Consider the following 288,358-nt stretch of genomic DNA (forward strand, 5'->3'; position numbering starts at 1 on the left):
GGGCAGAAAAATCTTATGCAGAGGCTAGATGGGATAACAAGAGTAAAATGTGGAGAAGGGGAATTGTTGACGGATTAAAATTGTTCCCAGCGATAGCACAGGGAGAAGAAACACAGGGAAAGAAAGCCTCCTGTAAAACAGATAAAGATTCGAACAAATCTAAAGAGAATAAAAGACCTTGGGAAGAGGAAGATGATTCATACGATGAGGAATTCATGGACAGATTATTACATGATCGCCCGCCACCATAGGGGGTGAGCGATAGCGCTCCAAGCACTAGCATGGATCCTGGGAACCAGACACAGGAGAAGGGAGTCACTGATACGGTACAGACTAGTCATACAGCTTTGATACAGAATGGTGTCAGTGTACCCACTGCACCAGACATACTGATACAGTTGCAAACTCCACCGCAGATACAGAGAATCTACCCAGACGTTCCAGTACTTGAGACTACTACAAATCTGATAGTGCCGCCAGACCCGATATATACAAAATCAAAGTTAGTGCATATTGAGTCAACTCCGAAATTGCTGTCCCAGCCGCAGCCACAACTGATACCAGGGTACAACCCAGTAGCTGGTCCGCCATTAGTGCCTGTTCCGGGTACTTTGGAACAGACCTATGGAGTTACTGCTCCACGGAGTTTGGGACCAGGTCAGACACCTGCTGCCATATCGTTGCCAATTACTGTCGGTCCACCAGTACCATTGTATGCTCAAGGCAAAACTGGCGTATGTGATGAGGGAGTAATGACCCAAGATGTGATAAGAGGAGGGTCTATAGGAACTCCCCAGATAATGGCCCCAGGAGAACAAGCAGTTGAAAAGCCGAGGTCTTTAATAGACCTTAGCCCAGTGGGAGCACCCATAGAAGCAATGCGTCAAACAGGGCTAGGGGTTTTAACTCCACAGACGATGAGTACGAACACCTCACAGTCGCCGATGATACATGCAGGGAACATCTCACTGCAGGAATTCACAGTCCAACAGCTAAACGAATGGCTAGAAAAGACCTATACTTCACAAAAGGCTGCCGTGACTACAGTCGAGCCAGAAAAGGAAAGGCAAGATGAGTACCTAAACTTTGTAATGTTAGGGGCAGAAGCTGCTGAATTAGTGGAAGGCACGATGGGAGTAAATAGATTGGAGTCATACACGGAAGCAGAGTTAAGATTCCTATGTCCCAAAATTACCAAAGAAGTAGGTAAGGTGCATCAAAGATTAGCGAACCTGGCAGATAAATACAATATTGATATCGGAAACACTAAACATCTGAAAAGAAGTTACAGATTAGATTTTGACTCCAAAGATTTTGAGCACATGAGGTCTGCGGGAATGAAGGCACATTTGAAAGAATTGTTGCAAAGTGCGCAAGTTTGGGGTGCACTGGAAAAAGGGAAGGCAGATGGGCAAAGAAAAGAGATAAGGAAAAAGGTGACAGTCCAGGGTCAAATCAAGCCAAGGCCTCAACCGATGTGGAATCAGTAAAAATATTACCCATGAGAGAAACAGCTGGTGGTGTCTTAGTTCATGTACCATGGTCCAGAGGAGACATCCTATCTTTTACTAATGATTATCCCAGATTGAGAGAGAAACCGATCGAGTGGTACCAACAGACAGACAGGTTTGTGAAACTTGCAAAGTGTCTTTGGGAAGACTTGAATACCTTGTTTGAGATCATTGTTCTGCCTGATTTGTGGCTCGAGTGCAAAAGAGGGGTAGATTGGCCAACGAAGGAGCCAGCAAGGGATAAGGTGACCGGGGCACCCTCTGAAGAGGTGATGAAGTACTATCATAAGGTGATTGAGTTTTTGAAACAAAAGGTGTCGCCCAAGGTGACTGATTGGCAGAAGATTGACCGGACCTCTCAAGAGGTTAAGGAATCAATACATGCTTACTATGAGAGATTGCTAAAGGCATTTAAACACTACAGTGGTACTGAGACTATTGAACCGAAGGACATGAACTATCTCGTGTTTAGATTCGTCGAAGGGCTGAGACCAGAAGTTAGCCAGATGATTAAGAATCATTTGATTTGTTGGCAAGCGAAGCCGATTGATGAAGTGTTGCAGTATGCGAAATACTGTAGTGATGAGATTGAGCTGAAACAGAAAAAGCTGAAAGAAAAAGTGATGGTGATGCAGATAAGGGCTGCACAGGCAGGAATACAGGGAAATGGAGTACAACAGATGATGCAGCAACAACCCCAAATGAATGGTATGTTTCAGACACAGGCGAGAGGTACAGGCCGAGGGTTTGTGAATCGCGGTCCAGACTTGAATACTGTTGTGGTTCAAAATGACGTATAAGGGGCGAAAAAGATGTCACCATGTCACGTGTGCGGGGGCGTGGGGCACTGGAAACGGGAGTGCCCGAATACGGTGCAGGATGGTGTTGTTCAGCAAAGCGCTAATGTTGGTACATTGCAAAATGTAAGAGGCCCAAAGATGAGACATCAAAACCCGAATTTTCAAAATAACCTGGTACAGATGCAAGGGGTACAGCCCATGCAGCAGATGCAAATGCCGCATTTTCAGCCAGCACAAATGCAACCAGTACAACAGCAGATTCCCATGGTACCTAGACAGCAAATGCAATTACCAATGACTCCGATGGGACAGCAACAGGTGATGCTTCCTCAACAGGTCACAGGCCAGGTAATGAGTCAAAATAATACAGTACAACAGTTCCCATTACGAGGTGAAAATGGCATGAATGGAGAGTGGTCAGATGATAGCTCAGACAGCGAAGAGTGCAGGCTTGCAGCATTCTTAGAGGTGGATCAGAGGGGTCCATATGTGGAAGGAAAGGTGATGGGCTACAAAGTCTCGTTTCTGGTTGATACCGGAGCTACTCGCTCTACAGTCAGGAGTGCAGAGGTTCCAAAATTACCACTTTCAGGGCGTACCATAAGGGTAGTTGGAGTAGCAAAACAATATCTGACAAACCCGATTACAGATCCAGTACAGGTTGAGATTGGCAACTTTCAGGGGCTACATAGGTTTGTAGTCTGTGATTCAAGTCCAGTATCCCTACTGGGAAGGGACTTACTGTGCAAATAAAATGTTCAATTACCTGTTCCAATGACGGAATCGAAGTGCAGACAAATAGTGACGATGAGGGAGATGAAGGTCAGTTTTCAGAAGAAGAGACAGGGACGGCTAATGAGGATTATCCTTTAATTACCCTGTTCCCGATGCTTACCATGATTGATCTACCTGTTGAGTTACAGGGGACGGTAACAGAGAAAGTGTGGGATCTGACAGGAAAAGAAGTAGGGCTAATAAAAGGCGTGGAACCAGTTAGAGTCCAGGTAAAGCCGAATGCAGTGTTTCCTCAGGTGCCACAATATCATATGGCACAAGATGTCCTTATCGATGTGTCACAGATAATTGCAGGTTTTCTGAGACAGGGAGTCCTGAAAGAGGTTTTGAGCAGTCTGTGTAACTCTCCTATAATGGGTTTGAAGAAACCTTGTGGAAAGGTTCGAATTGTGCAGGATTTGAGAAAAATAAACGAGATTGTTGTAAAATGTTGCCCCATAGTGCCCAATCCAGCAGTAATCATGTTTCAGGTTCCATGTGATGCTGAGTGGTTCACCGTTATAGACCTGTCACAAGCTTTCTTTTCGATACCTCTTCATGAGGACAGCCAATTTTTGTTCAGTTTCAAATTCCTGGATAAGGTGTACAGTTGGTGCAGAATTCCTCAAGGGTTTTCTGAATCACCGTCCATCTTCAATCAGATATTGAAAAAGGATTTGGAGTCTTTGGTACTGCCTTTCAATTCAACTCTAGTGCAGTACATCGATGATTTGCTGATTGCATCCAAAACTAGGGACAACTGTAAATACAATACCATTGCTTTACTGAATCATTTGGGAAAAAATGGGCACAAGGTGTCACCTAAGAAGCTGCAATACTGCCAGAAAGAGGTGAAATACCTAGGGCATCTAATCGAAAAAGGGTCCAGGAGAATATCAAAAGAAAGGATAACAGCCATTTTGCAAATGAACCCTCCGACGACAAAAAGAGATGTCAGGATGTTTCTGGGAATGGTGGGCTACTGTCGCCAGTGGATACCCAACTTCTCGATCATCTCAAAACCTTTGATAAAACTGACAGGCAAAGAGATCAAAGATGAGCCATATACCATAGCTTTGTCCAAAGAAGAGCTTGAGTCATTTATGGAATTGAGAGAATGCATGTGCAGGGCACCAGCGTTAGGCATGCCTGATTATACGAAGCCTTTTCTACTGTTTTGTCATGAACGTGATGCTTGTTCTTTGTCTGTATTGATACGGGTCCATGGAGGTGCAAATCGCCCTGTAGCATATTTTTCAGCTACCTTGGACACCGTCGCAGCAGCCTTACCGGGTTGTTTGCGCGCAGTTGCAGCAGTTGGTCAGAGCCTTACGCAGTGTGAAGGCATAGTCATGGGACACCCCCTAACAGTAATGGTTCCGCATTCAGTTGAAATTTTGTTGACTCGAACCAAAACTCAGCACATGACAAATGCTCGTCTCACTAAGTATGAGACAATCATACTGGGGGTCATCGAGTGTCTCACTAAAACGATGTACTGTATTGAACCCGGCAACTTTACTTCCTGTTGAAAATGCTGAAATTAACAATGAGGAAGAATTTGAACATGACTGTCTTGAGGTAACAGAATTATGTACCAAACCACAACCAGATATTCAGGACACACAGCTAAAAGAAAATGACTGTATTATGTTTGTCGATGGGTCCTGTTTAAGAGATTCTGTTGGAACACTGAGAGCTGGTTATGCGGTATGTACCATAGCCGGTATCATTGAAGCCTCCTGGCTTGAGAGAGTGTTTTCCGCACAAGTGGCAGAATGAATTGCTCTTACCGAGGCATGCCACGCAGCTGTGAATTTGAGAGTCACTATCTATACTGACAGCAGATATGGATTCGGAATTGTACATGATTTCGGCCAACTATGGTCACAGAGAGGTTTCATGACCTCTTCTGGTTCTCCTGTGAAAAATGGTGAACAAATAAAGGATTTGCTACATGCAATTCAGTTACCTCTTGAAATTGCCGTGGTGAAATGCAATGCTCATGTTAAGTCGCAAGACATTGTGTCCATGGGAAACGGTTATGCAGATCAAGTCGCAAGGTTTTGCGCATTGAACTGTATATCGTTCAAGGAGCAGTGGGAATTGTTACCGCAAACTGAAAATGACACATGTTTGAACCTTGCATTAAGGGTGGTCGATACCCTAGATGAGTTAAAAACATTACAAGGTCGTGCAAGCAAAGAGGAAAAGCATTCCTGGCAGATAATGCAATGTGTACAGAGATCTGATGATTTGTGGGTCTCAGAGGAAGGAAAATTAGTCTTGCCAAACAGTCTTCTATCTCAGTTTGCCAGACTGTACCACGGACAGGCTCACCTTGGGAGAAATGCAATGATCAGGTCATTTAAAATCGACTGGTTCAATCCAAAATTCAGACATGCTGCTGAGGTTATCTGTCACAGGTGCATCATCTGTCAACAGATGAATGCTGGAAAAGGGACGGTGGTAACTTTGAGCCACATTGGGAGAGCTGGTGGTCCGTTCAGCAAAATGCAAATGGACTTCAATGAAATGCCTGTTTGTGGAGGATTGAAGTATGTATTGGTGATTGTGTGTGTTTTCAGTCACTGGATTGAAGCCTACCCCGCACGTAGAAATGACAGTCTCACGGTTGCAAAGCTGCTACTTAGGGAACTAATACCAAGGTTCGGGTTTCCGGTCTCTATAGAGTCAGATAGGGGCAGACACTTCGACAATGAGGTGATTAAACTCTTGTGTGCCGCACTTAACATCAAACAAAAGCTGCACTGTAGCTACCGCCCTGAAGCATCAAGACTAGTAGAACAAATGAACGGTACCTTGAAATCGACAATGGCAAAAATGTGCGCAGCTACCAATATGAAATGGCCAGATGCGTTGCCTTTAGTGCTGATGTCAATGAGAAACACCCCTGACAAGAAAACAGGACTGTCCCCCCATGTGATCCTCGTGGGTAGAGCTATGAGGTTGCCAGCAGTACCTGCAAATGCTCTAGTAAATATCACAGATGATATGGTGTTGGACTACTGCAAAGGTTTGGCTGATGTGATTCGCTCTTTCTCTCACCAGGTAGAAGCTAACACATTGCCACCGATTGGAGATCCAGTCCACACCCTACAAGCCGGTGACTGGGTGGTTGTCAAGAAGCACGTAAGAAAATCGTGTCTGGAGCCATGCTGGAAAGGGCCGTATCAAGTAATCTTGACAACTACTACTGCCGTGAAGTGTGCAGGAGTTGCAAACTGGATACATGCCAGTCACACAAAAAAGGTAACGTCCTGTTGAAGAGGAACTTGAAGTTTCCGGCACAGCAGCTCCAGGAAGAGAAGTCTCAGGGCCAGAAAACAGTCAAGAAGGAACTGAGACTGCCGGAGGGCCCACTGAGAACAGCCACGTCCCTCAAACAGTGAATGAGTTCGAGAGAGGTGACAGAGTGCCTATCTCAGTAGAGGCAGCAGGAGAACTAAATCAAGGAGAGGTTCTCCCAGAAGTAGACAGATACGGGTTAGAACTCTAACCCGGTACAGATCTAGAAGAAGAAGAAGAAGAAGAAGGAGAAAAAGTAGAAAGAGATCGGAGTGTGCCAGATCTCCTGAGCCAGTTGCAGGTCCATCAGGTGAAAACACCATATCACAAGAGGAGGGTGCTTTCCAACGTCCTGAAAAGACACATCGAAAGAAGACGCATAAGGGTGATAACTGGCCAGAAAAACCACTCTTGAAGATAAGGGACATACCAAATGAAACTATAACAGAGGAGATTGATACATCTTGAGTGGAAGACCTAAGTGAAGGAGAACAACAAGGTGAACGAAGGCTGAAAAGAAAGAGAGTCACAAACAGAAGATATACAGGTCCTGAGTGGGCGTATGCTACAACATCTGAATGGCAACAAGAATTCCTAGCATTCTGTTTTGACCGAGAAGTACCAGGCCAGTACTACGGTACCTGAAACTAATCCAAAGGAAAGACTTGGTTAAAATCGAAAATCTGAACACTGAAAGAGAGACTTTATAAATTACCGAATGTGACATTAGAACCGGATTGACTTCGAGAAACCTGATTGTGACAAGCTGCTAACCTGATTTGACAAAAGGGGTCCTGGAGTGAGTGAAGACGCTGTAAATACACGCAAAGAGCAAGAGAAAATTCTAAATCATCCTCAAGTTAATTGTTAATCTACTATCTGATTCTATACAGACATGGCTTTTACTAAAGGTAGTAACAAAGGAAGTAAGGTGTGTGGTTGGCTAGGTCTTATAATAGGTATTGTGTGTGCAATAATAATTGTAGGAGTGATTGTGGGAATGCCAAGGATAGAGAAAGAGACTATTAACGCTACTTCAAAACCTGAAACTACAACACTAACACCGTGGGAAAGATTTGAGCAGGATGCAAGACACTTACATGAAGGAACTAATTCAAAGGGGGAACTTTCTACTAATGTCTTCTATCGCTTGCTAAATGAGTATGTGGAGACCATGGATGCGAAAGACTGTTATGTGTGCACTAAGATTCCTTCATCTGTGCAAGAAGGGGTTACTTACCATAGCCTTCCTTTAACATACGGGATTAGCTGTAGTTTGCTACTAACCAGATTCTATAATCAAGAGCATGTGCAATACTTTTATTCAAATCTGAATGTTGTGTTTTCCTTTGTGCCTGTGATCGAATTCCTGAACAAACTAGCTAAGGAACATGATATAAAAATAGTTAGAGGATTCTTTGAGCCGACACTTACATTTGGAACCGCTTATGCACATCACAATAATTTGACTTGCTTGCTATCACCTGTAGAGAAAAGCTTTTTAGATCACACTGATGATAGACGCAAAGCATTGAAAGAAAGATTAGAAAAAGGATTAGAAAAACGCACATATGCAAATGATTATGCTTACACCGCAATCAAAACACAAGGCAAGCTAGCTATAGATGCATTACATGTAGGAAGGCTTTGTATATATAGGCCAAAATATGAGCAGGACAATTTGTTTGTGGGAACGAGTGACTGTAGACATGTGTTTTTGTTTCAGAGTAAGTGGACATTTATGTTGAATGGACAGGATCCAACGATCCCTGGGATCTATTATATCTGTGGGCTTACTGCTTATTACCGTCTCCGTAAGGGATGGTATGGGACATGTTATTTGGGAATAGTTTTCCCAAAGATTTACCAGATTGATGATTTAAAACAAATACCTAAAACGTCTGAATTACAACATGCTAGACAAAAACGAGAATCAGTGGCTGCTGTCATTGGTGACATATTTGGAGCTATAATCCCTTCAGTGGGGGTTATCTTGAATTCTATGAAGATTCAAAAGTTGTCTACTATCGTGGATAACATGCTGACAAATTTCACAGGGGCTATACTCCTGATGGATACTGAACTTGCTGCAGAAAGAGCTATGACTCTTCAAAATCGGCTTGCTTTAGAAATTCTTTTAGCAAAGAGTGGAGGGGTCTGCAAGATGCTCAACGAGCACCATTGTTGCTCATTCATTCCGGATAATAGTAAAAAGATTAGAGGTATGCTTACTAACCTAACTAGAGATAGTGCAGATTTGAAGGATTTGAAGGAACCTGGAGTGTGGGAGAAATTTGGAAAAGGAATTGCCAGAGTAGGGAGCTGGTTTGCCAACATTTGGAATGGGGTACTTGCAAAAATACTAATGGGTCTACTAATTGTTCTGGCCTGTCTATTAGGATTATGGGGGGCATGCAAAATCAATGACAAAATCAAGAGAAATTGGACTAAAAGAACCAGAAGAAATGAAGAAAGTGAAAGAGCGAAAATGTTCAATGAAATCTGGGAAAGCTCACATAAAGGGCAGGATGTTGAAATGCGCATTATGCGCAAGGTGAAAAATTAAAAATGAAAGGTCAAAGGGAAAGGTTTGTGTGATGACGAGCGTCATCAGAGGAGGGACTGAGAGAGCGTAGTTTAAATAATACATATATTAAAATGAAATGCTTATATCAATGCTCAACGATGCTGCATAGAAAACGACAATAATAGTGATTTTGCTTAAACGTGCATTTGAATTATGACCATGATGTGTGTGGCCACCAATGTATACGCGAACTAATAACAATAATGAGTAAAATTGTTCATGCTATGGTTAATCAAGTTTATATTAATGCTCACGATATTGCATTCATATTGAAAATCTTATAGGCCTAAGTTAGCGTGAGCTGTGGGTTTTAGCTGCCTAGCTCTCATATTAAAGCATTTTTCTGTTTTTCAGTGTACTGACTCGCAAAGGGCCATGACCCTGCAAATGTACTTTTTCTTCAACTTGGAAGATGAATGTATCTTTATAATACCATTCTCAACCGCCTATTTGGTGTCTTAGCTAAAGTTTTGAATACAAAGTTGAAACAAATGTAGATTAATGTAATGTACAAGGATGTTTAAACCATGGACAATGGAACTGCTGACCCGAGAAGACGTGCCAAGATATGAAGTAACCCCCGGATGTGCCACCTCCGAAGACGTCAATTATGAAGACCAATCAAAATGTTATGAATAAATGTGGGGTGACAATTAGTATTACCTAATGCTTAATTTGATAGGTTAAATATAGTGGGGTATAGTAAATGTCCAATAGAATTTTGGGAGAAGGTATTACGAAAAAGGGATAAAAACCCATGTCATAGAAGGGTCATTAGAACTAGGTAGGGAATGCTATTGATTTTATCCAGAAACTCTGTCACTCTGTTTGGTGACTTTGAGACTTATTAAAACCATCTTCACCCATAGACTGCCCCTTTACACTTCTCCTCCTTATGAAGGAAGTGTCCCCTGTCCCATAGTCGAGTTTAGACTGATGGCGTTTTGACTGATGTCCTGAAGACGAAGACTGATCCTGTGTGCCGACCTAATCCTTGGAGGGTAATTATGACAATGCAATTTGTAATTTGTCTGTTTGCTTTTCCTTTCTAGGTACCAACTGCTCATTTTGATAGAGGCCATAGCTAGGTGTTTTCCAAATTTGGTGTTCTAAATTCTTTTGCATGAAGCCCAACATGCTGATGCTAATTAGTGGTTAGGACAAGAGTTCACTTCGACTGACATAAATAAGACAAATGACTGACGTTACGCTATGCTGAACTGACACGTATATGACATTTTCTGTATTCTGATGTATGTTTACGCCGTGTTATGTATTGATGTTTGTGATCCTTGCATTAATGAAATCTTATCACAGTTGCCATATAGTGACTATGCTATTCTGTTTCTTGTTTTTTAGATTAACTCTTTTGCTCGTAGATTGTAATCAATAGGGAATAAAATTCATAAAATTCTATTAAAGGTGTGGTTATTCATGACTGAAAGGTCATGTTTGCGTCGACAAATTGGTAAATGTCTTTATCCAAAATAAAGTGCATTGTGGTGGTAAATATTGATGACATTATTGATATATTGCTTGACATATTGATCAGTTATCTCATCCTACGGTGTCTCTCCACTGGGTCACAAGATTCATTGGCCTAAAACGAGTCCTAATGTGTAATAAATTGACATAAAAGGACGCGTTATCAATACCATTTGTCTCAGCAGAGATTGGAAATTGTCATACAATTTGTCTCAGCAACAGCTGGTTCTTCCCCAGTTGCCTTCACATATTGGTCGTCCCTGCTATTCTCTCCCACCATGTCAGCCTAGGCAGGTTGTGGACGAAAACAAAAGGCACTTATTTAGTAATATCACTCCCTCCCACAATATTTACCAATGTTAAAAATCAACGCCTAACAAATCTGAAATTACTGCTGGACAAATTAGAAAGAGAAGTATTTGAAGAGAAGAAACATAAAAGCGATTTATACCACAATAAGAACGAAATAAGGAAAAAACAAAGAAGACAGGATGAAGAGGGCTGCATAAGCAGAAGGGAATCTAAAAGCAAAAACAGAGGTGCAAGGGGTTAATGAAAACTAAAGTAAATAAGTGGAAAAGTAAGGAAAAAAAAAAATGTAGAAAGCCATGAGGCATGTTAACCTAGGTGAGATTAATTGTTAAATCCTAAAAATATTAAAAGGATAAAAAAAACTTACCAACACCAAAGGACGGGTCTCCTGAAGTGCTAGGGGCGGCAGCCTTGGCTTTCCTTGCCCTAATCTTCAGTGGTACTGAATGGAATAAAGAAAAGCACATTTAAAAATTTACAGGTGAAAAATGTACTGCTTAATAATCAATCCTATTAGCTCACTTTGCGTCCACCTTGAAAATAGTTTGCTGTCCTAAACAATCATAACTACACATGATACTTCGTCACCACAGCCTCTGGTCATGCATGGCACAGGCTTAGCTGCAGGGTTTATGTTGCAGCCAGGCCCTGCTTCCAATTTCCAGCAGTCAATCAAACCCACGCTGCACACAGCTTTTGGTTGTGTACAGCGGGAGTTGGTCAGAAGGATTGGCCTGCAGTGAGGCCCTGTTGCCAAACTTCCAGCAGGCTGCCAACCTTACACTGTTTTGGCGTGCTCAGACTAGGTTTAGCCTTCGGGTCCCAACCGCATTGCCTGGGGACAACACATCTATATTAAGGGAGGGGGGCAAGCATCCCTGCCAATGATTTTTAATTGGCCCCAGAGACCCCATATACAGGGGCTAAATACAATTAAACAGGAGAAGAGGACACGCAGCCCCCTTCCCAAGCCTTAATAGGCCCTGAGGATCACATCCTCTGGGGACAAATACAATAATAAATGTGAGGCTGCGGCACGGTCCCCCTCTCCAAGCCTTCTGGGCCCCGTGGACCCCATCCCCTGTGCAAATATGTGAGGGAAAGGGAGCATGCAACCCCCTTCCCCGAGCCCTATTAGGTCCAGTGTACCTCACCCCTGGGGCCAAATATATTAAAAAAGAGTGGCCAAACAGCCCCCACCAAGGAACCTGATGAAGTCCCAGGGATCCCATCCCCTGGGGACAAACCTATAAAAAAGGGGAGGGGGCTGCTTAGCCCACTCCCCAAGCCTTCATTGGCCCCAGGGACCCCATCTCTGGTGTGGGAGGCTGGCTCTCTATATAGTGTATGAAAATGAAGTGTACCATGCAGAGAGTCTAAGCAACCTCACCTTGGTATCCAGAGGTAAAAAGTAGACCATCAATTGCTCTGTTTTTATGGTAGTGTGGGCGACCAGTTAGGCTTATGGAAATGTGTTTGTTCCACATTTGTTATACTCACAGTATCAATAAATGTGGACACACGCTCAAAAGAATAACTCAACACTAATTAGAAAAAAATACTTCACATGGTTATAAAATTTTAAGACCAAGATGATCAATATACGGTAAGTACTTTCTCAGTTATGATTTTTCAAAGTTTAAAAAATGTTCTGTTTTTTGTGCGTAATTACACACCAAAGGAATCAATGGGAAAATCTTTAAAAATGCATATAAAACCAGGCAATGTTTTCACAAGTGTCACTGAGACGGCCTGTGGGCCAACCACAGAAGTTCAGGCAGTTTCAAGTGCAAGCTGGAGCAGTGACTGAAAGTCTTGGAACTGGTGAACAACAGAGACGGGACAACTTGGAAACACACTGCACAGATGGACTTAAAGGTAAGCCCAGGTGGGTCCCCTTGGAAGGTGGAGGTCACATACAGTTAGGGACCCCTAGAACACAGCTGTTTTGTCATGCAGGGGCCAGGGAGTTCGGTTGCAGTGCAGATAGGTCAGCCAGGAGTTGTGCACTTGGAGTCCTTGGAGTAAGGAGCAGGTAACTTGAAGGTAGATTGTATTTCAGCAAGGCCATTCTAGGGGATGGTTCTTGAGTGTTCCTAAGTCCCTTGACTGTGGCTTTCTTCTGGGCTTTTTAGAGTCCAGAGTAGACTTTGCTTCTGGGTATTCGATGTTGGGGCCCAGTACCAATTGTAATGGCCCTGACAGTCCGAGTGCCACCAAACTTGGCACACTGGTAGGTTTTGTCCTTTGAGTCTTTTGTGCGGATTCTGGCCAGGCTGCCAGGCCTGGTTTGTTAGTCAGTGGCTGGTCAGTGAATTGGACGCCATTGGTTCCTTGACTGCAGGGTGCAAGGGAGTGATACCTTCACTCTGAGGGAGGTTCTTGGCAATTTTCAGAAGACTAAAGGTGCTCTGGGGCTTTGTAGATTCCTTCAGGTTTCCAGGCGACACCTCAGCAGTGATTGCCGAGTTCTTGGTGCAACAGGCAGAATTTCTATTTGAGCAGCAGGACTTTTGTTCTTGCGACTCAGGTCTTCTTTATTCCTGGTCTTCTGGTGTCCATCAAATCTGATCTGTTGGTCTAGGGATGTCCACTAAATATGGCATTTAGGTGGTGTTGGGTGGGGCGTACCTGGTAGTGGCCAATGGGCCACCTACCTTAAGGTGGCCACACCCATTAAGCCAACACTTCCTCTGTGTAGGGATCCTTAACCCTGATTGGGTATTTTCCTGACATCCAAGATGGATGAAAATTAAATGGAGTGGTCACCTCGCCTGCCACACCTGAGGTGTGGTGCAGACAGGGGGAGGCCAACTAAAGTGGAGGCAAAAGCATTGGGCGGCCACCTGATACTAGCAGCAGAGGCTGGGGTCCGGGTTCAAAGACAGTAATGCATTTGAAGCTGAATGTTGGCGCGGGTGACTGCCTGGTGGAGGAGGTGTAACACCTTCACTATGTACGAGGTCATCATGTAGCTGGGGAACTCGTAGTAGCCAGTGTCCAGCACATGCATTTGCTCTGGCTCCTGTACACTTACTATGTCTTAAGGTTTAGCAGAGAGACAGTAGAGGCATATTTGCTCATGCACACAAATGCCCCCACATGCATTATAGTGCCCTCTACCGTAGGGCTGTAAGGCCTGTCAGAGAGGTTACTTACCTATATTGCATGCAGTCTGGGTGAGTGCCATGTTGAGTTTGCAACTTTAAATTCACCTTGTCATGCACTTGTAATGGCAGCCTGCATGAGGATGGTGTGGGGCCTCTCAGAGAGGCACAATTGGTGCTGCAGCTCTGAGGGGCTCTCTTCAGTACCCTAAGTACCAGGACTATACCATTTACAAGGGACTTACTAGGGACTTACAAATGTGGCTGAAGTGCCAAACATAGTATATTTTTGGGTGAAAGTGATCTGCCAATTGGAACCTGGATAGCAGGGGCCCAAGGCACTGGGAACCTGTACAGCAGGGGCACACAGTACTTACATTTTGAAATAATATAACTTTCTAGGCAAAAAATGTCAAAAGAGGCCCTTTCTCATACCTGGGTCCATTTTTGTATGAAAGGGGAGGAAACTGTGCAGCCCCCCTCCTTGAGCCTCATAAGGCCCAGGGGATCCCATCCTCCAGGGCCGGATATATTTTTTGTAAAGAGGAGGAAAGCCACAAGGCTTTCCTCCTCGAGCCTCTTTAGGCCCTACAGGCCACATTCCGCAATGCTGTATTGCATTTAGAGGGGGAAGTGGGCCATGTAGCTCCCCCTTCCCCGACTCCTCAGGCCCAAGGAACCACATCCTCTAGGGCCTTACTCATTTTAAAAGGGAGGGCTATGCAGCCTCCATCCCTGAGCCTATTATGGCACAAGAGACCCCATTGTCAGGGGCTTGCATTAGTTAAAGGGAGATGCCCCAGTGTCCAGCCAGGGCACCCTCCATGCACAACGTAGGGGTTGTGGGGGGAGCCCCTGGGTCCATGTAACCCAAGCCGACTTCCCACATGCAGCAGGAACTGGCATTACTCCCAACCTTGTGGGAGCAGCTACTTATGCTGTTCTGTTTGGGTGGTAGCAATGTGTTGATCTGTTTCCCTGCCAGCATCAGTGTGGACAAGGAAACAGATCTCAAGGCTGGTCCCAGCAGGAGGGAGCATTTTTAAAACTCAAAACTCCTCCCCACTGGGAGCAGACTTAGGGCCTGGAGGGATTACTCCGTCACAAATATGACAGCTAACCCCTCCGCCATATTACAAGTTCCATAGGCTAAAATGGAATTGTAATACAGCAGATGGGATATCCGTCATGTTTGTGACAAAATAATCTCCTCTGCCAAACTATAAATCAGGCCCTTTGTCATTGCTCCCATTTGGCAAGATATAAAAAAATGCTCCCGCCAGATCTGACCACACATATGTTTCCCTGCATGTGCCAGAGAGGGTAGGGAAGCTGCTTTTTCCCTAAGGTGGACCCCTCAGTGTGTTTTACTCAGGATATCTGATTTTATTTTCACATGGGTGAGGATGATAGTAGGAATGTATAGACAAATTTGTTTCTAAGGCACTTTCCATAACCTAATTGGAAAAATCATTTGAGGAAACAGTTATCTCTCAAACATGATTCATCAATTCCCATTAGAGGATCAGCATTTTTACATAGTAACATCAGCACAATTCCTAAACTGAGTATGGTAACACCAACCACCAAGAAATGATTTATATTGTGATTAAAATCTATGATCATCCTTAACAAGGGCTTTTTTTAGTCACCCTTTTAAATAGGCTTTCACTACATGCATTTTAATAAGGACCATGTCCCTGAGCCCTGTACTGGCCACCACAACACATTATCCAAGTTACACCCAGCCCTTCAAACAGTCATCCCATTGCCCCCTCAGATAAAGATATCATTACTCTGCCTCATTTTATATTTTCTAAGTTTGTCCAGACATACCTAACTTTTTAACCCATCCATGACCAACCTGAGTACCTCTATTAGAATGAGTTTTTCAGAAATGGGTGAACAGGTTTACAACAAATAACATTAGTTAGACTTTCTGAGTAAAGTTCTAACTTTTTGCTAATTATGGTGTGATTCAGTTTAGCAATGTTTTCAGTATTGCTTCCCAAAATTTCCTAAGGGCATTTTGGGACCCTTCATTTTTTGTCCCTTGTTAGATGAATGGAAACTCTGACTTAACTAAAACTAAACTGTGGTGACTGCTACTGTGTAACATACACATACATATTTCTATGCTAAGAAACCTATCACTATATTGTGCCTTCTGTAAACTAATAAAATTAAAAATATCATTGAATTTGTATTAAAACTAGGACAGCCACCTCCTCATCTGAAAACATTTGGCACAGGGTAGCCTCCCTCACACCTAGCGCTTCTGGGACAGGTTGTTGGCACATATGTAGGTGTGTTGTTGGGGGAATCAATCAAACAAGCAACACAGATGAAGGGGCTAAATGAAAAATAAAAACACAGGGCATAGAAAGAAGCAAAAATGTGACTAGAAAATTTGAAAAATTGGGAAAGATGGGCCAAATTTAAATAGGTGGGATTGAATTGGGCAAACTGCTAGTGAAGAACCAGGAGAAGGTTAGAGTAAGTGGCAGTACCTGTTCGAAATTGTGGAGCGGTGCTTCACATATGATGCCTTTTTCCAATTTGCTTCTTTGTATCATCTTTTTGAGCAAGATGCATTTTTGTGTAATTACTCTAATGGTGATTATGTGAACTTCATATACCCCTAGCTAGAAGTAAATTTGGACAGTGCTGTTTTATTAGCTGGCAGCACTCTAGATGATGTTGTTTGCATACAGCTTTTCCAGTAAGTATATGAGCCAGTAGGACTCAGTGGGGAGACTGCTATGGACTAAGAAACAGGACTCCCTGATGGTGCTCCCCATGACCTCGGAGCTTCTTAGGAATCTTGCTTTCTGTATTGCCTGCTGCTATGTCCACCTAGTTCAATTGCCTTAGGACAACATATTTTCAATCATTGACTTTTCTCTTTCAAGTCATCATTTTCAAATGTAGTAGTCCAGCTGTCTTAGTGGAAGCAAATCGAGTAAGGACTACAACATTTAAACATATTACGCTGTGCAACTAATGCACAGAAATAGAGCCACTGGCACACATTTAGAAACATGTTACAGAACACAGCACAGCACCCAAAGTTGCCACAATGTATTGCATGACAGGGAAAAGCAGGAAATTGCCATATCGAGAGATATTGTACTATCCTGCGCTCTCTCTAGCACTGACGCACAGTTATGCTGCTGAGCGCAAGATACAGACAATAGTGCAAGTGTGTATGTGCGATGTCTAGCATAGGTTGTGTACTGGAAAGGTACTCTTCCAGTGCAAAATATTACTCCTAGACAAACCTAGAAAACTTCAGTGTACAGAGCAGCACACATGCAAAGTGGGAAGGTAGGAGAAATATGCCTACTACAAAATGTTTTTTTTTTGGTGCAAAACACTGTCTAGTATTGGTAGTAGATAGGGTTTTGCATAAAGAATAATGGATTGCATAGGAATGCTCATGCACTCGTCATGGATTGTTTCCTTTATGCTGAGTTATACAAAGCAACGCAAAGCACTACTTTGCATTACTTTGAAGTGACACGTTGCACTGGAAAGTAAAAGCAAAACAAAATGTGCCAATTTGCGTCACTGTTGTGATGCAAATCTAGTGCAAAATGTTTGCAAATCTGTGACTTGAAGGTAGGTGGCAGCCCCAGATGCTTATTTATGTATATCCTTATAGTGCTTAATCTTGTGCGTTTGAGGGAGTAGTGCTCATTTTGGATCTGTATAGTGGCTACTACCCCATGTGATGCATTGAAGGACTTTACATTATTCAGTATACTGCTTTGGAATCCAAGGTTAGGAGCTGATCCAGTGGTTATTTGTTATTGTTGACTAGTGGGATTAGTCTTGTGCTCTCAGTTAAATGATGGCATGCATTCACTCCAGTTCCTTTATGGTTGACTGAATCAATAGAAATTATGCATGACTAGTAGTGGGAAATTTGTGAGTTCATGCAGATGGTTAGTGGGAATAATAGATGAGCTATAGGAGATTAGGTATGATTAGTTTGAAGGCGTATGACTTTCAAAGGAGAGGTTGTTATTATTGAAGTGAGGTGTTGGCAGTTTGTGCCTCTACTACTCGACCTAGCGCTTTCAGCAAGAAGAGTTAATTAGCTCAGGGGTTTCAAACATAAAGTAATAACTAGACACTTATACAGGGAAATACTGAGAGCTTTAGGCTGCACTTGACGGAAGGAAGAAGCAGTAAACTCATGATCATCCCAACAATACAGGGTAAATAATGGACATATCAAAGGCAATTCTGCAAATGCTGGAACACATACTTTCTGATGTTCCCCTTTAAAGTTTGGCTCATGGTATTAGTTGTGCAAGCAAAGTGGGCTCCATATTGGATATTTGTGGTTTAGCACTGCACATGATAGGGGTGAGCATAGCTTCCCACAGTGGCAGTCCACTACCTGCATTCCTTTTCTGAATGGTGAAGAACCACACACTGAAGTGACTTGTTTGGAGAGAGATACCACTAGGGATTCCATGAGCAATTTTTTAGCAAGGGGCTGCTGATTAGTTATTCCTGAGCGCTGCCATTTGTTTGACTGTACATATGGCAAATGAATGGGTGCGACAGACCTTGCCAAATGCCTCCCAATCTTACCCAAAGAATCAGTGCTAACCACATGGCCCGTTATCACCCCAGACGAAACCACCATCACCATGAGGTACGTCCACTCAGGAGCTCCATTGGACCCTTCCCCCATCCTGCCTACTCTAGCAGACTGCAACCATCAGCACCATACTCATACCCATTCTGAATGTCTTCACCTCTTCTGTGACATTTCCAGATGCTTTGAAACATGCAACTGTCCTGCCATTGCTGATGACACCCTCTGTAGACCCTTCAACATTTGCCATCTACAGGCTGATCTCCCTGCTACCATTCCTGGTCAAGACTTAGAGAAAATCATCAACAGATACCTCAAATACCACCAACTCCTCAACACCTCTTAGTCTGGTCCCAGACCCAGCCAAAGATGACATCCGCATGACTCTGGACAGAGGAGACACAGTGGCTCTCATCATCATGGACCCCTCCTCAGCCTTTGACACTGTCTCCATCCTGATCCAACACCTGCACAACATCCAAATACAAGGACACACTCCGATAATTCTGCTCCTTTGTGACTTGAAAGTCCTAGTCAGTCAGTCTGGCGCCTACTCATCTGATGCCATGTCATCCAGTCTTGTATCATCAAGTCCTCTCCTGACAACAAGCCACTCATTCTCTCCCTCATCCATGATTCCCAGTACTCGGATCAAGTTCAATCCCTGCATGCCTGAAATCACCCACTGGGTAAAGACCAACTATCTAATGCTGAAAACCAAGAAGACCAAAATCATGATCTTTCAGAAGAGCACTTCACTCACCGCCAGCACCCATGCAAGAACTTCAGAATCGTCATAAACAGCAAACTCAACTTAATCTCCTAAGTCAACGCCATACCCAACTCAAGCTTCCATACCCTGAAGATGCTGAGTTATATTTTCAAAAGGCTCCCTATCAGCACCCAGAAAATAGTCACACATGCCCTGGTCATAAGAATACTAGACTACAGGAATGCACTCAATGCTGGAATCAAATTCAAACCCACCAGAAGGCTGCAGACCATTCAGAACCTCACCACATGTAGATCACACCATAACCAAAGACGCTCCACTGGCACACCATACACACAAACAAGTGTAATTCAAACTCCTCAGCCACACTTTCAAAGCACTGCATAATACCGGGCAAGCACACCTCAACAACCGCATCTGCTTTCACAAACCTTTCAGAAATATGCGCACATCTGGATTTCTACTTGCACACATCCCACACACACAGAAAGCCAGATTCAGAAGTCGAGCCTTCTCCAACATTGCTCCTAAAGATTAGAACAACCTGTCACTACACATAATAGCCTCCTTCTCACTTCTGCAAGACGTTGAAGACCTAACCTTTTGAGTAGTCCCACTAGACTCTAGGGAATGTGTTTATCAATCTTTTATTGAGTGGAATACAGCATGCCTCCTTGCTGTGCTGTGTGAAAGGGCAGAAATGCACCATTTTTAACACTGTATTGCACATTCCTGTCCTTTTCTAGCGCTGGCACACTTTTGTCTGCCTAGAGCCAAAGCATTCACCCTTGCATCATGTTGCAACAGTGCATGCATTGTAGGCAGGATTGTTTTTGTGCAAGAAGGGACAGATTCCTGCACAAAAACAATCCTGATTGGCATTTTCCTGCAGCACATGTAGAAAGAGGAAAAAATCTGAAATAAAAATATAGTTCCTCGTTACACCTCACCTGGAGAGGCATAGCATTTTGACACATTCCCAGGTCTTCCTGTCATGATAAATCTGGGAATCTGCCAGAATACATGGGTGGATGCTTGAAAACACACGTGCTCAACCCATGGAACAACTTACTGGTGCAGAATAATGCAAGGCATTGATTTGTTATGTCTTTCCTTACTCTAGATTGATCAAGCCATGCAGGGCCATACAAGGTGGTCTTGTGTGACTTGATAATCTCACTTTTGTGTTGCCCCCTGGTGCCTCCTTGTGTGGTGGAAGGGAGAAGCAAAACCTTGATAAATAAGTTTGGCTGAGCTCAAACCTGCTCCTTACCAGGACACCCTGCAAGGTGATAGTGCACCCTACAAATCAGCATAATATAACATAACTTCAGTTTCTTTTGTTCACGGTGGGGCTGTTTCCAAGCCAGACCCACACTCTTGTCTTTTCTTAATTGCTAGTTCACAAAGAATGATGACAATCAGGTACAAAGATCTCCACTCGTGTGCCCATCTGGAGGGTTCTCCTGTTTGGAGCCAGCATCAGTGCTACCTGCTTCCAGATGCATTACACACAGGCTGGGTCTGGAGGTCAGCTTGAGAAGGACACTTGGAAGAGAACCAAACCTGGTCTGAACCATGGTAGAGTGTGATCAGTGATTTGCCTAAAACCACACACTCATGATCCAGGGTTCTTATGGAAACACTAAGAAATATACTAGGCCCTGCACTAAGTGCTATTGCTTCTTAGCCTATGGTAGCACTGTTCTTCTTGAAAATGTGACTTAACATAATGTAGATAGCTTCAAAGGATAATCTGCCTGGCAATAAGGGGGTTATAAAAACATAGGAGGCAGTCAGGAGATTAAGGGGTGCTTTTAAACAGGCTGAGTTGTCAGATTCTCAAATCATTGAGCAAATGACTTACTGTTGTAAATACATAAAGTGCCTGCACACTATGCTAGACTCGAAAACACCAGCATGTGTTCCATGAATCTCTCTTCTGCAATGTGTAAAACATGCATCATTTTGGCAATAGATTGGGCAGACTGCTTTGGCTAGATAAAGTAAACATTTGAGGGTAAAAGACTGCATAAAAACCACAGGATTTGGTTCAGGTCTTCTGGTGGAACACAGGTCTGCTATTAAGTCATTTTTAGGTTGCATCTGGTTTGCTAAAGATATCTTGGGAACATTCAGAAAGCTGACATAGGAATACATTCCATCTGTTGTTTACCATTGGCTTTGTGATTTGTAACTCACATTTTCTGGCTTTCTATTTTCTGGTTTTATTTGCTTTAGGCTATCCACCTCGAGTTTGTCCCTCCCGTTACCCAAACCTTGTTTACTATATCCTTCCACAAACTTGCTTTCTGTAAACAGGTCTTTAAATCTTGTTCTTATCTTGTTGCATTTGCCGGGCATTCAAAGACAATAGTCATAGGGTATTCTATCATCTAGCACAGTGGTTCCCAAACTTTTGACTTCAGTGGACCCCAATTTTATCATTACTGGAACCCAGGGACCCCTACTGAATCATTATTGGAATCCAAGACCCCCCACTAAGTCATTACTGACCTAAACTGTTAATATTATTTAATTTCCTAAGCAGTCGCGACCCCCTGAGGAGGCTTTGCGGACCCCCAGGGGTTCCCAGACCACCGTTTGTGAACCACTGATCTAGCACATAACAAAAAAAAATGCACTGTGCTGATGTTTCAGAATATATGAAATTTTTTACAAATTAAGCACTTTGTAATTCTGAAGAGTGGTGGAAACAAATTTTTGAAGATGACCAAATACATCAATGACCCCGGTGATGACATTTGCATACATTATCATTTGTGTGCAGTAAAACCGCATTTTGGGGCAAATGTAATGGTCATTTGATTTGTAAATGTGTCGTCTGTAATGGCAGTGTGCTACGTTACCATGCATACTCCACATTAATCCACTCCTCACTATGCCCTTCAACTCTATGCCACACCACTCCATTCTACGACAGGTCACTCTACTCTACAACATGCCACACAACTCTAGGACACTCTGCAACCTGCCACACCACTTGATGCCACTCCAATCTACACTACTCACTCTATGACACAACATGACACTCCTTGCCTCTCCACTCCACAACACTAACCCCACTCCAATCTACTGCACTCCACACCAATGTACCTCAATCCACTCCACCCCACTCCACCTCACAACAATCTACCACAATCTACTCCACTCCAATCTACCCAACTCCACTCCACTCTACTCCACTGCACTCTACTCACCTGCACTCCACCCAATCTACCCCACTTCACTCTGATCTACCCTACTCCACTCCAATCTACCCCTCCCTAATTTACCCACCTCACTTCACCTTACAACAAACTAACCCACACCACTCCAATCTACCTCACTTCAATCTACATCACTCTAACCCAGTCTACCATACTCTACTCCAGTCTACCCCAATCCACCCCACTACAATTCAATCTATCCCACTCTACTACAATCTACCACACTCCAGACTACCCCACTCTACCCCAATCTACACAATTCCAATCTACCACTCCACTCCAGTCTACCCTACTCCACTCAGTTGAACCCAGTCAATCCCACTCCACTTCAATCTACCACAATCTAATGTATCCAACTCTATTCCAATATACCTCACTCCACTGAAATCTATCCAACACCTCTATGGTCTAATCTACCACACTCCACTCTACCTTACTGCACAATAATCTGCTGGACTCCAGTCTACTACAATCTACCCCACTCCAATCTACCATACTTCAATCCACCCAATCTACCCCATTCCACTCTACCACACTTCACTCTACCCAAATCTATCATTGAGTGCTTATTGTTTTTAATGTTAGTTTGTCTGAACTACTTTAGGAGGTTTGAGGAGCCTATATTGATTCTATACCTTTATAGCCTTGTTTTGAGAATCATTTATGTAACTTGGAGCATTAACTTGTAATAAAGCACTTTGAATTGCGTTTCAGCTTGGGGCATCATTTGTGTGGTTAAATGAATCATACTGAAATTTATAATTGATTTCTGAGGTTTTATGTCAGGTGTCTCCATTCCCTTGCATGCTTGCTGATGACATGACGCTCCATCAAAAGTTTGTTTCAGACTTCTGAGAAAAATCGTTTACTTATATTGTCTTCTAAAGTGGGGCATATTAGGATTTGCCTCACTGGAAGAATATGCAGGTCTACTTGGGACAGCACCACTTTTTATAAATATGCCCCTTAACTGAGTGGCATTGATCAATACTGAATAGATTTACATTTGTTTTTCTCTGCATATAGTTGTCTAAAGGCAGATGGGATAACCATGATTTGGCCAGCAGTGTAAATTAGGATTTATTATCTGGTAAGCAACAGTAGCTAGATGCATAGTGGTTATCATTTGTGTAGCTCGCTGCTGTCTTGTGGTGATGTTGCTTTTGCCTGACGGACTCGCGACGGGGCTCGCATTATGGGTTGATGATGTTCAACATTAATGTCTCAAAGTGAAGGTTCAGTGTCATGTGTGATGATCAGATTTGTGGTTTGATCAGGTAGAATAGAACATGATAGGCCATCCATGAAAACTATTATCACAGAAAAGTAAGTTACATTAATGGTGTTCAACTCGGTCTACATGTGTTACCTTGGATTTCAGGTCAGAACTTGCATTTATGGTTGAAAGCTGCATGGGTGTCATCTACTCTGAGCGGGAATAGTTGGGTGTCACAGATGAAGGCCGGTGAGGTGCTATTTTGAATCGAACATGGTTTGACGTCTGTGCAAGCCACACATCTAGGAAAAGGCACTGGTTTGTTTGATTGTGGTAGGGACTATCGAAGCTAAAATATTGATGGGTTACAATATTCTGACCAGATTACCAAGGGGTAAAATATCAAAGCGGTAAGTACCCAGAGGAAGGTATTTATTTGCTGTTCTGAAGGTCACATCTATGTACCTTGAAAATATAAATTTCACCAAGGTACTTACATTGGGTATACAAAATCTATACAAACTTACTTTTCAATATTTTGTCCCTCAATATTGGGTTCACAATATTGTGACACATCTAGATTCTGGCTTCACTATTCCCATCCCACGCCATTTGTAAAGGTGTCTCTGCCGTGGAACAACTGTGGAATGTCCCTTATGAAATCCAAAGCACAAAAAACAAAAAAAACGCTGTAAGCGTTCAAAATAAGAAAAATTGCCGTGTTGCTTGAAGGGCTGGACATGTTAAGTCATGTTTTGAAAGCCTCTTAGAATGAAAGGTGGCCTTGAATCTTTCAGTTACCGACTAGCGTAAAGTCTCGCCTACTTTCTAGATTACAAAAAAGTGACGCTTTGCATCTAGTTAAACTTCTCACACTGAATCATGTTGCCCAATATTTAGATCTCTGCAAGATTCTCAAATAAAAATTAGACTCTTCCACATGATATTGAGTTGACATTTCTGAGGTTCAAAAATTCAATATGATTAAAAATTACCAAACGTCTAAAATCGACATTGTGCAAGCACAACAATCTACATTAATTCAACTGTAAAAATGTATGAATTGCAAATGGAGAACACTCAGGGGTATATTTACTAAGATTTTACGCTGTGTTTGCATCACAAAAGTGGCGCAATTTGAAACAAAGGGGCAGATTTTACGGAAAGTGGTGCTGCATCCAGTGCAGCACCACTTTCCTTCCACCGCTTAGCGCCCCCTGCCACCATCATGTGTGCACCATACCTAGGATATGGAGCACCATGGCGCAGGATAGGGGGCAATAGCGTCAACATTTTTAGGCGCTAACCCTGAACAGTACATAGGGGCCCATTATAAACAATGATGTTCCCCCTTTTAATGCCTGCTTTGAGCAGGCATTAAAAATGCTGAAAAAATGACACAAAGAAGAATTACACAAGCATATTGTAGCACAAAGGGATACAAAGTGGTGCTATGTATGCAATGCGCCACTTTGTGAATATGGCGCAGGGAAATGGCCACCCTAGCGCTGCCTTAGAGTAAAGCAAATGATGGTGCTAAAGTGGCATTAGGCCCTCTTAAATCAGGGCCACAATCTTTCTTCACTTATTTACTTTCCAGTGCAAAACTTGTTTGTGCTAGAAAGTACTCTAAAGGAAACTAAAAGCAGTGCAACACACTGCTTTGCGTTACTCAGTGCCAAGGGCATTCCCATACAACCACACATGCCTTTTGATGCAAAATCCTCCCTACAAACAATAGTAGACAGGGTTTTGTGCCAAAAGTTAACACCATGTGAAAGCAGGCTCTAAAAGGATAAATGTTTTAATTTCTCCTTTCTTTTCTGACTTTGAACGCCTGCTGCACTGTGCAGCACACATACAATGTAGGAAAAGTGTTAAAGTGTGCTACACTTAGCAGCTTTTGGTGTGGTTTTCCTGTACTTTTTGCTTCTGACCCCCTGTTTTTGGATCCTGTACTGTAATTGGTTTTAGCTGGTTTTGATCCTCTGGGCACTTTACCACTGCTAACCAGTGCTAAAGTGCAAGTGCTCTCTGTTTAGATTGTATTGGTGATTGGTTATCCATGATTGGCACATTTGATTTACTAGTTAGTCCCTAGTAATGTGTGCTAGAAGTGACAAAGGCCTGTAAATCAAATGCTACTAGTGGGTCTGCAGTACTGCTTGTGCCACCCAGCCCTGTAAACACGTCTCAGACCAGCCACTGAAGTATCTGTGTGTGCATTTTTAAACTGCCAGTTCGACCTGGCCAGTGCACCCACTTACCAAGCCCAGACCTTCCCTTTTACTACATTTACGTCACCCCTAAGATAGGCCCTAGGTAGCTCTATGGACAGGGTGCAGTGTATTTAAAAGGTGGGACATGTGCTAATGTGTTCTAAATGTTCTGATAGTGAAATACTGTTGAATTCAGTATGCACTATTGCAAGGCTTATCCCTCCCAAAGGTCAACATGGGGACTGCCTTTTTAAGTGCAGTTTCCCATTGGCAGCAGATAGAGATGTAGAGTTTGAGGACTCTGAACTCTCAATTTAAAAATACATCTTTTGGAAGAGTTGGTTTTCAGATTGTCTGTTTGAAAATGCCACTTTTAGAAAGTGGGGATTTTCTTGCTTATGCATTCTGTGCCTCTGCCTGCCTGTGAAATTCATGTCTGGGTCAGACTGACAGTTGGGCTGTTTGTGAATTCCCACTAGACAGTGACACAAAGGGGGCTGGGGACTGTTCGGCATATCCTGATGAGTCTCCTAGGCTAGATTGGGAAGGTAGGAGCTGACACACCTGAAAGGGCTGTCCTCACACAATGCATACTCCAACCCCCTTGAGTGTGTCTAGGGCCAGGCCTGAGCAAGACAGAATCTTGTGAGCAACAGAGACTTTCCTGTGAAGTTTGCTTACTTCAAAGCAGAAATGAGTATAAATAGTGGACCTAAACCCCCAGATTTTCAGATTACTTCAGGATCAAGATGAACCTCTGCCAAGGAGAAGAGCTTGATGCTTGAGGAGGACCTGCCACTCTGACTGCTGATTTGCTGATCTGGCCTGCTGCTTCTGTCTCAAGAGGGAAAGAAATGGACTTTGCTTTCTGAAATCGTGCTTGTGAAGTTTCTCTAAGGGCTTGGACTGAGCTTGCCCCCTGTTCTGAAGTCTCAGGGACATCAAAGACTTCATCTGCTAGTGTCTGGACTCTCCTACTGGGAGTCCTGACTTGCTAAGTGGTGCCAAATCCAGTCCCTTGGTCCTTAGAAGGGAGCCTCCCTTTTGGGAAAAGAATCAATGCACGGTCTCTGGTGCAAGTAAAGCACAGCCTCACTTGCGAGTAAGGAGCAAAATGCAGTATTTGCTTTTCTGACACACTATCCCCCTTGCGGCTTTATTTTATACACATACCAGGTACTTTGTACTAAAACAACGCATCCATTGAGTTCTATGGATTAAGACTCTTTTAATTTTAAAAATTCATATCTTTGCTTGTGAATGTTGGATGCTTGTCATTTTGGTCTTGTTTAATTTGGATAAACATTGGCTATTTTTCTTAACTGGTTTGAAGTCCTTTTGTAGTTTTTCACTGTGCTACTGTGTGTGTCTTGTACAAATACTTTACATATTGCCTCTGAGATAAGCCTGACTGCTTGTGCTAAGCTACCAAGTGAGTGAGCAGGGGTTATCTGAGCTAGTTATCACCCTTACCCTGACTAGAGTGAGGGTCCCTGTTTGGACAGAGTGCAAACTGGCTGCCAATCAGAGACCCCATTTCTAACAAAGTGTTTCTACGCACAATGGGGCGTATATAGAAGCCCTGTGCGCCACCCGTTTATCACTTTTTGTGACACATCCGTGGCGCATAGTGCAGGCCCATATCTACAAGACCACACGAAGTCACTGTGCGTGGCTTTTCATGGCTTTTTCATATGGTGAAAGCCAACACAGCGCCCATTCCATGGGCTTTGAGGTCGGTTTTCCCACACAACACCTATGGGTTTAGACGCACTCCCAGATTTACATGGCATTGTAAATCCGGAAATGCATCAAAATCTTACTCCTCCCACTCCTCCCCAGGGAACACACGACAAGGAGAAATATCTTTATTCCGTCTTGGATTTTCTGCTTTCTATGTACTCTCCATTCTGCAGCACACATAGAAAGAGGAGCAAGCCTTCCAGGATTGTTTTTGTGCAGGAAGGTGTCCCTTTCTGCACAGAAAGAATCCTATCTGTGACATATGCACACTTGCACCATGGTGCAAGAATGCCTGCGTCGGGGCTGGGCAACCCATTGTAAGCCAGTGCAAGGGGAGAGGACAGAAATGTGCAGTATCTTGTAGATATGGTGCATTTTTGCCCTTCCATGTGGCACAGGGCAGCGCAGCAATGTTACTTGCCACGAGTCTTGTAAATATGTCCCAGTATTTTCAACTGGAAGGGTATTCTTTAAGTACAAAATCTATGTTAGACTCTCACGCACATCCTTGCAATGTGGTTTAAAGTAGTGTGTGCGTGGCATACAGCAGATATCTGCACTGACGCTAGGGAGAGGGGAGGAGAGTGCCATATTTCTGTAAATATGGTGCTGTCCAGCTCTCTCCTTCTCATGCAGAGCAGCGCATAGTTTTTGGCTACTGCACTGCATCCGAATCTATTTTAAAGAACTGGTCATAAACAGCTCTAAAAAACTTTTCACAGAAGAAAACACCTCACTTACATTTGTCAAATATCATTTCAATTTATCTCCTGAGCACCATGCAGAGTATGAATTTTTCACTTCGGAACAATTTAAACTGCATGTGAAAGTGTATCAGAATAGAACTCATTCCTCCTCAATAATTCCAAACATCTGGTCATGAATACACAGTTGTTGTATGGGGAGAAGGTGATAAGGTTATTATCACATCTCTGTTTTTAGGAACGCTCGCGGTGTTTGCAACACTCCCCACAAAAGTAGAATGCTTATTCCATGTAGCGAGATAAACATTTGTAAACAATAGAGCAAAGTTATCAACCATTTTCAAGCACAGACCGGCGAAACAACACATGCAACCCTGTTAAAGACTCGCAGTGCCATCTGAGAATCATCAGCAGTGACGGGAGACCTCCCTAAAACCACCCATGTTTACGAATTGCAGTACTTTTTTTAATGCATGTAGTCCAGCCCTGCTTCCCTTCGCTTTTCCATTACTTGGCATGATGGCAAACAATTGGAAAAGCCAAAAAATAATGAATGCCCAAAAAAAAGATGTTAGTCCCAAAAAATCCCTCAACTGTTTTTCACTTTGACTGCACTGGGCACTCAGTGTTTCCATTTCGGAGAGCACGATGCAAACACATCTGTTTTCTATAATGCCTCCTGCTCGAATGAGTCCCCAGCCTTTGTCCTTTCATCCCACTGCCTCTAATTTCTCTGGAATGCCAAACGTGGCACATGCCCGTATTAAATATCAAGATAGATGAAGAATGTGGGCTTAATCCATGATGATTTGATGTCAAACAATGCTGCCCATTTCCATTCTAGTTAGACCGCAAACAGGGCACGTTTCCAGAATATTCAAAAGCTACAATATGATTTCACTTTGAATGGACCAAAATAATCATCATCAAACCTAATAGCCAGATGTGCTGAAAAGTGCACTTTTTACATATTTGAGGACTGGTGAATGAATACATTGCAAGATGACGTGAGGCAAGAGGATTATAGTGTAAGCCTAACATGCACTGCAGCGAAAGAACCGAAAACTGCCAAAGAAAGCACTCCAGGAACATGTAGAATTAGGTTAGGTTTTTGCCCATTTATTGCAAACCTTTCCCATAAAAGCATGCATGAGCATGGGACGTAACAAACGTGAGACAAAAGAAACAAATAGATCAAGCCAGAAAACAAAAAAACTACTATGCTTTACCAAAGTTGGTTCTTATGACTTGGTATTTGGCTTCACTAATCTCATAAAATCAGAGCAAACAAACATGTGGTTCTTTGCTCAAAATGAATTATTTAAAGTGGAAATTCCGAAGAAGGTCCCAATCTGGTCAGGATTTTTGTTATTGAAACATGTTTGTCAGAAATGGGGTCTCTGGAAGGCAGTCTGTTTGCACTCTGTCCAAGCAGGAACCCTCACTCTAGTCAAGGTAAGGGAGATACACAGCTCGGATAAACCCTGCTAACCCTCTTGGTAGCTTGGCTCAAGCAGTCAGGCTTATATCAGAGGCAAGGTGCAAAGTATTTGTATAAAGCACACACAGTAACACAGTAAAAAAAAAAAAAAATACACAAAAGGCCTCCACACCAGTTTAGAAAAATAGCCAATATTTATCTAAATTAAATAGGACCAAAACAACAAAAATCCAACATACACAAGCAAAGAAATGACATTTTTAAATAAAAATAGTCTTAATCCATAGAAATCAAAGGATGCGTTGTTTTAGCATAAAGCACCTGATATGTGTCAAAAATAAAAGCCGCAAGGGCGATGGTGCTTTAGAAAAGCAAGTGATGCGTCGATTTCTTGCTTGCAAGGGAGGCCGTGCGTTGATTTCAGGACCTTGACGCCCAGGATCCGTGTGTGAAATTTACAAAGAGCTGTGCGAAGAGTCCGCAGTGAGAATAGGTGCTGCATCATTTCTCCAGCAGCGACACAGGCTCTGCGTCACATTTTCAGCCGCAGGACAGCCCGTGTGTCGAATTTTCTGATGTGCACACAGCTGTGTGTGGATTTTTCCCCACAGGTTACTGAATACATCCTGGGGTTGCTTCCTGGAAGTTTGCTCCCAGCCCTCCTTCACCATACTGAGAGGTCCTATCACAGGGTGCCCGTACAGAAGTTTAAAGGGGCTGAAGCCAGCCCCCTTCTGTGGTACCTCCTTGTAGACAAACAACAGGCATGTTAACAAGACGTCCTACTTATGTCCCATGGGTTCAGAGAGACCTATAATCATGCCCTTCAGGGTACGGATGTATTTCTCAGGTAACCCATTGCTTTAGGGGTGATAATTTATGGTGAACTTGTCTGTTACACCACAGCCTTCCTCATAACCTTCATGTACAGCAACTTGAAATTGATACCGTCGTCAGATACCACCTCCTTCGGGAAACCCACATGGGTAAAGATGCCAATCAGTGCCCTGGCCACTGTGGGTCTAGTCACAGTCTTTAGGGGGATAGCTTCAGGTACCGGTTGGCATGGTCCGTCAAGACCAGAATAAACCTGTTGCCCATGGCTGTTTTGGGATCCAGAGGCCCCACAAGGTCAATGCCCACCCACACAAAAGGGGTGCTCATGACAGGAAAGGGTTGAAGAGAAGTCTTGCACATCTTCCCTGATTTGCCAATTGCCTGGCAGGTCTGACAAGTCCTGCAGAACGCATCCAAGTGTGTTCTCATTTGAAACCAATAAAAGTGGATGACAAGCCTGTCAAAGGTCTTGCCCTGCCTCAAATGACCTGCCAGGAGCACATCATTCCTAGTTGGAAGGCTCTGAATCATTGGAGTACCACCAGAACATGGGCAGCCCCAGGCTCAGCAAACTTAGGTTCACTATACAGAAGATCATTCTCCCAGTAAAGGAGGTGAATTCCAGAGGTATTACCAGCTGCTAGGGCCTCAGCCTGTTTCTGAAGACCCTCAAGGGTGGGGCATGTTTTCTGCATTGCACAGAACTCTTCCCTGGTGGAGCCTCCTTCCTGCTGCCAATGGGTCAGCTCAGACAGGTCCTCCAGTTCAGCTACCTCTTCCCCTGTAGGTTCTGGGGCTTCCGCCTCAGGTTCAGCCTCCTCCCGGACCACGGGAATTTCAGGAGCAAGTTTCCCACTCCCCTTGCCCCTTCCTTTCTTGGCAGGCTCCTGGGCCACTATTTCAGGCTCCAGGCCCTTTTCACTACCTTTTCTGGCAGCCATGGACCATGTGGTCATGCACACCCACTCTGGCAATCTAAAATTTCCAAATGGGACCTGAGTGCCACCTCCTTCCAGGCAGTATTTTTTAGGTCATTGCCTAGCAGACAGTCAAAAGGCATGGATGGACTCACAACTACGCTCAAGACCCCCATTCAAAGGTAACCTGAGCATTGGCACTCACTGTTGTCTGCTGCTACAACTTGGTGAACCACAATAAGGACTACCTGCTCTTGAGACACCAGATGACAGCGGACTGTTGTCATACTAGCTCCTGTGTCTCTAAGACCCTCCTCCCATTGATGGTCACCCACCGCCTGTTCTTCATTTATTATCAGGCATGTAGGTTCTCTGGACCTCCTCACCCTCACCCAGGGAGACTATGGTTAACTCAGCTGGCTCCCCACCACTAACTGGGGCTAACTCTTCCCTAAGTGCTATACTGGCCACCCCATGCTTCGGCCTTGCTGAATCCAAGTTTGGGGGAAGTCATTACTTCCAAAAGGTAAAGCGCTTCTTAGCATAACGAGCAAAGCGTTTCCAGTTTCTAGAGTACAGCGGCCTTGGCGCAACGATCAAAGGCATTTCAAAGAACAGATGTAAAGCGCTCTTTTGCACAGCAATTCAAAGCATTTCAGTTCACAGATGTAAAGTGCTTTTGTGCACAGCAATTCAAAACGTTTCCGTTCACAGATGTAAAGTGCTCTTTTGCACAACAATTCAAAGCGTTTCGTTCACAGATGTAACGCGCTCTTGGCACGACAATTCTGGCGCTTCAGTTCATAGTTGTAAAGCGCTCTTGGCACGGCAATTCAAGCGCTTCAGTTCGCAGATGCGGAGCGCTCTTGGCACAGCTATTAAAGCGCTTCAGTTCACAGAGGTAAAGAGCTCTTGGCACGACAATTCAGGTGCTTCAGTTCATAGATGTAAAGCGCTCTTGGCACGGCAATTCGAGCGCTTCAGTTCACAGATTTAAAGCGCTCTTGGCACGACAATTCAGGCGCTTCAGTTCACAGATTTAAAACGCTCTTGGCACGACAATTCAGGTGCTTCAGTGCATAGATTTAAAGCACTCTTGGCACGACAATTCAGGTGCTTCAGTTCACAGATTTAAAGCGCTCTTGGCACGTCAATTCAGGCGCTTCAGTTCACAGATGTAAAGCGCTCTTGGCATGACAATTCAGGCGCTTCAGTTCACAGATGTAAAGTGCTCTTGGCACAACAATTCAAGCGCTTCAGTCCTCAGGCTTTAAAGCGTGCTTGGCATGACAATCAAAGCACTTCAATTCACAGAAGTAAAAGGTTCTTGGCACACCAATCTAAGTGATTCAGGCTACTTGAGTAAAAACGCTTCTTGGTATTATTAAGTAAAGCGCTTCAAGTTCAATGAGTAAAACTTTTTGGCATTTCTTGTTGTGAATGTGAAAGTATTTCTGGAGATAAACAAATCATAGTTTTCATTGTTCTTTGAAAAGCTTAAGATGTGAAAAGTATATTTAATTCTTTGAGATTTTCTAAGTCATTATCAAAGGTTTATGTTGTGAAGGCATAGATGTTACAGGATTGATATTCTGAGTATAATCGTAGTCCAAAGTTCTTGCCATCTCTTGATTCTGAGGTTGTAGTTTACCCTTGTTCCATGCTTCAAAGACGGGGCTTTGCCCTCATTTCAAAAGGGGTCTCCATCTGATATCTCGGAGACGCATTTAGTCAAGAGTCTATTGATGAGTTACATTTCTATGAATGAGTAAATGCATATTTGTTCTAACCTTTACTTTTCAGATCTCTCTCTCCCTGCTGTTCCCTACCCTAATTCCCTTCCCCCGACTGGTTTCATCATAACTCTGTGCTAAAATAGCTTTCTGAGTTGGTGACGCCAGAAGGTGGGCCTTTTGTTCAGCGATGTGCAGATCCCGATTAAAGGACTCTGTGACACTACCTATGTGTCCTTCCTGACCATAGGCAAAGCACTTTTCCTGCATGCTTACCTGAACAGGGGGCTGGGAATCTTTACCTTGGGAACTAGTTTGGGGCCCTTTAGAGAACTCCTTACTTTATCCTTGTCCCCTCTCCTTCTTTTGTTGGGGACCCTGGCCACCCTTGACAGAGTCTCCCCATACAACTTCTTCTGGACCCTGGTTCTCACCCAACGGTGCGCCTCCTGAGCAAGCTTTGTGGGTTCAGTAAGCCTGCTGTCAATCAAGTGCTGGTGCAGCTCTGGTAAAGACAGAATAGACAAGCGCTCCCATACAAACAAATTGTAAAGCCCCTGGTAATCTGTTACCTCACTGCCCTTCACCATCCAGTGCTTTGCAGAATGAATCCACATACTCAAGCCAGGTCTGGGAATCAAGTTTCCTACTTTCCCTGAACTTCTTTCTGTACATCTCTGGTGTCAGGCCATACCTGGGGATGAGGTCATCCTTCATGTTAGAATAGGTAAGCTCCTTGACTGCCCCTCGTGCTAACAAGGCATCACTTCCTTCTGCTGTAAAGTAGTTCCACAGGCCTGCCCCCAATCTCTCTCAGGTATGTGAAGAGCTACCTCATAGCCCCACCAGTTGATGTAATCCTCCTTTGTGTATTCCTTGTCTACCCTCTTGGGAAGGTGCCCTCTCCTCTCCGATTGCACTGAAGAAACACTGCCACTCTATGTGCTGGACCTGCTCCTGCAATCCAGCTCCTTCAAGCTCAGCTCTTGAGCTAAATGCATTTTCTCCTTCTCCATGGCAATTCTCTCTTTTTCCATAGCCACTCTTGCTTTCTCCTCCTCCCTCCTCATCCTAGCAAGCTCCAGCTCCTTTCAAGCTTGAGACTTTCCATTTCCAGTTGGTTCCTCCTGGTTTTCCACCTGTGCTCAAGTCCCTCCTGGGTCAGTCCTTTGGAAGACACAGAGCTGCCTGCCCTGGAAATCCTCCCTTCAGACAGGCCTTGGTTGTCCAACAAAACATCAAGGATACTTTGCACATCCACCTCCCCAGTGTCAGTCTCCTTCTCTGTGGACACCTCAGCCTCTTTTACTGCCAGCCAGGCCCTCAGCACCTTCTGCAGCTCCCCCTTTTTAGTGAGGCTTTTAATAGGACACTTAAACTCTCTGCAGAACTTTTAAAGCTGAGGCACCGTTTAGGTTTTCAACCTATCATGCTCTGACACTACTTCTACAGCTCTAACTGATGGCTCACAAGACTGAGAGAGGGTTACAGGGCTACTCAGTGGGTGGCACAATCATTGCTGCAGGCCCGCTAGTAGCATTTGATTTAACGGGCCCTGGGCCTCTCTAGTGTACATTACTAGGAACTTACTAGTAAATCAATTATGCCAATCATGGATAAACAATCACCAATACAATTTAGACAGAGAGCACTTGCAGTTTAGCAGTGGTTAGCAGTAGTAAAGTGCCCAGAGTATCAAAACGATCCAAAACGAATTGCAGCACAGAAGCAAAAAGTACAGGGACACCATGCCAAGAGCTGCCAGGTCTAACAATGTTGTTGGCTTTTATCTCATGATGTCAAGTACTAAAATAAGACAGTACAATACAATCAGCACTCGTCGTTATTTCATAATCAATACTAATTAATATGGCACAATTATTCCAAGTAAATTAAGGTATCAACTTTATAAATTCAAAGGTGAGCACCATTACCGCTTTAAAACCGCCCTTGGTAGTTACTAATAAAATAAGACAGTGAGAGATTTTTCTAATGTTTGGTCTTTGTTGATTTTGCAGTAATTTTAGAGCTTCAGCAACCACACCCAAAGCTTTTAGAGAAGTGTGTTCACAAACTGCGATTCATGCAGCAATCATATTAAAACCACAATGCCAATACATGCAACTGTCAGTGTTATGAAGCAATACCTGAAATTTTAAACAATACCTAGTGCAGTTTCAAATATGACAGGATCTGGGCGAATTGGGAGTATTTCCCAGTTTTTGTGGCACTCGCCTGTATTTTTAAACAATGCTATACAGAGCTAGCATCTTAGGCTTTGTTGCTGACTTAAAGAAATGGCAGAGCAATGGGTCTTTTGTGTGAAATTACCCAACCCATCCATGGGTGCCTAGTAAACCTATTGTTTGAAAGTTTCTTTTCATTTTACTCTACAATTGCTTCTAGTTTTGTCACCACAGAATGAAAGTTGATTTTGTGGAATGTTTGGCACACACGCACAAACATTTGGCAAACTGCATATTTCTGTGTTCTATGCGCCTAAGCATAATTTATGATTGACCACCTGCTGCCTGAGATTCATCATGTTGAAAGGGATCCAGGGTAAAGAATTATTGGACATAAAACCAATATATCTTTGGATACTGCTCGATGCACACTTCGAAGTGTTTGCCCTGATGCATGAGATGATCCTTAAATTATGAATCATCAGTGGCTCATGATTTATTAGAAATCTAGAGCTCTTCAATTCATACCACATCACAACGTGTGGCTTTTAAAGCTTCCGAATCAGTAATGAAAACCCTCTGCTCCTGCTTACTTTAAAAACCTTCAGACTGACAGCTAGACATGATCTTGACGTTATCTGCAGAATGTGCCAAACATAGCCTCTTAACACCATCGCTACGTAATGCATGTTCAGATGGCATTTGAGATTATTAATGGAAATCGCACCAGCATTAGATTTCCATCAAAACAGACCCAGGGAAAGTTTAACCCGAAAGGTTCAGATGTAGTATTCCTTCACTGGTATTTATGTGACAAATCCAGCATACGTTTGCCAGTGCCACAGCACGTTATGTACATTTCCATAGGTTTGTATGCAGAACACAAGTCACAAGTCCCCTTTTAATGAATTTGGGATACACACAGTAGTGATTGACATAGTTGGTTGCTAAAGAGACCAGAGAAAAGTAGGTAAAATGGCTCATTTGACATACAGCTACTTTAACAAAATAAATAAAACTAATAAGTAAGTAAAATAAATCATTACCAGCAGTAAGCATCTCCTTTTTCTGATTACTGCTCAACGTTGGTGATATAAAAATGGGGTGTTCGCTAGTTTGCAAAATGCATTCTGAAATCCTCACATTACCTGCAATACTGTAATAATTTTTAAATATATCTACAGGGCACATTATGTGCAAGCGAAAGGTTAATAAAAGGATACTATGAACTTATATTTATATTAAAATCTGCTTTTATAAAAAAAATTAACTACTCGTTCCGAAGTATACGTCTCTGCCTATTTGTTTAAAAAGCGCACAACTCAAATATTATTTTTCTTAAATTCTCAATTCGTGGCAAGTTTGTGATTTGTGTTTTCTATCCGATGTCAAGTGATCAGGGTTTTAGGTAGGCAAGAACCCAAATAGTCTTTTAAATATCTACAATTAAATGTAGCCAATAGAATGCCTGAAAACTGACATATATTGTATTGTGCAAATATTTGTTCATATCAATAAAGTCATAAATCTTCAGATAATCATTGAATTTGCATGAACCGTTACATTGGTTCTCTACAGTAAATGCCCAGTAAATGCCACTTTTGCCTGAAGAAACGTTTTCATATAGGTTGCTTCTATCTTTATGAACCATGATTAAATTTTGCAAGCCTTTACATTTTGACCACAAGCAATACCGACTCGGTGGTTAAAAACGTCCTGATTCGCACAAAGGTTGCGTTTTTGCAGTTTTTGAAATTCTCAAGACATTTCATGAGTGTAAAAGGGAAACATAAGCTTTTGCAGATTTATTTGCTGCACATTTATGCAGGAATCTATGCACTTGCTACCTTTCTTGTTCATAGGATAAACATTTTCAATTTGGAGAAATCCATTATTTTCACTGTACTCCACCATTTTTTGTGTGTCTGTGTGTGTGTGGGGGGGTATCCTTTCATTCCCACCTTGGATGCAAATTTACCCTGCCCTTAATGAGAGTAAATTCCGAACAGTGTTTACAGTGAAAACTGCTTTCTAATTACCCAGAAACTCCAAGTTCACAGGCTGAATACTGAAGTACATCATCAAAGTTCATACTTGTCGTGAGTTATAAACACACTACACAATAATAACACTGGCCAGTAAACACAAAATGAATACAGCCATTGAAAGATGAAAAGCTTCTTTCGAAAACACAAAGTAACCAATGTCTGCAGGAGAAAGTTTAATTCAAGTTACCCATAATTGACAAAGTTGGTGTGCCTACCATTCAGGCTCCCCTATCTGTTTTTCCCCTAAAAAATGTCTGTATTTCTAAGCTTTCCCTAAAACTCGGAGGAGAGGCATAGAAGTACATACAAATAATCAAGGAAAGGTTGGTTTAATATCTTAACTCCAGTTCTAGTATATTTGGGATACGTGTTAGCTTGTGACCATTGCCGTACTTTCTGCAAATGGGGAGATTAGAAAACATGTGCTAGTTGGTGCGCATGCATGAAATCATCTCGCATGTGTACCACTCAAAACAAGCATTGGCGAAGCCTATGTAAGAGCTATTGGCTTTGTCAATATGTGTTAGCCATGTTGTACCCCAGCGTTGCTGTTGTTCAGCATGGCTAAAAGTTAATGGTGTAGGAGAATGACATGGAGAGCGACAGAGTGGAGTGACGTAGAGTGTCGTCTATTGGATTGGCATAGAGTGGAGTCATGTAGTGTAACGTACAGTGTATTTGTGTTGAGTAGAGTGAACTGTTGCAGAGTGCATTGGCATAGAGTGCTGCAGAGTAAAGTGGCATAGAGTGTAGTGGCATAGAACGCAGTAGCATAACATTCAGCTGTACACAATGCAGGCCCGTAGAATGCAGTGGCTTAGATTAGAATGTTGCATAGTAGAGTGCAGTGGTGTGGAATGCATTGGTGCAAAGTGGAGTGGTCCGGAGTGGAGTAGAGGGTCGTAAACTACAGTGGCATAGAGTGTAGTGGTGCAGAGTAGAGAGGCATAGAGTGCAATGACATAGTGCAGTGCAGAGTGGCGTAGAATGGTGCAAAGTAGAGTGACATAGAGTAGTGCAGAGCAGAGTATGGTACTATAGAGTGCTGCAGTATGGAGTGCAGTGGTGTAGAGTAGAGCACTGCAGAGTTTAGGGGCATAGAGTGGAGTGATGCAGAGTAGAGTGGCATAGTGTGTAGTGGCATACAGTGCATTGGCATAGAATGCAGTAGTGCAGAGTAGGCTAGTGTAGAGCTCAATGGTACAGAGTGCAGTGTTGTAGAGTAGAGTGCCACAGAGTGCAGTGGTGTGTAGAGCAAGTGGCATAGAGTAGAGGAGAGTGGCACATAATAGAGTGGTACAGAATAGACTGAGGAGGTGTAGAGTACTGTAGAGTAGAGTGGCATAGAGTTCAGTGGTGTAGAGTAGAGTGATGCTAAGTAGAGTGCAGTGATGTAAAGTGGAGCAGTGTAGACTATAGTGGACTAGTGAAGAGTGAATTGGTATAGAGTGTTGCAGAGCATAGTGGGATAGAGTGCAGTGGCATAGAATTCAGTGGCATACAATGCAGTGTAGTAGAATGCAGTGGTGTAGATAAGAGTAGTGCACAGGAGAGTAAAATGGCATTGAGTGCAGTAGTGCAGAGTGGAGTGGTGCCAAGTAGAACAGAGTGACAGAGTAGAGTGGTACAGAGTGCAGTGGCATTGAGTGGCGTGGAGTGCGCAGAGTGTAGTGGCATAGAGTGCAGACTTGCTGAGTAGAGTGGCATAGAATTCAGTGGCAGAACGTGCAGTGCTGCAGAGTAGAGTGTTGTGGAGTGCAGAGGTGTGAAGTGCATTGAAATAGAGTGCAGTGGTGTAGAGTGCAGTGAAGTAGAGTAGAATTGATATTAGTAGTGTAGCATACAGTGCAGTGGTGTAGACTGCAGTGGCATAGAGAGTAGTGATTTATAGTGCAGTTGCATAAAGTGTAGTTGCATAGAGTGCAGTTGTTTAGATTGCATTGGCATAGAGTGGACTGCTGTAGAGTGGATTGTTTCAGATTAAAGTGAAGTGGCATAGAGTGGAGTGGCGCAGGGTGCAGTTCGGTGGCGTAGAGTAGTGCAGCATAAAGTAATGGCATAAAGTTGTGTAGAGTGCAGCAGCAGATTTTTAGTTGTACGGAGAAGATTAGAATGGCTACACTGGATTGGCATACAGTGCGGGGGCATAGAGTGGAGCGGTACTGAGTAGAGTGCATTGAGGTAGGGTGTATTGGCATAGGGTGCAGTGGCATGGAGTTCAGTGTTGCAGAGTAGTGTAGAGTGAAGTTGTGCAGAGTGGGATCAAGTAGCATAGTCTAAAGTGGTGCAGAGTGCAATGATGAAGAGTGCAATGCTGTAGAGTGGTATTGAGTGCATTGGCATAGAATAGAAGGGTGCAAAGTAGAGTAAATAGGCATAGAGTGACGTGGTGAAGAGTGCAATGGAATAGGATAGAGTGGTGCAGAGCTGAGTACAGTGCAGTGGCATCATATAAAGTGGAATGGAGCACAGAAGAGTGTAGTGTCATAGAGTGATGTAGAGTGAAGTGTTGTGGAGTGGAGTATGAATGGTATGATAGGACACTGCCATTACAGACAACACATTTTCAAGTGAAATGACCATTATATTTGCACAGAGATACAGTTTTACTAATAAAACTACACAGCACACAAACAGTAACATAATTTGTGGAAATGGAGTGTGTTGATTTGATTTGATCATATTACAGTAGTTGTTCCCAAACACTTCAGAATTAAGAAACAAATGTGCCTCGTTTTTGTTTTGCTAATTCTGATATGTTCTGAAATACATGCACAGTTCATTTAAATGTTGTTGTGTTCTAGAAATAACCCTTTCATCTACCCCCAGTTTCCAGCAAAATTTAATCTGCTCAGTTTAAAGTCAGAGAAAGAAAAGTAAACACTAAGCTCTTTCAAATGACAGAGCCTCAAGCGTGACAAGATAAGAACAAGATTTACAGGCCTGTTTATGAGAAGGTGCACTTGTGGAAGAATACAAGGAGAGGTAGTGTGAAAACATTTTGATCCTTAGAAGGGATGAACTGAACCTGGACAGCCTAAAACAAATAAAGCCAGGAGATAGAAGTCAGAAAATGTGAGTTACAAACCACAAAGTCAATTGTGAGTCACCAGCAGAATGCATTCCCAGGGGTGCTTTCCAAATTTCCTCAAGATGTCTTTAGCAAACCAGATATCTGTGCTGTCTGATAGGTGTCGACCTAAATACTAACTGAATACTGACCAAAAACATGAAGAGCAATTGTCTCTCTTTTGTGTCTCTCAATTATTAGAGATATATTTGAAGTAAAACATTGGTTATTATCTGTTCTCAGTAACATGCTTTGCATTGGCCCTGGACAGCGAGAAACACTAACATGCCTGATTATTACATTTTCTTCACTAGCCTTCTTCTATTCTTATTCATCCAGACACTGAAACCCACTGTCATCAATATATAGGATGGTTATTAAGACATTGGGAAGTAGATTTACTAAACAATAGCTCAATTATGCAAACAAAGTTGCTGTGCTGCACTGCACTAGGGTGGAGAGACGTGCAGTTGTATAACTACCAATATATGACACAGCTACTGTCTTCCCCAACTCACAAACAAGCTGCTTAGAGCCACACACACACCCTTGCGCTACAGTGGAAATGTAAGTGTGATGTTTAATGCGGTTTGGTACTGGAAGAGTACCCTCGGAGAGTACCCTTTTAGTACAAATGCTATACCTAGACAAATGTTTACACTTTTTACACATTAAAAATATTTTGCACAGTGCAGCACACATGGAATATGTGGAAAGTTAGGAAAAATTAAAAGATTTCTCCTACTTAAAGCCTGCTCCAAGGGGTCATTATTTTTTGGTTCGGAGCCCTTTCTATCAATTTTAGTAGACATGGCTTAGTACCAAAACCTGTGGAGTGCCCTCTTGACACAAAGTTGTACAAAGCTTTATTTTTGCTAAATTTTCGGCTAGTTTCCAGAGAAAAAGGATTACACTCGAAAGTCAATACTTTATCAACACTTTATGCCACTTTCTATCACATTGCATGACTTCGGGGTTGTGCAAACTGGTAATAAATCTGCCCCTGGGATTCTAATCTTGAGCAAAATTTTGTTAGTCCTGCTAAAACGACTATACCTGGTGCATGCAGGTTCATTATGATGCATGTGTCATCCATTTGTCAGCCTCTCAACAGTGGAAATGAAGTGACAGCAGACCAAGATGGTCCTTGAGGTAGAGTGACCAGATGTCCCAGATTCCCCAGAACAGTCCCGGTTTTCAGGGGACTGTTCCGGTGTCCTGACGCTTTTGTTGATTTTAAATAAATGTCCCGGTTTTTGAGAGACATGTCAGGTCATCCTGGGAACCAGAAATGAAAGGTATACATTCCTTTCCACAAGCGCTGCTAAAGTGGAAACTATTCAAGCAATGTATCTGTTTCTGCAAGGTAACACAGGAGGAGCCTGCTCCCAGCAGAAAAAGACAGAGGGGAAGACGGGGCAAGGGGTGCAGGTCTTGCTATTGTTAAGTTAACATAATCTTGTAAATGTATATGTATGTACATATACGTACTTGTACATGTTTATATATGCACACATTTACAAGACTTACAACCCTAATGAACACACATATATACACACACACACACATTTACAAGGCTGTGCAAAAACGGGACAGGCCAAATATAGAAGTAGACTGTAGACTTTAGTCCTACTTTTATGTCTGACCTGTTCCGGATTTTCTTCTCAAAATCTGGTCACCCTACTTTGAGGCTTTTTGCAGTGAAAGTAGAAGTGGGTGGAGATCTGACGGATGCAAGCACCTTCATATATCACAAACAGCCCCCTTACTACAAACAGTAGAATCAAGGCCTGCCATTGAAGACACTGCTTTGTGAACAAGCTAAAATGCTAACATACTGGAAGGTCTCTGAAAAGGCTTGAAATTATATATTTTTCACCTGGAAGTGGTATGTTGTTATTAAATATGAGCTTAGTTTTGTCTACTTCTCCTAAATGTATCTGTTCCAATGGAAACCATGGCACTGCCAACTCACTGTTTATAATTATTTCTGTGGTTGTTCAATACTAATATTAATTATGGGGGCTCGGTTAAAGATTAAACCTTTATCTATTACATCTTGGTGAGAAACAACATGGCAAACGTTGAGAGCAAGCCTATAAGGTTAATTTTCATACCACTTTTTTAGTCTGTGGGGCCCATTCAAATAATCTGAGAAGTTATAACCAACAACAAGAGGAAACAACACTATCTATTAAAATTCAGCAGAAACAAATCTGAGAGCTGGTATCGGAATGTCAGAAGCCAGTGGGAATCATCTGCAATTGTTCCACAGTTGTTTTCTAATAGGAGGGACAATTGGGCAATCCATGTTGTTCAGATATGAACATACAATGAAGCAAATAAGTACAGAAATGTTGATAAAATGTCCAGTTACTCAGAGGTCATGGGGAGTTGAAACAGCAGCAGAGAAGACAGTGTTTATGGTGACCTAAATTTCAGCACCTGAGCTCATATTCACTAAGCTTTTGCATTGCCCTTTCTTAACAATGCCACTCGAGGTCCCGAAAATCAGGATTTGTGTGGCATTGTTGCATTTCAACTTAGGAGGTATTTCATAGGTGGAACATGGTCATTTTCATCCATTCACCCATGGATTTTAGTACATTACCAGATTTACTAAAGCTAGAACACCTGAGAATGTGTCAACATGCTATGCATTCCCCACTGAGGCATAAAAAGGAGAAATATCCTTATTTCTCTTTGGTACTGCCTCTTTCAATGAGTGCTGTATTCAGCAGCACACACAAAAAAGGAAAATTCCTTAAGGACTGTTTTTGTGCAGGAAGGTCCGGAGGCACCTCCAGGAGCCAAAACCCCCTTTTTTAAAATTGCACTGCAAATTCATGCAGGAGTTGTATATCCACAGTAATTTTTTTTAAATGGGCTAAAAAACACCAAGTGGGCCAGAGTCGAGGGGATGTCAATGTAATCTTTTAGAAAGGGGACTTGCAGCCCCTCTCCCAAAGCCTTTGCAAGGCCCTGGGGACTGCATTCCAATTAAAGGTGAAAGGGTTGTTCTCCCCGCCATTAACAGGGGACCCGTGCCTCAGGGCCAAAATACATTAAAATGCTGTTGGTGTACCAGTGCCCACCCAGGACACCCAGAGGAATGCAGCCTAGGGTGCCGCTGTTGGAACCCCTGGGTCCCCAAAGGCACTGCTGGAACCCTTGCCACCACCCTTTGCAGTGGGAGCTGTCTGTAGAGGTTTACTCCCACCCGGCAATAGCAGCTTTTTTCTGTTCCTGCCAGATGGGAGAAACCTGTGTTCCCTGCCTGCAAGACAGCAGGCAGGAAGTTTAAGTTGTCTTGCTCTTGCTGGCAGGGACCTACTTTGTCCCGTGGGATGGGGTCCCCAAGACAAAACTGCCCATGATCCCCTTCCCCAAAAAATGTATGGCCCTGGGGGGAGAGAAGGGAAGGACGGCAATGGCCCCCCTCAACAAAAAACAGAAAATGGCCGAGGGATGGAGTCTCTGCGGCCCATAATAGGTCATGGATGGGGTCCCACCCACCTCTTCGAAAAATAGAAAATGACCCCAGGCAATGGGTTCCCCAGGGCACTTTGGAGGCTTAGGGAGGAGGTGCTGTGCCCCTACAAAAAGAAAAATCAGCTCTGGCAATAGGGACCACAGGGCCCTTACATGGCCCAGTGAGGAGGCTGCATGCCCCTTCACCATTAAAAAATAAAAAGGCCGAAGTGATTTGGTCCTCGAGGCACATACAAAGATCAGGGAGCCGGGGTGCCAGCCACCTCCCCGTTTAAAAAAGGAATCAGCCCCAGAGAATGGCGTCCCAAGGGCTATGAAATGGCTCAGGGAGGGGAGCAGCACCTCCTTCCCTATAGTAAAAAAAGTAAAGTAAAACCATGACTGTCAAATTTCACATTCACTGCTCAAGGCAGGGCTTTCGTTTTAAATATTTATTTATTCTTGCAGCGTCCCTAGCAGAGACAGGGGCACCCCCAACTTATGTTGAGGAGGACTCCAATGAGTGTTGCAGGCCCTCCAAAAACTTTAAAAAAATAAAATGAATGTCCTTGGTTATTGACTTATGACCCAAGGAGAGCTTACCATCATTTTTATAGAACTTTAAGCCAGTGCTGTTTGCCCTTCAGCTTGAGTGTTTGTGCCATGACCGCAGTCATTTTGTATCCTGAAACAATGTTAAAAAAAGACTCAAAGATATGTCAATGATTTTTTCAAAGAAGAGCTTCCTTGAAATTATTTAAGACAACCCCTTCTATTAAGCACTGCTATTTGCAAATTTATAAAATATATATTCAACAAGACCCCTTATATTTGTTGATATGCTGGTCCATTGATGAAGCCAATAGACTCACATTTTATAATTTGGGGTTATGACCCTTTGTCAAAGACAGTAGGCCTGGCTTACTTAAAATGACATTGTTTTAATTGTGACATCACATAGTCAGCGGTGCATGCCGTGCATGCCGGGGGTGGGGAAGTTGGCAAGGCCCTGCACCCAAACCCACACCACTTATGGAGCATGTAGTGTGCATTGCATTGGCGGGTTTAGGCACACAAAGCCCCTGCACCCAACCACCTGCTTTGCACGGCCACAGGATAAGAGCAGTGGGATTTAGGGCAGCTGCAGGAATTTGAACACCCATGAAAGGTAGGGGGTTGGGGTTAGGGGGCAGGTCCAGGTCATAGACCAGCCCCATGCTGTGAACTGCCAAAGGCATTCAACCCCACGCCACATATGGTTTCTCTATGCTAAAAATAATAATGGAAAAGACAGAAAAAACACTAAAATTCACCAGTTACAGTTATCTCAAGTAACTACAACTTGAGTCCTGAAGTTCCTAGAACTCTCGCCCTCTCTGTGCACTTCTAATACCCTCACATATTCCATAACTGATGCCATTGCAGAGCCTGTCTGTGCAGTTTAACTCTCCTGCAAGGCCCAATCCTTCCTTTTTAATATGCACTGAACAGTCCCAAGGGCGGGGAGCAGTGTCTTTAAAAAGGTAAACAGGTACTTTTTAGTTTTACATGTTCAGGTAGCGTAAAAACGTTTACATTCGTTTTTCACTCTGCAAGGCCAAACTCTCCCATAGGTTAACATTGGGATTACCTTGTTACATTTTATGTGTGTAATTTCCAATTGGGAAGAGATGGGACCTCCAAGTTTGGTGTCTCTGGAGTCACAATTTAAAATCATAATTTATGGTGAAGTCAGATTTTAAATTCTAATTCTGAAAATGCCACTTTTAGAAAGTTGGCATTTTCTTACTTTAACCATTCTGTACCGTCTGCCTGACTCAGAGTACATGTCTGGGGTGGTTGACATCTGGGCTTGGTGCATTCCCTCTACACAGCCACACACAAAAGGTATTTTGGTGTGACTGATAGCCCATCAACATCCTGATGGGCCATCCTGGGCAGGATGAGATTGTGGAACTGTCATTTACACCTCAATAGACTGTGCCTGTCCCCACACCAAGGGTTGTATACCCCTCTCTAGTGAGTCAGGAGCCAGGACAGGAAGGGCAGGGACCCTGTGCACTTTAAATACCTTTACTTAAAGTCTCCCCCACTTCAAAGGCACAACTGGGTATAGGTACTGGACCTCAGACACCACCACTTCAGTGCATTTCTGGACCTGAGGATATTCTGACAGGAAGAAGGACTGCTGTGCTATGGAAGACACTGTCACTCTGCTGGACTGTACTCCTTGCCTGGGAGAGAAAAAGAATTGATCTTCATCGCTACATCCCCGAACTAAAGTGTCTCCAAGGGCTTGCTGGCATGCCTCTTGTTCTGAAGTCTCAGGGACATCAAAGACTTCCAATTACTCGGCAACAGCACCTGGACTTTGCTTGCTCCTAGTGGTACCAATCCAGACCTGGGCTCTTGGAAGTGGGTATAAATTGCCAAAATGTGTGCATCAATGTGTTGTGCCAATCGGAACAAATGCATGTCCTTTAGCGCTGATGCATCATCTGTTTCAAAGACATTGCATCACCAACAGTGCAGCTGGGTGGCACAATGCATAACCTACATCAGAAAAAACTGCTGCATCTCAATTTGCGTGGCTCAGAACTCATGCAGCACCTACATCCAGCAGGATTGACACATCGCCTCTTCTGCTCCACGCATCGGCCATGTCAACAGCACAATAATGTACTTTTTCAGCAGTACTAAGTTGGTTCCTGTGTCTGACCCATGCTCCATTGTGGTTGGCTTGTACTTTTGGATTTACCCTGGTCAAACATGACCAGATAGCCCATGTTGGCGCTCTATGCTTTTGAGCACTATATTTTCAGATATTCTTTAAAAATTCATATCTCAAATGTGATGGATCAACAGGAATCCAAGATGGCGGCCGGATTTCCCGGCTGATCGCCACTACCGCTCTAGCCCACCTCCAGATCACACGTGGCTCCCATTCACCCGCGAAAGCCGCGGATGCTGTGTGCCTGCAGCACGGACCGCTGCGGGCACTTCACGGCTTTCTGGCGGCCCCTGCTAGGATCGGGCCACGTCGGCAAGCACCGGAGGGCCCGTAAGAAGATGCGAGCGCGGCGCTCGCCCTGGACCCGCGCTCCTGTTCCTCTCGACCGAGCGCGACCCCCGACGTTTCTTGGTGACATTGGCTGGCTTGTGGGGTGTGTGGGATGCCCTGATGGCGCCGAAGTTAAGCAGGACCCCTCGCTCCTTACGGGCGCGGCAGAACCAAGATCCAGGAGGAACCAGAAAGGAAAAAAGCTACCGGTCCCCGGATTGAAGGAGCGCAGCAATCCTCAAGTGAAAGGGGGCCTGCATAAAACAACCGACATGGAAAAAGACACCAGGTACTCTGTTCCAACAATGTTTACTAGCGTGATGCGGCTTAAGCAAATGTCCACGGAAAAGGCAGTATGTGATTCGCAATCTAACGTGCCAGGAGTCAATAATGAGCAGGTACCTGTTGCATCTACATTTCTTCAAGTACTCACTCCTATATGCAATGCAGGGGGGAGGGAGCCACCCAGTCGAGAGACTGATAGTACAAGTCCAGGAAAGAGCGGGGAGGTGGTGCCCCCCCCTCCCCAATGGGGTGTGAGAAATTATTTGAGCAGGAACTCAAAGATTCAAATCAGGGGCCTCAGGAATCTAATCCAGAGAAATGTGAAAAACAACCTTGTACGTTAAGCTGCAAGTTAAACTCGCAACAAGTTGAGGGTATGGCCAAGTCCCCAACGACATATGAGACTACCCCCCAAGCTCCAGTCCAGAGGGGGAAAGAGGCGAAACCAGCAAACATTGATCAGGGGCCATTAGATAAAGCAGAAAACTTTTTTTCTCTCTCCGATCAGTCTAGAGATTCAGACTTAGACGAAGAAATCCCTCTAACAGACTCAGATATTGAGAGTAGCTCTGCAGCAAGTATCTGGGTATCCAATAACTCAACATGTAGAAGAAAATCAGTCGAGCAAACTGATGTCAGGAGTAGTTCAGGGGCCAAGCTTAGGAGAGACCCGCTTAAGCCTCAAGAGGAGGATGGTGAAATGCAGTGGGACTATACGGCCACCCAACAGGCTTTTTCAAAAAGTGATTTGGCCTGCAGTACTCTAGTGCCCCCTTCCATCGTTGCCCTGCAGAGCCTCCCTCGTTGGATCTTATCTACAGGACAATGGTTCAAAATCATGAACAGGCACAGAGGGAGAGCAGGAAAATGAAAGCAGCAAACAGACAGATACAATTATCCATAAAAAAAGTGGGCAAATCTTGCCAGGACATTGGTGCACGCATCGCCACCATGGAGACTCGAACTGAGGAGCTGGAAATCGAAGTTAAAGCAGCAACAGCACAGACGACGACACAAGGACAACAGATCTCGGATATTCAATGGAAACTGGAAGATGCGGAAAACCGCCAGCGGCGGAATAACTTGAGGATTTTGGGTATAGCAGAGGACCTTGAGGGGCAGGATACTAGGGCCTACATAGCTTTACTTTTTAAGAAAGCATTCCCAGACCTGATTGGGTGGGATTGGGAAAAGGAGATTCAGAGAGCACACCGTTTTCCGTTAATGAGGAAAAAACAAGCCTTGACCTCTGCCGGTAGAGACCAGAGCTATCCACGGGCTATTATAGTGTATTTTGGTAATTTTTTACTGAGACAGGCTGTGTTTGAAAAAGCTCGCCCCAATTCAAAGGTGATGGTGGAGGGTGTATCATTCTTTAGTAGGCCAGACTTTGCACATGCCACTGTAGAGAGACAGTGGCGACTCAGGCAGACGATTGCTCAATTCCAAGAGTTGGGGGCGGAAGCCTACTTGTTAAGCCCTGCACGTCTAAAAGTTGTCTATAAAACAACTATAAGATTTTTTCTCTCAGAAATTAAAGCAGGGGAATATGTACAGCAACTGAAAACTGGTCAAGGGGGTACGTTTGCCGTAAATAGCCGTTTATATATAAATGTATGTAAATGTATGTGATACTGATTGGGGGTAGGTAAACTCCCCCCGCACTCATGTATCTCTTTTTGGCCTTTTTTTTTTCTTTTTCTCTTTGAATTGTTTATTGGTCAGGGGTTTCGATCGGGAGGGTGTAGAAAAGGGGCCGCGGGTAAGGATTGGTAATAGATGTGTGAAGGTCTTTTTTTTACGTGTGGGTGGGCTAATGGGAGCGGGACTGGCAAATACCATCTTACAGGCTCAGGAGCCTGGCGATTCCATTTGTAGGGGTAAGGGTTGGGGGGTGGGTTAAAGGAGGGTGGGGGGGTCACAGGGACAAAAAGGATAATGGGACACACAGCAGGGGGAGTGGGGATAGCTCTCATCAGTGGAAAAAGGGACAGGGTGTGAAAGCAGCAAATTTGAATGGGGCATACAGGGGAGCCAGAAGGACCAACATCCATGAAAATAGGACAGTTAAGTGAAATACGTATTGCCACAGTGAATGTTTGTGGGCTCAATAATAACAAAAAACGGCAGCTTGTAGGAGAGGTTTTCAAGTCATGGAATGTCGATATTATTTGTATGCAGGAAACACATATCCCAGTTCCAAAAAGCAACTAATGGAGTTTTATGGCTGGAAGCTAGCGGTTTTTACACGACAACACACAACCACTAGAGGGGTCGCGATATTAACTCGGATCAGTACTTTGGTTATACATAAACAATTCGCTGATAAACTCGGCAGGCTGGTTCTGCTGGAATGTTCGGCTAAGGGGCTAAGGTTCACTCTATGTTCTATTTATGGATCCAACACAGATGATCCAGAGATACTGGATTGGCTTAATTTAGAACTTGCGACCTGGGCAACACCTATCATAATGTGTGGAGATTTTAATATACATTTAGATAATAAATAACCCATTCAGGAACAAACACTTTACCTGGGTAGAAAGAATAAAGTTTTTAGGGCACTTCAATCATTGGCCATTAATCATGGCTTGATCGACGTCTGGCAGCTGTGTTGCCCGCAGGACTCAGGGTTCACCTTTTTCTCTGCCCCGCATAAGAAATTAGTCAGGTTAGACTACTTTTTTGTGACAGCCTTTCTACAAAACCAAATAAGGATCAACAGACTTCCTAGAATCATGTCAGACCACAACCCATTGGTTTTGGCTTTAGAGATTGGGAGAAAGGGCCCGCAGCCTAGATCTTGGACATTTGATAGGGCACTATTAGCCGATCCAGGGTATATCCAAAAAATGAAGGAATGGATCCCGGAATTCTTTAAGATAAATCAGGACTCCGCTTCTTGCCAGACAGTTTGGGATACATTCAAAACTGCTGTCAGAGGAGAAACCCTGAGCTATGGGTTAAGAAAGGAGAAAATACGCATGGATCAGTTAAAATTAGTTCAGCCAAAGCTGGTTAAAGCAGAGTAGCGACTAGGGGAAGTGATCCGCAGCGGGCTAGAGATCGCAGACATTCTGTGTGAGGGGAATATCATTAAGGCAGAAGCCACTAAGATTTTTCTGGATAAGGCTGCTGCAAAATGTTTAGTATATCGCCAAAAATGCTATGAGTATAGCGGGAAAGTGGGCCAACAGCTGGCCTTAAGAATAAGACAAAAGCAGGTATTTGGGAACATTAAAAGTTTAGTGAATGAAGAGGGGCGAATGGTACACAATGGTCCAGAGATTATGGAAGTCTTTAGACGATTCTATCAAAAATTATATACCCAGGAAGAACAGCCCCAAGAAGAGGAAGGGATCAATGCTATGGGCAATGAGATATCAGATCAGTTAAGAGAGGAAGATAAGGCAGCTTTAGAAGCACCTATGACATTGGAAGAATTGGAGATAGCAACTCGCGCCTTGGCAAGCGGGAAGGCGGCAGGGGGGGATTTAATTCCACTGGAATTCTACAAAGTTTTTTTTGTGGAGATATGTAAACAGTTGCTTAATTTATTTATTGAAGTACAAGCAGGGGCTCCTCAACCGGCCTACTGGGGGGAGGCTAAGATAGTAGTCTTTTTGAAAAAGGATAAGGAACCCACGCAGCCTGGTTCATATCGCCCAATTTCTCTAATTATCAGTGATGCCAAAATTTATGCTAAAATACTTGCCAGTCGCCTGAGTTTGGTAATCTCAGGTTTAGTATCTCCATGGCAGCATGGCTTCATCCCGGGGAAGAGCACGGCAGACCATATAAGACGAGTCATCACGCTACTTGATGTTAGTGCAACAGCCAAGCTTCCCATGGCAGTAATCTTGCTAGATGCGGAAAAAGCTTTCGATCGGGTTCACTGGCCCTTTTTATGGTCTGTCTTGCGTAAAAATAACATCGGTCCCGGGTTTGTTAAAGCAATTCAACAACTTTACCACAATACCGCATTAACAATCTACATTTGTCACTTATGGGACATTGCAATGTGATAAAAATGGTCTTTCTACCCAAAATACTCTATCTCTTTAGAACAATCCCCCTAGAGATTGGGCAAGACTGGTTCAAACTAATATAGGGATTGGTTAATAGCTTCATTTGGTCCTATACAAAGCTGCGCCGGGCTTTCCACAATATGACTCTTCCTAGAGAGAAAGGGGGATGGGCACTTCCCAACTTTAAACTTTATTATCTGGCAGCAGTGCTTCAGTATGCACAGACACTTTATGTCACAGATAGATCCGGGCAAGATGCTCTCCCTTCGATATATACCCTGATTTTGGGCAAAGAAGCAGATGCAGTCTTTCTGCGGATTCTGGAACCCAGCTACTACAAAAAGGTTAAATTTAAGGTAATCTATGCTGCATTTAAGGCATGGACCCAGGTTAAGCGCAAGATAGGTATAGGGCGAATCTGCTACTATAACTCCCTTGTGGAATACTCCCACGTTTCCGGCGATATTTAAAGACCACTATTGTTTGAGGTGGAGTAACTGGGGTATTCATAAAGTCGGGGACCTTTTTCATTCTGGCAGCCACTTCAAATCATTTGAGGAACTGAGTGTGGAATTTGCGCTGGAAAAAACAGACTTTTTAAAATTTTTACAGATTAGAGCTTTCCTACTAACTAGTATGATCCAAGGCTGGCACATAGACAAGATTAAGCTAATGGAAGTTTCACGACACCCCACTAGCTGTGGCATTAAAAACCTGTATCCGCTGCTTTTAAATGCTATATTGGACGACTGGGTTTTACTTGTTAAAAAATGGGAAGGACGGGTTGGAGCTAAAGAGATAGAGGTTTGTGAATCTATGGAAATGGCACGGACTGTTTTATTGTCTGCGAGCCCGCAAGCTCAACATTTTATGGTATTGTATAATTTATATTATACACCTGCTAAGATTGCGAGCCGGGGTAAAACGATGGGAATCATGTGTCCACGATGTGGTTGCCTGAATGCGGATCTCTGTCATATGTTTTTTCAATGTGTAAAACTGGAAAGTCTGATTACCGGGATATCCGATATATTGAAGAAAATCTTGAAACAGACTATCTATCTGACACCTCAAATGGTTTTGCTGGGAGTTGATCATGCAGTCTGTAACAGTCGAGATAGATATTTTCTGTTCATAGCAATGTCGGTATTTCGCAGCTGCATAGCATCTCTGTGGCGTGATGTAGACCCCCCACGATTCAATCAATGGTTTTCACGACTTTTATCTATGTATCACTTGGAGAATAGCCTGTATGAACTAAAAGGAGCAGCGGCCGGTAAAAGACTCACTAGAGTTTGGGCACCCTTTTCTGCATGGCTCTCGGGGCCTCGAGAATATGTTAATTAAATAAGTAATCTTATATGAGATCTTTAAAAAGAAAAAAAAAAGAAAAAATAATTCATATCTCAATTTCTACATACTGCAGTATGGTACCTTTTTGTTTTGGATTTTCACTGTTTTACTGTTCAAAGTGTTGCACAGACTCTTTATACATTGAATATTAAGTTAAGCATGCTTGTTATGTGCCAACCACCAAAGGGTGAGCAAAAGTTAATTTATGGTGTGTATCTTACCTACCCTGACTAGCATACCTCTGCTGACCAGAAACCCAATTTCTAACACTGTGTTTATAAATTATTTAAGTGAATAAATTATTTTAAAATGAGTTGTTGGGTTTTAGAGATATTGAGAATTGTGTCTTGCGTCTTGAAAAAAAAGTAAAATATTTTAACTATTAATATTATGCTAACTACAAATTAATTTAAATTCAATAATTGTAGTATAATACACTGATAGATCATCATATTTAAAAACATCAAGAAATACATTGAAAAATAAAAACACAAATATTTGTGTGGGGTGATGATGTTTTTAAAAATATTTCAGTATGTTAACACATTAAAATGGTTCTTAATTTAAAAATTAGTGTGGGGTTGAAGTCAGAATAGTAAATCTGAAGTCCCCAAGTTAAGCCTTTTCCTTATTGGGCATTTGGTCTAAGTTAGAATAGTTAATTTGCAATCCTTAAAATTAAGCTCTTTCCCCAAAGAAGGTGGCTAAAGATTTAGAATAGTAATCTTGAACTCCCTAAACTTAAAAAGTGCCCCCAATGAGTGTTGTATTTTAGTTGGAATATTAAATAAAACTCCTCCAAATTAGACACTTTCTCTAATGAGGGTGAAGTAGGAATAAAAATGGTGAATCTGAACGTTCTAAAATCAAACAATTTATCTATTGTGAATGGTGGTGGAGTTAGAATAGTAATTATTAACTTGACAAAATCCAGTCCTTTACACAATAGTTGTGCATTTGGAGAGAGATTAGTAAACCTGATGCCCCACAAATGAAATACCCAGTGTAAGTAGGGATCCGTGGGCTAGATGTAGGACGCACTTTCATTTGCAAACAGACCATTTTGAAGAATCGGGCCGTTTATGAACACAAAAATGCTTTTTCTGCTGTACAAAGGGCAAATCGCCATTATCTAATTGTTACTGAATACCAATTTGGGTTATGTGGCTCAGTATTCGGAAAGGGTGTGTTGAAGATATTCCTTCCTACTACTGAATTGCAGTGCTGTGTACAAATCTTTTGTGACCAAATGCACTTGCAAAACAATTGCAATTTACCGCTATCTCCAAATTGGTGGTAAACCATTCACAAATGGGAAGGGGTCCCTAAGTTAGAAAAGTGAATCTTAAGTTTGACAGCTTAAACTCTATCCTAAAGAGGCTCTGTTTGGAGTTATTATTTAGTTCGGACCCTTGAAAATTAAACCTTTTCTCTACTGAGTATGTGTCTGGAGTTAGAATAGTACCCAAAGTTAAAAATTTTCCTCAGTGAATGCGGGTTGAGTTAGAATAGTAGATTTGAACTTCTCAAAATGTAATACTTTCCCCAATTAATGAAATGTTAGAGTTTGAATAGTAAATCTGAACTGTGCAAAATTAAGAAACCTTCCCAACGTGTGTGGCAGTTGTGACTGGAATAACAGATGTTAGATTTCTCAAATTAAACTCTTTTCCCAGTAAGTTTTGGGGTGGAGTTAGAATAATAAATATCAACTCCCCAAAATTAAACACTTTCCCCAGTGAGCAGGGATGCAGTTAAACTAGTAAATCAGAATCACCCAAAATGTATCACTTTACCCAATGGGTGTGAATTAGAGTTGGGAAAGTAAATCTGAATTCCTCAAAATTATACAGTTTTACCAATAGTCCTGGAAATTATTGGCCGTACTTTTCACCCCTTGCTCAGGGCATTGTCACTTAGGAAGTCATTTCGGTGAGTAGCAGGAGTCATGCCACCCAGGATTGTGGGTGTCACGTGTGCTGGCCAATTGTTTCCAGCATAGTCAATCTGTCCCACTACAGGGATCTGAAAAGCTGTGTTTGTATGCCCAATCTGAGTGGCAGGCTACTGAGTGACTACTGCAAGATTAAAGGATCCTGGGAATTGGGGACCTACTGCAGGATTTGTGGACCCTCAGATTTGAGGATCTACTGAAGGACTTCATGAATAAAAGCCTGGTGATGATAGGAAGCCTCTCATTGGGCTCTGCTCTTCAGATGTGTTCCTCTGCCTCTGCTTGGACTCAACTCTTTAATGTGATTCTGCATCTCCAGGGATTATCTAAAAGCATGATCTCAGGAATATCGTCCAACACATTTTCTGTTTACAGCACTTCTTGAAATTCCTTTGGCAGAGTCAAATCTGGACTTTTTTCATCCTTTGAAATATTCTACCTCTCCTAGGGCTGTCTTCAGAGGCCTCAGGCTAGTGATATCTAGGGAGAGTTAGATGATACTTGTGTGGATTGTGAGATTCTTGTTGGCATCCTGTACTGTACCTCGCACCCATGTAATGGGATTCTGTCATGCCTTCAAAGGTGTGCTGCAACAACTGTCTCTTTGGCCTCTGCAATGTTATGTACAGATCCTGTGTGAATCTGTGTTATTGATCAATATCTCCATTAGTGGAGCATTAACATCTGCTATTTGACATTGGAACAAAACCTGTCCATACATTGGTTCTAACAATATACAGTTACTGTGACACTGAAGTGGTGAATGTTATGCATTCTACTACAGTGATCTTTTCTGTGCCATTTCTTTTAGAGAATTGGCATTCATGCAAACTCCATGTGAATAAAAACTGCATGTATTTAAGGTTTTGTAGTAGAAGAGAGTAACAATAGTTGTGTGCTGATCTTAGTATATAATAGGTTGTCACTATGAGAGACAGCAGGATATCTAAGAGAAAAATCCATCTGATGAGACAAGCTGCATTTCTATATAACAATGACTTCTTTTGTGAGCCCACTCTTATAGTGCAACCCTTGTCCCCATTGTTTCTGTCAATACTCAGAGAAGTCTTGGACATGTTTAGCACTGTCCACGGGGAAAGAGGTTGGCGGGCTCATATCATTTCCTGAGCAATATTACTGGGGGCTTATGTCTGACAGCATGAACAGACGTCATCTGAGAAATATGATACAAAGATAGAAAAGAAAACATTTAAAACAGACTACCACAGATATATTACAAGATGAGTTAGAGTGTGTAGTGAAGACACTCCCGGCAATCAGAAAGGCTATGAGGGTACATAAATCTCTATGGTAGTCCGGTAGCTACTTTTGGAGTGGCCTCACTTCTCCAGTCAACCCATACATATCTCAAGAAGTCGCTACCTAACCATTTACATTGCGACTGTTGAATTCCTAGAATGGAACCTTGTAGAAATACTGAGGAACATAAAATAGGCTGTTACTCTCTTGTACACAGCTTCTGGGGAGTACAGCCGCACATGCATGATCAAATCAATACAATTTAAGCATGACTTAAGAAAAGTGTGTTAGTTGACAATTTGTGTATATATCTTTTCTCTCTTGTACACCTATTATGCCTGTGTTTTTGGATGTTAAAAAAGTGTGAGAAGATGGGAAAGAGGGTATACCCAGCATCTCCTGCAACAATTACATTTTAGGAAATCTTAATTCTACATCATCATCTATATGTACATTAAAAAGGCTACTAAGGTAATCTTTGTCTATTGTTTTGTAACGAGTAAAGGGTAAATGTTACTGATTCAGGTGCAATTACCTTGAGCACATGCAGCCCCAGTATGAGATGTTATGACTTCCAGATGAGCCACATGTCATTGAAATCCACAGCAAACAACTGATATGCAAGAGGTGAATGATGAAATATATAGCTGTTCTGCGTGCTTTCAAGAAAGGCATCATACATATCAGTGAAGCAGCTTCTGACATTGCAGGCAGCTTTAACGTTGATTTGATGAAGCGCCAGCAGTAACTGTTGTGGAAAAGGTGTTCCCTCTGGTGCGTTAGCTGAAGTGTCATATGTGTGGGATAGATGGCCCCTAATACACAAGACATAGAATGCCCTTGTTACCCTTTGCCTTCTATCAGTGGCTGTAGCATGGAGATAAACTGATGAACTCTCTTGGTGATGCATCTCACTACAGGATGCAACCAACAAAACTGTCTTGCATGTGAGATGCCTACCTTGTCGGAAGTAACTCCATAGAAAGACCAGGGACCATGAAATATAAATTTAGCCAGTATATTGACATGCACAGGGATAGCCTCTGAGAGGGCTGTAGGTGAATCAATCCTGCGCCCTTTATGCAACCATGTCAAGAATCACTTCCTGGGAGAAGTGGTAGCGGGCAATGGCTGCTTCCATAGAGATGGCAATATATTGATTCTTTGCCTGTAGATCATCTACTCCTCCTGTAAAGTTAAAAGTTACAAAGAAATTCTCTGGCATAGTGAACCTAAAAGGTTCCTGTCTGTTTGAGTTAATTTCTTATGTGGTCGTCCAGGATGCGATTTATTAGTGTTGCAATAACTTTCACCTGTAGATGTGAGGTAAATGAACATGTGTTCCATGTTTTGGAAGCCGTGCTGTAATATGTTTTTTTTAAAGTTAAAAATTCTAATATATATTTTTAGCTTCAATTAATGTAGACTTTTTTTTTTTTTTAAATGAGTCAGTCATAAATAAACGTTTTAAATTGTACTATTTTTCTCTAGTGTTATTTGTAATATCCATTATTTTCTATGGAAATGTGTTTCACCTCCAGTGACTGGCCATGTGTTGTGTTTGACTTACTCTATAATGTGTCTGGAGTACATTTGAGCCTATTTCATCACTATCAGATTTGTTGTAGTATTTGAAGAGTTTTCTGTACGTATTAATGTTCTTACTCTTTTGTGTGCTTTGTATTGTATTGCATTGTATTAGTATGTCCCTCACTACACCTATCCTTCAATTTCCATAAACCACACTAATTTCTAATACATTTTCCATGCCTTGTTCCTCTGCTATTTACTACAAAAATGAATACTTATGTTTTTGGAGATCTCTGCACATGTGGGAGAAATCTCAATACAAAAAGAGAGAAGCTGGTGAGACATAAATATCCAACCAGAATTTTGTGAATCATACTTTGTAGTAAGCAAACAGTACTTCAGCTGTACTACTATACGTACTTCAAAACTAAATTTGTGAATTGGGGCCACAGTCTTTTAGAATTATTTTGGCTGCTGCTGTGAGCTAGTGCTTGCTTCTAAGAAGTATTGTACTATATTACTATTTTGTATTTCATGTATACTATTGTGTTCTCTCGTTTTGTTGGTCTTTTTACCTTTTACAGGGTCATCTCCAATCTTTTTGCCTCCTGCCTCCTTTTTTTTCTGACCTGTTGTGTTGGCTTTTGAACTCTGAGCACTTTACCACTGCTAACCAGTGCTAAAGTGCATATGCTCACTGTATAAAAATGGTATTGTTGATTGGCTCTCCGTGATTGGCATTTTGATTTACTAGTAAGTCCCTAGTACAGTGCACTAGAGGTGCCCAGTGCCTGTACATCAAATGCTACATGTGGGCCTGCAGCACTGATTTTGCCACCCATATGAGTAGCCCTGCAATCATGTCTCAGACCTGCCACTGCAGTGTTTGTGTGTGCAGTTTCAAACTGCCAGTTTGACTTGCAAGTGTACCCACTTGCCAGGCCTAAACCTTCCCGTTTCTTACATGAAAGACACCCCTAAGGTAGGCTCTAGGTAGCCCCATGGGCAGGGTGCAGTGTATGTTTAAGGTAGGACGTATACTAATGTGTTTTCTATGTCCTGACAGTGAAATACTGCCAAATTCGGTTTTCACTGTTGCAAGGCCTATCTCTCTCACATGGGGTCTGCCTTTAAATATGATTAAAGAGTAGATTCCCTTTGGGAGCAGATATACATGTGGAGTTGGGGGTCTCTGAGCTCACAATTTAATAATACATCTTTTAGTAAAGTTGGTTTTGTGATTGTGTGTTTGAAAATGCCCCTTTTAGAAAGTGGGCATTTTCTTGCTTAAACCATTCTGTGACTCTGCTTGTTTGTGGATTCCCTGTCTGGGTTAGTTTGACGGTTGGCCTGTTTGCACCTCTCTCTAGACAGTGACACAAAGGGGGCTGGGGTGTAGCCTGCATATCCTGATGAGCCATCTGTGCTAGGAGGGAGGGGAGGAGTGGTCACTTACACCTGAAAGGGCTGTGCCTGCCCTCACACAATGCAGTCTACAACCCCCTGGTGTGAGTCTGGGACCTGGCCTGGGCAAGGCAGGATTTCACAAACAAGAGAGGCTTTCTTTTGAAGTAGGCCTACTTCAGAGGCAGAACTGGGTATGCGAAGGGCCCCCAAATCCCTGAAAATCAGATCACTTCTGGACATCAAGAGGAACCTCTGCCTGGAGAAGAGCTGAGGAGAAGTGCTGCCCTGCCTGAGACTGTGCTTTGTGGAGCTATCCTGCAGTTGCTGCTTCTGCCTGTGCAAGAGGACAAAGACTGGACTTTGTGTGCCTTCCGGCTTATGAAGAAATCTCCAAGGGCTTGTTCTCAGCTTGCCTCATGTTGTTGAAGTCTCAGGGCCATCAAAGACTTCTCCTGCCAGCACCTGGACTCTCTGCTGAGACTCCTGCCCTGCCAAGTGGTGCCCTATCTGGTTCCTGGGGCCTTGGAAGGTGAAGCTGGCAGACAAAGATTGAAAATCCATGCACAGACTGCCATGCGGGGAAAATATTGATGCACCTTCCGAGACGCAGCTGAAATCGACGCTCCACCAGCATTGTGGCTGGAAAATCGCCGCACATAGCTGGAAGAAGAACGCATAACACCTGTTGATAAAGGCTGATAATGTCCCAACCCACATTGTGTGGTTTTGTTGATACCGTGCAGCAGGATTTTCAATGCAAAACTTGCAGGGTGCGGAAAAACGTTGTAACGCCTGCCCGGACCCGAGTGCTGCCAGGATCGATGCATCGCTCTCCTGCTGTGAGGAAAAACTACACACACCGACCTGACCGGAGGAGGAGAAACGATGCACAACCTTGCTTGTTATTTTGACGCTACCCAGGTACTTTTCAACGCTAACAGTGTTTTACCTGTTTTCTCAAGGATTTAGGACTCTTTTTGCTTTTTAATTAATAACTTGACATGTGTATGTTGGATTTTTGTCGTTTAGGTCTTGTTTTGTTTAGATAAATATTTTCTATTTTACTAAGCCTGTGTTGTGTCATTTTGTAGTGTTTTCATTAAGTTACTGTGTGTGTGTGTTGGTACAAATACCTTTTACCTAGTACTCTGAAGTTAAGCTTACCTGCTCATGCCAAGCTACCAAGGAGGTGGGTCGGGGTTAGCTGAGGGTGATTCTCCTTTACCCTGAGTAGAGTGAGGGTCCTTGCTTGGACAGGGGGTAACCTGACTGCCAACCAAATACCCCATTTATAACAGTTTTCTAAACACTGTCACTTATGGCAGTTGCTCCACCATAATAGCCCTTTTTCATTTTTTGCACTTGTGCTTGGTTCTTTGATTGGTAGTGCTCACTTCTCTGTAGGTTTAACACATATTTGTTAGCAGCGGCTTCCCTTTTGAAAAGTTATGTATGTACTTATACTGGACATTTTGGAATCTGTGCTTGTTATAAATTTGAGAGATATAAATGTAATGTAATGTAGTTAAATTATAATTGAAATAGATTTTAAGGTTAACAACTTTAGATATTTTGCATTTAATATGTACATACTTTAGTCTTATTTGCAGCATGCTCTTGGTATGTACAACATTTCATGGTTGTTATTTGGTTTTCAATCTTTACTGTTTTGTTTTATTTTGGAACTAATGCATTTAATAATTTTTTCTAATGCTTTGAATTTTGGTTGTATTTAGAGGATAAGTTCTTATTTTCAAAAAGTTACTAAACTTTCTTTCTAGAAGCAATTCCATTTGTAATACAGAGTAAGATTACAAGGTGCTGAAGGGCTTACACTCAGGCAGAGTGATTGTATCCTTTGCTGTGGACTACTTGCGTGTCAGTTTCTGTGCATGGCTTGTTCACATTCTTTACATTTAATACTGTGTGCAGGTCAACTTGTTTAGTTTTGACTTTCATTGGTAAAAAATTTAGGTAATTTTTTAGGAATTATCTTAAATGGAAGACACTAATTAAATGGTTATTTATTTTTATTGCTGAGTTTATTATATAATTTTGGATACTTCTATTTTATGCTGAAGTTTTTTATTTTGTGTGTTTTTATGTTGTGTTTGAAATGCATAATAATATTATAGAACTCAATATTTTGGTTACATATATTTTTGTCCTTTCATATTTGTTTTATTGTTTCCTTGACATTTCAAGAGTTGATATATTTCAATTCAATATTGGTCGCTTTCTGAGATTTTGAATTATGATATTTTAGTTGTTGATATTTTTTTTATTTTCAGACGAGGTCAAGAAAGTCAATATTATGGTTATCACTATTTTTGTAACAATACATTTGTGCCATGGCATGTTTGTTGTCAGTATTGAAACATATAACCGTCCCTGGCCATCACTGCCCTCAAAGCTTCCATCCCCCATATTTTCTAGTCATCTTGTTTCCCTTTCCTTTGACCTCTATCCTCATGTCCCTCTACTCTCAAAGTGTATTGACCCCTGTTCCACTTTCTTCCTATTTCCCCCATCTTAGTATTTCATTGCCGTCTCATCCTGATGCTCACCTGTCTCCTTATATTTCTGACACCCTAAAGTAAAGGCCAAATCCAAATAAAAGTATTTTCAATAGTGACCTAACTTGCTTCTCTTTTATCACCCAAATTCCATCATTTGCTCTAGTATGCATTACGGATTACTGTGTTCGAATGAGCTGGACAACAGGATGCTCGTACATTAAGCATGAAAACCTAGAAACATTGAGTCACTGTTGAACCAACAGCATATTTCTTTTCACCGGTTTGTGCATTAGGAAAGCGGTTAATGAGCAGAGGTCTTCAAAATGGTGGGAGTGCAACCAGAGAGGGAAGGGGTTTTGATGTGGCACAGGGGGGTGCCGGGAACTGACCAAGAAGAGCATCGTGCTGAAAAGAGTGCTGTGTTTTAGGGAAAAATACTGTGTAGCAGTGAGCCACTCTGTAAAGGGTCATCAGTAACATCTTTTGTCACTTGTCCTTCGGCAGGGATTAAGTCTGCGCAAATGGGGTAAGCAAATGACCCTCAAAATCTTCTCTATTTATAGCAAGGGACCACACTGTGAATATGTTTATACTTTAGGCAATCAAAGATGCCCATAGTACATGGCAAATTTGATTGTATTTTTAAAGGGATATGTAGAAGCCCTTGAATTGATGGAGGCACTTTGGCTTCAGTTCATGTAACTTGTATTTTACCGAAATCATACTTTCATGTGTAAAAACTGGACACCCTACACAGAAAACTCGATGACGAAAGCAGATTCTGCAGAAGCAGATGCCACTTATGACTGTGACTGTTCCGCTATAAGTGCATAATTTTACACCAGCATGAATTGCAGGAGCGGTTGGTATTCCCACGTGCTCTTCAAGGGTTGGCCAATCAAGTGATGTGAATGTCCCCAGTTTCATAACTTTATGGGTGCTCACATACGTTTTCCAAGAATTCTCACCCTTCCATGCACATTATAAGTTCAAGCATGAGTGGTGGTGATAGTGTGTATAAGGGCATAGAACCCACCCATTTTTCAAGTGGGTGAGCAGACATGGATTTCTTCACATGGGAAAATATTCCTTGTCAAGAAGAAAGATAACTGTGAAAAATGTAGGCCTGGGTGGAGTTCGTGAAGTTCTCCTATGCGGAACTACCTGAAGTCCTGGAAAAACTCCACTACTCTGAGTGAAGTACCGCAAGCGGCGGAGTTTGGGACAGTTGTGTTGTTCTCGCTGATATTTAGAGTCAGGAGTTTCCCCCTTGCTGCAAAATCAGCGCAAACAGCATCACGTGGAGCACCAGAGGGTTCTTACTTCTTTCTGCAGCTTGAGTAGGTTTTCTACTCATGTGGCAGCTTCCTCAATGTGACTAGCAGCTTTCTTAACACAGGCAGTAGTGATATGCCGCGACCGCCCACATTCAGAAATGTCACTCGCTAACATAGCGATTTTTCTTGCACACGCTTACCATGGTGAGGCGCACTAGAGAAAATAACCCTTCTCCACGTTGCTTTGTGGAGTTTTTCAGAACTCCATGTTCTGTGTGGAGCATGGAGTGTGCAAAACTCAGCGAACTCCACTGGGGGAACGGAATTCTTCGACAACCCCTAGAAAAATGTTGCATTTTCATGAACACTATGGCTCTCATTAAGACAAGCCTGGTGGTTAGTGTGATAGTTACCACACCTGATAAATATCTATACTGTGGAGTACATTATTTGTTGGGTACAATGATTAGATCTTAACATGAGCCTTTTCCCCTAAAGATTGACATAACATGTAGATTTTGGTGTTTACTGCACCAAAATCTGCATATCCTAGTATTATTCTGAAATGTTCTCTCTTCAGATTCTGTCAGGTCAAACCTGCTGAAATTTTACAGGAATACAGTCTTTACCACTTCCTTTATGTAAAGGATCTGATAAAAATAGCAAAACTAATAATTACCAAATGAGTGGTCCCAGGACATACCACACATATCAGAAAATATTGGTTTGCTTGTAATGTTGGTCAATGTTATGCTATGTTATGCTATGATATGTTATGTTATGTTATGTTATGTTATTTGTACTTATAAAGCGCCTGACTACCCAGAGGCCTCACAGTGCTAAGAGAAAAACAACAGAAGCAAAGGAAGGGTAGACTAGAGTTTAAAAAGCCAGATTTTAATCGCCTTTCAAAAATTAAGGAGTTCCACAATTTGGCTCCCCGATATTCCATCGTAGCACCACCCCATCTGGCTTTTTTGATTTTAGGTAGTAAAGCCAGTGCTGTAGATGCAGATCTAAGGGCTCTAACAGGTTTGTAGAAGGTGGCTAAGGATTTTAGCACACGAGGTCCTCTATTATGTAGTGATCTGCGGATGATGCATAGCGTTTTAAATTTTACACGCTGTTCCACTGGAAGCCAGTGGAGAGAGGACAAGGCCAGTTTTATTGAAGTATGCCTTGGATATCTAGTAGAAGACGTGCTGCGGCATTCTGGACCACCTGCAATTTCCCGACCACGAATTTAGGGGAGCCAAGAAATAAACTATTACCATAGTCGAGTCGGGACAGAATAATTGCTTGTACAATGAATCTTTTTGCAAGAGGGGGAAGTATTGCAAGTACTTTTCTCAATAGTCTTGGTTACCCGAAGCAGGCAGCAGAGATTTTCTTGGCACGGTGTTCCAGAGTGAGATGAGGGTCTAACCAGATTCCCAGGCTTTTAATACACTTCTTGGGAGGAGGCAAGTACTCCAGCGGGGAGATAGCTAGGGGATTATTGCCAGGGTCCGGATGGTGGCAGAGAATCATTATTTCTGTTTTGTCCCCAATAAGTTGGAGCATACTATTTGCCATCCAACTAGATATTGCCTGTAAGCTTAGAGGCAGTGCAGATCCTTCTGACCCTTCATTCGTAGAAAGAGAAACCACTAGCTGGGTATCATCTGCATAGGAGACCAGTGATAGTCCAAAAGACTCCACCAGCTCTGCCGGGGGGCAGGGGGGCATATATATTTTGAATAAAGTCGGGCTAAGCGAAGAGCCCTGTGGGACCCCACAGCTCAAGTTAAACTGATCGGAGAAATAGGAAGGGTCCAAAACCTGAAATGATCTGTCCTCAAGAAACGAGGTGAGCCAGTTGAGTGCTAAACCTTTGATTCCAATCTCCTCTATCCTTTGGATGAGCAGATGATGATCTACTGTATAGAAGGCAGCACTCAAATCAAGATGTATAACAGCTGTCATGTCGCCCTGATCAATTCTCTTTCTACTTTCCTCCATGACCGCTATCAGTGCAGATTCGGTACTATGAAGAGGGCTGAAACCCATCTGGGTGGGATGGAGAATATTATTCTCTTCCAAGAATAAAGATAGTTGGGAGTTAATATATTTATCCAGTATTTTAGACATAGAAGGGAGTAGTGATATGGGCCTATAATTTTTGAGGTCCGTAGCATCAACATTTTGTTTGTTCAACAGGGGCTTGACTATCGCATGTTACCACTGTTCCGGAACAAAGCCTCTAGTGAGAGAAGAGGTCAACAATTTAGTGAGAGCAGGGGCAATGGCCGGAGCCCCAAGAACCAATACAGAAGGAGGGGCCAGATCCAAAGGTGAACCTGACTTTAATGTAGTGAGGAAAGAAACAATCTGTTCCTGTGATAGCGGGGAGAAATGAGAGAAGGTGGCTATACTTTTTTGGGGGATTCTAGCTTAACTTATCAGCTTCGCCTTATCCCTTGAAACATGTGAATAAATGACACTAATTGTTTGTTGAAAGATCCTGGCCAAATTATTACTGTGTTCTTCTGAGGCTTCAGTTGGATCTACATCTATGGGGAAGTGAAGAATTTCTTTAAGCACCTGAAAAACCTCTTTAGAAAAGCCTGAGGCCTGTTCAATTCTACCAAAGTAATATGGACCTTGTGCTAATCTTATCTCTGCATGGTAGAGCCTGATAGATTGCCTATATTCTTTCCTTCTAGCCGGGTCTAAGGATATCCTCTGCTTTCTCTCCAAGCTTCTACACTTCCTTTTAAGTGATGACAAATGTGGGGTAAACCACTGAGCGCCAGCTTTCCGATGATTCCCAGTTATTGTCTTATGGGGGAGAAGGATGTCAAGACAGTCGGTAATGCAATTATTGAATGGATCAATTTATATCTCATTAGCTTTGAGAAAGGTCGATTTCCAGCTATCTAGCAGCCTGATCCATTCAACTGAATAGAGACTATGTCAACGCCTGCAAGACCGGACTGTAGGCTGAGCGGGACCCTTTAAGGTGGAGATGCCTAATTGAACTAACTGATTTGCTTTGATTTCAACAATATGCATGCTTAGGACTGGAGGCAAAATGTGTGCTTAACGAAGAAACTCTTGGGTCACTCTGAGTCAGAATGTGAGCCCGTGACCTTGACCATGTGAGTGCACACACCTACATGCTGGAAATGAAGGCTCAGTTATAAGAGGGCCTAGTGCCTCCTTGCGCCACATGACCGTAATTTTTTTATGACGCTAATGGGGCCCAACAGGCCATATGCGCTGCGCCATATTTACAAAGTGACACAATGCATGCATTGCACCACTTTGTAACCCTTTGCTCCACATTATACCAGCTCCATGGATAATATATACAAGGAGGACCACAAAAATGGTGTAGTGAAATTTAAGAGATTCCACTGTGCCATTTTTAGTGGCTATTTTTAACACCTGCACAGAGCAGGTTTTAAAAGGGGGCATACCATTGTTTTCAATAGGCTCCTATGTACTCTGCAGGGCTAGCACCAAAATGTTGGCACTAATCCTGCACAGTACATCAATAGCGTCAAAAGATTTGATGCTATTGCTCCTACCCTGCACCATGGTGTGCCATATATTAAATATGGCACACACATGCTGGCAGTAGGGGGGGCGCTTAAAGGCATAAGAAAATTAGCGCTACATTGTATGCAGCGCCATTTTTCTTAAATTCGGATCTAAGATTTTATAGAAATTAGACCAAAATTCGCAAAATTAATGGGCTAGTGACTAGACTTCTGAACTTGGACACAAACCTAGGCAGTTTTAATTGCAGATTTAATCTAGGTCTTAGTAAACATTCCCAATGAGACAATGTTTTGCAGTTCCTAGCTAATACTTATCTCTTTTTTTTGAGCCATGTCTTTCTGCTTTGATTACAATGTCCACTCTGTTGATTTTTTTATCTTTACCTAAATGTGAAATATGAATTTTTATGATTTATTGAAAAAGTCGCTCGGAAATGCTGCATTTGATGTCTCTAACTTAAGTATTTTATAAAAGGTATTTAAATTATCACAATAAACTTATTTTCTTCTGAAAAATGCATAGGAGCTAATAGTTTAAGAGCAAGCACATAATAGTAGCAGGACAGACCAGGTTGTGCTCGAAGATTCCTTCTATTTGTCCAGAGTGGTTTCTATTTTGAAGCTAAATCTCGTCTGAGTTAATTTCATATTTATGTGTCTCTTTAATCGTTGTGGGGAGATTTTCAGTGCACAATCCCCTTACAGCTATAATCACATACATAAAACATCATTGGACATGCATGTAACATGCATGAAGCCTGCAGTCCTTTGTGTTCCTTAAATTAGAAAAAGTGTCAGCAGTACATCACCAGGTTCGATCCCATGTGACACATTACAGAGTGAAATAAAATCCTTAGCTACTCGCAGTACGAACATCGGTGCCTCAATCTCTTTCGACATGCTAAATCTGTCATTTGAGAAACAAACAAAGAACACTGACGTATGCACGTATGCACGTGAGAGACCTGTGAACTTTATCCTTGGAGATGACATTTTACGCCTGCTTCGTTTTAATGACATTGTTCTGTTGGGTTCCATTGTCTCCTGTGTAGTTTGACTCTATTGTACTATTTGTTTTCCTATTGAAGGAATATGAGGTTTGTTGTCTGTGTGTCCGTTTTTGACAGTCGAATATTTCATGTGATGTACATTTACTTGGAAAGTTTTTGTCTGCAACTGAAGAGGACTAAAATGAGCACTTAAGTCTTTCAGGAATCATGGACGAGCCTCTGCACTCTTTCACGAGGTTCTTCAGGAATGATACACCTCGTGAATGTCCAGCAGTGCTGCGGGGACAAAGATTTATCTCGTGTGTCTATTCTCGATTGCCGAAAACAGACTGACCAGACTGGTGTATACGTGTACGAAAGTAGGGCACTGAGGAACTCTCACATGACAGGCACAGATAGTGAGACTTAATTTACACTATGGGACATAGTTATAAGAAAGTGGCACATCGGTCCCAATGCGCCACTTTTCTTGCATCGCCCCCGTCCACCTAACGACACATTGGTTGCACTGTATTTACAATATGGCACACCAAGACTGTTGTTAGGGCGTTAGCTGCAAAATTTCTGATGCTATTGTGGTGCTGTGCTGCACTAGCATCAAAAATCTTGACACTAGTGCAACAAACCAAAGGGAGGCCCATTGATTAAAATGCGTACGTCTTTTTAACGCCTGCCTTGGGCAGACGTAAAAAAATTCGGAAAAAATAGAGCAGTGAAATGTTGTAAATTTTACTGCTCAATTTTTTCAGGCCTCCCTGTGTCGGAACAACCCCCTTGCATACATTATACCTAGTGCAAGCAAAGTGTGGCGCAAGGGTTTACAAAGTGGCTCTTTGTAAATACGAAGCAGGAGAAAGGACTCCTGAACACCGCCTTAACGTATAAAAATGACACTAGGGCAGCACAAGGGGCTTGTAAATATACCACTAAATATTTGTATACCACTATTTTTTAATTTGATGTATTTTTTTTTACAGTTTTTATATAGCTCAAACTTTATCCGGCGCTTTACATGAGCACCAATTACATTACACAAAGACAAATTCATATTTGGTAGGCAGAGGGAAATTATGTTATTTGCCCAGAATCACAGGACGTTGAACCGACGCCAAGGTTCGAGCCCGGTTCCTCAGCTCCAGAGTCGGTAGCCCTGGCCATTACGCCACATCCTCCCCGTGTTACTAAAGGCCCCCAATGTTCTAACCTCCCCATTGTTCTTTTTTCTAGACTGGCCCTTGCTTGTTTTAGATGTTTTTTCTAAATTTCGTAGCGTTTAGATTGAATGCCCAAGACTGATATCAAATTAATAATGTGTTCTTACAGTCTATCGCCATATAGAATTGCGTTGGTTCCATGTGTCTGCAGTGTATGCCAGGAAATCTATCGCACAACATCATGTGACTGTCTATTGAGTCATTTTTGTAAATGCTTATTGATAGCAGTAAATAGTGCATGCTGTACAGTCTGCATGCAAAGCTATGCAAGCATACAAGAATGTTTTTTGCCAGCATGGTTGCAGCATTGGCTGAATGCAGGATGTAATGAAGGGAGTATGGGCAGATGTACTAAAATGCAATCTTGCATTTCCTAAATAGCAATTTCATAGAAATCGCAAATCTACAACGTAGGAATCGATATTAGGAAATCACAAATAAAAAATCCCATGCCATTTGAGGCAATGGGCCAATTTTGTATTTCCCAAAGAGTGATTTCCTAATAGGAAATCGCTATTTGGGAAATGCAAAACCAAGGATGGTCATGGGCAAAAGACACCCTTGGTGCACCCCTAAAAAAGTGGTGCACATGAAAGCGCACACATGCCCTAGGGGCATGTATGCACTTTATAGCACTTTAACAAAAGCATTTTCGAGTGTAAGTCGATGGTAATTGCATTTCCTTAATGCTCATTTTGCATTTAGGAAATGCTTTGTACATGTGCCAAGAAATCACAAATAGGAATTCCTTATTTGTGATTTCCTATTTAGGGAATTGAAAAATGCGATTTCTACTGGGTAAAAATCACATTCTGCGATTCCCTAAATGCCTTTGTAAATAGGAAAAGGCTGTTTTGCATTTCTTAATGAGCCAAAATTTTGATTCAGCCCGTTAAGAAATGCAAAAGGCCTTTGCGCAACTGGCCAATGCCTTTAAGGTGGTGCAGTAGGGGTGGCAGGGACAAGACCTAACAGCAGCCTGCAGTGATGGGTGCCACTGAAGACCGCTGACTGAAGTGAGGAGGTCAGATGTACCTTATGGCTAGAATGGTAGGACCCAGGGCTGCAACTGACTACAGTATGATGTGCAAGGCTACACTGCTGCTGGGATTGATGGGAGTCCAGATAAAGCTTCATATGAAGCGATAGGGCAAAAATTGGTTAGCAGACTGGGTGGTGCAATCTAAACTAAGCATGTTCAGGCTAAGACTGCAGCAGGTGTGGATGAAATGGGCTAAGGCTGCAGTCTAGAATGAGAAATGAAGTTTCAAAAAGTAGGCATTTTTGATGAGTGGTTTTTTTGGACGCTGTATATGTGACTTGAATAGTCTAATAGCTGTCAAATGTTGTAAGCTATTACTGACGGCATTCACAGGCTTGTAAGCTATTACAACTGGGTGAAGTGACATATTGGAAACATGTCTCCCTGTAGAAGAATCCTGTAAGGCATTAGCTGATGATTAGTTTTTGTTTCCAACAGATGGGTCATTGGTAAGACTCGCTGCATGAACTGAAAAGGTTAGGGTGCTCTCTAATGCAAGCTCACAATATTAGCAGGGTGCATGACAACAACTGCAGAATTACCCAAGACGCTGGAGGTTGCAAAGTTGGTACAATGAATTGTAACCTTCTTATGTGATTTCTGAATTTGGTTTGGAACATCGGTATACTACGAAATGAGATACTGAAATATCCCATATCTTGTTGAGTTGGTTACTGACATGGAACTGGGTAGAAAAATGTCTCACGATATCTTTAAGATCCATAGTCTATTTCAGTCGATGAAGTAAGAAACCTGTATGTTATACAAGAATAACAGGGTTTTTTTCACTAAGGATTTGCATGTGGTATAAAGCACTGAATCGATTAACTTACCATTCTGAAAGCATAATGTCACAGTGTAAAACTGTGCAGTGGTGTGTAAATGCCTTCACAACGTTTGGTAAGTTATCCCCACAGTGTGGTAGGATGTCGGAATTTCTAATTAGAAATATTTACTTACCTCTTCCACATTTAGTAAAACGATTAGACTTGTGATTAAAAACATATATGCATGCTTTCGCTCAAATATTCTCATAATTGCATTCAGCCTGGGTAGAAATTGAGGCTGACCAGTCACAAATAGGTTTTACTAGATACATCTGCTTGTTTCGGAGTTGGTTGGCATCTACTGAACCGCTGTGGAGCAAAACCCAGTTCATTCTAGTTGAATTCAAAAATATAATGTTTTTCTTCCATCATTTTGATCAACCCGGAAGTTTTACTCTTGTGATTAGACATAACCCCATGTCTAAATACCAATTTCCATATCTGAATCCAGAAGAAAATATCTGTAACTCATTACTGGACATTCCGTTCGGGTGGAGCTAATCACCAGACGTAAAACAAAAAGTAACATGTCATAGATGACCTGGTCATACAATAAAAGCAAGAATAATCTAAAATCTGAAAAAAACATAGGTAACATTTACATATGCGTCGATCATATTTGTTGCTGAGTTGCTTCTACTTTTAAAATGATGATTTATGCAACTACGCAAAATAAAAACTGTAGCAAAGGAGAGAAAGACCTGCGGGGAAATGTGGCCAAAGAGAATGTTTTACACAAACTCTTAACCACTTCAAAAACTGAATTATAGCAAAGAAATTCCTTCATGTCTTCGCTTTCCTTTCTAGAATGATACACAACTGAAACTAAACATCCATTTGATCTCTGCAAAATGTTCTGTCAGTGGAAACTGGAACAAAGAGAAAACCCTAACTAACCACATAAAAAAAGCTCCGGCTAACTACAAAAATAAAAACATGTGTTTATTAACTTTATGTAAAATGTTGGTAATGTGACTTTAGGAAAAAAAAAATAGGGGGCAGATTTAAGAGCCCCTGGTGCCTCATTGTGCCACGTTAGACTCATTTTATTTGACACTAATATAGCTCATCGAGGCCAAAATCGTCACGCCAAAATTTACAAAGTAGGGCAATGCATGCATTGCACCTCTTTGTACCCCATTGTGCTACATTATGCCTGCACCAGGCCTAATGTATACAAAGGGAGCGTTCCCCGTTACAGGGGCCGAAAAATTGATGTAAAGTAATTTAAGAGATTTATTTGCGTCATTTATTCCGGCAATTTTAACGGCTGCTCAGTGCAGGCTTTAAAAGGAGGATCCTATGGATTTCAATGGCCCTCTGTTTGCTTTGCAGACTTTGCATCAGAATTTTTCAAGCTAATACCGAAAGGCGCTGAACTAGTGTCAAGAAATTCTGCCTCTAGTTCCCTAACTGCCCCCATGGTGCGACATACATTAGATACGGTGCACAGATGGTGGCATTGGGAGGTTGCTAAGGGGTGCAAGAAAAGTGGAGCCGCACTAGGTGCAGCACCACTTTTCATAAACCTGCCCATAGGTTTACTGATAGAAAATCAGAAGAAAAGAAGCTGCTAAAATGTAACTTCTACATTTTTACCATTTTACTTAAAAGGAGAAAAGTAACAAATAAAGATGTCCGTATGCCTAAATTGTGGTATGTTGAATGAAAGAAAGAAACATATTGGTCGTTGAGGTTGTACCCAAAGTTGTTTGCTATTCTTATTGCACCCAGCTCTCATTGGTTTATCATCTTTGTGTGGTTGCCTTGGCTGAGTGTGATTGCTGAAACCTGCATGTTTAGTTGGAGTGGTGAGCCAGAGGGGGTGTCCTAGTTGGGTTGAGTTGGACCTGGTTCATGAGGGTCAAGGTGCGCTCCAGCTTGGAAATGTGGAGTGGCAGACTAGTTAATCTAACTAGGCATGATTGTGTCGCACAGGTGTGTTAGATTGATATGGGTTGTGCGCATGTCATACATACTCTGGATCAGTAATGCTCTAGACTCATGTGCAGTGAGGAGATTACTCATTGTCATGGCTTAGATTCAGATGCCTAAGTACTAAGTCAGGTTTGCAGAAAGTATGACACCTAGGTCAGATTGAAAACTTTGTTCCAACATCCAGCAAAATGAATGAATACACTTGTATAATGCGGTATAATGCACCTCTGCATACTGACAAGCTTCAACGTGCTTTCAGTCTAAGGAGAATGCACACGTGCGTGGACAATTGACATTTTTTACTTTAAGTTGAATTCTGAAGAATAGTGTTTAGTTTTGTCCAACATTTCCCAGGAAGTACATTACATGTCTGAGAGTTTAGTACTGGGAAGCATCAGACTGCATTTTACACACGTTTCTTATGACTTCTTACCTTTCGCAAAGAAAAGGAAAATAAGTGAATCAACGGTTACTAATGAAACTTTAGCCACACCTGTCTTTCTCTTTTATGCAGCTCCTTTCACTGAGATGTCGCAGATTATCTTAATACTAGAGATTTACAATTTCAGAATATAAAATAATCCCTCTCCTTCCATAAACCCACCGCATCCAGGTGCAGATCATAAATACAGAATTATTTTCCTTGTAGCACTACATTTAAATCAAATAATTGTGCTTTTATTCTAGGAGGTGAGATATAAAGATGTTTCATGCAAGACATAGAGTAATCAAAGAACTCCAGGTTTTGGAGAAATTCCTTTCAGTGTGCAAGGTTCATAAGTTATTTTCAATTTGCTACGGTTTGCCTCATTTTATAAAACCTTTGTACAATTCCTGGAGGCGGGAGGGCAATTAGCATCTTTTCAGCCCATCAATTTGCAAAGCAATGCTCTGTCAGTAGCGATAATGCATTTTTAGAACAGTTCTGACAACCACAACAGTATAGCACCCGAGCCTTCATGAACAGGGTACTCATACACCCCATGGATGTGTCTCATGACCTCCTTTCTGAACACATTGACTCCACAGCAGTTCTACTTATTTGAATTAAAGTTCCTTACCATTTTCACATCTTCAACATATGTCCAACGTCATGGCATAAAATTGGTGCAGTCTCTCTGGAATCACATAGCATTGTTACATGTCTAATATGCTGACTCCACGCCACAATGTCTCCCACTCACCATATGGTACTTCTCTACTGAGGACCTCATTTATTATTATGTCAAGCAAGACAGCACAGCAAAGGAACTTGAACAGCGATGCATGAAAGGAGGAGAGCAGAAATGATCCATATTTTCACAAAGACATGGAACATTTCTGCTCTCTCCTTGCCCTGGTGTACTGTGTGCTACCCAGCGCCAATGCAGGCAACCTTACACCATAGGGTAAAGCATGCCTGTGGGTGGGGCAGGATTGTTTTTGTGCAGGAAACAACACCTTGCTGAAAATAATGCTTAGATGCATATCTGCAGTGACTACATGGAAAGAGGAAGCATGAGGTGAAATAAATATATTTCTCCTTGTTACGCCTCTGTTGGGGATGAACACCATTTTGATGCAAACCCAGGTTTACAAGTCTTTGTAAATCTGGGTTTGCATAAAAAAATGGGCGGATGCATGAGAACACTCATGCTCCATCAATGTAACACCTAACCAATCCATAGGCACACAAGGGGACTTTGCGTGGCTTAGTAAATACCAAAACTTATTTTGTGCCAGGGCTGTACCACAAAAGTGACCCAACTCCATCAGAAAATCATAGTAAATGTGATCCTTACTGTCTTGGCCCATTTATTTCAGAAGCCCCTTCTTGCGCCAGACACACACTACCAAAACCAGTCCTTGGCTGTCTCATTGTTCAGTTGCTAAAATGCAAAGTATCTAAACTGCAGGTATTACAGTCTTTCCTATTTTTACGTGCTAAACTCCAACAAACATTCCTTGTATGTCTCACACACTCTTGCTTAAATATATTTGAAAGGGTTTTTCATTCTACTTGTCTCCAGTGTCTAATGTAATCTCCAGAAATGGCTGGAGAAAATGAGCATTGAAATAATCTGGTGTGTTTGGAAAGGGTGTGTTTGCGTGATCCCACTCCCATATGACTGTCTTGACTAGGGATGCTAGGTATGGCTGACAAGGCAGGTTTTAGGGTGACCAAAATCTTACTAACCATGCTAGATCCCACAGAGGATGACCCACTACTTTATGATCCATCAGAAGCCATTTCTTTCCCAACTCATTTGCCATTCAGTTTGTCACAAACCAAAAATGTGCAGCTCCTACTTCAAAACTTCAGGGCAACTCAACCCCTATCTTCTCTCTCGCAGAAACTGGAAACATTTTGTTAACCTGTGCCCCTCTGCCTGGCCATATGAAGTCTTCCTGTTCACATTGCAAAGACTTCAGCTTTGTTTCAGGAAGAGACAGAAGTAAGTGGAAGTCTGAGTAGGATATTTGTAATGACATTTATTCAGCACAGCCGTGATATATAAAATTAACACCATGTCCTCAGATCTTATATTATCTTCTTTTAGAATTTTGTTTGGTTCACTCTGTGCCACCCCTCTAATCTATATGTGAGAGGATGCCCAAGTATTTGATTGAAGTTTTGGCCCAACTGGAAGGGCACAAAATCTGCAATCTATATACTGACGTGTAGGTATCAATATGTCCAATATCCCTGAGTTATATTTATTGTGTAGGAGCCCAAAACATTTAGAAATGTGTCTAGCACTTCCAAGTTGAAAGCATCAGAATTTCGGAGTTCATCAATGCAGGCAGAACATCACCTGCAAAACATCTGATTTTATTGTGTGACCTTAAAATAGATTCCCTCAATTTCAATGTGTTTGTATATTGTGTTAAAACAACAAGTGATGGACGGAATGCTGAACATTGTCAAACACTCACCCCCAGTCATAGATCTGGGTTTAATCCATCGTTTTTTTGCTCACCATGCCACCCCAGTTTGGACCCAGCCATATGCAAATCAGTCTTGACCCTGTTCCTCATGGGAACAGTCCAGACCGAACTGCCAAGCCAGGTCCTCACTGGACCGGAAACAAGCATCCTGGGACCGGTTTCGGGGTTTCACCCCTCATCAGCCAGGCTAGCTTGAATCCAGTGGCATGGGAAGCACGGGACCCACGTCTGGGCATACCCTTCCCACTTAGGGCGACAAAGCAAAAACAACAAGTGATGGACGGAATGCTGAACATTGTCAAACACTCACCCCCAGTCATAGATCTGGGTTTAATCCATCGTTTTTTTGCTCACCATGCCACCCCAGTTTGGACCCAGCCATATGCAAATCAGTCTTGACCCTGTTCCTCATGGGAACAGTCCAGACCGAACTGCCAAGCCAGGTCCTCACTGGACCGGAAACAAGCATCCTGGGACCGGTTTCGGGGTTTCACCCCTCATCAGCCAGGCTAGCTTGAATCCAGTGGCATGGGAAGCACGGGACCCACGTCTGGGCATACCCTTCCCACTTAGGGCGACAAAGCAAAAACAACAAGTGATGGACGGAATGCTGAACATTGTCAAACACTCACCCCCAGTCATAGATCTGGGTTTAATCCATCGTTTTTTTGCTCACCATGCCACCCCAGTTTGGACCCAGCCATATGCAAATCAGTCTTGACCCTGTTCCTCATGGGAACAGTCCAGACCGAACTGCCAAGCCAGGTCCTCACTGGACCGGAAACAAGCATCCTGGGACCGGTTTCGGGGTTTCACCCCTCATCAGCCAGGCTAGCTTGAATCCAGTGGCATGGGAAGCACGGGACCCACGTCTGGGCATACCCTTCCCACTTAGGGCGACAAAGCAAAAACAACAAGTGATGGACGGAATGCTGAACATTGTCAAACACTCACCCCCAGTCATAGATCTGGGTTTAATCCATCGTTTAAATGTATATTGTGTTAGACACTGGTTCTACCTCTAGCACAAACAAATCAAGTAATGGGGACATTTCTGTCTTATGCCCCCAAACTCATTGATCGTAAGCTGTTTTGTCTAACTCATGTTTAAGGATACAGTGACATTACCCAGCCTTTCTTTTTAGAGCCTACGCCTACCTCATCCAGTACAGCATTGAGAAAATTCCAATTAATCCGTTCAAATGCCTATTGTTCACATGTCTATTCAGCATCTAGGCTAAGTAGGACAGATTGTATACCCTTTTTGTTAACCTTTTCGACTAAGTATATGCTACATGTCACACATTGTCATATTCCTATTTGTTCTTAATGAAGCCCACTTGATATGCGTCTATTTGATACATGAGATTTTCTCATTTGATGTCCATGATCTTGGTAAAGATCTTAGGATCTGTCTTCTGCTGTGCTGTTGACCACTGTGCACCACAGTCCTCTTTCACCTACTTATAAATTAAGGTAATATTTATTTCTTTAATTGATATGGGTGGGCTGCTCTGTAGCATGGAGGTGTTAGATAGAGATGCTAAGGGCTTTTCTAATTTAGAGAGAAATCTCCTGTAGAAAAGTATGATGATGCCACCTTGCTTCAGTTATTGGCCCATATTCATCCTTTTTTCTGCTTTGCAGATTGCAGCAACCTCTATGGGTTTCTCTAGTTCCTCCACGCAACTGGGAGGATGGTTTGGTAGGTTATAGTTCTTCACGCTTGCTGATAGTCCTTCCTCATCTTCAGGCCCCTGGGTGTGTAGGTGTTGGAAAACCTATTTAAAATCTGCCTGCTTCTCATTTTCCTTTATTACCCACAACTCCTTGACAACCATACTCTAAGTATACACAGTCTCCACAGAAACAATGTACCAACCTTGTCCCATTTCTCCTAGAAAAGATGCCCCAGTTTCAGTACTGTCATCTGTACTTGCCTGTAGAACAGTTATTCTTCTCTAGTTATTGCTAACTTGCAATGATTTGCATGAGTGTTGCATCATAACTTTAATTTGTCTACCACATTCTTTCTAAAACTGTTTTTTCAATTGAATTTGGTGCATAGCCATTTTTCAGAGTTGTGGGAGAGTGAGCTATAATAAACTGAACTTTAAGATGAGTCCCCTATGGGTTTCATTGTACTTTATATCTAGTCCCACTAATGTTTTGCTTGCTCAGTACTGGAACACTTGCCACTGTGAAAGGGCTGAGCCCCTGAATTACAAGGGGGTAGGCATTATGTTGCATTCACAGTAGGACCTTCAATACCAAGTGTGGTTCCTTCAAGAACTGTGTATTAGGATAATGATGCCTAATATCACTAGACATCTTTTGGCTTTTGCTAAGGGAATTGAGGGCAAACACGTTATTTAATATCAACTTGAACATTATGGTCACACTACGTTTGGCTAGGCTAGGTACTCTCTTCTTCATCATTTTCCCTATCTTTTCCGTAACTCCTCTGGCACCCACCGAACAAGCAGCTGCTCTTAATCAGATGACTACTTCACTATATAAGTATATATAAGAGCATATATAGTTATATATTTATATATAGGTTCTATGGAAGGAACCCATATTGGTGAATAAGTCGGAACAGAAAATATTGGCAGCAATGGCTTCACAGAAGGGAAAGGGAATGAGAACCACAGCAAAAGAGTATAGTGAGGTTACCCCCTGTCCAAGCAAGGACCCTCAATCTAGTCAGGGTAAGTCACACACAATCCAAATGATCCTGTGCCCACCCTCTGTTAGCTTGGCACTGAGCAGTCAGGCTTAACATAGAAGGCAATGTGTAAAGTATTTGAGCAATAAATCATGCAATACCACAGTATAGCACCACCAAAAAAAAAATATACAACACAGTGTTAAGAAAAATATATTATATTTATCGGGATTAATGCAGGTCAAAACGATTAAGATGCAATAAGTATATATTGAGATATCACTGTAAAAACTATGTAAAGCCTCTTTAGTCTCTTAAAAAGCAACAAGTGTCTCTTGCAAACACAAAGTACCTGGTTTGCGTTCAAATTCTCCGCAAGGTACTACCGAGGAGGAGATGCATGGAAAATGGGGAGGTGTGCGTCAATGTTTCTGGTGCACACAGATGATGCGTCGTTGAGTTTTCACACAGGGCAGGCTTTTCCTCGATTTCCGGTGCATGGACTGGGATCTTCTTTGAGTTGCGGGGTTTTCAGATGCCCCGGGGACGATACGTTGAAATCCGGCACTTGCAGGCTGAAGTCACAGGGGCTGTGTCGATCCGGTGGGCGTTGCATGGAAATTTCTACCGCACAGCAGGCGCTGTGTCAATTCCTCTCAGGAATTCGGGCTGCATCGTTCCGGCTCAGCTTTGCATCAGTCTAGTGGGCTGTGCATCGAATTTCCGGTTGCTACGCTGGCGCTGCGTTGATCTTCTCCTTGCGAAGTCGGGCTGCTTCATTCCACTTCGGCGTGCAATGATTTTCTCTCCGCGATGCAGGCTGTGCATCGTTTCTGCAGGCTGTGCGTCGATTTCCACTGCACAGGGAGTTCTCTTGCAGGAATGAAGTCTTTTTGGTCCCGAGACTTCAGGGAACAGGAGGCAAGCTCTATCCAAGCCCTTGGAGAGCACTTCTCAGCACAGCCAGAGAGCTGCAAGGCAGCAGGGTAACAGCAAGGCAGCAGTCCTTCTCAGAAAAGCAGTCAGGTGAGTCCCTTGGGAAGCCAGGCAGTTCTTCTTGGCAGTTTGCACGTTCAGGTTCTCTTCTCCCGGATGTTGGTAGGGGCAGTGGCCCTGTTTAAAAACCCAAATGTGCCATTGAAGTGGAGGAGACTTCAAAGAGTGGCTTTGAAGTGCACACGGTCCCCTTTCAGTTCCATTCTGTCTGCCAGGGTCCCAGAAGGGGGTGTGGCAGTCCTTTGTGTGAGGGCAGGCTAACGTCCCTTGACATGTAAGTGTCAGGCCCTCCGCCCTCCCAGCCCAGGAAGACCCATTCAATATACAGATGCATGCAAGTGTGACTGAGCATCCTGTGCTTAGGGCTTGTCTGAGTGAATGCACAAGGGAGCTGTCAACTAAACCTAGCCAGACGTGGATTGTAAGGCACAGAAGAATTTAAGTGCAGAGAAATGCTCACTTTCGAAAAGTGGCATTTCTAAAATAGTAATATTAAATCCAACTTCACAAGTCAGTAGGATTTTGTATTACCATTCTAGCTGTACTAAATATGACCTTGTTACTCCTTTCAGATCAGAAGCTACCACTCAAACAGTATATGAGGTTAGCCCTAATATTAGGCTATGAAAGGAGCAGGCCTCACAGCAGTGTAAAACGAATGTAGGAGTTTTACAATACCAGGACATGTAAACTACACAGGTAAATGTCCTGCCTTTTGTCTACACAGCACCCTGCCCTATGGGTTTCCTAGGGCCTACCTTAGGGGTAACATATGTAGAAAAAGGGGATTTTTAGGCTTGGCAAGTATTGTTAAATGCCAAGTCGTATTGGCAGTGAAACTGCACACACAGGCCTTGCAATGGCAGACCTGAGACATGGTTAAGGGGCTACTTAAGTGGGTGGCACAATCAGTGCTGCAGGCTCACTAGTAGCATTTAATCTACAGGCCCTTGGTACATAAAGTGCACTTTACTAGGGACTAGATAAGCCACTGGTTAGCAGTGGTAAAGTGTGCAAAGTCCTAAAACGAGCAAAAACAGTGTCTACATTGGAGGGAGGCAGGCAAAAACTTAGGGGTCACCACCCTAAGGCTGTCTGGTCTAACAGTGATGCACGGGAATTGCTAAGAAAACTAAGCAAATACGGTCCAAGAGCTAGAGGAGGAGTTTACGAAAGAGGTGGAGGTGTTCCCTTGAAAAAAAGATAGACTCAAATATTTTTCATAGAACTAGATATGAAAAAGAGATATGATCACAAAAAGTCACTAATTGCTTATTGTGTAACAGTAATTTTCAATATTAGTGCCTCTCTTTTTTCCTCTGCTTTTATGTGCACTACGTTCTGGCAAGGACTTTTTCACATCGAGCCATTTTCAAAACTCCCAGTATGTCTCAACTTGCAGTATTAACTTGTGGAATTAAATCACTTTCCATGGAGTACCTGCACCGTACCACCCATCCGGGTTCCAGGCATACAGAGTTACAAAGGTTTACTAATCCTCAGAAACCAGGGGCCCTGGCCTTTGTGCTGGTGTAGATGGCTCATGCTCCTTGCTTCATTCAAGGTTACTGTAGCGTCTGTTCTCTATTGCAACTGCACCATAAATCCGGATCTTTCACTTATAACATGTGCCACTTGTTCCAAATGCAATATAACAAATGAGGTCTGTATCTGTGGCACCCAGCCAGTCATGCAACTGTGATATCTTGTGAGTTCTGCAATTGAACACTGACTAGATGTTCATTGACACTGCAGATTTGACATCCAACGTGGTCAGCAGCTGTGACAAACAGACCTAAGTGTGAGGCAGGTTCCAGCCCAGGGCTGCTTTGGTTTCTGTTCATAGGGGTTGTAGCCAAACAGTTCTGGATGGAGTTCAGTTTTCCCAAAAGACCAAGTATGATTTGAATAAGGATGGACCTGGTGTGTAGTACTACAGCAAAGACTCAAGGACTGTAAAGAGGACGATTCATATTTCCAGTTGCTGAGACTAATTTACGCATTCCAACGGTCATTTATTTTGGAGGGTTTCTAAATGAGGTTCCCTAAGTGATATTGGCCTGACCAGATGTGGTTCCCATGCACACACTACCATAGTACTTAAGCGTCACCTTACTGACGAGGTCCAGTAAAGTTTAAATATGCCTTGGTTTGCTTTCATTCCCACTAAAAGAGCATGTGATAATTCTATGACTATTTCTATAGGAGCAGGACCAATTTGATTTTCATATGATTGGTTCCTGTTTGTTGTTCCACAGTCAGAAACAAAAATGATGGACTGGAACGCTGGCCAGAATATCTTCAAAATGCTGACATCAGTTCAAGCATTCCAACCGTTAATAACGGCACCATTCCAAGTCAACAGGCCTCAAATTGGTCAGCATGGCGAGTTACCAGATGAATCTGCCTACAAGTAATGTGAGAACATAACCCAGTTTACGCATATCAGCAGGAAAAGCCTGCTGAGACATGCGTGGGAAAAATGGCTGAAAACGTAGGACAAACATGCATGAATTGCTGTGTAAAAATCGATCACCATGTTTACTTCCCAATTTATAGGTATAGCTCAGAATAGTGAGGTAATACCGCACCTATAATTAACATTTACAGGTGTAGTATTTCTGGCTTTTCCATGGTTCTGGCAAAGAGGGCCTAATAGATGAACAATCAAGGGATACGGCCTCCTGGGACCCTCTTAGGCATCAAGTTCAGAACATTTAGAGTTTAACCTTCTCATGGGCCTCATCAGCAGCGGGCGAAAACCTCTGCGTCGTCCTCAGCTTACCACCGCATCTAACATTTGCCTCTGCTTTGCATGTTATCGCTATGGTGATGTAGGTACCACCCATTTTACAATAAATATGTTTTCATAATATTTCTTTCATTTAATGTCAGTGATTTTTTACTGACATACAAGATCCGGTCATCCATAAATTCATTTTGTAAATGGCTGGATGTAGAATAATTATTTTCCATTTTACTATAGTCAATAAACTACGCATTTGCCCTACGTCTACCTGTCAAGGACTCTACGGGAAAATGTGCTTTAAGAGAGTGGGAGTTAATGGTCACTCTGCACTATAAATTTTATTGTCAGCTCCTCTACAGCAGCTGCCTATAGATTCAAGAAGACGTTCTCCTTGAAACTCTAATGAGACCGTTGAGGAAAATACCAACTGTGCTTCTGCTGCTGTGCTACACAGGGAAAGCTTTTAAAACATTTATGTCACCAGCAGCAAAGCATGGGCTGCTTCACCTTTCAAACTGGTCAAATAGACGCAGGCAGGCCTCCTTGGTGCAGTGCTACACAGCCTCCGCTAAAGGGGACATCTTGGCTGCAAAACAATATTTCAGCAATATTGGATTTAATTGGCTTGCATTAATTCTAGGAAAGCAGCAAGTGCGCACTATTTAAGGATTATAAAAATACATCAAAACAGAGTGCTTTGCTTAATGCATTGAAAGTGGCTAAACTAAAAGAAAAAATAAGCTTGGCTTTATAGTAATATTTTTTAAGATACCAATTTGTTTTTTGATAGTGCTTCATATCGCACTTGTAAGTGTTGTGATTAACAGGTACTATCGTTACATACCTTAACGGTTCTGAGTTTAACACAATTCAGAGGATGGAAGGCTGAGTTGGCCGTGCCATGGATCAAACTTGTGATCTTCAGCTCACCAAATGCCAGTAGTGAGCGTCAAATCCAGAGAGACATCTAGACAGTCTGCAATGTTCTTAAATTGTGTCGCCCTCATGTACCAGGACGTTTGTAGAGCCACAGTGACTAGATGCCACCGAGCACTCTCAAATGTTACAGAAATATCAACAATCAAGTCCAGTATTTTTCCATAATTTTTATATCAGTCTCTAAATCAATTTCACAGTCTTCTTGTAATCCTTAAGCCTGCATTTTTTTACATCTACACAAGCCAACTCATGCTTCATCACAGGGTTGTCGCATTGTGCCGGAAAGATTTTCTTCCTGCCTCGGGTTCAGAAGCCACAAACGTGATGGTGAGACACCATCATTATTCTCATCAATCGAGGTCAACTAGATCTTTGCCCTTGGTGAAGTGTGTAGTAGTCAGAATCATTCAATCACAAATCAATGACTTTATTCTATAAGCAATTCTAGACACCATGAACAATGTAACACTAAATCAAACTCCAAATTGAATAAAGTTTGAAAGCTTTATTACAATCCCAAAATCAATGTCACGTATATGGTGTGCAAAACTAAGTTATAAACATACATGAAAACCATAGGCTGACCCAAACATCTGAAAAGATTTAACCTACTAAACATCAATACTGTTATACACTCCAAAAGAATAATATAAATGAGCAGTAACACAATATGCACGTTATTATCAGATTTTAAAGCAGATGACGGTGACATCAGTAAATCATCAAAATAAAAAAATTTCACAATTAATTTCAGATTTCAGGGCTGGACCATTCCTATCACTAACACAAATTTAGGCTTGCATATGTGGGAACGGACTAACACATACGGGCAAAACAAAAATAAAAAGGGAAAAAAATAATTTGTAAAATCATCTGACTTAGGTAGCTATCTATAAAAATACTCTGGAGTAACTATCCAAACTGAAAGGAAAAAAAAACACATTTAATTATACCTTTTCTCATGGGACAGCAAAGAGCAACACTTCGTCAGGCAGAAGGGTCACCTTTGTCCTGAATCAGTTGACAGCAGTATCAGGACAGTGCAGAACACGGGCTGCACATAGAACAGATCAGAAGTTCACAATCAGTTGGGCCTATTAGTACTGAACAGCATACATGAATGGGGCAATTAAGACTAAGGCTTTATTCATCAGAAGACAGCTAACGGTTAAAGGGATTCAGAAGAAGCAGAGAACAGCTGGACATCTTAATCACATCAGGATCAACTCACACTCTCACCAACACAAACTCTCTAGGACTACCTCAAGATTTCTGAAGTTCCTCAATAATAAGAAATATGATCCATTCATTAGCCCTTCAGGTGGGATCACTTCAGGTGTCAGATTCAGTGTCCACTGGCTGGCTGTGGCACAATAAAATTTGCAGCTATTTTGGGTTTTCCCCCGCAAAAGCCTATTGTCAATTTAATGGTTTCACACAGTTCCGACAAAATATTGCATTATCTAATTTTTGCAAAATCGGGGCCTTCTCTCACAATACTCTAAATAAACTAATACAAATTCTCAAGGGAATCAAAAGTTTCCTGTCTTGTTGGACAGCTGGAACAAATAATGCAACATTGTTGTTAACAACTATGTTCTTTGTCTTTAATACAATAGGACATTCAGCCCCACATTAAGAACTTAGAAAAAAGAATTCAGGTCAGAGGGAACAGAATAAACAAGTCATTTTCCTTGACTGCTGCAAAATGAATCTTTCGGGCCTAACCAAGCTAAGAAAGCCTTAATACACATCAATTCACTTATTACATTTATAAAACCTACTATGCACCTTATAATTCAATTAAAATATGCAAAGCAAATTATTTAGTTGCAAACATTATTTACAATATGTTAAAACTCATTTAAATGTGCATCTATTTTCTACACACATGTAACTCCCATCAATAAAATGAATTTAATTAAATATAAGTATGATTCATTCATATTTATTTAATACTTCAATTCTAATATTTAGCTCAAGAAAAACACTCTTAACGTTAACTTATTTTAATACCTAATTTAATATGAATGCAAAATCTTTCATGTTAAAACTTAGACCCTCATTATGGCATTGATGATAAATCCTGCTTACCGCCATGCTGACGGCTGCCAACTTACCGCTGCAACGGCGGATATCCATTCATCATATTATGACACACACTTCAGTCTGACAGAACTCAGACACATACACAAATCCACCAGTCCAAAGGTCAGTGATAAAGTATCGGTAGCAAAACCTACACCGTTACGGCAACAGAACAACGCCCATCACATTATGACCCATGAATCACTACGGCGGACATTTAACGGTGGTAAACCATTGGCGGTACATACTGCTGTGCTCACAATGGACACCCACATACAAAACACCACCACATTGGACAATTCAAACAACACACACCTGACACCCATACACACACCACACCCACAGCACTATCAATCAATCAATCAATCAAAGGCATTTGTATAGCGCACTGCTCACCCGGAGGGTCTCAAGGCGCTGGGGGGGGGGGAAACGCTACTGCTCGAACAGCCAGGTCTTGAGTTGCTTCCTGAAGGCGAGATGGTCTTGCGTTGTCCGGAGGTGGATGGGGAGGGAGTTCCATGTCTTGGCTGCCAGGTAGGAGAAGGATCTTCCTCCGGCGGTGGCTCTGCGGGTGCGGGGGACGGTGGCGAGAGCGAGGCTGGCGGAGCGGAGCTGGCGGGTGGGCTTGTGGAAGGTCAGGCGGCTGTTGAGGAACTTGGGGCCCAGGTCGTGGAGGGCCTTGTGTGCGTGGGTGAGGAGTCGGAACGTGATTCTTTTGTTGACGGGGAGCCAGTGCAGGTCTCTCAGGTGTTCGGAGATGTGGCTGTGTCGGGGGATGTCCAGTATGAGTCGTGCTGAGGCGTTCTGGATCCGTTGGAGTTTCTTCTGGAGTTTGGCGGCGGTGCCGGCGTAGAGGGCGTTCCCGTAGTCCAGCCGACTGGTGACGAGGGCCTGGGTGACCGTCTTCCTGGTCTCGGTGGGGATCCACCGGAAGATCTTTCGAAGCATGCGCAGGGTGTTGAAGCATGAAGATGAGACGGCGTTGACTTGTCTGGTCATCGAGAGGGAGGAGTCCAGGATGAAGCCTAGGTTGCGAGCGTGGTCCGTTGGCTTGGGGGTGGCTCCCAGGGCGGGGGGCCACCAGGAGTCGTCCCAGGCGGATGGTGATGATCCCAGGATGAGGACCTCCGTCTTGTCTGAGTTCAGTTTCAGGCGGCTGTTCTTCATCCATTCGGCGACGTCTTTCATCCCTTCGTGTAGGCTGGCTCTGGCGGCGTCCGGGTCGCTGGTGAGGGAGAGGATCAGCTGGGTGTCGTCGGCGTAGGTGATGATCTTGAGGTTGTGTTGACGTGCGATGGTTGCGAGGGGGCTCATATAGACGTTGAAGAGGGTGGGGCTGAGCGATGACCCTTGTGGAACTCCGCAGATGACTTCGGTGGCCGCTGACCGGAACGGGGGGAGGCGGACTCTCTGGGTTCTTCCGGCGAGGAATGAGGCGATCCACTCCAGGGCCTTCCCCTGGATGCCGGTGTTGTTCAGGCGCTGTACCAGGGTGCGGTGGCAGACAGTGTCGAACGCTGCGGAGAGGTCCAGGAGGATGAGGGCCGCAGTTTCCCCATTGTCCATTAGGGATCTGATGTCGTCTGTGGCTGCGATGAGGGCGGTCTCCGTGCTGTGGTTGGCTCGGAAGCCGGATTGCGAGTGGTCGAGGGATCCGTTGGTCTCGAGGAAGGCAGCTAGCTGTCTGTTGACGGTCTTCTCGATGACTTTGGCAGGAAACGGGAGGAGCGAGATGGGGCGGTAGTTCTTGAGGTCGGAGGGGTCTGCAGTTGGTTTCTTCAGCAGGGCACTGATCTCGGCGTGTTTCCAGCACTCCGGGAAGGTGGCGGTGTTGAAGGAGGCGTTGACGATGTCACGGAGGTGGGGTGCGATGATGTGGTCAGCCGTGTTGAAGATGTGGTGTGGGCAGGGGTCCGTAGGGGATCCGGAGTGGATGGTGTTCATTGTGCGTGTTGTGTCTTCGGTGCTGACTGGGGTCCAGGTGCGGAGGGTGGCGGTGGGGGGCATCGGTTCGGTGGTGGGGTTTGTGGTTGGTGGGCCGAAGCTGTTGTGAATGTTGGCGATCTTGTCGTGGAAGAAGGCTGCGAGGGAGTCGCAGAGGTCTTGCGAGGGAGTGATGTCATTGTTTCCGGCGTCGGGGTTGGAGAGCTCTTTGACGATGCTGAAGAGTTCCTTGCTGTTGTGGGTGTTGTTGTCCAGTCGTTCCTTGAAGGCTGTCTTCTTTGTGGCGCGGATCAGTTGGTGGTGTTTGCGGGTGGCGTGTTTGAGGGCCGTCATGTTGTCTGTGGTCTGGTTGGTGCGCCAGGTGTTCTCCAGGGAGCGGCAGTTCTTCTTGGAGGTGATGAGCTCGTCGGTGAACCAGGAGGCTTTCTTGCTGCTGCGTCTGCTGGGGGGGTTCTTCTTCAGTGGTGCGAGGGCGTCTGCGCAGTTGGTGATCCACTGTGTGAGGTTGTTGGCGGCTTCGTTGGGGTCCGTTGAGCTGGTGGGGGGGTTCTGGCTGAGGAACTCACCCACATTACACACAACCCTTTACGATTATGAAGCATTGCCACTAGAGAGACACGAAGACCACTGTGACAACTAGAGCCACACACTACTCACACCTATACACCACTCACACGTCCACATCACACACCCCAACACATTGCCCAACACCCCCCCACCAACACACCACACATAACACCCATGGCATCACAAAGACGTGCCTGTTTCACAGAGGAGGCGCTAAGGGTCATGGTGGAGGAAATTGTCAGGGTAGAGCCACAGCTATTTGGAGCACAGGTGCAGCAGATATCAATAGCCAGGAAGATGGAGCTTTGGTGGAGAATCGTGGACAGGGTCAATGCCATGGGACTGCACCCCAAAACTAAGGATGACATCAGGAAGAGGTGGAATGACCTACAGGGGAAGGTATGTTCCATAGCGGCAAGACACCAGCTCGCTATACAGAGGACTAGCGGTGGACCCCACCTCCTCCCCCACAACTCACAGCATGGGAGGAGCAAGTCGTGGTACTACTGAAACCTGAGGGCCTGGCCAGAGTCAGAGGAGTACTGGACTCTGGTAAGTCAACTCTCTACTACTATCACCCCCCTACCTGCATGCCATCATATACACTCACCTTCACTCCCATCCCTCCACTACATCCCACACATTCCACCATCACATCTCACTCATCCCAAAGCCAAGCCCTGCATGCTGTACTAATGCATAGACACCCCTCACAGCCCTGCATGGACACTCATCACTAACGCATGCACACCATAGAGAACTAACAATCCCACCATACACTAACATACACAAGTGAAAGCTGGCAGGGTAAATCCAACCATAGAGGGGAAGCCAGGGATGTACAATATGTCATACACATAAACAATAACACATCATTTACATCCCCACAGGCATCCCAGGGAATGTCACCGGAGAGGAGGTGCCAGCATTTTGCAGTCCTCAGACTGAAGAGGCCCACAGTGATGACAGCAACTCTGGTCGCCTGGATCTTGATGACCAACCTGGCCCATCAGGGAGCTCTGGACAGTCAGTTACCCAAGCCCAGTCACACACCACCACAGAGCCTCCCCCATCTGGAAACACCACCACAGCACCCACCCAGTATACCCACACCTCTGTCCCCAGGGCACGTCAATCAGCAGTGTGTCCACCTGTCCAGGGACCCCAAGCCACAACTCGCACACTAGACAATCAGGGTCCTGGGGTCGGTGGCAGTGAGCACATAGTTCAGGGGACAGAGGCACAGGACAAAAGGGAAACTGGGAGGATTGCTGTGCACCAGGGGGAGGAGAGGCCCAGGGAACAGACTCTCCAGGAGGCACTCTCTGAGTTCCTGGGAGCCTATCAATATTCCCAAGACACGATGGGCCAGATCCTGGACAACGTGTAGGAGAACAGGTGGCTGCAGGAGGGACAGTGCCAGGGGATCAGGGAGGACTTGCAGGCCATCACAACACCCTGACCTACATGGCAGGGGTGCTGGCAGGCAAGGCCAACATTATGAGGGAGGCAGCCTCATTCCAGCGGGCCCCTGCCACTAGCCAGACATCTGAACAGCCTTCCTCTTCCGCTGACGCTAGTGGCCAGGAGGCCCCACCACAGGACTCACAGGCCACGAGCATCCCTCCCCCTGCAGAAGGTGAACAACCCCGCAAACGTTCCCTGCGATCCAGACAGAAGCCAGAGACACTTGCCAAGACCCCGAACAGGAAATGAGACTTTCCTGATTATCACCCTTGTGTCCCACTCAGTCACCCTGTCCACCTTGAGCTGCCCTGCCACTTCCTATGTCCCCATGGACAATGCACCTGTGCTACAAACAGACTGGAACAATACCCTGGACTTTCCTCCATCATCACTCCATTCCATTGCACTTTTCACCTATATGTTAGCACTTCCATAAACACCCTTTGAAAGAAATCCATTTGGAGTATGTCATGTATATCAAAGATGTATTCTTTGAAGCAGGTACAACCATTGCAAATTAACTGTACATACGATGAGCATAGATTAATGACCTGTAGCTGGCTGTAGTGATCACACCAGGAGTATATGTCAGTTCACCAGCATCTGCAAAATGAATTGCCAGAGGGACAATAAACGGGCATAGAAGTGGGAAATATCAGCATGCCATTGCCACACAGATTACAGCAAAAATTACTGAAATGTAAAGTTACATTGTCCTACCTGTGTGCTATTGGAAATACTGTCGTATAACTGATGTTCCTTTGTCCTCATCCTCTGCCTCCTCATCCTCATTGTCCACAGGGTCTACTGCTGCCACAGGGGCACCTCCAGTCTCCTCCTCCTCCAGAAAAGGGACATGGCATCTGAGGGCCACGTTGTGCAACATGTAGCATACCACTACTATCTGGCAGACCTTCTTGGGTGAGTAGCACAGGGTTCCACCTGTTAGATGGAGGCACCAGAACCTGGCCTTCAGGAGGCCAAAGGTCCTTCCAATTATCCTTCTGGTTTGCCCATGTGCCTCATTATAACGTTCTTCTGCACTTGTTCTGGCATTCCTCACAGGGGTCAGCAGCCATGATAGGTTTGGGTAACCAGAGTCACCTGCAAATATTGAGGGACAACATTTAGCCACACACAATCCTATGGGGTTAACACCAGAGCCATACACTAACATACACTGGGTGGGGACCAAGGCTCACTTATTAGCCACTCCCTGTGCCTCTATAGTTGGGCCATCACATTTGGGGTGCTGCTATTCCTCAGGACAAAGGCATCATGCACCGACCCAGGATACTTAGCATTGACGTGGGAGATGTACTGGTCCGCCAAGCACACCATCTGAACATTCATGGAGTGGAAACTGTTACGATTCCTGAACACCTGTTCATTCTGGCAGGGGGGGTGGGACAAATGCAATATGTATACCATCAATCACCCCAGTTATGTTGGGGATATGTCCCATTGCATAAAACTCGGCCTTCACCGTGGACAAATCCTCAACCTGGGGGAAAACAATGTTGCTGCACATGTGTTTAATCAGGGCAGACAATACTCTTGTCAGCACTATTGAGAACATTGGCTGTGACATTACTGCTGCCAAGCCCACTGTCAGTTGGAAAGAACCAGTTGCCAGGAAATTGAGTACAGATAGCACTTGCACAAGAGGGGGATCCCAGTGGGGTGACGGATAGCAGACATCAGGCCAGGCTCCAATTGGGCACACAGCTCTGTGATTGTGGCCCTGTCCAGTCTATAGGTGAGTATAATGTGCCTGTCCTCCAGAGTAGCTAAGTCCACCAGGAGTCTGTACACAGGGGTATGTCTCCATCTCCATTCATCCGCAGTGGTAGGTATCTAAGGGACACAAGAGTGAGGAGGCTGTCACAAACTGAACATTGGAGCAACAACAGGAGTTTGCATTCTGTAAACTTGTAATGGGTCAGTGTGAATTGTGCAATATGTGCCTATTTCTCCTGTGACGCAGCATGAATCCATAGGGCTGCCCCTCTCCCCCCAGCTGGGGATGAGCTCCCAACAAGGAAGGGGTGCCCGTCTAACCCTGACCCCCATGATGGCCTGCATACTGGTGGTGGCCTATCCTAAGCTGGATGAGTGCTTGAGGGCATCACAGCAGCCACAAGGGGGTGAGTACAGTGGCTATCATTACAACTTACCGCTGGTGGGGTAGTATCTGGGTAATGGATGTGTGTTAGTGGGTGCCGTGAAGCCAGGCCTGACATAGCAGCGTAGGTCCTCTGGTGGCTAGGGTCCTGAAGGGATAATCCTGACTACCTAGCTTGTAAGCATCCACTACTGGTCAGGGCTGCGTGGGTCCCAGGTGTGCTGCAGTTTACGATGTGTGCCCCTCCTAGCAATATCAGTGGTGGTGCATTACATAGTGCGTAGGCCTGTTCCCTGTGTGTGAGGGTGCTGTGTACGCGAACAGTGGTGTTGGTGCAGCTACTGACGCAGTATATCCTTTGTCTCTCTCCCCCCTTTCTTATTATGTCATCCTGTCCTTCTGTGCATTAGCATCATATGGCGGAGGAGCAGAGGCACCAGCGATGGAGGGAGCTGCATTCCACAGAACCCAGGAGGCAGAGTCCACCGATGCTGAGGGCACCAGTGGGACAGAGGGCGAGGGGAGATCCATGGTGGAGACTGGAGGGGACAATTCAGACACAGAAACCTCCTCTGATGGACGCTCCCTGGTGGTGGTGGACACTTCTGTGACCACCCCAGCTACACCCCGTACCAGCAAAGCCCTCCCAGCAGCCCCTCAGCGAGTTGCCCCTGCCTGCTCACCCAGGAGGGTAGGTATCTCCTTTGCCCCAAGCACCTCAGGCCCTGCCCCAGTGAGCCCTGCTGCCCTGAGTGAGGAGGCTATTGACATCCTGAGATCCATCTCTGTAGGGCAGTCAACCATTGTGAATGCCATCCAGGGGCCGGCAGCCCAGATGCAACAATCTAATGCATTCCTGGAGGGCATTCACACTAAAGTGGCAGCCCAACAGAGATCGATCCAGGCTCTGGCCTCCTCTCTGATGGTAGCCATTGCCCCTGTTTCTACCGTCGCCCCTCCAGCTACCACTTCCCACTCCCATTCCCCTCAACCCCAACCCATCCCACACACAAAACCAAACAAGAATGCACACAGCACAACACGCAAGAGTGTCACAGGCAAACATAAGCACCACACTTCATCCCACTGGCACTTACACAAACACCATCCAGTTGCAGGCACAAGAACATCCCTCCTTCTCCTCCACCTCCCACTCACTTACATCCACACTCACACCTGCATGCACAACATCATCATCCACAACCTTCATCATCACAACACCAAGCAGAACACTCAGCTCACTGGCAGACACCGCCACAACATCCATGCACATGTCCCCTGTGTCCTCTCCCAGTGTGTCTGCCCCCCTCTTAAAGTACACAAATGCAAGCACTCAGACGCCCAACGCCATCCACCTCACAACAGCATAAAGCCCATGCACCTGCACCCACATCCAGCAGACAAACACCTCCAACAACCACTCCCTCATCCTCCACTCCCATTCCTTCTCCCTCTTCCCACCCCAATGTCCCTAAGAAACTTTTCCTTTCCACCAATGACCTCTTCCCTACCCTTCCCCTCCCCACTCTGCACGTATGGCCAGGGTATCATGAACCCAGAGAAGCTACTCAGCCACACAGTCCGCGGGCCCAGTTCCATCCGCACCTACTCGCGGTGGAAAGGATTCCAGGCCACTTATTCTGAAGGGGAAGGAGCCTGCACCAGCCAGTCGAAAGGGGAAGGAGCTTGCACCTACCCTCTGAAAGGGAAAGGAGCCTGCACCAGCCGGCAAGAAGGGCAAGGAGCCTGCACCTGTCACCCAAAAGGGGAAGGAGCCTGCACCAGCAGCCAAGAAGGGCAAGGAGCCTGCACCAGCAGGCAAGAAGGGCAATGAGCCTGCACCAGCAGCTGTGATGGAGCCCCCACCACCAACGATGGGTGTGCAGCCATCAGAGGGTACAGGGGCAGCACAGGAGCCTCCCACCACCACCACCAACACCACCACAGTGCAGCCATCCAAGGGTGCAGAGGCTGTGCAGGAGCCTCCCACCACCACCACCAGCACCACAGTGCAGCCGTTACCGCCGACAAACGCTATGTGATCCTGCCTCCATGGGCTGCTGTGCGGCCTGTCCACTCCAGAACCAGTGGGGAAGACAGCCACTCGAGAGACTGTGGCCTTGTATTCCCCAGGACCAAGCACAGGGCATGTTGCCCCCTCCAGAGCCAGTGTGCAAGTCACCCACTCGCTCGAGAGACTGTGGCCTTGCACTCCCCAGGACCAAGCACAGGGCATGTTGCCCCCTCCAGAACCAGTGGGCAAGACACCCACTCAAGAGACTGTGGCCTTGCACACCCCAGGACCAAGAGCAATGAGCATGTTGCCCCCTCCAGAACCAGTGGGCAAGACACCCACTTGAGAGACTGTGGCCTTGCACTCCCCAGGACAAAGCACAGGGCATGTTGCCCCCTCCAGAACCCGTGGGCAAGACACCCACTCGAGAGACTTTGGCCTTGCACTCCCCAGGATCAAGCACAGGGCAGGTTGCCCCCTCCAGTACCAGTGGTCTTGTTTCCGCTTCAGGCTGACGTGCCCCCCCACCCATGGTGCTGCCTATTTGCCAACTGATGCCCCTGCAGTATTCTCGCCGTATTGATGCAGGTGATAAGTGGGGCCTTGGACTTTGCCCTGTGGCCATGCGGCCCACACAAACTGAGGACTGGGCAGTGTCCCTTTTTCTGTACATTTGTAGATATCTGTAACATTGGCTAAATTATTTCTGTACTGTGTTGATCTTATTCCAATCACTTTAGTAAATTTCTGTTGTCCTTGCATTATTCAGCCGATTTAGGTGGATTAACTATTTTTCTTGTGCATCTGGTTGTGTGTATGGTGTGTGTGTGTGTTCTGCATGTGTTTGTGTCACTGTCGTTTTCCTCCCCCCATCCCTTATGTGCTAGGTGGCTGTAGTTACCGTCGTCACCTTCGCCAGCGTTGTTGTACGTGGTGGAGCAGAACATAGAATATCATTGGAAATACATGCAGTTCTGGTTCCATGGCAGCGTGGTTCTTCCCTGTGTCTCCAAAATTGAGTCCTTTGACTTTTATGCTCTATTTCCGCCAGACTTTTGATGCCATTGGTACTGCCCTGGAAAAGGTGGTGGTTTATCTGGTCATAGTATGGTGGGTTGAACTTTGACTTCCGCCTGGCTGTGGGTGGCTACCGCCGTGGTGCCTGTTTCCACCCCGGCAGTCGGCGTGGTACATTGACTGTCTTTCGGAGATCTTTCCTCCATGGTCACAATTTGGTAGTAGTTACAACCGGCCTGTTGGCGGTATTACCACCACATTACCACTAACTGCCAGGGTTGTAATGAGGGCCTTAGTGTTTAATATGAATGGTGGCCACATCATCCACCATATTTCAAACATGCACATTTTAGAACTCATGGTATTGTCCCTGTTAGGCTTTTAAATGTAGATAGTCACCATATGCTAACTTTTATGCCACTAACATAGTAATACAATTTGATCTCTATCAGCCAGTAAGATGGGCCAGTGAGATAAGCCTTTGCAGCTGGAATCTGTGTTTGCATGCAGAACACTCTGGTGGAGCACCACTTAGAATGTCATACTTCGAAGTATGATCAGAAGAGTTCCATTGATTTGGTAAATACTGACACCTGTTACACAACGGATGTCTCTATAGCACATGCAATTTATCACAACAATAGTTTTGTATTCTAAAAATCAACCCACCATTACATTGTAAACTGGGGGGCATATTTATGAGCCCCTTGTGCCTCTGGAGCATCACTTTTTGTGATGCTGCGGCAGAGCTGACCACAAAATCATATCTATAAGGCCACGCAAAGCCACTATGCCTGGCTTTTAATTAGTGGCGTAACAAAACTTGAGGGCCCCCCTGCAAAGTACACAGGAGGGGTCCCCCCTTACCCAGCCCACCACCTACCAGTTTTGCAGAGGGGGCCCCTTGGAGCTCGGGCCCCCCCGCACCACAGGGGCTGCGGATTCTTTTGTTAGGCCACTGCTTTGAATGGCCTCATAGATATGGAGTAAGGTAAGGCAGCACAAATCGCTGCGTTGCTTTGCTCTGCACTCAGGAGGTGTTTCATTGGCGCTGAGCAGGGTGTTCCAACCAACACCCATGAATTTTGGTGCTTCCCAAGATTTACAAAACCATGTAAACCTGGGAATGCGACACAACCTTACACCTCCTGAAGTGAGGCATAACGAGGAGAAATAACTTTATTTCCTTGTTTTTTCCTCTTTCCACGTGTGTTATATTCTGTAGCGCACACAGAAAGAGGAAAACGCCTCTCAGGATTGTTGTTGTGCAGAATGGTGCCCCTTCCTGCACAAAATTAATCTCATTGACAACACAGGCACCCTTCCAAAATGGTGCAAGGGTGCCTGCATTGGCTCTAAGCTGCCTAAACGGTGCCAGCAAAATGGGAAAGGATAGGAATGCATCATATTTTATAACTACAGTGCATTCCTGCCCTTTAACTTTTGCTCCGCTGCCCTATGCCAAATCCCTCTAAATAAAGGCCTAAGTACATAATTATCGTTAAGTAAAGGCAGAGTTAAAAATAGTTGATATATACACATTATACGATGTAGTGGCAAGTCGTATTAGTGGATGCGATATTAATGCAGGTTGATTTTGTTCATCTCCTCATGCTGACTGACAAATTCTGTTAACTATGTATTTATTTTTTAGCTTGTGAAATACTTCATGTTTGTTTTCCAATAACTCCAGAGTAATAAGAGAGTGTGAAGATGGGCAGTGGATGAGCAGTGTGGGAGTGCTATCCAGTCTTTCAACAAAAGAGTGGTTGTTCTTAATCTAGTGTGCTAGAAGGAGTGGTCTGTATGTGAACTCCTCTATCTCCATAAACTGGGAGTTGTTAAAGGGAGTTGCCACTGTAAACACAGACATAACAGTGTTGCACATTTCCTCATGCTAGTTATGCCCTTCAGGGAGCCACTTGTCTGCTTCCTGGGGATTAAATGCTCATGATTGCCCTGCGTTCATTAGTGAGGGCCTAGGAACACTGCTAAATGAGGGAAACATTAGTATTTGAGAGTTCAAACTGTCAAGCAGTGAGCTTGAATTAACCTATTGCTTTGAATAGTACTAGAGGCCTACTGGGCTGGCAGGAATGCTATGGAATCCCAGAACCACCCTTGATGTCGGCCTCCAGACCATATAGGGATTATGTTGCTAGCACGCCTGGTCCTTAATAAGTAAACTTATAAGAGGATGTGTATAAGTCGATGAACCTTTTGATTCGCATGGAGTATCCTAGCTACGGTGTAATCAATGTTCATCAATAATCAATACACAATTCAATAACTATTTAAGCAAGATATTAATCAGCCATTAATAACATCGCACCATGACATTCAGTCATGAATAACCACAACTAAATATACGTTTTATCAATTTTATTTCCCTATTAGTTACGCTACTAAGTCATGGAATTAATTTAAACTTTATTCAAAGCAATTCAAGATTAATTAATTAGTGACCACCAATAACAAAATCTAATCAGAACGTGAAACAAAATACATTCTAACTCTTCAGTATAAGCCAACATATGAATCAAGGTGAATACGTCAACATGAGTAGCACAGTTCAGCAATTGGTCCATCAATAGTTTGTCTCCGAGGGCACATTTTCAAACGTGCACATTATTTTCTATATTGAACGACCTCTACAATTTTCTTTAGTCAAAATACATAAACATTCATTAATACTTTTTAATTAATATATTCTCTCTAGCAATGTGCACCCACAGGCCCCACCTGTGTTCATTTCAAATACAGTTGCTGCCTTTGCTATAATGAGCCATATTGAAAATAGTACTGTGGTCAGTTTAAGGAGAGACCTTTTCCTTATACTGTTCCAAGGTGTGCTAACAGGATATGTGAATACTAGAGAAATGAGGGATAGAGTAGCATGAACTGTGTGCTTGTCTACATACACAATTGGCACATCATGTAGAAGGGGAACAATGAAGCAGTTTAAAATATTGTCACATTTACTCTTATCCCGGCTCACCTTTTTCAATCCAGGGATCGTATTATCAATTGTGCCCAGGGCGTGCCCTGGAATGTTTAATTGCTTTTTGGGCACAGGATACACTTTGGTATTACAGAAGGGGACTCAGACACTTGTGCTGTCCCTTCTGTAAAACTGCTTGCACTGATACAAATGTAAAGCCTCTGCAGTCCTTTGCATCGGAGTTTGACCTGATGCAGTGAGGAAACACTTTAACTCTGTGTCTGCACCCTATTACAGATTCAGGGGCAGAGTCAAGGAGGCTGCCAGGATGTCCACTGACTATGTACCATATAGGGAAGACATACAGTCAGAGAGTCCCCCAAGGAAATGCCTTGGAAGTGTGAATGTAGGTCCCATGAAATCCCCCAAGACACCTTGCTGCAGGCTTGTGTAGTCACTGAGTGCACCCTCCTGCTGGGGCATAGCTGCACCCTTTTTAAAAGCAGGCCTTGTTCCACAAGCACCGTGAAAGCCAGATGGATGACTTCATATAGCTAGTCTGCTTATCACTCACTTGCTGTCCCCAGAGCAGGAGCCATTTCGCAGCTGCACTCAGGGTGGCACATTCACTTTGATAGGGGGCATTGACCCAGTCTGCACCTAGTGCACCCAGTTAAAAATGTGCAGCGGCAAAGGCCAGGGCAGTGTACCCTGTAGTCAATATAGGCCTTGATGTTACTATTTGCAGGCTCAAAAACAGGTTGTGTTATGAGTTCTGCACATTTCAGATGGGAAACAGAGACAAATATTTAAAGCCACCTGGTAGTCGCCTGTCTCACTTTCCTCCAGATCTTCTTTATGAATTCAATTTTACCTGAAAGTCCGTTAGGGACTGAACAGCAATTACCTTTCCTCCAGATGTAAATGTTGCAATCACTGGTTGGCTTTAAAGCCTTGGATCATCTCTAGGTGATGATTGTGTTTGGGGGCTGAAATATTGCCAATTACCAGTCGAAAGTCAAAATAGGAAAAGATGCAGTATTACCATGTCATCCTCAATTTTGACCTGCTGAACTCAGTATCATGTAGTAATACAGAAAAGCCACACCCCAGGGTCTTGCTAATTCCTATATGCTGTTACCACTAGTAATATCCTGCAAGTCCCAATGTGGCCCTAGGTAGAGCACCTTTAGGGGTTTCTGCTGTGCAGTAAAAGACAGAAAACCTGTTCCTTCAACAAATACCAAGTTTTTATAATTACTATCTGTACACTCCAGCCACCGTTCCTTCAAAATACTGCAGTTGGCCCTCAGAGTCATGTTCTTCATATAAGCCAATGTAGACCTAAGTGGCTTGTGAACACCAGGACCTGTATTATGTAACTGGCATAATGTCACTGTTTGAAGGTGTGCTGGGCCAAACAGGAACAGTGCACCCCATTATAATCAATGTGCTGTCTCCATACCAGCTCCTGTCTCACAGCTGCTCTGGGATCAGTGCATTAATGAAAGACAGAGTGGGTGCTTCAAACAGCAGGCAGGTCTTTCTTTCGCTAGGCAGGGGCCAACTGCCCGAACTCCTGCCAAAAGTGTGGAAAACACATGCAGGGGGGTGCCTGAGGGTCCATGGGCCCCCCTTGACCTCTACAGGGCTGCAGTCAGTGAGCCCACTAATCCTGTGCTGCCGTTTTGTGGTGCATTGTGTGAGCACCTCTGAAGTCCTCTTTGCTTCTGCTCCTGCATTCCTAATATGGCAGGGGCACAGAGGCAAAATGTTTCCATCATTTGCGTGGGGACACACTTCCATGCAATTGAGGTAAAGCCCCCCAATAAGGTACTGCGATGTGTGTGTGGTGGTGCTACGTGTACTACAGAGGGGGCTGCATAAGTGGCAGTTGTCCTTTCTGTAATACTTCAGTGCTTCAGGGCACTGCATGAAATAAAATAAATTCCAGATGTGAGTGATAGTTTCCACAAAAGTATTCTGAGGTTAGCAAATGCTACATTAGTATTGTTGAGTGCTGAAACATCTTTTAAACAAATAATGCATCTTGTTTATTTGACTAGAAAGCTCTTGTGCTCTTGGTTGGAGCTACATAGTCTTCAGAGTACTGTGTGCCCTTTTTCAAGGGAGCGTAGATGTTGTTCAAGTCCTAACGTCTTTCATTATCATTAATATAATATAGTCCCTCCCTTTTTTGACAGCAGTTAGATTCAAATATGTATGCTCTCGTTTATTTCTGTTCATTGCTAATTAGCATTTTTTTTAAAGGCGCGTGTCCCTGCCTCATATTCCTTGTGTATTTGCTTCGGTTTCAAAATTGCAAAGCCTTCATATAGCTTTCTTGGTTCTATTTGTAGAGGAACATCAGGCTAGCATTTGAGCTTATAGAGCAGGCAGCATGACCTATTAAGTAAGTCAAGCGAAAGAGGTGGAGAATGCCAACAGGTGCTCGCACATCAGCAACAAGTATATCAGCTGTGAGATCAGAAAGTAATCATTTATGTGAACAATATAGTAGTGGGTGCCAGGCTAGCCAAAACACCTCCCACCACAGGTGTTGGAGGGCCACACACTAAGGAGTGGGTGGTTGCCTATATAACAAAAGAAGAGTGGCCAGGGCACACCCGTAATGTGGATCCAGATAATGTTCAGGAATTGAGTAGATGTCCAGTCTGGGAAGATGATGTACGGGAATTTATTATAGATGCAAGTAGGTAGTTCGAATCCCAATCACAATGATTGCGTAGTACAAAATGTCCATGTATCCAGAACAGCCAGATGGCAATAAATGGTCAGATTTACAATAGGATGATCACATGTAACAAGAAGTCCATACAGCAAAAAAGCTGATCACATGTAACAATAAGTCCATACAGCAAAACAGCCAACACTTGTTTCGTCTTCAAGACTTTGTCAAGGCTTCCGAAGTGTAAAACGTATATACAGATATGGTTGAACCATATAACATACTGCTGGTGGTCATAAATCTCTAGGACGTACGTTATATGGTTCAACCGTATCTGTATATACGTTTTACACTTCGGAAGCCTTGACAAAGTCTTGAAGACGAAACACGTGTTGGCTGTTTTGCTGTATGGACTTCTTGTTACATGTGATCATCCTATTGTAACTCTGACCATTTATTACCATATGGCTGTTCTGGATACATGGACATTTTGTACTACGCAATCAGTGTGATTGGGATTCGAACTACCTACATGCATCTATAATAAATTCCCATACATCATCTTCCCAGACCGAACATCTACTCAATTCCTGAACATTATCTGGATCCACATTACGGGTGTGCCCTGGCCACTCTTCTTTTAGCATGACCTATTAAATCGCACACTCTCTATGCTCACATGTGGTGTTTACAGGTCACAAGCTGGATGGCCTCATCCTTCCATCTTCCTAAGTTTGGGATATCGAGTACCATTCAATTTGATAACACTAATATTTGTTTACAGCGCCTAGAAATGGAAGTTGTGTTTTATGGTGTATTATAGGGTACTGCAAAAGGGGTCTGATATATGCTTCTCTTGTGCATTTGAATAGTACGTTCCAAACACCCCTGTGCATACAATGTGAGTTGCATTTAAAAGTTCTCATTGCTAAGCAGACTCCTTTGAGAAGTGAAAGGACTGAACTTAAAAAAAGAACTGGAATTAGCAGTATGAAGAATAGATGCTATCAACGTGAAAATACCAAAGCTGATGCACAAATGAAAACTGACAATGGTAATGTAATTCAAATGAAAACTATGAAAATCTGTGAGGTGCCATTGTAACTCATTACTTCCAGCCTGATTCTACACACAACCGCACACTGCTTCGACAGTATCTTTGTAGTAATGGTACAGGCTGGAAAAAATATGTTTCACAGAGGGGAAAGTGGTATAATTATGTTTTATCAGTATGAAAGATTACATTTACAGGATTGGTCTATTTAAAAAACATGTAACATATTCCAACAATAGCATCATCTATTATTCATGCTATGTTTATTCCTGTGTAAAGCTAGTCTGCTTGCAAGGGGAGCAGTAACACTCCAGCGATACAGGAGGGAATTCTGCGGCCACCATGAACAAAAAGTCATTTGGTTCAGTGCTCCAAGCGCTGACCTAAAAAGTATCATAAAAATTGGTCTGACTTTAGAACTGTGCCAAATACCTGGGGAAGGATTCGCAAAATGTGAAAAATCTGCATCACTCAGGAGGAAACTATTTGTTTCCTTTATTCATTTATTTATTTATCTAAATCACTCTGATGATTTGTGCAGCGCCATAAAGTGCTCCTTGGTGCGGGCAAAATAAATAATTCTCTCATCAAGAATCCACTGGCTTCACACTCACAATGCAAAAGCTTAACACTTAGGGCCAGATGTACAAAGATTTTTTTTAGTCTCAAACGGACTGATTCGCAGAATCGGCTCAATTTGGACTAGAAAAATGTTTCTTGGGATGTTTAAAGCCCAAATTGCGATTCGGTAACTTGTTACCGAATCGCAATTTGGGTTTTGCGATTCAGTATTAGGAAGGGGAGTGTTCAGGGCATCCCTTCCTAATACCGAATCTGAATGGTATGTATGACTGTTTTGCAACCGGGAAGGTGGTCGCAAAACAATTGCAGTTAACACCAATTTCAAATTAACTCGCAAGGCTAATGAGCTGTTGGTAAACCTGGAAAAAAACAAGGTATTCATCTTTGGCAAGCTTGTAATCAAGAAAAAGAAATGGTCCTGTGGGGATTGTTGGAAATGGCCTTTCTGCAGGATCACCCCCAAACTTTTTGTGTTCCTCCTCCTCTTTTTCTGACCTCATTTTTGCTGGCTTTAGGACTCTGCGCACTTTACCACTGCTAACCAGTGCTTAAGTGTATAAGCTCTCGCCTCAAAACATAGTGACATTGACTCATGCCCAATTGGCTTATTTAATTTACTTGTAAGTCCCTAGTCAAGTGCACTACATGTGCCCAGGGCCTTTAAATTAAATGCTACTAGTGGGCTGCTGCACTGGTTGTGCCACCCACATAAGTAGCCCCCTAACAATGTCCCAGGCCTGCAATTGCACGGCCTGTGTGCACAGTTTCACTGCCACTGCGACCTGGCAATTAGTAAAGTAATTGCCAAGCCTTGAACTCCCCTTTTTCTACATATGTCACCCCTAAGGTAGGCCCTAGGTAGCCCATAGGGCAGGGTGCTATATAGATAAAAGACAGGACATGAACATGTGTGTTCTATATGTCCTAGTAGTGTAAAACTCCTAAATTCATTTTACACTGCTGTGAGGCCTCCTCCTTTCATAGGATAGCATTAGGGCTATCCTCATACACTGTTTGAGTGGTAGATTCTGATCTGAAAGGAGTAGCCAGGTCATATTGAGTATGGTCTGAATGGTAATAGAAAATCCTGCTTATTGGTGAAGTTGGATTTAATATTGCTATTATAGAAATGCCACTTTCAGAAAGTGAACATTTCTCTACACTTAGGGCCAGATGTAGGAAGGTTCCCTTTTGCGAGTTCCAAAATGCGAGTCCCAGCGACTCGCAATTTGCAATTCACAAAAGGGAATGCAGACACCTTCTGCGACTCACTATGGGGTCGCAAAGACCCACCTCATAAATATTTATGAGGTGGGTTGCAGTTTGCGACCCCATAGCGAGTCTAGGCACTCACGGGGATGGTGGCCTGCTGGAGACAGCAGACCACCATGTCCGTGACTGCTTTTCAATAAAGCAGTTTTTTTTTTCTCTTTGCAGCCCATTTTCCTTAAAGGAAAATGAGCTGCAAATAGAAAAAATACCGCAACCTTTTTGTTTAGTTTTTTTCAGAGTAGGCAGTGGTCCACAGGACCACTGCCTGCTCTGAAAAAATAATTTTGTGAGCATTCACAAAGGGGAAGGGGTCCCATGGGGACCCCTTCCCGTTTGCGAATGAGTTACCATCCACTTCAAGTGGATGGTAACTGCGAGTTGATTTGCAACCGCTTTTGCGGTCACAAATCAACGCTACATCGCGGTGCGACCCGCAAATAGGAAGGGAACACCCCTTCCTATTTGCGAGTCTGAAACACATTTTGCGAGTCGGTACCGACTCGCAAAATGTGTTTCTGCATCGCGGGAGGCCTTTTGCGCCTCGCAAACGGCATTTTTCACTGTTTGCGAGGCGCAAAAGGCTACTTACATCTGGCCCTTAAATCCTTCTGTGCCTTACAATCCACATCTGACTAGGTTTAGTTGACAGCTCCCTTGTGCATTCACTCAGACAAGCCCAAACACAGGATGCTCAGTCACACTTGCACACATCTGCATACTGAATGGGTCTTCCTGGGCTGGGAGGATGGAGGGTCTGACACTTACATATCAAAGGACAGCAGCCCGCCCTCACACAAAGGACTGCCACACTCCCCTGGGATAATATAATCTGCATATAGTAATTCTGTTAGAGGATGATTACCCAGTTTCAAAGGATGGGAGCCAGCAGTGTTCAGTTGTGTGCACAAGTCTGCCAGGTAAAGATTGAAAAGCATTGTGGCTAGCACACAACCTTGCTTTACACCTCTGTCTATCTGAATTTTGGCAGACACTCTTCCATTACTGCCTACTTTCAGCCTTGCCCAGTTCTCTAAATATAGAAGCTGCATTCCTTTTAACACTTCTGGCAGGATTTTGATGATTACTTGCTCCCTCCACAACCTGTTCCGACCCACTGAGTCAAACTCTTTGGATAAGTCCACAAAGCAGGTGTATAAGGCCATTTTCTTGTTTGTATATTTTTTCACTAGCATGGCTAGGACCATCTTATGCAATGTAAATGGCTTCCAGGGTCCTGTTTGCCTATCTTCTGTAACAGCACCACTTGATAATTGTTATTTGTTATTTTCGTAATTTGTGGATGGTGGTCACTTTCACATCTCACCTTTGTACTAAAGTCTTGGAAGTATTTCAAGATGCCTTTGAATTAAGTGTGTAGTCTAGGGTAGAAGCAGATTTCTTTAATATGTGACTTGGATTCATTGGGGTGTCAATGGTGAATCTACTGTTTAGGGCCCGCAGCCCTAGTGCCTCGAGGAATCTTACAAGAGGGTGGTCACATTTGTCCATGTCCCTAAAAAGTGATACTTGTGGTGGAATATTGAGACTCTGATCTAGAGTGCCTTCTCTATAACTTCTTTTATTGTGGTTGGCCATGCTTAGGTTAAAGTCACCTGTGATGATCCATGAGGCGTTCTTGTGTAAGCCTCTTAAACAGTGTGTTTTCCGTTATGCCTAGCAGGTGCTGTTTGTGTGCCACATTTGGGTTGATGTAAATGTTTATTATTATGACAGGCATGGATGTTTGTTCCAGCAACCAGTTTTCAATAATGATAGCTAACATATGGGCTGATGACAGGTCAGTGTTCGTAGCGTTGAATGATTTGCATGTGCTTACGTAGGCTGAGATGCCCCCTTTTGGGTGCCCTTTGTTCTTTGTGTCCGGGCTTAGGAATTCTTGAAACCCAGATAACAGATTTTTGGCTACTTTCCAGGTTTGCTGTAGTCAGATGATGTTGAAGTCCCTCAAAGAGGATTTCAAGCTAGGATCTTGAACGATTTTACTGGCCCACAATATTTCAGGATATTATGTTTGTGTTACCCAACTTGCTTTTAGACAGAGTTTGTGCGGTTAGGATTAGTGAAGGTGGGGAGTGCCCCCTTAGTAAAATTGCAGACCTGATCTCTCGTTGCCTGCTAAGGAGTTTGTTGTCAAGATGTCATCACTTTTATTCTTTCTCTTTGAGGGGTGAGAAGAGTTGGATATTTTACCCTGGTGGCTTTCTTTAGCTGTATGCCCCAGTCTTCAAGTACTTCTGATTTGGACAGCACTAACTGCGTTATCTCTGTGATGCTGAAGCAAACTTTGGTGCACTCGCTTATGTCGCCATTTCTTGGTGCTAATATATTCTAGGTCTTTACTGCTTATTAATTACAAACCTTGAATAGTTCTGCAGATTCTCATGAGATTGCCTCAGTTGAGAATGTCCCAAGGGCCCTGAAATTTATAGACTGGGTGGAAAATAAGGGTGTGGGCACCCCTGACTTTTGTGGCAGTAAATGCTTCATTGCTGACTTTTCACCTTTAGTGATGTGAAGGGTTGACATAACTGCAGCGTCTGTGGTTGCCTTTTGTTCTGCCACTATGGGCACTTGGTTCATCGCAGACGTACACAGCTGATGAGCTGAAGGGTTGTGTAGAGCCACCTTGGTCTTGGAGCCCAAGATGCAGACCCCACATGAGTGGGGTCACCAGACTGCACGCTTGTGGCCTCAGGGGCCACTCCGAGATAGGCTGTCCGGGTGCAGGGTTCATGTTGATCCAGTTGGAGCTGGTTCTTGAGGGACTTCCGTTCTCTTGCTCTTTTGGGTTGTGCCTTTGAACTAAGGACAGTGCTTTGGTCTAATCCTGTTTCACCCTGAGACCCTGAAGTTGGTGTCTGAGTGGTAGTTTTGGGGGTACAGATTGTAGCTGGACTTCAGGCCTTAAGCAATTTAGTTGTGATCCATTAAGCTCTCCTATTGTGATTTCCGACCAAGGGTCCCCCTGATCTTACTTCCAGTAGTAAACATTATATAGTGCATGCACTCCCTCCCCATTTGCCTGTCCCACCTCTCTCCATAGTTGGCAGCCACCACTGGCACAACCTTCATATATCTTGCTTGGTGCTGCCTGTAGAGCAACATCAGGCTAGCGTTTGAGCACATAGAGTAGGCAGCATGGCCCATTACATTGCACAATCTCCATTTCCATATGTGGTGATCACATGTCACAAGTTTGATCGCCTCATCCTTACATATTCCTAAGTTTGGGAAATCGATCACCATTCAATTTAATAACGTTAATACTTCTTTAAAGTGCTTAGAAATTAAAGTTGTGTTTTATGACGCATTATACAATATTTCAAAAGGGGTCTGATATATGTTTCTCTTGTGTATTTGAATAGGCTGTTTCAAACACTCCTGAGCACACAATGCGAGTTGCATTTAAAGGTTCTCATTGATAAGCAGACAGACTCCTTTCAGAAGTGAAAAGACTGAATTTAAGAAAAACTGCTGTTAGCAGTATAAAGAATAGATGCTATCAACGTGGAAATACCAAAGCTGATGCACAAATGAAAACTGACAAAGGTAATAATTCAAATTAAAACTATGAAAATCTGTGAGGTGCAATTGTAATTCATTTCTTCCAGTCTGATTCTACAAACACTGAAACACTGCTTGAACAGTATTTTTGCAGTAATGGTACAGGCAGGAAAAAATATGTTTCACAGAGGGGAAACGTGCTATAATTATGTGTTATCAGTATGAAAGATTACATTTACAGGAGTGGTCTATTTAAGAAAAAAGTAACATATTCTAACAATAGCATCAGATTTTATTCATGCTGTGTTTACTCCTGTGTACAGCCAGTCTATTTGCTAGGGGAGCAGTAACACTCCAGCAATCCAGCAGGGAATTCCGTGGCCACCGTTAACAAAAACTCATTTGGTTCAGCGATCCAACCTCAGACCTGAAAAGCTGTCATAAAGATTGGTCACACTTTAGAACTGTGCCAAATACCTGGGGAAGGATTTGCAAAATGTGAATAAGTGACATCACTCAGGAGGAAGCTATGGAGCATATTTAAGATCCCCTAGCGCCTCCTTGCACCACATTAGCATCCATCATTTGTTTATGCTAATGTGGCCCAACGAAGTCAAAATCCTGCGCCATATTTAAAAAGTGGTGCAATGCATTCATTTTGCCACTTTGTAACTCTTTGCACTACATTATGCCTGCTCCAGGCATAATATATGCAAAGGGGGCATTCCCCCATCAGAGGGGGGGGAGCGGAAAAAATGGTGCATAGAAATCTAACAGATTTCTTTGCATCATTTTTTTTCAGCAATATTAACGCCTACTCAGAGCAGGAGTTAAAAGGAGGCACACCATTGATTAAAATGGACCTCAATGAGCTTTGCAGGATTAGTGTAAAAAATGTTTACGCTAATCCTGCAAAGCTCCGGACTAGTGTAAAAAATTCTGATGCTAGTCCCCTAACTACTGCTATGGTGCACCGTATTTTAAATATGGTACACACATGGTGGCGTTAGGGGGGCGCTGAAAGGTGCAAGAAAAGTGGCACTGCACTGTGTGCAGTACCACTTTTCTGAAATATGTCTCTATGTTTCTTTTCTTCCTTTATTTATTTGAATCACAATGAGAAGTTTTGCATCTCCAGAAAGTTCTTGCAGGAAAAAGAAATACTCTCAGCAAGAACTCACTGGCTTCACGCTGGCAATGCGAGAAGCATTAGTACTTAGTGATGATGACTACTCACTATTCTAGCTCTCTCAAAACAACATCCAAACTCATTTAAAGTGTTGTTGACTTTTGGAAGAGGTTTCATGTTTGCAAATTTCAGTTTTCATGAACTGACACTGGACTGTCTTGTGTATGGTGTCAATGATATCCACGTTTCGGCAGAACTTTTTCCATGCAATTAAAGTTAACAGTTATATGAAAACTCAGCAAGATTCCACTGAGTTCCAACAAAAGGTGGAAAATAAGCATGCCACACTGCAATTTAGCAGCAGTAGGGTGAGCAGCAGTGAAAAGCCAGTGCGAATGGCACTATGTGCTGTGCAAGGGCACACAGCCATTCAAGTTGATTTTGTTGAGGCACAAGGAGAAAATCTACTCCAGCAGCAGCAAACCTACTGGAGAAGCAGTCCTCTTACTGTGACTTCTAATGACCACATGAGTTATAAAATGAAGTTAGAAGACCCCAAATCTCACTTGCCTTTATGGAGTCTTGCAAGAAACATTTCCACCCCACAGCAATTGGCAGAATTTGGCTGGGACTTGGCATTACAAGAACACTAGTAGATATATATATCAGTAGTAATTGGGGAGGGCCAAGAGGGAGTGGTTGGAAAATGTGGAATAGCTACTACTAAATAGGAGAGGGAAATTTAAGATGGGGTGTAGCGAGGGACAACCTAAAACAAACACACATGCAAAATGATTAAGATCATTGTTGTTCACAAATCACAATTCTTAAGTTACTACGACCTTTAAGGTGTCGAAACAGGTGCAAATATAATACAGCCTTGTAGTCAGTAAAGCACCACTAGTGGTCACTCACAAGTACTACAACATCCTCCTATAGAAAACATATATACATACATATTTTGACTAAAAACAAAGATTGAAATGATGTTATGGTTAGGTATGAAAATAAGATCTTATCTTACATTATAAAAAACTCAGAAATTCACTAAAAAACAAAGGTTAATGTGACATTATAACAATAAATTGGGTAACAAGATTTTTGTTGATGCACACATCGTCCCAAGACTTCTGTTTCACTTACAGTCACTTAATGTGGGGTCCACATAGTGTACCCTTCAAGGGGTGAGACTGTTGACCCAATTTTTCCCTAAGTCAGGAAGAAAGTCCCAAAATGGTAAGTCTTTCTTGCTGAATCATCAAAAACAGGCTTTCTCTACTTCATACTTCACAGGTTGTCTTTATCTAGCCAGAGACTGTACAGAATCTGTTCACATTCACTGATGCATAGTGCAACTAAAATCTATGATCACTACTGTCCATTAGCACACAACTGTCCATTAGCACACAGAGATGCATAGTGCAACACAGTGCAATGCATTTTACTGTTTAATAGAACTGGTGCCAGATCACACATATGAACATTTTTCTTCACTTGAGGAACTATGATCACTGCATATATGAAAACTTCCCCTTATTAGATAGCCTCCGACCAAGCCTTGTGCTTAGCCCCCCAACAGGCACCCAACCCATCACACAACCCCCCCTTTGCTCAACCCCCGTGGACACAAATTACCCCTGTGAACCCAACATGTAAATTTATTTATTTAAAAAAACTTTTTCGTGGTACTCCCACTGTACCAATGCTCAAGTGTCACCTCCATGGTACTGTGTCACACAAAAATACTTTCCCAATAAAGTTTCCACAGTCTTACAGTACAATGGCGATGAATCTTGTAACCAACTCCCATGGGAGTGTACGGTACTTCACAGGATGGCTACACCTGGGTGCCCTAGAAGTTCAATGGCAGCTATGGTATGAAAATAATGCATACATTTATTGTCCCCTTGGGGGTTCCTTTGTTTCACACTTATATGTTCCAGGGAGTCATGGATTCCCACCCTAAACGCGTATGTCATTTTTTCTAAAAAATACTTGACATGAGGACCAATTCCCCATCTCCTCTAATGAAATGTTTTGGTTTGCTTAGTACTACACCACTAGTCCTGCAGTAATGAAATGACCGATTAGCGAAAAAGCTCCCTCAGCCAATCAGAGGGCCCTATTTTTTTGTTTTTTGTTACAGTATAGCAGGGCTCCTGCACCAATAAACCATTATATTTTTAACCCCTTCATGACCACCTCTTTAAACATGGATTTTCACCAAATAAGTAAGAGCACACTTTCTGAGAAAAGTACTACCTGTTTTGCCAAATTTGGTGTAATTCAAATCGGCTGTTTTTTCTGCGTGGCTTCCCAAGCTTTCCAATGGGAATTAAAGCAGTACAATTATGTTTTGGGATCTCTCAGGTATCTTGTCCCACCTCACACTTGACTAATCACCTGAATAGTGCTCTACATGTAATAAAAAAAAACAAAGGTTACAGGGACTTTACAGTTAGGCTCACATTTTAAACATACAAAACCACAGAAATTCAACTGTTATAGTTAGAATTATCTCAAGTAACTATAACTTGTGCCCTTTAGTAACTATAACTCACACCCTGTCCATGCACAGTTTTTTATCAAAACTTTTACTGCACATATTACATTGATATTATCAATTATGTTATCAAAGATGACATGAGTGCCATAATTTGTGGAGTCATTAGCAGTGCATGGCAAGGGAGCGCGTTATAGTTAGTTGAAAAAACAGGTGAATTTCTGTGTTTTGTACATTTAAAATGTGAGTTTAACTATATTTGAAGATTTTGAGGATGAAATGATGAGGGATCAAGTGGTGGAAGAAACTAATAAAAAAAAGATACACAAGAGGTTATTAACTACAGAGATAGATAATCTTTATTGCTCGATTATTAAAACCATTGCAACACAATGGACAATAAATACAGATCTTATGCCCCAACCATTCCACCTTCTTTATAGCAGTTCCCACAAGTCCTCCATAAGGGTGGGGCACAAGCACAGTATATGGATTATGTCTTCCTGACCCTGATCACAAAGCCAACAGTTCACTTGCACCTCCCATCTTTTCCATACAGGATAATAAATTGAGGTCTGTATTATCCCCATCCTATATTTCATGAACTGTACCTTGGACAAGTCATTATAAGGTTGTCTCAGATAGCTCTGTGGTTTCAGCAGCATTAAGGTATGAAGCATCATCCAGCAATGTTTGCAAGAGACAGACAAGCCTAGTCCTCTAGCAGTGAGAGCACTTGTGTGCATACTTTTGCCAGCCTTTTTAACACCTGATGGCTAGTGGGAGATCCCAAGTACTCGTTAAGCCAAGAGTGCTCAAGGTCTGCAGCGGGACGGACCTTACCGGGGAGCTTCATTTTGTTTGCAGTTTGGACCAGAGATAATGACCCAGTGAATCCTCTTTGGCAGACCTGAGTTTATGGCAACACATAATAAAAGCTGCTTTCCATCTGAATGTCTGCTTAATGCCAAACTCCAGCCTTATCTGGGCTGGAGATGAGTGAGAGGGAAGCTGATAAATTGATCTGTAGATCATGAGTAGCATTTTGTCCAGTATTGTGTGGTCCTGCCCCTTTAAGGCCTCATTCTGTAGGCGAAGGTCAGAAGAATCTTTGCATAGACCACCTGCAGGATTGGCGTGAGGATAGAACCTTTTAGTTTTGTGTAGAGGAACGTGAGGCAGATGGTCAATGCATAGCCGTTCTTTCTGATTTTGTCTACTTGATTGCTATATCTCCAGTTCTCATTGAAGTAGACTCAGAGGTACATTTTTTTTTTTATATATATGTTTTTATTGCTTTATCAGCCAACTGGCAACATTCAAGAAAATATACAGGTGATTACATTATATTCCAGTGTACATATACAATGTAATTGTCTTATTTGCCACCTCTTCGAGTCCTGTGAGGGCGCCCCATATCCCAACGGGGGCATGAGAGAATGTACCTTTGAGATGCATAATTGGTTCACCATGTACAAAGAAGTTAGAGAAACTGAAAAAAAAAAAATAGAGGAAAGACCTAAAGAAAGAAGCCACAGCGGGTCGAGCGACTGCAGCCAGGGAGGGGGGTGGAGGGGAAGGAGAGCAGACGGGGAGAACCGGGCGCAGGGAGGGGTGCACCTCCATCTCCAGCGCCGAAGCAAGCCCACCTCTCAATCAGAGTAGCACCGCCACCCCCGCGCCCCAATGGGATTTCACGGAAAGGGCAGGGGTCCAGCCCCCATTCGAGGAGAAATCGACGGTGCAGAGATTCCGGACCGAGAGGGGGAGACCAGCGGCCCTCAGACCCGCCAGGATCCACCACATGGTTGCGTATTCCAGCCCCCCAGCGGTGTACCCGGGCCATTCCCATAGGTCGCATTACAATGCTTACGTTAGTTTACAACCTGTCCTGTTTATGTCAGTGAGCAGCTGTGCTGATGTCTTAGAGTTCCTACTCGAATATCAGGTATTATCTATTTCTTGCTGTTTTTAGGGAGGGCGCTCATCATCCTTGTTTTCCACAGCTGTCACAAACGAGTTCCAAGTATCTAGGCCTTTGACCCGGTTACCTTTGTCCAATAAGTTATGTAGAGTCTGTGCTTCCGCTTTAGCCCCCCGTATCAGTTCCGTCCGCCATTGGGCAGCGCTGGGGGCACACTGTGCTTTCCACTGCATGGCTATGAGGTGCCTGTACAGCACTAATGCTAGGGCGATACATTGAAATGTGTGCTTGTGTTTTTTGGGACAGAGTCCTATGCCCAATAGGCATAATTCAGGGTTGGGGGTTAGTGTAGTGTCTGTCCAGTCGGCTAGTAAAGTTATTATGTTGATCCATGCATTTCGGATTGGGGGACAGTCCCATGTCATATGATAGAAAGTGGCCTCCTCTGTTCCACATCTGGGGCATGTCTGTGGCGACCTGGGAAACATACGCGTTATGCGGTGTGGCGATAAGTATGTTTGATGCACGTAATTGAACTGCGTGTACCGGAAGCGAGGATTGCGGGATACTTCGTAAATCATATTCATAGCTTGTTACCATGAGCGTCGGGTTAGTGGTTCAGGTAATACACAATCCCATCTATTTTTTGCTTGTTCCTGTTTGTGTTCGGTCTGAGTGGTGAGGGTGTTGTATATATTCGATATGCGTGTTGGAACGGTTATGCTCCCTAACAGCTCATGAAGCAAGGGGGAGATATCAGGTTCCGAGTTGCCACTCCTCCACCATGCTCGTATCGCTTGACGCACTGCTCCGTAAGATATGAAGCCACCTTTATCCAGCGCATATTTGTCAGCCAGTGTCTCATATGTTTGGAGTTGCCCGTCATTATAAATGTCCCCAATTGTGTATATGCCTCTACTTCCCCAAGTATTCAGACCCACCTTCGTCGCTATTTTTGCCAGTGTCGGTTGAGCCAATAGTGGAATCCTAGGGGAATATTATGGGTTTTTATCACCTAGTAGTGCAAATCGGCCCCAGGCCCAGTGCGCAGTAGTCAGTAGGATGTTGCGTGCGTGTGTAGGACCGACGCAGTTCATGGGATAATGTAATACCTCGGTACCACCGAGATCCAATGACACCCTCTGTGCTTCTGTGCTGGTGGGATTCCCGATCCAAGTAGATATCCAGTGTAACTGGGCGGCTGCATAGTATAATTCAAATCTGGGGGCCCCTAGTCCCCCCAGTTTGAGCGGTTGGTATAGTTTAGTTAGCGCAACGCGTCTCCGGCCATTGCCCCATATTAGATCCGTTAGTAAACTGTTCAAGTGTTTGAAGAAGGAACCAGGCAGTACCAACGGCAGTTCCATGGAGAAATAAAGAAGGCGTGGTAATACTATCATCTTTGCTATAGCCACTCTGCCCATTGGCGACAGTGGGAGTGAGCACCAGAAGGGCAGCGAGACCCTTGTGGATCTGATCACTTGGCCAAGGTTGCCATCTCTAAAATCACGACTATCGTGATATATATTTATACCTAGGTACTTAAATGTGGTGTGGCACCACTTCAGGTCACCCGGACTTGATAGCGTTCTGGATACCTCGGGGACCGGGCGCATAGGAATATGCACGATTTTGCCCAGTTCACCATCAACCCGGTCACCGAGCCAAATTGTCGTAATAGATTCAATAGGCCCGGCAGGGCCTCCGTGTGATCTCGGAGGAAAATCAACGCATCATCTGCATATAAAGATACTATCCGATGTGTTCGGCCGTCTGAGACGCCCCAGGCAGGAGCTATTGTGCGGACACGGGCGGCCAGTGGCTCGATGGCTAGTGCGAACAAGAGCGGGGATAATGGGCATCCCTGCCTGGTACCTCTTTCTATGTTAAGTGCCTCAGAGATCGTGTTACCTGTCCTGACCCTAGCCGTTGGATTAGAGTATAATACTTTCACCCAGCCAATATAAGTCTGTCCAAAGCCCATGCAACTAAGTGTTTCTGTCAGGAAAAGCCACCCTAGTGTATCAAACGCTTTTTCTATGTCTAGTGATACTGCTACACGGTGCCATTCACCTTCAGGGGAATTTTCCATCAGGTGCAGTAAATTCCTAATGTTACTGAAAGTATTGCGACCAGGGATGAAGCCCGATTGGTCTTGATGGACCAACTCTGATATGTATGGGAACAGGCGATTGGCTAGTATTTTGCCAAGTAGTTTGCAGTCTGTGTTTAGCAACGATAATGGTCTGTATGAACGAACGTCTAATGGGTCGCGGCCTGTTTTAGGTAGTACTGTTATCAGTGCCTCGCGACACGTATCAGGGAGCTGGCCCCGTTTTAGAGCTTCCATTAGCATTGCTAAGTATGAGGCTAGAGTCTGGGATGGGAACGTGCTATAGTATTCAATGGGTATACCATCACTGCTGGGTGCCTTGCCATGTGTTAATTGTTGCAGTGCTTGTTGGGTTTCAGTGATATCTATCGGCCTGTCTATGTCTGTCACCGTTGTGGCCGTTAGACGATTCAGAGTTTTGCCACTGAAGAAATCGCTTAGTTGTGTATCAGTAGGTGGAGGTCGCGCCTTGTATAGTGAGCTATAGTACTCTCTAAAGGCACTATTTATCTCTGCCTGTATTTAGACGAATGGCGCCTATGGGGGGATTCCGACGTTCATTATTTGTGAGCCATGCTAATAATTTACCGGATCTGTCGCCTTCTGCATGTGTACGGGCCATGTAATGTTGGTAGTCAAAGTGTCTTAGTCGGTTGTCTGTCTCGGTCCATTTAGAGCGTATACTGGAGAGCTTCGCTTGTGTTATCGTGCCTTGTGCAAATTCACGCTCGGAAGAGTGAATCTCTTGTCCCAACTTACGGAGCTCACGTGTGAGTGTTTGACGTACCCCTACTGTTGTTGATATACATAGCCCCCTTATAACTGTCTTGTGTGCATCCCACTCGAAAGCTCTGGAGCTTGTTGTCCCATCATTTAGAGTGAAATATGATGAGATGTGCTTGGCTATCTCTTTTCTGAAAGGGGGGTTGTGTAATAGTTGAGTTTGCAATCGCCAGGTAGGGATACAGGAGCGGAGCCTACCCCATCTGATTTGCGCTGTAAGTGGGCAGTGATCTGAGATTACTTTGGCAGTGTAGTCTGCGCTCATTATTTTATGTGTTAGATTCTGTGAGGTAACGATGAGGTCAATTCCGGTGTGTAGAAGGTGTACTGGAGAGTAGTAGGAGTATTTTCTTTCATGTGGGTGTAAATGCCTCCATATATCAATCAGGTGCCGTTCCTCTATCCATAAGCGTAACGTCTGGGAGTTTTTCGCTATTGGTGCGGCCACCAATACGGGGTGTGATCTATCCATATCTATTTGAGGGACACAATTCATGTCCCCGCCCCATACACAGGGTGTAGTTAGGTCATTTGTTAGTTGCGATATCGTTTTTTGTAGAAATTTGCCTTGTCTAATGTTCGGGACATATAACCCATTTATCATAAGCTCCTCCCCGTCTAACAGTCCCTTCAGTTGTATGAACCTGCCATCCTTATCTTTTATGCTGTGTTGCACTGTGTAAGGGACCCCCAGGGCTATCCAAATCAGCACGCCTCTGGCGAAGGACGAGTCGCCAGAGCTATGTATTGATCCAGCCCAGGACTTTTCTAGTCGAGCAATATCTGCCAGTGTGATGTGTGTTTCCTGTAGTATTGCTATATGAATATGGTGGCGTTTTAGTTATGCATGTATCCTATTGCATTTATTTATTCCGGCCATACCCTTCACATTCCAAGTTATTATATTATATATGGGTTCCTTCTTCATTTGTTTTGAGTGGCGTCATAAGGAACTATCTGATCCGTTCCAGAGTTACCATTTTTGTGTGCATCCACCCCCCGCCGCCACGCCCCCGCGAGACCCCCCCAGCCACCCCCTCGCCTGCCCACACACAACCAGCATTCTAAAGGAGGAAAAGAAAGCCCAGAGTGGGTATGAGGAGTAAAAGGAAAAGCAAAAATACAACAACCAAAAGGATATTTCGGACAATGTCCGATTTTTAAACAAAGTGGCACAACCAGTGCCTAGAGTAGCATCCAGGGAAATCAGTTCCATTTGGATACCGTTTGGGTGGTGGGGGACGTGGAATGATTGAGGTCGGGCCCTTGGTTGGCCCACCTCCAGGATGTTTCGTTGCCTGTGCGATCCCGTGTGAGCCGGTGTTATATTCAAAGAGACAGTTAATGCTTTCAATGCAGTTGGCGACTTCTTCCCCTCCGATAGCCGCCACAGGTCTTGGAAAGGAACCACTGAGGTTGGGGAGCGCCCCGCCCCGGCCACCGTAGCACCCAGAGGAGGCGCTGTGGGCTTAAGCTACAAGCACCTAAAGTTTGTCTGCTGATCGCGGAGTGGGGTCCGGTCCTGCCAGCAGCGGGGAGGGGGATGGGCTGGAGTCTCCCCCATGTGAGGCGGTGTCATTGGTATCTGTTTTGCTTCTGGTGTCTAGTAATGAACGGGCAAATGAGTTGGTGTCCTTTAAGATTTGCGCTTGGTCCGCTGCCATTTGTGACTTTGTAGGTCGGGAGGAAGTTTTAGCTTTTTTCTTCTTTCTGGAGCTAGGGGTAGTCCATTCTTCGGTCACTGTGTCTTCTTTGGCTGGGTCTGTCAATCCTTTAGCATGGATCCATGTCCATGCATCTTCAGGTGTGGGAAACATTAGGGTTTTTTCATCCATGACTATGCGCAGGCGTGCCGGGAACATGAGAGAGTAGGTGATGCCATGTTCTTGTAGTAGTTGTTTGATCTTAACATATGCGACTCTCTTGCGCTGTACCTCCATCGTATAGTCTGGGTAGGCCGCTACCTTGCTATTTTCCAGAGTGATTTGGTTAGAGGTTCTAAAGTGTTGGAGGACCAGGTCTCTATCCTTGTAGTTTAGGAAACATGCTATCAGCGGGTGGGGTGGCACTCCGGGCCGCGGGGGTCTGCCTGGAATTCTGTGGGCTCTTTCTATCACTGGAGCTGTAGCGAGATCCTGTACGTTAAGTGTATTTTTCAGCCAACGCTCTATGAACTCCTCTGCTTTTGGGGTCTCAATTCACTCTGGAATGCCGAGGAATCTGATGTTATTGCGTCTGGATCGACCTTCAGTGTCTTCGGCCCTGCGTTGCAGTTGAGCTATGTCCAATTCCATTCATTGTATTTTGGTTCTCATGTCTGCTACTTCTGGTTGGACCGTTTTTAGTGACGTTTCTGTATTGTGCACCCTTTCTGTTAATTTGCGATGGTCAGCACGCAGTAGTGAAACTTCCAGTACCGCGGCGTCAATTTTCCCTTCCAATGAGGATTTAGTGTCCATTATTGCTTGCATGATTTTGTCAAACTGGAGGGGAATGCGCGCGTAGTGTTTCATTCAGTTGAAGGAGTGTAGTTGATTGCATGTCCACCTGGCCAGTTGACGAGGGGGGGTTTCCATCCCCCAGAGTCCCTGTTTTGGGGTGTTTTGGTTTGACCATGCTTCTTCTCGGAGTCCGCTCCGTCCGCTCCATAAGGGTAACAAGCTGGGGTTATTGCGGGGGTTATTGCGTGGGTCTCCGCCCTGCAGGGAAGTTACACGGTGTAATCAGATAGGCCAATGCTTACTGCACAGATGATGCTGGTGGGTGCACTGTGTGATTGTGGGCCGAGAGTGTTGTCCCAGCAGTGTATTCGGCCAGAGCAGCGATCAGGCCTGTGTCCACTAACGCTGCAAGTTATATAGCCCTAGGCCTAGCCCATCGCATTATACGCAAGTCAGCCCTTCTTGCTTCTTGTTGCCCGTTTCCCGACTTTTCCGGGAGTAGTACCCTTTTGTCCCTTTTTTCAAACTTTTTTTTCACCTTTCCTCTCCTTGTCCTTTTTGTTGTTGTCCCCTGTTGAGATTAGACCACTTTTGTGCCTGGTAATGAGGTAGTGCTATAGCTCGGTTGTTCCATTATTACTGCTCATTTATTCCGTGCAGCAGAGGGGCCTGTCTCCTTCCAGACCCCCGCGTCCGGTCCAACGCGTCTTCAAGCTCTCACCAGATGTGGGCCAGGGGGGCCACGTCTAATTCCGGTGGCGAGTCCCGCACAGCTCCTCCAGGGTCGCACCGATCCAGCGGGCAGGGTCAGTATCCGGCTCCCAGGGGTCACTCACGCCGCCCGGACCGTCCCCCGGCCCGCCCAGCAGGGACCGGTCGGGTTGGAGCACAGCACGCCGCACGGCTCACTGGGAGGAACGCCCCCGGCATTGCGGCCCGCACTCCCGGGCGCCCTGGCAGCTTCAATCGGAGGGGGGTCAAGCAGGGGACCGGGGGGGCTGGCACAGGCCCTGCGCTCCGTTTACCGCCCAGTGCGCGGTGCAAGCAGGTAAGGCCCGCCGCTCCAAGCACAGGCCGCGATGTCGCCTTCTCCCCCTAGGCAATTCAATGGGCACCGCCTCCACCGGATCAAGGATTCTCTGGTGCGTGTTTCTGGATCTCACCGATTCAGAGGGTGGGGTCAGCAGCCGGCTCCAAGGCGCGGCGCACGCCCGTCTGCATCAGTCAGGCGCTCCCTCGGGTCACTCAGCAGGGCTCGGCCAGGACGAAGCGCAGCGCGCAGCTCACCTCCACGGGGAGAACACCTCCAGCGCCGCGGCCCACGCACCCGGGCGCCCTGGTTGCATTGGTCGGGAGGAGCTCCGGTGGGGGCCCTAGGGGACCGGGCAATCCCCGCACTCCTTCTACCGCCCAGTGCACGGTACGATCAAATAAGGCCCACACCCCAGGCAAAGGCCGCAACGCCACCTCCTCGTTCTTGGTTCCTCCGCGGGCGCCGTCTCCACCGGATCGAAGATCCTCCAATGCGTGTTCGGATGTAAGACGAGATCTTTGCACTCGTCTATCCCATTTTGGGATGAGGCATGGCACATCCTCATTGAATTATTGGTGGGCCGTGAGCGGAGCTCCTCGATTAAGCGTCCGCTCCGGCAGCCATCTTGGCCACGCCCCGACTCAGAGGTACTTAAAGCTTTTAATTGACTCTAACATTTCTTGATACAGAAACCACTTTGATTTTTGAGATTTAGTCCCTTAAAAAACCAATATCTTAGTTTTCTTTTTGTTGATTGTCAAGTCATTCCCAATTGAACAACCTGAGGTTTCATCAAGAAGGTCCTGCAGTATGACCTTGATTCTGCTAATCAGGACTATAATCCGCATACAACAAATTTGAGAGCTGAACGCCCTCCAATGAGGACAGGTGAAAATTAACTGAGTTTAATATTGGAGTCAGATCTGATAGGAACAGGAATAATGTTTGTGTGAGGAAGCAGCCCTGCTTAAGATCTTGCATGGTTTTGATTGGCCTGGACAAACGAGAGCCATCTCCGATTTTTATTCTAACCCTAATATCTTTGTGCAGTAATTTCAGGGCCCTTAATAGGACACCTGGGATGTTAAGGAGGGCCAATTTCTGCTACTGCCTCCCCCAGTTGACCCTATCAAATGCAGACTTGTAGTAGATGAAACCCGAATAAACTAGGTGGCTGATTTTGCCTGGTCAGATAATAGGGAGAATTCTATGAGGTTAACTGAGGTCCCTACATGCTTAGTGAACCTGGTTTGATTTGGCAAAATGATGTTGTTAGTCTCCACCCAAAGCTGCTATAGCTCTTCTAGCAAGACCCCTGCAAAGTATTTGGCATCATTATCAATTTGAGCTACCAATTGAAGTTCCCAGGGGCCCCCTTGTTTCCGCCCTTGTTTATTGGTGCGAGAATCGTGCCACGGTATGAAGGAGGGATACAGTTTAGCTGCAGGAAGATGGTGCCCCATCTCTGCAGCCCTTTGCAATTTGTTTCTGGACTTGACTAGCAGTGATAGTGCACCAGAACGTTTTGTGATCACTACCCCAGGACTGGAGTGGCAAGAATGTGGTGGCCTCCAGGCCATCTCCCTGTACATGAAGCTGATTTGGCTGGGCAGGCAGATTGAAGTGGTCAAACAAGGAGTGGTACCAAGTTGCCTCTGAGATATTTGAGGAGGCTACTATTGGCAGATTTCTAACTACTCCATTTACAATCCAATACAAATTCACAGCATTATTTGGCCTGGTGTCATGCAGTAGTTTTGACCAAAAGAAATTCCATCTATCCCTTTGATTGATCTTTTTCTCCTCCTCTGGCATTCTTATTGACTCCCTCAGCTTATATAATATTATTAGATCCCTTGGTGACCTTTTAAGGGCTCTCTACATCCAGTTTGCTCTCCTTTTTGCCCTCTTTATCGAGTTGTTGATTCCTCATCCTTGGAGAGGACCATATCTTATGCTTTAGGTTTCTTTTTGGGTATGACAGGCTTAGCATGCTGACTTGCAATTTTTTCGGTAAACCTTTACCCAACAAGACAGAGGGTCTCCCTCAGGTGTATAAGTGGTGGCCAATAATTGTTTAGCTTCTAAGGGCAGGGATCAGAGGGTTTCTGTGGTGAACCTAATGTGTTTGAGGTTAATTAAGTGTCCTTCAATTCCTTGGTGTGCAGCTCAATCAAATTAATCCAGACCAATATCAGAGTATTCTCTCTTGTGGTTGGTGGTCACTGTCCATTTTTCTCCAAAGCCAAAGAAAGAGACAGTTTTCAGCAGGGGGAGTCTGACAGAAGTATAGTCAATTAAAGATGTCCTAGATGAAGTTAAGTATGAGAGGCCAGGTGGGTCCTCTGGAAATATGCAGCTGTTTAGAGCTATAAGACCAAGATGTTTAAGACTGCCTTGTAAGGCCAGACATCTCTTATCGTCTTAATGCCACCCAGGGGTATCTTCGGGTGGTGTCATCCGGTGGCTATCTTGCACTTCTTTGATCTCATTTACTGGTAGTGTACTCATTAGCCATATATTGAAGTCACCTGATATAATGAGATCAGTACTGGCCCACTCCAACTTTGAGCCTCTTGTGAAATCAATCAAATTGACAGAGACCTCTGTCCTTGATCTAGAATTTGTGTGGATATAAATATTTACCAAGGTGATTATCTTGGTTAGACCATTGGAAGTTTTGAGTGACAACCCTACTATTAAGAACCCTGCATCAGCACTGTCTTGCTCCCAGGACTCAATTGTGCTGGTGATTGATACATAAATGGCAAGGCCAACCATACTGCATCCGTGCATATGTTTTTGATTGCATGGATGAAGTGATTTGTATAACCCTCCAAATAATGAGGCATATGTGACCAGGTCTCGTGTGACAGAATAATTTGGAAAGAGAGAAGGTATTGGAGGATTCAGGGTCTCCCATCTTATTTGCCAGTCCATTGATGTTCCAGGAGCATATCTTAAACACCCGATCTAAGTAATCGGTTAAGTTGGTGGTTCCTTCAGGTTTACCATTAGCTTTTACATCATCTCTGGAAGTGTAGATAGCCTGTCAATAACCAGAGAGCAGCTGCAACTCCGGACAGGCCCCTGTGGACCCGCCTGTGCCCTTTTTATAAAGTTGTTTAGGTTTGACGTTGCTAAAGGTGTTCTGGAGGCTGACCTGTATGCCCAATTTATTTGTTTGGAAGTTTACTGCTTCCACAGAGCTCTGCAAGATTCCGAGCGCCATAGCCCGATCAGCTCTTGAGACCCTTGGGGGTTCCTCACTGCCAGTTATAATAGGCCTGGAATGTTTCAGAACTTCATTCCATGAGGCTCTCATGTTCTCTCATTTCTTTCAGTGGAGATATGAAAGATCATTTGCAAGGATTTGTGGGTCATCTTCCGTATGGGCTGCCATTTTTGTATCCTTTGTGACTTGTTTTATCAGATGGTGACAGTGCTCCCTTTATGTGCCTAAATATAGTTGGGCTGGAGACACCAGGTCCAGTTTTCTAGGCCGAGGGACCCAAAGGATCCGCTTTTTTTCCTCTTCCTCTCTTTGTGTAATTAAATGAGACAGGACTCCCCCAACGAGAAACTAAATGAGGGCTGCGTTGAGTCTCCCACAGCCGTAGCTTTGAAGTCGGTCTCCCTGGTTGTTTTCCCAAGCCCCTCTAGTTTCTCTTGATGTGAGGGGCTGCGGAGAATGCACATGTTGAGATTAACAGACTGCTTCTCATCTCTGCCCTGGACAAAAAGGGCGACGGGGCACACTCGTTGAAGGGTTTGATCCTTGGTGGTTTCAGGACTCTTAAGAGCCTTGCAACAGGCTGGGCTCTCTTCCACTCGAGGGAGGGGTAGAGCCCTTGCATGAACAATCATGGTGGGGCTTAGAGGGGTGGACAAGCCCTCAATGTTGGTGTTGCTGGAGAAAATGGCTGTCCCTGAATCTTTTAGAAAGTGGAATTTGTAGGTGATTTTTGGCTGAGAGTGGTTTATGACCCCTCTCGAAGTGCTTGTGGAAGTCGTATGTTTTGTTGATTCAGACTGATATACTCTTGTTGGTATTGTTGAAATGAATGGTATAATCTGGTCTGGCAAAACATTGTTCTGGATGAGCTATCCTCATCCTTCTCTTTTGATTCACCACTTGTCACTTAATTTGCAGCAACAAAATAGCTAGGCTCCTGGCTGTGGTTGTCTTACCCCTGTCCACAGATAGAGCTCTGCACAGCTGTGAATATACTTATAGATGGACAAATTGACAAGTGGAGAAGTGGAGGAGGTTACGTGAGGTAACAGGCTGCAAGGAGAGATGCACCAGACTTCCTGCTTCCGTGCCTCCCCCTGCAGACACCAACCACCCAGTGTCTCTCACAAGTCTCCGCTGTGGGGTCCACTGTAGGCTGGTTGCTTTCTATGTTTCTCCAATTATGGATTACGGGTAGACTGATGGAAGATAGACTAGTACCAGGGGGTTATATCCTTAGGCCACGCCGCCTTTTCCTCCTCCTGGTGTTTAGTGACATCTAAAAGATTGTTTAGCTTTCCACTTTTTCCCCACTGTCTTTCCTCTGTTAAAGACAAAGACAAAGTGAGCCACCTCACCCCTCCCTTAAGATGTTGACTTTCAGCATAGGGAGGAGGGCACGAGCACACATGAGCACGCACAGTCTATTTTGTAATGAGGTTTAAGACACTCACTCAGAACAACCCAGCACCCTTGAGCTTGAGGGGCTTCTTAAAAATTCTTAGGACTAGGCGAAGTTACTGGTGCCTAGCCTGCTCCCGCCTCACTATGCCACAGTTCAACTAATCTGCAATGGGCCCAGTGCTTCAGTATCTGGCCCCCTGAGCAGTCATGCAAGCCCTGCTCTGCTCCACGCTACAGGCTGCAGCCCACTGGGTGCTGTACCTCTAAGTAGCTGGTAACCATGAGGCCGCAGTGTCTCTGTGTCTGCATGTCCCACAAGTTCTGCCATGCCTTTTGTGCCACTGGCAGCTGCAGCCCCCAGACACAGATGCCAGGTATCGGAGGTCGGGATCAGACCGGTCTCCTAAGCAAGCCATGGACTCCTTGCTGAATCTGCTCCCGCAGCTGCTCCAGCGGAAGTAGCTTGTGTTGCATCTGGCCCTCTCACTCCTCTCAGCTATCAACTCTGCCCTCTGCCCTCTCCGCTCTCTTGCTCTTATTAACTACAGAAAATAAGACCTTAGAGAAAGCTGTTAAAATTGCAGGTAGTATATAATCTACTTCTTCCGCATTATAGAAGCTCAAAAATATTTTAATGTGGTCAAGACGACAACAAGTAGTGAAGTTAAGTCTGAATCTGATGAAGAGAGTGTGGTATTGTGTCTGCAACGGGCAGAAGGAGAAAGTGTGATCAGTGAAGTATTGCAAATTGAAAAAAGAACAAGTGATGGACGGAATGCTGAACAATGTCAACCATTCACCCCCAGTACAGAGATCTGGGCCTAAATCCATCGTTTTTTTGCTGCCCATGCCATTCCAGTTTGGAACCAGCCATATGCAAATCAGTCTTGACTCTGTTCCCAAAGAAAACAGTCCAGCCCGAACTGCCAGGCCAGGTCTTCCCCAGGCTGGAAACAAGCATCCTGGGACTGGTTTCGGGGTTTCACCCCTCATCAGCCAGGCTAGCTTGAATCCAGTGGCATGGGAAGCACAGGACCCACGTCTGGGCATACCCTTCCCACTTAGGGCGACAAAAGCAAAAAGAACACGTGATGGACGGAATGCTGAACAATGTCAAACATTCACCCCCCAGTACAGAGATCTGGGCCTAAATCCATCATTTTTTTGCTGCCCATGCCATTCCAGTTTGGACCCAGCCATATGCAAATCAGTCTTGACCCTGTTCCCAAAGGGAACAGTCCAGCCCGAACTGCCAGGCCAGGTCTTCCCCAGACTGGAAACAAGCATCCTGGGACCGGTTTCGGGGTTTTACCCCTCATCAGCCAGGCTAGCTTGAATCCAGTGGCATGGAAAGCACGGGACCCACGTCTGAGCATACACCATCCCACTTAGGGCAACAAAAGCAAAAAGAACAAGTGATGGACGGAATACTGAACTATGTCAAACATTCACCCCCAGTACAGAAATCTGGGCCTAAATCCATCATTTTTTGCTGCCCAAGCCATGCTAGTTTGGACCCAGCCATATGCAAATCAGTCTTGAGCCTGTTCCCAAAGGGAACAGTCCAGTCCGAACTGCCAGACAAGGTCTTCCCTGGACTGAAAACAAGCACCCTGGGACTGGTTTCAGTGTTTGACCCCTCATTAGCCAGACTAGCTTGAATCCAGTGGCATGGGGAGCACGGGACCCACGTCTGGGCATACCCTAATCCACTTAGGGCGACAAAAGTAAAAAGAACAAGTGATGGATGGAATGCTGAACAATGTCAAACATTCACCCCCAGTACAGAGATCTGGGCCTAAATCCATTGTTTTTTTGCTGCCCATGCCATTCCAGTTTGGACCCAGCCATATGCAAATCAGTCTTGACCCTGTTCCCAAAGACTTGGCAGTTCGGGCTGGACTGTTCCCATGAGGAACAGGGTCAAGACTGATTTGCATATGGCTGGGTCAAAACTGGGGTGGCATGGTGAGCAAAAGAACGATGGATTAAACCCTGATCTGTGACTGGGGGTGAGTGTTTGCATTGTTCAGCACTCCGTCCATCATCCTTTTGTGTTGCTAAAATTCCCCTAAGTGGGAAGGGTATGCCCAGACGTGGGTCCCTTGCTCACTGTGCCACTGGATTCAAGCTAGCCTGGCTGATGAAGGGTGAAACTGGTCCCAGGATGCTTGTTTCTGGTTCAGTGAGGACCTGGCTTGGCAGTTCGGGCTGGGCTGGACTGGACTGGACTGTTCCCAAAAACTAAAAGCTAAAACTTTTGCTTGAAATGTGCCCACGGGGAGTGGCCGCCAATATATACAATGACTAATGAAACTGACTAATAATTTTGAAATGTTATATTTGGATATGATTTTGCCCTAATAATAAAAGGTTATGTGTAAAAGATTCTGCTAATAAATCATTAGGCCTTAATTAGTATGAGTCGAGGCCTAGCTGCCTGGCTTTCATATTAAATATATTTTTCTAACGTGCAGTGTGCTGACTTGCTGAAGGACATGAACTCTTGTTTTCTCCAAACTAGAAGATGAATGTAACTGTAGTAGATCCGTTCCCATGAAATTCGACTTGCTTAGTGAAACATTTTTGCTGAACGCAACAGTGTAAACTAATTGCAGGTACAAGGTCACCTGAACCAGTACAGACAATGGAACCACTGACTAAAGAAGAAAACCACAAACCACAAAGAAGACCACAAGAGTATGAAATCATACCAGACATTCTACCCACTGAAGACGTCAATCATAAGGACCAATAAACTATGTGAGAACAGTTATGGGGTGACAAATTCAATGAAGTAATTGAAAAACTATTGGATAGAGATAGTGGGGTACTGACCCCAGCCAATTAGCTTTTAGGGGATTATACAACAGAAAAAGGGATAAAAACCCTTGACACAAGGAAGTAAAGTAGAACAGGAGAGAATAGGAGACTAGGAGAGAGTTAGTGAGATGATGATGCGATTTGCTATGACCCAGACACTTTGTCACTCTGCATAGAGACTTTGCTGTTTGGTTCTTAAAACCATCCTTACCTTATATTGCCCGTTTACACTTTACCTCCTTATGAGGGAAGTGCCCCCTATTTTTTCCCCTATTGCTGAATTCCTGATGGTGAATCAACTGATGTCCTGAGGACGAAGACCGAATCAGAGTGCTGACCCAATACGGAGGGTAACTATATGACAATTAAATTTTAATTTTCTGTTTGCTTTTCCTTTCTAGGTACCAACTGCTTCTTTTGACAGAGACCATAGATAGATGTTTTTCCAAATTGGTGTTACTAAATTGTTTTGCATGAAGCCCAACATGCCAATGCTAATTTGAGGTTAGATGAGGGGTTCACTAAACTGACGCAAATATACAAATGACTGAATCTATGCTTTGTTGAATAACATGATGATGATACTCTGCTAAGGATAACCTATGCTGACGCCGTGTTATATTCTAATGTTCGTAATTCTTGCTTTGATGAAATCTTATCAGAGTTGCCATATTGTGACTATGCTAATGTGTTTCTTGATTTTGAGACTAATAAACTTGCTAGTAGAATTGTAATCAATAGGGAATAAACTTCATATAATAGCACTAAACTGATGTGGTTATTCATGACTGCAAGGTCTTGGTGGTTTCTGAGTTTTATTAAATGTCTTTGACTAATTTAAATTGTTGTATTACTGTGAACTTTGATGACATTATTGACATATTGATTGACATGCTGATTAGTTATCTCATCCTAAGGTGTCTTCAATCAGGGTCAAAAGATTAATTGGCCTAAAACGAGTCCCAAAGTCAGTAAATTAGTCATAAAGGGACACGTTAGCAGTTCTGGTAGCAGAGTGAAGGTTTAGGCCCTATGGGACCCTAGGACGAGGGACCACTGTTTAAAAGTGTTTTTCGAATTAATGCAAATTGGAGGTATGATGCGTTTCTAAATTCCCCTGACTTTCCCGCAATCTCAGAGCTTGCCTAAGTGAGTTGGGTATGTTCTCGGCGTTCTAGTATGCATGGTGTAGAATTTGCGCTTGCTCAGCTTATGCCTATTGCAGGTGATTTGTGAAGTTTGTGTGGATTTAGGTCAGGTAATGTTGCTTTAGTAGGAGTGGGCGTACTCCGCAGTCTGAGAGTAGGGAAGTCGGCGAACTTCATGTGAGTGTGGCGCTTTGTGCTCAAAATTATACCCTTGGTTATTGGTGATGTACGGACCCGTCGTGGTCTAAGACTCCGGAGTATATTGACAAGTGTAGGAGACACTTGGGTTTATGTTCAAATTTGTGCGGTTTAATAGGTCAATCGGGCGTGGTTGACAAGTCGAGTTTGAGTCAAATTGTGTGAATGAAACATTCAATGAAGATTTGGCAAGTTCTAAAGTGCAATAGAACGAACCATTGACAAGTCGAGAGTAGGATTTGCAGGTTGAATTCTGCTTGTGAGAGCGGGAGCTGAGAAGGAGAGAGTATCGGCCGAGGCTTCAAGTGAAATCTCTGTAAAGTTCTGAAGCGAATGTATTACCCTTCCTGTAGTAAACCGGCAAATTTTGGGTTTTTGTTGTTAAAGGTGCTCGCAATATATTGCATTAGTTTTGTGTGAGGAAGACAAGCCGCAAGACTTTGTCAGCCTCAGTGTGTGTGAGAGTGACGTCAGTGGTGCCACACTGGGATAGGTCAGTTGCTGAGAGGGGTCGCGCACGGATTGGCAGCCGTCCGTGAGAGGCATTGGGTTGAGCAAGGTAGGTGAAGAGTTTTCTAGGAATTAAAGTCACTTCCTGATTAGATTCTAAACAAAATAAAAGACACAAAAATGAAGTTTTCAAGGCTCTAAAGAGTGCTTTGAAGGGAGACGTATATATTAGAGCGAGTGTGGGGGAGCCTACACTGCCTGAGGGTACTCCAGCTTATATTGTAATGGAAGGGAAGGGAGTCGCGCCATGTCTTTGGATGAAGCAGTAGTGCAAATTGACAGAAAAGGAGGGATGTTTAGCATTTCCATAATACGGAACGTTTAATACCAGAATTTTAGAGAACTTGCGAATGATGTTAAGTGTACAAAAACCACCCCAAGACCAGCTCAGTATGAGGCATTAGCAATCTGGGAATTGACGGCCATACGACAGAGACAGCAGAAATTTGAGACGATAATGAGAAAAGCAGAAAAGACTTTAGCAGAGGCTAGATGGCATAATGAGAACAGGATGTGGAGAAGGGGAACAGTTGACAGACTTAAAATGTTCCCCACCATAACACAAGAAGACGAGACACAAGGAAAGAAGGCTACTTGTAAGACAGACAAGGGTTCTGATAAACCAAAGGAGACACAGAGGTCTTGGTCAGACGCAGATGATTCAGACGATGAAAAGTTTCTTAATCAGTTGTTACATGATCGCCCGCCACCATATGCCATAAACGATAACATACAGAGCACAAGTGTGGCTTCTGAAGATCTGGCACAAAATAAGGGCGTCACAAGTGCAGTGCAGACAAGTGATACAGTTTTGATACAGAATGGTGTCAGTGTACCCACTGCACTAGACACACAGATACAGTTGCAGCCACCACAGATTCAGAGGATTTATCCTGATGTTCCAGTATTGGAAACAACTATGAGTCTGATGGTGCCACCTGATCAGATATATAAGAGATCAAAGTTAGTGCAGATTGAGCCATCTCTGCAATTGCTGCCCCAGCCGCAGCAACAGCTGGTTCCGAGTTACACTTCCGTTACAGGACCGCAGTCAGGAGCTACAGCAGCTATGATGAATCAAGCTATGGGAGTTAATGCTCCACAGGGTTTGGGACCAGGTCAGAGACCAGCTGCCATATCATTGCCAATTACTGTTGGTCCACCAGTACCACTGTATGCACAAGGTAAGCCTGGTGTATGTGATTAGGGAGTAATGACCCAAGAGGCGATAAGAGGAGGGTCCATAGGACACCTGCAGGGAGAACAGACAGTCAAAAGGACTAGATCCTTGTTAGACTTTCAAAAATCAAAAATATATTTTTTTCTTTTTTTATAGAGTGCGCTACTCACCCGTGAGGGTCTCAAGGCGCTGGGAGGGGGGGGGGGCAAGGGGGAGGGCAGGAAGGGTCACTGTTTGAACAACCATGTCTTGAGGTTCTTTCTGAAGAGCAGGAGGTCTTTGGTTTTTTGAAGGTTAGTGGGAAGGGAGTTCCAGGTTTTGGGGGCGAGGTAGAAGAAGGACCTGCCTCCTGTGGTGGTGCATTGGATGCGGGGGACTGTGGCTAGGGCAAGGTCGGCTGATCGGAGGTTGCGTGTTGAAGTTCACTCCTTTGTTGAGGTAGGTTGGGCCGGTGTTGTAGAGGGATTTGGGAGCGTGGATGAGGATCTTGAATGTGATTCTCTTGTCTATGGGGAGCCAGTGAAGGGATTTGAGGTGTGGTGAGATTCGTTCGTGGCAGCGGAGGCCAAGGACGAGGCGTGCAGCTGTGTTCTGGATTCTCTGCGTTTGAGTTTGAGCGTGGTGCCGGTGTAGAGGGCGTTACCGTAGTCTAGTCTGCTGCTGATGAGTGCATGGGTGACTGTCTTCCTGGTCTCTGGGGGAATCCATTTGAAGGATTTTTTTAGAGTGCGGAGTGTGTGGAAGCGGGAGGAGGTTAGGGCATTGATTTGCTGTGTCATGGAGAGGGAGGGGTCCAGGATGATGCCGAGGTTGCGTGCGTGGTTTGCGGGGTGGGTGCGGGGCCTAGGGCGGTGGGCCACCAGGAGTCGTCCCATGTGGTTTTGTTGGGGCCGAAGATGATGATCTCGGTTTTGTTGGAGTTAAGCTTGAGGTTGTTAATAGTCATCCAGTTGGTGGTGTCGAGGAGAGCAGCGTGTAGGTTGGATTTGGCGGTGGTGGGGTTGCGGGTGAGGGAGAGGATGAGTTGGGTGTCATCTGCGTAGGAGAGGATAGTGATTCCGTGTGCTCGGAGGATGTTGGCTAGGGGGATCATGTAGATGTTGAAGAGTGTGGGGCCGACGGAGGACCCTTGGGGGACTCCGCAGATGATCTTGGTAGTGGTGGAGTGGAAAGGTGGAAGGCGGACTCTCTGGGTCCGGTCGGTGAGGAAGGAGGTGAGCCAGTCTAAGGCTTTGTGGCGAATTCCTATGTTGTGGAGGCATTGCGGATTTTGTGGTGGCAGACGGTGTCAAAGACTGCGGAGAGGTCTAGGAGGATGAGTGCGACGGTCTCACCTTTGTCGACTTTGGTCCTGATGTCGTCAGTGCACGCGATGAGGGCAGTTTCCGTGCTGTGGTTCTTGCGGAACCCGGATTGTGAGGGGTCAAGAGTGTTGTTTGCTTTGAGGAAGTGGGATAGGCGGGCATTGACAAGTTTCTCAGCAACCTTGGTGGGGAAAGGGAGGAGGGAGATGGGGCGATAGTTGGAGAGGATCTCCGGGTCGGCTTTGTTTTTTTTTAGGAGAGCAGTGATTTCCACGTGCTTCCAGGGGTCTGGATAGGTGGCGGAGTCGAAAGAGGAATTGATTATGTTGCGGAGTATGGGGGGCGATGGTTGGGCTGGCTTTGTTGTAGATGCGGTGTGGGCAGGGGTCAGAGGGGGATCCGGAGTGGATGGAGTTCATGGTTTTTTCGGTCTCTTCATGTGAGGCGGGGGCCCAGGTGGTGAGTGTGGTGGGGGGTCATGAGTGGGGGTTGGGTTGGGTGAGTGAGGGGTGTGTGCGGTGGGTGTGTGTGGTATGAAGCTGTTGTGGATGTCCAGGATTTTGTGGTGGAAGTGGTTGGAGAGGGTGTCACATAGGGGCTGTGTGTGTGAGGGGTCTATGTTGCTGGCTTTGGGTTTGGCAAGTTTATTAATGATGGTGAAGAGTTCTTTCCTGTTTTGAGAGTTGCTGTCAAGGCGTGTCTTGTAGTGATCTCTTTTGGCGGTGCATATGAGTTGGTGATGGGTGCGAATGGTGGTTTTGAGGGTGGAGAAGTTGGTTGTGGAGGGTTCTAGTCGCCATATTTTCTCCGCTTGGTGGCATTTGCACTTGGAGTCTTGGAGTTCAGGGGTGAACCATGGGGTGTTCTTGATGTTGCGGGTGGCGATGTGTTTTCTGAGGGGGGCTAGTTTGTCTGCACAGGTGTTAATCCATTTGGAGAGGTTGTGTGCTCCTGTGTTGGGGTCGTTGGCGTGGGGGGGTGTTGTGAGCCAGTTGGGAGTTTAGTCGTTCTGTGGGGATCTTGTCCCACATGTGGTAGGGTGTGGTGTGTTGATTATGGTGTGTGGGGGGTTTGGTGAAGGAGAAGTGGACGCAGTGGTGGTCAGTCCAGAGGAGTTCGGTGGTGTGGGTGTAGTCTATGTGTTGGCTTGAGGTGAAAATTGTGTCGAGCGTGTGTCCTGCTGAGTGGGTGGGTGCGGTGACCAGTTGTTTGAGTCCGAGGTTGGTGAGGTTGTCTATGAGGGAGGTAGAGTTGTGGTCTTGTAGGTTTTCCAAGTGAAAGTTGAAATCACAGAGGAGGATGTAGTCTGTGGAGGTGAAGGCGTGCGAGCTGATGGTGTCGGCGATGGTGTCGCAGAGGGTGGGGCGTGGTCCTGGTGGTCTGTAGATTAATGTACCTCTGAGGGTGGAGTTGTTGGTAATGTGGATCAGGAAGTGCATGTGTTCTGTGTTGTCAATAGTGTCTTGGGAGCTGGTGGTGACTTGGCGATGCCACCACCTGGCCTGTTGAGGTGGTCTTTGCGTTGGAGTTTGTATCCCTTGGGGGTGGCAATGGCTATGTCGGGTTCTGAGGAGGGGTTGGTCCAGGTTTCCGTGAGGAAGGCGATGTCAGGTGAGTGTGATGTGATGAGGTCCCAAAGTTCTATGGCATGTTTGCGAAGGGAGCGGGTGTTGAGGAGCAGGCAGTTGAGGTGGTTGTGGTGGGCGGTATTGATGTGGTGCATGAGGGTGTTGTTGCAGGGTGTGTTCTGGTTGTGGGCTGTTGTGTGGCGGGGTTGGTTGGTGGGGGTGGGGGCAGAGCAGGTGAGTATTGCGTTGGGGGTGTTGTGTTTGCTGAAGGGGGGGTCGCTATGGTTGGTGTGTGGTATGAGGGATGTGGAGCAGGAGAAATGACAGGTGTGGCAGGTGAAGGGGCCATGAGTGTGTGTGGGGCTGGATGGGGTGCACATGGGGTGGGGACCTGGGTTGAGTGAGTGGAGGGTGAGGGAGTAGTAGGTTTGTCTGAGAGGGCCAGGGGAACTGGCGCTGGGTGCGGTCTTGGCGCGGACGGGCGCAGACGGGCTTGCCTTTGGCGTGCCATCGGCACGCCCACTGCACGGCCGTGCCGCGGCTACCATAAAGGGAGGGGAGGGTGGGAGTGGCAGCTGGGAGGAGGGAGGGCTGGTCGAATGGGAAGGCAGGGGGTGGGGCCGCAGGGGAAGGCGGCTGCGGGGAAAAGGCTATTGGAAAAAATGGTGAGCGGGAGGGAGGAGGTGGGAGGGGCCACAGGAGAAGGCAGCGGCAGTGAAAAGGCTATTGGAAAAGAAGGTGAGGAGGAGGGGGGGAGGTGGGAGGGGCCGCAGGGGAAGGCAGCGGTGGGGAAAAGGCTATTGGAAAAAACGGTGAGGAGGAGGCGGGAGGGGCCGCAGGGGATGCAGCGGCGGGAAAAAAGGCTACTGGAAAATGGAAAAGATGCTGAGGAGGTGGCGCGGGCGGCGGAGCGGGGAGCGACCTGCCTGCAGAAGCAGGGTCAAAGGTTGCTCCTCGTTACCGCGCCGCGGCTGCCATAAAAGGATGGAAGGGTGGGAGTGGCAGATGGGAGGAGGGAGGGCTGGTCGAATGGGAAGGCAGGGTGGTGGGGCCGCAGGGGAAGGCAGCGGCGGGGAAAAGGCTATTGGAAAAAACGGTGAGGAGGAGGGTGGAGGTTGGAGGGGCCGCAGGGGAAGGCAGCGGCGGGGAAAAGGCTATTGGAAAAGATGGTGAGGAGGAGGGGGAGGTGGGAGGGACTGCAGGGGAAGGCAGCAGCGGGGAAAAAGCTATTGGAAAAGACAGTGAGGAGGAGGGGGAGGCAGAAGGGGCCGCAGGGGAAGGCAGCAGTGGGGAAAAGGCTATTAGAAAAAACGGTGAGGAGGCGGGGCGGGAGGGGCCGCAGGGGACGCAGCGGCAGGAAAAAAGGCTACTGGAAAATGGAAAAGATGGTGAGGAGGTGGTGCGGGCGGCGGAGCAGGAGCGACCTGCATGCAGAAGCAGGGTCAAGGGTTGCTCCTCGTTACCGCGCCGTGGCTGCCATAAAAGGAGGGGAGGATGGGAGTGGCAGCTGGGAGGAGGGAGGGCTGGTCGAATGGGAAGGCAGGGGGCTGGGGCCACAGGGGAAGGCAGTGGCGGGGAAAAGGCTATTGGAAAAGATGGTGAGGAGGGGGGAGGCGAGAGGGGCCGCAGGGGAAGGCAGCAGCGGGGAAAAGGCTATTGGAAAAAACTGTGAGGAGGAGGGGGGAGGCGGGAGGGGCCGCAGTGGAAGGCAGCGGAGGGGAAAAGGCTATTTGAAAAAACTGTGAGGAGGAGGGGGAGGCAGGAGGGGCAGCAGGGGAACGCAGCGGCGGGGAAAAGGCTATTGGAAAAAATGGTGAGGAGGGGGGAGGCGGGAGGGGCAGCAGGGGAAGGCAGCGGCTGGGAAAAAGCTATTGGAAAAAAACAGTGAGGAGGAGGGGGGGAGGCGGGAGGGGCCACAGGGGTGCAGTGGCGGGAAAAAAGGCTACTGGAAAATGGAAAAGATGGTGAGGAGGTGGCGCGGGCGGCGGAGCGGGGAGCGTCCTGCCTACAGAAGCAGGGTCAAGGGTTGCTCCTCGTTACTGTGCCGCGGCTGCCATAAAAGGAGGGGAGGGTGGGAGTGGCTGCTGGGAGGAGGGACGGCTGGTCGAATGGGAAGGCAGCGGCGGCGAAAAGGCTATTGGAAAAAATTGTGAGGAGGAGGGGGGGTGGCACGGGCCGCAGGGAAAGGCAGCAGCAGGGAAAAGGCTATTGGAAAAAACAGTGAGGAGGAGGGGGGAGGAGGGAGGTGGGAGGGGCCGCAGGGAAAGGCAGAGGCGGGAAAAAGGCTATTAGAAAAAACGGTGAGGAGGAGGGGGAGGCGGGAGGGGCCGCAGGGGAAGGCAGCGGCGGGGAAAAGGCTATTGGAAAAAACGGTGAGGAGGAGGGGGGCGGCGGGAATAAAGGCTACTGGAAAATGGAAAAGATGGTGAGGAGGTGGCGCGGGCAGCGGAGCGGGGAGCGACCTGCCTGCAGAAGCAGGGTCAGGGTCTTTCGTCCAATTGGGGTTACTTTGGAGAAAATGAGGCAAGCAGGATTGGGAATGCTAACCCTACAGGTGATGAGTACAAATACGACGCAGACACCAATGGTGCAATCTGGAAACATTTTGTTGCAGGGCTTAACAGCGCAACAATTGAACGAGTGGTTAGACAAACTCAACACTCCGCAGACTACTGCAGAGACCACAGAGAGGTCAGAAAGGGAAGAATACCTGAATTTTGTGAGGCTGGGTGTAGAAGCTATGGAATTAGTGGAAGGAACAATGGGGGTAAACAGACTAGAGTCAGACACGGAAGCAGAATTGTGGTATCTGTGCCCCAAAATAACTAGAGAATTGAGCAAGGTGCATCAGAGGTTGGCACACCTGGTGGATAAATACAACATAGACATTGAGAGTACTAAACATTTGAAAAGAAGCTACAGATTAGACTTTAAGCCAAAAGATTTCGAGCACATGAGATCTACCGGAATGAAAACACATCTTAAAGAAATACTGCAGAGTGCTCAAATTTGGGGAGCCTTAGAGAAATGGAAAGGCAGATGGGCAAAGAAAAGAGATAAAGAGAAAGGTGATGGTCCGGAGCCAAAGCAGGCTAAAACTGCACCGGACACGGGGACAATAAAAATGTTACCAATGAGAGAGACAGTCGGAGGGGTGCTAGTCCATGTACCGTGGTCTAGGGGTGACATCCTGTCATTCACAAATGACTACCCCAGGTTGAGGGAGAAGCCGATAGAATGGTATCAGCAGGCGGACAGGTTTGTGAAGCTTGCAAAATGTCTCTGGGAGGACTTGAATACCCTGTTTGAGATTATAGTTCCACCTGATTTATGGCTTGAGTGCAAGAGGGGCGTAGACTGGCCGACAGAGGAGCCGGCAAGGGATAAGTTTACTGGAGCACCGTCTGAAGAGGTGATGAAATATTATCATAAAGTGATTGAATTTTTGAAGCAGAAAGTGTCGCCGAAAGTGACTGATCGGCAGAAAATCGATCGAACATCACATGAAGCCAAAGAGTCGATTCATGCCTACTATGAGAGATTGTTGAAAGCATTCAAACATTACAGGGGCACTGAAGTCATTGAGCCGAAAGACATGAATCATCTTGTGTTCAGGTTTTTTGAAGAGTTGAGACCAGAAATTAGCCAGATGATAAAGAATCATTTGATCTGTTGGCAAGCGAAGCCAATTGACGAGGTGTTGCAGTATGAAAAATACTGTAGTGACGAGATTGAGTTGAAGCAGAGAAAGTTGAAGGAGAAGGTGATGGTGATGCAGATTAAGGCAGCACAAGCAGGGATGCAGGGAAATGGAGTACACCAGGTGATACAGCAGCAACCGCAGGGGAAAGGAGTGTTTCAGGCGCAGCCAAGGGGTCAAGAACGAGGAGGTTTTGTGAACCGTGGTCCAGACTTAAATACTGTTGTGGTTCAAAATGATGTGCAGGGGATGAAAGAAGTGCTGAGTAGCCCTTGTAACTCACCAATAATGGGTCTGAAAAAGCCTTGTGGGAAAGTTCGAATTGTTCAAGACTTGAGGAAAATAAATGAGATTGTGGTAAAGTGTTGCCCCATAGTGCCAAATCCACCTGTAATCATGTTTCAGGTTCCTTGTGAAGCAGAGTGGTTCACAGTTGTGGACTTGTCTCAAGCATTCTTTTCGGTGCCTCTTCATGAGGATAGCCAAATTCTCTTCAGTTTCAAATTCCTGGATAATGTGTTTAGTTGGTGCAGAATTCCTCAAGGGTTTTCTGAGTTGCCTTCCATCTTCAATCAGATACTGAAGAAGGACTTGGAGTCATTGGAACTGCCATTCAGTGCAGTACATTGATGATTTGTTAATTGCGCCCAGGACAAAAGATGACTGCAGGTACGACACAATTGCCTTATTGAACCATTTGGGAAAGAACGGACATAAAGTGTCCCCAAAGAAGCTGCAATACTGCCAGAGAGTGGTGAAGTACTTAGGTCACCTAATTGAGAAAGGGTCGAGAAAAATATCCAAAGAAAGAGTGACAGCCATACTGCAGATGAATCCCCCGACAACTAAGAGAGATGTCAGGATGTTTTTGGGAATGGTGTGCTACTGTCATCAGTGGATTCCCAACTTCTCGATCATCTCTAAGTTCAGGATGGCCCGGGTGCTATAACCATGTCCGAGAAAGAGATGAAGGCATTCATGGAATTGAGGGAAAGCATGTGCAGGGCACCAGCTTTAGGTATGCCTGATTACACTTAGCCTTTTGTACTGTTTTGTCATGAACGTGATGCTTGTTCTTTGTCTGTCTTGACACAGGTCCATGGAGGTGCAAACCGCCCAGTAGCATATTTTTCAGCTACTTTGGACCCAGTCACTGCAGTCTTACCGGGTTGTTTGCATGCAGTTGCAGCAGTTGGTCAAAGCCTCACACAGTGTGAAGGAATAGTGATAGGACATCCTTTAACAGTAATGGTCCCACATTTAGTTGAAATCTTGTTAACCTGAACCAAGACGCAACACATGACAAATGCACGCCTTACAAAATATGAGACCATTATACTGGGGTCTCCGAATGTGTCCCTTAAGAGATGTACTGTATTGAACCCGGCAACCTTACTTCCTATTGATAATGCAGACATTGATGATGCCGAGGAAGTAGAACATGATTGTCTTGAGGTAACAGATCTGTGCACCAAACCATGGCCTGATATTAAAGATACCCAACTTGAAGAAAATGATTACATTATCTTTGTTGATGGATCATGCTTGAGAGACTCAGTAGGAGTACTGAGAGCTAGATATGCTGTGTGTACAATCTCCGGTATCTTAGAAGCTTCCTGGCTCGAAAGAGTGTACTCTGCTCAACTGGCAGAATTAATTGCTCTTACAAGGGCATGCCACGCAGCTGAAAACCTGAAAGTCACTATCTATATTGACAGCAGATACGAATTTGGAATTGTACATGATTTTGGCCAGTTATGGTCACATAGAGGTTTCATGACCTCTTCTGGTTCACCAGTGAAAAATGGCGAAAAGATTAAGGATTTGTTGCACGTGATACAGTTACCTCTTGAAATTGCCGTGGTGAAATGCAATGCTCAGGTTAAGTCACAAGACTTTGGGCCTCATTCTGACCTTGGCGGGCAGCGGAGGCCGCCCGCCAAAGTACCGCCGTCAGAATACCGCTGCGCGGTCAAAAGACCGCCGCAGTAATTCTGAGTTTCCCGCTGGGCTGGCGGGCGACCGCCAGAAGGCCGCCTGCCAGCCCAGCGGGAAACCCCCTTCCACGAGGATGCCGGCTCCGAATGGAGCTGGCGGAGTGGAAAGGGTGCGACGGGTGCAGCTGCACCCGTCGTGATTTTCAGTGTCTGCTATGCAGACACTGAAAATCTTGGTGGGGCCCTGTTAGGGGGCCCCTGCAGTGCCCATGCCATTGGCATGAGCACTGCAGGGGCCCCCAGGGGCCCCCACGACACCCGTTACCGCCAACCAGGTTCCGGCGGTCCAAACCGCCAGAACCAGGCTGGCGGTAAGGGGGTCGGAATCCCCATGGCGGCGCTGCCTGCAGCGCCGCCATGGAGGATTCCTCAGGCCAGGGGAAAACCGGCGGGAAACCGCCGGTTTCCCTTTTCTGACCGCAGCTTTACCGCCGCAGTAAGAATTGACCTGGATGCACCGCCAGCCTGTTGGCGGTGCATCCGCGGTCCCCGGCCCTGGCGGTCCATGACCGCCAGGGTCGTAATGACCCCCTTTGTGTCAACGGGAAACGGTTATGCAGATCAAGTCGCAAGGTTTTGTGCATTGAACTGTATATTGTTTTCGAGATCAGTGGGAATTGTTACCTGAAACTGAAAATGAAACATGCTTAAACTTTGCCTTAAGGGTGGTTGTCACATTAGATGAGCTGCAATGCGTACAGAGATCAGATGACTTATGGGTCTCAGAGGAGGGAAAAATGTTTTTGACAAACAGTCTTTTGTCACAGTTTGCGAGGTTTTACCATGGCCAAGCACATGTAGGGAGAGGCGCAATGATCAGGTTGTTCAAAATTGATTGGTTCAATCCAAAATTCAGACAAGCTGCAGAGGTTATCTGTCACAGGTGCATCATCTGTCAGCAGATGAATGCAGGGAAAGGGACTGTGGTGAATATGAGCCACGTTGGGAGAGCTGGAGGTCCGTTTAGCAGGATGCAGATGGACTTCATTGAAATGCCTGTGTGTGGAGGATTGAGGTACGTGTTGGTGATTGTGTGCATTTTCAGCCACTGGATTGAAGCTTACCCTACACGTAGGAATGACAGTCTCACAGTAGCAAAGCTGCTGCTTAGGGAGCTAATACCACATTTGGATTCCCGATCTCTTTAGAATCAGATAGGGGCAGACACTTCGACAATGAGGTGATTAAGCTCTTGTGTGCCGCATTGAACATTGAGCAGAAGCTGCATTGTAGTTATCACCCCGAAGCATCAGGATTAGTGGAGCAAATGAATGGTACTTTGAAATCGAGAATGGCAAAAATGTGAGCAGGTACCAATTTGAAGTGGCCCGATGCATTGCCCTTAGTACTGATGTCAATGAGAAATACACCTGACAAGAAAACAGGACTGTCTCCCCACAAAATTCTAATGGGCCGAGCTATGCTATTGCCCGCAGTACCTGCGAATGCTCTTGTGAATATCACGGATGATATGGTGTTGGACTACTCCAAGGGTCTGGCTGACGTGGTCTGCTCTTTTTCTCACCAGGTGGAGGCTACCACATTGCCACCGATAAGTGATCCAGGTCACACCTTGAAAGCCAGTGACTGGGTGGTTGTCAAGAAACTCATAAGGAAATCGTGTCTGGAGCCACGTTGGAAGGGTCTGTATCAAGTGATACTGACAACCACTACTGCTGTGAAATGTGCATGTCTTCCGAATTGGATACATGCCAGTCACACAAAGAAGGTGACGTGTCCGACTGATGAGGAACTTGAAGTGTCCAAAACAACAGCTGCAGAGAACAAAGTCTCAGGACCGGAGAGTATTCAAAGGGGAACTGAGGCTGAAGGAGAGCCTGCTGAGGACAGCTTAATCACTCAAAACGAGATCCAGAAGGTTGACAGTGAGCCTATCTCAGCTGGGGCATCAGGGGAACCGACACAAAAAGAGGTTCCCCCAGAAGCAGACGGATACAGGTTTGAAGTTGAGCCCATAACAGACCCTGAAGGTGAAGGGAGTGAGGCAGAAGAAAGTCGAGGTGTTCTGACTCCTCCTGAGCCGCTTGCAGGTCCATCAAGAGAAAACACCATAGCACAAGAGGAGGGTGCTGTTCAACGTCCTGAAAGGCCAGACAGAAAGAAAACACCGGAGCCACAAGCTGTAAGAGAGAAAGTAGTCCCTAATGAAACAATAGAGAAAGAAGTTGATACAACCAGGAAAGAAGATCTCAGTGAAGGAGAGTTGCAGGGTGAACGCAAACTGAAAAGAAAAAGAGTTGCAAACAGAAGGCACGCAGGTCCGAAATGGGCATATGCAACATCAGCTGAATGGCAACAAGAATTCTTTGCGTTCTGTTTTGATCGAGAGGTACCAGGCCAATACTACGGCACCTGAATTAAACCTTAGAAAGAGACTGTGTTAAATTGAAATTGAAATTGAAAGCTGAGAAGCTGAGAAAAGAGACTGATAAATTACCGGATGTGACACTGTTAACCTAAATTGACTCTGAAAAAGTGATTATGACAAGCTGCTACCCTGATTTGACAAAGGGGTCCTGGAGTGAGTGAAACGCTGTAAATACTCGCAGAAAAAGAGAGAGACTTTGCACAAGAGAAAAGAAAAAGAGCTTTTATATCGTCCTCAAGTTGATTGTTTGTTTTGTATTCTGCTACCTGATTCTTTACAGATCATTAATTATAATAGAGATAATAGTAATAAGGGTAGGATGTGTTGGTTGAGTTCTATTCTGGGTATTTTCTGTGCAATAATAATTATAGGTGTGATTGTGGGAATGCCATTGGTGGATAAGAAAGTGACTAACAATGCTTCAAATCCTGAGACTGCTACACTAACACCATGGGAGAAGTTTGAGCAGGATGCAAAATACTTGCATGAGGGAACTAATCCAAAAGGGGAACTATCCACTAATGTTTTCTATCGCTTGCTGAATGAGTATGTTGACACAATGGATGCGAAAAAAATTGCTATGTGTGCACGAAGATTCCTTCATCAGTAAAAGAAGGGGTTACTTATCATAGTCTGCCATTAACCTATGGGATACGACGTAGTTTGCTGTTAACAAGATTCTATGATCAAGAACATGTTCAATACTTCTATTCTAACTTAGATGTAGTGTTTTCCTTTGTGCCCATGATTGAGTTTCTAAATAAACTAGCTAAAGAGCACAGCATAAAATTAGTTGGGGGTTTCTTTGAGCCTACACTGACATTTGGAGCAGCTTATGCACACCACAATAATCTAACGTGCTTACTAACACCTGTAGAAAAGAGCTTCTTAGACCACACTGATGATAGATGAAAAGCATTAAAGGAAAGGCTAGAAAAGGGATTAGAAAAACACACGCTTGCAAATGATTATGCTTACACTTCTTTAAAGACACAGGGCAAGTTAGCTATAGATGCATTACACGTAGGAAAGCTTTGTACATATAGGCCGAAATCTGAGCATGACACTTTATTTGTGGGAACGAGTGAGTGCAGGCATGTGTTTTTGTTTCAGAGTAAATGGACATTCATGTTAAATGGACAGGATCCAGCAATCCCTGGAATCTATTATATATGTGGGCTTAATGCTTATTACCGTCTTCCAAAGGGATGGTATGGGACATGTTATTTGTGAATATTTTTCCCAAAGATCTACCAGATTGATGACTTAAAACCAAATTCCTAAAATGTCTGAATTACAACATACTAGACAAAAGCGAGAGACAGCGGCTGCTGTCATTGGTGACATATTTGGAGCCATAATTCCTTCAGTAGGGGTTATCTTAAACTCCATAAAGGTTTGAAAGTTGTCTACTATTGTGGATAACATGCTGACAAACTTCACAGGGGCTATACTCCTGATGGATACTGAACTTGCTGCGGAAAGAGCTATAACTCTTCAAAACCGGCTTGCTTTCAACATTCTTTTAGCGAAGAGTGGCGGAGTCTGTAAAATGCTTAATGAGCGCCATTGTTGTGCATTCATTCCAGATAACAGTAAAAAGATTAGAGGTATGCTTACTAACCTAACTAGAGATAGTGCAGATTTGAAAGAGTTGAAGGAACCTGGAGTTTGGGAAAAGGTTGGGAAAGGAATTACCAAAGTAGGGAATTGGTTTAGTAGTATTTGGAACAGGGTTCTTGCAAAAATATTAGGGGGGTCTATTGATTGTCCTGATTTGTCTATTAGGACTATGTTTGTCATGCAAAATTAATAAAAAAAATTAAAGAGATTTGTAATAAAAGAAAAGAAGAAAAAGAAAAAGAAGAAATGTTCAAAGAAATTTGGGAAAGGTCTCATAGAAAGGAAGAAACTGAGATGCGAAATTTAAAGAAAATGAGAGGATGTGAAGGGAAAGGTTTTGTGTGATGACAAGTGTCATCAGAGGAGGGACTGGGAGAGCGTAGCTTATATTAATATGAAATGTTTATGAACTAACGTGTAATAATGCTGCATCGAAAATGTATTAATGTATTTTGCTAAAACTTGCGCTTGAAATGTGCCCACGGGGAGTGGCCGCCAATATATACAATGTCTAATGAAACTGACTAATAATGTTGAAATGTTATATTAGGATATGATTTTGCACTAATAATAAAAGGTTATTGTAAAAGAGTCTAATAAATCATTAGGCCTTAGTTAGCATGAGTCGAAGCCTAGCTGCCTGGCTTTCATATTAAATGTATTTTTCTAACGTGCAGTGTGCTGACTTGCTGAAGGACATGAACTCTTGTTTTCTCCAAACTAGAAGATGAATGTAACTGGAGTAGATCCGTTCCCATGAAATTCGACTTGCTTAGTGAAACATTTGTGCTGAACGCAACAGTGTAAACTACTTGCAGATACAAGGTCGCCTGAACCGGTACAGACAATGGAGCCACTGACTAAAGATGCAAAGAAGACCACGAGAGTATGAAATCATACCGGACATTCTACCCACTGAATCCGTCAATCATAAGGACCAATAAACTACGTGAGAACAGTTATGGGGTGACAAATTCAATGAAGTAATTGAAAAACTATTGGATAGAGATAGTGGGGTACTGACCCCAGCCAATTAGCTGTTAGGGGATTGTACAACAGAAAAAGGGGATAAAAACCCTTGACACAAGGAAGTAAAGTAGAACAGGAGAGAATAGGAGACTAGGAGAGAGTAAGGGAGAAGCTGATGTGATTTGCTATGACCCAAACACTTTGTCACTCTGCATAGAGACTTTGCTGTTTGGTTCTCAAAACCATCCTTACCTTATATTGCCCGTTTACACTTTACCTCCTTATGAGGAAAGTGCCCCCTTTTTGTTTCCATATTGCTGAATTCCTGATGGAGAATCAAATGATGTCCTGAGGACGAAGACCGAACCTGAGTGCTGACCCAATATGGAGGGTAACTATATGACAATGAAATTGTAATTGTCTGTTTGCTTTTCCTTTCTAGGTACCAACTGCTTCTTTTGACAGAGACCATAGATAGATGTTTTTCCAAATTGGTGTTACTAAATTGTTTTGCATGAAGCCCAACATGCCAATGCTAATTTGAGGTTAGATGAGGGGTTCACTAAACTGACACAAATAGACAAATGACTGATTCTATGATTTGTCGAATAACGTGATGATGATACTCTGCTAAGGATAACCTATGCTGATGCCGTGTTATATTCTAATGTTCGTAATTCTTGCTTTGATGAAATCCTATCAGAGTTGCCATATTGTGACTATGGTAATGTGTTTCTTGGTTTTGAGACTAATAAACTTGCTAGTAGAATTGTAATCAATAGGGAATAAACTTCATATAATAGCACTAAACTGGTGTGGTTATTCATGACTGCAAGGTCATGGTGGTTTCTGAGTTTTATTAAATGTCTTTGACTAATTTAAATTGTCGTATTACTGTGAACTTTGATGACATTATTGACATATTGATTGACATGCTGATCAGCTATCTCACCCTAAGGTGTCTACAATCAGGGTCAAAAGATTAATTGGCCTAAAACGAGTCCCAAAGTGAGTAAATTAGTCATAAAGGGATGCGTTAGCAGTACTATCTACAAATGATTCATATTACAACTAAAACCTGTTCACACCCTATATACATTCTCCTTTTTGTGAATCTCAAAACCTGCCATTCACTACAATGCATTTCATCATGGCCCATGTCCCCAGAGTCCTGTAATGGCTGCCGTAGCATGAGTAAGTAGTTGAAAATAAGATTCCTTTTGCTGAATTCTTGGAATCTCACTCTATTGACTTAGGCCCTCATTACAACCTCAGCGGTCTTTTCAAAAGACCACCGAGGCTGCAGGAGCCAGAATACCACCAGTGCTGGTGGTATTTCTGGCTCCCTATTACGACTTTTCTGCTGGACCAGCGGACGGTAACAGTGTTACCATCGGCTGTCCCAGCGGAAAAGTCACATCAACATTGCTGCCGGCTCGTAATAGAGCCGGCGGCAATGCTGATTTGCAGCGGGTGCAGTAGCACCCGTCGCGCATTCCACTGCCTGAAAATCGGGCAATGAAATGCGCAACAGGGCTATGCCTGGGGGCCCCTGCGCTGCCCATGCCAAGTGCATGGGCAGTGCAGGAGCCCCCAGGGGCACCCCAAGTCCCCCTTACCGCCAGCCTTTCCATGGCGGTGTTTACCGCCGTGGCCAGGCTGGCGGTCGGGGACTCATAATCCCCAAGGCAGCGGTGCTTGCACCACTGGCCTGGGGCCTGGCGGTATAGTGGAGGGGCTGGCGGAATGGCCGTGGCTATTGCGCCACGGTCATAGTAGCCAGCAGAACACCGCCAGCCTGTTGCCGGTGTTACTGCTAGCTGACCGCCGGCCACCAGGATCAAATGAGGCCCTTAGGGTTTATAACGGAAACCTGGGCTGATGCTGCATCCGGCCATGATTTAGTTGCAGCCATCCCTGTGGATTTTTCCATTTTTAGAGTGGGTCGTATAGGCAAAAGAGGTGGGAGCTTGGCCATAATCCTTTGGGGCTTGCTAAATGTCTCTGTACATGCATTATATGAATGCATAGACCTGTCATATAAAATCGAGCTTAATAAAAACCATACTCTAAATGGACTACTGATCTATCGCTCTCCGGGTCCAAGAGCAACTTTTGTTCAGGCCTTCAGCCAGCTGTTGGAAAATAAAGTGATTTTTCCATATTATACGGTCCTTAGGGACCATAATTTTAATCTAGATAACAAATCAGATTCAGATACAGAATCACTCTTAGATACTATGGGGAATCTAAGTCATGCACAGCTGGTAGAAATGCCAACGCATGAAGCCGGTCCCCTGCTTGACGGAATCTTTTCAGACAATCCATACTTACATTAAGGGGAATCCCTTCCACTTACCTGGTCAGACCATAGAGCAATTATGTTTGAACTCAGAATTTTAGCAATCTCCTTGAAATCTGAGTTGGTCTCATTTGTTATACCCTGCTGCTCCTGTCATAAACTAGATTCAAACATGCTTGCAAACACCTTAATGAATTATCTGCCTGAGGCCTCTCAAGAGCCAGAGGAAACCACAATTAGCTACCACAATTAGATAAATACTGCCTTAGATCAGTCGGTGCCAGAAAAACCCCATGAAACTATCAGAACCACATCATAAAAAACATTGTACTCATACAGTCTTAGAACCTTGAAACAAATATGCTGTAAGCAAGAAAGCAAGTGGAGAACAGATTATGAGGACTATGAAAAAGAAAAATACAAAATGACTATTAAAAGTTACAAGGACCCCATATATAAAATTAAGGTTGAATATTACACTCAGAAGATCAAAACTTCCAATAAAGAATTGTTCTCTACGGTAAAAGAATTAGCCAATCTCCCAAAAAAAAAAAAATACTTGTGCCAGCCAAGATTTCTACAACTCTCTGACAGACTTTTTTCAAGCAAAAGTCAAAGAAGTTTATGCCACTTTTATGTTTAACAATAAGCAGTTGCAACAGTCTTTGTTTGATCTTTGTGCCTCCCAAATGCAGGATATACGTGCTATAAGATCTAGATTTCAGGATAACTCTTTACTATCCATCAACTTTGCAGTATTATCTTCTTTCTCACATCTCACTGCTTATCACGTTCAGAAAGTACTCACTACCATCAAATCTGGTTCACTGTTAGACCCCTGTCCAGCTAAAATTGTACATCAGGTCCCAGAGGTGAAATATATTCAGATTTTAGTACAATCCTTAATCAGAAAGTTAGTGCTGGCCTTTTCCCCAGGGAATGGAAAAAGTGTCAATCTTACCTCTATTAAAAAAAAAAAACATTCCTGAGGTCTCAGATCCTAGTAATTACAGACCCATCTCATGTCTTCCTTTCCTGGCAAAAATTGTAGAAAAAGCAATCAACCAGGAGCTCACTAGGTTTATTAAGGAGAAGAATCTCCTTCATCTGATTCAGTTTGGCATTAGAAGTGAACCTAGTACAGAATTGGTCCTTATTGCAGCTACAAAAGAGATCGGAAGGCGAAAGATAAGGGAGGAAATGTTGCACTCATTTTAATTGATCTCTCTGCAGCTTTTGATACTGCAGACCATACAATATTAATAGAACATCTTTTTGCCATTACACTATCTCCTCTTGCCTTATCAAGTGGAGTACCGCAGGGGTCCTCCCTGAGACCCACATTTTTTTATATTTACGTTACCTCACTGGCTTCTTTACTAAAATCTTATGGTTTCTCAGTAGACTTGTATGCCAACGACACGCAGAATGTCGTCTCTTTGACCAGCAATCCGGATGACACCGCTAACAGCTTCCATGACTGTATAATCCATGTTACCAATTGTAGGAGCAAAAACTGTTTGAAATTAAGCTCCGGGAAGACCAAACTTATAATGTTCAGTACAGATACATCATTCTGCTCCCCTAGGTGGTGGCTGCAGAGCCTTGGACTGCTTCCTTCCCCTGTGGTCAAAGCCAAGAATCTAGGAGTGAACATTGATGGTAAACTGCTTTTCGGAAGGCAGGTCAATGCAATATCCTCATCCTTCGTTCGTATGCTGAAGATCTTGAGAAAGATATTTCCTTTTACTCCTCAGGAATTGAAAAAGACATTGGTGTCAGCACTGATACTTGGCAAAATCGATTACTGTAATGCTCTTTTTCTCAACATTCAAAATAACATTCTCCATAAACTTCAGATGATTCAAAATGCTGTGGCTCCGGTGGCTCAGTGGTTGTAGGAATTCCCAGACACCCAACAAGCACTGATCCAATTTTACTGGCTTCGGGTGAAAAAGAGTATTGATTTCAAAACACTTTGTATCATGTTCAGAGAATTACATGGCATGGGGCCTGACTAAGTCAAATGCTGTTTTTTATGGTTCCTTCCTGCATGACCTCTGTGATCATCCTTGGCAAAAAACGTGGTCATCCCCAGACACTGCAGACATACCTGGGGTGGCAGAAGTTTTTGTCTGCAGGGCCCTGCTTTGGAATTCTCCTACGTCTGGGGTAAAAAAATTACAGACCTTATTCCTTTCATGAAATCTCTTAAAACCTGGCTTTTTAACCATAATTAAACATCTTTTAAGCTTCACTACCCTTCACTATTAGGCAGCACCTAGACTCCTGTTGGGCAGGAGTGCACTTTATACATATTTTTTTCTTGTCATTTTTATATATATATATATATATATATATATCAAAAACGAAGTTGTCCTCATGTGAAAGCGCACTCCCAACAGGTTATATAAACGGGAAGAAAAAGCAAAGCCAGCAACTCACAGTGAATTCTTTAAGCAGTTTCATTATTCCAGGCCTTAAGTTATAAAATCATCTCTGGATAGGTAGTTGTAGTTAGGACCATGTTTCCATAGAAAAAGCATTTTTTTACTGGCTTATATCTTTGGCACCGTTTGACGAATCTTCACGAAATGTTTTTTTTTTAAAAGGTGTGCTGGTGATTCGTACATGGGAAGTTTTGGGGTGATCTGTTGAGCGGGGGCTGAGAAAAAGGGGTGAGGTTCAAAAACTGTAATTTTCCTATGTTGATTCCCCTAGGAGTATTGAACATGACTGCAGCCCGAACTGCTGGATCCGTCCAGAAGTGTAAGAAAAATTTAAGAAAATCTACATTTGTATATCTAGGGCCGTGGATCCTCCCTAAGAGCTTTGTGAATAATAAGAGCTCATGCAGAGACCTGCAGAGCTCTGATTGGCTGCCAACACTTCAACCAGGAAGTATTGGCAGCCATCTTGGGACTCAGCTTCAGCTGAGTCCCTAAAAAAAAAGTGAGAAAAAAAAGAAATAGGGCTAGGGTAGGGACACCCTCACCACTTAGCTCTGGTGCTGGTATCCCAGAGGGACACCACCAGGGCAAAAAAGCACTTTTGTAAAAACAATTAGCAGTAAATTTGCAACACTGTCACAAAATCGTGGCATTTTTTTTTTTTAAATCTGTCTCCCACGCTTGTTTTAATAAAGCCCCCGGGTGAGCCAGGTCCTGGGGCATGTGAAAAGTAAAGGAGAAGGGTACACGGGGCACCCCTCCTGGGCTTATTTACTGCCCAAAAAAATATATTAAGGCCAGATCCCAGGGATGGGGTCCTTGGGGCCGAAATCGGCAGGGGGAGGGGGGAAGTGCAGCCCCCCCTTCTCCATTTATTGATGGCTGGGTCCCAGGGCAGGGGGATGGGGTCACTGGGACAGAGATCGACCTAGCACCCACATAGATCCTCTCACACCCAGACAGAGACTCTCTTAGCCACTATGAAAGACAGGCCCTGCAGCCAACTCCCGCTGTGCATGGCCAAAGGATGTTGGCGGTAGTGGTTGGATTAACATATAGTAATGAAAATTACTTTAAATTAAAAATGCATAGAAATTAATTGACAAAACCAAAGGTTAGAGGGACATTATGCTATGTCCCCACCCCTGGGACATAGCAATTTGCTGTGGCTTGGCTGCAGCTTCACAGCCACAGCAAACACTCTACTTTTTGACAGTGGGATCTGTAAAGTAGGACTCACTGTCAAAAAGTGGAGCTTTCATTTCTATCCCCTGCACATGTGCAGGCAAACAGAGATGAATGCTTCAGGAAGCAGGGAGCTGCTGTTAAAAAGCAGCTCATTGCTTGCTGAAGCAAAGGCACTGTGAAATAAACTTTAAGGTTTACCCCACAGTGCCAGATATCCAATGAAGGGCATTTTGCTAGGGACCACGGGAGAGCCCTTGAGGGCTGCCTCGTGGTCCCAGATATGGGCTAAAAAAATAAAAAAAAGGAAAAAGCAATAGCTCAGTGTGAAGAAGCCCTAAGGTAAGGCCCTTGCCATGCACTGCCAATGATCCCACAAATTACGGCACTCATTATACCTTTGATAACATCATTGATAATGTCAATGTATTATTTGTAGTCTAATTTTTTATGAAAAACTGTGCTTGGTATGGCCATGAGTTGTAGTTAACTTATTGCATGAGTTATAGTTACTTGAGGTAACTCTAACTGTAACTGGTGAATTTCTATGCTTTCGTACGTTTACAATGTGAGCCTAACTATAAAATCCCTGTAAGCTTTATTTTTTTAAGTGAATTTCTATGTTTTTTTTAATACTATTGCCTAACTATAATGTCCCTGTAACCTTTTTTCTTTTTCAGTGAATTTCTAAATATTTTTTTTAAGTATAGTAATTTGTATTGCTATACTTTAATCCAACCACCACCACACACGGCCTTTGGCAGTGCGCAGCGGTGGTTGGCCACAGGTCCTGAGGCCAACCCTGTATAACCACCCAACCATGCACAATGCACGGCCTTTGCCCATGTGCAGCGGAGGTTGCCCGCAAGACCTGGCCTGCAGCCAGACACTGCGGCAAACCCCTCTAACCACCCAACCCCATGCTGTGCACATCCTTTTGGACGTGCCTGGCAGAAATTGGCTGTGTCCTCTCGGGGTGTGAGAATAGGTGTGAGAGGGTGTATCTGGGGGTGAGAGTGTCTCTCTGGGTGTGAGAGTGCACAGTATTAAATTGATGTATCCCCAGGGATGTAATGATCCCCAGGTAGCAGGGGGGCAGATGCCATTTATTAAGTAATTTAAGCCCCCGGGATGGTGGTGGTCCCTTAGGATGCTGGGGGCCCAGGAGGCCACCGCACTCAAAAAAAGATTGCCCCCGGGTCTTCACCCACCCGGGGGCCTAATAAACAGAAGCGCTGAGGCCCGTGCTTCAGTTTTTTTTAAACAAATTCCGTACATTTTTTTTTTTTAAAGTGCTTTTAGCCCGGGGGCGGGGCCCTCTGGGAATCCACCACCAGAGCTAAGGAGTCAGGGTGTCTGTACCCTTTTCTTTTTCTTTTTTACTTTTTTTCTGGGACTTGGTTGCCAAGTCCCAAGATGGCTGCCAACACCTGGTTGCAGTGATGACAGCTAATCAGATCTCTGCACGAGATCAGGAGGGGTCGCAAATCTTTTGCGTCCATATTTATACAAATTTGTTTTCCCCTTATTTTCTCAAAAACTACTGAACGGAATTACATCAAAACAAAAAAAAAGGTCGCTTTCTGGACCAGGACCTAACTTTCTGCCAAATTTGGTGTAATTCCGTTCAGTAGTTTTGGCGCTATCGCTATTCAAAATCCCTATAGAAAAATTTATGGGGAAAACGTGTTTTAGGACACCCCCTTTTTCGCTGCCCTCCCGACGGATCACCCCAAAACTTTCTAGACAGCAGCTGAGAGACTGGCAATTTTTTGGGGAATGTTTCATGAAGATTCGTTAATCAGCGCCAAACATAAAAACAAGTAAAAAAACTATTTTTATCTTTTTAAATAGAAACTAGGTACTAACTATAACTACCTAGGGGAAACATTTTGCAGAACATTTAGTGAAAGTAGTACTTCACTATTTTGTCCTTTTTAAATGTGTTAACACTGTCTGGGAATTAGTCGCAGCTCAGTACCAGTTGAACTCTCAAATATAGCAATAAGCTACAGAAAGGGGGCAAGTCAACAATTGCAAAGGACCTTTCACTGCACTGCAAAACGTGCTGCAGCGTTTTTAGTAACTTTTGAACCGTTTGAGCTAGAAACTAAATTATTTGTTGTTAAAATCTGCGGATTATGCAGCAGATGATGGATTATGTTGCAAATGTGGCAAAATTATAATTATGTGAAAATCGCTGCGGCCGCATAATCGCATAATTCCAGTGGCCCCGGTTATAGGTAGTTCTTGGGTCCTTGCCCGACGCATGTGCACCGTCATACAGTTCAATGGCGTTCAGTAAAAAAAGCTAAAAACGTCTTGTCAATTGGAGTACAAAGCTCATTCAAACGAACTGCTGTGTATTCCGAATTCAGCCCTTAAACGCAGGCCTCCCGAATTCATTGAAGTTTCCATTTGCATCCGCGGTTTCAGACCTCAAATACGAGCACAACCCATGCAGCATATTAAGATCCCTTCGCTCAGAAGCAGGCAGCATTTCAAAGCACGAGCCCAGAGAGGGCAATCTGATAGCCTGATGAAACCATGCACCTGGTGATCCGGCTGCATTCAAAGGACACGGCTGGGTCAGTGGCTTGAAATGCGAGCAATGGCTTATTTTGTTTTCCTTCATTTTGGTGCCGCTGACCTGGGCAAAGGGCTCATTATTAGAGTTTGTTTGTGTGTGCAGGCTGCAGCTGAGGGAATGCCTCAGCTATGCCCCTAGTAGGCTGACTAAAATTGCAAAGATTCTTCTTTAAAGAAACTCATACAAAGAAACACAACCGCTTATCAATTGTACAAAATCACTACTGTCGAAGCTGCACATGCTTAGGTTATGTTTTCCAATTTCTATAGCACTAATAACCATTGTGATATCATAGTAGCGCATTCTCAATCTATTAAATTACTCCCATTTCTTTTTCACGGTCATGTTATTCCAATGTCTACGGTGCTAACTGTCACTGATAAGTCATTATAGCATGTCTCATTCTATTAGGCTATTTCCATTTCTGTAGCACTACCGTTGATATAACACCATGGAATGTCGTCAATCTATTATGTTGTTTTCAAATCTATGGCACTAAATATTATTGGTATGACATCTTAATACAGTGCCAACCTGAACACCCTTTTTTCTGATCTGGTAAAGGGGTCTAAAAGTACGCGTGTTACCGCTTTTTGAAATTAAAACGTTTCTTTGAGGGTCACTCAATGAGTCTTACATTAACCCCATAGCTGCTGGGCCTCCCCCACCTGTGCTGAGCCCTTTTTTGGCTATTTGGGGTAGTTTGCGCTTAGGCCTTCATAACTTTTTGTCCACATAAGCTATCCACGCCAAATGTGCGTCCTTTTTTCCAAATATCCTAGGGATTCTAAAGGTACCCAGAGTTTGTGGGTTCCCCTGGAGTAGACCAAGAGATTAGCAAAATACAGCAAAAACATTTTTTTTCAAACAAATGGGAAAAAGGGCTGCAGAAGAAAGCATGTGTTTTTTCCACTGAAAATGGCATCAACAAAGGGTTTGCGGTACTTCCCAGCTTTCAGGAACAGGCAGACTTGAGAAAACCACCTTTTTCATCACAATTTTGGCATTTTACTGGGACTTACCCCGTTTGTTCTGTTTTAGCTTCCTTCCAGTTTGTGACAGAAATGGGTGTGAAACCAATGTTGGATCCCGGGCAGCTAAACATTTCTCAAAAGTAGACAAAATTCTGAATTCAACAATGGGTCATATGTGCAGATCTTACAAGGTTTTCCTACAGAAAATAACAGCTGAACTAAAAAAATATATATTGAAATTGAGGTAAAAATAAGCCATTTTTCTACACGTTTTACTCTATAACTTTTTCCTGCAATGTCATATTTTCAGAAGTAATATACCGTTACGTCTGCTGGACTCTTCTGGTTGCAGGGATATATAGGGCTTGTAGGTCCATCAAGAATCCTAGGTATCCAGAGGCAATAAAGGAGCTGCACCTTGCAATGGGTTTTCATTGTATACCAGGTGTACAGCAATTCATTTCGTGAAATATAGAGAGTGAAAAATAGGTATCCAGGAAACCTTAGTATTTCCAAAATGGGCACAAGATAAGGTGTTGAGAAGCAGTGGCTATTTGCACATCTCTGAATTCCAGGGTGCCCATACTAGCATGAGAATTACAGGATGTTTCTCAAATAGACGTCTTTTTTACACACTGTCCTACATTTGGAAGGAAAAAAATGTAGAGAAAGACAAAGGGCAATGACACTTGTTCTCCTATTCTGTATTCCCCCAAGTCTCCCGATACAAATGGCACCTCATTTGCATGAGTAGGTCTAATGACCGCAACAGGAAACGCAACAGGGACACGTCACATTTTTACATTGAAATCTGACGTGTTTTTTGGAAAGAGCCTCGCTGTCGATTTTGGCCTCTAGCTCAGCCCGCACCTAGGGAAACCTATCAAACTTGTGCATGTTTGAAAACTAGACACCTAGGGGAATCCAGGATGGAGTGACTTGTGGGGCTATCTCCAGTTTCTGTTACCCACAATCCTTTGCAAACCTCAACATTTGACAAAAAAACACCTTTCTCTCAGATTTCGGTGCTGCAAAGTTCTTCAATCTGAGAGGAGCCACAAACTTCCTTCCACCCAGCATTCCCCCAAGTCTCCAGATAAAAATGATACCTCACTTGTGCGAGTAGGTCTAGAACCCGCAACCGGAAATGCCCCAAAACACAACATGGACACATCACATTTTCCCAAACTAAACTATCCTGTTTCTTGCAAAGTGCCTAGCTGTGGTCTTTAGCCTCTAGCTAAGTCAGCTTCTGGGGAAACCTAGCAAACATATACATTTTTGAACACTAGACATATAGGGAAATTCAAAATGGGGTGACTTGTGGGTCTCTCACCAGGTTCTGTTACCCAGAATCCTTTGCAAACCTCAAAATTTGACTAAAACAAAACACTTTTTCCTCACATTTCAGTGATGGAAAGTTCTGGAATCTGAGAGGAGCCACAAATTTCCTTTCACCCAATATCTCCAAAGTCTCCCGATAAAAATGGTACCTCACTTGTGTGGGTAGGCCTAGTGCCCGCGACAGGAATAGATCACACAACTGTCAATGTTGGTCCTTACATGAGGGCAACTGTTGACCCTGGGGTGATCCATTCCTGACATAGGCACTAGGTGCAGGCACTCAAGTGGGGTAGCGTTTTTATCAGGACAGGTGGGGAAACACTGGGTTGTAGGAATTTTGTGGATCCCAGCATATTCCTGTAGTTTGTGTGACAGAAATGCATTAAAACATTGAGTTTTTATTCAACATTTCACGTTTGCAGGGTATTCTGGGTAAGAAAACTTTGGGGAATCCACACAAGTCACACCTCTGTGAACTCCCCCGGGTGTCTAGTTTCCAGAAATGTCTGGGTTTGGTAAGTTTCCCTATATGGCCGCCGAACCCAGGACCAAAAATGCAGGTGCCTGCCTTACAAAACCAGGTTGTTTTATAATAGATAATTTTGATGTCTCCACAATACGATTTGGGCGGCGGAAGAGAGCTCTCTCTCTGTGTTTGCCTCCGCATGCACCTGTTCTCCGGGTTTGGCTAACCCTCTGTTGTTCCCCACACATACATTTCATTTGTATTATAGCGCAGGTAATTGGTGACTTTACTAATACTCTCAGCTATTTACATAAAATACAGATTTGATCTTTTCAGTGGGAATATAAGCTTTCTGTGCTACTTTATGGCATCAACACTGCCTCTAGACAAAAGTCAGATCTTTTTGTAGCAGAAACATAACGACAAGACTTACTTGACCTTTTTTATTGCTGCCTAAAAGCTACAGTTGAAACACGTCAGTTGCAGTATGTGCATTGCTTTGAAGACGCAAGCTGCAACTGCAAGAGAACTGGTGGCGAATATATGTATATCTATCTATACATACATACATATATGTATATATATATATATATCACTTTTAGATGTGGGTGTGGTTTTCCTGGGGGCAAAATGCAGCTCCCAGGCAAACCACATACGCGTTGACAAAAGTGATTGCTATATATATATATATATATATATATATATATATATATATATATATACATATATATATATATTTATAGATTTTTTTTTTTATAGCTGTATGGTTTCCTTGGGGGCCATAGTGGCCCCCAGGGAAACCATACAACAATAAAAAAAATCTTGCCCCCACATGGGGTCACTCTCCTCAGGGGCAATCCCCTGTCAATTTGCTTCTTTTTTTTTAATCATTTAAAAAAAAATTAAACCCCTGGGGGGACGATTGTACGTGTTCGCACCTCCCCAGGGGTAAATCTAAACTTTTTTTTTTAAATGCCCCCCAGGTGGGGGCCGGCCCGTTTACTGAGGGGGCCGACCCCCTCCAAACGAAATCCCTGGTGTCTAGTGGGGATTTCTGGCCCTAGATCGCAGCTGTGCCGCAGATCGAGGGCCAGGATACCTGTTCGGGAAGGCCTTGTTTGAACGGGGAGAATCTCCCCTTTCAAACGAGGCCTTCCCGAACTTCGAGGAGGCCTGTTTGGGCCCGTTCTCCCCTCTGGAGCAGGAAAACAGATAGTGACCGCAGCACGTGGCACGCTGATGTCACAAAGAGGCGGGTAGGGGGCGGGGGGAGACACGCAAGATCTTCTGTGTCATTAAAAAATCATGAATCATGTGCGCACATTTCCCTTATATTTTCTAGCACTAATTTATGTCTTTCCTTCTCTTGTGGTAAGTCCATCCAAAACCTTTTGATATATATATATATATATATATATATACCCACACATATTTTACTGACTGTCACCAGTAGGTAGATATAGTTTTATAGTTTCCATTGGAAAAGCAGTTTTTGTTTTGCTGATAACTTTGGCGCCATTTGACGAGTGTTCAAAAACTTTTCAAAACTAGTACACAACTGAGTTTAGCTGTTGTGTTGAAAGTTTTGGGGTAATTCATAAAGCGGGGCAAAGAAAAAAGGGGTGCCCATGCAATTTCCAATAGGGATTACACACAACTACAGCCCCAAATCTTGAACAGAATTACACCAAATTTGGCAGAAAGGTAGCTCTTGGTTTAGAAAGACTTTTTTTGTGATTTGGTGTAAATCTGTTCAGTAGCTTTTGAGTAATTAAAGAATTTTTTTTTTATATCTAGGGGCACAGATCCTCTGTGGATCCAACAGATCTAATGCAGAGATCTGATTGACTGCCAACACTTCAACTAGGAAGTGTTGACAGCCATTTTGGGGCTTTGACGCAGCCAAGCCCTAAAACAAATAGTTGAAATAAAACAGAAAGGGACAGGGTAGGAATTCCCTGACTCCGTAGCCCTGGTGGTGGGGTCCCTTAGGGACCCCGCCAGGGACAAAAAAACATTTTTAAAATCTTTGCAGTGAAACTTGCAGAGAATCCTGGCACACAAACAAAAAACAAGCACAGTCTCCCACGCTTGTTTAAATATCGGCCCCCGGGTGGTCCAGGTACATGGGGCAACTATTAATAGTTATTTTTGGGAGATGGTGCATGCAGGCTGCTCCCTATGGCCGATCTCAGCCCCGGAGACCATTACCTTCTTGGGCCAAGCCAAATGTAATTCAGGTAGGGTGACCATGTACCCCTCTCCCAAGGCCTTTTATGGTCCCAGGGATTGTCATTTCACCCAGGGCTAGGCCAAAATATAAGAGGGCTGCACAGACCCCTCTCCTGAGCCCAATAAAGCCCCAGGGACCACCACCTCCCCGGGGCCATGATGATATAGTGAAGGGGGGCCCTTTCACGTAATATTTGGTCACCGGGGATCCATGTGGGGACAATGCCAGCTCCCACTGGAGGAGGGAGGATGGCAGGGATGGCAGGGCATTGAGTCTCTTCCTGCTGTCCCCAAATGCGTACACTGGGTTCCCTGGGTAGGGTCAGGGCACCAAGCAACAAGTGGCTTGGCCCTGGGGGAGGGGGTCCCAGGGACCAAAATTGTCCTATGATGTGGGGGCCGCATGTCCCCTCTTCTTTTATTAATTGGCTAGGTCCCAGGGCTTGGGCTCCAGTTCTGAAATCTGCAAAGGGAGAGGGGCCAAGTGTAGCACACCTCCCCTTTAATAAATTGGCTGGGCCCTGGGTATAGGGTCCCAGGTGATACAAAATCAGTCAAGGGAGGGGGACGCATAGTCTGCTTTGCTTTTAGTAATGGGCTAGGCCCCAAGAGGGGTTGAAATCACTTGCCCACCTCCCCCTTTCAATAATTGACTGGGCATTGAGCATGTGGTCCCCAGGGCCAAAATCGACCAAAGGAGGGGCCCATGTTGCACCTCCTCTTTTTTTAATTGGTCAGGCTCAGGGAGGGGGGTCATGTGGCTCCCTCCCCTTTTAATAAATTGGCTGGGCCCCAGCGGATAGGGTCCCCGAGGTAAAAATTAGCCCAGATATGGGTGCCCCATAGCCCCGCTCCCATTTTAGTAATGTGCTGAGCGCTAGGGGATGGGGTGCCTGTGGCTGAAATCAGCTGCCCACCTACCCCTTTCAATAATTGGAGGATCCCAGGGGATGGTGCCCCAGGGCCAAAATCGGCAAAGATAGGGGGACTTGTTCCTCTTTTATTAATGGGCTCTGTCCCAGGGTTTGTGGTCCCTGTGGCCAAAATCAGCCCTACTGGGCTGCCTACATATGGGGGTTGGCCACAGGCCTGGCCACAGACCAGGTCCTGCAGCTGTCCACCTGGTAATCCTTGGCGTGGGGCCTGGATCCTTGGCATGGGTATGGTATGTGTGTCAGCGGAGGAATAGATGCAGAACCTGGCTGCAAGCCAGGTCCTGCTGCTGACCCACCTCCACGCATGGCAGAAGACCCTGCGTAGAGTCGGGTTGGGTGGTTAAAGAGGGTAGGCTGCACACCCCTGTTGTGCCCAAGCAAAGGCCGTGCATGGGGCAAGTTGGGTGCCTATGGGGGTTTGGCTGCAGGGCCTGCTGTAGACAACCCCACCACACACGGATGAAGGCCAGACGTTGGGGGTTTGTTTAATGTAAGATAATTAAATATTACTTTATGTTAAAAAAAAAAAAAAAACTTGAAATTCACTGAAAAGTCCAAAGGTTACTGTGATGTTTCAGTTAGGAAATAGATTTATAATAACCTTAGAAATTCACTGAAAAAACACAAAGGTTACAGAAACCTTATGTTTAGGTTCAAATTTTACACGCACAAAACCATAGAAATTCAGCCTTAAGTAACTATAACTTGTTCCCTAAAGTAACTATAACTTGTGCCTTCGCCATGCACTGTTAATTACTCCACATATTACATCACTCATGACATCTTCTATGACATCAATGAAATTATCACTGAAACATTTGCAGTGAAATTATTGATTAGAAAACTGTGAATGGTAAAGGCCCAAGTTATAGTTACATTAGGGCACGGGTTATAGGTGCTTGAACTAACTATAACAATAACTTCTGAATTTCTATGGTTTTGTGCATGTAAAATTTTAACCTAACTATAAAATCTCTGTAACCTTTGTATTTTTTCAGTGAATATATATGTATAATGTGTCAACCCATTTCAGACATTGGCTAATTTCATTGTGTATGACAGCAGTCTGCCTTTTACCAGTAGTTGCCCTTAGAGGCAGGGTTACTATGACATTGTGTGGGGTTTTGAGATTTAAAAATGCATTTGCCTTTATTGTGGGCCTGGCATATTTCCCAAAATACTTTATTTTACAGAAAACAAGACAAAACAAAAAAAGAATTGACAACATGAAAAAAACAGCAGCCATATTCAGGCCTACTGGGTTTGCTTCTGCTTGAGCTCGTTGGCGTAGTGACAATGAGAGTGTGTGGAGATTCACCATGCACTGGTTGCACATGTAGTTGAAGGACTACACAAAGAAAACATTAAATTACAGCATAGAAAGTGTTCATAAAATTCAAGTTTCCCCAGTTCATGTGTGAACTACAGTGTTTTCTTTGCCGTCTGCGACGTTTATAATTTTATTATGCAAAAAATAAACTTACGTCTACGTGCTGTGATGTCACTTTCATACTGCCTAACTTGGTTAGTCCCCCCCACTTCTTTTTTTTTAGGACTTGTGCCCTATCCCGCTATCTGTCTCAAAGAGTTTACTGCACTTCCCCCAGCGCCTTGAGACCCTCACGGGTGAGTAGTGCGCTTTACAAATGCTTTGATTGATTGATTGATTGACTGTTCCTATGATGTACATAGTGTCTCTAGTCCCATACTATTTCTGTTGTCATGAATTAAGTCTATCAGTGATGATTTCTGGTAATTTTAAAATTATATGCAGTATCACCTCTGTTATTACTGCTATTTAATTATATACCTTGTATGTCTCATTGTTTACTACACCTAGACACTGGGCCCCAGGCCTTTGTTTTTGCATCACAAATACTAATATGTATATTGTGAGCACCTGACAATGAGTTGTTTTCAGATTCATCAGGATCAAAGAAATCGAAATGCAAATCTAATATCTTTACAATTCGCACTGTCCTGTTAGGAAAACTGCTGTTTCTGGAAAATCGTGATGTAATAATAAAAGGGCTTCACTATTGACAAAATGTTTTTCAAGCATCAAGTATTGCAAAGATAACAGCACGGCGAGGCATAATAGTTTGCTGGAATGACAAGGTAATGTCTGCTTCTTTTCGATGAGAGGAAGTTACCTCTGCTTGAATTGCTCAAACAGAAGCCCTAACTGTAGCTGGTGAGGGTTCAAAGTCATCTCTTCGACTATTGAACATGGGCTCCTTCCAAACTCTCCGGCACAGGTCAGAACTTGAGGATCATTTTGGACTTGGACTTCAACTTCACATAAATCAGGGCAGTGGTTAAGGGAGTTAGGGGGTATTTCTAACACTGTGACTCACTGCAGCGCAGAAAGTAACCTTGCTGTTCTTCGTTACATGGAAAGGGCAGGAATGTGCTGCATTTAAAGGAATACTGCGCATTCCTATCTTTGTCCCTGCGCTAGCACCATTTTGTCTGTCTAGCACCACTGCAGGCACCCTTTCACCATGTGCAAGAGTGCCTGCGTTGTAAGGTGGATTGTTTTTCTGCAGAAATGGGCTCCATCCTGCTCAAAACGATCCCCTGAGGCATTTTCCTCTCTCTATGTGTGCTGCAGAATTCAGCACACATTGAAAGAGGAAGTAACTGTTCAAATGCAGATCTCATACTAATCAAATGTGCTATGTTAATATATGCAAAGCTTCGAAGAGTGAGCAGACCAGGAAGTTTGAAGCTAAAGTATCAGTTAAAGTTTTGCATCCTAGCAATCCGTTGGTAATGACATTTCAGTGTTTCAACAAAGACATCAGTTCAAATGGAGTGTCTCTCACAATAATAGCCATGTTGTGATAAGTGCTGTCAATGGTGGATCGTCAATGTCAATCCTCAGTGAATGGACCTGGAATTGTCATTTTTAAAATCGGTGTCTTGTGCGTCCATTTAAAATGCATCCTGTTTAATATGTTCCAGTAAGATTTTGATCACATCCATTTATGAGACCATAAGAAGTCCATCTTTGATTTTAATCTTTTTGGGGAATTCTAAAAATCAGCATTCATGTGCTAATACATTGTGGTGGTGATACCATTGTAATGTAAATTATGCCGGTATTTTATTCATTTTTCTTGCTTTAATGCTGTGATTTCGTGAATCATGGGGCAATCTCGCAGTTTAAATTGAAGTGCATGGGGAGAAAGCACACTGCTGGCTTCTCAGCAAAAGTTTCCCATGGAACGCTGGTAAATCCAGCTCATTAAAACTTCCGTAACACTATACATTCCTAGACCCATATTTCTGGGTGACTGCTTTTCTTCAGCAGGCAATAACACGTCCATTTAGGGCTCCTCGAAATGGTCCTTGCATTTCTTCAGATCAATACCACTCCATAGCGCGATGGTACATTCCAAGGCTCGTCAGCCTAATCACTCCAGAACGAGATTTAACAACGCAGAGGGAGCACACTTCTGTCATCGCTACAAAAGTTCCCCAATGTATTCTGGGAAATGCAGTTCATGGTTATTTTAGCAATTCACTAGTAAGGAAGGGTGCACCATCAGTTGATGCAGTCAGTGCTGGCATTTCATTACATTCCTAGAGACATGTTCCTGGGTGTCTGTCCTTCAAAAGGAAATAGCAGGTTTCTTTAAGAGAGCTTGAAAAGCTGCTTGAATTTCATCAGATTAGTACCACTCTGAAACGTGAAGGTGCAAAGGATTTCAACTGTCATAGACTCTATGGACGTTCCCTTATTTACCTTACTTTAGAAGTGGGTGCCAACATTTCAGCTTTATGTGTTCTATCCTTGAAGAATTCCAGTGTAGCTCTATTTTTTTGCTCCTATTGAAATACAAAGGCATATACCTGTTGCCTCGAGTTTCATTTTCAAGGCGTGTCCTAAGTCATCTTTTATAACTGTCACAAAATATCCTGCTAGTCAGTCATCAAAGGTCAATGACTTACTCCCTGTTTGCTGACTTCTTTAATCTTGCAGCTTTCCAACAATCACCTTGTAGCCCCCATGTGGCCTGGGCTCACCTCATCAGATGCCTAGAGCCGGCCTTGCCCTCTTCAATGGTTTGATCTTATGACTGCATTTTAACAGCACTGATATATTGTGGAAGAAGCCTACACATCACATACCTATTGCATGCATTGTGACTTCATGTTCTTTCTGTACCACCACCCCCAGTACCTTGAAGCAGCATTTAAACACTCCAAATAAATGAAGAACAAATAAAATGCAGGATACGTAGATTCAGTTATCAAGCACATGCCAACATTTTTTAAGACTTGTTACAATTTTTGAAGTTCAATGGGAAAAACCCACGGATTATGGAAACCATCCTCTTTGAAACTGATTTTTATTAAAAACTTGATTGTTTGAGCTAGTATTGTACTTTCATGGCATTTCAAAATGTATATCATAGCATATTGGCACAGTCACTTGTAATATTTTTACTGTGGGAGTTTGCATAGAACTGCAGCTTCTGACGAAAGTTTTGAAATGCTATGAATGATATGACAGCCATTGTTTACAAATTCCCGAGACTGTGTGATTTCCACTTTCAGCTACTTAATATAACTTGAGCTGAAATTCCTAGACTTGTCAACACTTGCAGCTTTTATCTCCTTTTTGCCACAAAAGAATAATTCTTAGCAGAAGAAGGTCATATTTTGCATTTCTCCTGAATAAGTACTGCATTACTGTCCCAAAGTCCCAAATATCTGTCTGCCCCAGTTTAGTTGGCAGTGTTTGGTGTAGGTATCCCGTACACCTCCCACCCCATTGATGAATAACCACTGTACATTTTATTTTTCCTCTATGATGCTGACTCTCTGCCTTTGTAAGTGCTTTTTTTTCATAAAAATAAAGAGCTGTGTAAAGTGCTGTATTCATATGTTGCTCAGTTATGGTCTTACACCGAAATGGAAATTATCAGGGTGCACAAAATAAAAACAATATATGTTGTTTTCAGCACCAAAATTGATGCGACCTTTTTTGGATACTGGCCCATAAATCACAAACTCCCTCGTAATCTCATTTTTATGTGGCTTGAATTTCCCACGATTTATGATATATTTATGATAATTTTTACTATTCTGTATAAGCTTAATAGCAGATATATTTTCCCATACCTCCATTTTGTAGAGGTACTTGAAATACACTCATTTGATATATGTTTATCAGAAGAGAACATTATAGCCATACTATAAGTCTGCAACTGCTTATATAATATGTGTACAAGTTAACACGCATATTAACCACGATTTTTGACAAATGTGCTCAATATGTCTTCGCACCGCAAGTGATAACGCACATCACTCAGTAGCATAGATGTATATACAGGTATGCAGGCCGACTAATTGGGCAGTGATGTATGGGATATGGTAGTAGCTGTTGAGAGACCGGTGATTACCAAATATTTGACATATCCTCACCCTCCAGCCCTCTGACCAATGTTGTTCTCTTTTTTCCTTACTTTGGAAACTCTTTTAGTACTCTCTGCCTAGTCACTGTTGTTATATCAGTGTCCACCAGGCACTACAGCCAGAGGCAGTGGAACTACATTACAGTCGCCACAACAGTCAGCAGCTACTTTATTTCAGTGCTAGCCCCATGATGAGGCATGAAGGCACTATACCATAATTGCTAACTACTCTCTACAGTATGCCACTTTACAGGGCACATCCCCTTATGCAGCACCCTTCCCTCCATTGAAAATGGATCTCTTGTGATTGTACCCCACCCCTTTTCTGATACAGGCTGTTTTCTTTTCTTTGTGTCAGACTTTGTTTTTAAGTCCTGTCCGACTTTTGTCTGTTGTCCAATAGGCCCGTAGATTGAAAACAGGAGGCAGCATCCCTACAGTTTCCAGCTGCCATCAACAGATGTGGGTCATTTAGCGTAATTTAATGTTTTTGGTCAGTGTCAGGACCTTAAAGGAGACACACAGTTTTCATCAGCCTTGTAGGAAGCTGGTTATATAGTGTAACAAAATGACATGCACTGTGCAGAGAGTCCAAGCAACCCTACCTTCATATCCGGAGATGAAAAGCAGACCACCTAATGCTCTGTTTTTGTGGTAGTGTGGGCGAGCAGTTAGGCTAATCCAGGAGATGTACTAAGCATTTGTTGTACTCACAGTATCAATCTATGTGGACACACACTCAGAAGATAACTTGCAACCAATTTGCAAAAATAATATAGAGTTTTATAAAAAATAAATTAAGGCCAAGATCACCAATATATGGCAAGTACTTTTTTTTTATTATGATTTGTCAAAGCCTAGAAAATGTTGCATTCATTTGGATAATTGCGTACCATATAAATCAATGGGAAAACATTTAAAAATCATATAAAATCAGGCAATGCTTTCACAAATGTCACCTTTTATTTTTAGGTTGAAGGTCGTCAAAGTGTCCAGTGGGCCAACCGGAGAACATCGGGTGGTTCCTGCTTCAAGCAGGAGTAGCGGCTGAAGGTCTTGGAGCTGCCACCCAAAGGAGAAGGGGACCACTTGGAAAGAGGCATTCTTTATTCTTTTTACAGCGAGGGTCTCCAGTTTGGTGTCCTTTGTTTTTGAAATCATGGCACCAATCCTTGTTGGGATCAAAGTGTTGTACCCCCACTTGGGCTGTGAGGAGTCTCAAGACCCACCCTCCTGAGCAGCTTTTTGGGGGCCTGATGAAGACGCTTTGTTTTTGCTTTGGTTCCCATCTTTTATTTGGAGGCACTTTTTGGCCTCTTTGTTTTGGTCTCCCCCACCAGTGGTAGTTTTGGTTATCCTTGTTTTGACCCAGTGGCCTGCCTTCTTTCCCAATTCTAAAGGAGAAAGTGGACCTAGGTCTATGAGAAATCTTGTACTTTGCTACCTTCTAACCAGCCACCCAGGATTTTACTTGAGAATCAACAAATTCTATCCAGGATTAGCATTAGTGTAGGATTATAAATTCGGATTTGTTCAGATAGGCCATCATGTAGCTGGGAACTTATAATGACGAGTGTCCAGCGTATGCATTTGCTATGGCTTCCCTGTACACTTACTATGTCTATAGTTGCAAAGACACAGTAGGGGCACATTTGCTCATGCACACATATGCCCTCATATGCACTGTAGTGCACCCTGCCTTAGTGCTGCAAGAGCTGCCAGAGGGGTGATTTACCTATACTGCATCCAGTGTTAGTTGACATGGCACTCTTGCTGAGTGCCTTGGTGAGTTTGCAACTTTGGATACACCCTGTCTTTCACTTGCAATGGCAGTCTGCATGGGGGTGATGTGGGGTCTCTCAGAGTGGCACAATTGGTGCTGCAGCTCTGGGGGCCATTTTCAGTACCCATGCCCTAGGTACCAGAGGCACCATTTACTAGGGACTTACAAAGGTGGCTGAAGTGCCAAACATTGTACAGTTTGGGGGAAAGAGAACTGACCCTGGGAACCTGTTTAGCAGGGGACCAGGGTACTTACACTTTAAAACCACATCATTTTCCAAGCCAAAGTGGGAGGCTACCATGTCAAAAGGGGCTCTTTCTCACAAGTCTATATGCCACGTTCAAGCTGATTGGTGTCCCCTGCTATTGCCTCAAATGTCTCTTTGATTCTGTGATCAGTAGCATTACCTTTAATGCCATATTAAACTCAAATAGAAGTCAGGGTAGAATTATGCTTCTCAAGACAAAAGTGACATTTCAACAAATTAACTTGTCCTTTCACTTTGGTGTATGAAAATACAGCTTTGCATGTCATTGTAAGAAGTTTCACAATTGTAGAAGATAAAGTACTAGTTCTTATGCATATATTCTCATCTTACACTCCACTGCCCACCTGATTGCAGGTAGTTGTGTTTCCCATTGTCAACTAGGGTCAGCATGGAGTGGTAGAGGGAAATCATCATAACTGGCCTGGCTGTCAGCAGTCGCTCTGCCCAATTCACTAGAAGTTCCACTCAGGAATTTCTGTCAGTGGGAAACAAGAAGTGTACACGCACTCCAGAGGCATGTTTTGTGGCCAAAGACTTTCCCCATATTGAAAATGCCCTGGCAAATGGCATTTTGGGCCTGTTTCCATTAAAGTGAATAGGAACTAATGAAAATGTGAGTTGGGTTCTCCCCGGTAACTTTTACCACATTGGTTATTAAGTGCCCGGGAGTCATCCCCACGAGCTTGTGCCAAGAATTAATGTGGCACCCCAAGGTCACCCCATGAGAACACTACTAGAGTTGTGGAAGGGCAAAAGGTAGACTGAACATGCTGTACTTGGCATCTCTAACCTTTTAGAAGGACCTGAGGAGGTTAGACCCCCCTTCCATTTGAAATCCAAGGACAGGGAGATCTCCAAGGATCAGAAGAGTGATCCATTGGATGGCTCCTGGAACATTAAAAAGCTGAAGAGACATTTCTGTGAAGAATCCAGGCTGAGCATTGGCAACTTTGTTGTTGCCCTTTGCCTGCCACCGTAAGTGGTGCCCTCAAGTCATGGGGGCCTTAAAGTGCACTCCAATTGTTTGGGCACCAAAAAGATTTTTGGAACTTTTACAAAACATTTCCTCCAGATCTTCAAAGGGATCGACAGTGAAAAATATCTGACAGGCCATTCCATGGTTTTGGGATGATTTTCAGGTTTCTCTCAAGCAGACAGGAGTTTTTCTTCAGAAAAATGGCAAAGTCCCTTTTCAGATGGAGACATAGAAACTTTTCTGTGCTTCCCTACTTCAAGGCCCTATTGTGGCCAATTTACGTAGTGTATCTTACTAGTGCTCAAACCACGTATAAGTCCTGGTCTACTGTGACCACAACCATTAACTACTATTGGTGGTTTGCTCTTCTTGATGATTTTTCCACTTAAATCTTTTAAAAAATATATCTTTGGTTCCTCTTATTGATTTATGTTGTTTTGTATAATTTTGTGTATTGCGCGGTTGACTTTTTAACTGTTTTTGGTTCTTCTAAATGGTTGACATACTTTAGCCTGTCTCATCTGTGCCATAGCAACCAGAATTTAGCTCATTTTTTATTATTCAGGCTTTTGACTGGCCCTAACAAACTCGTGATTGTATCACTTGTGGTGGACACCAATACATTTTATTTAATATACCACTTTCTCATACTGACAATATAATATGGTAGCCGCCTTTTATATCTCTTGTTAGACAGCCGATTTATATCCTTTTCAAATGTTAAGGTGATTAGTATTCTCTTCATGGAAAAATACCTGTATGCATAACAAAATATAGCCAGGAACACTACAATCTTGCAATTTTGTGGCCACCGCATTTTTCACATAATTATGAATTTGCCGCACTTACCACATAATCCATTATCTGCTGCATAATTTGCATATTTTAAAAAATATTGTTTTTAGCTCCAACAGATGAAAAGTTGCTAAAACTGAAGCAATATGTGTTTCAGCACAGTGAAAGTCCTTATGCAATGGAATCTATGTCGAAGATGTGTTGGTATGTGTCAAATTGGCAGAATAATGAACTAATGCTATCATAGAATGTACAGCAATATATCGCATAATGTGCATTTTATTACCTCATAATTAAGTCAACCCTACCACATAATGTGTTAGGGTTCCAATTCTATTGGCCCTGAATATAGGTAAACATAATTGTCATATCGGGCTTCTGCGTTATTTATGACTTGATGAGAACATAGCACTGTCTCACCAGTGACAAACGATCAATATTGACTTTTGTCACAGCTTTCAGAAATATTATTTCTATACTTGTAACGGTGCTAAATAATTTGAAAAGTCTGATTGCATTCAATACTAAGGGGGCTAGAAAAATCCGATGACTCAAGAGAAATGTACAACTTTGTTGCATGCCCACTAAAAATGGATGACATGAAAGCCTTTACAATTTAACATTTGAGCAAAGATATGTGTCCCTTGTAGCAGAAAACAATACATTCCGTTCCAGAGATAACACGACTGCTAATATTAGCCTGGGAAATGCCCTTTTCAACGTGTACTGTGTGACAAAGCAAACATGAAAGTGTCGTGAAAGAGGTGATTTCTCATTGTGACGCAGGTGCTTATGCTTTTAAGTCACTCCGCTGAAATAGTGTGCACGGCAGTGTTTTCTTAGCATACCGCGTATCCGTTCACACGGTACGCGAGCCAACATATCTCAGCAGAGAACGCCCCCTCCTTTTTTAGGATGAAACGCCAGCGTCTCTGGGTGAGGAGTAAACAGAACTGTCTCTCCTCTTCCCTGAAAAGCACCTGCCAGCATGCAAATGGCCCCTTCAGCATATGCATGTATGGCTGCAGCTGTCCAGCAGCTCTTCACATATGCTAATGTAATTTCCTGAATAGCGGGCCTGAGCTCAGGGCATTCCCCTGCCCCTCCTCCACGCCCTTGCAAACATTCCTCAGGCAAAATAGTTTAACGTAAATAACAAATGCATAAAACAAGCTCATTCATTTTCCACCTCCAGCAAGCATTGCTGGAAGAAATATAATTATTGAAAAAAGACCACAATTACTTTTTGGAATACAAAACAAATGACATATTTTGCTGATTTGATTTTGTTGTCTTACATGCACTTTGTGCATGTAAACACGCGTCCATATCTGATTATTGTTATTTATTAGAGTGACTTCTTGAAGCATCGTGTTACTGTAATTTTTTCTGCTGTAAGTCAACTGCTAGTTTTACCAATTACATAACCTCATCATTTTTTTAAAAACTTTTTTTTCTTTTTTTTTCTTCTCGTTCTGTCATTTTATCGTTTTGTGAGAGAAGTGGCAATTCTATCATCACGTTACTATTTATGGGCCTTAAGGAGGCTAGGTATAACTTTTACTGAGCTTTGGGGGAAGAGCTTCCCAGTCTTAAACGGTAAGCTACATAAATTTGATTAAAAAAAAACAATGTAATGGTTTTAGTCCTGAAGAAAGTACAGCAGAGCTGATGTACAATAGCAATCACGAAATTTAGCTATGTCTTCCGTTCTACTTGCTGGATTGATGCATATTTTTTCACAACATTAACGGGTGAAAATTAACAAAGAGAACTACCAGTTTGAGTAAAGCCCTGTTGCAATTATTCCTTCGAAGCAAACAATCTTCTGCCCAGTTCTTACTTTGTAAATAAAAACGCGCCGGTGCCTAAAGTCCTCCTCTTAAACCCGTGGCTGCCGCAATTAAATGTGCGAGCACGGAATACTGAAGCAGCTTAATCCCGAAACCATCTCGGGCCTTTTTAATTCATTTACAGCCACTCCCCGCTATTTCAGTTCACTCTTGCAGCTTTCAGCTTTTCCTCTTTGTGACGCTTTTTCGTTTTTCTCTTTCTCCGTCTTTCCTATATGTGTCTTTTACTAGCAGTTAGTGCTTGAGACTGAAAAATAAGTACCGGCCCTCAAAAATAAGGGCCGTTGCTCCGCAACGGAAACAACAAGCACAAATTAAGCACTGAGTCTGCCCCATTGTGTCTGGTAAAGAAAGATTCATACAGGATTTTTTTAGACAACAATGAATGATAGATGTTAAGAGCTGTGGACGCCGGATGTGGAAATGGGCTGCTATTTTTTTCATCTGGCCTCTCTATTCCAAGGAATCGTGTTTACTGTGTTTTAATTTGTTATGGATAAGCGCTTCGAATCAAGTAAATGAACTTAACATAGAGTTACTAGTGTGTGCTTTTGAGCCTGCCTTTTTAGTGGTGACTGGATCATGTGTAGTGGTAAAGGGGGAATGGTAGGGCCCATAGCTGCCGTCTTTCCGGCATGTTCTTGGAATACTGAAGTACTCGCAGAGTCAGAGAGGTGGAGTCGACAGGCACAGGGTGGAGCTGGGCGCACCGCTTTAGAAGCACACTGTACAAGTCGATAAGTTTCTGTTCCCAAGTTGTGCTACCAAAAGCAGCCCTTTACTATGAACTAGTCTGGGCTGTATCTGCTGAGGCGTCCTCTGAAGTGGTTTGTGTGGAGCACACCTTACCCAATCCAACAGCAGATCATGCCCCGCGGTGTGGTACATGCGCCGCATAAATATCTTCATTAACAGAGGGGCTTATAATGTCTGCAGCTCACCTCAGCCATGCCAGGGCCATAGCTATCAGTAGTGCATCAAGTGCAGTAGTGCCAGGGGTGTATCTATCAACAGTGCAACAGGTGCAGGGGTAGTGGGATCCATGAGATGTATTTTACTACCTAAAAAGGGGTAGAAAGGTCCATTTTTGTTGCCTGCGTTTGAGCCAATTGCACCATTGCTATGGCACCGGCTCAGTGTGCCTATGCACAGACTGTAGTAGAAGTGCCCCTTACTTTCCCCAGCTCTTTCACTGATAAGTCAAGCGAGATACCTTCCTTCGCCAAGTCATTGGATGGGAAAGAAGATCTTCCCAGGGATGGATGGTGATAAGCGAGATACACATTGATGCACACCAATAATCAATATTCAGTAACCAAGCAGGCTATTTAGCAGAAAGGATACGACTCTTTGATTACAAATGCTGGAGTGAAACCAAGACTGTCTAGTACTAATCATTTCTAAGTTTAGGAATAAAAAGGAAGATATCAGAAGCATATCATAAAATGTTGAGCAATGATACCCGATGTAAACGTTTCATAGTCTGTTTGTGGTTCAGTCCAGCTTTCTGTGGTATTAGTACCTTGTAGTTCTGTCGAGCATGATGAAAGGATAGATTTACTAAACGCCCATTCAATGTAGGACAGCAACCATAGTTGTTGCTTTGTGTTGCGTGAGGGAGAGAGAGCAGGAATGTGCCTTATTTACTAAGAAATGGTGGTGTCCTATTCTCTTCCTAGCCCTGGCACACAATTAAGCTATCTAGAGTCTCTCTGTCTCTCCCACACTCACTCTCTCTCTTTCTCTCTCACACACACACACACTCACCCACGCACACACACACTCACATTTGTATCTTAGTAGAAAGGCTCTTTGTCATGTTTCTGCTGGAAGGGTACCCTTCCTGTACAAAATACTAAGCCTAGACAAACTTTAAAACTTTTCCCACTTTGGATTATTGTTGTACAGTGCAGAACACATGCAAAGTTGAAAAAGGTTGGAGAAATCAAATTGATTGTCTTTTTTAATGGCTGCCTAAAAAAGGCATTACAGTTGGTTGCAAAGGCCAATTTACCAGTGTTAGTAGGTAGGGTTTTGCAAGAAAAACAATTGGTGGTTGCAAGGGAATGCATGTGTACAACCCATGGAACACCACCATTGATGCAAAGACAAGCAAAGCAGCCAAAATTATTGCTGTGTGATATTTTCAGGTATATTTTCAGCACAAAATAAGCTTTGTCTTGAAATCAAATCTCAAATAAACATATTGCATCAGGTTGCATGCCTTTTATAAGAAAATCTGCCTCAAAGAGTAATCTATGAGTGGTTCTGTTATACTAGCTAATTTAAGTTTATTGTGTTGTACATCTTATTTTCTAATCAGGTTTAGGGCAGAGATTCAGGCTGGATCTAAGGGTGATTTATGGTTCTTGTTCAAAATCTGTACGGTTTATCTGCTCCCAAAAGTCTATGTTAGGGCGTGGGGACTTCTAAGAGTTGATCTTTTACACTGCCTTGTGACTCAAACTTTGAAAACAGGAACTAGTGGGCCAATTTGCCACTTAGACTCTAGAGGCTCTAAGTATTGCATTTATACTTGCTCTCTCACCACCGCTCTTATATATACCTGTGGCACACCTACACTAGCACGTGCACCAGAAACCTCAATCAGCAATGTATGCACTACTGTGTTATATTTTGTACTGGCAAACTCACTATGCTGCTATAATATGCTTTTGCATTGAACAACTCATACCTGGTCACTGTTTATGCAAACAATATATTTATACACCTACTTCTCTAACTCATACCTCAGTACCTCTAGCAAACTTACTAAACACATACATTCAAAGCTGCTCTCATGTTTACATTGGTGCTTGAACAAGTAATCTCATTCACACCTGTGCTTTACCAACACTTCCACTAGTAACTGCACTAGCACCTTCAATTACACCTACACTGGTACTTGCACTAACACTTGAACCAGCAGTTGAATCTGCACTTACTCTTGTAGTTACATCCTCACTGGCACTTTCAGCAGTAAAATCAGTCACACATGCATTCACACCTGCACTTTCACAGTCAAAGACACTTGCATAGTGACCTTACTCACATGTGCACTCTCATCAACACTGGCATATGCACTGGTAATCTGACTCACATCTCTACCCATACATACACTGGCACATCCACTAGTAAATCTTACATAGGTAGCTGAACCATTAATTGCACTGACACCTGTAAACACACCTGCACTGGCATTTACTCATGCAGTGCCCTTGCAGTCACACCTTCATTGACACTTGCACCAGTGAAATCCGCTCACACTTAGGCCAGCTCACTCTTGCACTCATTTTTATGCTAATCCTTGCACTGTTAGCCACTCTCACTCCTGTAAGCCCACATGACCTGGAAGATGCAGAAGTAACCTCATTCACACCTCCGTCAGGCATGCATATATGTTAACTGGCATACCAACACACCTGTGCTGTCACTTGTACTCAGATGTGCACTGGCACATTTATAGTCACACTTGAAGTCACAACTTTATTCACACTTGTACTGGTGCTTGCACCAGTAGCCTGCACTCACACATGCACCGGTACTTGCACTTACACCTGTAGTGATACTTACACCAGTAATGCCTTTTATGCTGTGTGATTGTTCTTAGAACATTGCAGCGTAGTGGGGTTGTGTGTGTGCAGTTGAGAAACAGTTTGAGACTGAAGTCAGTGGAGGCCTGTTAGTTAAACATCAGTGTGAGATTGAAGTCAGTGGAGGCCTGTTAGTTAAATATCAGTGTGAGATTGAAGTCAGTGGAGGCCTGTTAGTTAAACATCAGTGTGAGATTGAAGTCAGTGGAGGCCTGTTAGTTAAACATCAGTGTGAGATTGAAGTCAGTGGAAGACAACGGACACCACCTAGAGCGTGAGTGCTGTTTGACCATCATGTGACTGGCCACATATATCTATATACAATATACATTAAGATGTGCAGAATGTAATATGCTATCTATTTCCATAGTTGGATGTGGGGACCTTGACTCATGTGAGGCAAAACCTTGACTGTGTGATGATGCTATTTTCACCCTAAACATTGATAATAATAGCATATTATTTGTGGCCCATTTACGTATAAGTTTACACTGTGTTGTTTTGTTATGTGTAGTAGTTATAAATTAGGGTATTTAATCAATCTAAAGGGCTATATTTAAGGTTTCAAATCAATGCGTTAAGACAGAGTTATACTCTCAGTTCTCTGTAAAATGCTTTCTGCCAGAGAGCAAGCATTGTTTTTTTAGGTTACAAGTAGCATTAAGCTTGAAAATAAGGTCTCCCAATCTTGAAAAATAATACCAGATGTGCGAAATCACAAAAGGTTTTTTCATGAAATTCTTGACAAATTCCATTAACTATTAGTGAAATTACTCTACTAGTTTGCAAGTATTTTGTGTGCAATTTTTCATGCGAGCATACACTTCACGTAAAAAGTGTTGTGAAATAGTAGCAGGAGACTGGTCATCAAAAAATGTATCTCAGCAATAAATTTTCTCAAATGCATAAAATCCCCCAAAAATGAATGATGCAGAGTTTTGCATAACTCAAAATTCAGAGATTCAGTGAATTTTACTGCTGTAATAAAACTTCCACTAAAGCCTCAAAAATGTAGGTGGTGAACAGTGCATTCAGAAAGTGAAGCGCCAAGATCACCCAATTTAGTCACACAGTAAACCAGAATTAACAACCATTTCTGTTGGTTCCACACATTGTAACTTAAACACTAGAACATACCCAAGATGTGTCTGGCTCTGATTATGAGGCAAAAAGAAAAGTTTCGCGAATAATTTGCCTCAGTGTTGGGACCGAAGGCCATATTTTTAATTGTGTTTATTATCAATTTTTATTTTTACTGGACTTACTAGCTAAATTCCACCCATTTTAAAGTTTCACATAATTTGCAGATAAGGGAATAACTTGATAAAAAGATTATGAGGATGTTTCTCTCATTCCTGGGGCAGTAAGTGGTCAAAGGGCAGTATGCTATGGGGGCACTACCATTTCCCACTGATGTCCCAGGGCCAAAGATATAATTGTGCCCCAGTTGAATCAAGTGCACTAATCTCTCTGAAAGGGAAGTTATAGATGGGACTAATTTTAAACTGGTGTGAGTATATTTAGATTGGTTTACTTTGTAGGCATTTAGATTATTATTAAGATAGTTATATTAAGATAGTACAATAATGAAGTTATTGTTTTTATACATTTCTTATTGTTATTATAAATACATAGCACAAACATAACACTAATCGTCCTCACAATGAATAGAAGCTTTGACAGCAATATGGTGAAGAGTGGCACATTCTATGGTCATTTTACACAGTCTCTGGAGGGTATAGCCATAGACCTCCAGATTGATCCACATATCTAAAGCTAGATTTGAAAATTCCAAAAGTCCATTCCAATATATTCCTGTGTTATAATGCCAAATTAAATTTCCTTTGGACTTTATTTTGTGAATTCTGAATTCATGTTATTAACCAAGGCTGGAAAGCATAACCTTGATTAACTAATAAAAATAAAATATGAAATGCTAAATGTAATTGGAACACATGTAATTTATTGAAACATTACACAAAGAACAGCACATATATCTATATGTTCTGGCTGTTCATTTTTAATAAAACATGTACAACTCAAACTATGGTTCATGCACCCTTTAAAATGTATTTACCCTGAACTTTGAAACAGTACTGCACACACTAGCAGCATCTCTAATAAACACAAGAAGGACTTATTAATGGCTATTGGGTAATAGTATCATACTGAGGATTTCTTGATAAGGCTTCTATATAATCAATTCTAACCAGCAAGAACATGTAAAACATGGGGCTGAGTAAAACAATAGCCATTATAGCACACTAAACCATTTCTAGTAGTTTGGATACGTCCAACTCGTTACTGAGAGATTTATTTAGAAAATATGATATATCATCATGTTGTCTGACTGAAACGTGATATTAAACCATATCCAATATCACTTGTCCCTGGCCTGAGATAATATATAATTGTGGTGCTGCTTGAGAGGGCCTGCCACATAACACAAAATAAATGAAGCTGGATGAAAACAAACTGGCTTCATCTTTCAAAATTATCAACCGGCAGAGACCATATTTCAAAATTTAAAATGACCAACCAAACAAACAGTGAAAATTAAGGTTCTTGAGCATCTCTTCATGGAACTTGATGTTAATAATTTTTAGCCCATATCAAAACTGTTTTTAAACAACTGTTTCCTGGAATATCCCAGAAGGAATATTGAGTGGCCACAATATTGTGACCAAAATATATATTGCTAAGGCGCAGTTTCTAGAGAAAAAGCAGTTTTTTACTTGCCTAAATCTTTGGCGCCACTTGACGAATCTTCACAAAATTTTCCCAAAAAAGTAGATACTCATGTCAGCTGCTGTCTGGAAAGTTTTAGGGTGATCTGTCAAGCAGGGGCTGAGAAAAAAGGAGAGTCAAGAAAGGAGTGTTTACAATGTTAATTCGCATAGTGATTTTCAACAGCGATAGCACCCAAACCACTGGACTGAATTACATCAAATCTGGCAGAAAGGTAGCTCTTGGCCAAAAAGAGCCCTTTTTGTTTTTTGGTGTTAATCTCTTCTGTAGTTTTTGAGATATTAAAGAAAATCCACATGTATATATATATATATATATATATAGGGATGGGAAGGCTTTGCAAACCCTCCCGCTCTCATGCTGTGATCTGATTGTCTGCTAACATATCAACAAGGAAACAATAAGAAAAGGGGCCAGGGTAGGGAGTCCCTGATTCCTTAGCTGTGGTGCTAGGGACCCACAGAGCAAAAAAGCATTTTTAAAAAAAAACTTCGGCGGAATTCGCAGTGTATCTGCCAAAAATGTATAAAGAAAATCAAGCACAGGCTCCTGCGCTTGTTTCTATGAAGTTCAGTGGTGGAGAGGCCACATGCCCCGCACTCCCCGGGACGTCCACCTCCCCAGTGATTAACTTAAATTCAAGGAAGGGGGCTGCATGGCCCCCTGCAGCCCCAGGGACCGCCACCTCGCTGGGGTGTCATTCAAATTCAGTACAGTGGGGACACGTGCCCCCCTGCAGCCATGGGGACCTCCTCCTCCCCGGAGCTTAAATCAAATTCAATCGGGGTGAGCCAGAAGGAATTCCACTTCTCTGGGGCAAATAGAATGTTGGAGGGGGGCTGCTCGGCCACCCTCGAGGTACCACAGTTGGCCCTGACGATCTCCACCCCCCTGGCTGGCTCCTGCCATGTCCTGGGGTGCCTACCCCAGTGACATAGCTGTTTGCTTTTTCTTGGTGGGAGCTGCCAGCTCCCACCAAGCAAAAGCAAACAAAGTCCAGTGTCCGACAGCGAGAGCTGTCAAACAGCTCCCGCTGTCAGAAAGTGGAGTTTACACCTGCCTTCCTGCATGCAAATATGCATGCAGGGAAGGCAGAAGAAAACATTGCTTCCACATATAGGGAGATGCATTTTAAAGCAGCTCTCTTCTTGTGGGAGCAATGCCAGCTCCCACAGGATGAGGGGAGCTGGCTAGGACTGCGGGGGCCTTGAGGCTCCCCCCACAGTCCTGTCACTCTCTCTCCCGCTCTTCCATCCCAAAGTGGGATGGAAGAGCAAGAGAGAGTGATTGCCATTGAAATGGTCTCTCCATAAAATGACTTTGAAGAGTAAGACTAGCAAGATGCTTAGTATGAGTGTTAGAATTACATTTGGATGCAGAGAGGAACAGAGTCACTTCTGGCCTAATGGTCACAGTCTTGTGCTGTCACTCAAGAGGCTGACGGTTTATATCCTAGTATCACTTGGCAGTGTGTTTGTTTATTTACTGGTGATAAACATTCATGTTTTTTTCCCAATCACGTGTGTGTGTTGACCGTCTTAGGTATGTCTGGAAGCAGCACAGTAAAGAGTCACCTATGGCCTAAAGGTTAAGGTTACAGACACTCACACTGAAATTTGAGGTTCTAGCCCAGGTGTGTTTGTTGTCATTTTCCTACTTTAATTTGTTTTCAACTTCAAAAGTTCAAAGTTCATAGTGAAAGGTGATCTCACTCTTTTGAATTGACAAATACATTTTTCTTTTTAACTTGTCCGAAAACATCTCATTCTAAGTAGATCACTCACCAAAAGCAAAAGACTCTCTATCTCTCTCTCTCACTCTCTTTCTCTCTCAATTTCTATTTTTCAATCTCTTTCTCCCACTCACACATCCACTCAGACCTCTACGCACCACTCACAGACCCACTCAGACACACACCCACTCACAGACCCACTCAGACCCTTGTGCACCCACTCACTGCCTCTCAGACCCTCATGCACCCACTCACAGACCCACTCAGACACACACACCTATTCAGACACTTACTCATTCACTCACAGACCCAATGAAACCCTAAAGCACCCACTCACAAACCAATACAGAAACTGACACACCCAGACAGACACTGATGCACCCACTCTCACACCCAGACAGACACTGTCACAGCCAGGAAACTCACAGATATTACGATATATTTACACACACACACACACACATATGTGTATATATTTATATATATATATATATATATATATATATATATATATATATATATATATATATATATATATATTTATATAATAACTCACAGATATTACGATATATTTACACACACACACATATATATGTATATATACATATATATATATATATATATATATATATATATATATATATATATATATATATATATATATATATATAATATCTATATTAAGAGGTAGGGCAGTATAGCTTTTTTATAGGTTATAGGTAGAATCTAGTACCTTGCTAGGACCTTGAATATATACATATATATTCCAGGACAGGCCTAGGGCCAATACTGCTGCACAATGTTTACTTCACTTGCAATCTTCTCAAGTCAGCCACATCCACAAACATCACAACACAATATCAGCAAAGGTATTCTACAGATTTCATTGTCTCACCAACCTCCACAAAATCTCACAAACTACACCTATACACACTACTACCCCAACTAAAACACAACTTTGTCCTATGTCAATAACAAATCTACACATCATCAACATAACACGAAGCCACAGTATACATAGCTTTAATGCATCAAGACATGCACTTCCTATTTATACTAAACACAAGGTCTATCCTCTACTTTCTCCTAACAGACACCTTTTTATCATGACAAGATGTATACTCAGCCTTCCATCATATCATCCACCAACACCCTCCTCTTTTTACTAAAATCAAGCAATCAAGCAATCCTTACATGCTACTCCATCACATATATTACCTCTTCCAGTGATCATATCTAACACAAACACTCATGACTCTTGTCCATCCCGTCTTGCACAGCATATACACTCTTCTCTAAAACATATTACCACCCCCTGTATAATTCAAATACCACCCACCAGCAGTACCTTGCATAAAAATCCTTCTCAGAAAACCACTACATCAAAATCTCCTCTCACTCAAAACAAAACACACAACACCACATCAAAATCACACATACTTTCATAATACTTTCCGTCACAAATTGCAAACATACACCTACTCTATCCCATATGCCTACACAAATAACACACATTCTAATCCATACTTAATCCCAAATTCTCTAGCTCACCTCCAACAACAACAAATAGACCAACTCGACAACTCCCATTCAACAGCCTCTCACCCTTTGCACAATTTAGACCCTTAGAATCTGACCCACATTCTCCACCACCACACCTAACCCATACTCCTTCCACCCTAAACAGATGCAAACAAAATAAACAACATACCAGTCTTCACAACTTTGCAACCCCATGTCTAATACATAACAAGGCTACTGCACAAAACAAACACAACTCACCATCTCACTCTCAACCACCATCTCCGCCACTGACACACAAAGACCCACCAAAATGCCTTCTAAGCCTGCTGGATGAGGAACACGATATGGAAAAACAACACTATTGTGACAGTTAACATCAGCCCTAATGACACACCTGATCCAAATTCAAAACACACTCACTCTTCTATAAAACAAAGTCATACCACCACCAAAACACAATCTCTAAACTACCTAATAATAAATACTTGATCAATCTCTAAAACAAGTAAAACGTCTAGAACATACACACTAACACACAACCCGACTTACTCTTCATAACTGAATAATGGTTGGGAGATAATATGGTGCCAGTGTTCCATGAAGCCGTTCCTCTAGCCTATCAAACTATCACACAAAACTGTATAGGCAAAAGAGGAGGTCGACTAGAGATATATTCAATCAAACAATAAATCTCAACAAAACAGATGACATTTCCATACAAGGTTGTGAGGCCCTCATCCCCAGAAGCAACCCTCCACCAACTTCCTCCTGTAAGTACCTCCTCCTTTTCAGACCACCACCTAACAATGCAACGTTCCCAGACACATTTCCAGACACAGTTATAAACCTTAGAACACTATACTCCAACCTATCCATTTTGGGGGACTTAAGCATCTGGTTTGTCAAACCCAATATGGCCCATCCCAAAATTATAATCACTGACCTAGACACACTGAACCTACATCAGATCATACACAATCCCACAAACATCACTGGACATATCCCGGATGTCCAAATTTTCTAATCCTGAACTAGTTACCTGTCAAAGCATCACACCAGTCACATGGTCAGACCACCATATGGTAGCTTTCCAAAGCAGGAAACCAAAAATCAACACACCAAAATCCACCTTACATGCATCCACCTATCGAACACAGAACAAGCTCAGTTTTGAACTCTTAGAAACACAACTAGCAGCCAACACAGACCTAGACACAATAAATTATGTTCAAAAACATTATGAGTGGCAATGGGAATCTTTCAATATCCTAATACCACTCAGAACAACAAAACAGTACAAAAGGAAACAAGAACCTTGGAGAAATATAGAACAAAAAAAAAATACAACAACAAATCAGAAGGCTGCAACAAACCTGACTCAAAACAAACAGCAATCAAGACAGACCTCACCTATGCAAACAACAGAATATACAATTCAACAATCAAAAAAACAAAAAAAAAGTTACTAATCAGACAGAATTCAAAATGCTAGCTCTGCAAATAAGGAATTTTGTAAAATTCTCATGGAAGGAACTCATCACATTAATCAAGAATTCACAGACAAACTGGCAAATCATTCCAAAACCAAAGCAGACATGCTGGACTGCTATTTAAAACAAAGGAAAACCACCAGCACCAAATCGATTTCACAAAAACACTCCAAGAGTAAGCCAACTCAAACACATATCACAAACTGGATTTATGGATCTGGTCAAAGCAAGCAGGCATTCCGGCTGCCCTTCTCACCCTTGTCCATCACACATTTTCAAGAACAATTTTTTGCTGCCACACCAGTAACAAGAATCATCAATAAATCTTTAAGTACAGGAATCTTTCCAGATGACCTAAAAAAGGCATACAAACACAAATTACTAAAGAAAAAACTGAACCTACATGACCCCAACAACAGACCGATTCCAATGGCCCTTTCCTGGGAAAACTGATAGAAAGAGCAGCATTCGCTCAGATGTCACAGTTTATTGATGATAACTCCATACTTTCAGACTATCAAACTGGATTATACCTAAAAAGAGGCACATAATCTGTCCCCATCGCCATCAGGGATGACCTTAAAAACACAGTAGATCACAATAGATTTGCTGCACTAATTCTCTTGGACTCATCAGCTGCCTTTGATGCAGTTGACCATGACACCCTACTACAAAGACTCTACGAAGCCGGCATAGAGGGGACTGCTCTCGACTGGATCATATCTTACTGTCAAAACAGAACAAATGTTATCTATAAATCCTCTTTCTCATCTAAACCCTACTTCACAAACATAGGGGTCTCTCAAGACTCAATCACCTCACCCCTGCTTTTCAACATCTTCATGAAGTCATTTCCGGCACAGAACACTGAAGTTCAGCTCACTTGCTACAGCTATGCAGATGACACACAAAGACTCCTTAAACTGGAATGCCTCAAAGACATTGTAAACTCACAAATCTTCAGTTGCCTCAGAGGCATTGATCAGTGGATGACATGGAGCCATCTCAAACTTAATGCTTCCAAAAACAGACATACTCACATGTGGCAATTGGAAAAATTATGACCCGCTCTGCGCCTGGCCTGACGATCTGGGACCATCTCCTAAAGTATCTAAGGAAGTAAGAAAGCTTGGAATTACCATGGACTCAAAGTTAGCAATGAATGCCCAAGAGAATAAAATAGCACAATCAGGCTTCATCATCATGAAAACTCTGTGACGCATCTTCCCCCACCTGGGACTTCCACACAAGGTCCAGGCTGCTATCTCTCTTGTACTGTGTAAACTGGATTATGACAATGGCCTTTACCATGGATCATCTCGATCTATAATGAAGACTACAACAGGTTGAGATCTCTGCTGCCAGACTACTCCTACATGTAAATGCACTAGACCACATTTACCCTGCCTTGAGGGCCATGCATTAATTACCAGTTGCCAGAAGATCCACCTTAAAGCTTCTTTGTATCACCCATAAAGCAATACATGGATCAGGACCACTGTTCATTAAGAATAAAATCATCTAATACATTCAACAAGGAACCTCCGCTCAAGATTGGCACCTCGCCTCAAATCCCCACCATACAAGAAAAAGACAATAGGTGGTACATGTGTCTTTGTTCAAGCGGTCAAACTATGGAATTCATTATCCCAAATATAAGATTCACAGATAATCTGAATTTCAGAAGAGTTGTCTCTTTTCTACATAACCACCAAACTTAAACAGCAATGTACTGCATATCCCTATGTATGCAAACATTTAAAATTTGATTATATCTATATATCTTGGAATGTGTATTTCTTTGTACAAATATGTACAATAACTATGGTTTAAAAAAAATATATACATACTCTTTAGGCTACCTTAACAAACCTGTCTGTATAGACACTTATGACTATCTGTTTGGTTTATCTATCACAATAGGTAAATATTATCTTAACTATTTATCTACAAGCATTTCACTATTGAAATATTGAAGAAAAGATAAAAATAATATTAGAAAAAGTTCACAAATAAATGAACTTCTAATACTCCAACACTTGAAAGTCTGTGTTTGTACGATACAACTTTAAATCTCAATATATTTCCTTCCTTACACATATATTCCCTTCCTATGTAATAATGTATCTATATAGTTGTTACCTTACTTCTACCATACAAAAAAAATATAACTCTTTCCAATGCACTACTCTGTCTCACCCTAAACCTATGTCAATCTATCCTCTTTCCCATTCTCTGACTCTTCCCAAACCTCATTCTACTACTATAACCTCCAAGATAACCCATCCTAGAATCTACCTCCCTAGACCCCTCCTGACTCACCCCAAACCTAAGTTAACTACTATGATCTCCCAAACTACTGCACTAAATTCTCCCTCAGGTAGCTCTCCTTTGACTCATCCCAAACCTCATTTACTACTATGATCTCCCTAATCCCTTTCTACAGACTCTTCCCTCCTCCATCTCTCCTTTACTCATCCCAAACCTCATCTTAATACTATGATTTTCCAATGAATATGTCTGAATTCTTCCCTCTTCCGTCCCTCCATTTTTCTATTCATTCCAACTAACAGACTCACATGTCCACCGCTCAAATTAATTAATATTTTCTTACACTAATACTAATACTATACTCATATTTCCCTATAGTAATCCACCACAAATCATTTTGGGTTCCGGAGTAGTGTGCTACTCACCAAAAAGCGATTGTGTGCCTTGTCAGGGGTAGTAAGCGCTATATAAATACAGTTACAATTACACTTACAATTACAATACAGGGAGTGCAGAATTATTAGGCAAATTAGTATTTTGACCACATCATCCTCTTTATGCATGTTGTCTTACTCCAAGCTGTATAGGCTCGAAAGCCTACTACCAATTAAGCATATTAGGTGATGTGCATCTCTGTAATAAGAAGGGGTGTGGTCTAATGACATCAACACCCTATATCAGGTGTGCATAATTATTAGGCAACTTCCTTTCCTTTGGCAAAATGGGTCAAAAGAAGGACTTGACAGGCTCAGAAAAGTCAAAAATAGTGAGATATCTTGCAGAGGGATGCAGCACTCTTAAAATTGCAAAGCTTCTGAAGCGTGATCATCGAACAATCAAGCGTTTCATTCAAAATAGTCAACAGGGTCGCAAGAAGCGTGTGGAAAAACCAAGGCGCAAAATAACTGCCCATGAACTGAGAAAAGTCAAGCGTGCAGCTGCCACGATGCCACTTGCCACCAGTTTGGCCATATTTCACAGCTGCAACATCACTGGAGTGCCCAAAAGCACAAGGTGTGCAATACTCAGAGACATGGCCAAGGTAAGAAAGGCTGAAAGACGACCACCACTGAACAAGACACACAAGCTGAAACGTCAAGACTGGGCCAAGAAATATCTCAAGACTGATTTTTCTAAGGTTTTATGGACTGATGAAATGAGAGTGAGTCTTGATGGGCCAGATGGATGGGCCCGTGGCTGGATTGGTAAAGGGCAGAGAGCTCCAGTCCGACTCAGACGCCAGCAAGGTGGAGGTGGAGCACTGGTTTGGGCTGGTATCATCAAAGATGAGCTTGTGGGGCCTTTTCGGGTTGAGGATGGAGTCAAGCTCAACTCCCAGTCCTACTGCCAGTTCCTGGAAGACACCTTCTTCAAGCAGTGGTACAGGAAGAAGTCTGCATCCTTCAAGAAAAATATGATTTTCATGCAGGACAATGCTCCATCACACGCGTCCAAGTACTCCACAGCGTGGCTGGCAAGAAAGGGTATAAAAGAAGGAAATCTAATGACATGGCCTCCTTGTTCACCTGATCTGAACCCCATTGAGAACCTGTGGTCCATCATCAAATGTGAGATTTACAAGGAGGGAAAACAGTAAACCTCTCTGAACAGTGTCTGGGAGGCTGTGGTTGCTGCTGCACGCAATGTTGATGGTGAACAGATCAAAACACTGACAGAATCCATGGATTGCAGGCTTTTGAGTGTCCTTGCAAAGAAAGGTGGCTATATTGGTCACTGATTTGTTTTTGTTTTGTTTTCGAATGTCAGAAATGTATATTTGTGAATGTTGAGATGTTATATTGGTTTCACTGGTAATAATAAATAATTGAAATGGGTATATATTTTTTTTTGTTAAGTTGCCTAATAATTATGCACAGTGATAGTCACCTGCACACACAGATATCCCCCTAACATAGCTAAAACTAAAAACAAACTAAAAACTACTTCCAAAAATATTCAGCTTTGATATTAATGAGTTTTTTGGGTTCATTGAGAACATGGTTGTTGTTCAATAATAAAATTAATCCTCAAAAATACAACTTGCCTAATAATTCTGCACTCCCTGTATAACAACCCAGTTAAAATATTTAGGGGGTTATTCTAACTTTGGAGGAGGTGTTAATCCGTCCCAAAAGTGACGGAAAAGTGACGGATTTACCACCAGCCGTATTACGAGTCCATTATATCCTATGGAACTCGTAATACGGCTGGTGGTATATCCGTCACTTTACCGTCACTTTTGGGACGGATTAACACTCCTCTAAAGTTAGAATAACCCCCTTAGTGGTGCAGTTGATGAAATGGTGAATGTGTGCAATTGATTAAATGGAGAACGTATTAAGTCATAGTAGAACTGAAGTAAAATATTTTCCACTTATACCAGATCTACATGTACTGCAGATACTAGGTGCAAGAAACCAGAAAAAAGCAAGGTGCCAAAACGAGATCCAGAGGGAGGGGAACTGGCTACTAGACATAGGGGGTCATTCTAACCCTGGCGGTAAAAACCGCCAGGGCGAATGACCGCGGTAGCACCGCCAACAGGCTGGCGGTGCACCGCTGGGCATTCTGACCGCGGCGGTTCAGCCGCGGCCAGAAACGGAAAGTCGGCGGTGTACCGCCGACTTTCCGCTGCCCGTGAGAATCCTCCATGGCGGCGGAGCGCGCACCGCCGCCATGGGGATTCTGACACCCCCTACCGCCATCGGAACAGGATGGCGGTAGGGGGTGCCGCGGGGCCCCTGGGGGCCCCTGCAGTGCCCATGCCAATGGCATGGGCACTGCAGGGGCCCCCGTAAGAGGGCCCCAAAAAGAATTTCAGTGTCTGCCTAGCAGACACTGAAATTCGCGACGGGTGCTACTGCACCCGTCGCACTCCAGCAACTCCGCTGGCTCCATTCGGAGCCGGCTTCATCGTTGCTGGGTCTCTCCAGCTGTGCTGGCGGGAGGCCTTTTGGCGGTCTCCCGCCAGCACAGCGGGAAAGCCAGAATGGCCGCCGCGGTCTTGTGACCGCGGTGCGGTCATTTGGCGGGAACCGCATGGCGGGCGGCGACCGCCGCCCGCCGCGGTTAGAATCACCGCCATAGTCTTACCTTACACAACTAGTAATGAGCAGGGATGATAACAACTTCCATATTTTGCTGTAGCGTAATTGTGTGAAATTACTGCAAAAGTATGCAAGAATCCTGGCTTTAGTTCTATTTTCTTAGCACAAAATATTCACTTGCATCCAAAATAAACCTGAGGAAGCATTTTGCTGTAACAAGACCGCTCTAAATGCAACCGAGGAGGAACTGCAACACCCAGAAGCTGCTCGTGCTCTATTCCTGTGTTCTTTGGAAGGCATTTTGCCCCAAATTACGCGATCGGCATCATTGCATATTTTCTGTAATTTCGCATCACAAAAGTAACATAAAATTACAGAAATTACTTTGATTAATGGGCATAATCAAAATTTTGCCCAGGCTTAGTAATGAGTCCAGTTTCAGTAATGCAACATCTCATGAAGTCATTACTATTGTCAATATACTAGAAGTTACTCTTACTGATGCAGACATTCAAGTCTTCAGCAAAGGCATATTTTTTGAGTAACTCAATCTCACGACCTGTGCCAACTGCACATTAATGTTTTTAAATTAGGAACCTCAAAGTAACAAAAATATTTCAAGAAAAAGACAGGCGTAATAACTTCAATCACTCAGCCATTAACAAGCAACTATTCTGCACAGATTATACAAGACGGAGTACAGCTAATGCCTCCAAATTCATTTCACAAGGTACCCCCTACGGGAGAGACAAATGAGAAAAGCGATGGAGAATTCGATTTAGGTCAGTGAAAGGTCACGAATCATGGCTTCAAAGTAGTTTATATTGTGCTAGGGTGAGAGTTTCACTGACACAATGCTAAATTAAAGTTGGAGGTATAGTTCTGCTTTCTTGATTTGGGGTTGACGTTTTTGCGGTTGGTTGTATCATGTCTATCTTGCGGTATCACAGTTACGATCAGCCAGTTTTTCTTGTAATTTTCTCTATGGCCCACGCAGCAAAAGTACTATGCCGGCGGTGTCCCAAGTGAGCAATTGAGCCCTGATAAAGGCAAGGAAAATGGGCCTCCTTTCACCATCCAGGTAGTAAAATATAGCCATTATTAGTTTGCAGAGAAGCACTAAAATGCCAGTGCCCCAGTGCCACTACAACTACAGCAACACTGAATAAGAATACAAAATGTGATCAAAGGCTTGATTGAAAGCCATGCCTTCTGGTTTTAATGTCAACAGCTTAACTAAAGAGCTTGTTGTATCTTCCTAGTGAGCTATTATTTAACTTCTGTGGCTTTAATATGTGCTTCAATTTTATTGAGGTGCATCAGTTCACTTGATGCAATGCTTATACTTGCTTCATAAAACCATTCAGCTTAACTAGAAAAGGGTATTTGAAGCACAATTATTTTATCTGTGTTGGTGATTTAACAGTTGAATCAAGTGTAAAGCAGTTCTAGCATGTAATTGATTTAGGACCCCAGAAGTGAAAGCTGCTTGCACAAGATCACACAATGTTATCATATTGACAGGCCAAGACTAGAAAATAGAGGCCTCATTTACAAGGCCCTAGCAGCACACTGAGCCATCGATGCTTCATTTTTTCTGATGCTTTGGTGGCGCAGTATGCCAGCCCATATTTACAAGGAGAAGCAAAGCCACCTTGTGTGGCTGTCCATGGCCTTGTAAATATGGACCCCTTTCATGCATAACACTTCATAAAAGGGGCGTTCCACAACTGTTGCTTGGGGTGTTCCCATGCAAAACCCATGGAACCTGAAGTAATCTGATGCATTCCCAGATTTACAAGTCTGGGAATGCGTCAGATTCCTATGCCAACTCAAGGGAGGCGTAAGAGTGACACAATGGGGAGAAACATCTTTAATTCTCCCTGTTTTTTCCTCTATGTGTGCTGCATTCTGCAGCACACATAGAAAGAGGAAAACATCTCTTGTGAATGTTTTTGTGCTGGAAGCTGTCCCTTCCTGCACAAAAACAATCATCCCTACAACCCAGGCACCCTTGCACCATTGTGCAAATGTGCCTGCTTTGGCACATGGCAGCCATTTGTGCATTACATGAGTTGAAAGTATTGATTGGGCAACTGAATTTTGCCTTAAGGATCATCCCCATGGGGCACCCCATCTCCAGATCCAGGTCTGGCCTAAATGTAAAGCATCATCATACCAGGTTGACAAGTGAGGTTAGGCAGTATATGAGAAGCTGGGAGTCATTTCTGCAGGAATTTAATGGGACAGTGGTGAGGCTGACTCAAACTAGGACCAATGAGGAGCTGGGCCTTTTTACCAATGCAGCAGGGGGCAAAGGATTTGGCACCATTTTGGGGTCAGCATGGTGTGCACAGCGGTGACCCAAGGATTGGGTGCGATGTGGGTTGGTCACCAACATAGGTCTCGTTGAACAGTTTCCGATCTTGCGGGTATTGCCTATTTGGCCAGAGCAGTTCCGTAACCACTCATTTATGTTCTGGTCTCTTAATATGACAGTGGATGAATGCATCAATTAACAGGTGGCAAAAATGCAAAGGATTCTAAGGGAGATAGAGGCGATTGGGCTGCCATGTTTGGAGTTAAATGTGCTATTCAAAGCCAAACATTGACCTGGTGTGTTAAACAGTGCTGCTGATGCCGCTTACCAGACCTTGAGGCAGCCAACCTGGCACCCAGGACCAGGCATGCTTATGAGGGGGTGTTTTAGCACTTACTGAAATTTCCTTGGGCACATTGGGGTGGCTGATTGCTTTGCTTTCTCTCTGGGCATGGCATTCCTGGGGGTGCTATGGGCAGAGGGGAGGTTGGTGGCTTGTGCCAGGGGCCGCCTTGCAGCATCATCCTTCTTTGCAAGGATGCACACTGATGAGACCTAGTCTTTCTTGGTTCAAGGAGCCTTGAGGGGTTAGCAGCACTTAGAGAGGGCCAGGACAGATTCTAGGCAATACATCGATGTGCCCAATTTGGCAGCAGTCCAGTGGCCTGAGGGGCCATCTGTAGGCCATGGGATATCTGCCTATTTAGGGCAGCACTTACCCTGGCCTTTTACAGGGCCTTCAGAGTGAGTTGGTAGCCAGAAACAAGAAGGACACTGGAGGGGGGCTACAACTGGTGGATATACAGTGGTTCAATGGGGCTCAGGTCTGGCATTTAACATCCCCTGCCCAAGATGGACCAGGTCACTAGAGGTGATCACATCTTGTTACATTGGGCTCCGGGTAATGTGTACTGCCCCGTATATAACATTGAGTCATTCCTGTCTCAATGGGCGCAGGATGTGGTGGGGTCCAGGTACCAGTTCTCCCTGCTCATCATCACTTATCAGTAGCATTTACTTTACTATCCCCCTCCTCTCTTCCATTACATTCCCACTACTCTTATTCCTTTTTGTTTATTTTCATTTTACATCTTAGGAGAGCCAGGCATCTTCAATTTGCTACTAGACCACTCCTTTATTAAAATGTGTTTTCCCGCCCATTGTATTTTATTTTTAAAATACCCCCCAAAATGAACTGTACATTTAAAAAAGCAAAATTGCAGATGTGTCATGATGTGTGCATGGGCTGGAGTGTTAATAATGTCATGAAGAACACGTGCATGTGTAATGACACATTCACTTATAGACATCATGGTGATTTGTTTGCAGTTGTTCAGCGACAGCATTAACCATTTTTTTTCTTTATGCTGATGCCAACATCAGCAAACATTGAAAACCCCAAGAGGTCTACATTGGCAAAGCCAAAGGATTATACCTATTGGTGCACCAATGCTAATTTTAAAGTAGAGACATTCACACTATTTATATTTTGCCAACAGGCAGCTTTGTTGTTGAAGATGATTTTGTCTCTCATACATTAAATATAAAAATATATAGATATAGTGCACTTTGGGTCAGCCCCTTGATCATGAATAAATGTGTTTTTGTCTATCTCAATACCATCATTCTTATTTGATGATTTTTCTCTCTGCTCTTTGTTTGTCCCACTTCTGGAGCATTTTTTTCTAACTATGTTCTCACTGGTTGACTTGTGAATTACCAATGCTTGCATTCAGAGAACTGTTTTTCCCTTTTCTTTTCTTTCTTCCAATACTCTATTGGAGTGCCTGGGTTTTGTTGCTCACACCTTTTGTGTGCCGCTTCTCCTCTCAATCCTCCCACCAACCTCTGTGTTGCACCTCCCCTCCCACACATAGGCATCTCAATACTTTTTCCAAGTTAAAAACAAAACAAAAATTAAACACCCCCATGTTCCTCTGTTTCTTCTGCGTACTCTCACTCTGTCATCGCCCACTTAAACATATTCACAATTTTTTTTATTGATGCTGTTCAGCATCACAACAAAAGCCATTTTTGAAAGGTCTCATCTCCCAAACAGCACAAACTGTGTATTTGTCGAACACCAATTGCAGATATAACAAAAGCGTACAGTAGGTTTAAAGCTCACCAATCGTTAACCATTGGTTGGCTTTATTGTCAATCTATTTTGCTTGCTTTTTATTGAGTGGTTGCATTCCCCTTCTTCCATTTGTTGTCCTTTTCCTGGAGCATAGTCCTGTCACCATCCTTGTGATTAAACGACTTGTATCCTTCTATTGCTCACATTTAAGGAACTGTCTTTTCAATTTCTTTCATCACTCCATGTGAGTTCATGGGGCTTATTTACAGGCCCCTTGCACCAGTGTTGCATACTTTTTTTGATGCAGCGGTAGTGCAAAGCAGTCCCCCACAGTGTGACACATTTACAAACTGGTGCAATGGGACCATTGTGCCAATTTGTAAAGCCTTGTGCCACATTATACCACCACCAGGTATAAGGAATGCAAGGTAGACGTTCCTGTGTTAGAGGTCATGCAGAACTGGCGCAGTGAAATCTACAAGATTTTACTGCGTCTTTCTGCACCTTCACAGCGTCACTTTTTTAATGCCTGCTCAGAGCAGGTGTTAAACTGAAGCAGGGTGGGCTTGAGTAGGGGCCTCCTGGCATTGCTGGAGTACCGCCATTTTTTTATGCTAGTCCAGCAATGTGTCATTTTGGCAGCACAGATGCTTCAGAATTTCTGACACATCTATAGACACTGTCCACCATGGAGTTCCGTATAGTAAATACAGTGCTACCATGGCATGGTTAGGGTGGGCACAGGGCAGCGCAAGAAATCTGATGCATAAATGGCAGTGCATCAGATTCTTGTAAACAAGCCCATATGTGTTTTCTACATCGCTCCCTTGTGCTCTGTTCCCTTCCACAAACAACCATTGCTACCTCTGCTCATGCTCCATGTTGCTCACTCACTTGTGTGCTGCTCTTTATCATGTGCTTCTTCCTCTCCTTCAGAGATCTGTGATGCTCCCTCCCTTGTGTGCTGATCTCTCTATCTCATATGCTTCTCCCACACCCTCATGCCTCATGTTGATCTCTCCCTTGTGTGCTGCTTTATCTTACCTCCCACTATGTAGCTTTATTTAATTTTAGTCCCCTGCTTACCCCACCAGCTCTTCATCCCTTGTGGGTGTTTCCTTTTTTTTTTTTAGGGCACTTTGTTTTGAAGTCCCCAGCACCTGCCATTTGTTGCGGGGTGCTCATGTACATCAAAAGCGATTTCGCACACGTAGCAATACTTTTTGTATTTACCCATCTAAGTGGCACACACCATCTTAGATCATTCAGGAAAAAAAGAAAAATGGCACCTGCATCTTTCTTTATGTACGCACATGCCTGGTGATGCATGCCTAAAGAATAACGTGACTATCAATAGCGGGTGCTTCGCATGGCTTTTTTTCTTTATTTTTAACAATGTTGCACAATATCTCAAACAGCATTAGCAAAGTCAATAAGCTGAGGTCTACTGGCTTTGCCAAAACGTGTTCTTTTGATGCCGTATATGTGGCAAAAACCATTGGCAAAGCCTATATGTCTATGTCAGCAAAGCTAAAAGGCGAGTCTGATTGGCTTTACAATGCTTGTTTGTAATTTCCACTTGTGCTTAGAATATGTGGGAAGCAACCATTCTGTCCTTTTTTATTACAGACTCAAGTTTCTAGGCCTATTGGTACCTCTTGCTTAGCAATAATGAACAAATCACCACAACAATTCTCTACTTACTGTACAATGTAATGCACACGATTAACACACTTGTTGTTTGTGTCTCTAAAACCTTCAGTGTGTGCCTCATGCATTGTATTCTTCTCCACTGTGCTGGTATTAGAGACTTAGTTCATTATTAAGACACTCTAAATTAAATACTTTTAAAGTAAAATTTCTATTAAATGTAATGTTCTAGCAGGATTTTCCACACAATATCTGTGAGGTACCCAGATGTCATAAGGCCTCTGGAATCACATTGGCCTTCCCGCCTACCATTGATTTTGTCAAAGACTCTAGCGGACAATACCTATATGTTATGGTATTTGTAGCACGCATAGCTGCCCTGAAAGAAGGGCTTCCCAGCGCTGGCCTAAGAACACACACTGCAGCGCATCCAATCCTAAGGGAGAACGAAAGGGAAAACAGCCAGGTCTTGAGGGACTTCCTAAAGAAAAGATGATTCTGGGTGTTTCAAAACATTTTTGTGCATTCACTGTTAGGTTACATTTGTTAAATTGCTGTGCCCTGCCTCAAATGTCCGGCATTGCCCGTTTTCAAGCTGGAACGTTTCAAAGGTGTGCTCAATTATATTACAATGAACTTGTCTCCTTCCTTTCTCGATAGGTTGACTTGTTACTAGCTCCCACTTAAGTTCTACGGTTATATGTTTGAAGCAACTAATTGGAATTCCTCTTGTCTGTGAGACCTTAGATAACTGTCACACCACCTTATGACGGACATGGTTCCCATTGTTTGCATTGACTCTGAAACGATTCAATATGCAAGGAGCGAGACAAGGTGCATGGCCAATCCTTAGCCCCTAGCTATAGACAATTGGATACACATTCCGGCATGCCTTGCGAGCCCTGACTGCGGGTGTTTGTTTACTGTCTGCAGCCGCAACATGACAAGGAGACAGGTATGTGTCTGGCCTGTAGCCAAGCCAGTGCAGGGGCCCTGCTATCTGCTGTTACCAGAGATAACAGAAAGCACTGTAATTAATTCCAATTATTGTTGTCAGACATGCACCAGCGCACCACATACATCAACAGAGGCCTTGCTACAAATTACCACACGAGTGGATTCTTACTGCTACCATAAACATGTTAAAAGGTGGGGCTGAAATAGTGATTTAGGTCGCAGTAATGCGCAATTTAACTGAGCTAGCGAAGGTACTGTCTCGATTTAAAAGGGACCTGGGCTGTAAATAAATTCCCTCTGAGTAGATCAAGGCATGTCATCGTCATTTAAACACCACAAGGAATTGTAGCCTGAACAAAATGCCATAAATTAACCGGAACAGCTCCGGCTTTTATTTTGTAAGCTCCTTTATGGCTAGACACATCGCACGCTAATGAATCGAAGAGCTTTTAATAATGCATTGCAAACAGTGTCACCGTAATGTCAGAATATGACTGTGGGGAACGTTTTTAATGAACATGTGATGTCAGTAATTTCGGCTGTTGTTTCTTCCTTCGGTAAAAGGTTTTCCTGTTGACTGCATGTCTGAGGTTTCACACAAGCTGCAGGTGAATGTTTAAGAGACAGAAGTGTGATGCATAATGCACTCCCCCCGCAAAGCCCCTCCCACTCACATGAAATAACAGCGGCACTCTAAAACCCCCATCAGCTTTGTTGAGAGGACAGTTCTGGCCTGCTTCACATGTCTAGGTAGTCAAATTTAATGACACTGCATTTCTGGCATGTTCACCGTGTGTGGGTGCTGTTTTAATAGCAGTGCGGTGCTGACCTGCTGCCCTTGTCTGTGTGCGGAGTATTAACGACAGTGCAATAATTATCTGCTGCTTTTGCCCTGCAGTGAGTTTTGATCACAGAGCAGTTCTGGCCTACTGACCTAGCCTTGGTGCTGTCTTACCAGCAGCACAGTTATGCTCTACTCCTTCGTGTTGATGTGTGTTTTGATGACAGTGCAATTATGGCCTGCTGACCTTGTTCAAGTGCTCGGTTTTAAGATAGCTGCAGTTCTGGCCTGCTAGCTTTGTCTGGTTGCTGTTTTAATGACAGCCTATTTCTGGTCTGCTGCCTTAGCTAGGTGCTCAGTCTTCAGGGCACTGAGTTGTGGCCTGCTAACCTTATTAGGGCCTGACAAGGCTGTTCTGACAAGCCATGAGTCACAAAGCTAAACTTACACTTTCTATGCGTTTACAATTGTTTGCTATTCACAAAAGTATTTTACTAACAGTATCTTTATGTAAAAAGATAGGACAGTCCTATCTTTTCATGTGTGGGGACTCCACAGTTGTTAAGATACTGCCAGTAAAATTGCTTTTTGAATAGCAAACAATTGTAACCTTACACAAAAGTGTATGTTTACCTTTGTGAACAGGCCCACTGTGTCTAGGCATTCAATTTTCATGACAGTCCAGTTCTGGCCTGCTGCCCTTGTCTACATGGCCAGACTTAATCACAGTGCAGTACTGACCAGATGCCTTGTCTGGGAGCTAAGATTTAATGGTGGTGTAGTTCTGGCCTGCTAACCTTGGCTGCTGTTTCAATACCAGCGAGGTTATATAGCCTGCTCCCTTTGTCAGGTTAGTCAGCTGCACTCAAGGTATGGGCATTAACGGCAGTGCACTTCTAGCCTGCTACTCTTGTCTAGGTGCCTGCTGGCCTTGTCATGGTACAGGGTTTTAAAGAAAGTGCATTTCTAGTCGACTGCCTTTGTCTGGGTGCTCACATTTAATGGTAGCCCAGTTTTAGCCTGCCAGCATTGTTTGGTGTCTGTTTTAATAACAGTAAAGGTCTTTCCTACTATCATCAGGCTGTTCAGCTTTAATGAAAGTGCATTTCTGGCCTGGGGTCCTTGACTGGTGCTCAGTTTTAATGACAGTGCTAACTGTTCTTTAGTGGCCTGCAGCCAATAACTAGCTCATCAGTTTTATTGCCGGTGGAGTTTCGGCATACTGCCTTTGTCTCTGTGATGTGATTTAATGGATGGTGCTGTCCAGCCCCACTGCCATTGTCTGGGTACTAAGTTTAAATGACTGTGCAGGCCTGGCCTGATTTCTTTGTCTGAGTGTTCCTTTTGATGGGTGTGTGGACTGACTTGCTGCCATTGTCTGGTTTCCTGTGTAGTGAAGCATGAGAGGCCTCAGAGAGGAGGTTCGATCCCTTTACACCTGATGGGTAGATGAGGTGTGTTTTTTACTCCTTAGCAGAAAAATACATTTCAGATAGAAGGTTCTTCACATTGCTTCCTGTCATCTCAACTAGAATCAAGCCTACGGTGACCAGATATTCCAAACTAAAAAAAACAGGACATGCAATAAACAAGCATTACAGTAAATATTGCTCATAGCATGGATACAACACTGGAGTGTCCATTAGAGATACTGGGTCCATTTCATGTTTTTAGGATGACAAGTAAGTGGTTGTGTCCCATTTAAATTGATCGTATGCAAATTTAGTTTATGTGGATGCCTGGAAATCTGGTGTGGATCTAGCTCTCCTGGTTATACGTTGGACAAGAACAGCACTCATTGATGAAAAATGATTGCACTGCACAGACCTGTGAAACAGATTGAATGTAGGTTTTTTTAACAACATTTCAAACGATTTGTGCATTATTCCATTTCAAAATAATTTCAGTAGCCCAAACAAGGAAGATGGTGGACAGTTGCCCATGGTATGCCTAATTGAAATAATTTGCATATCCCATAGCAGAAAACTAGTGATCTTTTCCATTACTTGTTGTAACCCGTTACAAGGAAAATCTGATAAAAACTGCAAGAACTAAATACTGAAAAATAATATTTTGTTCAATAGCTTCCACCCAGTGCTGTGATGAATTCAACAGGTTGACCTGGCAATTGCTTGTATTTATCCTCATGGGCAGAATCACTCCTCATTTAATCAGGTGATCTTGCCAGAGGGGTTCTGTGAGTGAAACATGCCTCAGTGTTGCCCTTTTGTTGAAGATAAGATTTTTAGAATGTACTTACTCATACTAGATTTGGGCGTCATCCATTTGTAAATGCAATTATCATTGGTTGTTATGGACTTACAGTATCAATGAATTCCATAATAGTTGGGCTAGCAGCTATGTTTATAAATGATGAAACAGTGAGTTAAGTTAGTTTGCATTCATTCCATACATAGGTTTGGGTTACATACATTTGTTCTTTAACGCTCAGGAACTAGTAGCCTGGGATGCTGTGCTTATTTTCATCCTGTGTTTTTTTTATTTTTTTATTTCCACTAGTGTTGTACAGATCTTTCCAACATACAACTCTCAGCTGACATGTTCCTCCCCTCCCCCCTCTCCACCTCTCCCGCCTCACTGGTGACCATGGAGCTTTATCAAGGCTTAAGTCAATGGACCGTTATGCGTAATACACTCAAAAATATGAATAGAACCAGACTACAGAATACACTTTCCCACTTCAGGAACCTGTCCCCCAAGTACCGGCTCCCAGGGCACAAAGCTAACCATAAGCCTTATGTAGCCTGCATTAAGGCAACTGACAGAAGAGAAGTACTGTGTTTCAGAAAAAGCAAGCAGTCTCATATATTTGATTGCCTGAGACACTATTTGTTATGAGTGAGGCGAATAAAGTCTTATCTTCCGCAGCCTTCAACGAGCAACTATTTCATGCATTTGTACCTACTTGGTGCAGGAAACTGCAGGATTTAGAAAGCCTGACTTCCTAGTCTGGCTTTCGCAGATCGCATTTGTTTCATCTTTCGGATTTCACTTGGTATTTATAGTTTGCAAATTACTTTTATCTTTATGCAAAGGATCCCGAGGCATTTCACAGTGTGAAGACCACAAAGAGCTTTTTTTTTGCATTAACAGGACATCTCATACATAATGCGTGCTCTTGTTTGGCCACATAAGGTTGATCTTTTTATGATTCTTGTCTCTTTGGTAGAATGGCGTTAAAGAATTATCACAGATTTTTTCCCGAATTATTTTAATATTTCATATATTTTGACCAATATTTGAGCTTTCTTTTCTTACGGGGCGGCAGTTTGATATATCCTTCACATTTAAACTTAGTTTTATAAAACATACCTGCTTTCAGCTCTCCTTTGATTTAGTAAACGGTTGATTCATTTTAGAGTTGCTCCGCAAATTGATTAAAAAAAAAATCACAAAATAAACGATTTTGTTGACCACCTCAGTGTAATAACGATTGGAATCTTTTCATCTTGTTTTAGTTGAGAATTATATTAGTTTAAAAAATTGCTCATTACACCTTTCAAATGTATTTGGAGAATCAAATTACAGGCCCCCGGCTGCAGAAATTGTACGAAAATATGAACTCATAAAGTGCCAGGGATAGTGGAATTGACGTCATGTGCTTTTTGACTCGCTTGAATGACATCAGAAGTTTGATCCCACATCAATGGTCTCTCAACAGTCTCCTGTTCTTGATTTTCGGTGCATGAATACCAGAGGGCACAAATTCCTGATGGTGGTGATATAGGTGTATTCAAAACTGGCTATTGTGAATTTTCTCCCTCTAATTGAGACTACCTGTACGGAAACAAATACCAGGCATTTTCCCCATTCCAATGACAAAACCTAATATTTTCTGCCTGCTTTGGGTGCAGGACAAGCTTGCCCCGATCTGGGGAGGTGGGGGAAGGTGTGCCGGGGTGAATACTTTCTGCTCTCCTGTACTATTGCAGGAGTCGAACTGGGGGTAAGGATTTGATGTTGCACACAACCCTGCAGTTGTGTCTCTGGGTCCAGGCTTTTCAGGTGTGGAGTTGGCAACCAATTATTTATGGACCAGAAATGACTAGTAATTCTGAGTTGTGGAATTTAACCCAGAGTTTCCGCTCCAGGTGACAGCATTGTAAAGCTTGGGAAAAAGCATTAACCTTCCACAAATGAAGCCTAGATACTCCTACCATGGAGTCCAACTCGCTTCCCAGAAACTCAATCTTGGTCTCAAGCCTGAGACTCTTACCCTGCACTAGCAGGACCTTAAACTCTCCCATCAAACCCTGAAAGTGTCTCAGGGCCTCGCTACCTAGAGCTGTTCCAGGCAGCCCCAAAAAAGAGAAAAATGCTGAGTTAGTACAATACTCATTGATGCCCTGACCTCTGCCTGAAGACCCATTCAAGAAAAGTGCTGAACTTCACAAACCAAGAACATGATACAGAGCAGCCCATAGGCATACACTTTGTGAAGGAGAAGGCACCTTTGCATTGGAAACCTGGAGAAAACAAAAAACATCAAGTGGGGTCACATCGAATGGGGTTGTCACTCTACAAAGACTCAATTTCTTCTGGATCTTCACTCTAGCCACCACCAGCATGGACCTGAGTGACTGCTGATTTTACCATTAGGGGAGCCCACATCACCCTCCGCTGGGATCCTGAAACCTTCCTTAAAATCTTTAAACAATGTCTGTGCTGCCAAATGATTGTTGTATAATTGAGCCATGGGATCATTGCCCTCAAGACGACTCATGAGAGAGATTTCACAAAAACTGTTTTGGTTATTCCTATATCTTGGTGCCCTTTTCCTAAGACTTCCAAAAACATTTTGACTCAGGGTGCCAAGCCACAGAATGAACAGCAGTGTTTGAATCTACAGGTCCCTGCTGGTACGCTTGTTGAAATCCCAACATGCACCTTTATTCATTCCGCCCCCTGAGCTGATAGCGGACCTGGGCCCTGGGCTAAAAGGCTGACTGGTGGTAGCTTCAGCACAAGAAAATTTCATATAACAGAGCCACATGACCACATCTATCTGATCCCATGTTAGGGTAGACCTAGAAGCCTTAATCCACCTGAACTCCTTATAATAATCCTTCCAGGCAGAACCACCATACTTGTCAAGTGCACACATAATTCTATTTTGATAAGATGCCAATTGTGTACCCAAATCATAAAAACACTCTGCCAAAATCGCCTGGTAAGTCGAGAAGCCTGTAACTCAATTCACTAGCGTCTCCTCACCCTTCCTATTGTATGGCCAAAGGCCATTATCCCTAGAGTGTGAATGTTCTTAGCAGCGTTTGATTTCTTCCCTTTTGAACTGATGCACCAGCAACTCAAATATATCTACGTACCCCTCTTCCAATATTTTTCTTTTACCTCCATTGAAACATGCCTGCCTAGCTGTTCCTGTTTAGACTGCATATCAGCTAAACCAACAGCTGATAAAGGGATTCCCACACTCGAGTTCAAGGATCTCTGAGCAAGGGGAGCCATCAACATTGCCATAGGTCCCTCCGGTGTACTACCCCATCAAAAGAGGTATCCGGTGCTAAAGGAACATGGCCTCTTGCCTGAGAAAATGCTCCCCAATCCCTGATGCAGGGATGACCCGAGTGAACCCTCCCTACTTCCTGATGGGATTGCGGGACTAACTGTGGGCACCAAGCTGACCCCTGCTGTGGACCCTGAATCAGTCATACCCTCTTGGGATCCCTGCACATTACCAGCACTTTCTAGGTGAGCCGCCATGCGCCTGGTCCTCTCCAACTCATCACCCTCACTAGTACCCACCAAGGCCCCCCTCCTCACCACCAGAGGGGTGGACAGTATTCCCTCTTTGGAAAACCCAGGCACCACACATGTTAAATTAGACACTTAATCCGACTGGGCAGGGCCCATCACTGGTGCAACCCCAATAGCCATAAACCTATTGCTATTCTGTCCCATGCTACAGCCTACCGCTAGTCTCATCACCACTCTGATATTACCCTGAACTGCAACCTGGTCTGAATCACCTGGCACTGGGGACTGCCCACTAGCACAACTTCCCCATGGATCACGTCCTCAATTCCAGATGTATGTGGAATCTCAGCTGCATGTCCCTGCAACCCCCCTTGCATTTTCCCTGCTCATGTCCCCTTTTAGGGACCAGGAGAAATCCTCCTTGGGCAGTGCTCCCACCCTCCTAGGTCTCTCAACCTGCTCAACCTGTCCCCCGCAGGCTAACCCTCATTGAAGTGATCACCTCATCCATAGCTTCCATTCTGCGCACCAACACCACAAAAAGCACTTCCGTCCGTGAGCTCCTGGCCCCCTTCCATGCGCCATCAGACATGCTCTTATAAGATAAGATAGCCCCAGCTAAAATTCACCTCCAAACAACATCACTTGCAATGACCCAAGAAGCACCAGGTCGAGAGAATATGGCAACCAGCCACCTAAACAAAGTAAATTAGATGCCCTGAACAAATCACGAAGTAGTTGCCCATATACAGATCAGGCCAACCCCCCAGTCACAGGCACCAGGAAAAAGTACACAGAACAACTCAGTCGACACAACACCAAATCCCCTGAGAAAATAACCAAATGGTCACCTCCAAATAACATCACTTGCAATGACAAAAGAAGCACCAGCTCGAGAGAATATGCCAACCAGCCACCTAAAAAAAGTAAATTAGATGCCCTGAATAAATATCAATCATAAGTCACTGAAAAGGCATTGTAATAATATGCTAAGTGTTTAACATCTACTACTATAGCCTTGAATAAGTCATCAAAGACCAAACATGTGTCGGCTGCCTGTTCACTTTCGATTAAAGATCGTAATTATCCACTGATTTACATTTTGGACTGGATTTACTGGTTGCCTTTTCAATGACTCATGATTGATACTGTTCTGCTCTGGGTGATGTTTTGTTTATGTCTATGTGGGAGCAATTCTCACCACCTTTAGCACTAAGTTGGTAGCATAGTGCTTTCACCCATTGAGCAATTATACGCTAACCTAAACTATAACCACACTATCCACCTTAAGGGAGGAGCAACATCTCTTATACCACTGCTACAAGACCTGTGTTTGCAATTGTTAAGGGTTAAACTGAATATCTATACAGTGTTAACACATGGATGAGCCACAGAAGGCTCGAGTTAGATGTTTGGCTTTGGCTCAGCTTCAGATTTGTTTGGGTCCCCAGACCAAAAACAAGCCAAGACATAATGTGGCTTCTGCCTGCCCCCATGCACTAACCTAATGAGCCAGGAATAAAAGACACAGTATTACCCTTTGATGTAAATTGACTGAATGGTGTAATGTGGAGTCAGAAAATCTGAGGCCAATCCCAGCTTTCCTCATGAGCAAATTGTGTGATTCTAGCAGTTATTTAATTTCATCATGCCTCCTTTTTAGTAATTATCAAATATAAGTGCAGCTTTTCATAAATCTGTTAAGAATGTCCACTGTACAAAGATGATCACTTATGGTTGATTTAATAGACTATAAAATTGCTCAATATATATTAACAGCCTATGTGAACATACTGGGTGCTCTTGACAACTGACTTGCTATGTGGTTCACTTATGGCATTGTCATCTAAAGTAGGAGGAGAGGCAGGGCATAAACGTTTCTAAATTCATGCCTAAAATGTATTACTTCTAATAATTGCCACTCAATGCAGTGATATAATCTGATGAACTAAGGTAAAATGTTTCTGCATAAAAAAAAAAAAGAAACATCACGACCTCTCTAGCCTACTGGAATAACAATCACCCGAGGCATCACAACCGACATATTTCGCACGTGCAACCACTCAGATATGAACCTTAATTTGAATGCAGATGATAAGTATACAAACACATACCCTAGAAATACCGCTGCGTAGCTACATCCACAGGGGTACACTCCTCCTATGACAAACATACCCTGCTTGAAATTAATAACTTACACTCTGTTCGCCTCTTATGCGTGCCCCTCCCACGGTAGCCTTACCCCCTCCATCGGATCACCAAACAGCAGACCCGCGGCCATTCTTCAAGCAAACTATAATCTTCATACCCCCCTACTTTCTATTCTCATTTTCTACTCGGCTCCTATCTCTTATAAGTATCTCAGTTGTATTGTTTAACTGGATGCGTTTTTGTTTATGTCATACATGCAATAAACGGATTAAAAAAAAAATACATTCTTCAGTGTTGGAAAGGCTTTATCATATTTGTCGACCAATTTACATGCTAAATATTTTCAAGGCTGAGCTCATGCACAGACTCATAGAGCAAACCAGACCCTTGACTTGGCTGTGGCTCACCTTGCTAATATGTGAGCTCGTCCACCTCCAGCATCGTTGATTAATCAGTTTGTTGCAAGCATTGGCAAAACCAAGAAGTCTCAATTTAATGGACTAATGCATGCACTATAAGGGCATCAAAGCCAGACAAACAACATCCAGTCTATCGCGGAAGCTCCACTTGCCTTTGATCTAATCCTTTTTTTGTTCCTATGTCGAATTAAGGATGACTGTCAAGGGAGCCTTCATTGTTGTTGTTTAGTTTCTATGATATAGAAAACAAGGAAGCTCTACTGAAGACTACATTGCCACCCAACCTACTCTTGATAAGAAAATAAAAGGAGGACTATGTTTAAGGCAATGGAGCCTTCTATAGAGACAGACATTAATTTATAGGAAACAAAAAAAATAAAAAAATAATAATAATACCCTGCCAAAGCCACACTATCGCTGGGAGGGAAGAGCAAGTGGAGGGAAGAGCAAGTGAAGGGTACAAGAGGGTGTAGTGGGCGGGTGAACAAGAAGCACACTGTGTAAGGAGGATGGGCAGGAGGGACTAACTAGAGGGGGAAGTGGACAGTAACAAAGTGCACACAGAGTGAAGAGAGAGATGGGGGCGAGGAATGAGAAGGTGTGGTAGGTGGGGAGAACAAGAAGCACACAGTAGAGATAAAAGGCAGAAGGAAGCCAGCAGTAGTGGGCAGAGACCTATAGTTGTAAAGTAATGTCTCATTCAATTCAATGCAAGCACCGCATTGGAGACAGAAAGATGCACCCTAAAAACTAATAGCGTCAGGTGAGAGAGAAATATACTTCTCTGGGTAGAGCCAAGATATGTTTGACAAAATCTTAAGTCTATGACTGAAAAGGAATGGCCAAAAACACATTGTTTGAAGGGGCAACCAAAAGCCCACTCTATGTATATGACAGCAAAGAATCATTTTGACAGCTGAGCATTCAACCAAAGCGTAAAAAACGGCCTAATTTTTGTTTTCACATGGTTCAGAAAATATTGAAACCCTTAGACAGTTTGACTCTATCACGTACTATACGTACAATTTATTTTGATTTTGCATGCAAAATTTATTGAACCAAAAAAGCAGCTCATAACATAGATTGTGGATTTTGTTTTCAAGTCTCCCTACCCCTTCAACCTCACTTAATAGTTTCGGATCGATTGCAATGCTTCCCGCTAGAAACATGGATTTCTTACATTTTTTTTAAAAAATACCCAGCATATATCAAATTTGCCTACACTACTTAGAAAGAATGCCCAAAAGCCCAATGAAATATTGAGCGTTTGACAGAATAATTATAATAAAATATTATGTTGTGGTTGTGGAGTAAATTGTTTTAAGTACATTTTTTTCTGGTTCCTATTTTTACAACTTTAAACAAGAGGTGCATGAGGTATGGACTCAAACTCAAAAGGAAAACAAACTGAATAGGCAAACATAGAGGCGCTCGCCAAGTGTTGCGCATTACAAAACGTTTATCAGGAAAGCGTTCTCTGGTTTGGAATTTAGTTCAGAAGCCTCGTTTTGTCGTCTACTGCTCGGCTTCTGTCCACAAAACAGGATGAACGGGGTGGAGGGTTAAAGAGGTGAGGAAAAGGGGAAGTGAAAGGGAGGTCGCACAAAGTGAAAGAAAAACATCTCTGATGAAGGAGTTGCAGCTCCCAGATGTCCTTCATTAGCGAGTGAACAATAGCAAGAAGAGATTTATGGCTGCAATGTGTGATCCAGCTGGTTCAGAGGCTGAATTGTCGAAACACCATTATGTCATTACTCCCATCCTACGATCCATTTTCCTTGGGTTTTGGCACCAGCAAGTCCAGGCGTTCTTTCAGGTTAAGGTACATGTATGTGGACTTTACAATACTTTAGATGTGGATTTAAAGGCTATATAATGCAAGATATATGCTATGGTAGGGAGGACACTTTCCATTTCCCTGCACGAACATGAAGCTTATTATTTTAAATATGTTTTAATAATAACTTTCTTATAGGGCTCAGGAAACACTCTTATTTACTGGCCAATACATATGTCACAGGAACAGTGAGGAAGATTTACTAACATTTGCATGGCCACTCGAACTCATAACACAAATGTATCCTGGGCTCCCAGGCCTACAGGATGTCTGGTAAACAGATGTCATATTTTGTGATGTGTTGCACCTTACAGTTGTGAGCACAAAACTTTAGGTAACCTACCCCAAAGCGAAAGTTACTGGTGATCCTGAGTCGTATTTGACACGTTCATTATATGTATGTGATTATGTTAGATGGTACCTCACTATTACGTTTGTTAGTAGAATGCAGGAAGTATCATGGAATAATTGCATGCCATCTAAATTAGAGGCACCAGAGCTAAAGGTGTAGAGACTTCGCAAAAGGTTATTGACATTAAAACACATGATGATGCCAAAATTAACCATCATTAATGCTACTTTGGTTAGTTAGGGTAGTAGAGGGTCTCCCAAGAGCACAACAAGAATGTTTTGTCTGCTCGTTCGTAGCCCAGCATCTGTTTTCAGACATTGACAGATTAAGGAAGAAGTTTGCATTCCATTGTGCTTAGCTACTACCCAAACCAGGATTTCTTGACTTCAGCTGCAAGAGAAAAAAAGAGGGCTACATACTGACTGACTAGCCAAGCGTTAGCATTACTAAACACAAGCATCAGGGCTGTGCACAGCAGGATTTTACTTCCAGTTGTTGCTCTATTTGTCTGTGAGCTACACTGCGGGCACCGACTCAACCTTTCATTGTATGCTCCTTTAAATGTTTTCTGTACCACTCTTCATCCAGCAATGCCATAAGCTTTGTGGGATAGGGAGCTTTTCCTTGAGGTTTCTGGCCAGTTTTCTCAAGCATCGTCCTTACCACATTCTGGAAAATCTAGTGGTAATGCCAGGAGTAGAAAGAAAACGAGAACATCATGATAGATTTCAGAGCTGTATGAGGCTGATTTAATTCTTGCATTATCAATAGGAAAAACACAACTTTCAAATCAATATCGTGTAATAGATGAGCTTATATTACGCCACATTAGTATTGTTCACAAATGCACATTTCTTTTAGATACCAACATCAAAATCGTGTGTGCATTGTTGAAGTTAATGTTTCTCGTACTTCAGAACGAGTCTCAGAACCATTGTGAAACAAGTAATTGGACTGTAGACTAATTTGATGGCGTCAGTCAATTATCCCCCTTCTAGATCTGATTCTTTCTTGAAGAACTAGGAAATATATGCATCGAGTTGAAAAAAGAATAGAGCTATGTTAAGGAAACCCACAATTTCTTGACGTATCCAGGGGATGTTATGTACAAACACAAAAATGTGTAGGCCTTTATATGTCTTATTTTTCAGTCTGCCACCATATTGGAATAGTCGCTGTAGAACAGTGTGATTATCCATATGATAATGATAAATCTTTGGTGAGGTCAGCATGGTGCTTGTCATCTGCCCTCTTCATTGACTGATCTGTTTTGTGTCACATATTTCAATAACTTGTTATAAAAATACCTGTATGCAGTAAAGCTGAAACACACTAGATGGTCCATATTATTTATGTGTTGCATGTTTCTATTGCAGTTATCTCACACAAATCAGGTGAAACAATATGATTCCAATTCAACGAAGAAAGACTCCAAGTAATACCAGCTATTCCACAGCGGCATATGGTGAGACTGTCAGCATAACAGGGGTTGTTGAGGTGATGTGAGGAGGAGTTCCCGACAGACAATTCTCCTGAAGCCCATCATGGCCTCTTAGCATCTGGTTTGAACTTTGTCATCCCGCTAGACTCCGTTTCATGAAATACAGCTGCTGAAGCAAGGGAAACAAGGCAGGCGGGCAGCGTAATTATCCAAAGATAGTAGGAAAAAGCCCTACAATGTAAGTTAATCAATAAATCCAGCTGCCAAAACTGTCACCGTTTTTGGACTGCTCCTAGCTAGATTACATGGAGTGCTCGCTGTACGTTTGAGCAGTACTATATCTCTATAGAAGGATCTCTGCCCCACACTCTCTTTGGCTTTTTTGGCTTCTCCTGCTCATCCCACGCAGAAGGTGTGCTTCCCTTGTATGCTGAGAAGCTGTGCTCATGCAGCCACCACCCATCAGCCTTTTCCTTTGTCTTCCAATAACTTTTTACTGATGGCCCTGAAGTGGAGGAAAGTGAAAGGGGTAACCGAAAGAAGGCAGAAAAGCTTGTGTTCTACGAAGGTGGTGGGTCGCAGGAGCCTTTGTCAGGGGTAGCACCTGGTACAGGTTTTTATGTACAAAGACATTCGAGGGAGATTTCTAGGTCAGCTTCTGCAATTTATCATTTTTCCCTAAATATGCCTGTACAGGGATTGAGGAAAAAGAATGCATAGAAGCCCAAATCTTCATTTTGAGGCTCCCCAGTGTGGGCTTTTGTTATAGTTACCTGGTTATGATTCTCTCAATGTAAGGCACATATTAGAACCCTCACTTCATCAGGGTTCCTTGTGCGAGTGTTGAGCAAAGGAGGTTCTTTGGCAGTTGGAGAGAGTGAGCGTCGAGTGTAGCCGCTCTGTCCTGGGTTGGTGGTACTGGAATAAAGCTGTGGTTAAATCTAACCTGGATTTGCATTTTAACACTGGCGACGAGGATGGGATCCGAACCCACGCATGGGATTAGCAATCCATTGTGCTTTGCACGTGTGGGTTCGGATCCCATCCTCGTCGCCAGTGTTAAAATGCTGATCCAGGTTAGATTTAACCACAGCTTTATTCCAGTTGGTTATGATTCTGTCAATGTAAGGCACATATTAGAACCCTCACTTCATCAGGGTTCCTTGTGCGAGTGATGAGCAAAGGAGGTTCTTTGGCAGTTGGAGAGAGTGAGCGTCGAGTGTAGCCACTCTGTCCTGGGTTGGTGGTACTGGAATAAAGCTGTGGTTAAATCTAACCTGGATCTGCATTTTAACAGCTTTATAAAATGCATATAGCAGGGTCACTTTAATTTGTGAGGCCCTATTAACACACTGCACCCTCGGAGAATCATTTTTATAATGCTCCGGTGGCACAGTGGCGTGGCTTTACGTGCCTTGTAAATATGGACCCCATTCATGCATAACACTGCGTGAAAGGGGCATTCCACGGGTGTTGCTTGGGGTGTTTCCACCAACACACATTGAAACTGAAGGAATCTGATGTATTCCCAGATTAACAAGTCTGGGAATGTGTCAGATTCCCACACCACCTCCGGGATGGCAAAGGAATGAAGCAACGAGGAGAAATATCATTATTTCTCCCTCTTTCTAAGCCCAGCAAAGCAGCGCACAAGTGCTGCTTTTTAACTTGTCTAGTCTGTGGGCTTTATACGCACCCATCTCATGCCCTTCACTTTCATTCATTCCTGGGCAATCCCTTGATGTTATTGGTAAATGCTTTATGTTTGTCCTGTCTTGAGGCTCTTTTGTTAGGCCTTGCAGACTGACCCTATTACATGGAATATTGCACGATTGCCGATATACTTTTGGGAGAGCAAACTACTTTTTTCTTTTGTCTCTCCCCTTCAAGCTCCTTGGTGGTCCTGGTGCTTTTAGCATAAACGGCGTGAACTCATTGGTGTTATTGGAGCGATCATCACATTGTTCACACTGTTACCTAATTGGGAGTCATATCAATTTTGCTTTTGTCTCCCCCCTTCATGGTTGATGGCATTCAAAAAACACTTGTCATTCGTTAATGCTTTACCTAAATAAAAACACTGAAATCATCTAAGAGGCTGCCCTGCCCACGGGAGAGCGATACTACAATAATCACTGCACTCAGGGGAAACTCACCCCATAATGCTTTGCGGTGGATTCTACATTTTTGCTCATAACTCAGCCTGTGGTGGTCCTAGGAAAATGGGACCATCTTCAAAACGTTCAACATGAGGTGCTCTAACTATTCATGTTTGGGTCCCCACACTAGGTTAGTGGGGACCCTAAAATAATACCCCTCCCACCATTCAGGGTCTTATTAAGCTCTCTCGTGGCTGAAACCTTTTTTTTTTTTTCTTCTTCTTCTTCTTCTTCTTCTTCTTCTTCTTCTAATACCCCTGAAGCAAGTTTGTGTTTTGAGGGCCTTGTTTGTAATACTATTATAGTGGGCTCCTAGTCCTGAAAATGTGTAATGCACTGCGTACTCTAGGCGCTAAATACATGGTTGCACTGCATTACTTTCTGCTGGTCTATTTTCATCTGGTTATGCCTTCCAGGAGCTATATGGTTATATGACCATGTTTCTTACAAATGCTATTTTTATTGTGGTGTTCTCTAGGGGCTCTTCTGAGCATTACAGTCAACATACTACAATATTCACGACTCTCAGAAAATCGTCCCATAATGCATTGCAGTGCATTCCTTTTGCAAAACATTTTGCTCATAACTTAGCCTATGGTGGTCTCAGGACAATGGGACAACCTTCAAAACATTCACCACAACGTGCTCTTGCTGTCTAAATAATCTTTGGGTCTCCAAACTGTGTTAGTGGGGACCCCAAAATATTAACACTTCCTACCATTCTATGCTTTTTAAGCTCTCTCATGGCGGGAACTTTTGTTTCGCAGCTGGGAGAAGTTTGTGTTTTATGGGTTTTGTTAGTAGTATCATTGCAGTAGGTTTCTTAGTTCTGAGAATGAGTAATGTACTGTGCTCCTGAGCAGCTAAATATAACACTTCACTGCATTACTTTCTGCTATTCTGTTTTCATGTGGTTATGTCCTCTAGGGGCTAACTTTATGGTTACATGGCTTTTTTCATACAAATGCCTTTTTATTGTGTTGTTCTCTAGGGGCTGTTCTGAGCATTACAGTCAACATACTGCAATATTCGCCACACTCGGAAATTTGCCCCATAATGCTTTGCAGGGCATTTCTTTTACAAAACATTTGTGCTCATAACTCAGCCTGTGGTGGTCCAGGCACAATGGGGCCATCCTCACAGCGTTTACCACAACGTGCTCTTTCTGTCTAGTTCAACTCTGGGTCCCCACACTAGGTCAGTGGGGATCCCAAAATAATAACCCCTCCCACCATTCTGTGTCTGTGTAAGCTCTCTCATGGTTGGAACTTTTGTATTGTAGCTGGGAGTAGTTTTTATTTTAAGGGTCTTGCTTAAAAAAATATTCTAGTAAGTTTACTAGTTCTTTAGTTATATATTGTGTCACTACAACTATGTAGCAAAGAGAGCCTAATTGTGTGACTTGGTTGATCAATTTATGTGGCAAAAAAGTGCAGTTATGCATTAACAAGGTCTATAGCTCCAACTCAAGCAAATGCACGATCTGTTGCATTGTGAATGCTTGTTTTCTTGTTCTAAGTGTGTTTCACTCTGCAGCACACATAGAAAGAGGAATCACCTCTTGTGATTGTTTTTGTGCAGGAAAGTATCCTTTCCTGCACAAAAACAATCATCCTCACAACGCAGGTATCCGTGCACCATGGTGCATGGGTGCCTGTGCTGATGCGAGGCAGCAATATGTGCACCAGAGCAGGGGTAGAGGACAGAAATGCAGCATATCTTGTAGATACAGCACATTTCTGACTGTTCCCGGTGGTGCAGGTTGGAGAAGCAAGGCACTTGCTGCGCCTCCCTGAGCCATGGGCTCTGTAAATGAGGCCCTGAATGCTTAAGAGAAAATCATTGATGAGAAGAGTCAAGCCCTCAATCAGTCAAACAGGATTGGTAAAGTGCGACTAATCACCCAGGAGGGTTTTCAGGCCCTGACCTTACCAAGACAATCCCATTGCCAAAGTAAAAGAATCAGCAGCTCCAGAAATGAAGTAATACGTGTAAATTTGACATCCTGCTCCCTTCAGTGAAGTCCCTCCTAGAGCCCCCAAAAGAGGTATCAATAGTTTCAAGAAGGGGTTGAGGAATGCAGAAACCACCAAGACATGGATAGATGGGGTTTTGCCCAGGGTTCACCCGGCCACCATCCAACCATCACAATATTCTGTGGCTTTGCAGATGGGGGCAGGGTGGGAAAAAAGTGAGTTATCACTGGGACAGTGGAGGGCAATATGGAAGATATAGCCCAGTTTCAGGGGATGATGAAAGCCTGGAAAGGTCCACACAACAATTCCTCGCTTTTGTCAGTCCTGGTGATAGCCAAGCCACTGGTTCGCTATACCCAGTATTTCACAGGACCGGTAAGGATCCCATCGGAGCTCAGCAGCGATGTCTGATGCCACTCAAAGGCAGAGATCATACATCAGAGACTATGAGGTTGGCAAGGAACTATCCCTGCCTGCATTTAGTAAAGCTCATTCTCCTCCTTCCAGCGAGAATGTCCTGGTGGAAGCAGGGAAGCCAATTACGACTTGTACACAAGTACGACTCAATCGGCTGAAAGGGTACTTAAAAAGCAAACCATTTAGGCATTGGACCCAAGTGATAAAAAATTTCTCAGTTTTCCAGCTCCTGCGTGCAGAAGTGCAGTAAATTAAAGCTGCTCAAGCAGATATGTCACCCAAATTTGAGACGAAACTGGACATGATTGATAAACACATGCAAGATTTTAACACGTACTGTGAAGAATTGAACCGAGAGGGTCAGCCTTGGAAGACACATTAGTTACCCAGGCTAAGGTGGTTCCGCAACTACAGGAAGAGACGAAAGTCATTAATGTAAAGCTTGAGCACCTCAAAAATCGACTGTGGAGGTCTAAGCTACCCTTGGTAGGGGATTCTTGAAAATCAGGGAAAGGCTCTGATAAGACTGAGACAGTGTCTGATTTCATCTGTCTGTATTTGCTTAAACAGCCTCATGTGAAACTCTCCATAGCTGGGACTCGTTGGGTATCCCCTATATCACTGAAGGAGGGGAAGAAACCTCAGACTATTCTTGTAAATGTTTCTGATATTTCTTTTGAAACCTCTGGTTGTAGGTGGGAATTAAAACAGATGACTGAAGAATTTAAGGCAAAAGAGGTTCAGGCTCAGATTATTCAATCAGCTAAATAGAACATGTTATGGCGAGGCAGATTCTAAATTTTTTAAAAATTATTTAAACAAAAATACCAAAGCACACTGTAAAAGTAATACTAGAGTCCATATAGAAATCATATCCAACGTAGATGAGTTTATTTCATAGAAAGTAAAAAAACATGAGATCCTCAGCAGTAGTGCAGTCAACAGCGGACACGCGTTTCATTCTCCTGGACTTTATCAAGGCTGAGAATTACATAATACAAAGCCAGGTAAGACAACCAACTTTAAATGCAATGATTCTAACAATTACTTAATGAAGACACACCCTAAAGCAGTGTGTGTGATCAGATCACATTCCAGTACAGGTAGGTACATAGTCCCACAAATATGGAGGACATATAAATGACAACAATGTCAGTGCTAATGGTGAAAATACAACATCCCATAAGGGTGGAGAAATCTGTGAACCTGACTTGGAAAGAAAAACTAGTGCATTAATCCAATGTGGACCAAAGGTCCATAGTATGTCATAATGTGACAGTATAAAGTCTAGTAGTGAGAATGCAACAGATACTCATGCAGGGTGATTTTAATTGATTGTGAAAACCCAATGATGCAGACATAAAATACAAAAATGAATAAGAGATGTTACCGAAAAGTTTTCTTAATTTTTTTTATTACAAAATCTCCTGACAGGACATATGAATAGAACGTGACCATGTGTTAACTGAAAAAAAAAAAAGAGAAAGAAATCATTTGAGGGTGGTTAAATAGGCTAAGGTGAAAGCAAAATTCTACTAGTTCTGTGGTCAAAAAAGATGTCTAATAACCTGGAACTTGTCATACTGTCGCATGAGCTTGGAAACACATGAAAGCCATAGTAGAAAACGCAATATCAAAAGCCAAAAAAAACAGAAAAACAACAACTGAATGCTCATAACAGGGTTAAGAAAGTTTTCATAGGAAGGCTATGGTGCCCAAACTGTGGCATAGTCTTACCGTGAGACTCAACCATGACAGGGGTTAGTGTTGTAGAAACAGCAATACAATATTTGATGGTTCAGTCTTCTTAAAGAGCACAAGTGTTCAAAATGCTAAGGCCATTTTAAGCCTGAATGTGAAAAAAGACCCATGAGATTTAGATCCATATAAGAGTCCAAAGATTATACCATAAGGTTAAAAAGCTCTCCATACCTGAAAACATGTATTATGACGCAGAGCTGAATTCAAATATAGAGGCGCCAAAGCTGGTGTGTAATTTCACCCTGATAGAACAGGCATGGAAACAGAAAGAGGACTTGGCCATGTTCATGTGTAAAGCAAAATTGAGCTCCATAAATTTTAAACTACTGGGAGGGTAAAAAAATGTTATCCTAAAAAATAAAGACCCCTCTATACCTGAAATGTGCATATCTTGATGATGTACTTGGATGATGAAATGCCGGTCGCAGCGTGTAATTGAAGGCATAGTAATAGAAAGAGGGCTTGTCCAAAATAATATGGAAAGGAAAAAAAAGTGGCCATTGCAAGGTCAGTACATAGAGTGTGAAGAAAAAAAAAGAAGGTCTGAGAACAAATGAAATAGGAAATAGTAAGGCCCAAGGTTATCTGAGGAATAAGTGGTGCTTATTCTTTTGGACAGCCATGGTGCTTACATCACCCATAGAGAGAGTGCAGTGAAACAGAAAAGAACACCAATTACAATGTGTACAATGTGTAAATTCCTATACATGTACAATATTGTTACTAAAACTAAAAATGTAAAACGTGTGTATATTGGAAATATGGAGTAAATTTACAACATAGGCTGTACATTCTAGTAACAAAATGGAAGTCAAAGCTATATTTAGCCGAACTGTTCAACATACTTACTGTTGTACTATTATTTAAGATATGAGATAATGAAAATCACAACAACACATTTTTATTGTGCAATGTGATAAGTAATGGCACTATCATCAGCAAAAGTAGCATAGCAATAAATCATATGATTCCAACACTGAACCAAACAATTACAATACTTTACCAGTGATGACACAGGAGGTTATTCTGTTGAGAAAAGATATTGATACATGAATCCAAAATTAAAATGCAGCATACCACAACAATATATAACCTGGAGTTGTGCATAGGTATTGCCAAGCCTGGCAGTAAGTAAGTGATTCGGTACATAAATTGCATATTTAATAAATGCCATAATCCCAAAAATACATGTAACTCCTAATCCACATTTAAACCATGCTCAACTGTTTCAAGTGGACAATCCACTTGCTCTCAAACTGTCTAATAGCCAGTGTTTTGTTTCCCCCACGTGGTAGGTGTCCCACAGCATCAATGCCATTGACATAATCTTAATGAGCTCACATTGTTGGTCAACAATATTATAGTGTACAGGAAGGTGATACTGTTGTTATTCCTTGTGGTACGAAGATGCTCCTGAATACGCTCCTTGAGTGGTCTTATTGTGCTCCCAATATAAATCCTATTACAATGACAAATGATGGTGTATACAGTAAATCTGGTATTGCAGTTGATACATTTATTGATATTGTATACAACTATTGTATTGGAAAATGACGGTTTTGTCCTAAGCAAACTGACAAGTTATTGCAGCAATCGCAACAAAAAAAACCTTTTAGGTGGTGAAGGTAACCACTTATGTGGGGAGGGTCTAAATGGAGCATGACACTAGATGTTCCTTAGTGTCTCCCCTTCTATATGTAATGGCAAGTTTCTTAGTGATGTAGTCCCTAAGTGTACCATCTATGCATACCAAGTGCCAATGTTTGTTTAGAATCTTGCATATCTCCTGGCTTAGAGGACTATGCAGTGATGAATTTTACAATTCCCAATTTTTTGTTACTCCTTTTATTATGGGACAACAAAGAATTTCATTAAGTCCTTAAAATCCTGTTGCATGCATTATTGAGTAAATCCTGACTGCAACCCCTTGATGTGAAACATGACTCCATCTTGTTCAAATCATTCAAAAAATGAGTGTCACCACTGCAATTGCGGTGTGATCTAGTCATCCATCCAAAAGGTATGGCCTGTATCTGGGAGATGGGATATGCATTTGTGGTGTACAAAATGGAACTGCACTCCGTGGCCTTTCTAAACAACTTTGAACATATCCTGTTCCCCTACATATAGAATGTGAGATCTAAGAAATAAATGGTGTGCTGGTCAAAATGACGAGAAAAAGAAATCTGTAAATGTTAGTATTTAAATGTTGGATGATTTTTTTCAGTTGGGTTGTGCCCCCAGACCAGAACATAATGACATTGTCAATGTAGCGAACCCAGTAGATTAGAAGCTCAGCGAGGGTTGTGGGACAGATTGACCATAGTTGACATTTGTCATACCAGCCCATCTATAAATTTGCAAAATATGGGGAAAATTTGTCCCCCCATAGCTACCCCTTGGATCTGACAGTACAAGATATTGTGAACAAAGATGTTGTTGTCCAGGACTAAATTGATCGTTGCTATCAACATGCCAGTGTGTTCAAATAAGGTAGCATCCCTGGTGTCTAAAATGTGTTGTGCAGCCAGAATGCCTTTTTTCCTTAAGAATACAAGTGTAAAGTGAGTTGACATCTAATGTGACTAGGAAGCTGCCCTCAGGCCATTCAAAATGTGACAGTTTACTTAATAGGTCCTTAGTGTCTTTTATATAGGAAGGTACATTTTGTACAAAGGGTTGCAAAAACAAGTCAATATATTGAGAGATGTTCTCAACGGGAGAGCCTATGCCTAAAATGATAGGTCTCCCCAGTGGAAAGTCACGCCCTTGCTTGTGGATCTTGGGGAAAATAACGAGACCTAGGGATGGGTTTGTAGAGATATTGGAATTCAATTTCCGATATCAACAAGATTCCTTCCAAGCATCCACATTTTGTTTAATTACCCTGTTAGTGTAAGGCATGGGATTAGATGCTAGTATCTGATAAACTGCCTCATCTTTGAGTTGCCTATCTTTCTAAGCTGTGTAGTCCCAAAGATTCATGACTACGATATTGTTACCTTTGTCAACTTCCTTGACAATTATATTGTTATTATTGGATAAACTCATAAAGCCGTTCTTTCTTGTGTACTGATTTTGTGATGTTGTATTTATTTAGAGCCCAAAGTATACAAGGACTCCAGAGTATAGAGAGCTTGTGTTACTGCCTGATAAAAGAGGTCAATAGTATTGTTTGGAGGTAAGGAGGGAGTAAACCGGGATTGAATTTTTAAACCACTATCAATGTCCAAATTGGGAGCTATGTTCAGATCCTCTAGCAGTTGCGTTAAGGATTGTGTTTCCCTTCCTGTGTCATCTAAGGACATTAGGAGTTGTATGTCCCTTATATTACTGAGGCTTATGGTACATTCCACAATCTTGGTTGCAGAATCAATTAGAATCATCTGTTTGTTGTGAAGGAAGCTCTTCAATTTAACTTTACGCATGAATTTGAAACAATCAATGTGGATGTTGACAAAATCTGGAAAAGTAGTAGGGCACAAGCCAAAACCTTTGTACAATATTTTATTCTCATGTTCATTCAAAACATAATCAAAAAAGTTGAGGTCTGTTCAGCACTGTGTGATCTGTCTAGTTCTAATTCTGTGGCTACTGTCCTCTCTGATTGTGGGAAACCAATCTTGTGGTTACTCCTTCCCTGACCGCAGTGTCCCTTAAAATGGTGTTTGGATTTGCCCCGCTTGGTCCTCTTGCACCCCCAGAGGTTTTGTCTTGTGCCCTTGTGGTATCTCTGCATTTCCACTGAAAAAGGATCGGCTGCTGTAGAAGTGGTATTATCTGTTTTGAGAGACAATGCATTAGTGTGACTAGAAACATTAGACAAGTCAGAGTCACTGACATGATGAGCATGACTCTGTCCATCATCACCTAAGTTACAGAAGGGCTGGCCCGGGTCTGTGTCTTGATATTATCAAACTTACGTGTGTGAGTGAAAACCCTGCCATTTTTGTAGTTGAAGTCTATATTTTTCCAAAAGTATTTGAGGCTAAGGTGCCACTCTTTAAGAGAAGTAGTTCTTAAGAGATCATAGAAATAGGGGGGTGGATGCAAAGCTGTTCCAGGTACAAAGCCAACACACCCTTTGTATGTTGGGAGGGGGCTAGCTTAGCTCTCCGGGCTAGGCACACCCATTGGGGCACTCGGGGCTAGTGGGTGGGTCTGTTGGGGGAGAAGGGCACAGAGATGTGGGGTAGGAGGGTTAAATGGGGAAGGAGTAAAGGGAGAAGGGGAGAAGAAGGAAAAAGGAAAACTACTTTGTATGTGAGGAAGGAAGCAATGAGGATAAGGTTCATGGTAAAATGGGGGCAAGGGCCCTAGATATGCTGGCAACTTTAAGAATAATAATGTATGAACTTTGCACTGGCCCATGGAGAAATTGACGGCTATTAGTTTTAATGCTAACTGTCTTACTAATAAATTGAAAAGAGATGCAATATGTGCTTGGTTTAAGCACTTTACCCCAAGAGTAATACATTTCCAGGAAATATATTGGATTGACAGGAAGTAGAATAACAAGGTGCAAAAAAGATGGTGAGGGACAGATTTTTCTCAGCCAAAATCAACCAAAGAAGGGTTGCAATTCTGGTAATAAAAAGGTATACAAGCAAAATACTGGCCTCTTGTTGAAGGCCAAGAGGGGCACTGGGCAATTTTGGAGATTGGCGGCTACAGAATTAACTTTGTCTTCTATTATGGTCTTGGTAATGATGACCTGAGTTCACTCCAAAAGATAGGAAGGAACTGTGGTACTTGTTGTGGGAGGTTATCATGAGGGGATTTATTTTTGCCCAGATCCATTTGTGGACTCATTTAACCATTCTTGAATCCAATGTAAGAGACATACTGAAAACGTTTTCAAATATATCTGTTTCTGCATTCGATTATGAGATATTAGAAGATGGAAAAATGCAACATCAAGATCCCATACCTGCCACTAGAAATAATGCTCTCATTCTGCCTCCAGAATACACATTTTCTTAGGGCCTCCTTCCCTTTCTATTATAGCTGTCTTGCATCCTGCAGCACTTTCCCCACACCGATTAAAACTTACAAGTGGATCATGGACAAGACTATCCTTCCAAAAGAAGATCCAATTGATTTAATTCTTTGGAAATTGTGAATTATTTTATAGATAATGAATCACCAGTCGATGTGTCCATTGTGTGGGAAGCTTTTTAAAAGCACTATTAGAAGAATCCTTATAAATCATTCCATGTGAAGGAAGGGAGGGAAGACATCCACTGTTTGCAGAAGTGGGTGGAAGTGGCTTATCAAGCCTTCTCACAGGTAGCTCTGGCATTTTTGTAAGACGATGGGTGGAGATGAAGCAGATGATTAGGGAGTTTTACCCCCAAATGGAGATGGTTATCAACCAGACATTTCAGTGCCAGGTTTAAGAAGAGGGGACGTTCATGGGTTACTTTTTGGACTGGCGGGCTAAACGAAGAAAGAACCAGAACTCAAATACATAAGTTCAAAATCCTACGACTATTATATTTATGGATGAGGCGGGTAAAATTGAGCATGACTTTCCTGATTATTGTGCCAGTTTTTGTCTAGCTAAGCAGTCAGGGGTTCTGGGCTAGGCTGAGTGACTGCTGCAGTACTCATAAGGCCAATACCTCATTGGAGCACATTGGATGCACTAACCAGAGTGCAGCCTTGGACTTATAGTGTTCTAAACAGCACTGGTGAAATGAGCTTCACGCTTGCATTTGAATGAAAAATGCAATGCCAACAACATTACTAGCGAACTAAAGCCCATACTTATACTTTTTTTGCACCGCATTTGCGTAATTTGTTTACGGAAAAGTGTCGCAAACTTACAAAACATAATTGTATTTTGTAAGTTTATGCCACTTTTGCATTAAAAAAATGATGCAAATGTAGTGCAAAAAAAAAGTATAAATATGAGCCTCAGAGCCTTATAACTGCTGTGTGAAATGGTAAAGGAAAGAGCCAGACAACGCTCGTTGTGAGGACAAGAAGCCTTTGGGTGTTGGATGCTGTATCATGCATGCCTTTTGTGTGTGTCTCATGTCCCCTTTCACATAATCTGAGCAACTGCTGCAGTAGTCATAAGGCTAATGCCTCATTGGAGCATGTTAAAGGGTGGGTCATTAGTTGTGTGACCTGCACAAGTAATGGGTCCGCACTTGACCATCACTGGAAACCAAACATCCCATTGTAGCGCTTGACACTAATAGAGCAGCATTGCAGAGCAGCCCAAGTTTACTCAAGGGAGGAGGAGGTGGTGTGGGCAAGTAATCACCGTTCACAAGCACACATGTGCTTTTTCTTTTGATAAAGGAAAAGTAAATTTTTTACACACACTACTCAATACTATGCAACATAGTATGGGGTCCAGGGCCCCTCAGGTAAACTATATGGGGAGCACAATGGTGCTCCCTATCTTCTCTTTTTTGTGGGGCACCGGGATGGTGTCTGGGGCCCCTCGGTCAATTTTCGCAGACTTCCTGGTGAACCTCCTCTTTGAGGGAGCATGATGGTGCTCCCTTGTTTCTGCATTTTTCTTGCTGGGGATGTGCAACGGTGCTCACCAGCCCCACTCTCCTTTGGGGGCAGCCCCCTGGGTCCCTGGCCCACCCCCAGGGGCAGCATTGGCATCAGCAGTGGAGCACCACATGCTTCGCCGCCAGTCCTCCATGAAGGTCAAGGGTTACGTAGTTTCCCCAAGGGGATATCTCAGGCTCGCGTGAGATAATTTTGATGATCTTGGTGCCTTTCTGTTCCTGGTACTCCCATATGTCATATGTAATGTCTAGATAGCTGTACTAACTACATGTGCCTACTAGTATACAGCCTCAACAAGCCATTGTGACATGCCAAATGTGGCACTTGCCATGTAGATTGTCTGATGTTGTCAGATAAATTCCAATACACAGATTCACATCTTAGCAAATGTCATATCCCATGGCCTATTTGTGTAGGTACACCCAATCGAGCATTTGTGTGGTATAAGACCATGCTACACATCAGATGACATTCAATAGTAAGTGTAAGACTATCAAGACTGCACATTACAGGATGATTATAGATACATATTTATGTGTGAACACCTTCTTCCAGACTGTGTCCCATCTCTACTTGTAGACTGACATTGGAAGATGACTATGTAGCTAGGTCAGGAAACACTGGGTCCAATTCACAAAGGTAAACTTAGATGTTTGGTCTAAGTTTACATCAAATGTCTATGTTTACCTTTGTGAATCAGGCCTAATGATTGCAATAATGCTGAAGGTGAGGGTTGGCCACCACAAAAGTGTATACCTCCCACAATTGTGACAGACTTCAATGTGTGAGTTATTTCAGGACATCACAGTGATGGTACACATACATTTTAGCTACAAGTCACACGTAATTGGTTAGTGAGATCAAAGGAGAACAAAGTCAGCACTTGCTTCATGTGCTTTGTTATGAATTATACACCAACTATATAATGATTTACTTTTATTTATTTTTATTTCAGTGGATCCAACTGGTCAGGAACACCAGGGATAGGACCAGGGACAGGGACAGAGCAGGGCATCCTCGGGAAGTCAGTGGGTACGGCATCTTTCATCCAGTGAAGAAAAGGAGGAGGAGGGACCTGGTACATCATCAGGCGGGGTAGTTTGTCCACCTGGACAGAGGCTACAACATCTACAATAGACTGGGTGTAGGCTGAAGACATTATGGGGCACTAATTTGGACACATCTGGCCATTGGGGAGGAATTTGACTCTACCCCTGACACACAAGAACTGCATACTGCTGAGGTGTCCTCAGAGAAGGCCCTAACACCACCTGGGCCTGCCACAGACCCATCCCTACCCCTTGAGGCCCCCATTCCATTGGAGTCTGCAGCTGCAACCCCTGCCACTAGTCTCCTCCAAGTGGCTGCCCAGTAGAACCAAGGGGACATCACTGTCCCGACACCCTCATGTGCGACCTTAATCCTTCCCTGTATTGTCATCCATGTGGATGCATCCCAAGAAGTGATTGTGGCATCTGAGGGGGAGGCAGATATGTCCTCTCAGATCCTACTGTGCATCTATGATGAACTGCATAGGTTATGAGAGGAACATGCTAGAGACATGGCCATCCTCAATGCCAACATAATTTCCTTGGATGCAGCCATGTTGTCTGCCCTATGACAGTGTCCTTCCCATACCACCCTACATGTGTCTCCCTGTACATCTACCCACACTGTTTCCCCTCATACCTCTTGTACTCCTCATGGGTCTCATTCCTGTGGGGTGTCTGGTCCTACACCGACTAACCAGGAGTTTGCCACAGAAGCAGAGGATCTCCTCATCGTGCAGAAGGAGGATGACCAGGATGATGAGTGACTGGACTATGTTGGTTATTCAACAGTTTTTTTACCCCTTGTATAAGGACCGATTCCCCTTACTTTTTCTGATGTGTTTTATTTATTTTCTCCAACCACCTCCAACTCTCCTTGCCCATTCTGCATGAAGACCATTGGTTGATTACTTTTCTCCCTTGCCAATGGACGGTTATTTAAATGGCATTCTTTTTCTCTATTTGATATAAAAATTAATTTTTTATCAAAACTCTGTCTTGTGCAGTTCATTGTATATATTGGAATCAAAGTATGGAAGTATACGTCTGGCGTGGTTTAGCTATGCTTTCAACATTATACCTTTACACACAGATGATTCTACTAATGTCTTACACACGTTCATCAACACATATATGGCCTACAACCAGACTAAGCAATTAACCATAATAAACTATTACTCAACTCAATTTAAATGTGGAATATGTCTTTTATTTACAAACTTCGGTGACAACATATTACAGTGATCATGGGGGATCTTTTTTGAGACTTTAGTTTTGGTGGTGAGGATCGCCATGAGTATGTGTGTTTCCCGGGTTTCTGAGGTGTAGGTGGGTGTAGTGCATGTGCCTGTAAATGTGTGGGAGATGCCTGGAAAGGGGGTGATGATGGCTGCACAGGTGAGGGAGGTGCCTGAATAGAGGATCAGGGTGCCTGTATGGGGGGTACCTGTCAGAGGATGATTGTGGCTGTACAGGAAGGAGGTGCCTAGACAGGGGGTAGTGGTGCATGTACAGATAGGGGAGATGCCTGGACGGGGATAATGGTGGCTGTACAGGTGGGAGAGATACCTGGACAGGGGGGTGATGGTGGCTGTACAGATGGGGGGGTGTGATTATACAGGAACTGATGGTGGCTGTACAGGTGGGGTACGTGACTATGCAGTGGGAGGCATGTGCAAGGGGAGTGGTGCCTTTGATGGCTGGTGGGGGGCCTGTGCAGGTTCTGGTACCAGGGCCTGGGTGTGACATCATGCAGGTAGATGTGTTGGCTCCCCTCCATGTATTGACCGTGAAGGCTGACTTGATATCAGTTTTAGTGTTCCCTCTGTCAACTTGTTAGCCAGTGCATAGTGTCTGGCACTCTCTTCCCTATGTATGGCGATGATGTCATTTAGCTTCTTTCCCATGTCTTGCTAAGAAGTATCCATCTTCTCCAATACCTGGGTCATTCTGTGGAGCAACTGTGGGAGTTGGTGCATGCCCTGTAGTAAGTCTGACATGTCAGACAGAGTAGCCCCTACCGTACAAATGTCCTGCCTCACATTAGACTGCTGTTGGAAGAAATCCTCCTAAAACTCTCCACCATAAACATCTGCCAGCCCTCTCCACTTGGGATGGCCTCAGATGCGACAATCATGTCCACCAGCAAGGGGGGAGGTGACAGGTTGGAGGTTTTAGAGAGGGGATTTGTGCCTAGGAGCTACCTGCTCCTCACCAGAGCTAGCATGTCTCTCAGGTGTTAGAGTGAAGGACTGGAATGCACTTTTAGAGTAGGAGGGTGGAAGGGAACCAACACACCTGACCTAGATTTGAGGGCTGTGGGGAGGTGATGGTTGTGTTGGGGTGTGTGAGAAACAGCCAATCCTTTGGGGGTGGAGTAAGAGGAACTATGCTGACCGTAGCAGTTGTAGGCTTAGATGTTATGCAGCATGGGCCATCAATAGTGAGCAGTGCCTGATCTTCATCCACTTTTTCCTCCTCCTTTTGTGTATTTCTGGCAGTTGACAAGGCAGCTTTAAAGAGGAATGGGTTCTCCCCTTGGATTGCCCATCACCCGCAATGGTAGATGGTCCTTCTTCCTGAAGCAACTCATCATCCTCAGGACCTGTAAGACCGAGGTACTGTCTTAGCTGGCTAAGTATTTGCCCTAGAATATAATGCAGTGCAACACAAGGACTGAATAAAATGATCTTTGTAGCAAGGGATGTTTCCCATGAAACCAGGTTTGTATACACCTACACATGACAGCTTACACTGTAGCATTTAGGTGTTCAATGCCGATGCACAATGCAAAAGCAAATTCACCAGTTCCAACCACAGCTCTGTGTGGTATTGAGATCTCTCTTGATGTAAGCTGCTGGACCTAGCTCCTTGAGTGTGTAGCAGAAGATATGGTCCTTGATCCAGCAATTTGTGAAGGAAGTGACACTGTTCTGCATGATTTGTATGCAAATATGCACACTTCACACACACATCACTGATTATGTTGGGGGCATTTTGCACACCAACTTCAGATGCAATGCAAAAGTGGCTATATCTGCTAATGCCCTTCCACAAGGATTTGGTTATTTTGCATAAGTAGGGTATCAGTAGTCTACAACACTATATGGCATGCTTACCTGACAGACAGATGGCAGTGGGTTTGACTGATGCAGTCAGTATCTCTCCCAAACCCCTGGATGGTGTCATCTGTATCACTGAGGTAGTCCTGCCAGCAACTGTAATGTAACATACATGTCCATATTTAAGTGCAAAGGACGATGTTAATGATTCTTCATGTAGATGTCTTAGGTATGGACCAATGCTAAAGTTATGAGTGGGGGCCACATGTGGCCTCCTGACCTTCACATGTGCCCCCCTGGTCAACAGCAACACTAGTCAGCTGTTAATTTAACAGAGCTCTCATATCAACCAGGTATCACACTTACAGACAAACATGTATTTGAAGGTTACTGAGATCTACAGCACAGAAATAACTAGGGTGTCCTGCACTACCTACCTTTGGACACACCTTCATACTTAGAGGTATCATGCATCATAAGTATGATATGGTCTCTTCAAATTTCTAAAGGAGTTTTCCACAACATGCAGAGCTGGTTCACCTTTGCACATCAGATCATGTCCGTGTATTGCAGAATACAAGTTTGAAATGCATTATTATCAACAAAGGTTTGGGTAACATTCATCCTACTACCACCTGGGACAACATTGCCCATTGTGGACTGGGAGGTCAACCATTTCTACTGTGCACTTTTTTGTTGGCCTGTGTTCCACTATACATGAACAACATCAAGGTCTATTTTACCTGACATTGGATATGGTTATGTGCAGCAAACATCCTGAAGTGCTGTATTCCAAGGTTTGCTTATATGTGATTTTGGTGGAAGAGGAGGCAAAGTTAAAAAAGAGCTTTTGTCTAGGATCACACACTTTGGTCAATTGGAGAAACTGGGTTGATCCCCACCTTAACTGGTTTCAAGTTGTGTAGTTCAACCACTAGATGTATATGCTTTCCTTCCTCTAGTCTATACCCACCTTACCAGCCACAATCCCCTACCCAACTGCAAGCCTGCTGGCATCAGTGCGACCCCATCCACATTATTACTATACGTTTTGGGCCCTGGGAGTTTGTCAGCGAGTATACATGTCAAGGACTTACAAACCAGTTGTGACTGCTGAAGGAGGCTGGCCTGGCTTATAGTGGGTACCTTGTGGTACGTACACCCTGTGCCAGGTCCAGTTATCCCTGTGCCAGGTCCAGTTAGCAGCTTAGGCTGATAGAAGGTAGCTATGGCAAAGCTTAGGCTGAACTAAGAGACATGCAAAGCTCCTACTATACCACTTATATCATATAGCACAATATCATAAGAAAACACAATACTCAGATTTACTAAAAATAAAGGTACTTTATTTTTATGACAATATGCCAAAAGTATCTCAGTGAGTACCCTCAGTTAGAAGGTAAGTAATATACACAAGTTATATGTACACAAACCCAAAACAGGTAAGTAATAGTAAGAAAAGTAATGCAAACAGTGTAGAATTACAATAGGATGCAATAGGTGAACATAGGTCTAGGGGCAACACAAACTATATACTCCAAAAGTGGAATGCGAATCACAAATGGACCCCAGACCTATGGGAGCTTGTAGAGGGTCGCTGGGACTGTAATAAAACAGTCAGGGTGTCCAAGATACCCCACCCCAAGACCCTGAAAAGTAGGAGTAAAGCACCCCTACTACCCCAATAGGACGCAATAGTCGTGATAGGGGGATTCTGCAAGAACCACAAAACACCAGCAAAGCACTGAAGACGGATTCCTGGACCTGAGGACCTGCAAGGCAAGGGGGCCAAGTCCAAGAGTTTCGATAGTGTCCGGGGGGGGGGGCAGGAGCCCAGGAAACCCCGGATGAAGGTGCAAGAAGGCTGCCTCTGGATAGAAGAAGCTTAGGATTCTGCAACAACGAAGAGAGCTAGGAACTTCTCCTTTGGATGGAAGATGTCCCACGGCGTGCTGGAGGTTGCAGAAGTGTTTCCACACAGAAATACTGCAAACAAGCCTTGCGAGCTGCAAGGGTCACAGTGGAGGTTTTTGGGTGCTGCTGGGGACCAGGAAGGACCAGGATGTCGCCTCTTAAAGGAGGAGACAGAGGGGGTGCTCAGCAACTCAGAGAGCCCCTACAAAAGCAGGCAGCACCCACAGAAGTACCAGAGCAGGCACTTAGAAGATTTGTGAACCAGATCTGGCTCAAAGTCACAAAGGAGGGTCCCACGATTCGGACTCCAACTCAGAGTGTTGAGCACTGCAGGACGGAATGCTGGGGACCCAGGCTAGGCTGTGCATGGGAGGAATCCCTGGAGAAGTGCACAGAAGCCGAAGCAGCTGCAAATCACGCAGTACACAGGTTTGCAGTCTAGCGTGGGGAGGCAAGGACTTACCTCCACCAAACTTGGACTGAAGGATCACTGGACTGTGGGAGTCACTTGGATAGAGTTCCTGTGTTCCAGGGACCAAGCTCGTCAGGATGAGAGGGGACCCAGAGGACCGGTGATGCAATCTTTTGGTGCCTGCGTTAGCAGGGGGAAGATTCAGTCGACCCACGGGAGATTTCTTCTTGGCTTCCAGTGCAGGGTGAAGGCAGACAGCCCCCAGAGCATGCACCACCAGGAAACAGTCGAGAAAGCTGGCAGGATGAGGTGATACAATGTTGCTGGTAGTCGTCTTGCTACTTTGTTGTGGTTTTGCAGGCATCCTGGAGCCGTCAGCGGTCGATCCTTGGCAGAAGTCGAAAAGGGAAGTGCAGAGGAACTCTGGTGAGCTCTTGCATTCGTTATCTGAAGAATACCCCAGTGGAGAGACCCTAAATAGCCAGAAAAGGAGGTATGGCTACCAAGAAAGTAGGTTTGGCTACCAAGAGAGGTAAGAGCCTATCAGAAGGGGGTATCTGATGTCACCTGCTGGCACTGGCCACTCAGAGCAGTCCAGTGTGCCCCCAACACCTCTGAATCCAAGATGGCAGAGGTCACTTCCCTTTCCTTTGTCCAGTTTCGCGCCAGAGCAGAGCTGGGGGATCCCTGAACCGGTGTAGACTGGCTTATGCAGAGATGGGCACCATCTGTGCCCATCAAAGCATTTCCAGAGGCTGGGGGAGGCTACTCCTCCCCAGCCCTTCACACCTATTTCCAAAGGGAGAGGGTGTAACACCCTCTCTCATAGGAAATCCTTTGTTCTGCCTTCCTGGGCCGGGGCTGCCCAGACCCCAGGAGGGCAGAATCCTGTCTGAGGGGTTGGCAGTAGCAGCAGCTGCAGTGGAAACCCCAGAAAGGCAGTTTGGCAGTACCCGGGTTCTGTGCTAGAGACCCGGGGGATCATGGAATTGTCCCCCCAATACCAGAATGGTATTGGGGGGACTATTCCATGATCTTAGACATGTTACATGGCCATGTTCGGAGTAACCATTGTGACGTTACACATAGGTAGTGACCTATGTGCAGTGCACGCGTGTAATGGTGTCCCCGCACTCACAAAGTCTGGGGAAATTGCCCTGAACGATGTGGGGGCACCTTGACTAGTGCCAGCATGCCCACACACTAAGTAACTTGGCACCCAACCTTCACCAAGTGAGATTTAGACATATAGGTGACTTATAAATTACTTATGTGCAGTGAAAAATGGCTGTGAATTAATGTGGACGTTATTTCACTTGGGCTGCAGTGGCAGGCCTGTGTAAGAATTGCCTGAGCTCCCCATGGGTGGCAAAAGAAATGCTGCAGCCTATAGGGATCTCCTGGAACCCCAATACCCTGGATACCTAAGTACCATATACAAGGGAATTATATGGGTGTACCAGTGTGTCAATGAGAATTGGTAAATTTAGTCACTAGCCTGCAGTGACAAATTTAGAAAGCAGAGAGAGCATAAACACGGGGTGGCCCCTTCCTATTTGCGACTCGCAATGCTATGCAATCGCGGTCGCAAATGGAATCGCAGTTACCATCCACTTGAAGTGGATGGTAACCCAGTCGCAAACGGGAAGGGGTCCCCATGGGACCCCTTCCCCTTTGTGACTGGACATAAACAAATTTTTTGAGAGCAGGCAGTGGTCCAAGGGACCACTACCTGCCCTGAAAAAATCAGAAACAAAAGGTTTCGTTTTTTTTTTCAAAGTGCAGCTCGTTTTCCTTTAAGGAAAACGGGCTACACTTTGAAAAGAAAACCTGCTTTATTTAAAAGCAGTCACGGACATGGTGGTCTGCTGTCTCCAGCAGGCCACCATCCCCTTGAGTGCCCAGACTCGCTATGGGGTCGCAAATTGCGACCCACCTCATTAATATTAATGAGGTGGGTCTTTGCGACCCCATAGCGAGTCGCAGAAGGTGTCTGAGACACCTTTCTGCATTGCAAATTGCGAGTTGCAATTTGCGAGTCGCTCGGACTCGCCAATTGCAAGTCGCAATTTGCTGTGTTCCTACATCTGGCTCTTATGGGCATATTTATGAGTCCTTTGAGTCACAAGAGGATCACTTTTCGTGCAGCTCTGGCTGTGCAAATTACTAAATTATATTTAGGAGACCACACCAAGCCACTTTTCATGGCTTTGAATGGCTTCCTAGCTATGGATTAAGGCAAGGCTGACAAATCACTGTGTTGCCTTAATCTGCACTTGGGTGGTGTTCCATAAGCATTGTGAGGGGTGTTCCCACAGAACACCCATGAATTTTGACACTTCCCCAGAGTGGCAGAACCATGTAAACCTGGATATGAACAATAACCTTACACCTCTGAGGTGAGGTGTAATGACTTGTTACGTAAAGACTTGCTGCACTGACGTTGACCAAATCCATCGTTATGAGGGCCAATATGAACACTTAAGTACGTACTGTACATACACAGTTGAAGTAAACCTTTCATCAAACAACATGTTATGATTTGGTATCCTTTTATGAGCCATGTGTGAGCATTTTGAGATGAGTGATAACAGTGGTATTAGACACACACCACCTACTGCTGACATTTAATCCACAGTTTATGAGCATAAGGATTTGGTAAAGTCGTTTTTAGGTGTACTTACCAGGGTTGGACATCTGCCCAGTGTGTGGTGCCTAAACAGATGTCACACTCATAAATGTAGCAGAGATCACTGCAGGCTGTGTATTTCTGGCCAACGTCAAAGGGCCTACACTGATATGTGTTTTCAATTTACATTCTATTTGACACGTGATGCACAACGTTTTATAGTTCATCTCACAGGTTTGGCACTGTTTATGGACTCCATGTAATGTATCTATCAGTTGACTGACCACAATGCAGGAGTTAGGGCCCTCTCCTGGCCATATTTACATACCAGTTTGTGTTGATGGTATGGTTTGACGTGCTCTATGACATTGCCTCCCTGATGGTGCAGGGACCTCTGCTCCAGTGTGTGACTGTACTCTGGCTGTACGTGGCAACAAAAGGGAAATGCCATTAGATTTATTCAACTTTTTTGAATATGTGCAATCTGTCACATATGTACACAATTGCATCTAAATGGCAAAGATAATTTTCAGTGAATAAGGGACATTATCTATTGCCATTTACCAGTGTTAAATGAATGAGGCAGCAGTGATGGGCCACTGTTTGGGAATGTGGAATTGGAAGTTGCCATTTCCATCACAAAGGATTCTGGGATTTGTTGTGCAATGGACTAAACGAGACACATGAGGGCCTAACTCACCATGCATATTGGACATACTTGGGCAACATTCATGCTAACATTTGTAGTATATCACAGACATTGATAATTTAGTATTTTTGTTAGGATCATCACATATTACCTGACACCACATTAAGGTAATCACTCACAGGCAGCCTATGGAGCAGGTGGGGGTCCATGGTGGAGAGGACATCCATCTTAAGTGGGGTGAGTTTGAGGCGTGGTCTAGTATGCACACCTAGAAGAGGTCTGGCCACCTCTATCGTGCCGTATTTCTCCTTCACCCTACTCTTCTCATCCTGCTACTTCTTCTTAATATCTGTCACTGTATGTATATCCTCTCCCAATGCAGTGACAGTCGTTGCCAGTCGCTGCCACAGGGCTGCCTTCTGTGAGGCACTCCTACTTTAGCTGGGAGAACATGCAGTCTTTTGTACTGCATCGCTATGAAAATGAGGGTCATGGTGGTTTTCTCCACTGTATAATTTGTCCTCCTCCTGAGGGGTAGCAGGTCTTTAGAGCAGGCAGGTGGCGTGTTGGTGTGAAAAAAACCAGAGCCTTGGATGTGTGCTGCTTTTATCTGGTTTTTGGTGCAGGGTTGTAGGCGGTATTGATAGTGTGCAAGTGTGTGTAATTACAATGATTCAGGCTCGAGTACGGATAATCAACCGCGAGTGCAGATAATCAGCCTCGAGTGTAGATAATCCATCCAGAGTGCGGATGATCCACCCCACGTACGGATAATCTTCCCAGAGAGCAGATGATCCACCCTGAGTGCGGACATAAAAATACAACTCATAACTTACCTTTGTGAAAGTCAAACATAGGGACATATTTATACCCCATTTGTGCCGAATGTGTCTTTTTATTTTGTGCTCAAATTTGGTGCAAAACGAACTCCATATTTATATTTTGACATTAGATCCATCTAACGTCAAAATATTGGAGTTTGCACCATTTTTTAGATGTGTGAACCTACCTTGAGTCAATGAGATGCAAGGTAGGCGTTCCCATCTAAAAAATGGTGCTAACCCCAAAGCCCCATATTCATCCCCGTGCTAAAATGATGCACAGGTGGGAGGAGGGGTTAAATAATGGTGCAAAGCTTGCTTTGCACCATTATTTAACGCCTGGGTCAGACAAGGAGTTGAGGGACCTGTGGACCCATTTCCATGGTAAACACTATGGAATGGGTCAACAGGTGCCCTCCTCAAGCCCCAAAAACACCCCACCCCCCACACCAGAGGGACACCGGAGGATGGGAACCCCATCCCAGGTAAGTAGGGTAAGTATAGGTAAGTATTTTATTTAATTAAGATCAATTCGGGAGCCTAACTTGGTTCAATGGTCAGCCAAGGGAACACTGGTCCCCTGTGCTTACCATTGGGGTGGTGGGCATGACTCCTGTCTTTTCTAAGATAGGAGTTATGTGGTATGGATGGTTTTGCGTCAGAAAATGACGCTAGGCTGGTTGAGCCATCGTTTATGACTCTAACCAGCCTAACATAATTTTTTGGTGCAAACCCCCTTTCTACCATACTGCCAGCCCAGCCCAGCTAACGTCATTTGTTTTTATGCTAGCCCACCCTTTGCACCGGCTGGTGCCATACCATAAATATGGCACACAGCTGGTGCTCAGGAATGGCGCAAGCTGGTGCTAAACCTTTTGGTGCAAAACTACGTTAGTGCAGTTTTGCACCAAAAAGTATAAATATGTCCTTAGATTTTGGTCTAAACCTAGAACAAAAGTCTAAGTTTATCCTAGGTGAATCGGGTCGCAGTGTTTAAAGATGGGTCATGTCTTCTAGTGCAGACCCTGTATATGGTCTCACACTGCCAGCTTCTCATGGCATGTACAAGCTATTTGTCAAGTATCAAATCCATGTTTTAGTAGATATTACTCACCTCTGAGATATGCTGTTGGTATGTCATAAAATATGGTGCTTTGTGCTTACAACATGAGAGATCTCCTTTTTAGATGAATAAGTTATTCAGGCACTTGCAGGCCCTAGTGTGAAGTACATAGATTATGTCATCCAGAAATTAAGTGACATGCATGGTCACAATAAAGAAAGAGCCTCTATCACAGCCAATCAGACAGCTACAGAGAGATATATGCATTCAGGCACATACTCAGAAACTACTTATGTATTCAGCAGTATCTAAGGCTATTCAAAACACACCTATAGACCCCTCTTTTTCCTAACGCAGGCTCTAAGGTAATTGTTCAGCCACTTACATACACATTTAGAGAAACATAGAGGTACTAAAACACATAGGCCCTCATTATGACCCTGGCGGTCGGTGTTAAAGCGGCGGTAATACCGCCAACAGGCCGGTGGTAAAAAAAATGGGATTATGACCCTGGCGGTAACCGCCAACACAGACATCCACCTTAACACACCGACCGCTAGGGTGGTAACGGCCGCTGGGCTGGAGACTTTGGTCTCCAGCCCGGCAGCCGAAGTCATGTTAAAGGTATGCCATCAACTATGGTGCTTTTTGCTTAAGAGATTGAGAGATGCCCATTTCATTTTTAGAAACGTACTCATGCACTTGCACTTACTTGATACGGTAAGTTGGGCTTCCGACAGGGGAGGGAGATGGGGGTGTTGTGTGAGTGTATGTGTGAATGCTTCTGTGTGGGAGAAGTGTGGCACAATGGTTAGAGTGGCAGACCCTGATGCAGAGATCTGGCCTGGGACCAGGGTTCAATTCCCGCCTCAGCAGGTCTTGGGCTCAATTCCCTTGGACCAGATAATTTGCGCCTCAGTGCCTAATCTAATTAATGGGTCCCACTCTGTAACTCTGGGCAATAGCTTGCTTAATCTCCACAACGGCCCTGACAGCGCTTGGATGTCTGGCTTCACTTGGGGCTGTCCAGGAGTGGGCGCCTCACAGGGAAAAGCCAGGAGGGGTTCCACAGTGGTATGCGTACAGCGCCTTGAGACTAGAACGGGTGAGTAGTGCGCTATACAAATGAAAAGTTTATGTTTATGTTGTGTTGTTTGCGTGGTTGTATGCATGTGAGTGATTGTGTAAGAATGTATGCGTGTATGCCAGTGTGAGTGATTGGGTGTTTGCGTGGTGCATGTCTGCGAGTGTGTGTATAGGGTGGTGGGGGTGAGTGAGAGGATCGGAGAGGGTGGGGGAAGTTTGGATGGAGTGGGAGTGGAGGGTGTCAAGTGTGTGTTGGGGGGTGGGGGAGCTGCCTACCGCTGACAGGGAAGGAATTCCCTGTCACCAGTAGGGCCTACCACCATGGTTTACGTAGCATTGCTAAAACCACGGTGGTGGGCAGGCTCAAAATGCCACCGCCAGTACCATGCCGTCCGCCTGACTGGAGATTGACATCTCCGGCCAGGTGGCTGGGACTGCGATGGTGGTATGAGTGGAGAAGCTAACCCGCCATTCTCATAATGTGGTGGTATGTACCACCAGCCTGTTGGCGGTACTGCCGCCACATTATCACTCACTGCCGGGGTCATAATGACCCCCTTAGTCATGCACTTGCAAACCCCTAAGCCAAGCACTATAAAGAAAGTACCACTCAGCATGGAGTTGACATACATGTTTCCAAAGCATAGAACCTATCTTTCATCCCCTCACAAACTCATTTATACATTCACTGACACACTCAGAAAATACTTATGTATACAGCACTATCAAAAGCTGTTGGAAACACACTTACATACCTTTCTATTTCCTAACTCAGATCCTAAGATAGTAGTTCAGTCAGTTTCATAGACATTTAGAGACTTGTGCAGTCAGTACAACAGTCAATCATATACTGCCGTACATATTTAAAGAGCTTTTCACCAATGCAGAGTAGTAGTCCTATAAAATATGCATGTACATAGTAACACAGTGATACATATGGTAGTATACCACTGTTAAACTAAAGCATATAGTAACACAGAGAAACAGACAGAAATATAAGATTGATAATTAATAGAACAGTGTTATCAATATAATAAAACAACTGTTTACATTATTAAAATATTTAGTGAGAAAGTACATAAAACATAAATCTACTTTTTTGTTTTCAGATATCAATTTCTACTTAACTACACACACTTTCAATGCAGTTAAATGTTAGAGATGAAAGAAAATACAGAGATAATACTATCTTCTCACAACTGAGAAACAAAAGCAAAATGCAGAAAAAGTAGTGAAAGAAACAAAAGCTGCTGGTAAGAGAACAAAAACATTTCTTAACATACTGTGTGATCAACTTGAAAGACAGCAAAATGAAGCACATAAAAACAAAGTTTAAAAAGAGTAAAAGTACATGATATGACAAGTAAAAAGTCCTACAATGAAGCATAGACTTTAACCAGAAGGTAGTGCAAGTTTAAGGAAATGAGAGTTAGAATGTTCCATAGCAGAGTAATTCTGAATCTAATGAGAACCATGAATAAGTATAAAAGAATAGAGAATCTGTCATACAAAAATAATGTGACGAGGGTATAGTTGAAAAGGCATTTGCTCTGATAAGGAAGCTATATATTTTAATTGTAAACAGAATAAAAACATTAGATAAAATAGTGTTGCGTATGAGGAAAAAAAACCCAAAAAAAGACTTGTCAATAGAACTAACCTTTGGAACGTTTTCAGTGGTGAATGGAGACATACTTCTAGTACTGAACCTTTCTTTAATGAAGAAAGCTACTAGCAAAAGAACACATTAGTGCATGCAGTTGATGAATTTGGATGGTGTAATGAGATGAAAGATGGTTCCCCTAACCCAAAAGAGGTAATGGTAACTAGAAATGTATGGAAAGTCATAGCTGTTAATGTACAGGGAAGGAATATGCAGGCCCCTGTATATAAGTGGAATTGTGGCAGTATTTGTGATGTTTGTCAGCAATCAATTGACATACTGAGAATTGTCCTACATATCTTTCTGTGCAAAAGTCTTAAACAGAAAATTGCCATTTTGCAAGGATTAGATCCATGTCAAGTAAGAAAATATACAAACCTATAGGGACATTCACTAGCATGTTTATCAAAGAAAGTGTGCCAAAGCACCTTTCCTCATTTTAGAATGTTAGCTAAACACCACTTGCCAATTTAAACTTTAGTTAGGAGGCTTTCCCATGTGAAGGGTCCTGTGCTATGCTTAGGAGAAATGAATAGAGCTCTTTTGCATACAACAGAGGCAGGGGTAGAAAACATTTATGATGATGTGGAGTTTCTTTTCTTTGGACCTGAAGATGGGTGCAGTGAAAATGAACACTTAGAATCTGCAGAAGTGACAGAAGCACAATGCAAAAGCAAGATATGTATTACTCGATAACTTCATGAAGAGATTAGAACGTTTAACACAGTCTCTTCAGAGAAACTGGACTGTGTCTGTATATATTGTCAATGCGCTCAATGCAGGAGTCAAACTTGTTATGTTATTATATCTTCAAAAACTGAAGAAGACAATAAAGATAAGTGGCAAGAATTTGCAACTTATTTATTTGTAGAGAAGCGCTTTGATTGTTCCACACAATAAATTACATGTAAGTACTGTTATAATAAATTAGAGGACATTACAATGCCATCTAGAGCAGTTTATTACAAGTTAGAAGTAGTTTCAATTCCACAAGAACTTCAAGATTTGAATGCTTATGAATCTATACCTATACAGTGTATACATCCATTTCAAGCTATAGTCCGTATGGAGCCAAAGACAGGAAAGTAACCTCCAACTGAGCTCCAGAAAGGTATAAAAGGTAGAGTTGTGTACTTACCATTAGATTTTAAGCAGACTGTTTGAACCTGTAGGTGTGCAAAGAGATTTGGAAGAAGGACTTATAATTCTAGTCAATTGTGTGCCTACCAAGAATAAAAAGATATGGCAAGAGTTAGTAGATGTTAGTAAAGTAAAAAAAGCAACATTATATCTGGTACAAAATTACATTTACTGTACAAGAGTTTACACATATGGAGTAGTGTGTGGGAGAAAAGCTTAGATGCTCGTTGTTTTCTACATCTGCTTCCTGCTGGAGTAGGTGGTGTGATATTATGACTGGCCTGTACAAATACCATCAGCTGAGTACCGATCAACTATACTTTATTCAGAGACCCTAGATTTTGCTAATGTATTCCTTATATATTTCACCCACTATTTGAGATTGACTTGTCTGGCATATCTGATGCAGCAAATCACATTCTCAAAACAGTAGTGAATCTGCAGAATCTGTGGGCAAGGGAATTTGTTCAGAAAGTTCATGACAAAGACAAAAACATGGAATACAACTCAATTAATTTGATAGCATGTCAACGTGGTACCAACGATTATTGGTATTGTCGTCATGGTGAGCTGAAATGCATGTTGAGAAACCTAGTATCACCTACTTGGTTTCAGATACTCAGTTGTGCTGAGTATGCATGAGATGACCTGCTTGAATTCTTATGAGAACCAACCTCAAACATAAAAGATATCAATCTTAAGACATCAGGAGAACCTTGTTCATTGGACCCTGCAAATGTTTGCAGATATTTTAACCACAGGTTTCAAGCAATGATGGCTTTCATCTGCAACAAAACTAATCTTCCTCTTGGTAAAGTGACTGATTTTTTTGGGAACAGAGTACCAGCTAAAACATATCCCAAAGTTCAGAACAGATACTGAAGAGTCTGTCTCGTCTTTCATAGAACAGTATGTGACATACGTCATTCCAAACGAAACTGCTGACAGGGGATTCAGACAACAAGTTCCACAATTTCAAAATCATAGGTGTGGTAAATACTGTCATCAAAAATACAGATCAAAAGCAAAGTTTTACACAAGATGTTTTGTATTCCCATGACCTGTGATCTCAGAAGGAAGAGAGAACAACTGTTTGTCTGCGGTGAGACACACCCGGACATGGAAATCACCGAAAAATACATACAACTTCGGAAGAACAGAAGCTTCAAAATATATTCATGACTGCAACGCTATTATTCTGAAGATGTGGAATGCAAATATGGATATACAATTTGTTGATGCAGATAATTCCATCACTGTTGCTCACTTTTCTGGTCATAATGACATTAGAGGTGACTGTTAAAGTGGTGGTAATACCGCCAACAGGCTGGCGGGAATTCCCACCAAATTAAGACCTTGGCGGTTATAACTCCCATAGACAGACAAAGTACCACACCAACTGCTAGGGCGTTAACACCACGCACCATTGCGGTAGCCACCAACAGCCAGGTGGAAGACAAGGTACCACCCACAATATCATGACACTGCAATCCACCATGATTTTGGGGCGGTACCAACGCCATCAAAAGCCTGGCTAAACACTGCACAGAAGACAAAAGACTCACCATCAGAGACACAGAGAAGAACAACGCTGCCATGGAACCAGAACTGCAATTCTTCCCAAAGCTCTTCTACATCATGCTCCACCTGGAACACAAACGTCGACGAAGACTGCAATGGTGAGTAAAGCCTCCTAGCACACAAGGAAGGGAGGGAGGAACAGGAAAGTGACACCCACACACACACACACACCATACACACAACCAGTTGCAGAGGAAAAACAATGGCACACAACACACGTCATTATAATGCAAGGACTGCAGTAAGGCAGTACTGCGAATGTACTGAATGGCCCCCACCAAATGATAAAGAGATATGTACAATTGTCCACAAAGGGTCAGTTCCCAGTCCAAAGTACAAAGGGCCCACATGGCCACAGGGCACAGTCCAAGGCCTAACTTGTTTCCAGACAACATCCGCAAAGAACTGTGCAGGGGTATCATTTTGGAAATGGGCAGGCACCTCAGGGGGAAGGATGTGGGGGGGCACCTCATCTGAAGTCAGGAACTTGCCCACTGGTTCTGGAGGGGGTGTCCATGCCCATTATCCTTTGCTGGGGAGGCCAAGATCACAGTCCCTCAGGTGGGGTCCTTGCCCACTGGTTCTTGGGAGGGGCTCTATGCCCATTATTCTTTGCTGGGGAGAGCAAGGTCACAGTCTCTCAGGTGGGGTACTGGTTCTGGAGGGGGCTCCTTGTACAGCAGTCCCTGGAGGGTGGCTTACATGCCCTCTGCTGGAGGTGAGGGCTGCGTTGTCTCAGCTGGAGGTGAGGGCTCTGTGACCACTGATAGTGGTGGTGTTGGTACCCTGCCAGCCTCTGCTGGAGCTGAGGGCTGCAGTGTCTCAGCTGGGAAAGGTGCCTCCTGGGCAGCCTCTGCAGGAGTTGAGGGCTGCTGTTTCTCAGCTGGGGAAGGTGCCTCCTGGGATGCCTCTGTTGGAGGCGAGGGCTGCTGTCTCAGCTGGAGGTGAGGGCTTCTTCCCTTTCATGGCAGGAGGTGAGGGCTTCTTCCCCTTCCTGGCTGGAGGAGTGGGATCCTTCCTCTTCCTGGCTGGTGGAGTGGGATCCTTCCCCTTCCTGGCTGGAGGAGTGGGATCCTTCCCCTTCCTGGCTGGAGGAGTTGGATCCTTCCCCTTCCGGACTGGAGGAGTGGGATCCTTCCCCTTCCTGGCTGGAGGAGTAGGATCCTTCCATGTCTTGCTTCCACGACTAGGAGGTGCCTCCATTGTCCCCATGGACTGTTTGGCTGAGGTGCTGGGCTGGGTCGTTGGGACCCTGCTCTGGACGGGGGAAGGGAAGAGGTCAAGTCGGGCAAGGAAAAGCTTCTAAGGGACGGTGGGGTGGGATGAGGAAGGAGGGATGGGAGTGGAGGTTGAGGGAGTGGTTGTTGGAGGAGTACGTCTGCTGGACTTGGGTGCAGGTGCATGAGCAGTGTGCTGATGTGTGGTGGATGGCTTTTGGGGTCTGAGTGCCTGTGTTTGTGTCCTTTAGGAGGGGGAACAGATAAGGGGGGAGAGGACACAGAGGACGCGTGGATGGATGTTGTGGAGGTGTCTGCAAGTGAGGTGTGTGTGCTGCTTGGTGTGGTGATGCTGCTGGAGGATGTTGAAGCAGTGCATGCAGGTCTGAGTATTGACGTGACTGTGAGGGAGGTGGAGGAGGAGGAGGGGGGGAGACAGTGGAGGAAGTGGATGTGGCTGTGTATACAACTGTCTGGTGTTTGCATGAGTGCTTGTGGACTGAAGTGTGGTGCCTGTGTTTGACTGTGCCAATCTTGTGTGATGTCTTATGTGCATGCTCATCTGTATGCGTGTATGGAATTGGTTGGGGTTGAGGAGACTGGGGCTGGGAAGTGGTAGTTGGAGGGGGAACAGTAGGAACAGGGACAATAGCTGCCATCAGAGAGGAGGCCAGAGCCTGAATCGATCTCTGTTGGGCCGTCTGTCCACTGTGGATGTTCTCCAAGAATGCATTGCTGCATCTGGGATGCCATCCCCTGGATGGCATTCACAATGGTTGACTGCCCTACAAAGATGGATTTCAGGAGGTCAATAGCCTCCTCACTCAGGGCAGCAGGCCATACTAGGGCAGGGCCAGAGGTGCCTGGGGCGAAGGAGATGCCCACCCTCCTGGGTGAGCGGGCACGGGTAACTCGTTGAGGGGCTACTGGGAGGGTGGTGCTGGTACAGGGGGTGGCGGCAGTACCTGCAGCTGGGGTGGTCACAGAGGTGTCCACCACCACCAGGGAGCTTCCATCGGAGGAGGTATCTGAGTCAGTGTTGTCACCTCCTGTCTCCGCCGTGGTGCTCCCCTTGCCCTCCGTCCCACTGGTTCCCTCTGCGTCGGTGGACTCTGCCTCCTAGGTCCTGTGTGATGCAGCTCCCTCTGTCGCTGGAGCCCGAGCTCCTCCGCCATATGATGCAAATGCACACATGAACAGGAGTGACAGAAGGAGAAAGGGGGTGTGGGAGAGAAAGGGAGCACTGAGTCAATTACAGCACCAACACCACAGTTAGCATACACGGTACGTCACACACAGAGATCAAGTTTGAGCACTATGCATTGCACTGGCATTCAATTGGCTAGATGCCACAGCAATATGAGGGCCAACCACCACCAACTTTACCCCTCCTGGGACCCACTAAGCCCTGTCTGACATGGAATGCTACATAGCTAGGTTACCTGGATTTGCTATACACCCATTACCCTTGAGCTGAATCATGGTGCAATGTCTGGCCTGGCGCTAAGGGGCACCCACTCACTCACACCCACCACCTGGATCCCATGCCACCTACCAATTATTGTTGTAATGCCCACTGTACTCACCCCCTTGTGGCTGCTGTGATGCTCTCAAGCGCCCATCCAGATCTGGGTAGGCCATCACCAATATGCGGGCCATCATGGGGGTCAGGTTCTGACGGGCACCCCTTCCTCGTTGGGAGGCCATCCCCAGCTGGGTCTCCCTGGTCTTCCATGCCCAGCGTCTCAGGTCCTCCCACCTTTTCCGACAGTGGGTGCTCTGCCTGCTGTAGACCCTCAGGGTCTGCATGTCCTTGGCGATGGCACGCCATGATCCCTTCTCTTGATGGGCGCTGACCTACAGAGGCGATATAGACTGGAGGACACCATTTCACATACAATCCAGCCTGCCACACATATGGCCCATCAATACCGTTTCCATCTCCATTATCACATGCATCGCTTGGTGCCCACCATGTACACCACCACCAGACATTCCCCCGATGACAATGCTTGCACACACATCTCCATGCATCCTTCCCACATGCATTGTGTTCAAGCTGTTGCTCTGGATGCCCAAACAGCAGTCCGTACTGGGGTAGGAGCCCATCCACCAGTTGCTTCAACTCCTCCAAAGTGAAGGCAGGGGCCCTTTCTTCGGGCACACGGACCATTGTAGGTTCCAGACACAGGTCACAGCAGCACACGCAGTATAGGTGTTGTCCTGTGGAAAGTCCGGAAACAAGTGAGGATTTAGAAAGAAAATGGTGGTCACGTCTGCGGCAGTGTACACCATCACGGCCGGCGCTGATCCCCATTGGCCACTGTACTCCATAGAGCCCCATATTAGCCAATGAGTTATTGCACAGCGGTGCAAGACCGCCGCCCCACACGACGCCCAACGTCGGCAGAGGTACCTCACTTCCACCTGTCCCAAGATACAGGAGGGCGTCATTTCATGGTGGTGGACAACAATCAAATTATCCATAACTTCGTCACTGCCTAGAATTACACATCCATTGCCATTCCCACTGTCCCATCACATTGATGCTGTATGTACACTGAGGTGGTGGTTCCATTGTTCAAATTGTGATAGACTACTCACTCTTGTGTCCCTTAGATACCTACCTCTGCGGATGAATAGGAGGAGAGACAACCCCCGTGTACAGACCCCTTGTGGACTTGGTTACACTGGAGGACAGGCACATTATATTCACCTATAGACTGGACAGGGCCACAATCACAGAGCTGTGTGCCCAATTGGAGCCTGACCTGATATCAGCTATCCGTCATCCCACTGGGATCCCCACTCTTGTGCAGGTTCTATCAGTGCTCCATTTCCTGGCAACTGGTTCTTTCCAAGTGACAGTGGGCTTGGCAGCAGGAATGTCACAGCCAATGTTCTAAATCTTGCTGGCAAGGATAATGTCTGCCTTGGTAAAACATGTTCAGCTACAATTTGTTCCTCCAGGTAGAAGATTTGGCCACTGGGAAGGCAGGATTCTATGCAATGGGGCATATCCACAATATTATTGGGGCGATTGACTCTACACATATTGAGTTTGCCCCCCTCCCCACCAGAATGAACAGGTGTTCAGGAATCTGAAGAGTTTCCACTCAATGAATGTGCAAATGGTGTGCCTGGTGAACCAGTACATCTCCCACGTCACTGCCAAGTATCTCAGGTCTGTGCATGATGCCTTTGTCCTGAGGAATAGCAGCATCACAAATGTGATGGCCCAACTACAGAGGCACAGGGTGTGGCTAATAGGTGAGCCAGAGTACCCACCCACTGTATGTCAGTGTATGCCTTCAGGTGTTCTCCCCATAGCATTGTATTAGGCTAAATTATGTACCTCAATATTTGCAGGTGACTCTGGCTACCCAAACCTATCTTCGCTGCTGACTCCTGTGAGGAATGCCAGAACAGGGGCAGAGAAGCATAATAATGATGCACATGGGTGAACCAGGAGAATAATCAAAAGGACCTTCGGCCTCCTGAAGTCCAGGTTCAGATGCCTGCATCTGACAGGTGGATCCCTGTGCAACTCACCCGAGAAGGTCTGACAGATAGTAGTGGTATGCTGCATGTTGCACAAACTGGCCCTCAGATGACATGTGCCTTTTCTGCAGGAGGAGGAGACTGGCGATGCCCCTGTGGCAGCACTGGACCCTGAGGACAGTGAGGATGAGGAGGCAGAGGATGAGGATGTGGACAATGGAACATCAGTTATACGTCAATACTTCAAATGACACACAGGTGAGACAGTGGAACTGATCATTGCTCTGACTACTGATTTCATCTGTGTGACTGTAGCTTGATGGCATTCACTTCCTTTGCATCTCCACTTACTGCCACCTATGGCTTGTCATTTTACAGATGTTGGTGATATGCCAACAGTCTCCTGATGTGATTACTACAAACAGTTACAGGTCATTAGTTGCATACTATCACTGTGTTCATATCATTTGCACTAGATGTGACAGTTCCCCTAAGTGCACATTCTCAACACATAAAATACTATCAGTCAAGTTGTGTTCAAGGGTGTTTATTGTAGTGCTATAAAATTGAGGGAAAGGTGCAATGGAATGGGGGAATGGTAGAGGAATGTCCAGGGTATTGTTCCAGTCTGTTTGCAGCACAGGTCCAGTGTCCAAGTGGCCATAGTAAGGGGAGCAAAAGTTGTTCAAAGCGGACAAGGTGACAGGGTGGGACACAAGTGGGTCAATCAGGAGAGTCTCATTTTCTGGCGGTGGTCTTGGTAAATGTCTCTGGCTTCTGTCTGGGTCGCAGGGAACGTTTACGGGGTGGTTCACCTTCTGCAGTGGGAAGGGTGCTGGTGAACTGTGGGTCTTGTGGCGGGGCATCCTTCTCACTTGCTGCAGTGGAAGTGGAAGGCTGGTCAATGATGTTGCCCATGTCTGCCAGAACCCCTGCTATGGAGATCATGATGGTGTTGAGGGCCTGCAAGTCCTCCCTGATCTTCTGATGGTGTTCCTCCTGCAGCCGCTTGTTCTCCTGCATGTTGTCAAGGATCTTTCCCACTGTGTCCTGGGATCGTTGGTAGATTCCCAGGATATTGGTGTGTGCCTCCTGGAGAGTCGGTTCCCTGGGCCTGTCCTCCCCATGGCACACAGAGATCCTCCCAGTGTCCCTGTTCCTCTGTGACTCTGTCCCCTGAACGGTGTGCCCACTGCCAATGACCCAGGTTGCTGATTGTTTTGGGGGTGAGGTGTGGACTGGGGTCCATGTACAGGTGGGTACACTGCTGATTGACATGTCCTGGGGACAGAGGTGTGGGTACCTGTGGTGTTGGATACTGATGGGGGAGGCACTGTGGTGGACTGTGAGTGGGCTGGGGTGACCGACTGTCCAGTGGTCCCTGATGGGCCAGGTTGTTGATCCAGATCCTGAAGTCCAGAGTTACTGTCATCACTGGGGGCATCTTCTGTTGGGGGACTGGATAGTCGTGGCACCTCCTCTCCACTGACATTAGCTGGGGCACCTGTGGGGATGTAAGTGATGTATTATGCTTCATGTCTGTGATATATTGTACATCCCTATCTTCCCCTCTTTCATTGCTGTTGCCCTGCTACCTTTGTTTGTGTATGATGATGTATTGTGAGATTGTTATTTCCCCTATGCTGTGCATGCTTTGGTGATGGGTGTACATGCAGGGCTGGGAGGGCTGTCCATGCAATGGTATTGCATGCAGGGCTTGGCATTGGGGTTAGTCTTATTTGTAGGTGTACTTTGTGGGATGGAGTGGAATGATGGGAGTGAGGGTGAGGGTGTGAGATGGCATGCAGGTAGGGGGGTTAATAAGTAGCAAATGTAGACTCACCAGTGTCCAGTCCTCTGGCAACTCCAGTGAATCCCTCAGGATGCAGTAATGCCAAGACGTGCTCCTCCCATGCTGTAAGCTGTGGTGGAGGAGGTGGGGGTCCACTGCCAGTCCTCTGTATGGTGAGCTGGTGCCTTGCTGCTATGGAACGTACCTTCCCCCGTAGGCCGTTCCACCTCTTCCTGATGTTGTCCCTTGTTCTTGGATGCTGTCCCACGATGCTCACCCTGTCCATGATACCCCGCCGTAGCTCCATCTTCCTGGCAATTGATATTTGCTGTACCTGTGCTCCAAACAGATGTGGCTCTACCCTGACTATTTCCTCCACCATGACCCGCAACTTCTCATCTGTGAAACGGGGGTGCCTTTGTGGGGACATGGGTGTTGAGTGGTGTGTGGAAGGGTGTGGATGTTGGGTACTGTGGTTGGGTGTGCGAACTGGGGTGCGTTAGGGATGTATGGGTGTATCTGGTGTGTGTGTCTAGTTGTAGCAGTGGACTTGGTGCCAGTCTGGTGGCAATTTTTATTCATAAAGGTTTGTGGGTGATGTGGGTGTGTGTTTTATAGTGCTGTGGGTGTGGTGTGTGTATGAGTGTCAGGTGTGTGTTTTTGTTGTTGGCCAATGTTGTGTGGTTTAGTATTTGGGTGTCCATTCTGAGTGCACCGCTGTGTACCGCCAATGATTTACCACCATTTAATGTCCGCCATGGTGATTTGTGGACCATGATGTAGTCGGTGTTGTTTTGTTGGCGTAAGGGTATGGGTGTTGGTACTGACAGTTTAACACTGACCTTTGGGCTGGCGGATTTGTGTATGTGGCAGTATTCTGTCCGATATTGGTGTGTGTGTGTCATAATATGGCAAACAGATATTCACCACTGCGATGGTATGTTGGTGGCCATCACGGTGGCGGTAAGCAGGATTTACTGCCAATATCATGATGAGGGCCTATGTGACTTCTTATATAACAAAGTCAGAGATGTGGGAAGATATTTCACCATAAAAGAGTCTTTCTAAGAAAGTGTACAGTTTTAGTTTGAAAACGCTTTCCCACAGGGAATTTGGATCTTATGAATGTGTAGATAGGTTGAGCTCGGCAAGTTTGTATTCCAAGTCTAGAGGAATCATGTGGGTAAGCCTAGGCCTTGCAATCATTTGTAATAGAGTATTGAAGTCTTTCCCAGCAATACAGTACCTCCCAGAATTTGATCACAAGAGTGCAGACATTCTACAGACTAACATGCTGGATACATACTACCCAAGAAGGAGGAAGGAGTCCCTATCTTGAAAACAGGTGTCTATATGAACTACTTTGGCATTATACATATAGAACTAATGCAACTGAGAACATAGAAGAAGGAAGATTTACAGTCATTGGCTATGTCAGTTGTTTGGTGAGACACAAGGGAAATCAAATTAACCATAGAAATCTTATTTCCCAAACTACAGAGAGAAGAAGGTTTGTTCTACTTGGCACTTTAGTGATTGTTCAAGCCATGGCGTGCAAAATCAGATTTACTTGGACACTATGACTGTTTTGAAGAGTCATTCAAAGCTGTAAAACACAGTATTCAGTGTACTGTCTTTCCCACGTACTTGCAAATGTTGAAAGATGAGATTAAACAGGAAGAAATCATTGCTGCTGAGATAGCTAGGGACAGTTCACAAGGCCACCAAAGTTCTGCACCTGCCAGTCAAGGTGAAGCAGCCATAGCTATGAAATAGGTGGAGATTGCAGTGCAACAGGCAGGAGAGGAAACTGTGGATTTCAAACAATAAATAGGACAACTAAACAATGAACTGAGAGAATTTTACACCAAAGTTAAATATAAAATAGAGCATGGATCCCTCCACGAGAAGAAACAATTAGATTATTCTTCATATAAACCAATATAACTATACATGAGTGGACACGCTGACACTGGCAAAAGCTTTCTAATTAAAGTTCTCACCGGTTATCTACAGAAGGCTACAGATTCACATTTATTTATGTGTAGTAACAGCATCAACAGGATTAGCTGCAAATAACGTTAAAGGAATTACTCTACATTGACTACTAATGCTACCTGTTGAACATGACAATAAATTGGAATAGCAGACATTATCTGGTGACGTTTGCCATGAGTCATCAAGAATATTAAAACAACTGACACTTCTAATCATTGATAAAGTCAACATGGTATCACACATAATGCTTGTCTTCATAGACGTAAGGAAGCTGCAAATTCTAAGAGCAAACTATGAGGTACTCTTTAAAGGAAAAGATTTGATTGTGTTTGGTGACCTGCTCCAACTTACCCCTGTAAAAGGACAACCTGTTTTCAAAACACTTTTGGATAATGAAACAAGAAATTCCCTGTGAAGTATTGGCAACATGAATATTTGGTGAAACTTTTAAGACAAAGAATTAGTGAAAAATATGCATCAGCATCTGATGTGGAATATAGAGATATTGAAGAACATTAGAATAGGAGTGTTCATAAAAGAGGGGAAACATGCTTTGGAAAGACACTTTATCAAGAATCCATTCCCATCTAATATTACAGCAGTAGAACTAATGTTCAATTTCATTAAAGAAGAAAAATAAATGGTTTGTTTAATGCCAACACTAGAAGAGTGTTCCAACTTTAATGAAATATTACTAAAACTGGAGAAAAAATATATTTTGGAAATTACAGTTATTGATAAAATGGAACATCAGAGAGTCACAATACTACTACCGGATGAGCTACAAGCAAAATTGGATTATTTGAAGAAAACTGTATCTAGGACAGCAGGGTTAGAAAAGCATTTACATGTCTGCAAAAACTTTATTTCACGATGTAACTTAAATGTTGAGGAATGGTAAGTAAATGGTGCAATGGGTAAAGTTGTTGATTTAATTATTTTTCCAAATAAAGATAAGGCAGAATATTTAACTATAAAATGTGATCAGATTGATGAATTGCAGAAGATTGGCTGATGTATGTTTTTTGCTTGTAAACTATTTATATATTCACTGGCAACAGTTCCCATTCTCTCTAGCATATGCTATTACCATCCATGAATCACAAGGTTTAAGTGTAGATGTAGCTTATGTTAATATTGGAAGTTATGTATTCAAGGAAGAGATGTCATATACAGCATTTTTAGGAATAGAACATTGTCTGGTTCTTTTTGATTCAGTTTGCTAAGAAGAAATTTAGTGCTAATGCAAGCCGTGTAAGAGAGTACAATCGGTTAAGAAGTCTATTCGCTCCTCATTAGGCCAGTACCCTATTTAAAAGAAACAGATAATTTGTCCAAAGTGGAAGATAACAAAACAGTCTAATGACTCTCAAGAAAAGAAACGACAAAAGGACAAGACAGAGGGTCCTAAGAAGAGAAAACAGGACAATGACGGAGAAATTGTAGGTTACCAGTTAGAAAATAGTTCAGCTGTCAACTGCTATGCAAATTTTGTTCTGAATGTACTGTTCTATTTATCCCATGTACTAAACCAAATTGAACAAAAATCAGCTAAAAGAATGTCTTCTGCACCATATAAATTGCTACAACATTTAATGGCTGACAAAGCTGTAATACATTCTGCTTCATGGATCTGAGATCTGTTGGATACATGTAGCAAATCAATAATGTTTACTCTCAACAAGATGCACAAGAATTTATTATGGTCATCTTCAGAGACTTAGAGAAAGAAGAAGTAAATGTTGATTATTTATTTGGGCTCAGTTACAAATGGAACCATGACTGCAAAGATTGCTCTTTCAAATCTTGCACTGAAATCTATTCTGAATGATTTCTTTCTTAACATGACCAGATTCGAACACTGTGCCTTTTGAAAAATTGTGCAGAAATGCTAACCAAAATATGGCCCGCCCATACTGCAAATCAGCCCTTATGTATCCATTGTTTCTACAAAGAATTGGAAAATACCTTATAGTAATACTACAATGATGCAGAACAGGTGGTTCCAAATTGGAAACTCACATTATTAACTTCAAAAATGGACTAATATCACTTCCACAAAGAATATTTCCTACTTGGGCAATCATCTTTAATGAAGGAGCTACTACAACCTATGGACACTACACTGTCTATTGAAAAAGTGAAACTGGATGGACAGAATGCAATGATATCAACCTTAAATACAAACCAAAACTTACATTAACACTACCAAGCACATGTCTTCTTTTTCTTCAATGAAAGTTCTAAGGACTAATTCTTGTTAAAAAGTGGGATACAGTGTTTTGTCTACATGGTTCATCGCTTTTTAGAAATTATTCAGGCCTATCAAGAGTAATGTTTAAAAAAAATACATCTTCAAAAATCAAGAGTCCTTTTAATGTTCCAGAAAGGAGTTAATATAACAACTTTATACAACACTCTCTAATTAAAGTTTGAAACTGGAAGAACATACTCCAATTACAGCAGCCATAAATTGAAACCAAAAAATGTCTTAAGAATCTGCTTTTTTTTCTCCAACCAAACTTCTATGTCCTAATTGCAGAAAAAAATCCCACTGTGTGGGTTTTGTGTATATGGATCATCTGCATTTTAGACATCATTTGGCCTACCAGCGATGATGTTTTCAAAAGGATCTCTAAAACCGAAAAGTACTTCACATTTATTTATGATATTGTACCAGATATACTCAAATAACAAAAAAATCTGCTAGTTTAAATTGCTATAGTAATTGTAGAAAAAGTCACCAAGTAATACATTACGGTGAGTGCAATACATGGTATCATCTATTAGTAGTGATATACTGTGCAGCTTTTTTTTTATTTATTTTTTTAACACTCCATTAATTGTTTTTCCGTACTTCTCAAAGATGATGCATTATACAAACAGTTATTTATGGTGAAGAAGTATAAAAGCTGAAAACAGTAAAAAATGTCAAAATTATATTTTTACTACACAGTCATAGTTTACAGATTAACATGATTATTCCTATGTTTGTGTTCCTTTGAGGATTAAATATTAGCATATCTTTATCCTTTTTTTTTCAATAGTGGCTGCAGTTGAAAGATGCTACATGAACACACTTTTTGAACCCTAGACATACTGCTTAGAGATATCCATGGAGAGTGTTCTTAAACATAAGCTGCTCTTGAAATTCCTTTCCATTAATTTCTTCTGCCTATCTCCTACTTAAACTTTCAATGTAAAACAACAGATTTTCAGGTAATTGCGTAACAACTTACTCAATCATTCATGCACTTGTTTATGCACTCACTCACACAACCAATCAGTTACTCATGCAACCTCTCACAGAAACAGTCAGTCAGTGATAGAGCCACTCACATGCCTACTCTTTCACTCGTATACTGCATTACATGCTGAGTGACTCATTCACTGAAATAGCTACTGACACACCCATTCACTCATTCATAAACAACTCACCCACCTTCTCAGTCACTGATACAGCCCCTCAGCCACCACCCAGTCACATTAACACTCACTGTCACACCCACTCTCTCACCAATACAGTAACTCACACACCCTCTAGCTAACCTATGCAACCACTTACACAGCCACTAGTTCACCCATATAACAACTCACACAAGCATTCACTCACCCATATAGGCAGTCACACAACCTCTCACTCTCCCATACAGGCACTCACAGAGCCAATAAATTTACCGCACAGCCACTCATGTACCCTTTCACTTAGTCATACAAGCACTCACACACTCATGCACTCACTCCTACAGCCATTCACACTCCCACTCACAAACCCATATATCCACTTACTCTAGCACTCACTCACCTACATACCCATTCAGACTAGCACTCACTAACCCATAAAGTCACTAACACAGGTACTCACTCCCCCATACAGGCACTCACACAACCTTTCACTCACCCATACACCCACTCACACAAGCATTCACTCGCCCATAAAACCATACATACAGTCACTCACTCACTCATAAAACCACTCATATGCCCATTGTTTCACCTATACAGTTACTGAGACATGCACTCACTCGCCCATACAGCGACTCACACTACCACTAACTTACCCATACACCCTCTCACAGAGGTACTCTCTCACCCATACAGCCACCCACACAACCATTCAGTCAGCAATAGAGCTACTTACACATGCACTCTTTCACACATAGAGCCTCTGACACTAGCACTGACTCACCCATACAACCATCCAGACTAAAAGTCACTCATCCATACAAGCACTTACACAGGCACTCCCTCACCCATGCAACCACTCACACAGCCACTCACTCACTCATACAGCTAATCTCACACACATTCTATTACTTATACAGTTAACCTATTGTCAAAGCGGCCTTTGTCCTTGGGATCTGCACTGTGATTTCTTGAGGCCCACCTCCAGGGAGCTTTAACTCAGAATGCTTTTATAGTACTGAGGATTAGAGTGGCCAGGTGAGGAGAAAGGGGAGGGGGAAGGGAACTGCGTGAAAGGAGACCTGAAAAGAAATGGTTACGCTCACCAACATATGGAGACAGGATAAAATAACATTAAACTCCACTAGTAGCTTTCTACGAATTTGTGCAAATAAACAAATACTTTTCCAAAATGCCAAAATAAATTAATTATGCTGTTATCAGAACTTTGGGGGTCATTCCAACCCTGGCGGTCGGTGTTAAAGCGGCGCCAAAACCGCCAACAGGCTGGCGGTAAAAAAAATGCAATTCTGACCCTGGCGGAAACCGCCAACAGAGACCGCCACTTTAACACACCGCCCGCCACGGCGGGACAAACAAACAGTGCGGCGGTTACCGCCAACAGACAGGCGGGAGACAATGTACCCCCCACCCTATCACAACCCACCAATCCGCCACCTTTTCCGGGGCGGTAGCCCTGCCGATAAAAACACAGCGGGACATGCGAGACATGCGAGACATGCTCCTCCCATGTTGTAAATTCTGGGGGAGGAGGTGGGGTTCTGCCGCCAGTCCGCTGCACCGCAATGTTGTGCCTGGATACCATGGAACGCACCTTTCCCCGTAGGTCGTTCCACCTCTTCCCGATGTCGTCCCGATTTCTTGGGTGCTGTCCCACAGCGTTGACCCTGTCCACTATTCTGCTCCATAGCTCCATCTTCCTGGCAATGGTGGTGTGCTGCACTTGTGCCCCGAACAGCTGTGGCTCTACTCGTACAATTTCCTCCACCATGACCCTGAGTTCATCATCAGAGAACCTGGGGTGTCTTTGCGGTGCCATGGGGTAGTGTGGGTGATGTGTAGGGTGGATTGTGTGGTGCTAAGTGTGGTGATGTATATTGTTGTGTTGTGTGAAGTGCGTGCAAATATTGCTGGGTGACAGTGAATTGGGCGTCTGGGTGCTCGGATGTCTTTTCTCGGTGCATGTTCACGAATCTCTAGGAGTGGAGGTTTGTGGGTGATGTGGGTGTGTATTTTATATCGTAATGGGTGTGTGGGAGTGGTGTGTGTATGTGTATCAGGTGTGTGTATTTTGAATTGTCCAATGTGGTTTTATTTTGTAAGTGTGTGTGTATTTTGAGCGAAGCGGTGTGTACCGCCAATGGAATACCGCGGTTGAAAGACCGCCGCGTGGATTCGTGTGTCGTGATAGTGTGGGCGTATTTCTGTTGGCGTGACGGTGGAGGTTTGGTCATCGCCAGTTTCTCGCTGGCCTTTGGTGTGGCGGACTTTTGTGGATGTCTGTATTTTGGCGGTTTGACTGTTGTGGGTCAGAATGACCGTGGCGGTTTACCGCGGCCACAGCAGTGTTATGGCGGTCTTCTGAACGGCAGTAAGCTACTTTTACCGTCGAGGTTGGAATGACCACCTTTGTCTTTTCCCTTGTAGGTGTCTTGTGAAAATAACATTATTTTCAAATAGAAATGTCTTCACTAAAAGATTGGGACAAAAACGCGATAGTGCTGGACCCTAACTTAATGATTATATCCAGGTAGATTGCAAATAATATGGGATAATTATGAATCACCATAATACTATACATTTAAAAACAATATACATTCTTATTTAAAAGCACAACGCCGTTATATTCGCAGTCAAAAAAAGCACAAAGGGGTTATATGAGTTTTTCTTCAAGACTAAAGCACTTTCCTGCGATGCAAAACCAAATGCTCACTGCCAGAGAAACCGTTCCGGAATCTCTACTAGAAGTCACGAGCAGAAGCCGACCCGGAAACCTCCAGAAATGCCTCCAAATCCACTTTGGAATTCAGCTCGCTGGAGGGGATCATAACGGAGATAAATAAATCCATAAATACAATGACTCGCCAACAGGAAACACCGCTGCCTCGAATAAAGGCACCAGAATAGTGACCGTCTCCTCCTGGGCGGGGCCACTTTTTAAACACCCGGCCAAACCCAAGATGGTGGCTCCTCAGGAATGATGGGAGTTAAAGTAATCCCATCGTTTGTGACAGTGATACAGTGTAGACAGAGATACAGTTTAGCATGCACAATGCATCAGCCTGAAAGTTATTAGCTAAGTGTATTACAACGTAACCACCAATGTGACGTGGTTATTGCACGACTTTTCCCACAATGCTTATTACTGCGCCCCTGATGAAGACATGTAGCAAAGCGGAAAGGGGTGTGTTTACATTTGTATATGTTCTGGGAGGGCCCTAGAACGTGCACTGCTGCGACGCTGACCCCTATACATGCACTCACTTGCCCACACAGCCACTCACACTACCACTAACTCCTCTATAAACCAAGTCACACAGCTACACTCTTAGCCATACAGCCACTCACACAATCATTCAATCACCCATATAGCTACTCACACAGCCACTCACTTAGCCATACAGTCACTGACACTAGAACTTACTAATTTATTCAGACACTCACAAACCCACCTACTCATCCGTACAACCCCTCATACCTATCACCAAGTCACTAACCTATACAGTTATTCACCCAGTCACTAACCCATGCAGCCACTCATACTACCACTAATTCACCCATACACCCACTCACACAGGTACTCTCTCACCCACACAGCCACTCACACTATTATTCAGTCACCCATGCAGCTACTCACACAGCCACTCACTTACCATACAACTACTTACAATAGAACTCACTCACCCATACAACCACTCACACTAGCACTCACTCACTCATACATCCATTCAGACACCCATTCACTCATCTATTTAGTTACTCACACATCCACTTACTACCACACAGCCACTCATACAACCTCTCACTCACTCACCTAAACATTCAATCATGCACTCTCACTCACCCATACAGTCACTCATGCACAGTCACTCACTCATATAAGCATCTAACCATTCACTCACAAACTCATACTACAACTTGCACATTCACTATCTCACTCATCCAGAAAATCATACACCTAGATGTTCACTGCTAAGTCCACTCATACACTCACTCACTCAATCACTCATGGAGTCTCTCACACACTACTACAGAGACTCATCCAGCCAGTCATCCACTTGTACAACCAGTTACTCAAATATAAAGACACTAACACTCAATCAGTCACCCATTAAGCTAAGACTCTCATTCACACAGTTATACAATAATTCCTCTTTATATATATACACATATACAGTTTATCTTTTTTTTAAACCATAAAAGGTGGTTTTGAAAAAGAGCAATTTTTCTTTTCTGGAACTGTGTTTTGTACTTGTTTTTTTACATTTTCTAACTTTGTGTACATTTTTGTGTTTTTCTTCAAACAAAATGGCAACAAGTGGAGAAAAAAGTCTAACCACAAACATACAAACTGTACAAATATTGGAGTAAATTTAAACAAAAAAATGAGCAGGTGTGTTTCCTTGCTGTCTCCAGAATAACTTCAAAATACTACTCACCAGCTGTGAAACTAGTACTACAGTCTGGACAACATGCACCAACACACTTTAATTTGGGATACGTTTCTGGGCATCGTCTCTCCACTTCTGTTGGCACTCTTTCTCTGGGAGACGTTGATGCACACCTGGAGCTAGATGGGCCCTCTCCAGCTTTCTCCTTCTGTGTCCTCTCAAGAAGCCTCCTGTGAAATGTTTTAAGGTGGTATAACATTCTAGTTGTTCCACATTAATACATTTTGGAGGTCTCTCTTAAAAGGGTTTTATCACACAATGTACATTTGAGGAATTTTGCCACTTTCTTGGATTTCCCAGATGGAATAATGTAGAAATCCCAAGCAATACTTTGTTTTTTTAGGGGTGATCCTTTGTCATCAGACTCTTCATCATGCATCTCTGCCTCCTGCTCCTCTGCTTGCTGTGGAACCTGGTCTTTCTCACTTAATCCTGTTGGCATTTTGATTTAGAACAATGACTCTTATAAAATGGGGTTTGTTGCTGGCAGTCAGTCTGCACTATGTCTAAGAAGGGACCCTCACTCTAGTCAGGGTAAGGAAGTCACACTCATAAGACAACCCCTCCTTACCCCCATCGTAGCTTGACACAAGCAGTCAAACATATCTCAAAGGCAATTTGGAAAGTATTTCTACCAACACACACAGAAATACAGTGAAAACACTGCAAAATGGACACTACACCAGTTTAGAAAAACAGACAATATTGTTCTTAATCAAACAAGACCAAAACAACAAACATCCAACATACACAAATAAAGTTATGAATTTTGTAAAGTAAAAAGTCTCTTACTCCATAGAAAACAATGGAAACGTTGTTGTTGTTACACAAATTTTTGCATCAAAAATAAAGCCGCACTGGAAACCGTATATCGAAAAGCCAGTGATGCGTCAATTCCTTACTCGCAAGTGAGGCTGTGCATCGTTTCTTCGCAGGTAGGGTAGGCAATGTGTTGTTTTTCTCTCCCGCAAGAAAGCGATGCACCGATTTTCAGACAGGGTACCTCGGATCCGCACAGGTTCACAGTGATTTTGACGCATAACGATGATGCATGAGAAATCCGGCTGCATGGTGATGGAAAACCATGCTGCGTGGGGTTGGAGTAGATTTTAACAGATGCAAGCTGGTGTTGCATAAAAATTTTCCTTGCACATCTTTCTGTGCCTGGATTTCAGTCCTTGTTCTACTAGCTTCACCTTTCAAGGTCCCAGGGACTGGATAGGGCACCACTTGGCAGGGCAGGAGTCTCAGAGAGTCCAAACGCTTGCAGAGGAAGTCTTTGATGGCCCTGAGACTTCAAAACAGGAGGCAAGCTCAATTCAAGCCCTTGGAGACATTTCACAAGCTGGAATATACCACAAAGTCCAGTCTTTGTTCTCTTTCAGGCAGAAGCAACAACCGCAGACCAACCCTGCAAAGCACAGTCACAGGCAAAGGGGCAGTACTCCTCCTCCAGCTCTTCTCCTTGGCAGAGAAGTAATCTGAAAATCTGGGGGTTTGGGTCCACTACTTATACCCCTTTCTGCCTTTAAAGTAGGCAAGCTTCAAAGGAAAGTCTCTGTTGTTCACAAGATTCAGCCTTGCCCAGGCCTGGTTCCAGACTCACACCAGGGGGTTGGATACTGCATTGTGTGAGGGCAGGCACAGCCCATTCAGGTGTAAGACACCTCTCTTTCTTCCCCTATAGCCCAGATGGCCCATCAGGATATGCAGGCTACACCCCAGCTCCCTATGTGTAACTGTCTAGTGAAGATTCACAAACAGCCAAACTGTCAGTCTTACCCAGACAGGGAATATACAAGCAGGCAGAGTCACAGAATGGCTTAAGCAAGAAAATGTCCACTTCTAAAAAACAGCTATTTTTAAATTGTGAGTTCAGAGACCTCAAACTCCATTTCTGCCACCAAAGAGAAGCTGCACTTAAAAGTTATTTAAAGGCAGCCCTATGTTTACCTATGAGGCTTTGCAGCAGTGAAAATCAAATGTGTCAGTATTTCACTGTTAGGACATGTAAAACACATCAGTACATGTCCCACCTTTATCAAACACTGCACCCTGCTCATGGGGCTACCTCCATACATGTAGGGGTGCCTTACATGTATAAAAATGGAAGGTTTGAGCCTGGCAAGTTGATACACTTGCAAGGTTGAATTGGTAGTTTAAAATTGCACACACAGACACTGCAGTGGCAGGTCTGAGCCATGTTTACAGGGCTACTCACGTGGGTGACACTATCAGTGCTGCAGGCCTACTAGTAGCATTTGATTTACAGGCCCTGTGCACCATCCTGTGCATTTCACTAGGGGCTTACTAGTAAATCAAATATGCCAATCATGGAAAAGCCAATTACACATACAGTTTACACAGGGAGCACTTTAGCACTGCTCAGGAGTGGTGAAGTGCCCAGAGTACCAAAAACAGCAAAAGCAAAGTCCAGCACACAGTCATAAAATAGGAAACAGAGGGTAAAAAGACAGGGGAGACCACACCAAGGATGTCAGGTCTAAAAATGACAAAAAACATTTTCAGCAAAGTTCTGAATGAACAGTACAGTACACCTCCTAGAAACAAGTAAAACCCACTGGAACCTTAAAAAAAAGAAAGAAACATGTGGGGACATCCTATACAGGTTTATGAAAAACATCTCCTCCAATCATATCTCTTCTTTTCTAGGTCACATGATCCTCATGGATACCAACGTCATTGTGGCTACCAGCATCATCACAAAAGCAGGAAATACAATTTAAGAGTGAATAATATTAAAAATAATCTCAGAAAGAGAAGCTTAAACACTATGGCCCTCATTATGACATTGGCGATAAGTGCTGCTTACCACCATGCTGACTGCCTCCAACATACCGCGACTGCGGCGGTATACCGCTACCAGTATTATGACCCACACATAGAAATCCGCCACTATACAGACACACACACAAGTCCGCCAGCCCAAAGGTCAGTAATAAAATGGCGATACCAAAACCCACACCGTTACGCCAACAGAAATACACCCACAGCATTATAACCCACGAATCACTGCGGCGGACATTCAACTGTGGTAAACAATTGGCGGTACATACTGCTGTGCTCAAAATACACACACACATACAAAACAACACCACATTGGACAATTCAAACTACACATACCTGACACACATACACACACCACACCCACACACCCACACCACTATAAAACACCCACCCACATTACCCACAACCCTTTACCATTACAAACAATTTACAACAGAGACAGAGACATGCCAGGAGCACCCACAGAACCAGAGTCACAGAACACCATCACCCATACACCATCCACACACCTCACAGCACACACCCCAAGGCATCACCCCACACGCCCTCACACACACACCACTCACACTACACCCATGGCACCACAAAGACACCCCAGATTCTCTGAGGAAGAGCTAAGGGTCATGGTGGAGGAAATCACCCAGGTAGAGCCACAGCTATTCGGATCACAGGTGCAGCAGACATCAATTGCTAGAAAGATGAAGCTATGGCGGAGAGTCGTGGACAGGGTCAACGCCGTGGAACAGCACCCAAGAACTAGGGATGACATCAGGAAGAGGTGGAACGACCTATGGGGCAAGGTGCGTTCCCTGGTTGCAATACACCAGATAGCAGTACAGAGGACTATCAGTGGACCCCCACCTCCTTCCCCACAACTAACAACATGGGAGGAGCAAGTCTTGGCAATAATGCACCCTGAGGGCATGGCAGGAGTAGCAGGAGGACTGGACTCTGGTAAGTCAACTCTTAACTACTTTCACCCCCCTACCTACATGCCATCACATACCCCCACTCCTATCCTCACCCTCATCACTCCACCACCTCACATACACACTACCATCACAACCCCCCCCCCCCCAGTATTCAGCACTGCATGCCACAACAATGCATGGACACCACTCACAGCCCTGCATGGGCACCCATCACCACAGCAAGCACAGAAGTGACAACCACTTAGCCAACCAAATTACAACTCACACAAGCCAAAGCTGCCTTGGTAATAACAACCATAGAGGGAAATAAACTCATGCACAAGATGTCACACGCAGTAACAATAACACTGCATTTACATACCCACAGGACCACCACACAATGTCACCGGAGAGGAGGTGCCAGCAACATCCAGTCCCCCACCCGAAGAGGCCCACAGTGATGACAGCAGCTCTGCACGCCTGGATATGGATGACCAACCTGGCCCAACAGGGACCTCTGGACAGTCTGTTACCCAGGCACAGTCCCATACCACCACAGAGCCTCCCCACTCAGGAAAGACCAGCACTACACCCACCCAGAGGGCCCATACCACTGTCCCCAGGACACATCAATCAGCAGTGTGTCCACCACTGTAGGGACCCCAGGCAATCCCACAAACACAGGACGTTCAGGGACCTGGGGTCAGTGGCATTGGGCACATCGTTCAGGGGACAGAGGCACAGGACAACAGGGAAGCTGGGAGGACTGCTGTGTGACAGGGGGAGGACAGGCCCAGGGAACAAACTCTTCACGAGTCACTCACCAACATATCAGGAGCATGCCACCATTCCCAGGAGACCATGGGCCAGATACTGGCCAAGTTGCAGGAGACCCAGCGGCTGCAGGAGGGGCAGTACCTGGGGATCAGGGAGGACCTGAAGGACATCCACACCACCCTGGTCACCATTGCAGGGGTGCTGGAAGACATGGGCAACACCATGAGGGAGACAGTGGCACACCAACGGGCCTCTGACAATAGCCACACCAATGAACAGCCTTCCACCTCCGCTGCCGCTAGTGGACAGGAGGCCACGCCACAGGAACAACAGGCCACCAGCACCCCCTCTGCAGAAGGAGAACCACCCTGCATACGGTCCCTGCGATCCAGGCAGAAGCCAGAGAACATTGCCAAGACCCCGCCAGGAAATAAGACTACCTTGATTGTCACCCTTGTGTCCCACTCTGTCACCCTGTCCACCTTGAACTGACATTGCTCCCCTTCCTATGCCCCCTTGGACAATGCATCTGTGATACCAATAGACTGGATCCTATCCTGGACTTTCCTCCACCATCAACCAAGCCCATTGCACATCCCCATTTACTTCTCAGCACTGAAATAAACACCCTTGGAAAAAACAAGTATTGAGTATGTCAAATGATTTAAGGATGTAGTTGTTTAACAATCTGTAGACATTGCACATAGACTGTACAGTGATGTATACATAGTTATGACCTGTAATGTGCTGCAGTCAATGCACCAGGAGCCACAGGAGGGCACAACTATCTACAAATAGACATGTTAAAGGGTACAATAAGTGGCCTTTGTAGTAGGAACAGCAGCCAACCAGAGAAAATTCCCTTCACAAAACAGCAATGGAAGGTGAGGTCACATTGTCTTACCTGTATGTCACTGGAAGTACTGTTGAATTATAGTTGTTTTGTTGTCCACATCCTCTTCCTCTGTCTCCTCTTCGTCACTGTCCACAGGCTCCACCACTGCCACACGACCATCTCCAGCATCATCCTCCTGTAGATAAGGCACCTGACGTCTCAAGGCCAGGATGTGCAACATGGAACAATGATCTGGCAGACCTCTTTGGTGAGTAGCAGAGGGATCCACCTGTCTGACGGAGGCACCTGAACATGGCCTTCAGAAGGCCAAAGGTGCGCTCAATGATCCTCCTTGTTCGCGCATGTGTCTCATTGTAACGTTCCTCTGCCCTTGTCCTGGCATTCCTCACTGGGGTCAGTAGCCATGAGAGGTTGGGGTAACCAGAGTCACCTGTAAATATCGAGGGATACCTATTAGGCAGACATCACCCTTAGGGCCAACCCCACACCCATATACCAAGAGACACTGGGTGGGGACCATGGACTCACCTATTAGCCACATCCTGTGCCTATGGAGTTCAGCCATCACATTTGGGATGCTGCTCTTCCTCGGGATATAGGCATCATGCACAGACCCAGGATACTTTGCATTCACATGGGAGAGGTACTGGTCCGCCAGGTACACTATCTGCACATTCATAGAGTGAAAGCTCTTTCAATTTCTGTACACCTGTTCATTTCTCCGGGGGGGGGAGGGGCAACGCAATATGTGTGCCATCAATAGCACCAATGATGTTGGGGATATGTCTCAGTGCATAGAAGTCAGACTTCACTGTGGCCAAATCCTCCACCTGGGGGAATACGATGTAGCTGTGCATGTGTTTCATCAGGGCAGACAACACTCTGGTCAGCACTTTTGAGAACATAGGCTGTGACATCCCTGCTGCCATGGCCACTGTCGCTTGGAAGGAGCCACTTGCCAAGAAATGTAGCACTGATAGGACTTGCACAAGAGGGGGATCCCAGTGGGGTGACAGATAGCTGAGATCAGGTCTGCCTCCAATTGGGCACACAGCTTTTGGATTGTGGTCCTATCATGTCTGTAGGTGAGGATAATGTGTCTGTCCTCCATTGTTGCCAGGTCCACCAGGGGTCTGTACACGGGGATATGTCTCCATCTCCTATTCATCCTCAGCAGTTGAACTTTAGGGTGAAAAACGGTGAGCAGATGGTCATATTCAAACATATCCTCAGAGTAAAATGCCTTGCATGTTGTGACAGAAACAGTATGTGAACGTGTAGTTCCGTAAATGTGCCTCTGTCTGCTGTGACACAGTTAGGTGCCATGGCCTGTTCCCCCTGAAATGGCGGCCGCCTGACCTGTGTGGAGGGACAAGTGGAAATAAGGTAATTCCGCTGACGTTGTGCACCGTTGCGGGAGGTGGTCGTCGACTGCCGTGCAACACCTCATTGGTTATCATTGGGACCTATGGGTTCCAGTAGCCAATGGTGATGTACGCTGGCGGTGACGGTATGCACCGCCGTGGACGTGACTGCCATTTTCTATCTGTTCACTCACTTGCTACCTGACCTTCAACAGGAGAGGACCTACACTGCAAGTGCTGCTGTGACCTGTGTCTGGAAACGACCATGGCTCGAGTGTCTGGGGAAAGGGCCCCTGCCTTCACTTCGGAGTAGTTGGAGAGACTGGTGGATGGGGTCCTACCCCAGTACCATTTACTTTATGGTCCTCCAGAACAACAGGTGAGTACACTGTGAGCACGATGCATGGGGCATGAATGCATGTAGTGCTGTGTGTGTAAGCCTCGTGTAAGAGGAGGGGTGGCTGAGGGGTCCTGGGCAGAGTGCTGCATGTATGGTGGTCAATGTCTCTGCATAAGGGGATGTGAGGGAAATGGTGGGCCATGAGTGTAACAGGCAAACGGTATGACTGACACCTTTTTCTATGTCTCTTTTTCTGCAGGTCTTCGCCCATCAGAAAAAGGGTATTTGGCGTGCCATCGCCAAGGATGTGCGGACCGTGGGGGTCTTTGACAGGCAGAGCACCCACTGTCGCAAACGGTGGGAGGACCTGCACCGGTGGGCAAGGAAGATGGCAGAGGCCCAGCTGGGGATGGCCTCCCAACAAGGAAGGGGTGCCCTTCGTACCTTGACCCACCTGTTGTTTCGTGTCCTGACGGTGGCCTATCCGGAGTTGGATGGGCGCTTGAAGGCATCTCAGCAGCCACAAGGGGGTGAGTACAGTTTCAGAATCAGAAAATTGCGCGTGTTGAGGTGTTATCTGGGTGGGGAATGTAGGTCTGTGGGTGCCCCTAGGCCAGGACGAACATGGCAGGGTAGTTTCCATGATGGGCAGGGTCTTATGCACTCCAACCCTAAATATGCTAGTGGGCTTCTACTACTGGACAGGGTTCTGTGGGTGTCAGGTGTGCTGCTATTGGTGTTTGGCATTGTACTCCATGGCTTGGTGACTAGAATTGTAACTGGTAGTGCAGGGCCTGGTGCATAGGGCTGTTCCCTGTGTGTTGTGTACGCCACCGGTGGTGTTGTTGCTGGCATTGACCAAGTGTATCCTCTGTCTCTTCCACTCCCCTTTTTGTTTTGTCACCCTGTCCTTGTGTGCATTAGCATAATCTGGCAGAGTAGCAGAGGCACCGGGGACGGAGGGAGCTGCATCCCACGTGGCCCAGGAGGCCGAAACCAACGACGGTGAGGGTACCAGTGGGACGGAGGGCGAGGGGAGCACTACGGCAGAGACTGGAGGGGACAGTTCTGACAGTGACACCTCCTCCGATGGAAGCTCTATGGTGGTAGCGGACACCTCTGTGGCCACCCCACATACAGTTACAGCCACCACCCCCGTACCAGCACCGCCCTCCCAGCAGCCCCTCAGCTTGTTTCCCGTGCCCACTCACCCAGGAGCGTGGGCATCTGCTTTGCCCCAGGCACCTCAGGCCCTGCCCCAGTCAGCCCTGCTGCCCTCAGTGAGGAGTCTATTGACCTCCTGCGATCCATCTCTGTTGGGCAGTCAACCATAGTGAATGCCATCCAGGGTCTGGCAGGGTATTTGCAACAAACAAATGCATTCCTGGAGTACATTCACTCTGGTGTGGCGGCCCAACAAAGATCATTTCAGGCTCTGGCCAACTGCCTGATGGCAGCCATTGTCCCTGTCTCTAGCCTCACCCTTCGAACTTCCTCTACCCAGTTCCATTCCCCTCAACCCCAGCCTATCCCAAGCACACCTTCAGACCAGCATGCACCCAAATCAACACACAGAAGTGGCTCAGGCTAACAGAATCACCACACGTCATCCCACAAGCACTCAAACAAGCACCATCTAGATGCAGGCACACCAACTTCCACTGCCTCCACTGTGTCCCCCTCCTCCTCCTCGTCCACCTTTCTCCCAGTAGTGTCTCCACTCACACCTGCATGCACTACATTCTCATCCACTACCTCCATCACCATCACGCCTATCACTACACGCCCCTCACTGGCAGTCACCACCCCCACATCCATGCACACGTCCCCTGTGTCCTCTCCCACTATGTCTGTGCCCCCTCCTCCCAAAGTACACAAACGGAGCACTCAGACACCTAACAGCCATCCACCTCACGACAGCATCCAGCCCATGCATCTGCACCCAAACACAGCAGACAGACACCTCCTACCACCACTCCCTCTTCCTCCACTCCCAAACCTTTACCCTCTTCCAGCCCCAGTGTCCCTAAAAAGCTTTTCCTCTCCACCCTTGACCTATTCCCTGCCCCTCCCCCGTCCTACAATTCAGACCAGGGTGGTCAGGACCCAAGCTAGCACCTCAGCCACCCAGTCCACAGCCACTGTCGTTTCTGCGGTCACTGCAGTTGTGAGAGGCACTGTGAAGAGACCCGTGCACACAGCCTGTGTGCCTGCACCAGCTGCCAAGGGCAAAAAGGGAGCACCAGCTGGCAAACGCAAGGAGGCACCACCAGCTGGCAAACGCAAAGAGGCACCACCAGCTGGCAGAAGCAAGGAGGCACCACCAGATGCCAAGGACATGAAGGGCACACCAGCTGCCAAGGGCAATGAGGAAGGCACAGACGCAGCAGGCAGGGTGGATATGGAACCTGGTGCTGGAGCAGCATCTGGGCAAACAACACCAGCCATGGCACTTCAGCTGTCCAAAGCTGCGGGGGAAGGGCTGAAGCCTCCCCCCACCACAGGCAGCACCGCCACCAGCACCGCCACCAGCACCGCTACCAGCACCACCACCTGCACTGCCACCAGCACCACTGCCAGCAGCAGCAGCCCCAGTAGGCAGCCATCTGAGGCTGCAGGGGAAGGGCTGGATCCTCCCCCCACCATTGGCAGCACAGCCGCCAGCACTGCCACCAGCTCTGCCGCCAGCACCTCCACCTGCACCGCCACCAGTACCACTGCCAGCAGCCCCAGTGGGCAGCCGTCCGAGGCTGCGGGGGAAGGGTTGGAGCCCTGGCAGGCAGTGTGTACTTGTGCCTCCATGGGATGCAGTGCATCCTGGCCACTGCAAAAACTGTAGGTGTGACACCCAGGTGAGAGACTGTGACCTTGCACCCTCCAAGATCTGCATCACTGGACACAAAACCCCCTCCAGAACCAGTGGAAGAAGGCATCCACTCACCCCCTCCTTGCCAGGATGAAGCACACTGGGCACAAAGCCCCCTCCAGAACCAGTGGAAGAAGGCATCCACTCACCCCCTCCTTGACAGAATATAGCACACTGGGCACAAAGCCCCCTCCAGAACCAGTGGAAGAAGGCATCCACTCACCCCCTCCTTGCCAGGATGAAGCACACTGGGCATAAGGCCCCCTCCAGAACCAGTGGAGAAGCCATCCACTTATGAGACTGTAGCTGTGCACTCTGCAGGACCAAGCAGTGGGCAAACCACCCACTTGAGAGACTGTGGCTTTGTACTCCCCAGGACCAAGCAGTGGGCAAAGCACCCACTTGAGAGACTGTGGCTTTGCACCCCCCATGACCAAGCAGTGGGCAAACCACCCATTTGAGAGACTGTGGCTTTGCACTCCCCAGGACCAAGCAGAGGGCATGTAGCCCCCTCTAGGAGGAGTGGCGTTGTACCATCTTCCAGCTGCGGTGCCCCCTTCCTCTTCCCCCTGAGGTGCCTGTGTATTTTCAACCTGATGTCCCAGCAGTGTTCTCTCCATATTGAGGCAGGAGTCAAGTGGGGCCTTGGCCTATGTAAAATGGCTTGTGGGCCACGGACATTTTGGACTTGGCATTGTCCCTCCATTTATTTATATTGTAGATACTGTTTTGTGCTTTAAGGACGTATTTCTCAAAATCTATATTTTTACACTGACTTTACTCACTTCCTTTTGTCTTTGCGTTATTCCTGAGGGGTACGGGGTGGATATGTAATGTTGTTGCATCTGTTTGTGTGTATGGTGTTGGGGGTGGGGGTGTTGTGTGTGCGTGTGTGTGTCAGTCTCTTTCTCCCCCTCCCTTGTGTGCTAGGTGCGGTACTCACCGTGGTCGTCTTCGCTGCCGTTGATGTTCCTGGTGTAGGAGGAGGTATACTAGCATGGGTAACACCTGTAGTTCGTGCTCCATGGCCTCGTGGTTCTTCCTTGAGTGTCCTGAGGTGAGTCGTTTCCCTTTTGTGTACTGTTTCTGCCGTGCTTTTGATGGCATTGGCACCACCCCGGAAAAGGTGGCAGATTGGCTTGTTATAATAGGGTGGGCGGTACATTGTCTTCTGCCTGTCTGTTGGCGGATACCGCAGCGGTGCTTGTTACTACCACCGTGGCAGTCGGTGTGTTAAAGTGTCTGTCTGTGTAGGCGGTTTCCGCCGTGGTTATAATTCTACTTTTTTACCTCCGGCCTGTTGGCGGTATTACCGCCGCTTTATCACCGACCGCCAGGGTTGTAATGAGGGCCTGTGATATGAAACAGCTATCGTCAAACATTGTTTAAAATGGGTATACATATCTTTTTGAAAAACATGCAGCCTTCGTGACTTCTTTGTGAAACCAGAGCATACGTATCTCAATAATTCGTGGTGATTGCAACGAATTGGAGATTATATAACATTTTGAAAAAAAACTTACTGAAACAAATGACAAGGAGTGATACAGATAAAAACAAAAATGGGTTGTCTACTGTGCAGCTGTAATATATGATGTGCAGTAGACGTTTGCACAATAACAAAATACCAAGGGCCTGGATACGAAGCTGGCAGTCCAAGGACCGCCAGCCTCATGGGGACTGGCGGACCACTGTAACTGTGGTCGTCTAACAGCCCTGGAGGGCAGACTCACCAGGGGACCGCTGTCCCTACCAGGAACATGGTTCCCTGTGGGGTGACAGTGGTCTGAGTTGTAACCTCCCATGGTGGATCTGAACTCAGCACCACCATGCTGATTACAACTCAGCTTTCTGCCAGGCTTTCCATGGTGGGGACCCTGCCATGTAAAGGCTGGCAGAAAGCCAGTGCCCAGAGCCACAGGTGGGCCCTCCAATACCCATGGCATGGGCAGTTCAGGCCCCACCTGCCCAGCACCATCAAAATGCAGACAGTGAGCATTCCAATGGTGCTGGTTTGCTACGGTATTGGCCTTGGCTTCCTTAAAGGAGCAAAAGCCAATATTGTAGCACTGTTCCCACCGGTCAGCCAAGTGAAAAACATTGTAATGTGCTGGGGGGTAGGCCACCGCCATGGCAGTGGCATCCTCCCCATGGCTTTGGCCGTCTGCTTTTAGGATCACCAAAGTTGACATTTGCACAATAACAAAATACCAAGTGCCTGGTTACGAAGCTGGCAGTCCAAGGGCCGCCAGCCTCATGGAGATTGGCGGGCCACTGTAACTTTAGTCGTCTAACAGCCACATTACAGCCCTGGAGGGCAGACCCACCAGGGGACCACTGTCCCCACCAGGAACATGGTTCCCTGTGGGGTGACAGTGGTCTGAGTTGTAACTACCCATGGTGGCTCTGAACTCAGCACCACCTTGCTGATTACAACTCAGCTTTCTGCCAGCCTTTCCGTCGCAGGGACCCTGCCATGTAAAGGCTGGCAGAAAGGGGGTGGCACAGGGGGCCCCTGCACTGCCCATGTCCATGGCATGGGCAGTTCAGGCCCCCTTGCCCAACACCATCAAAATGCAGACAGTGAGCATTCCAATGGTGCTGGTTTGCTACGGTATTGGCCTTGGCTCCCTTAAAGGAGCAAAAGCCAATATTGTAGCACTGTTCTCACCGGTCAGCCAAGTGCAAACATTGTAATGTGCTAGGGGGGTAGGCCACCGCCATGGCAGTGGCATCCTCCCCATGGCTTTGGCGGTCTGCTTTTAGGATCCCCAAAGTTGTATTGAGGTCCTAAGTAATTTCCCAGTAGAGAGTAACGCAGATGAATACACATTTCCCAGAAATCTGTACACACTTTTTAAAACAGTAGGGGCCTCATTGTGATGGTGGCTGTCCTAAGACCAGAAATGCTGCAGTGGAGGTGAGATCACCACACTCTAGGCAGTCCGACCACCAGGGCACCACTCTCCTTGCCAGGAACATGGTCCCTGATGGGCAGGCAACGATCCGAGTCATGGTCAGTGCCTCTGCGCTGATGATGAGTCCAGTTTCCGCCAGCCTTTTCATGATGGGGACCCCACCCTGAAAAGGCTGATGGAAAAACAGTGCAGGGGCCCTCTGCCCAGCACCCTTGGAATGCACACTATCTGCTTTACAGATAGCGCACATTCCAAGGGTTTTGGTGTGCTACGGTATTGGCCTCAGCTCCCTTAAGGCCACTGAGACTAATACTGTAACACTGTTCTCGCCGGGCTGACCCACAGGAACATCATAATACAATGTTCCTGTCCGTCAGCCCTGTGGGAACATCATAATACGATGGGGTATGAGGCAGCCGGGTTGACAGCCGCCTCATCCCTGCGAGGTTAGCAGTCAGCTCGACCAACAACCCAACTCGTTATGTGCCCCTAAGTTTTCAAACAGATTACCATGTTCATAATAGATATATTAAGCCTAAACAAGAAATATTTACAAATATAAATGCAGCACGTGCACAATGTAAACCTCCACTTGACAAAATAGAACTGATTCTATCTTCTTAGGCTGGGAAAAGGCAAAGCAAGTGTGTTTTCTCAGTGATCCCATATTGAGAAACAATCTGAAATCCTTCATGGAAGTGACTGCATTGTTGATCTATTGCAGCACAATCTGAATGTGACTGTGACCAGTAGGTTTGTTGTTGTCCTTTCCTGGTGAGAGCAGAGTGCATGCTTCTGCCTTTAAATTGCTAGTAGTATTCAAATATGGAAATCAATTGGATGCTTCCCTGTATGGCACTGCCCACCTTTGTAGTATCTAAAGGTCTTTCTGCCTTTTGCTAGGATGATGATTGTAACAAGCGGCCTCCCCAGCACATTACACACTGATTTTGGTGAGGAGTTCTTGAGGCTGAAGAATATGAAAACAAAGAAAGAAGCACTTAGAAAAGAGGAAGTTTCTTGTTTTTCAGATATTTCTGTCTTTGAAGTCTTGTTGTGTTCTCTTTAGGAGGATTCATGTATTTCTGAAAAAACATGCACTAGGATCAATTATATTGCCAAAACGCACACAAGGACATTGGTTTCCTTTCCTCATGCTCCATGACAAAGCTGTAGTGTAGAATACCTACTGGACATTTACCCAAGGAGACAGAAAGAACTACACTTGGGTAGATATTTTGTGCAAAACTGTGCACACTTTTTGAATGAAAGAGCAGATGAGGTTCCTTTGTAGCTGAATTACTCACACAAGCACTGACACACCCACACAGACAATCACACACCCACTCTTAGATGCACTCAGACACTTACTCAGACACTCATGCACCCACTCAGAGGCCCACTACACACTCATTCACCCACTCAAAGACCCACTCAGACCCTCATCCACCCACTCACAGACCCATTCAGACATTAACATACCCAATACAGACTGACTGACGCATTCATGCACTCACTCCCAGACCCACTCAAGCTCACACACCCACTCACAGTCCCACTCAGACACCAATACACAAACAAACTCATTCACATACCCACTCACAGACCCACTAAGACTCATGCACCCACTCACAGACCTACTTAGACACTGACGCACCCTCTGACAGACCCACTCAGACACTATCACACCCATTCAAACACCCACTCAGACACTTATTGACTCATTCACACACACACACTGTCAACATTTAGTGGTTATAGTTAGAAAATAAAATATAAAAACCTTGGCAATTCACTGAAAAAATAAAGGTTACATGAATGTTATAGTTAGGGAACAATATTTAAAAAACCTTCGAAATTCACTGAAAAAAAAGTTTACCGGAAAGTTTTAGTTAGGAGAGAACTTTAAAGAAAACTTAGAAATTCACTAAAAAACAAAGGTTACAGGGATATTGTAGTTAGGAAACAAGATTAAAAAAATATGGAAATTCACTGAAAAAAAAGGTTACAGGGGTTTTAAAAGTTAAGAAATAGATTTTAAAAAAACATAAAATTCACTGAAAAAAACAAAGGTTACAGTGAGGTTATAATTAGGCTCACAGTTTACTCATGCAAAACCACTGAAATTCAGCAGTTACAGTTACCTGAGCTAACTATAAATCACACCCCCATAATGCACTGCTTTTGACTTCACATGTTACATCATTCACGGCATGGTGTTAGACCTGGTATCCTGAAGTCTTACCCCAGACATTTTGCCTTTTACCTCATGTTTTGTTGCTGTATCTTTTTGCTGGCCATAGGTCTCTGAGCACTTAACACTGCTGACCAGTACTAAAGTGCATGTGCCTCTCCCCTAAAAATAGTAACCTTAGTGTTCCACAATTGGCATATTTAATTTATCTGTAAGTCCCTTGCAAAGTGGTATACCATAAACCAATGGCCAGTGAATTAAATACTACAAGGGGGCCTGCAGCACTGATTGTGCCACCCACTCAAGTAGCTCTGTAAAAATTCTACAGGTATGCCAATGCAGAGCCTATGTGTGCAGTCTCACTGCTACCCCAACTTGGTATCTAAAGCCTCTTGCCAAGCCAAGAACTCCCCTTTCCTTACATATAAATCAAAACCTAAGGTAGACCCGAGGTAGCCCGTAGGGCAAGGTGCCATGGAAGCAAACAGCAGGACATGTACCTTTATGTTTTTCATGTCCTAGTAATGAAAAATTCCTAAGGTCATTTTTCATTACTGTGAGGCCTGCCCCTCTCATAGGCCAGCATTGGGAATTCTTTACAATACTTTAATCTGTAATTCCTGATTTGAGAGGAGTAGCTGCATCATATTTAGTACCATTGGAACGGTAACAACAAACCCGCTTTACTGCAATGTCAGATTTATTGTTACTATTTTAGAAATGCCACTTTTCACTTTTCACTTTTCACCACTTTCTGCCCTGTGCACCTACAGCCTATTTCCAATACACATCTGACTGGGGTTAGGTGACATCTACACTTGTGCATTCCCTTCAGACACCCACAAAACAGGATACTCAGCTACATCTGCATTCACCTCCATACTGCTGGGTCTTCCTGGGGAGGAGGTTTGGAAGGGCTCCCACATCTCAAAGAGGCTGATTACCTCCTCACTGATAGTCTGGAGCCAAGGCTGAGCTGAAAGGGGGGCCTGCGCACTTTACAGAAATCCTTTGTAGTCCTCCCCCACATCAAAGGCACTTTCTAGTATACGTACTAGGCCTCTTGACCCATGAAAACAGTACAATACTAGACCTGGAAGAAACAACGATGGAGTAAAGGCTGCAGCACTGGAGGTTTGCCATCTTGGGGTGCTAACTGTTCTAAAGGACAGCTGCCCTGTCTGATTGGACTGCCCTTCTACCTGCTGACCTTTGCCCTAGTCAAGAAATTGCAAGTCAGCCTCCAGGGTGTCTCCCTGGGCAGCTGGTTTGCCCACCTTGATCACAAGAACCCCGCAACTTGCTGGAACCAAGCTGCCCACACCATTCACACAGCAACATCTGCCATGGTGTGGGTGTTTATCTCAGTGGCAGCTGGAGTAGTACTCTCTGCAGGCCACAGAAAGAGACTGGCAGTCACCACAAGCGGTCCCGCTACAACAACGAGCGTTCAGGAGAGGACTCCAACAGTCACCACAAATGATGCCACTGCAGCTGCGAGCACTCAGAAAAGCTGCATGCTCACCTCAGTAACCTTCCTGCGATGGATACCTTCTGCTGCACGGTCAGCAGCGGATTGCTCCGCAACCTTCACTGAACCTAACCACAGTGTGGCTCCCTTGTCCAATGACTACCAAGCTAAGCGCAAGGTACTGTGAAATGGGGATAACGTACTTTACAACTTTCTTTCTGCCCCAGGTGGTCCTCACACTCAATCTGGTGCTTCCCCTCGTTGTAATATGCAAACTTGCTATAATCCTGTAGAGCGCGGCTGATCATATTACGGTAATCCATACAAAGGGAACTTGTGCGCCCTCCAAGAATCTCAGTGTCACTCGCACGCTTGGAACACGGATACTTTTTTCATAGCTACTCGAAGAAACTACTATATACTTCATAGAACAAGCACCACAGATTATTGCTATTTCACATTGCTTTAATATGTGAAAACCTGAACATCTCGACTGTTGATCAGATTCCTGTCATTTGACCTACTTTTAAACCTATAAATATCATCTACTTTTCTACATCATTGTGGAGTCTTTTTGTGGTGCACCCAGTGTGATTCCTGTATGAGTGTTTCACAAATACTTCACACATTGCCTTCGAAGTTAAGCCAGCCTGCTCTGTACCAGGCTACTAGAGGGTGAGCACAGGTTAATTTAGGTTGTTTACTTGTCTAGTCCTGACTAGAGTGACAGTACCAACTTGGGCAGGGTACAAACCTCTGCCAACTAGAGACCCTATTTATAAAACATAGTCAGTGATATCACTGATGACATCATTGACTCCATCACTGAACACATCATCCACAGAACCTCTCATACACCCACTCATACACCCACACAACCACTCACATACCCATTCACAGACCCATACAGCTTCTGACACCCACTCACCCATTCAGCCACTCGCAGACCCATACAGCTACTCACATACCCAAAAAATCACTCAGTCACTCACAGACCCATACAGCCACTCACTCACTGATGCTGCCACTAACAGAGCTGCTCACTCACCCCTACAGCTGTGGGAAAGGGCCTCCTTTGACATGGGTTGCCCTCCACTCTTTGCCAGGAAAATGATGTGGTTTCAAACTGTAAGTGCCCTGGGCTGCTACTAACCAGGTTCCCAGGGACAGATCTCTTTCTCCAAAACTGCACTGTTTGTCACTTCAATCACCTTTACAAGTCTCTATTAAATTTTATCCCTGGTACGTAGGGCATGGGTACTGAAGAGGGCTCCTCAGAGCTGCAGGACCAATTGTACCACTCTGAGAGGCCCCACCCCAGCCTCAGGCAGACTTCTATTGCAAGCACATGATAAGGTGTATCCAAAGTTGCAAACTCAACAAGGCCCAAGATTTCCATGCTCACTAACACTGCATGCAATACAGGTAAGTCACCCCTCTGGCAGGCCTTACAGCCCTAAAGAAGGGAGCACTATATGGTATCTGAGGGCATATGTGTTCATGAGCAAATACGTCACTGCTGAGAATTTGCTCATTCTTAGACATAGTACGTGTACAGGTAAGCCATAGCAAATGCATGTGCTGGACACTGGTCGTTACGAGTTCCCAAGATACATGATGGCTTCTCTGAACCCTGGGTTGATTGGTATCAAACAACTCAGAATAATAAACCCACTCTGATGGCAGCTATGGATGTATTATAAAATATACCCAGAGGGCATCTCAGAGGTGCTCCCTGCAAAACCTAGCAGTCTTTAGCATGGTTGTTGACTGGTCCTAACCAGCCAGCCACCACCAGACATGATTATGGACTTCTGGGGTGAGAGCCTGTGCTCTTAGGAACTAGAACACAAAGCCTTTCCTTGGAGGAGGTGTCACATCTCCTACCCCAGGCAAGAACCCTGCACCAGCGGTCAGCTTCAAAGGCTTTGCCACCTTTGAGAGGTGACCTCCGCCTTTGCTGCTAGCAGCAGATGGCCACCCAGTGGTTTTGCCCCCATTTTAGGTGGGAAAACTGGTGCGAAACCTAGAAAAGATTGTAGGAGGGGCTTTCCCCAGCCTACACCACCCCTCGAGTGTGGCAGGCAAGGTGACCACTCCATTTCATTTTCCTCCATCTTGGATGGTAGGAGAATAGTCAATCAGGATTAGGGATGTGACCCCTTCCCACAGAAGCGGTCACTTAGTGGGTGCAGCCACCCAAAGGTAGGTGGCCCATTGGCCACTGCCAGGTACTCCCCATAATGTCCCCCAAATACAGTATTTAATGGGCATCCCTAGATAAAGACCTCAGATTCGATGGACACAAAGAAGACCAGAACAAAGAAGACCAAAGGCACAAGAACTGAAGCTCTGCTGCAGAAAGAAAAAGGTGCCATATCCTGTCTGCTGCTCCAGGGACTCAACCATTGCCGCTGAGGTGTCACCCGGAAACCTGAAGGAGTCTACAAAACCCCAGAACACCTCAAGCCTTCTGAAAATTGCCAAGAACCTTCTTATCACTTTCCTGCACCCTGCCAGCAAGGAACCTACAAAGTCTGGTAAAGTGACCAGCTGTTGACCAATGACCCTGGCCCAGTAGCCCAGCCAAATTCCATACAACAGCTCTGAAATGCAAGACCTGCCCCCATGCCATGTGTGACACAGGGCTGTGATGTACCACTACCCACTGTACCGGACCCCCAAGGTCGAATGCCCAGAATCAAAGTCCACTCCAGACTCACAAAAGCCCAGAAGCAAGCACCAGTTGAGGGACTTCAGTACACCTGAGAACCACCCCCCAAAGTGGCCCTGCTGATCTGCAGTACACCCTCAATGTCCAAGACAGCCGACTCCTGGCTCAACTATCTGCGCTGCACCCAGCCTCCCTTGCCCCTGCATCGGCCAACCAGCTGTGCTCTAGTGGTCCCTATCCCCTTGCGACCACCACCTTCCAAGGGGACCCAGCGGATTTACCTTTAAGTCCATCTTTGCAGTGAGTTTCCAAGTGGTCCCCTTCTACTTTGTGCACCAGCTCCAAGACGTTCAGCCGCTGCTTCTGCTGGAACCGGGAACCGCCCAAAGTTCTCCCAATGGCACGCTGGACACTCTGACAACCTCAACCGAAAAATAGAAGGTGTCATTTGTGAAAGCATTGCCAGATTTTATGTGCATTTTTTAATGTTTTCCCATTGATTCCTACAGTGCGGAATCATGCACAAAACAGAACATTTTCTAAATGTTGAAAAATCATAAGAAAAGAAGTACTTACCATGTATTGATGAGCTTGGTCTTAAAACATTTATAAAAATCTGAAGTATTTTTGTAAATTGGCCTCATGTTATTCTTCTGGGTGTAGGTCCATATTTATTGATACTGTGAGTACAACAAATGCTTAGCACATCTCCTGGATTAGCCTAACTGCTTTCTCACACTACCACAAAACAGAGCATTAGGTGGTCTGCGTTTTACCTCTGACTACCAAAGTGGGGTTGCTTGGAATCGCTGCACAGTGCACCTAATTTTCGTACACCATATAGAGAGCCAGCCTCCTAAAACGGCCACTCGCACATCCATTTACTAATCCAGAAAACCTTTTACATAACCATTCACACATAAATACAATCACTTATGTTCCCACTCACTAATCTATTGAGCCACTCACACAAATTTGTACTGTGAAAAACAGCCATTGACACACCCACTGACTTACCCATACACCCAGTCAGACAGCCACACATTAACCCACCAATACAGCCGCACAGCCACTGACAGTCACTCATTTACCAATACAGTTACTCAAACACCCCCTCACACACTGATACAACCAGTCACAGTGCCACTCAGATGACATATACTACAAACAGTATCACTCATTGGTAGCACAAAAAGAATAGTCATTTAACTTAACTCTCAGAATATTTTACGAAACACTTACACTGACTAGATGATGTCATCGATGATGTCACTGGCCATGCATGAGTGATCATATGCAGTGCATTGTGGGAGCGTAAGTTATAGTTAGCTCAGGTAACTGTAACTGCTGAATTGAAATGGTTTTGTACGAGGGAAATGTGAGCCTAACTATAACGTCCCTGTAACCTTTGTTTTTTTTCAGTGAATGTTATGTTTTTATACAGACAAACAGACATTGGCATCATCCAAATCATTATACAAATACACTGGGATAAAATGATTGACAAAAGTAAAAAACTAAAAAAATGTCTAAACCGGAACTCACTTGAAGAGTCTCAGTACCCATATTAACACAAATCTATTAATCTATATTGATACAACCTTCTCTGTCAGAAAATATTTCAGTTCTGTTGCTCGTATTTCAACAACTTGGCTTTTAGGCGTGCCATACATCTATCTTGAACGTAGGATGTTAGCTCTATAACTGTCCATTGGGCCTCTCTGAAGCTGCAGTAAATAACTGAGAAAACAAGTGACAGTCTACTGCTCATGTGAGAACTATGTTTTACTCAACATATTAGTGCTTTTCCTTTTACAACTGAGGGAGCTATTTGTGGATTTATAGAAAATGTGCCCTTATTTTAGCTTATGGGGCACTTACATCGTTTCCAGGAGAAAATCTTGTGAAAAAAACATTTTCTCGCAAATGTGGTTTGAAAAACTCCAGTAGACAGCATTGTTGACAAGATGACACCATAGAACTCAACACATTTCTTAAAATTGTGCATGTACTTGCCAAAAAATGATTTATATATAATGACTAAAATTTGTTAACACCCTATTCCTATTTGTAACCTCAAATCCAGACTTTCACTACAGTACATTTCAATTGAAACAAAAATGGTGGGTCCTGATCACCAAAAACTCCCAACAACTATGCATCTTGTAACCTTCCACCTAAATAGACCCATGAAAACACACCATCTTACACCAATGTTGTGAATATTGCCTCAAATATTAATAATCTGATTTACAATAGCAATAGTATCAAAGCACGTAGCTATTATCTGTGGAATGGTAGAGCCTTTTGCTTTGCCACTGGACCCCCTGGTTCCACACCGGTTAATGCCTCACCGGGAGTGCGCACCCCCTCAACTTGCATATTATTATCAATGAGCCACTTCATTTTTTTCAGTAGAGCCTCTAGCATTTCAAACTTATCAGATAATTATCGTTAACAAATTCAATGAGTTTTACGTTGTAGGCATTAACTAGTTGCTAATGCGTTTGTACACCTTTATGTAACACAAGACATTTGGGGGCATATTTATACTCCGTTTGCGCCGAATTTGCGTTGTTTTTTTCGACGCAAAACTAACTCCATATTTATACTTTGGCGTTAGACGCGTCTAGCGCCAAAGTTCATGGAGTTAGCGTCATTTTTTGGCGTGAACACCTTCCTTGCGTTAATGATATGCAAGGTAGGCGTTCCCGTCTTAAAAAATGACTCCGATGCTATTGCGTCGGATTTATACTCCCGGGCAAAAATGACGCCCGGGAGTGGGCGGGACTAAAAAACCCGCATTTGCGCCGGATTTTAGCGCTTGGGTCAGGGCAGGCGTTAAGGGACCTGTGGGCTCAGAATGAGCCCAGAGGTGCCCTCCCAAGCCCCCAGGGACACCCCCTGCCACCCTTGCCCACCCCAGGAGGACACCCAAGGCTGGAGGGACCCATCCCAGGGAAGAAAAGGTAAGTTGTGGTAAGTTTTTTTTTTTTTTTTTAAATTGTGGCATGGGGGGCCTGATTTGTGCCCCCCTACATGCCACTATGCCCAATGACCATGCCCAGGGGACAGAAGTCCCCTGGGCATGGCCATTGGGCAAGGGGGCATGACTCCTGTCTTTGCTAAGACAGAAGTCATGTTAATGGCGTCTGGGCGCCCAAAAAAAATGGCGCAAATCGGGTTAAGACGATTTTTTTGCCTCAGCCTGACTTGCCCCATTTTTGGACGCCCAAACGCAATTTTTCCCTACGCCGGCGCTGCCTGGTGTACGTGTTTTTTTTTCACGCACACCAGGCAGCGCCGGTCGACTAACGCCGGCTAACGCCATTCAATAAATACGGCGCCCGCATGGCGCTTCAGAATGGCGTTAGCCGGCGCTACTTTTTTTGGCGCAAAACTGCGTTAGCGCAGTTTTGCGTCAAAAAGTATAAATATGGCCCTCAGTCTTCCTTGAGACATTAGAAATGCGCCACATTCGTGAATAAAAAAAGGCACCAGGGCCTAACTCCCAGGGGGATAAAGAATACATGTCAGCTGACAGGTTATATATTTGCAGAGCACTTAATGAATTCTGTTGTTATAAACAAGCACATCATCACATGTTGCTGGGCAGTTACCTCTTTTCGTCTCTGCACCCTAAATAATTACTTCACGTGGTGTTATCTCAACATTTGTACAGTCTCATAATCGTTTATACACTGCCTTTTTTCTCAGTTGATGCTACTGTTTAAAATTGCTTTGACAATTGGAATGCAGAGCAGCGCCCGAGGGGCTGCGCTGGGACTGAGTCACACTGCAGCTTGTTTAGATTCCAGAGGTGAGAGATTCTAGCTCTGTTTTGATTTTTCTGAGAGAAAAAAATAATCTGGGTGATTCACTGACTAGAATGGGAGCACTTTATCACTTGCTCCCTGTATTGCTATAACTTAACGGCTTATTGTTCATGACGTACTGCGCTTGAAGCTGAAAAGAGTCCGGGAGAGGAGAATAACCAGAAATGAAAATACTGGCAATGCAGATCATGAGCCTTGTGAGGAAAACTCTAAGTTGTGGTAGCTGTTACCCGATGTTTTTACCAAGGCCATTTGTTTAACATTTGACACTTCAAATGAAAAGCACCTTTTCATAGATTTGCGCACATTTTGTATTGACCAAGGACATATTTTTGATATAACTTTATGTTAAGATACATTGCAGTCACCGTTAATATTAAAAGTTGCACGTTTTATTTGATATGAGCAACTTGGGGTTTCTGACAGTGATATTAGCCCACTTGTGTGAGAGAAAGCCTTCACACATCCATTTGTATAGCTTTAAAAATAATTCGTGTTTAGAGAAGGATTCTTTCCTTAGAAAAACAGGGCTTGGGCAGAGTATTCCTTGTGTATCAGACAGTTCTGAACTCTGTGACAGAAAATATAGGTCTGTGGAGCATAGTTACTAATATTTTGTACACAAAAGTGAGCAATTATTTGTGGAATACAGAGAGACTAAGGGCCAGATGTAGCAAAGGTTTTTACCCAGTCTGTGTCTATGGGAAAAAGTGTTCGTACATATGGCCCTAAAAGTCAAAAACATAGGAAGGACTTATGTGTGTGAAAGGAAAAAAGTCCTATTCCTCTAACTCAATTTAGCTGAGGCAGCAAGAAGTCCTTTTTAGGGTCGAGCCTGCGTTGCTTGCGGTCACGCATGCGTATCGCAGCGAGACGCTTTTGTATTTAGAAAAGGGCTCGGAGCCCTGTCAACTTCACGTCAGTGTTTTTTATTGGTTTGTGGGCTTGCCTAATAAAATCTGCTTGCTTTCATTAGTCGAAGGCAAGCATACGTCATGCCTTTTCCGGTGGCTAGCCCTCCTCGAGCGCAGCAACCAAGTACAGAAAACATGCGAGGCTCGCTGTTTTCCATCGGGCTCGTGGACTTCTTTTGCTCTAATTTATGAGCGGGATCTCGCTTGGCAGAAGTCGAGCGCTTTACATAGTTAATTTCACTTTTTCGGGTTGTGTACACAAATGCACTTTTGCCCGATAGGTGAAAAGTCGGGTTAGGAGTTTACAACGCGATCAGCTCTAACATGAGCAAACGCGAGACCCGTTGCATTGTAAATGCTTGTTTGTCTTTGTAGACCCTGGAGTAACATAGTCTCTTTTCAATGTATATGGGAACTTGACCTGGAGCAGAGACATCCCCTTTCAATGTCTTTGACATTTGTCCCGGAGATGGGAGACAATCAGAAGGACAATGATGGACGAATTCACACCATCTGGGCCGTTTACAACTTGGCCTTCTCTTTGTAACTAAGCCACGGGCATTGGTTGAGCATGATGGGATCAGTTGTGCGAGGCACACTTCAAATGAAAACTGGAGACTTGTACTTCACTTCATTGAAGGCCTGCCTTTCAGGCCTAGACATTCTGCATCCAGGTTGTACACCCAATTGACAGCTCTTTTTGAGGACTTTATTGATATAAACACATTACATCAAAACAGTAAACATAAACACATTAGTGAATTGCATCATTATTGTATGTTTAATCTCTACTGCATAGCTTCCAATTTATACTATTAGGTTCGGCACTCAATATTTCCACCCAGTAATGACAAACTAAAATAAATCACATAATAAATATTGTCTGTTAGACAACTTTGCACACTCTGTTTGTCCTGTGCTCTCGCCTGTGGATCTTTATGCATTGAGGGGCATTTTAAAACTTTTTGGTGCAAAACTGCTCTAATGCAGTTTAGCACCAAAAAGTTTATCGTCAGTTTGCTCCATTCTGAAGCGTCATCCAGGCACCATATTAATGGAATGGTGCAAGGCAGCACTAAACTTGGGCTGACGTAAAAAGAAATGATGCTAGCCAGGTGGGGGTTGCGGTATGGGAATAGGAGAGTGTGCATCTGGAAATGACACACGGCTGATTGGCGGCAAAAAAAAAGATAACCAGCCTTGTGTCATTTCCAGACGCACAACCGTGGTGTTTAACCATGGGAATGGGTCCACAGTTCCTCCAATGCCTGGTCTGACCCAAGCGTTAAATAATGGTGCTAAGGAAGCCTAGCGACATTATTTGGGGCCACATCCCACCCGAGCGACATCTTTGTACTGGGGGATACATATGGCTTTATGGGGATAGCGCCATTTGTTGGATGGGAATGCCTACCTTGCATCTCATTGACGCAAGTTAGGTTCACGCATTCAACAAATGGTGCAAAGTCCAATATTCTGCTGCTAGACGTTTCAAGTGTCAAAATATAAATATGGAGTTAAGTTTGCGCCACATTTGCATTAAAAAAAATGAAGCACATGCGGCGCAAACAGAGTATAAATATGCCTCCCAAGATCTTGATGCCCCAGTTCATGCCCTCCCTGTGTTTGGCCATCAAAAGCACAAGTGGTATCATTCATCCCAATCAAGGAGGCAATCCCCTCACAAATCCCAGTAATGCTATTAATGGCTGAGTTTCTAGTCTGCGGTCTGCAATATCAAGTTCAACTTTCAGTACTGCCTGCCAATAACTGAATGTAGATAGGTATTCCCAAGCTAAATGGAATAATCCAGCAAAGTCTTCTGCACATCAGAAGCAATTGCGGGGTCTAATTGGCTCTTTTCTGTGCTAACTGGGGTAAAATATGCCCTGTGAAGAAATTTAAAAAAGAAGCAGTTTATATTGGTAATTTATAGAAAGAAGCTTAGTTTGTCTACAAAAGTAGTCCCTCAATGGTGTTCTTAAGTTTCCCAAGCCATTTTGATGTGATCTATTCATCCCGTTCTATGGTATGAAACCAGTGCATACATGTTCGATACCCATATTGCAGAGTCAAGCAACCGAATAAGTTGGGTTAGAGGTGCAAATACTATTGGTTCATCAGAAATTCCTGGAATCTCATCCTTTACAGTACGTCTTAACCTGGTGTATACAAACAAATCTAGTGTTGTGAATTTGCCATGCAGACTGAAGTGATCTAGTGCAAGGATCTGTTCTGATGTGGACAGATATCCAACCTCTAATATTTCTATCTTCTCTTGGTTATATTGCACTGTGTGTTGTGTTAGTGGCAGCATTATGTGTGATTCGCATCACAGAAAAAGAGAGAAAAGTCCTGCCTGCCTTTTGGTTCAATGCCTTCCAGGCCCAGCATATGGTGGCTACCACGTTCACCCCTTCTGTGGCTTTGGCAAGCCTCACAGAACACTGGCCCTAAAAGAACCCCCTCAGTCTGTTACCTTTCTGGTATGAGAAATGGTAGACGTGCATCTGGGTGGAACCAGTGTCTTGTAAGTTGAAACTATGCTACCAACTAATATAGTTCAAGATCCTGGACCTCAAACTTACTGTAATTAAATGGGAATGTCAGTGTTTCCTATCTTGTTCTTACTTGTTTATTAGCCCAGACGAATTTGATCAGTAGTGTTCTTGCATAAAAGGGGTTTTTATTTAGTGGTAGAGGGATATTCATAAGGAGATACAAGAATATTGGCAGTACTGTAACTTTAATCAAAGGAAGTTTAATCCAGGTGTATTAGTCTGCCCACTACTGGACCGTAGTTTAGTCTCAACCTCATTATGTATGACTGTTCCTAGATACTTAACTGAGACTTCAGGCTGAAAATATAGGGAAATCCATTTAACTTCTATGAGTGTTAACTTTAAGCAGTAATAGATGTGCCTTCTCCCAGTTTATTTATTTTCTAGAAAAAATGGCCAAATCAAGTTATCTTCCTAATGAAGGGGGGCAGATTTTTCTCCGGGTCCTTAATAAAACGTAATAAGTTGTCTGTGCATATGCAAAGAAGAAGGTGGCCTTTATGTAACAATAGTTCTCTGTTAAAATGTATCTCAGAAGAATGGTGGGCTAAATATGCCATTGCAAGGATAAATAATAGAGGAGACAGTGAGCATCTTTGCCTCAGCCTCGCTGTGTATCTTGATGTCATTTGAGGTGAGTCCATTGATGCAGACTTGGGCAAGAGGTTTAGTATATAACTGTTGCGCGGCGGCGGCCTGGAGCGTCTCCCGGCCGGGCCGCGGGAGAAGCTGCGGCCCGTGTTAGGGATCGCGGGGCCCGCGGCGGCCCTTTTCTTCATCTCGCTGCGGCGAGGTATCAATCAATCAATCAATCAAGAAATTTGTATAGCGCGCTACTCAACCGGAGGGTCTCAAGGCGCTGGGGGAGCGGGGAGCGCTACTGCTCGAACAGCCAGGTCTTGAGGCCCAGGATTGGGCGCCGGTCCTCGCCGCACACAGCGCGCAACGCGGGTGTTGTCGTGGGGTGTCTGCGCCCCCCAAGCATCACACTTACCAGGTGCCCTGTTTCAGGGCTTTCCTTTCCTCCTTCATGATTCCTGGAGCCTCTGCTTTCCAGTATTTCCAGGCTTCTGAGTGCTAATTCATTGTGTCCTCCTTCTGTTCCGGGGAGTTCCTGTTGGAGGTTTTTTCCCCTTGGGGTTTTTCCTCTGGGACTCCTTCTGGAGGGCACAGACTGTGGTGGCGTACTATTGTCAACAGCACCGTGGCTACCGGAAGGGGTCGCCCCTACCTCGGTCAGAGTAGGACTTGCAGGAACCGGGGCCGCACACCATCCCTCTCCGATACAGACGGTAAGCCCAGGGTGAATCGTGACAGACTGCAAAGCCCAAAACTTCAGTCGTGTTCCGGAACCATGGAGAATCCCGTGATGAGGACGGAACCAACAAGCCAAACGTTGCTCTTGACTATCCAACAACAAGCCCAAGAAATCCAACAGCTACGAACCGAAAATACGCATTCCAACAAGCCATAGCCTCTAGGGCCACTGATGTCCCTACTATCTCTGCAGCCACACCTCGCTTCTCTGGGGATCCTAACAAATTGCGAGAATTCCTAGATGCTTTGACAGTCTACTTCGCATTCCGTCCTTCACAGTTCATGCAAGATAAAACTAAGGTCGGATATTTGATCAGCGCTCTATCTGGTCAGGCCTTAGCCTGAGCAACCCCCTTGGAGACAGGCAATGATTACAGCCTGTCTAACTATTCATCCTTTATCGCTGCCATTAAACAAATGTTTGAGCGTCCTGGACTTGAATCCTGGGCAGAAGAAGCTCTATGCGATATTCAACAAGGAAGTCAGGATGTTGTACAATACATCACACGGTTTAGACAATTGGCAGCTGAAACCTCTTGGGTGGAGCGTACCTTGGTGACCCTTTTCTGAAGGGGTCTTTGGGATGAAATCAAAGATGAACTAGTGCACTCCGCCAGAGTGGAAAATCTCAAGGGTTTAATGGATTTGACACTTTTGATAGAATATTGTCTAAATGAGCGAAGAATGGAGAAGAAAAAGAATCGTATACCATCTCACTCAGTGACCTCCCGCGCCATTCTTCATCATTCCGAGGAGACTCGTTCTGAACCTAAAGGGCCTGCTGATGAGGAACCTATGCAAATCGATATGGCACGTGGGCCATTATCAACTAGTGAGCGTGAAAACAGGCGACGGAAAGGACTTTGCCTTTACTGTGGTGCTTCTGGTCATCTACTCCGTACCTGTCCCATCCGTCCAGCACAGCCCTTGGGAAACGCCAGCTCCCGTCCTCTGTGAGAAGGGTGAGGACGGGATATTCCGAGATATCTTCAATCTGTTCTTCCAGAGAAGAAATAACCGCTCTTTTCCTCTTACCCGTCACCTTACAATTAGCAGATGGCCGTGAAGAAAGAGCACTGGCCTTGTTGGATTGTGGAGCCAGTGGTATCTACCTAGACGAAACAGGGGCCCTGGAAAGACAGATTCCTCGGATAGCCAAGGACGTACCAGAGCAAGTCCACACAGTGGATGGTTCCCTCCTAGCCTCGGGACCAGTCAGGCATACCACTCCCACATTATGTTTGCATTTCAGGAAACATCAAGAAAACATTTCCTTCGACTTGATATCCTCACCGCATCACGTAATGATTCTGGGGATTCCATGGCTAACCCGGCATAATCCCTATATTAATTGGGAAACTAGCACCATTTCTCTTTCCTCCCACTTTTGCCAACAGCATTGTTATTTGGCAGGAACTTATTGGTCCCCGAAGAGTATCTTACTAACACCCCCTAAAGGGGGATGTTCCATCAACTTTCTGCAAGGAGTACCCAGACATTATCTGGAATATGCAGATGTATTCCAGAAACCAGAAAAGCCTGTACTGCCACCTCATAGGGAATACGATTGCGCCATTCCTCTGGAATCAGACGCCGTGGTTCCTTTTGGGCGAATGTATTCTCTAACCGAGCCTGAGAAAAAGATCCTCAAGGAATATCTAGAGGAAAACGTACAAAGTGGTCTGATTGCCCCTTCCTCTTCACCTGCAGGGGCTCCCCTCTTTTTCGTACCAAAGAAGACAAAAGATTTACGTCCTTGTATAGTGTAGGAAAGTACCATGTTGCCTGGCATGTTACCCCCATATTTCACTGTATATATGTTGTTTTAGTGTATGTGTCACTGGGACCCTGCCAGCCAGGGCCCCAGTGCTCATAAGTGTGCCCTGTATGTGTTCCCTGTGTGATGACTAACTGTCTCACTGAGGCTCTGCTAACCAGAACCTCAGTGGTTATGCTCTCTCTGCTTTCTAAATTGTCACTAACAGGCTAGTGACCAATTTCACCAAGTCACATTGGCATACTGGAACACCCTTATAATTCCCTAGTATATGGTACTGAGGTACCCAGGGTATTGGGGTTCCAGGAGATCCCTATGGGCTGCAGCATTTCTTTTGCCACCCATAGGGAGCTCTGACAATTCTTACACAGGCCTGCCACTGCAGCCTGAGTGAAATAACGTCCACGTTATTTCACAGCCATTTACCACTGCACTTAAGTAACTTATAAGTCACCTATATGTCTAACCTTCACCTGGTGAAGGTTGGGTGCTAAGTTACTTAGTGTGTGGGCACCCTGGCACTAGCCAAGGTGCCCCCACATCGTTCAGGGCAAATTCCCCGGACTTTGTGAGTGCGGGGACACCATTACACGCGTGCACTATACATAGGTCACTACCTATGTATAGCGTCACAATGGTAACTCCGAACATGGCCATGTAACAGGTCTAAGATCATGGAATTGTCACCCCAATGCCATTCTGGCATTGGGGAGACAATTCCATGATCCCCCGAGTCTCTAGCACAGACCCGGGTACTGCCAAACTGCCTTTCCCGGGGTTTCACTGCAGCTGCTGCCAACCCCTCAGACAGGTTTCTGCCCTCCTGGGGTCCAGCCAGGCCTGGCCCAGGAAGGCAGAACAAAGGACTTCCTCAGAGAAAGGGTGTTACACCCTCTCCCTTTGGAAAAAGGTGTCAAGGCTGGGGAGGAGTAGCCTCCCCCAGCCTCTGGAAATGCTTTGATGGGCACAGATGGTGCCCATCTCTGCATAAGCCAGTCTACACCGGTTGAGGGATCCCCAGCCCTGCTCTGGCGTGAAACTGGACAAAGGAAAGGGGAGTGACCACTCCCATGACCTGCACCTCCCAGGGGAGTGCCCAGAGCTCCTCCAGTGTGCTCCAGACCTCTGCCATCTTGGAAACAGAGGTGCTGCTGGCACACTGGACTGCTCTGAGTGCCAGTTCCAGCAGGTGACGTCAGAGACTCCTTCTGATAGGCTCTTACCTGTGTTGCTAGCCTATCCTCCTTCCTAGGTAGCCAAACCTCCTTTTCTGGCTATTTAGGGTCTCTGCTTTGGGGAATTCTTTAGATAACGAATGCAAGTGCTCATCAGAGTTCCTCTGCATCTCTCTCTTCACCTTCTGCCAAAGGATCGACCGCTGACTGCTCAGGACGCCTGCAAAACCGCAACAAAGTAGCAAAGATGACCACTGCAACCTTGTATCGCTGATCCTACCGCCTTCTCGACTGTTTTCCTGGTGGTGCATGCTCTGGGGGTAGCCTGCCTCCTTCTTGCACCAGGAGCTCTGAAGAAATCTCCCGTGGGTCGACGGAATCTTCCCCCTGCAACCGCAGGCAACAAAAGACTGCATCACCGATCCTCTGGGTCCCCTCTCAACACAACGAGCGTGGTCCCTGGAACTCAGCAACTCTGTTCAAGTGACTCCCACAGTCCAGTGACTCTTCAGTCCAAGTTTGGTGGAGGTAAGTCCTTGCCTCCCCACACTGGACTGCATTGCTGGGTACCACGTGATTTGCAGCTGCTCCGGCTCCTGTGCACTCTTCCAGGATTTCCTTCGTGCACAGCCAAGCCTGGGTCCCCAACACTCTAACCTGCAGTGCACAACCTCCTGAGTTGTCCTCCGGTGTCGTGGGACTCCCTTTTGTGTCTTCAGGTGAGCTCCGGTTCACTCCTCTTCCAAGTGCCTGTTCTGGTACTTCTGCAGGTGCTGTCTGCTTTTGTGAGGGCTCCCTGACTTGCTGGATGCCCCCTCTGTCTCCTCATCCAAGTGGCAACATTCTGGTCCCTCCTGGGCCACAGCAGCATCCAAAAACCCTAACTGCAACCCTTGCAGCTAGCAAGGCTTGTTTGCAGTCTTTCTGCGTGGGAACACATCTGCAAGCTTCTTCACGACGTGGGACATCCATCCTCCAAAGGGGAAGTTTCTAGCCCTCTTCGTTCTTGCAGAATCCACAGCTTCTACCATCCAGTGGCAGCTTCTTTGCACACTCAGCTGGCATTTCCTGGGCATCTGCCCACTCTCAACTTTGTCGCGACTCTTGGACTTGGTCCCCTTGTTGCACAGGTACTCTCGTCCGGAAATCCGCTTTGGTTGCATTGCTGGTGTTGGTCTTCCTTGCAGAATTCCCCTATCACGGCTTCTGTGCTCTCTGGGGAATATAGGTGCACTTTACACCTACTTTTCAGGGTCTTGGGGTGGGCTATTTTTCTAACCCTCACTGTTTTCTTACAGTCCCAGCGACCCTCTACAAGCTGACATAGGTTTGGGGTCCATTCGTGGTTCGCATTCCACTTTTGGAGTATATGGTTTGTGTTGCCCCTATACCTATGTGCTCCTAATGCAATCTACTGTAACTTTACATTGCTTGCATTACTTCCTTTTGCTATTACTGCATATTTTTGGTATTGTGTACATATATCTTGTGTATATTTGGCATCCTCATACTGAGGGTACTCACTGAGATACTTTTGGCATATTGTCATAAAAATAAAGTATCTTTATTTTTAGTATATCTGTGTATTGTGTTTTCTTATGATATTGTGCACATGACACCAGTGGTATAGTAGGAGCTTTGCATGTCTCCTAGTTCAGCCTAAGCTGCTCTGCTATAGCTTCCTTCTATCAGCCTAAGCTGCTAGAAACACCTCTTCTACACTAATAAGGGATAACTGGACCTGGTACAGAGTGTAAGTACCCCTTGGTACCCACTACAAGCCAGGCCAGCCTCCTACATTGGTTGTGCAGCGGTGGGATAAATACTTGTAACTACTTATCACTTTGTCATATTGTACATTTCATAAGAGAAAAATATACAAAACAAGTTCAGTGTATGTACACCTAACCAAAAAGTTTTGCTTTTCTTCTCTTACACTATCTGCTAAGTGCTGAAAAGTACTCTTAAACTTTCTAAAAGTTCCAAAAAGTTGAAAAAGTTTTTTTTTTCCTGTTCCTTGTAAAGTCCTGAAACTTTTTCTTTCTTTTATCTGTCCCTAAACCTTTTTCTATCATGTCTGATGTAGGAACTTCTCTTGATCTGGTCAGCTCAGCTTATGACCACCTTAACTGGAAGGGTTTAAGGAGTCTCTGCATTGATAGAGGTTTAGTGGTGGGAAAGAACCCCTCTAGAGAATGATTGTCTAACATGCTTATTGAAAATGATAAGGCCTTAGCTGGCACTTCAATTGAGAAGTTAGGAGATAGCTCACACTCTGACTCAGGGGAGCCCCCAGTAAGAGTGTTAGAGGGTGCCCTCCTAACCTGCCCCTTAGCAGACCACCTAGCATAGCTGGTAGTAATGTAAGTTCACATCACAGTAGGGATAATTGTATTCCTGCAGGCCAGGTTGCTAGGGTGCCAACTGTTAGGGACAGGTCTCCCTCTGTTCATTCACATCATTCTTCTGTGTCAAAGCATTCCCAACCCACCCACCCTGATGACAGACTGTTAGAAAGGGAACTCAATAGATTGAGAGTGGTAGAGTCAAGGCTGAAGCTTAACCAGCAACAGCTGGCTCTAGACAGGGAATCTCTAGACTTAGAAAAAGAAAGACAGAGGTTGGGGTTTGGACCCCATGGTGGCAGCAGCAGTATTCCTGATAGTAATCCTGTGAAAGAGCATGATTCTAGGAATCTGCATAAGATAGTTCCCCCTTACAAGGAGGGGGATGACATTAACAAGTGGTTTGCTGCACTTAAGAGGGCCTGTATGGTACAGGGGGTCCCTCAAAGGCAGTGGGCTGCTATCCTATGGCTATCTTTCAGTGGAAAGGGTAGGGATAGGCTCCTTACTGTGAAGGAATGTGATGCCAATAATTTTACAGTTTTGAAGAATGCACTTTTGGATGGATTTGGCTTAACCACTGAACAATACAGGATTAAGTTCAGAGAAACCAGAAAAGAGTCCTCACAAGGCTGGGTAGACTTTGTTGACTATTCAGTGAAGGCCTTGGAGGGGTGGTTACATGGCAGTAAAGTGTCTGACTATGAAAGCCTGTACAATCTATTCTTGAGAGAGCATATTCTGAATAACTGTGTGTCTGATTTGTTACACCAATATCTAGTGGACTCAGATCTGACCTCTCCCCAAGAATTGGGAAAGAAGGCAGACAAATGGGTCAGAACAAGAGTGAACAGAAAACTTCGTACAGGGGGTGACAAGGATGGCAAGAAGAAGGATGGTAAGTCTTCAGACAAGGGTGGGGACAAATCTAAAAATGAGTCTTCATCAGGCCCACAAAAACACGCTGGTGGGGGGGGGTCCAAATCCTCTTCTAATCAAGTAAAGAAACCATGGTGCTATTTATATAAAGTATAAGGCCATTGGACAACTGATGCCAGTTGTCCAAAGAAAAGCACCAAGCCTCCCACTACCACAACCCCTACTGCAACCTATAGTGCCCCTAGTAATAGCAGTGGTAGTGGGAGCAAACCTACTAATAGCCAATCCAAGGGAGTAGCTGGGCTCACTTTTGGTAATTTAGTTGGGGTTGGTCTTGTTAGGGAGACCACAGAGGCTGTGTTAGTCTCTGAAGGTGCCATTGATTTGGCCACCTTGGTTGCTTGTCCCCTTAATATGGATAAGTACAAGCAACTTCCCCTAATCAATGGTGTTGAGGTTCAGGCCTACAGGGACACAGGTGCCAGTGTTACCATGGTAATAGAGAAACTGGTACACCCTTTACAACACCTACTTGGTCACCAGTACCAAGTGACTGACGCTCATAACAACACTCTTAGCCACCCCATGGTTGTTGTGAATCTCAACTGGGGGGGGGTTACTGGTCCAAAGAAAGTTGTGGTTGCCTCAGATTTACCTGTAGACTGTCTACTAGGGAATGATTTAGAGACATCAGCTTGGACAGAAGTGGAGTTGGAGGCTCATGCAGCAATGCTGGGTATTCCTGGGCATATTTTTTCTTTGACAAGGGCTCAGGCCAAAAAGCAAAAAGGACAGGGTGACTTGGATGCTGGAACAATGGACCAAGTGTTCCCTAAAGCTAGGGTTAGTAAGGGTAAATCCCTACCTACTATCCCTCCCTCTACAGATGATTCAACTTCTGAGGAAGAAGAATTTCCCCCCTGTGCAGAACCTTCACCAGAGGAGCTGGAAGCAGACACTGCTGAGGTTTTGGGTGGAGGGGGGCCTGACAGGGAGGAGCTGAGTGTGGCACAGCAAACCTGTCCCACATTAGAGGGTCTAAGACAGCAAGCTGTCAAACAGCAAAATGGGGATGTCAGTGACTCACATAGAGTTTACTGGGAGGACAACCTCTTGTATACAGAGGGAAGGGACCCAAAACCTGGAGCAGCCAGGAGATTGGTCATTCCCCTGCAATACAGAGAGTTCCTCCTAACTCTGGCACACGACATTCCCTTGGCTGGACATTTGGGTCAAATTAAAACATGGGAAAGGCTTGTCCCCCTGTTTCATTGGCCTAGGATGTCAGAGGACACAAAGGATTTTTGTAAGTCCTGCGTGACCTGCCAAGCCAGTGGCAAGACTGGTGGCACCCCAAAGGCTCCCCTTATTCCACTGCCTGTGGTTGGGGTTCCCTTTGAAAGGGTAGTGGTTGACATAGTTGGCCCCTTGACCCTCCTACTGCTTCAGGCAATAGGTTTATCTTGGTGGTAGTGGACCATGCCACAAGATATCCTGAAGCAATTCCTCTAAGGACCACTACAGCACCTGCAGTGGCAAAAGCCCTCCTGGGAATCTTTTCCAGGGTGGGTTTCCCAAAAGAGGTTGTATCAGACAGGGGTAGCAACTTTATGTCTGCATACTTGAAGGCCATGTGGAAGGAATGTGGTGTAACATACAAATTCACCACACCTTATCATCCACAAACAAATGGACTGGTAGAGAGGTTTAATAAAACTCTCAAAGGAATGATAATGGGAATCCCTGAAAAACTCAGGAGGAGATGGGATGTCCTGTTACCTTGCCTCCTTTTTGCTTACAGGGAGGTACCCCAGAAAGGAGTGGGCTTCAGCCCCTTTGAACTCCTATTTGGGCACCCTGTAAGAGGTCCTCTAACACTTGTAAAGGAGGGTTGGGAACAACCTTTAAAAGCTCCTAAGCAAGACATAGTGGACTATGTACTCGGCCTAAGATCCAGAATGGCTGAGTACATGAAAAAGGCCAGTAAAAACCTTCAGGCCAGCCAAGAGCTCCAAAAGCAATGGCATGACCAGAAGGCTGTTCTGATTCAGTACCAACCAGGACAGAAGGTGTGGGTCTTGGAGCCTGTGGCCCCAAGAGCACTCCAAGACAAATGGAGTGGACCCCACATCATTGTTGAAAAGAAGGGAGAAGTCACCTACGTGGTTGACTTGGGCACTGCCAGGAGCCCCCTTAGGGTGCTCCATGTCAATCGCCTAAAACCCTACTATGACAGGGCTGATCTCACCCTGCTCATGGCAACAGATGAAGGACAGGAAGAAGAGAGTGACCCTCTCCCTGATCTCTTCTCTTCCACAGAACAAGATGCTCTAGTGGAAGGTGTAGTTTTGGCAGACTGTCTTACTGCTGAGCAGAAAGACCACTGCATAAATCTCCTGGGTCCGTTTTCTGAACTCTTTTTTACTGTGCCAGGCACCACTTCTTGGTGTGAGCACACTATAGATACTGGAGACAGCATGCCTGTCAAAAGTAAGATCTATAGGCAGCCTGACCATGTCAGGGACTGCATAAAACAAGAGGTTCAGAAAATGCTTGAACTGTGAGTGGTTGAACATTCTGAAAGCCCATGGGCCTCTCCTGTGGTGCTTGTACCAAAACCTCACTCAAAAGATGGAAAAAAAGAAATGAGGTTTTGTGTAGATTACAGAGGTCTCAACCAGGTAACAAAAACTGATGCTCACCCTATACCCAGGGCAGATGAGCTCATAGATACACTGGCATCTGCCAAGTATCTAAGCACCTTTGATTTGACTGCAGGGTATTGGCAGATCAAGTTATCAGCGGATGCTAAAGCAAAAACTGCATTTTCGACTATTGGAGGGCACTACCAATTCACAGTAATTTTGGTTTGAAAAATGCACCTGCCACTTTTCAGAGGTTGGTGAATACAGTCCTGCAAGGGTTGGAGGCTTTCAGTGCAGCATATCTAGATGATATAGCTGTCTTTAGCTCCACCTGGGATGATCACCTGGTCCACCTGTGGAAAGTTTTGGAGGCCCTGGAGAAGGCAGGCCTCACTATCAAGGCTTCAAAGTGCCAGATATGGCAGGGGAAAGTGGCTTATCTGGGACACCTGGTAGGTGGAGAACAGATTGCACCACTTAAGGGGAAAATCCAAACTATCATAGATTGGGTTCCCCCTACAAGTCAGACCCAGGTGAGAGCTTTCTTAGGTCTCACTGGGTATTACAGGAGGTTCATTAAGAACCATGGCTCCATTGCAGCCCCACTTAATGACCTCACCTCCAAGAAAATGCCTAAAAAGGTATTGTGGACAGCTAGCTGTCACAAAGCTTTTGAGGAGCTGAAACAGGCCATGTGCTCTGCACCTGTCCTAAAAAGCCCATGTTACTCCAAGAAATTAATTGTTCAAACTGATGCATCTGAATTAGGGGTAGGGGCAGTCTTATCACAACTCAATTATGAGGGCCAGGATCAACCTGTTGCTTTTATCAGCAGGAGGTTGACCCCTAGAGAAAAGTGTTGGTCTGCCATAGAGAGGGAGGCCTTTGCTGTGGTCTGGGCACTGAAGACGTTGAGGCCATAACTGTTTGGCACTCACTTCATTGTTCAGACAGACCACAAACCTCTACTTTGGCTAAAACAAATGAAAGGTGAAAACCCTAAATTGTTGCGGTGGTCCATATCTCTACAGGGAATGGACTATACAGTGGAACATAGACCTGGGAGTACCCACTCCAATGCAGATGGACTCTCCAGATATTTCCACTTAGACAATGAAGACTCATCAGGTCATGGCTAGTCTTATTGTCCTTCATTTGGGGGGGGGGGTTGTGTAGGAAAGTACCATCTTGCCTGGCAAGTTACCCCCATATTTCACTGTATATATGTTGTTTTAGTGTATGTGTCACTGGGACCCTGCCAGCCAGGGCCCCAGTGCTCATAAGTGTGCCCTGTATGTGTTCCCTGTGTGATGACTAACTGTCTCACTGAGGCTCTGCTAACCAGAACCTCAGTGGTTATGCTCTCTCTGCTTTCTAAATTGTCACTAACAGGCTAGTGACCAATTTCACCAATTCACATTGGCATACTGGAACACCCTTATAATTCCCTAGTATATGGTACTGAGGTACCCAGGGTATTGGGGTTCCAGGAGATCCCTATGGGCTGCAGCATTTCTTTTGCCACCCATAGGGAGCTCTGACAATTCTTACACAGGCCTGCCACTGCAGCCTGAGTGAAATAACGTCCACGATATTTCACAGCCCTTTACCACTGCACTTAAGTAACTTATAAGACACCTATATGTCTAACCTTCACCTGGTGAAGGTTGGGTGCTAAGTTACTTATTGTGTGGGCACCCTGGCAATAGCCAAGGTGCCCCCACATCGTTCAGGGCAAATTCCCCAGACTTTGTGAGTGCGGGGACACCATTACACGCGTGCACTATACATAGGTCACTACCTATATATAGCGTCACAATGGTAACTCCTGAACATGGCCATGTAACATGTCTAAGATCATGGAATTGTCTCCCCAATGCC

This window comes from Pleurodeles waltl, chromosome 4_2, assembly GCF_031143425.1.
Source record: "Pleurodeles waltl isolate 20211129_DDA chromosome 4_2, aPleWal1.hap1.20221129, whole genome shotgun sequence".
Lineage (NCBI taxonomy): Eukaryota > Metazoa > Chordata > Amphibia > Caudata > Salamandridae > Pleurodeles > Pleurodeles waltl.